The sequence below is a fragment of the Ostrinia furnacalis genome, unplaced genomic scaffold (genome assembly GCF_004193835.3).
Source record: "Ostrinia furnacalis isolate ACB-3 unplaced genomic scaffold, ASM419383v2 OfSCF0526, whole genome shotgun sequence".
In the NCBI taxonomy this organism is placed as follows: Eukaryota; Metazoa; Arthropoda; class Insecta; order Lepidoptera; family Crambidae; genus Ostrinia; species Ostrinia furnacalis.
The window spans coordinates 484,662-765,206 of NW_021130765.1; the positions used below are offsets into that span (position 1 = coordinate 484,662).

General features: G+C 37.7%; 3 protein-coding genes and 1 non-coding gene across 9 annotated transcripts; 3 read left to right on the forward strand and 1 right to left on the reverse strand.

Moving 5' to 3' along the window:
• Positions 1-11,861: 11,861 nt before the first annotated feature.
• Positions 11,862-44,664, forward strand: w (eye pigment precursor family transporter white). Its single transcript, XM_028322824.1, has 13 exons — positions 11,862-12,133; positions 15,279-15,510; positions 15,806-16,044; positions 16,928-16,999; positions 22,854-23,033; positions 23,493-23,650; positions 25,218-25,398; positions 26,498-26,674; positions 27,309-27,440; positions 28,002-28,230; positions 41,175-41,280; positions 43,492-43,663; positions 44,379-44,664. Exons 1-13 carry the CDS (start codon positions 12,050-12,052, stop codon positions 44,478-44,480), a joined length of 2,064 nt encoding a protein of 687 aa, XP_028178625.1. The 5' UTR covers positions 11,862-12,049; the 3' UTR covers positions 44,481-44,664.
• Positions 44,665-50,105: 5,441 nt separating this feature from the next.
• -w-2 (scarlet) lies at positions 50,106-73,184 on the forward strand. Of its 3 annotated transcripts, XM_028322825.1 has the most exons (14): positions 50,106-50,380; positions 52,118-52,313; positions 54,241-54,289; positions 55,737-55,786; positions 56,007-56,143; positions 56,619-56,789; positions 57,227-57,465; positions 62,750-62,945; positions 63,885-64,019; positions 64,839-65,066; positions 65,891-66,026; positions 66,621-66,726; positions 67,474-67,574; positions 72,921-73,184. In XM_028322825.1, the coding sequence occupies exons 1-14, from the start codon at positions 50,276-50,278 to the stop codon at positions 73,094-73,096; spliced, it is 2,025 nt and encodes a 674-aa protein (XP_028178626.1). In that variant the 5' UTR covers positions 50,106-50,275; the 3' UTR covers positions 73,097-73,184. The 3 variants fall into 3 exon arrangements, with proteins under 3 accessions (XP_028178626.1, XP_028178627.1, XP_028178628.1); XM_028322826.1 differs by lacking the exons at positions 50,106-50,380; positions 52,118-52,313 and adding an exon at positions 52,650-52,672; XM_028322827.1 differs by lacking the exons at positions 50,106-50,380; positions 52,118-52,313 and adding an exon at positions 53,403-53,531.
• A 576-nt stretch (positions 73,185-73,760) lies between these two features.
• Positions 73,761-212,805, forward strand: LOC114366076 (vegetative cell wall protein gp1-like). Of its 4 annotated transcripts, XM_028322857.1 has the most exons (4): positions 121,125-121,405; positions 170,903-171,273; positions 210,890-210,918; positions 212,762-212,805. In XM_028322857.1, exons 1-3 carry the CDS (start codon positions 121,363-121,365, stop codon positions 210,908-210,910), a joined length of 435 nt encoding a protein of 144 aa, XP_028178658.1. In that variant the 5' UTR covers positions 121,125-121,362; the 3' UTR covers positions 210,911-210,918; positions 212,762-212,805. The 4 variants fall into 4 exon arrangements, with proteins under 4 accessions (XP_028178656.1, XP_028178655.1, XP_028178658.1 ...); XM_028322855.1 differs by lacking the exons at positions 121,125-121,405; positions 210,890-210,918; positions 212,762-212,805 and adding exons at positions 73,761-74,166; positions 182,608-182,819; XM_028322854.1 differs by lacking the exons at positions 210,890-210,918; positions 212,762-212,805 and adding an exon at positions 182,608-182,830 and having other exon boundaries at positions 121,117-121,405.
• TRNAE-CUC (transfer RNA glutamic acid (anticodon CUC)) lies at positions 109,066-109,137 on the reverse strand. The gene has a single exon. It is a non-coding gene; the product is annotated as a tRNA-Glu (tRNA).
• Positions 212,806-280,545: the final 67,740 nt, after the last annotated feature.

Consider the following 280,545-nt stretch of genomic DNA (forward strand, 5'->3'; position numbering starts at 1 on the left):
CGACCCTCGTAAGCGCAACTTTGCATCTAATAACACCAGAATGCGTATGTCTGAAGCATTAGAGTCCATATTTGCATTTTGAATCTTGTTTGTGCAAATTTCTAATGTTTCAAAATACGCCACTAAGATATTAACGCTTGCGATGGTCAGTCCATAGCAAGACAATGTTATAAAGACATTAGCCATAATAAACTATTTAAAAACAGATTCGTTCCTATAAAAACTAGCCATGAACTATAAATACATGTTACTTATTCAGTAAAACTCGTCATAATCGTAATCTATGGACCCGGTGTGATGATTTATGATATCTACTTTTTTCTCTTTCATTCATATTGGTATTCCAAATTGAGTGAGAGAGAAAAAACTAACTTTTTAAATCTTTTTTCGTAATAGCGCCTCAGACACTGCGTCCATTTTGAAACAGGATACACTAGATGTCGTAGTATCAATTAATCAAATGGGGTGTTGAAATTGAAGAGGCTAGCGGTTACAGCGGGGGTAAGAATGTGACGTGGTTGTCCTAAGACTGATAGTTTACGTTACGCTTGCGCGGGCGCAACGAGTCGTCACCGCGGCTTGTCTTAGATAGGTCAATAGTGCTGTGCTGAAAACATTGTCTGAACTTGTTTGAAATGGCAATGCCAGATTTTGTATGGAAGGTGGCGTCTTTTTTTTTTCGCGCGGCCATCGACCGAACTTTGTTTTTTGATTACAAAATGGTGTAATAAACCAAACTTACTATGGCATATATACCTCTAAACTCAGTCTGAACTGAGTTACGAGCATTAGAAGTTTGATGATTTTCATACTAGATTTGCTTTTTGCGCGCAAGTTTTGTAAGAAATTGCAACAAAATATTGCGCTATTTTTTTATTGCGCTGATTCTGCTTCATACTGATGTCTGGAGCCTTTAATGGATGATATTGTTTGTTCACACATACAATGTCACTATTTTGTTGCAATTTCTTACAAAACTTGCGCGCAAAAAGAAAATCTAGTATGAAAATCATCAAATTCTAATGNTTTGTAAGAAATTGCAACAAAATATTGCGCTATTTTTTTATTGCGCTGATTCTGCTTCATACTGATGTCTGGAGCCTTTAATGGATGATATTGTTTGTTCACACATACAATGTCACTATTTTGTTGCAATTTCTTACAAAACTTGCGCGCAAAAAGAAAATCTAGTATGAAAATCATCAAATTCTAATGCTCGTAACTCAGTTCAGACTGAGTTTAGAGGTATACATGTCGTAGTAAGTTTGGTTTATTATACTATTTTGTAATCAAAAAACAAGGTTTGGTCGATGGCTGCGCGAAAAAAAAAAGACGCCAATTTCCGGCACTGTCTTTTGACAAGTAACTCAACACTAGTATCGGATATACAATGATAACTCAAATCTAAGAACATTCTTGGTTATAAAAGATAATCAAAATAGATTTGGAGAATGATTTCAACTAGCACATTTGGTTTCAATTAGAGATGAAACGGATAGTTGTTTGGCCGGATACCGGATACCGGATATCCGGCCAGCTGCTAGGCCGGATAGCCGGATATCCGGCGGCCGGATAGTTGGCCCATTGTCTCGTTGCATGTCGTGACGATTATAGTGCCGCACAGGTGCTTCGAACGCGATCAGTGGGTCTATTAGTAGAATAGACTAGTCACACTTTTGGAAAATCGAATCCGTCCGAATAGAATGTCAGATTTTGCCACTTGTCTAGGGGGCAGATCAATTCAATTTCGGCTGCAATCGTGAGTGTGTGATTGAATAGCGAAAATTTAACTATACTGGTCATCACAAAAATCGGCCCACCTACGTTTTACAGGAAAACTCGTTTCTACTGATACAGTCATGGTGCCCTAACAATATTGGTGTTATTTGAAAGCCCAATAAATATCCTTAAAGAAAAACACATTATATTCTTAATAAACGGGTAACATAAACGCGATATACAATAAATGTGACTTGAAAAAAGACCTCACTTTGGACTCACCTCTGGGATCAACTAGACCAATTTTTATGGTTATAACACCAAATAATGATCACACGTGTCCTCTTTAACAGATGGATAGCGATTAATCCCAACTTAACAGTTTTATAGTCATAAAAGTCGGCTCAAGCGTAACTACCTATTTTTTGAAGAAGTGACCCTGGATTCTTCTACAGACACATTTTTGGGGTAAAACCCTTTCCTTTAATGAAATGAAGTTTAGAACTAGGCTTTTAAATGGTTTTCGCCCCTTCTCTTTCTGGTTGTCTTGGATGGAGTCGTGAATCGCGCATATCAAGACCAACGGCGTGAAATAGAGTGGGGTATAACCGGAGTCTTAGAAGACTTAGATTATGCCGATGACCTCTGTTTGCTGAGCCACACGCATCACGATATGCAGTCCAAACTTGATGACCTACATCGAGAAGCGGGTATCACAAGGCTCAAAATTAACTGCCGGAAGACCCAAGAGATGCGATCTGATGTGAGAAATTGCACGCCATTACGGATTGGTGCAGAGGATGTAGCACGAGTCCACAATTTCACCTACCTCGGGAGCGTCGTGTCAGAAACTGGAGGTACTGAAGAGGACATCACTTCGCGCATTGCCAAGGCCAGAGCTACTTTCGCACAACTTCGCCCCATATGGCAGTCACGGAAATTGACCCGAAGGGTCAAGATCAAAATATTCGGGTCCAACGTTAAATCCATTCTGCTTTATGGGTGTGAAACGTCGAAGGTCACCAAGGTTATCTCGCACCAGCTGCAGGTCTTCATCAACCGCTGCCTTCGCCGAATTCTCGGCATATACTGGCCCGAGAAAATCTCCAACGTCGAGCTATTGGAACGCTGCCACGAAATTCCGATCGACCAGCAGATCAAGCGCCGCAAGTGGAACTGGATCGGCCACACTCTCCGAAGGGACCCCGATCACATCCCTAAGCAGGCTCTGGATTGGAATCCCCAAGGAAAACGCAAACGTGGTCGACCCAGGCAAACTTGGCGGCGCACTGTAGCGGACGAGGCGAAGAGGATCGGCAAAACCTGGAGCGAGATCAAGCGAGAAGCTCAAGACCGAACTAGATGGAGGACTGTTGTGGACGCCCTCTGCCCCATCCGTCGTTTTTCGTAGTCCATTAACGCCACCTATTGTAGAGTAGTATTCAACTTAGCCTGCCTAGCCTTAAAGTATGTATGCCACCTGGGGGCGGGTAGTGGAACTCGTATTTCATTCGTTCTATGCGTTTGGTTATATGATTTGCAGAGGTAAATTTTTAATTCGAATTCAATGTTTTTATGAATAAAAGTATGTTATTAAGGTGCAATCATAAAATTTTATTAAAAAAAACTGCATTTGAACATGGATTTCATTTGTTATTTGTTAAAAAATAATGAGTTTTAGCGAATGTTTTTCATTAATAAAACGCAAATCCATGAAACGATTATATACGACCGGTCACTTTTCGGTCTTCATGAAATGGACAAAATTACACAATTCGAATTTAGATATACGATCGATGATCAATTGTATTCATTGTCCATCCATGAACAACTTTACACAATCGCACCTAAGAATGAGGATAGGAACTATGGCACTCCGGCAGGTAGGGTAGGAAAGAGAGGGGCAATTTTTCAACCGACTTCAAAAAAAGGAGGAGGTTCTCAATTCGACCCGTATGTTTTTTTTTTTTTTTTTTTTTTTTTTTTATGTTTGTTACGCGATAGCTCCGCCAATTATGAACCGATTTGAACAAATCTTTTTTCAGCGTATAGGTAATACTCTAAACAGCTTGTGCGATATGGTTGGCGCGTAGCGGGACTACTACATAGTAAGAAATAAATCTAGAAGACGAAGACAGGATAATTATAAGTATAGATTACATCGTAATCCTTAGAATTTTTAATTTCCCTTAAGCAACTGATGTAAGAAAATTTCACTCGTGGATCGACATTTTTAAAACATGGTAAGTTAAATAATATTTTGATGAAGTGATTGGTGTCTATCCTTATATAACACTGAGACGATGTACTGTCATTTTTAGTTAGTAGTTGAAATGATTCATCTAAGTATTCCCTGGTGGTTTTACACTTAGTGAATGCTTTAATGGCTGCTCCAATCAACGCGGACGAATCGTCACAAATTACCTCATTTGGTGGTGTTCTCTTGGTAACCCATGTAGAGAGACATTTTGTAATGGTTTCCATCGTCTGGCTCTCTGATACCATTTGCAAGATAGGCAGACTACTTTTGCCTTGAAAAGTTTCAATTACACACACATATCAGCATCAACACAAACCTTAGTGGTTTCCTGAATGCTGTCAAAACAAATTTTGTCTGTAATTCTTTTTATTTGGTAAATAAATGAAAAAAAAAAAAAAATATAAAAATAAATGCTTGGTGATTTTCATATTATTTAGTGGCCCAAATTCTTTCAAAATGGGCAGCATTTGTTGCATCTAAACTCATTATTACTTTGTGTTTGGATATGTATGATTTGTAATAATTTTCTTGTTCGGACAGCCAATAATATATGATTATCCTGTTTTCGCCTCCGAGATTTATTTTACCGAGTAGTACCCCTGTACGACAAGCCAATCCGCACACAATATTCAACGTAGTAGTAGTAAAAAACAAAAGAGCGGGCAACCCCACCCCTACCACGCTGTGGGCTCGGTGTCCGAGCGGTCTCATTCCTTTGTGCGCACGCGCAACGACCGCACGCAGTATAAGAAAAATGCTTAAGTGACGTCACCAGGACGTTTTTACCGACAAAAAACGTAATTATTTTAAGTTGTGCAGTGTAGTGACGAGAATTAGACCCAACACAAGCAGGCCTGGCTCACTCCGCGTGGTACATACGATAATTACCTACAGCGAAGCGCCCCGCCGGCGGGTATTATATCAGTCGAGTGTCACGCGCTCGCCCGTCAGGACGCTGGCTTGCGTTTTAGTATGATTATAATTCTATGATCGAAGTATTATTTAAAAATGAACATAAAGAGAAAGAAATATTGTGCGGCGTTCGGGTGTTTAAATTCGAAAAGAAATTACCGGATTTATCTTTTTTTTTCGCTTCCCAAAGATGCTGAAAGGTATGTTGGCCATGTAGGTAATCAATAATAAAATTCTTAGGATAGTATAGGATTCTTTTTTTTTTTTGTAATAGTATGTTTAATTTATCTGTCTTATGTTAAAATAGGTAGGTGTGAATGAANGTACTTTGTTAAATAAAAACGGTTGTCATAATTAAAGGCACTAATTAAAAATTATACATAGGAAACTGATTCCTAAATTACAAGAACAACGGAAATTGTGTCTTTTTGTTTTTTTATGATAAAAATGTTATAATACATATTTTCAGCTCAGAGCATTTCTTAAACCTAATTAGCATACGTAAATAATCAATATTAAATATTAAATTCCACCTAAAAAAATGTTGAATGAAAATTTTACCACTTTGTATATTGGGGTGTGTCATACCCCACCTGGTACGGGACGTAACTTTTAGTCACCTCGTACACGGAGGGTTATATAAAAGCCGTCATTATTGTAAGCCATTTTATTGATATTTACCTCAAAGATTATTGTATTTCATTTTATTAATAGGAAATAGTCGTTTTTTTTTAATATCCGGTATCCGGCCGGATAGTGAGTTACTATCCGGTATCCGGCCGGATAGTAAATTAGGGCCGGATATCCGGCCTACCGGATAGTTGCCGGATATCCGTTTCATCTCTAGTTTCAATACCATAGCCTCGCTAACGCTAGAGGAACTAAAATCAACAACACTAACAATGGTACACGAATTGGTCATTGATTTTAGTTCCTCACAAATCCAAATCATTGGACGCGCTGTAGGCTTATTCGTTGTTTCCCGAATGATTTCAGGAGCTCTCGTTCGTTCACTCATTCGGTAGCATAAAGTGAGTGAATGAGAGCTATGAATTCGCGGTCGTTCGAAAAAACAAGGCTAGTAAACAGCCTCTTCATTTGATACAACAATTTATTCGTTATAAGGTAGCGGTTTTGTGTCACATACAGCGATTTAGTATGAAAACGTAACGCTAGTATTAGTTCTCGATTCATGTTCGTTCGTTTGTGTACGTGTGACGAAATGTTATATTCCACGTGTGTTGATACATTGTGGTAGTTTTATAAATTGCGACGTATCAATTAGATAACTAACAGATAGAACATGAGGTCATTGTTAACTAATACATAAATTCGAAAATCGTAAATAACCTAAGCATATAACGGCCAATCGTATTAACTTATTGGACCATTCATATCTATTTCTATTTATCATCGTGCTATCTATTTCATTGTTGTTTCGCGTAATATTTAATAAATAACATTTTGATATTTGATAATTAAACGTAGCACCGATTTGAAATAGTAAAAAATATTGAGATCTTAATGGATTCGGCTAGCGGCGGCCATTTTGGCTGTGATATTGGCGTTTTGTGGAAAGTGCGCAAACGCAGACTAAATGAAAGTTAATAATTTCTTTTGGATTTGGGGTTTATTAAGTGATAGTTTATCTTAATATCAAACATTCATTTTTTGGTTAACGATATACGTATGATGTAGCAATTGAAATCATAATAATCGAGATAAATTATTATATTATACGAAACGCTCAGATATTTGTGTGGTACCTTAAATATTGGAATATATTTTGATTGATTTAATTTAGTAGATTTATGTAAAGCTAAAAAGAGGGTAGATTAGGAGGTCGTATCAAAATTTGACGATAGCGGGGCATTCCCGGTCATTGGTTAATTTTAGGTGTTGATACTTTAGGTAATGTTAAGTGTTTGGGGATGGAAGCGAGGCGATGGAATGGGCCGCCGCTGCCGCCCGCGCACCCTAGCGAATTGTGCTCTCATTCAAACTTAGGACTAAGTAGCGAAGTCGTTATTTTTGCATGTAGTTTTTTTAACGAACCCCGGTGTCGTTGCGACGGCGTGTAATTTAAAATAGGCTTAGCAGTATTATATCGTCGTATCTTTTAGGAGAAAAATAAATCTTCGTTTTAAGTACTTTTATTGTAACTTCAGGCTACCTCATGGTGTCGTGTACTAAATAATGCCAGTTAGTTTACCCTCATCTCGGGTTTGTCTATGGAAGAGGAAGGTCGTGGACGCCTCTTTGGTGGACGACCGCCATCTTCCAGCCCTTAGATCGACTCGTAACCTCTTATGTCTGTAATCGCTAGATAATCTATGCAGGTTAGTAAACATATTGGAACTTAAAATTTAGCACTCGTTGGAACGCTCTAGTTAAATATACACGGACTAGTGTGGATTGATATAATATTTGAATGATGAAAATGCCTTATGATATACTTTAGCATTAAGTTGTTGTTACAAACCGTTGTGCATAGTTAGGTGAATTATTGACGGTCGGTTTCTACTAACGTTTTAAGATGTTTACGGCTGAAATATTTGGTAGTTATTGACTCGTCGGGACGCATCGACTGCTTTCTTTTGTAATCCTCAATAATAATTTTAATTTTACAATATGCGCCTTATAAAAAGATCGATTGATTACGTGAGATGTGCGAGAAATATGATAAAGAACTTAATTTTATGAACAATTTAATATGTGCCTATACAAACATTGGGGGTAAATTGCCAAAAGCGACCAGTCGATGCGGTCGTTAACCGCAATCATAAACCAGTTGAAATTGGTGACATTTAATAAATATATACATTACCTTTTTTAACGATTATTCTACTTAATAAGTCATTTAAATTAGTAATGTTGCTATTCGGGTAGTCGTAATTTGGCTTCATGCTATGCTATCTTTTACAATGTTATGCAACTCCAATCGATGTGAGATTTTCCCATGATACCACCAAATTATCCATCAGTACTATGGCTAGGATCACTAAGATGTAACTTAGATTAGAAATAGCATAATATAGCAATTGCATAACGATATTATTATGCAACGGGAACGCAAAAACATAAAAGACCTAAACAATGTATACCTCGACTAGATTAGACATATCACAGAATCAATAGGTGTAATCCTCGCATACATAATAGTTGTTCGATAATTCTGCAGTAGTGTTCAGTAAATATAAGATGCAAATCAGTCAAATTACTCAATTTGCTAAAATAGATAATAAATACAAATAGTGCATTGTAATGTTCGCTCGTTGTCGATTATTAATTTAAAGCTGTGGTTACACTACAGGACGAATTGATTGCCAAATATTTTGCTAAAGTTTGATGAAAAATCTTGACTTCGTGACAAAGTTTGATGTACTGTTGATATTCCTCAATTTGCAGGGCACAAAGCGAAATTGCACCGTCACGTTTAGGTCATTTTGTCCTGTAGTGTATCCAGCTAAGAGTAGGCGCACACCGTCGATTTTTAGTCGGGCAGTTGATCAGTATGGGCATGTATGGGAGTGCGCACACTACGCCGATTCGATTTGGCCGATTCTTCATACAATTTAAAATCGGGCACAACTATCGGCCAAATAAAAATCAACGGTGTGCGCCTACTCTAACATGAACCTCGCTCATTGCAATTCCGCAGTGTTTTCAATGAAATAAAAAGTCTGAATGGTTTGACCTATTCATTAAATATTTTATAATTGCCAGTGCAATCAGAATTTGTATGACAAAAAGAGCTTATTACAAGCATATAACCAAAACGTTCGACCGTTTACGTATACTTACTTATGGTCAAATAATTTTAACTTCAGTTCATGACGTGAACATTGTTGGCCATAGCAACAAGACATATGAACAAAAATACCTCTACTCTCCAGTTTTCAAAGTAGATTACTCCTTGAATTCTACTTTTGTACACGAAGAAAATCATACGTGCAGTCTGTCCAGAATGAAATGTATTATGTTACTGTCATATCTGTCGCTCGTAACCGAATACATTGATGTGGTTTTGATTATGATTTATTAGATCGAGCAATCCAGGTCATTTGTAGACTTGGTGGTGGCCAGCCAAGCTGAAAATTGTGGCTTGAGTCCATTTTATTTAATAAATACTTTGACACTTTCTGTCAAGTGTTAATATCGGATGAAGAGACAAAACACTGTTTATTTAAATTATATGGTGTTTTAATACTTTGTTTTACACACAAGGGAGGTTAGAAAACTTTAATTTGAAATTAATTAATCAATCGATCAGTGGACTTCAAAAATCAACACAAACTTCCATACAAGCTCTATGAAGAAACAAAAGTTTTGAGAGCAGAGACAGAGAAAAATGAAAACATAGAGGTGATTTTGTTGTTTATGGTCAGTCAATATCCACCAATATCCGTACACACTGCCAATAAGTAACTAGACTGATCGCCTTAGCCATAGATAAGACAAACCGCGATACATTAGTGAATCACGCCAGAAATGCTGTCTAGCAATTAATACAATTTAGAACCAAGGCATAGACATTATTATCTGAAGTAATTGTATTACTATTGACTTAACATAATCGGATTTAAACAAAATATTTGCCATCAATTGATTAGCAATAGTTCAATAAAAAATACAGTCCTATAAGGCATGTAATTTCTTATAGTGATTGTGTAACATTAATAAATAAATATAAATAATTGGCTTATTTCGATTTAACTGAAATTTGTATATTATTTTAGCTAAATAATCCATTATTTATTCAATTATAGTACAGGCTTTCGATGCGCTATTATTCTACCGCTATCAACAATTTTCTATAATTAAAATAATTATCTAGCTAGCTTATAATATTTTGTCAATACGTTCTAAAATTGTTCATACACGTTTTATCATTTAAAAGCCTTGAATATGTAGTTTACGTTCCATAGGTAAGTATAAATTGTATTCCATACTTTTCCATACCTGATCAATACTACATACTCTCAGTAAAATACTTCCAAAGAATTTACTTCCGACGAAATGAAAAAATAATTTATTATTACGTTTACGGCGAGAAAGCAACAAACTGTTTTAATATAAGTATATTTAATTGAATTATGCAACACACCTGAAATTATTCTTATAATAAGAACTAAATGCATGTTATTCCGAATATACTCTTATAATCACAAATAAATGAAATATAATAGCTTGTATACAAAATATTACTCATATTGAACTTCATAATTGAAAAGTTTTGAATTTATCTGAGTAACGGTTGTAAAATATAGTATGTACCTCTTTAAAATATCTTGTTATATGGTTAGTAGATATACACCAATCATACATATTTAATCCAATAATAATCTTATGCATTCTAATGACACTGTATTTGGACGTATATTTATTTTACTATCATGAAGCATTTTGAATACATAGAACCTATTTATGTTATGTTTCCAGTTTCCTGTCTTATGTTTATTATTAATTTACGTCGCAACCGAAATATAGAAAAAACATTTATTACAATTAAGTTTAAGAATCCATTCTGATAAGTTTATTTTTGTTGTTTTTGTAAGTAATAAAAATAACCGCAAAGACAAAATATTAACTATCTATATGAATAGTTTTAGTTTAATATACTATTGAATATGCCGCGATTACTATTATTATATCTCATATTTCACCAAAATATCGAAGTGTGAATTAAGTAGATTAATTACCTGGCTGATGGTATCTGTAACCGAATATGCTTCCTATGTAGTGCTAAATAAGAAGCTAAATATACCGTACTAAGTTCACTAGGTACACGAGATCCGTTTGTGCAATGTACATATTAATATCGCCGTTTATTTATGTGTAAAGCGTAAATAGATCGCCTTAGTCCATTGTAACTTACTTTGACATAAGTTTTGTTGATTTTATTATGGAGTATCCAGACTATTTGACATTTTGTGAATGTTGCCAAGATGTTTTAACTTGTATGTTATTATTATTGATTATTTCAACAATTACATTAAGATGCAGATTTGATTTATTAATTATTTTAAGTGAGATTAATGTTAAAGATCGTTTTGTTTTTAGTAAAAATGGTATATTCGTGTAGGCGTCTCGTGAAACTAATTTTGAACAAGTTTATCTTCAATGAATTTCCCAGATTCAGATGTACGATTTTATTTTTATTAATTACAGACATGAACAGAATGTCAATAAAAGGATTGAAAACTCCAATGAGGCGTATCTATTTTTCAAGTAATCTACCAAATAATACTATTATGAATGGAGTTAGTGTAGGTATGTTAACGCAATGTTATGTGAAATAGTTACTAAGTTATATATATAAAAGGAATATGTTAGCCATATTGGTAAATTAATACATATTGTAAAGGGTCATGAAACACTCGAGTCTACATACAATAGTTCCTTTGTCATGTGTCATTTTATAATATAATCATACGAGTAACGGAAGTACGAATGGGTATTCATTTATATATTGTATAAATAATTTACCGATCAATTAATTTGCTATCTCAAATATGTTTTTTTTAATAAACATTTACATACGATGATATTTGTGTATTTATTCCGGCCCTACTTATTTAAATTTTACTTTCGTTGTTAACTAAGTCTTTTTATTATCTTAAAAAGAAATTCACGAACAAATCTGCATTCATTGCAGTGGTTGAGAAGTGTTAATGTCAAGAAAAGAAAACATGCAATTTCTCGGAATGCTGTCTAAATAAAAAAAATCAAAATAAATAAACCGACTGAAAAAATGAAATTTACCTATTTGGTTACTGTTTGAAAACTAAACAGTTCAAGATATTTTTAAATAGTGCACACAGTCAAAATAACGAAAGAGTTATCTCAGACGTTTCACGATTGTCATTTGTCTGTTGTGAAACGAAATTATTTACATGCAGAGTATGCACAATGATAGTAAAGAAAACTATTTGATAGTGTGGCAATGCTCGAAGCTCGCTCGTCCGCACTAGTGAGATCTCAGAAATGTACACTTTACGCGAACATTTGTGATTAGTCGATTTGTGTAGCGGGTACAGTCGGCGCGTTAGCTTGTCCCGTCGTAGTCGCCGCGCGCTGTCAAACTTGCCGCCAAAACCTGTGTTGTGTACTATGAAAGTGGTGTGTTAGTGATTTTGTGTACTTTTTGATTCCCAAATGACGGCTGGAACTGAGGAGCACGAGCCTCTGATATCGACGTCTGTGGACAACCAGACGGTCGCTTTCAATGCAACTCCGCAGGTAAGATGTTTGTTTACCCTTGTTTTAGTTATCAAAACTGTTTTTTTCCTTATTTACCCGTCTGCCACTGAATAATCTTTAGTATACTTACAAACAAGACTATTTGACTATTTACCAGTGTAGGAACACTTTTGAAATATACACTTTCCAGTCCATGTATTTAAATATTTACGTCAAATAAATGAATTACCTGTTACTGTTTTCTTATAAAAATATCCCTTAAGAATCTAGAACTATTGAAATTTTGTATTACTGCTGTAAATACAGATTTATGTACCTAAGTACCTATAAGCGCCATGTAATCTGTATTCTTTCAAGGTCCCAAACCATAGTGGAAGAATCTAATGGGTTTCGTAGACCTTAGCAACTGGTTTATTTGTGGAACGCAGTTGATATTTTTCTTTCGAAACCGTCTCATCTATTTATCGAGAATTTTGTAGTTATAGCTAAAGAAATAAGTTCTTAAATATGCAGCTAGTTAGAATTTCTTTAATTAAATATCATTTGTGAGATTTATGGTTGTTTCTAATGCTGAACGGATGCTGAAAGACGGAAATTTAACTTTTACGTAATAATAAAAAGTAATTTACAATATCTACTTGTATGTGCCAGATATCGCAACCATGTCAATAAATAGAAATACATTAATTTGCATGTTATTGTTATTAGAATATATCTATGCTTCTAGGATCTTCTAAAAACTTACGCGAAATTAAAGTTAAGGGGATATTAAATTAAATTTAACTTTTGTTACTAAAATCACAGATCCAAAACTTGATCTGTAAGAAAGTTTAGTGTATTTAATATATCAAAAACAATATAAAAGGGACCGCAGTCTTTAACCACAACAAACATTAAATGACTGATTCCATAGCAACAAAACAAAAAAGTTCTGCTACTAATAGCAGCGTCAATCAAGCCACTCCACTAGGCCAATGATAATTTCCCGTCTAAAACAGTGCCCGTGCTATAAAAAAGAAACTTGTTTCTAGTAACACTTCGGGTTTTTGTTCCATCTTCGGATTCCGTGGGCCGTCACGGAGACAAGACCTAGTGGACCGGTTTGACTTTGGACCAGTCCAAATTCTCGGGTTACCATTTGAGCGTTCAGATTGACATGTGAACTTAACTACGATGAAGGCTTGTAATCGTGGTGTAATCGATTTATTGTTGATGCAATGTTTAATGATCGGTAATTATGTCTCACTTTTAATTACCTACACCTTTGGTGAAAGGTACACTAAGTTTGGGAAGTCATGTGTATTTTTATAATCTTTTCTTAAAGGTTTTTTAAACCTTTGTCACCTGTCATCTGCTTTGCAATGGAGGGAAGTCGAACCTTAATTTCGAACTCCTCCTATGTTCTTCTGATTAATTTCGTTGCGGGTCCAATGACAGTTTAACTTTCCCCCGGGACAAACTTGACCTTCATTGGTTGGGTTTTTGTGGCGGTCAAGCTGTAGATCCTACCTAGGTACACAGGAGTTGCAGTGGTGGGAACGAGAGGTGGGAATAGTCCCGTAAGTCATGTGTATGATTTTATTGACTGACATTACAAAATTCCCCTTGTAAGATTTGACTGATGTCGATCAAAGGTCTACGGTTGGGCCCATTAATTGTCTCCAATTCATTCAATCGGTTATATCCTGCTATACCGCTAGGTACGCTTGCTGAGATGCAAAGTTCTTGAAGATTAGCTTTGTCAAGATGTCGGAGAATATAGGACTTGTGTATCGCGTCCTAATTGATGGAGTTTGGTCTTGCTTGAGTGATAACTTTGATGTTAATGGGCAAACGTTTTACTGTGGTTATGGTTAGCTTAGCACCTATTTTACGATGATATTAAAAACCCACTTAAATATCAATTACCGAAATTCAATACCGCTGGGATTATTAGTCTAATAGGCTCAAAACCGACACGGCCCGGAACTAATAGTTGAGGGGAGGTCTAAACTAACCAAAATTTGACACCCGTTTTCAAATCCTGTTATTCCTAGCGGCAAACTTAGCGCGGGCCCAGGCGCCTAGCTTCCGTATCACGTGTTGAGTTGTAACGCGATAGGAACTGGTGGAAACCGATAAAACGAGGGGTCTAATTCCTTCCGGCCATCACTCGGTTGGGGCTTCGGGGTTTATAACAATGTTGCGTCACTTTCATTGTTATTAATTTTATTTGTGCCTGTAGTTTTTAGACGAGTCCAACCAAGAAAGGATTCTAGGATACCTCTACTAACAAATTCATAATAACAACGCGCTTAATATTTTTCCAAGCAAAGAAACTTCAGACCGTTGAATAGAACAAAAGGGAATATCTAGCTACAGATCAAACAGTTGTATCACGTTGTAGATACTAACTGAAAATGAGGTTCAATAGAAGCAAAATAGCTATTTGCTCGTTATCTAGGTTGTATGGAGGAGATCGCTTCCTACCGCTACTGATAAAGACTGCCTAAATTGTACCATTCCAACATCTTTCTTTCTCTCCAATTAGAATTGTCACGTATTCTATCTTCAAATCTACAAAATTTACAGAAAGGGTTTTCACGACATATCTATTCGACATGCTTGGTATGTGTAACATCGTTGATTTCTCCAGTAAGCTGATCCGCGGCCGGCGTATCGTTTGCGTAACGTGCGCGGGAGTCGATGGCGCGTAAAATGCTCATAGAGACAGCTTTCGGTACTGAGGGGGACAATAACCGTATCATTTTGCACTGAATTAGGTCATTTACCTAAGTAAAAACTTCTTTCCTAATTCAAAGAACGGTTTACGATTTTCAGAATCTTTCTTTCAGTGATATATCCGATTAGGTTCATAGGCTTGTTTTCTTATTTCGGCCGTAGGTTGATATTCAACCGCAACTTAATTTGATATTAACTGTAGACGAATCTAGGGTGATACTTACATGCTTAGGAAGTCCTTGCTCTTGTCTTGAAGAGGCATTCCCATTGTTCGGGGAAGACAACCGTAGACAGCGACCTCCGTAGTATATGTAGTTCGCAACAGAAAATAGTTAAAAAATTAGCACCAACTAGTGTACCTACAGTAAAAGAATACAGCATTACAATTATATTATTCGTTTGTTTTCTTTCTTGTATGGTGTACAATAAAGTGTGTTCTCTCTATCTATCTTTTGCTTCCTAGGATGGTAACTCGCCAGTCGAGACACCCCGCACTAGCGGCGGTGAGGTCACTCTGTCCATACCAAACCGCAACTACGGCGCCATCGGGGGAGGCGTCGAAAAGGTCACCTACACCTGGGCTGACGTCAACGCCTTCGCCACCGAGAACAGGTCCAGGAGCAGAAGGTTCTGGAACATGTGGAGGAACTCGTCGGATCGCATGTTTCAGCAGAGGAAGCAGCTTCTTAGGAATGGTAAGAAACATTGAAGATTTCTTAGGATATCAATTCAATTCAATAAAACATTGGGTGTAAAGCATTTGATAGACTGTTTTGAATCTCTGTTGGCCACAGTAGGAACACCAGAGGCAAATAAAAGAATCAGAAAACAATACGCTTCATTGTTTGGGAAAAGATTACATACTTTTAAGATGTGTTCCTCGGAAACAATTTTCCCCTGCGTGTGGGGATCGAACGGCATACCCTTAGCAGCGACGCAATTATTTTCTTCCGATTTGAATTTTTTTAAATAGATAACTTTTCTTGTCAGTAAACGGCGCAGCATACCCTGGCGAGCTTCTGGCAATCATGGGCTCCTCAGGGGCCGGTAAGACTACCCTGCTCAACACCCTGACCTTCCGAACTCCCAGTGGAGTAGTGGCCAGTGGCACGCGAGCGCTTAACGGCCAGCCAGCCACCCCCGAGGCTTTGACAGCGCTGTCAGCGTACGTTCAGCAGCAGGATCTGTTCATTGGCACGTTGACTGTCAAGGAGCATCTGATCTTTCAGGTACGTATCGGCACCTTTGGTAGAAGTTGCCTGGTTTCCACCAAGGCGGAGAAATTTCGGGCGGATTAATTTTTCTATAGAATTTGACAGCGGCGGCGCGGAGCGCAGCTGGGCGCAGCGGAGAGGAGAAGTGTAAATAATGAAATCTGATTGGTTATTCAAAACACTTCTCCGCTCTGCCCCGCCTTTTTGGAAACCGGGCCTAAGACTAGAGCAACATTTTTTACCCCTCCCATCTTCTTCTTGTCGTGTCGAAAATAAACCTACATAGCGTCGGCCCAGCCACAAGAATGGCGTTGTCAGTATAGCCTTCATTAAATCTTCCTGCGTGCAGTTGTTTGGGCACGCATGGCACGACATCATGTGCTTCGTCAACTGGGGAACAAAACCACACCTGCACTCGCTAGTTTGAGCCATCCAAGAATCCCCACCTGAACTTAAGAACCCCTCCCATAGAAGTCAGATACTGTTCTTATTGATTTAGATTAGATAAATGACTGTCGAAACTGACCTATAAAAACATGAAATGTGTATAGCTGTAGAGCCAATTCATATCTCAACAATAGACAATATTGCTTTATCATGCTAATGACTTCACGCCAATGGCTATCATAACCATAACTACTCGTAACATTTGAATTGTGGGCGGTATGGTAGTAAAAATCCGACAAATGCCCATCGTCTGCTAATAAATATTCTAAACTTTAACATTTAACAACATGATTATTTTTTTGCTGTAATTAGTAACTGTCATAAATGAGCAATAAATAACGTAATATTTGTTTAATAATGGTAATTTTTGTCACTTTATGATTAAGATTATGGTAATCCTCGTAAATTATATGCGTAAATCATAAATTAAATTATTATTTTCAAAATTTAGGCGTTGGTGCGCATGGACCGGCATATACCCTACACACAGCGCATGCGTAGAGTTCAAGAAGTCATCACTGAGGTAAGTAACTAAATGATATTCAGTTTCCGTATTTTATAAACGTAATTTTACAAATACTACACAGCACTTAGTGAAACAATATCTACTACACAATTTTTTTTTTTTTTTTTTTTTTTTTTATTCTCTTTTTCACTACAATCTGTTGCCTTGCTGGAACATTGAGTAGTATGTTTGTTGGGATATGTCATGTCTTGCTCGGTATGTGGCCTGTGTCACATCCTACTTCACTTTATTGGGTTTTAAGTGTGTCCTGTGGAGTTTTTCGTTTCAGTCTACGATGTGTCTGGGTTTCGTCCATCAGAGGTCTCGCCAAGGGGTTGGGGTGGTTTGTGATCCGTTTTTTGTACGATTTTGTATGATGTACAATTTCCTGGCTGACTGTGTTGATTTGTAGGTCATGATGCAGCTGTTCATTTGTGACATACCAGGGAGCATTGGTTATCATTCTCAGCATTTTGTTCTGAAATCTCTGTACGATTTCGATGTTGGAATGTGAGGCTGTGCCCCATAGTTGGATACCATAGGTCCAGATAGGTTTTAGTATTGTCTTATACAGGAGAAGTTTATTATGCATTGACAATTGCGATCGGCGGCCTATTAGCCAGTAGAGTTTTCGTACTTGCAGTCCCAGCTGTTTACGCTTGGTAAAAATGTGTGTTCTCCACGTGAGCCGTTGGTCAAGATGTAAGCCCAGGTATCGTACGTTGTCTGTTTGGGGGATCTCGAGGTTGTTAAGTGTAACTCCCGGACAGATTCCCCTTTTCAAGGTGAAGGTGATGTTGACTGATTTGGTTTCATTCGCTTTGATTCTCCACATCTTTAGCCAGTTTGATATTTCATCTAGTCCAGTTTGTAGGATTCTTGATGCCTCTATTGGGTCTTGATGGGAAGCTAGGATAGCAGTGTCATCGGCGAATGTTCCAGTAGTTATGCAATCTGATGTCGGAAGATCTGAGGTGTAGATTAGGTAAAGTAGCGGCCCCAATACACTACCCTGTGGGACACCTGCGTTAATACTGCGAAGACCCGAGAGTGCTTCGCCATTTTGGACTAGAAAGTGTCTATCCTCTATGAAAGACTTCAGAATTTCGTATGCATGTTTGGGGAGTAAGGATTTTATTTTGAATAATAAACCTGCATGCCAAACTCGGTCAAATGCTTGAGATATGTCTAGAAAGACACTGGCGCAGTACTTTTTAGCTTCAAAGGTCTTGTCTATTTCATTTACTAGCCTGTGAACTTGATCAATAGTGGAGTGCTTGCGGCGAAACCCAAATTGGTGGTCAGGAATTAGTCCGTGCTGTTCTACCAGTGGTAATAACCGTAGTAATAATAACGACTCGTATATTTTAGACAGGATGGGCAGTAGGCTAATAGGCCGGTATGACTTGGGGTCCTCAGGTTGTTTCCCTGGTTTTAGTATCATTATTATTTGTGCAATTTTCCATTCTGGTGGGATAAATTGTAGTTTCGATACCGCGTTAAATATTGCTGTGAGTAATATTATTCCAGAATCAGGCATTTCCTGCAGGATTTTATTGGTGATCAGGTCATATCCAGGTGATTTCTTTGGGTTGGCTTTTTGTATTACTCTTCTGACCTCTTTCGCAGTGAACTTCATTGGTGTCTTTTCATCTAAGTCTTCTGCTTTAAGGTATTCCAGCACCATTTTCTCATGTTCTGGTGGGCCTTCATAGGGATGGGGTTGAAAGACGTTTGTTAAGTGTTCAGCAAATGTATTTGCCTTCTCCTGGTCACTACGAGCCCAGTTGCTGTCTGTTCTTCTCAGTGGTGAGGAAATAGTTATAGGCCGTTTAATGTTCTTTGTCGCTTTCCAGAGTGAGTAGTCAGTAGCAGCGGTGGAATCGAGGCTCTCCAGGTATGCCTGAAACCCTGCGTTTCTGTCTTGTTCAAGAATACGCTTTAGTTCTGCTATTTTGTAGTTTAAGAGTTTTTTTGTGTCAGGGCATCTGTTTTTCTGCCATAGCTTGCGAAGCGCTCTTTTCTCTCGAACTTTGTCAAGAATGTGTGAGGGTATGTGTTGCTCAACAAGCTTGTGTTGATTTATTGGGGTTGAATTCCATGCTGCACTCTGAATGCTCGTGGTGAAAAATTTTATGGCGTCTACAACATCACCTTTTGTTTGTAGTGCAATAGGTTCACAAAATATATCGTCTATTAGGACACGGAATAGGGGCCAGTTAGTCCTTTTGCTGTGCAATGTGCATCTTTTGGTAGTTTCTCTGAACTTTGCTCCTATTTNACCTATGCCCGTGTATTTTTGATCGGTGTCAAATCGGAGTTTTTGGTGCGGGGTACGCGGGTGTTGCTCGCGGCGTGAAGGTCAAACGCCCAAGGTCATTGAGGACTCTAATCGCCTTAAGTTAACTGCGCAGCTGGCAGCTGTGACGTCACATCAACGCTCTGGTACGGGCGGGAAGGACGCGGGGAGGTGTGTGAGGGTTTCGCATTCCAGCGAGAGGTGCGCAGTTAGCTCGATCGGGTTATAGTTCAAAAACTGTAATTTATTTTTATTTAATTTTTAAATTGCTCCTATTTCTACCAGAATAGGTGAGTGATCCGAAGATAAGTCCCAGCAACTATAACAGGAGATGCTGCTTTGTGGTATGCCTTTGAATATGCAGAAATCTATGATATCCGGTATTTTTTCCTTGTCAGAAGGCCAGTATGTGGGTTGACCTGTTGAAGTTACGTTCATAGTTCCTGCTTGTATGCATTTGAGTAGTTCGCGACCTCTTGGTAATGTTAGTCTGGATCCCCAGTAGGTATGTTTGGCGTTATAATCTCCAGCTGCTATGAAACGATTTCCAAGAGTATTGAAGTAATCATTGAACTGATCTGCCTTAATAGTGTGTCTAGGGGGGCAGTATAGGGCCGATATTGTGATATTACCAGTCCAATCACACACAACCACACTAGTAGCCTGAATGTAGTCCTTGCAGTATGCTTGGATTTGATGATGTCTGATGTTTGATTTAATGAGAATGGCTGAACCACCGTGTGCTTTGCCATCTGGATGCATGGTGTGATATAAAGTGTAGTTGGGGATTTTAAGAAAGCTCTTGATTGTAAAATGGGTTTCAGAGATCAACATAATGTCAACTTTATATGTGTTCAGGAAGATTTTTAACTCATTCGAGTGGTTTGACAGGCCGTTAGCATTCCATACACAGAGCTTTAGCGTATCGAATGCAACGGTAATCTTGACATGAGTTCAGTTATCATCTGAGTCATTTTTAACATTTGGTTCATGAGAGTCTGTATTGAGGTATTAAAGGTTTGTAGAATATCTGACATCTGTTTCTGTTCTGTACTTGGAGCGTTATCTTTGTTGGATTCTGTATAGTTACTTTTCACGGTTGCTGCGTATGATTTACCTGGGTCATTACTCTCTGCTTTGGTTTGACTATTTTTCATGACATATTCAGATCTTTTGAGTGTCTGATGTTTGGGTTGAGTAGGATATTTTATATTTTGAAGCTCTTTATATACAATGCAGCCCTTGTAGTTGGCAGGATGATTACCTTCGCAGAGTATGCATTTCACTTTATCTGAGCGTTCTTTTCTAGGACAGTCTGCTGTGTGATGAAGTCCAGCACACTTCACGCATCTAGATTGTCTGTGGCAAAATTTTTGTGTGTGTCCGTATTGTTGGCAGTTGGAGCATTGTGGAATTTCGCGTTTAGGCCTTGGTGGTTCGATTTTTATTCTACAATTAAGAAGTGATCTGATGCCGTAAATATCCTTGTTATTAGGACTCGGTTGCAAGTCTACAAAGAACATTGGAAGGGGTTTTTTCGTTTTGCTGTTTTTAATATTCCATATGTTATTGGGTATATGGTTTAGTTCTTCCAAGGCTTGTTTTATTTCATCAACGTCAGTTGAGTGATGAATATGTTTTAGTACAACTCTGAAGCTTCTCTCCTGTTTCGGTTGGTACGTATAAAACTCTGTATTTCTGCTTTTAAGTTCTTTATATATAGTTGAATATGTTTCTTTGGATTTTGACTGGATTTTAACTCTTTCACCTTGTAAGATTTTTATTTCGTAGTCTCCTTGAGCCACATTTTCCAGTAGTTTTGATAGTGGCTGGATATTACTGACCTTGTCAATAAAGAAAGGTGGAGGTTTTACTATTTGTTCTGTTGTATGTGCTTGGTCAGTGGTTTCAAGTTCAGCAAATCTATTTGATGTTGGTATAGGTGCAGGGGCTGCTAGCCAATAGTTAAGTTTGGTTTGTTTTTGACTTCTTTCCACTGTCTCAGGACTATTTCTGGGTCTTTTGGATCTCTTGCGATCGTTGATTTCTTGCCAGTTTTGTGTATCGTTTTTGTCACCTTGTTCAGTGCAGTGTATCTCAGTGGGTTGTGCATTGGTTGCAGGTAAATCTGATATTAGACATGTTCCACTGAAGGAGTTAGATCTTGGTCTGTTTGTGAACATTCCCCTATGAAAAATTTGCTGTGTGAGGTTAAGTTTTTGGTTATTTATCTTCGAAGTTGCAATGTTGTTAGAGCGAAATTTGCCCCCCCCAGAATCCGAAGGGCAGCCTGAACTATGTCCTAGAGAACAGGGTTCAGAGAGGGATTCTCCACAATCAGTGGTACCCTCCTGGGGTAGATTAGTTTTAGATTCCGCCATTTCATGAGTTTTAACTGATCCACAGCTTTGTCTTTTCTGTCGGGGTGAGATCCCCTAGGCCGTATCTTACGAGACTAAAGGCACGCCCATGCCTACTGGTTTTGGTTCGCGCTAGGTATTTGATTTCCCTAGTACCACCCATATCTGGGAGGCGTTCCCCTATCCACCACCTGGGGACGCGGCCGATGGGAGTCCAGCAACTCCACACGACTAATCTACACAATTTATCAAAGTAAATATGTATTGAGATCTACGCAAATTGACTGGTTTTAACTACATTCCATTTAACGTCGTTACTTTTTGATAAAATGGACGGGTTTTTTTCCTAACACCTTGGATTGTGACCACGATAGCGGTTTGTTAATGTGTTGATGATAATGAAGGGCTCCATTAAATGATTTCGATTTGTCAGCTTCCAAACGATGTTAGTGTTATGCAATACAAGGCAATCTTGTTGGCATCCGAGAAAAACAACGTGTGAAATAGTCTCATGTTTGTTGATGTGTAGTTTGTAGGGCTAAAAGTTAGCTTGTTTTGTAAGAGTAGCGCTGAAAAGACGTAATTCTGCAATTTCATTGAACACATAAAAATATAGGTAGTTTATTTTATTGGTATAATATGCCACTACGGTTTTCCATCTCTGAAACTCTTATATTTTTTGGCAAAGAATCATGTCCCATGAACTGTCTTGCAGGAGAGAGGAATAAATGGAGCGACAAATACAAAACTATCACAGAGACAAACTCGCACGTAGAAGACGGTCCGTGTTATGTAAATAGTGATGCGGCCTACTTTATACTTTGTAGAGTCACGTGGATTGAGCATTGGGAGATTTGGGAGATATTTTAGCCCCCTATCGTGTATGGCAGTGTTTTTCAACCTTTTTATGACACGACCCCCCTAGGATGAAAAAATATTTTGCGATCGTTCGCTTTTTTTTCATGCATTTTATAATGATACAAAGATGTTTAAGGGTCCGAATACGAAGTAGTTCTAGTTCCTACGACCTGTCGCGACCCCATTAAAGAGGCTTCACGACCCACAGGTTGAAAAACACTGGTGTATGGAAAAACATCTCTACTCCACAGGACATTTATAGGCATTTGCAAATATTTAAGTTGTATCGCACACAATCGTATTCCATAAAATATCCACCATGAACAATTTGTAAGGCATTATCTCCATTACACAGCTGGCCCTATCAAAATGCCAAAACACAGTAATCGGCATCCCAGGCCGCCTCAAGGGTATCTCTGGAGGTGAGATGAAGAGGCTCTCCTTCGCAAGCGAGGTCCTCACAGACCCTCCTCTCATGTTCTGCGACGAGCCAACCTCTGGACTGGACTCGTTTATGGCCCAAAATGTTATACAGGTTTGTATTCTTATTTACATAATTGTATGTATCTTAATGGCATTAAATCTTACATTCTTGTTCAATATTTAATGTTAGATAGAGATATTTAAAGAAACAAAAGGTCACGTTTTTTTTTCAATTGAATCTAAGAAACGCTTTTTAACTCAACATTTATGTGCATTTTTGAGAAGGAACAGGTTCAGGGAAGCCAATGTTGTAACTAACTAGATTGGTAGCAGCAATAGACAGTAACCGAAACAGAAAACTTGGAAGAAATGGAGGAAGCTACAATATTGTGAATACTTTCATTTCATAAAGTAAATGTTTTCACACTTCGGCGAATGTTTCCGCCGTTTATTTATTTAAACAAGAAGAACTAGAGTTTTTAACATTAAACTATGTTATACTATTAGTTTTTAAAATTACTATATTTCTACTGACCGACTACACGGATGACAAAACCTATGCCCTCTACAGGTACTCAAAGGCCTAGCCCAGAAGGGCAAGACGGTGGTGTGTACCATTCACCAGCCTTCCTCTGAGCTCTACGCCATGTTTGACAAGCTGCTCATCATGGCTGACGGCAGAGTAGCTTTCTTGGGCTCGCCAGACCAAGCTACTGAGTTCTTCAAAGAGTAAGTGATTGAATGTTCATCATTGTTATTAGGATTTTTGCATTTAACAAATGAGTCTCAAATGTGCACTTGTTTAAAGGTTTAGCTAGATTAATATTTTCTTATGAATTCACAGGAATAAGTGCAAACATTAATTATTTCTTGACTGTCGCAGAGAAATTCCTTTGTATCTCGAATACACCAAACACGAAGCTATTTCATTTCTTTTTCATAATCAAGATTATGAAAAAGAAATGAAATAGCTTCGTGTTTTGGATTTTTTTTTGTAATCGGTCTAGGTCTCAGATCATAGAAGGGAATAGATGTGAAACGGGGGCGTGGCGCGTGTCTCCGCGATATGCCCAGAAACGAACATCGGCCGCGTAGCTAGGTTAGTCGCGATTCAGTCGTACTAAGGAAATGTTCTCCGATATTTTGGATAATGCGTCGTTACGTGCAATAAAACAAGTGAAACGCAGAACTACAGGAACAATGGAGTCATTTACTACATGTAAGTATTGCAAATCCATTGGTATTTTGCTTATAAATAAAAAAAACTAAACATTTTTACGAACGAATTCAGTGCCGTAACAGTTACTGCGATATCGAAATCAGTGGTGATAAAAATTCGAACACACTTGTACATTGACGATTTAGTTAGCAACCACTTTATGTCATGCTCAACTACTGCGCAATGTATTTAATTTCTTCCGATATCCACTGTCGAGTGAAAATACACAGTACGGCCGCATGTGCCGGTCGTAACATAGTGCCGTGCTCGTGTTCTAATGCGGTTTCCTATTATCGATAAATAGAAGTAAATTATAATTTTATATTTTGTAATTTTAAATAAAAAAATGATTTGTTACTTGCGATTATAAGATTTTACAAAAAAAAAATAACAGTAGAAGTAATTAGTAACTGTCAACTATGTAATTACTATAAGAGCTAGTTGAAAGCCTAATATAGGCATTATTTTTGATAAACATTATGCGGTACTTAGATCGCCATAATTAAAAAGTAAATGCGTGATAGTAGTTAATAAAAACGTATAATAATAAAAAGGTTTTCATACATAAGCATTTTGTGAAATCAGTTTCGATCCTTGCCCCTAGCGATTTAAAGTATCGATATCTTGTCGACTCCATTTTATCTTTGTTCTCTCACTAGCGTTTTCAATGTGTGCGTCACGTCACGCGGCCATTGATTGGCCATAAGGCATGCCTTCTGGCCAATCACAGCACTTTTAAGCCGGTTGCACATGTTGTCGTAGACTCTCAGTCGCTTTGTTTTTACACAGTTGAATGTGTGTGTGGGAGCTGTGGTGGGGGAAATGTGGGGACACTGGTTCTCGTTGTAATTACGCGCGACTTCATATCTATTCTCTTTCTATGATCTGAGGTCTAGGTCCTCAATATATTGAAGAATTACACGCTATCCATATTTTTGATTCCATCTGCTGCTCTCGAAAATTACAAATTTCAGCTGCTAATCCGTGTATTGTAGGGACAAATAATTGCAAAAACACGAGATTTTAAGATACTCCTAAGCTTACGGAATTTTGCATCAAAAAATATGTTCTATTCAGGCTAGGAGCAGCCTGTCCAGCCAACTACAACCCCGCAGACCACTTCATCCAGCTATTAGCGGGAGTTCCAGGACGGGAGGAGGCTACTAAGCACACCATTGACACGGTGTGCACAGCATTCGCCAAGTCTGAAATTGGTTGTCGACTCGCTGCCGAGGCTGAGAATGCGCTGATGAGGGAGGTAGGCTTATGTTTTAATAACTTAAGGTAAACCACGTCATCTACGGTATTAAATTTTGGGGGTGTCAGGCACACCATTGAATACACACGTTCATTAGTAGCTTCACCATTCGGTATTAGCTTCGCCATGTCCGAAGACAGTTTCTATCACGCTGGCGAGGCTGAGAAAAAGTGACATGGTAGAGGCAGGCATTACGTCCACCGCCGTTGTACATCATAATATTACGTGCAATTGCATTAAAAATTAAATATAGCTAAAGGAATTATAGTTTCTACACAGCAAGCCTGTACGAATTCGAAGCCACGATAGCCAAACGGTGAAAAAGTCGGACTGACCGACTTGTTATCCAAGGAACGGCGGGTTCGAAGCCCGCCGCCGCTCAACTATTTTGGTGAGCTCACACGTGATACAAGCATAATTTAGCTTAGACGAGGGGCTAACGGGACTATTAGTAATTTGTGCAATGCAAATTACTAATATTAAAAAAATACATTATTGATTTGTACATCATGATTTGCCCTAGCGCAAACTAACTACCGGCTGGGCGGACGCGGCGTGGGCGGGCGCCGCCGCCCTGCGCGCGCGCCGTTCGCCCTACAAGGCGTCGTGGTGCGCTCAGTTCAGGGCGGTTCTGTGGCGATCCTGGCTCTCAGTTACTAAAGAGCCAATATATTTCTAATTTAACTCATAAGCTATTATTCAAACGTTTTAGTAAACGCTGCTTTTGTTTTATAAAGCGCAAACTAACGACCAGCTGGGCGGGTGGTGTCGTGGTGCGCTCAGTTTAGGGCGGTCCTGGGACGCTCTTGACTCTCAGTCATTAAAGACCGTTACACTGTATATTACTGATTAAACTTATGAGCCGTTATTCAAACATTTTAGTAAACGCCGCTTTTGTTTTATAAAGCGCAAACTAACTACCGGCTGGGCGGACGCGGCGTGGGCACGCCCTTCAAAGCGTTGTGGTGCGCTCAGTTTAGGGCGGTCCTGCGACGCCCTTCACTCTCAGTCATTAAAGACCGTTCCACTGTATATTACTGATTAAACTTATGAGACGTTATTTAAACGTTTTAGTAAACGCTGCTCTTGTTTTATAAAGCGCAAACTAACGACGGGCTGGGCGGACGCGGCGTGGGCGGGCGCCGCCGCCCTGCGCGCGCGCCGCTCGCCCTACAAGGCGTCGTGGTGCGCTCAATTCAGAGCGGTTCTGTGGAGGTCATGGCTCTCAGTCACCAAGGAGCCCATGCTGATCAAAGTGCGCTTCTTGCAGACTATTGTGAGTATTCTTTGCTTTGTGTAGTGTTTATTTTGTTCATGATAAGCTTTTCCGTTCTATTAAACCGCCAATTACCTACTGACAAACAATGTAACCCGGCAGACAGTGGTGACTGAGTTTGTTGCGGCGCTTCTTCTCAGCACTTGCCAAATGTTTGTCTCGAAGCGCTGGTAGGGCAAAAAAAGAATGAGACATGTATAGGCTCCTTAAGAGCATTTGACGATTTGTAAGTACTAATTTAATTAGTCTAAACAAATAAAGATAATTTTGATCTGATTTAACCACTTTGATAAAAAAAAACATTGCAGCCGGGTGATTCCGATAAAGTAGAATGGGATCATAATATTATCATACCCAATCTTTCCAATTAGGTACATATCATAAAGGGTGAGTAAGGGATCATATACGAACCTCCCTAACTCATCTGGCTGGCGCGATAGCTTGGGGAATATAGGCCAAATACTTTATTCGCTTTTGTAATTTTTTTATTCACAAATCATCATTTTCTAGAATGTAAAAACCACAACTTCTGCACTAGGCTTGCAGGTCTGTGTCGCAGAAGTTGTGTTGAGTGAGCATTTTAAAGAGATGATGATGATGATGATGACTGATAGTTCAACTTTGACCTGATTAGATGGTGTCAATCCTGATCGGCGTGATCTACTTCGGGCAGCACCTGGACCAGGACGGCGTCATGAACATCAACGGCGCCATCTTCATGTTCCTCACCAACATGACCTTCCAGAACATATTCGCCGTCATCAACGTAAGTGATGAGAAAATTTCGAAATGTGATTAAAAATATAATTTATCCTCACGATCCGGGCACCTAACTTCGTGCGACACGCTATCGCACGTATCTTCACCTTAAAGGTCGGCAACGCACCTGTAACGCCCCTGGGTCTGCGGGTGTCTATGAGCGACGGTAATCACTTACCATCAGGTGATCCATCTGCTCGTTTGCCTCCTGTCACATAAAAAAAATCACTCTGAATCGTCCGGTGAATCGTCCGATGTGGACCCGCCTTTTGAGCATTGGGTAACTGAGAAATAATACCATCCTTGGATATTTAACACAGGCCATCTAATTCTTAATTAAGATTATTATTGATTTATGTTGACTAAAAAAATAGTCAAAATACTATGTTAATTACATTTTCTACATTATTTGCTACGAGAAAATCTCGTAGCAAGGTCGTAGTCGTAGTAGAGTACGCTGAAATAATTTGCACAGTGATCGTTACAAATTGATACTCTTTGTATTATTTAACTAATAAGTGTCACTGACATCATTTGAACAGAATTTTATTTAGATTTTACTGAACAGGTCTTCTGCTCCGAACTGCCAATCTTCATCCGAGAACACCATTCAGGGATGTACCGAGCCGACGTGTATTTCTTATCAAAAACCTTGGCAGAAGCGCCTGTATTCGCCACCATACCTCTGGTGTTCACGACCATAGCCTATTACATGATTGGCTTGAACCCTGCGCCGGAGCGGTTCTTCATTGCTTCAGGATTAGCGGCCTTGATCACCAATGTTGCTACGTCATTTGGTAAGTCGTTTATTTATTATTATTAACTATAACAGGTCTCCTAATGCAGATGCAGAACTAGTTTTTTTTTTGTTTTTGGTCAATGATGACGTTATATCAAGTTTATGAAGATGTCTTATCATTTGTATTTGTTTTATTTACAAATAATGAGATGTATGACATCGTATTCAAGTACACGACATGAGATATCCAGTTTAGTCATCATGAGACATTTTTTTTGTTTGCAAAACCGCACCTAATTGTTTCAATTTAAGTTGCCTCAGTGTTTAGATTGATGTGCCATCCCCTATGCATGATCTGAATAGGCGTTTCATCGACGACTTTACCTTGATGATATCCTATTGTAATGCATTATAGGCCCCTTCTTCAATATTGTGTAACCAGTAACGCGCATGCCCTTCACACTTAAATATGATTGGGCGGCACTCGCTACCAATCCTAACGCTTGCTTATTAGCTATTCTGAGAATATTGAAGACGTTCCAATCCAATTAGTTTAAATACTTTGTCATTAAGTCGATTAGTTCGATACATACGAAATTATGTTGAAATGAAGGAAGTACTGTAGTAGCAGAGTCCTTTGACCTTAGGAAATATAGGTTGAAAAAGATTTTATTGTAGTGTTAAATTTTATGCACATGAGTGTTAAAAATATTTATCTTTCTTGGGTTCAACTAATCTTATAAGCCTTGTTAGGCTAAGCCGCTAAGCTGTAAAATCTACACTGATGAGAATTGACTCCATTAATTTTTTATTTAAAACTGAATGGCTACGTAGAGACACTCGGAGACAAAAATTGACAGAGTAATATTATAGCTCAGTAATGAAGTGGCCTGTGCTAAAAAAATCGAACACTACATATATGATTAAAAAGCGCTTCATGCTTTCTTTTGTTTCCGAACAACTTCTGAAAATAACCGTTTTAGGCGTCATTCACATAGATCCATGGTTCCGGAAGATGACTAAAAAGCGCTTCATGCTTTCTTTTGTTTTCTGATGAACAACTACTGAAAATAACCGTTTAAAGCGTCATCCACATAGATCCATGGTTCCGGAAGAATCGTTACGTTAGCCGAGCGATCAATGGCTACTGTTGTAACCGGACACCCGTCGATAATATCCAATTAATTACTCTTGACACGCTCTAATTGAAGCAATACATCAATCATATTCCCATCATACGTGTCTGTAATATTTAAGATTAGATATGTAACAACAGCGTGGGAATTCTAAGACAGATTATGGTCCACTAGCTTTCCGCCCGCGGCTTCACCCGCGTGGAATTTTGTCTGTCACAGAAAAACTTTATCGCGCGCGTCCCTGTTTCAAAAACCGGGATAAAAACTATCCTATGTTCTTTCCCGGGACTCAAACTATCTCTATGCCAAATTTCATCAAAATCGGTTGCGAGGTTTAAGCGGGAAAGCGTAACAGACAGACAGACAGACAGAGTTACTTTCGCATTTATAATATTAGTTGGGATTACAAAATGACACTCAGGTATTAATTTACATGATGTGACTCAGAGACAGCAGTCTGTGACTGTGATAAATATAAACCTGTACATAGGTTCATTAGAAGGTGTGTGCTCGAGTTATGATCAGTTTTCAAATTATATAGCAATTCACGGAGGCGAGTGAGCTTTACATGTGTGGCTCGCTACTGTTCGTTTTTCAAAAGTTTTGATAGACATTATGCTATCGTTTGATAGACAGTATGCTGTGCATGTGCACATACACATACAAGTAGGTAATGCTCACTCGCCTTCGTGAGTTGCAAGAACTATTATACAGGGTGGCCAGGGAGTTGACGTTGAAAGCTAAAATGTAGATTCCTTACATCAAGGTGTATCTAAATCACCCCCATGTATGTTCTACGATTTTGCTTAGTTTAGGAGATAATTTTTAGCTTTCTCTCCCTGGCCACCCTGTATTATGTATGTTTATTCCTCCCAATAAAAATAACACAGGAATGTTTTATATTTTTTACTGAAACCTTAATCCGGTCATTAACATGGTAGAGTCACACAGTATTTTTTACTTTGACACTCGACTGAGTACACCTGTCAACCTGTGACCACAGTAGGCGTGACCAGTCCAAACGTGATACGAAAAAAAACTCATTTACTTAAGAATGTAATGGTTTTCTGTGTTTGCTTAATTTAATGCCCTTTAAATATCGTTTAGCAATGTGATATAAGTATTTCGGTTAATATTATTATTAGATATAGTGGAATTCCTAAATAGTTTGCTTTCTAACGCATTGACGTCACTGGCCCTTATTAATAAAAACTTGAATGGTGACAGCAATTAATATAGATACACCAACCGGTTCGACGAGCGAGTTTTAAGATTTTAGAGTCAAAGAATGTTAATTTGCATATTATTTGTATATGCCGGCAACACGCGAATAAAATATATATTTAGTTCAGAGAATAAAGCAATAACGATCTATTAAATTTATATAAATACTTATTAATAATTATATAAATTCATGTGATTGTATTGGTTGAAACCTGGATAAAAACAGAAGCAGAAGGACAGAGTATACAACTTCCAAATTATGCACATTATTATAATTACCGAAGTGGAATGAGGGGAGGTGGAGTTTCGATATTTGTGCACAAGAACTTAAAACACAATTACATCCACGATCTTTGTGAAGACGACAATCATTTTCTATGGGTACACTTGGATAAATTTTCTGTGGACATAGGCGCCGTATACAAACCAGAGAGAACCAATAACCCTAAATTTCTCGAAACGTACTCCGAGCAATTATTACAACGAAAAAGAGCACTGGTGTTTGGAGACGTTAACTACAATCTACTTAAAAGAAATCGACCGTCTACAGCCTATAAGCAGATGTTAAAAGAGACTGGATTCTTGATATTAAACAAAGTAGATTCCGAGTATTGCACACGTGAGTCTGAAAGCTCGAAAACAATACTTGATCATGTCTGCTCTAATATAAAGAATAACACTTTTCACTTAGCCATTGTGGAATCAGTAATATCAGACCATAAACAGATTTACTTAGAGATTCACCAACTTCAACCAGAAAAGAATTTGAAAATTGAATATCAAAGTATCAACTATAATAAACTACCCGGAGAACTGAACACGATGAAGCTCGGTGACTGCAATGGTGATTATGATAAGCTGGAAAAAATGCTACTTGAAGCCATTACCAAATGCAAGATAACAAAAACTAAGGTACTCAACCCTCTTAATAAAGACTGGATAAANCAGGCCGCTACCAACCGTGCGATGTGGAAATCATTGGTGGAGGCCTATGTTCAGCAGTGGACGTCCTGTGGCTGAAAAGATGACGATGATAAGACTAGAGTACCTACCTACTATATCGTTAATTAGTTATTTGACCAAAATTTTGCTATTGAAAATAGGGCCTTTATAATGAAGTACGGACCTTATTCTGCGAGAGATGACACACTCAAAGACGCCAATGTGAATCTACACATTGGTTGGTTTCATTCAAATCAAACCTTGAAAAAGCTTTAAAAATAAAATTTAATTATGAGCCCAATCATCCACTTCTTATGAGATCCTAATAATAGAAACGATAGTGACTGCAAAAAGAAGACCTTTGGTCGATAAATATTAACAGAATAAACCACATTATTGGCGAATCATGTTTTGGAGCGTAGAAAATCGTGACCAAGTATATTTTTTGCCCATAAGAGAGCCTTTGTTGCCACTACCACAGCCACTACTGATAAATGGTTTAGGCCAGTTACCTGTAAGATAACCTTGATGATAAAATCATTAAAAATAATAAAAACTAATTACTAGGCAATAAAAAAACAAAAAAAAGGAATTTTATTTCAAATCTATTTAGGTCAAATCAAATCACATGTGAGATTTTACTTTCCTTTGAAAACAACAATTTCAATTAATCTAGAAAATTAAACCCAGGAAATGCGTGTCCATTTCTAACTGCCACAGAAACGCCAACAAAGTCAAAACTCTCTGCCCGCGGTAGCGGCAGTTGGCCATAACCATAACCAATAACTGCGCGGGCGCACGCGAGACGAGATTGATAACGCAATGTTTACAAACACATGCGTGACGTAATGCCACTTCATCTGTGTGGGCGAGGTGCCAATGTGCTGGAAGTAGGGCGTTATGGTCATTGGAATATAGCAATACAAGCGGCCGCCCGCTACTTCGTACGTGTGGACTGTGGATCCCGTTTTACACCCTTATGGGTTGAAGTTGGCAAAATCCCGTTGTCTTAGTCTTAGTGAGAATCTACTAGCACTTACAGTTTCTGAGATTTCGTGATGAATGAGTCAGTGACCTTTGGCTTTCATAAATATTATATAAAAACAATACTTGATCATGTCTGCTCTAATATAAAGAATAACACTTTCCACTTAGCCATTGTGGAATCAGTAATATCAGACCATAAACAGATTTACTTAGAGATTCACCAACTTCAACCAGAAAAGAATTTGAAAATTGAATATCAAAGTATCAACTATAATAAACTACCCGGAGAACTGAACACGATGAAGCTCGGTGACTGCAATGGTGATTATGATAAGCTGGAAAAAATGCTACTTGAAGCCATTACCAAATGCAAGATAACAAAAACTAAGGTACTCAACCCTCTAAATAAAGACTGGATAAATAAAGATGTCATAAAAGCAATAAGCACAAGAGAAAAACTAGGATACAATCACATTAGAAGACCGAATGATGAAATAGCTAAAGAAGAATACCTTGCAGAGAAGAGAAGAGTGCGAAGATACATACAGAAGACAAAATCTAACTATTACCTGAAACTATTTGAACACTGTGTAAACAAACCGCTTAAAATGTGGCAACTTATTAACAACCTAAACAATAGGAAAGTTAAAGCCCACGCTGCCCCTGCTAAACTTGTAACCTGTTCAGGTGAGATTACCGAAGTTGCAGATATATGTAACCATTTTAATTCGTTTTTTGCTAGCATAGGTTCTACATTGGCTAATCAGATACCTACTTTAAATAATATACCAGTGTATCATAGGCAGAATTCCCAATGTGAGTTTTCCATTTTTGACCCCGTTGCATCTGACAAAATCGGAAAAATAATTGATAATTTAAATCCAAATACCAGCAGCGGTTTAGACGGCATAACATGTAAAGTTGTTAAGAGTATTAAGCCATGTATCTTAGTTGAATTAACGAAATGTATTAACCAGTGCCTAGTGAGAGGTTGTTTCCCTGATTCACTGAAAATAGCCAAGGTTAGTCCAATTTTTAAGTCGGGTAATAGAACTGATGCAGGCAACTACAGGCCCATATCTGTATTGCCTGTTATATCTAAAGTGTTTGAGAAGGTTATTTATACACAACTGGAAAGATACCTAAATTCCATTAATTTTCTCTTTAGTAAGCAATACGGTTTTCGTCCAAAATCCAATACCCTGTCCGCATGTATAGATCTTACAACTAGAATTAAAACGGAAATCGACCACAAAAAGATTGCCCTTGGTATATTCATCGATCTTAAGAAGGCGTTCGATACGATAAGTCACAAATTACTTCTACAAAAATTGGAATCGATCGGCGTTAAGGGAATGGTACATAAAATGCTCCAGTCCTATCTCACAAATAGATACCAGATTGTTAGGATCGATAATATGCAGAGTTCAGCAGAATCAATCATATATGGTGTTCCGCAGGGATCTATTCTGGGGCCACTATTGTTCCTTATTTATGTAAACGGTATTGGCGATCTGGGTCTATGCGGTGATGTTTCTCTGTATGCCGATGACACTTGTTTGTTTTACTTTGGAGATGATATTGTTTCTACGGCGCAAGTAGCACAAAAAGACTTAGACGCTTTGTTTGGTTGGTTTCAGTGTAACTTATTAACTCTAAATATAGCCAAGACCAATTACATAATATTTAGCGCCAAAAATAAGCAAATCTCCCATTTTGATCCGTTAACCATCAACAACGAACCATTAAACCAAGTAAAATCTGAGAAATATCTGGGTCTTACGCTTGACAACCGCCTCACCTGGAAACCTCACATCGAAAAGACTCGTTCTAAATTAACATCCCTTATGTCTATTCTCCGTGGCAACGTTCGCTGCTTCCCCATGTCTGTTCGGTACACTATATACAACTCCTTAGTGAAACCCCACCTGGATTATTTGATCGAAGTTTACGGTAGCGCTCCCAAAACGAACTTGAAAAAACTACAAACATCGCAAAACAAAATTATAAAACTACTGTTCCAATTTCCCTACTTAACACCGACAACAGAAGTCTATAGAAAAACCGGCTTAATGTCAATAGCTCAAATGTATAAATTTAATACATGTTTACTTGTACATAAAATATTAAGAAAAACTATTCACACNCATAGCAACTGTGATAGCAACTGTTGAGCGTTACGTAATGGAAGCCAAGCAGGTTGCTGGTTTTGTAGTTGCAGTGTGGGTAGGTTAAGAATAAAACTACACTTCAATTTGAAAAAATATAGCATTTGAGCGGTTTGTTATTATTTTATTTTATTTTAACTTCATTATTTTCTGTACCTAGTTTCATTTAATACATAAATGAAACGAGCTTGTCTGTTGCGTGCACTTGCTGCTTATTTATTATAAAGTGTATTCTGTATTTTTCTTATAAGTGAATATAATTGTATTCTTTTAGAAAAATAAATATCTAAAACCATAAAACCATAAGATACCATTCTCATATTAATACATCATCATCATCTCAGCCATAGGACGTCCACTGCTGAACATAGACCTCCCCCAATGCAAATTTCCATGTTGCCCGGTTGGTAGCGGCCTGCGTCAAGCGCCTTCCTGCTACCTTCCACTAAAATAATTTCCAATTCTCCATGTATATTTTGAGTCCTGGTTCTATTCTACTACATCTGACACATTTTTTTGCACTTATCTTTTTTTTATGCAGAACAAAAGCACCGACACGACAACCCTAACCAACTTATGGGACAAGTGACCAAGCTTGATGTCAAGCCAAGCCTATGATGTGGATTTAGCCAGACAAACATCAAGACCTAATCACCCAGGACTAATTCATTAAGGTACGTAAATAAAACGCCCTTGCTTCGGATCAGTGACTGTTAAATTATGCAATTTGTTTAAAAACGAACTAGCTTACCAACTTTCTCGTGATAATAATAGAACAACAATAAAACATGCAAAATACTGATTGGAGAGATACGTTGGAAAATATAGCCATTTAGAAAATACTTATAAGTGGAGAAAAAGCCACCATAGTTTGTGACACGCTAGGTTACGTGCTAAGAAATGTAATGTAGTGTTTTCTTTCTGCTCTAAAATTGCTTTGTTACCAAGACTTTAATTACTAGTCTACATTCTTTAAGATTGAGGTGTTTCTTTACGAGATCGAATCAGAAATGAGGAGATCCGTAAACGAACTAAAGTCGCTGACATAGCCCAACGGATTAGCAACCTGAAGTGGCAATGGACAGGGCATATAGTACGCAGAACTGACGGCTGATGTGGCAGCAAGGTTCTGGAGTGGAGGCCACGTACCGGAAAGCGCAGCGTAGGACATCCCCACAAGGTGGACCAACCGGCCATTGTGGAAATCATTGGGGGAGGCCTATGTTCAGCAGTGGACGTCCTATGGATGAAATGATGATGATGAAGTCTAGATTCTTTATTTGATAGAGTAATTTTAATCCGTCCCATACTTTTAGCGTGAGCGAGTAACAAACGTCTTAAATCGATCCAAACATTCGGGTTCAGAATACATTCTTATTAATATAGTCTCAGGTAGTCGAACCAAGGGCAAGGTTAGGAAATAAATACAGCCCTAATACCGTGATTCAAGGTATTTTATTACCTTCGACAAAAGTTGGCTTATTCTGATAATTTGAGATTTTCTGCCGATAAGAAGTCACGAAGTCACGGATACGCACATAAAGGTGCTCCCTCACTTAGAGCATTTGCATGTAATGTAACGTTACAGAGTCAAGCATCTGAATTTGAGGAACCTGAAATGGCATTAAGTTTTAGGCAAATGCTCGTTAAGTCAGGCAGTTCGTTCTTTCGTTCCAGTCAAATCACGTCGACGGCTGGACAAAGGTCTCCCCCAAGGATTTCCAGTCCTGCGCTACCCGCATTCAGGTATTTCCCGTGACTCTCACCAGACCGTCAGCTCACCTAGTGGGAGGCTCACACTACGTCTTCCGGTCCATGGTCGCCACTCGATAACTTTTCTGTCCCAACCCCAACGGCCATCAGTTGTACGAGCTAATGTGCTCCGCCTACTGTCTTTGGCAATTTTGCTGGCTATGTCGGTTTTCCTGCGGCTCTTTGGGAGGCAGTATTGTAATATGATTAAAACCAAATCTAGAATTTTACATTACAGACGAATGCTCCAGATGAGGAAGCACCTTAAAACAACAGTTAGGGGTTAGATTACGTCGTTACGAGTACCGAAGCGTGCACGATAATGATCGACGACGATTGAGGTTAACGTAGCGTAATTCGTGTCATTTCAATGTGACGTTTGTAACTTTGTAGATCGTGTCAATAATAGGCGGAACTTTCTTATGCGAGTTTGAATTGGCGTAAAACAATTTTACTGTTAGACAGGAAATTATGTAAGCAAATGTAATATGGCAGATATCAGAGAAATTGAATGTTTCATGTCTGCAATGGTGCTAAAATAGGAGCAATTTTTTCTATCCATATTCCATTTTAAAGAAACTAAAATATGAAAGTAATGAACACTTAAACTTATTTAAAATTAAAAATGGGAAAAAATAATTATAGGTAGGTGTTTAATGCCAAATTAAATAATTACACTGCATAGAAAGATGCAGGAGCAGTGGGTCTCTACTAGTAGTCACCAGTAAAGATTTCCCCTAATGACTTTAACTTGATAGGTATTACAACTTAGATTCATTTCATCTACTGAGGTAATTTGACATTCGGTTCGTAGGCTTATGTCATAAATATCGTGTGAGTCCAGAATAGCCCTCCGAAACTAAGTCTTGATTGTCACGCAAGGCAGTCACGAATCGAAACTTGCCCCATTCTTGGCAATGAAAATCGAAAATGTACGCAATGTTAACGATTGTTACTGTTTTATGTAATACCTATAACATATGAGCGAATTATGTAACGGTTGGTTTGCTTTTCTTTAGTTATTTATAGAATTTTATTAGGTAACTCGGTATGAAAGTAGGAACAGTCCACAGCACATCACACTTATCATTGTGATAGGAAAATCGCCCCTATTAAAACTTCATAAAATGCTATAGCATTTCGCTTGATATGCCGTCGTCTGTAACAAGGTACCTACATCCAGCACTATTCGAACCTCAAGAACATTGTGCATCTTAGGCCCAGTTTTTTGATTCATAGTTAAAATAACAAATTGTTAAATTTTGCTACTAATGGTTAAATATTAACAAAATGTTAACTCATAGTTAAAAAATGTACTAAAAGTCTAGCTAACCATTGTTCGAAATACATTTTTCTCTGATATTTAACCACTTGTCATTTGACATCTGTCAAACTTGACCATTGGTTATTTTAACTACGAATCAAAAAACCGGGCCTTAGTTAACGCACGGGTTAACGGGACTATTCCCATCTCTCGTTCCCTCCGCTGCAACTCCTGTGTAGCCAGGATCTACAGCTTGACCGCCAATAAAAACCCAACCAGTGAAGGTCAAGTTTGTCCCGGGGGAAAGTTAGACTGTCATTAGACCAAAATCAGAAGAATATAGGAGGAGTTCGAAGTTAAGGTTCGACTTCCCTCCCATCCTTCCTCCATCAATAGTTTGTAAAAGGTGTGATTTACCAACAAGAATGTACAGCCTGAAGTGCTAAAAAAGTTTACATTAATTTTGTACACAATGAAAGCCTTTGTGTATAATAATAACGCTTTTACAATAACATACCATAATGGGGTTAGTAAAAACTTTATTACGCCATAACTAACCGTGATAATATCATTAATCTATTGTGAACTGTAATACAACAACCACAATGGATAACGCTACAAAATAGAGCAATACAATATACACTCGCAAAGTACCGTTTAGGTATTTGTAGGCAATGTGTAAACGGACCTAGGATTGTGTACACATAAAGCTAGGCTATAGCGAAATTAGCGAATGGACAGGAAGGAACAAAAACTATGATCCTGAATCTAATACTTCCCCCGGGACAAACTTGACCTTCACTGGTTGGGATTTTATTGGCGGTCAAGCTGTAGATCCTGGCTACACAGGAGTTGCAGCGGTGGAAACGAGAGGTAGGAATAGTCCCTTAATATGTACTTTTTTTTTTACAGTGTTTAAGTTTGCTGCAGTTTGCACCACAAATACCACCTAGACTTACTCAGTGTCAAATAACTTGCTATATCTATTACACTATAATGACAAAACCAATGTGCCCTAGCTTAATAAATGCCAGAAAGACGAAGAGAGAAATAATAAAAATAAAACACATTTTTGAAGAATGGCAACACAGGCAGCCCTATCCGCTGGCTGGGACAGAGAAGACGTCACTAATTAGAGCGGGACAGGTGCTTGACCTGCATTGTGCGAGCATAGAGAAACCGCGCGCGTGCGAACCCTTTTTACCCGGCCATAGACAAAAGCGCGCGAAAATACGGCCACAGAGTATGTAATTACGGAGTCCGCGCGCAAAAAGATAGCATGAATCGATAAAGTTAATCGATTGTGACAGTTTTATAGCTTTTATTGAATTGATAGTTGCATTATACGAGTAAGTGGTTTAATACCTAATGAAGTGTAATCTTAATTTTGAGTGAAGAAAATCGACTTTCTTTTTAATTATAAATGTGTTTGATTGTCAGTAGGTATGTTGTTAGTTGCCAAATACCTAATTAATACTAGAACTGTAAATAATTTATTAAAACGGGACTATTCCCACCTCTCGTTCCACTGCACCCACTGCGACTCCTGTGCAGCCAGGATCTACAGCTTGACCGCCACAAAAACCCAACCAATGAAAGTCAAGTTTGTCCCGGGGGAAAGTTAAACTGTCATTGGACCCGCAACGAAATTAATCAGAAGAACATAGGAGGAGTTCGAAATTAAGGTTCGACTTCCCTCGAAATAAATTATAGGGTACAGTTGCACCTAAGTATTACGCCAGTGTTTATTCGTATCTACATAAAATTCATTTTCAATTTGATGTTAACCGAACCGACTAACGAAGCCAAACTAGAACACTTGATGCATTGCACCTCGTAATTAAATTAATTGATCTATCACCTTAATAGGACCGAGAAAGGGAATTAACAGTAATAACAAGAGTGAGGACTAGCTAACTCCTAATTTCAGAGTTTCATTTTAAATAAGACAAATAATAGGCTAGGTTCATGAGATTAAGATCTTTGAAATACTTACAACGTAAATCTGTGAGAAAAAAAATCTTAAATTCAACTTCAGTGTGCTTACTATGAGATTCACTAGTGACTACGTAAAATAATTACAATAAATGAATGACAAATTGTACAGCGCCCCTAGCGGCTACTTTCAAGAACTAAAATCTTCATAGATTTTATGACACAGTCGCTAGTGAGCACACCTAACGTAAACTCATGGTAAGCACACAGAGGTCGTACTTTGGAGTTTGGATTACCAGCTTTTTAAATTGGTAATCTAAAGTTCTAAACTCAAAACTCAGTGTGCTTACCATGAGTTTACGTTAGGTGTGTTCGCTAGCGACTGCGTAAAAAAATGACATTTAATTGTATGACATATTGTGCAGCGTAGAGGTGGGCGCCACGCCGGCGCGCCGCCGCCGCCGCGAATTTTTTCACGCCGCCGCCGCCGACGACCAGCTGTCGGCGCGCCGATACTGATACTGTACAAACTATTTGCAATTTATTCCTCTCCTATACTGTACTAATTTGTGTTTTAAACGCAGAAGAACTATATTTTTATTGAGTTGAGTGGCTATTTTAGTTCAATAAAGTCCTAGTATCACTGCGACCGGTACCGATCTATTGTGATCGTCGCTATTTTGCTTACAGTTCGCCTCCGAGTCCTGCATCCATTAGGAATTGCAGTATCTTTTGGGGGGCAATATGTTTTACATCTTGTGGGCTTAGGATGTGTTTGCCCAGGTGTAAGCTCCGCTTGCGCATCAAAGGTCAGCAGTCCGTGAGAATGTGTAGTGGCGGTTCATCTGCCTCTTGGCACATCCTGCACGTTCTTGATTCGGACAGTCCGATAAAAAAAAACCGGTCACATAGCAACTGTGATAGCAACTGTTGAGCGTTACGTAATGGAAGCCAAGCAGGTTGCTGGTTTTGTAGTTGCAGTGTGGGTAGGTTAAGAATAAAACTACACTTGAATTTGAAAAAATATAGCATTTGAGCGGTTTGTTATTATTTTATTTTAACTTCATTATTTTCTGTACCTAGTTTCATTTAATACATAAATGAAACGAGCTTGTCTGTTGCGTGCACTTGCTGCTTATTTATTATAAAGTGTATTCTGTATTTTTCTTATAAGTGAATATAATTGTATTCTTTTAGAAAAATAAATATCTAAAACCATAAAACCATAAATACTCATCAAGGTAATAAATTAAATGGTACGTCATAAAACTATAAAAACTATTTTTAATTACATAAAGGTATAATAATAAATGAATGCTTATTCTGTTCAATTAAACTGTAACCTTTTTTAAATTGGTTATAGGTACTTGCAAACGACTATTTAAAATTTAGCACTGTGATGTGTATTATCCAGAAATGTACTATGTTTCACCATTTATGTACTTATCTCTAAGCGAAGTTCCTAACAGGAACTTAACAATTACCAAAATCAGAATCTTATTTGCTACATAAAGCTAGTTAGCGACCGGAACTATCAGGAAGCCTTAGCATTTCGCGTTATCCAGAAGTTGTAGATGTTGAATGTTCTATACAGGTTACCTGATCTCTTGCGCAAGCAGCAGCGTCAGCATGGCGGCGTCGGTGGGCCCGCCCATCATCATACCGTTCATGTTGTTCGGCGGTTTCTTCCTCAACTCTGGGTGAGCTGACCTTTTTAATGCTTCAACCACACCAACGCGTGCAGATCGCCATCGCCGGCGCGATCATAGGCCAATGACAGGTCGCGCGGACTATCATGGGTCGCGCGCGGCCTGTCATGTGTCGCGCGGACTGTCATGGGTCGCGCGACCTGTCTTTGGCCTATGATCGCGCCGGCGCCTATGGCGATCTGCACGCGTTGGTGTGGTTGAAGCTTAACTGCACTAATTTATCATACAAACTTTATTAAGGGACGTAACTTCACAGGCCTTCGCTAGTTAGGATTTTGTTGGCGGTCCAGCTGTCATTCCATACACAGGAGTTGCAGCAGCGGTAGAAACGAGATTAATAGTCCTGAAACTTTACAAAAGCACAGCATCATACAAAACGTTGACAAAACCACTGGTTTGTCAACAATGCCACATCAATCCTCTTCAATTTGGAATCCTCTCAAGGAACTATTATTAAATTAGATATCTGGCTTACGCAGATGCAATGTAATAAACAAGTTTTTATGTACATAAGTTTCTTCCCAAATATCGTTGAATACCTAATTTATTGCTGTTTTTAGTGATCTTATCTTTATTGGTTTCTAATCTACATAGTGTGCAAGCGGGTCCAATTACGCTTTTAACTTTTCCTACGAAAAAACTTGGCTCGTGTAGCCAGAATCTATCTGAAGATTATTGATTAGAAAACGAGAGATGGGAATAGAAGAATAACACCCGTATTCACAAACGATATTTGTTTAAGTGAAGCAGCAAATCTAACACACAACGTTGAATAGAGCTCTGTGATTGGTTCGTGTGTGACCCTGTACGTCCACGCTCACTGTGAGACCTCATAGCAATGTTTGTGAATACGGGCGTAAGAAAAAGTAACGCCCGTATTCACAAACGGTGCTTGCTTAAGTGAAGCAGCCAATCGAACGCACAGCGTTGAAAAGAGCTCTGTGATTGGTTCGTGCGTCACCCTGTGCGTTTACGCGCACTGTGAGACCTCATAGTAATGTTTGTGAATACGAGCATAAAAGTAAGAGAGTGTAACTACCCGTTCGCGCTAAGTTTGCCGGTCCGTGGATTGCGCGTCCCCTCCCCCAACCGCAATTAAACGCAATTAGTTAGTGATTAAACGCAATTAATGTGTCTTATTTTACGCAAAACACAATTTTTATCAATAACTAGCTTCCCCCCGCGGCTTCGCCCGCGTGGAATTTCGTTTGTTAAATTTTCCTGAATTTTCTTTGCTATAAACCTCACGGAGGCCGAGACCTTTCCAACGAAAGCAAAACCGTGGAAATCGGTTCGTGCGTTCTGGAGTTATAGCGTCAGGAAGGAAAACCCGACTTATTTTTATTAGTGATGAAACGGATAGTTGTTTGGCCGGATACCGGATACCGGATATCCGGCCAGCTGCTAGCCGGATAGCCGGATATCCGGCGGCCGGATAGTTGGCCCATTGTCTCGTTGCATGACGTGTCGAGTTTAGTGCCGCACAGGGTGCTTCGAATGCGATCAGTGGGTCTAGTAGACTAGACAAGTCACACTTTTCGAAAATCGAATCCGTCCGAATAGAATGTCAGATTTTGCCACTTGTCTAGGGGGCAGATTAATTCGGGCGATTTCTGTTGCCATCGTGAGTGTGTGATTGAATAGCGAAAATTAAATTAGTTTACTTGCTGCGTAATCTGACTGAACTGCATCATCATGTCATCAGACCAATAAGTGAAAAAAAGTATTTACTATAATGTATTCGTCATTAGAGTGAATAGCCCAGAAAAAGACATTTTGAAAGGCCTTAATATGGTTCTTTTGTAACTTTTTGGACCTTAAATAAAAGCCGTCATTATTATTTATATTTATTACCTCAAAGATTAATGTATTTCATTTTATTATAGGAAATTGTCATAGTTTTTTAATATCCGGTATCCGGCCGGATAGTGAGCTACTATCCGGTATCCGGCCGGATAGTAAATTGAGGCCGGATATCCGGCCTACCGGATAGTTGCCGGATATCCGTTTCATCTCTAATTTTTATATAGTAGATAATAAATAAAACATATTTTAAATATAGTTTGATAAAGTTATAGACGATTCCCTTCGAGTGACGTCATATCGCCAGCGGCAAACTTAAAGCGAACGGATAGTAGGAGTGAACACTGGGTCAAAAATGTGGTAAATAAAGTTCTAAATTACTATTTTGCTCTCTACCAGGTCTGTTCCTCCTTATCTCGGCTGGATATCATACCTATCCTGGTTCCGGTACGGCAACGAAGCGCTGCTGGTCAACCAGTGGTCAGGCGTGGAGACCATCGCTTGCACCAGGGAAAATTTCACGTGCCCTGCATCAGGGCAGGTCGTGTTGGAGACGCTTAGCTTCTCTGAGGTAAGTCATAGAATAAAGTTTTGTATTTCAATGACAAGGTGATTCCAAACTTTCAGTTAGCATGGCATGTAATGATGTAATACCGCAACGAATAATAAAATACTTTTCTTGAATGGTGACTGTTGAACATGACGTATTTTTTGGTCGCTAATAGTAATGAATATGTGTATTAATATTAAGTTATATTATAACTTAAATGTATTCTTTATTAATACATTAAATAAAATATGTAGTTATTGTGCGTGCAATTAATAAAGACTGTCGTCTTTTCAGTTCATTTATACGAATAGACACTGAACTTTGATGGCCTATTTTTATAGTATTAGAATAACTTTAGTCAAATAATCATTTAGTCTCTTCCACTACAGCAGCACGCCTTCTCTAACTTACCAGAGGCAAAAGTAAAGAGATAAAGAGTCAATATACAGAACCCATGATGTACGACTAACATATTTCTTAGAATATTGTTACTAACTCTACTAATATGTATAGTCTCTTAAGTTCAAATTGTTACTAACCAAACTATGGACTGCTTTTGTCTGAAAATTAATGATTTTTATTTTATTTTATTTATTTAAAAGGGTTACAATTAAATAGTACTTTCAATTACTTATAAATAAAAGTCTTGTACCGTTTGTTTGTGTGCAATAAAGATTTTAAATAAAACAAATAAACATAATTTGCATTGTCTCAATGTATTTATCTTTGTCCTCAGGATGACTTCAAAATGGACGTCATCAACATGGTGCTGCTCTTCATCGGGTTCCGACTGCTGGCATACATCGCGCTTCTGATGCGCGCGCGCCGGGCCAAGTAATGATTTGTTTATAATAAGCCTAAATAATATTTAAAGGATAATTTGTGGACTTTTAACAATATATGAAAAGTTATTAAAGGAGATTTTGTGAACTTTTAAATAGAAACAAAAGAAGACGGTTCAATCTGCAAATATAATAAATTGAAGGCGTGGCGTACGTAGGTAGATGACGTTTGAAGTGTTTTGAATTTTTTATAATACCTACATTTATGTGAAATACATATTTGGTAATTTTACGCTGAAACGTTGCTGATATAATGCTATAATATAAATACAGTAATAAATATTATAGCCATGTTATTTTTTTTTGTTTTATATCATTTATTTTATGATGTGTTCATTTTATATTTTATCAAACCATAGTAATTATTATTTACCATATTATTTACTTAGTACAAGATTTGTGCCTCTATTTTTAAAGAATGTATTACAAATAAGTAGTTTAAGTGTTATATTAATAAATGAATTTCTACTGAATGATTTTATATTGCAGTTTTAATTAATGTAGCAAGATAAACATTTAAAACCTTATCAAAGTTCAGGAAAAACAAAAACAGGTTGTAGATGAAATACGTATTTTTTTATTCATATTAACATTTTAGGTCATGTAAGATTAAGAAATACACATTCCTTTCCCGTCTTCTATAATGTCTCTCCTTTTCCATAAAGATCCTGTTGTATATAATTGTATAGCCAAGTTTATAACTGTAAATAATATAAAGCTTTGATTTTTGTATAAACGTATGTATATTATATAAATATCTCCTGTATATTCCTCATTTTCCTGATCATTAATTCCTTTCCAAATTCCGAAAGTAGGCATTTTTCCTTTTAATTCCCGTTTCCCCGTTTTTAACTCGACACTGGCAAGAGGCATAGCATAGCCATAATAAAAAAATAAAAAAAAAGATTAAGAAACAATGTTAAATAAATTTTTTCCTACTTGTATAAGTCAAGTAAGTCAAGTGTATTAGTCAATATTTGTGATTTGCGAGAAGTAAATAAGTACATATACAAAATAGGTATTTTTGTCTGTTGATTGTTTGATAATTGTCTTGCTTTTATTCAGTGTTCAAAATTTACTTTAGTTGACTTTCACTGACAATGCGATAAGATTACTATAAAAAATCTTACAAATGACTTGTTTTTGTGCCCGTACCTGTAACATTGATTCAGTCAGTGGGTAATCGTCCGATAAACTTGTCTAACATTAAAATAATTGTTTTATTGTCAATAAAAAAAATGTAACCTGTATTTTATAGCATTATTATCCATGAGGTCAAACTACAATCTATATTTATGACCTTTATTAAAGAATTCTATTTAATCTTTTGTTTATGTGCCATCATTTACATAAAACATGGTCAAGTCTCATTAAATAATTCCTGAGATTTTTAAATATAGACCTCATAAATAAGTTTATGAGTTAGTAACTTAAAAATAACTTGGACGAATTCCAATAAAATACCATTGCGATAACTTAAAGAAAATTACAATCAAACAGTCACACAGATTTTTCCGAAAAGTTTCCTTATTGAAATCCTTTTTCCTTCGATTTGAAAATAAATGCTTATAGGTAACTAATTTCTTTGCATACATTCTGAATTAGTCTGGAAAAAGAAAAAGAAAATTGCACTCAACAATGAAAGTTTCCTGAAAATTTTTCTTCTAAAATCAATATTTTGTCCTTTTCCCTCTTATAGCAAGAATGAGACAGTCAGCAGTCGTGCTCGTTGACCCGACTTTACGCGGTGTAGTATGTAATATCCACACGTGGCGCTCATAGTGACATAGGGTTGGCACAAGTGGAGTCACTTGGGCTCAAACTAAATAAAAGCATAATGGGCACAGTTGCAAATACCCTCGGCTGCTATCCTATTGTCGGTCATATCTTCTCGTTCGACTTGTTCTATCGCAAAGAATTTACGGGAATCTTGTAGGTTACCTATCCTACTTGTATTAAGTATTAAGATGTCAGTCACTGCAATTTTCCCATGTTTTTATAAAAATCGTGTATCAAATTATTAAAACATGAAATTAATTATCGTGGCCTCGAAGTAATTTTTGTATTGTCTTCTGGACATGAACGCGATACAGTCCAAGTCCTAGACGCTTTATAGCTAATTTAGGTATTTGTATGCTATTTCTACTGGTGTCCCATTAATTTATCACGTCATCACACTGACATCAGATGTAGATGAGCCTAAGACATATCCAACAGAGTTGTGCTAATTTTGGGACACCTGTATGTATTGGTGACAAAAGTTAAAATTCAAAAAGCGACTCCAAAACACTGCAGCCCTACTGCCCACCGAAGCCTCGCAACACAGCCGTCACATCGCTTCCCGTTCACGCCGATCGCGCCGGCCTATTTGTGCTTATGAGATTACGCTCCGAAACTCGGAGGATTATTGACAGTTGATAGTACACCACAAAACTAGCGCCCATATTCACAAACATTACTATGAGGTCTCACAGTGCGCGTGGACGCACAGGGTGACATGAACCAATCACAGAGCCCTATTCAACGCTGTACGTTCGATTTGCTGCTTCACATAAGCAAGGATCGTTTGTGAATACGGGCGTAAGTGAGGTAACAGAGGTATTAATTAGTGAAACGAAGGTCTAGGGCAGGCTGTTGGCCGATTATGGTGACGTAAGGAAAGCCTCAGGATTACTGGATAGTGGATACTAAGTTGATAGATAAAAACAAACCTAGTAGGCTTTCTAGCTCAAGACTGAATGTGAATGAATTTCTGACATCAGGTAACTCAGTAAGTAGTTGGCCTAGGATTCGCGCTACGATAAACTTTTATGGAGGCTTATCGATTTTACCTACTTGATAAGCCCATACATTTGTCATCTAAAGTCATCGATAAGATTTTATCACGGCTAGCATCCTACCTAGTCCGGCGGGGTAACTGCACGATAGAAGAAGAATTAAGACAAAATTCGTAGATTCCTTCTCTTTCTACGGCAATGCTTAGGATAAGTAATTAAGACTTTATTAATGAAAATTTAAAAGTGATTCACTAATTGATTTTCTGAGTGACGAAAAACACCACGTAACTTTGACCTGTAGTAACTGATAAAAATCTTGGTTTCTATATTGCCTCACATTGCGCAACGTGTCTTCGTTGCGGTAGGAATCCAAGGCTTCTCATGATAAAAACACCAACCTACATAATTAGCATAAAAACTTTTAGAGTATTTTAGGAAGACCGGTTTCTGATGTCGGTTTATATTCGGTTCTAAAACTATTACCAAAGCGATTAAACCGTTTTCTGTCATTCAAAAGTTATGTTACCAAATATTTTGTCAATTTTCAAAGGGTGTTGAACTCTACTTTTTAGGCAATAAAATATACCAAATATCTAAGTACAAAATACAGTAAGATTTGAGTTGACAGCCTATACACACTACAGGTTGCAGATCAAGAGCTAGTTTAGCTTAATCTAAAGAGCTGACGCAGTTACCCACAGTGTTTGTATACTTTGCAGTTAGCACACCACACACAACTATGGAAAACTGAAAAAACAGCAGGCAAACTTTACATGTTTCATAATCTTGGCACCGACTCCAGAAGTATCAATCATGGTATACCTACATAAATATCAATAATTCGTCCTAATAAATAAGTAGGTAATTAGTAATTATTTTTCTACTTTTCAACCGACTTCAAAAAAGGAGGAGGTTCTCAATTCGACCCGTATGTTTTTTTTAGTGTAGGTTTTTTGGAGTCGGTTTTATTTTTTTTAATAAAATTTTACTTATTTCTTGATTTTTAGTTAACTAATTATTACCTTGATGTTACCACTGAAGGTAGGCAGTACATTGAGACCATATTCTTCATGTCTAGTGTAAAATAATATTCCCTACAAAATACAGGTTACCATATAGGAAACCTAAAAAGACCTTAAACGGTTAGCCCACCTTAAAAACATGAAAGAATACAACTGTTGGTCTATTTGTACTTATAATATTTAAAGAATTAACCTACAACTCCTAAGCATTAAGGAGTTGTACCTACCATGACTAGTTTGTCAAATTCGCATGAGACCACCCTTTTGATAATACCTATTCAACAAAAAAATAATCGTTCAAATTGGTTTATAATCGGCGGAGATATTGCGTATAAAAAAGTTTATCCCCAATTTTCCACCCTTGGGGGTTGTTTGATTTATTATTAAATTTAAATGGGACCACCCTTGAGGTATTGTATGACCTAACCTATACGCCGAAAAAAGACTTGTTCAAATTGGCGGAGTTATCGCGTAACAAACATAGAAAAAAAAAACATACGGGTCGAATTGAGAACCTCCTCCTTTTTTGAAGTCGGTTGATAAACTAAACTAAGCTTACCTCTTGCTCTACCATCCTAAAAGAGTTGCAGATTTCAGACACTCTAAACTCAACTAAAAATTTATTTTTGTTAGATTATTGTCCTAATTAATTGTGAAACGATGGACACGGTGCACGCTGTCTTCAGATATCGGAGCGAATATTACCTTCTACCGCACCGTACTCGCATAATGCCCTTTAAATTCGTACCCAAGTAAAGGAAAACGTACTTAAAGTACTTTTGTTGGAAAAATAGGTTAATATTGTTCCAAATTCCAATATATCACACGCTGTTTTGGTGCACAAGGAACGTGATCGCGAAACTAGAATAGTAGGTGTATTTGCAAATCAAAAAAACAATCAGTCATCTTGTAGAAATGAGGAAGGTTTTTAAGCTCAATAAACATAACTAAGCCGACTTGAAATGTATGCAAAATTATTCAAATAAACTATAATTTGATAAAAAATAGTGACTGTTTTATGATATAATTTGATATTTATTTCATAAATTATTATTCCAATCTATTTATAGTCTACACGGTGAGTAGGAGTTGGTGCATAGTACCAAAGGTTATGGTTATTCGTGGCTCTTTTGTTTTTTTTTTTAACTTAGATCACCTGTTATTAAGAGGCTGTCACATTAAAACACGGTAAAAAGATACACTGTCTAAAAGTAGTTACAGTAAAAAAATACAATAGGCTAGTATACATTCCGTTATAACAATTCAGTAAAGTTTCATCAAAATCCGTTCAGTAGCGTGCGTGAAAGAGTAACAAACATGTTAACATCCAGACATCTAAACATCAATACAAACTTTAGTAGATCCATACAAATATTAGTAGGATTACTTAAAAAAAAACTGTTCGTGGCTTGAACAATTCATGATTTTTCACTTGGAAAGTTCAAGAGGCTCATAGTATCAGTCCAACAAATTCAATCTCAAGACATTTTGCATAACTCTTTTGACTCTTTTAATACAAATCGTATATCTATTCCATTAACAGTACCTAATACATATTGTAATATTAATTTAATGCTAAAAGGCGTCTCACTTTATCATTTTAATAAGCCTCATTAAATATTTTAATTTACAATGGTAGGCATCAGGCCTGAATTTAATGAGGTATAAATCACCATTCACACTAGTAGCTGTGCTAGTAGTCTGATTATATTTGACTTTATAATGTCATTAAAACTATTAAAATTACTTCAGCTTTCGTAAAAGACTGGTTTTCCGACTGCTCATTTATTACAAAGGTATTCAATAGCGATGTTTGTTTATCACTCTCTCGCCATGTGTGCTGTCCTTTTCTACGCGTAATGTCAAAACGCGGTTGATGCAGCCGTAGACGGTCGCGCGTAGGCTCACAGTTTCTAGCGCCTTCGTCCGCACTCGAAAATGTTACCAAAAAGTTCGTGAACTTTTTCTTAATCAAAAGTTTTACGCGGGAAAATGAGCAAGAAGTCCGGTAGTGATAAGTCGTTATCACTGAAAAATGTGTCGAGGAATCCGTCTACGAACAACGCATCGAACCCATCTTCTCTGGAGGAATCTTATGTGAGTGTTTATTGATTATTTAGTAAAAATATTTATAAGATTTTGTAAATGAATTATTTACCTAGTTCCTAATCCGTATGTGTTTTAACTTTGACTAGCTTTTGTGAGAAAATTGAAATGTAACGAACGACAGCCTAATTCGTAAAAATTATTTTCCAATGCACACAAAACTATCTCTTTAAAGAAATTTCCTTTTGATATTGATGCAATTTCGATTACACATCTAAACGTTTTTTAATTGATCGTTAAATACCTAGTGCCATTACCATTTTTTTTTAAGGAAATGTGGTTTTAGACGAATGTTTAAATGCGTTTTTGTTTATGAGACTACATGTTGTGCTGACTGGATTTGAAATAAGGCTCAATACGTAACAACCGCAAAATGCTACGAGCCAGAAGCCATCGAAATGTTCCAGACTGGTTGTAGGGTATTGGAAATTGATTGGAATTGTTAGGTGATAATCTTTAGCGGAGTAAAAATTTCATTGATGGCTTGGTGCTTTATTTTCTTCTTTCGAATGTTTATTATGAACCCAGAAAGACATAATTATACTTATCATTAATTTGACCTAATTAGAGGAGGACATAATTAAGAGAGGAACATCTTGATTTTGTTTTATTACAATTTTCTTTTATAATAATCTGCGTTAATTACAGTTAAAATACAATATTCGTAGATACACAACAGTGATGAGCCCGCAAGGGCATGGCAAAAACATTTGGTTCACATCTTATCATCGGATCATACTTGTGTGATTTATTACTCTTTAAATAAATTTCATCGTCATACACAGTCAATAAAGAAGAGAATCATAATAATTCTAATTTCTAATCATATCAAACAAAACCATTAACGTTTTCAACAGTGACATTTAGGTAGGTACTTAGGTCTATCGGTCTGCGCTTTCAGGGTTGATTATAAAACATTATTGATTGTTGCTATTAGTTTTAATGATATTAATGATTTCGTCTCTGTGTTGAAATTCTATAAAACGGCGTTAAGACTAATTAGTATGCAAGTGTCTCATTAACAACACAAGTGGTGGTCGTAGTATGATAATATCAAGTTTTATTAGAACAAAAATGCCTTCAATAATGGATTCCATTAGCATTGTATTTGTGACTTTTTGTAGTCTCGTCATTTCGCATTATTTAGAAGTATTGCACGTGGAAAATGAAATAAAATAGAATAAAACGAGACCATTATTGTGTTTCCCTTACATCTTGATCGGCCACTAGGCTAGTTATATAGATATCTTGCTTGAAATTTATGCCATATGGTCTTGCGATAAAAATATAGCTTATGATAATCGGCAACATATTTCCCAGTTAAGTAAAGGCTCTCTTATGAAGTCTGGCAGTCATCATCGCGCGTCTTGCGATAAAAAACATGGTCGGTAAATAAAAAACAAATTTTAAAACGCTGCCACTAAAAAAACATAGTTATTTTTATCTTTCTAAGAAATGCGTTCCCATTAGAAAATTCCATTTCCTATTTGATTATTCACCTTATCTTATCTTCTTATTGTTTTTATTAGAACAATGTACTTATTTGCATTTAAATTTATTTTATATTGTGATTAATAATCCTCACTAAAATTCCTGAAACGTGAAAATGTGTTTAAGTTATACTTTTTCAGCAAACACTTTCGCATTTACAACATTTAACCTTATATTTCTTTCATACATATTATGCGTTAAAAAATCATTATCAAACATGTCTCTTTTTTCACTCAGGAGCTCAAGCCATCAGACATCGTATACTCAGATGGAGTCGGCAAGCTGACACGTGCTAAGTACGAGCCTCTATTCCCAGAAGTGGAGGAGGTTCTGGGACCGACTCCCGCGCAGCTACCATGCACGCTGGTATGGAGGGACCTGAGCGTGCACATACGGGTCAAGGGAGGGGCCTTGAAGAGGCTCGTCAACAATGGTAAGAAGAAGGGAGTAAGGGGCAGGTAACTAGTTCACGCGTGCGAAGTATATGAGTCTTTGTTCCCTGAAGTGGAGGAGGTTCTGGGACCGACTCCCGCGCAGCTACCATGTACGCTCGTTTGGAGGGACCTGAGCGTGCACATACGGGTCAAGGGAGGAGCCTTGAAAAGGCTCGTCAACAATGGTAAGTAAATAATGAAGGTAAGGTTGGTAGCGCGAAGTATGCGCCTTTGTTCCCTAAAGTGGAGGAGGTTCTGGGACCGACTCCCGCGCAGCTACCATGCACGCTGGTCTGGAGGTACCTGAGCGTGCACATACGGGTCCTGGAAGGGGCCTTGAAGAGGCTCGTCAATAATGGTAAGAGGCAATGAGGGTAAAGTAGGTAGCGCAAAGTATGAGCCTCTATTTCCCTGAAGGGAGGAGGTGCTAGGACCGACTCCCGCGCAGCTACCATGCACGCTGGTATGGAGGGACCTGAGCGTGCACATACGGGTCAAGGGAGGAGCCTTGAAGAGTCTTGTCAAAATGGTAAGTAAATAATGAAGGTGAGGTAGATAGGGCGAAGTATGAGCCTTTGTTCCCTAAAGTGGAGGAGGTGCTGGGACCAACTCCCGCGCAGCTACCATGCACGCTGGTCTGGAGGGACCTGAGAGTGCACATACGGGTCAAGGGCGGAGCCTTGAAGAGGCTCGTCAATAATGGTAAGAGGATAATGAGGGTGAGGTAGAGTGAAGTATTCTCTGAAGTGGAGGAGGTTCTGGGACCGACTCCGGCGCAGCTACCATGCACGCTGGTCTGGAGGGACCTGAGAGTGCACATTATACGGGTCAAGGGCGGAGCCTTGAAGAGGCTCGTCAATATGGTATGAGGATAATGAGCGGGAGGTAACTAGCTCACACGTGGGAAATATGAGCCTCTATTCCCAGAAGTGGAGGAGGTTCTGGGACCGACTCCCGCGCAGCTACCATGCACGCTAGTATGGAGGGACCTGAGCGTGCACATACGGGTCAAGGGAGGGGCCTTGAAGAGGCTCGTCAACAATGGTAAGTAAATAATGAAGGTGAGGTAGGTAGCACGAAGTATGAGCCTTTGTTCCCTGAAGTGGAGGAGGTGTTGGGACCGACTCCCGCGCAGCTGCCATGCACGCTGGTTTGGAGGGACCTGAGCGTGCACATACGGGTCAAGGGAGGGGCCTTGAAGAGGCTCGTCAACAATGGTAAGTAAATTATGAAGGTGAGGTAGGTAGCGCGAAGTATGAGTCTTTGTTCCCTAAAGTGGAGGAGGTTCTGGGACCGACTCCCGTGCAGCTACCATGCACGTTTTCCTAGAGTGACCTGAGCGTGCATATTCGGGTCAAGGAAGGAGGTTGATGATGGCAGGGTCGTAACTACCGCAGTGGCGGCGTAGCATGGCTTGGTACCCGGGGCGATCACCCCCTCCCCCCCATGCTCGGGGCTATGGCACCCCAGAATGGTCAGGTCTGGTGGCCCCCAGGATTTTTGGGTTACCGATTCGAAGATGAAAGATGTACTAATGATACCAATCGCACCCCCCCCCCCCGTATCATGGTCTTTGTTCATGCAGAGTACTAATCTGCACGACTTTTGTCACCCCCTGATGCTTGGCACCCGGGGCGGACCGCCCCCACCGCCCCCCCCTTACGCCGCTACGGCGGTAATAGCCGTATCAATGATACTTGGTCCCCAGGGCTGGACATTTTTTTTCGGATTTTGTTTTGGATTTAATTAAAAGAGTCCCCATGATCTAATGACAAAAGCCCTCGCTGAAAAGCTTTTCAGACCTTTTCTGATTTTTCATGGAATTCAACCGATTAAGCTTTTCTACGGATTTTTAAGTCAATAGATAGATTCTTTAGGAAATGTACTGTTAAGGGCCTATTATAATAATTTATTCATTTGTTTCAGTAAGCGGCATCGCGAAGCCCGGCACGTTGGTTGCGTTGATGGGACCGAGGTAGGCATTCTTTGGACATTTATTGATTAATCTGAATTATTCATTGTAATAACATTTACATAAAACAAGCTAACTAATAGTTAGTTATAATATAGCCTTGGTAGAACGGATTTAATCCCAAAATACTCCGTTATAAATTTTATTTTTAGCTTTAGCATTGTCATTTTTCCGACCAGACCACTTCTTAAAGGTAGGCGCTAGATGCAGGCCGCTACCAACCGGCCAATCGGGAAATCATTAGGAGAGGCCTGTATTCAGCAGTGGACGTCCTGTGGCTGAAATGATGATGATTAAATATGATAATTTTCTCGAAAGATGAGTTGTATAGTCAATAGTGGTTCAGAAATATTGTGGTTTACGGTACTTTCTATACATTTTGAAGGTTTAGATGTCGCGGTTACAGAAAACTACCGCAAGGAAGTCACTCTAGCGGAATGACTAAGTAATCGACATACCGCGGGTTTCGTCTTACTTGGTTTACCTAGATCCTTCGACAGTTCGTCCGGATTTCCAGTTTTGTGGTTGGGTACTGTTATTTGTTGGTCAAATAGAAAATAGATTGGGACGAAGAAATGCACTGAGTTTATTAATTTATTGAAAAAAAAAGAAATGCATTTTTTTAGTGTCATAAACACTAAAAAAATGCATTTCTTAGCGATTAACAATTAAACGTTCGTCAAGCAAGATAACTAGTTTCATCCCAGCCTATACTTCTAAATTGGTGACTCTATCGTACTTAAAGTTTGAGGAATACCAATCAATGATCGATTTTATCGTTCAGTAGTACCTAATATTGGAAGGATGAAATTGAAGTCTTACATGGAGGCGAAGCGAACACGTGTATGTACCGCTGTTCAATAGTGCAGAACGACACAAGTAGATAATTGTGTCACTCGGTGATAAATAAAAGCATTTCATTCCATTCCGAATTTGTTTTCATACTTACTAGATTATTTACTACGATACTAGTAATTTACTACCAAACTATTGCTCAGTCCTTGACCTTTAATCAAAACGTGAGTTTCTAATAGTATAATCACTCTTGGCGGGATAATTGCCGTATCTTCCAAAAGGGCGATTTATCAATGACAGCTTGAACCTTATTTACTTAGTAACCACCTTAATTCAGTAAATCTGTACTAGGCCCACACCACAAAAAATAATTTGTTTAATATAAATTTTTTGCTGCCATCGTAACTCGTTCATCCGCATAATATTCAATTCGTCAAAGTCATTTTTTATTACCTTAATACATCGTTAGTTCTGTAATTCTATTGTAAAGCTTGATCAAGATCGGTTCCAAAATTAGGAGTACAAAAATGTCACCATTATTCTCATTTACATTCGCGTTTTAAATAATATATCGTATCATATTAGGAGGATAAAAAGGCGTCGCAGGATTTCGCACCAGGAAATGTAATTTAGAACTTATTGTTTTTTGTTACAGTGGTGCTGGGAAAACAACATTGATGTCAGCTCTAGCTCATCGAAGTCCAGGTAACTAACAGATTGTAAATCACAGGTCACCAACAATCATTAAAAAAGAGCTGTCCACGTCTCGTTCGCGTTACACTTTGAACCCCTGTTTAATCCCCTTAGTTAGAAATTGGAAATTCATCTTAGCAAATGCCTACGATATGATCTATCTGCGTGCCATATTTTGATTCAGTAGTTTTGAGCTGTTTGTTGATCATTCCGTACATTTCTCTTGCTACAGTGGGGACTGTAATAGATGGCGAGATAGCAATGAATGGCCTTCCTGTGGGAGACTTCATGCACAGGGAGAGCGGCTACATGCATCAAGATGAGCTGTTTGTGGAGAACCTCACTGTCATCGAACACCTCACTGTTATGGTAAGCTTTGTTATCTCCAATTTCAAACGTTTTGGTCGGATTTCAGTTTTCAGTTCTGTAGAATGCAGCTAAACTATCTTCAATGAAATCATATTTTCTTGTACCTCAAGTTTACGCACAACGGCGTGGTGTAGCAATGACGCCTTCAGTTTTAATTTTGCAACATATTAGGTCTGTCGACTGCAAATTAATGCTTGGCGATAAATACTTAAAATATGTATTGGCTAGTTGCGAATGTGATTCTGTTACTGAGTACAAGATAGCCCATTTTATACATGGAAGTCATAAATCTATTTTTTGGAGAGATAGTTAAGTGCCCCAAACTTCACACGTCTTCAATTGGATCAAATTGATCAAAGGATGCGTTGTTGCCTAACAGTTATCCACTGTTAGGTGTAGGTGACAAAATTACTTGACCTTGTAGATAATAATCTATTTCACTACACAATATAATCACAACTCTCTTATCCTTTAGGCCCGTTTACGTATGGACCGACGAACCTCCTCCTTAGCTCGTAAGAGACGAGTGAATCAGCTCCTAAGACAGTTGGCTCTCTATGGCGCTAGATACACCCGCATCGGAGGGTTGGATGGACACAAGACTCTTTCTGGTGGAGAGAGGAAGAGGTTGGCGTTTGCTACCGAGGTAAGGGTTACATACATTTATTTTTTTTTTAATTCTATCTGCGATCACCCATCAGCCTTTATCAGATTGAATGAATTTGTATTAATGACAGTTTAGGTTCTGCACATCCCATGATGTGTCACCTTGTTTCCTTTACAATATAACTCTTCAGATCGATGCTATTCGCTTTCTCCTGCATTACATTTAATTAACATTACTTAACTCTCGTTAGCAATTTCGGCTTGTTTCAAACTCTGCCTGAAGATGCACTGTCGTGGTAAATGAAAGAAACGGGTGGCTTTAGGAAAGAATAAAACATCTGTTGGTACGGAAACCGGTCATTGTGGAAATCATCGTGGGAGGACTTTGTCCAACAATGGACGTCATTTGGCTGAAACGAAGGAGCTTTTCTTTGTATGCGAATTTTATTATGTAAATTGGTGTTCTTCTTTATTTAGCTTCTAACAGACCCCGGTCTTCTCTTCTGCGATGAGCCGACCACCGGCTTAGACTCCTCATCAGCTCAGAAGCTGATGTCACTCCTTCGAGCCAGTGCAGCCCAAGGCAAGACGGTCATCTGCACCATCCATCAGCCTTCTTCGGAGCTGATGGCGTTGTTTGATAGACTGGTGCTGCTGGCTGAAGGGAGGGTAGCTTTCGCTGGAAACGCATCGGGCGCTCTTAGTTTCTTTGAGAGGTAAGTTTGAGAATGTGATTGAGATTGCAAAAGGGTATAAAGTGATGTATAACGGCTTTTATCTTAGGTTTCCTGTACCTGTTTAACAGCTGAATTTAATATGTGAATTCGTATTGGCTATATTCTGATGTTATTTTTTGTTTTGATCTGATGTTTCATCAAAAACAACGGAATTTTTTCCTGAAGTGTAAAAACACAATGCATCCTTTCGCCTTTATAATATTAGTAGAATTGTGCTAGACTGTTATCAGTAGTTTTAATTTGATGCACTATTCTGAAGGAAGTAGGTTTATTTGACTAACAGACTGATAACACGTTATTTGTTTACTAAATATAGAAATCTCTCTTATTGCCTAAGTAAAAAACCTTTTATGAGTTCTTGCAGTTAGGTAGGTAGGTACATAGAGCGCTTCAACAATGTATTTGCATAGAATAATAACCGTAATAAACTAATAACTCAATAGATCCAGAATGCAATTGCCTGACCATTAGAATTATCTGGAGCAGTGCACTCGGTGCCCTCAATAGAACATCCTCACTTCTAAGAATGGATCATCTCAAATTGATTCACGATGTTGTAATATGAACCTATATATGTAGTTACTTTCCGTTGCTCTTGCTACCAATCATTATGCTCAAGACATAAGTGGGTGAATATCAACAAACTCGTTTTTTGCCTAATTCCGGTGGCGAATTTTAATTTCCACTTTCCAAAACTTTTTTGTGGCAGAAATAATAGTAAATAACTTGTATTATTCAATGATATGGTAGAGATCAAAATATTATTAATACTTCTCGAGATATGTTAATTTGAAATTATCAAGAGCCACCGAAATTGTATTTGAGCCACCGGAATTAAGAACCAATCCACCGAAATTTATTTATACAGCGGAATTCGGAATGTTATGGATGATTGTCTCAAATTACTTATTTATTTGTAATCAATTAAGTATTATTATCCAGTAAAGATGTTTATAATTAAAAACAATATTCAGGCCTGTGTTGTGACCCTAAAAAAGCATCAGATCTTCCCATGTGAGTCGTAAGAGCCGACTAAGCAATCAAAATACTGGAGGGTGGGCTGCAGCATCTTTCCAGGTATTATACTACCATACTAGAACTACCAACCAGCCTGCTAAGCATGGTGATAACGGAAAAATCCCTCCATAGAGAACAAATCCAAAACTTTCTGGCTCTAGCCGCCAACAGCCCCGTTATTCTAGACTCATCACAAAGACATCACCAGACATTACATGACCCTCAAACCCAGAAACCAACACTAGTCCCGGGAGGGCGACCAACTGCCCCAGGTTGGTGTCAGGTTTATCTTCCATAAGTAAAAATATTGGTCCAGGCTAGCCAAGTTTTCATGATGGTATCATACCTATCCTACACTCAGAATTACGCAACTAATTATTCGCTAAAGACCATGCGAACTGGAGATTAAGTATGAAGATATTTCTAGATCTATACCAGCTATTGAACTAACACATTACATATTTGTGACAGGGTAATTTAACAGAAAACTATGCAAACCTAGCGACAATGAGCTAAATGAAAGTAGTACAATTAAGAAACGGAGGACTAAATCCAGCCAGCCTCATGGATAGAGAAAGCCTAGCAAAAGATGCCAGAACTGTAAAAGCATACTGAGCTGCACCCTAATAGTACTGCAAAAATCAAAATGTAGTAATCATTTTTAGACGAACAGGCAATTTAATTAAATGTGCATTCTCCGATCACCACACAGCTTATGACCGCAGTCTATGGAGGAACACTATCTGCGGTCGCGATCCTCATCAGTGAGGGACCAAGGAAGAAGAAGAAGTGATCACCGAAATAGAAGAATGCCAAATAAAAGATGTCGACTGATGAAGCCTAAGCCACGACCAGTGCCAATCCAGCTCCAAAACCCCACGAATTTTCAGCTCAAGTGGCAGAATAGATTGAAACCTACGAGACTAGGGAAATTTTAGCTGTTTCAGAACTATTCTCATCTGTTTTTAAGATTCTGCTTAGTATCGATGTATAAATAGCTATCCAATTCCTCAAATTGATACGAAGTGATTTTTTGTAATAAATCGAAAGTATGTATTTGCGAGGACCAAATTGAATATACCAACATGAATAACGAGGATAGCAGAACCATTTTGGTAAATGTCTAAGCTGCTAGGAGAGACTAAGAAGCACTACTAGTAATTAGGCTGAAGATTATTCCGACACTTTAGCGAAGATATCCTAGACTTTAGCTTGAGCGAGATTAGAATGCCCTATTAAAAACAACAATGTATGTACCAGGAGATAATGAAATCACAACTGAGCTTATGAAATCAGATGGAATGCTAGTACTAAAGTTCCCTTAAATACCACCATGTTTATTGGCCGATAAACCAAAAAATAAGACATGGTGGTGGTGGTAGAGACTGGAATGGAATGGACGTTAGCGATGGTCCAGAATCAGGTGAGGCCTCCTGCTTCGGGCTTTACCTCTTTTTCCTGAAATATGACACTCTCGCTATCCAACATCCAGTCTCCCAGACAACCTCATTTTCGAAAAGACGTTCGTAATACTACGTACATATTTAATGCTGCGTCAAATTATGCAGAAGACTGAGGACTATAATCAGTCATTATTATTGGCCTTTTTGTACCTTCTTCGATTCGGTCAAGACCTGGGCTGTGCTACAGTCTCTTTAACTGTCGACTGTCGACACATGCAACTTCTGAAGTATTTGTATGAAAACTTCATCATATCAGCCCTCCCCCAAGATCAGAACTCGAAACTTATCTGATTGCTGCGAGGGTTCAGAGTTGGAGACACCATAATCTCTTAAAGTCTTCACTAACTCCCACTTAGAGGTTTTCAAGCTTCAGAGCTAGACCGAGCTCAGTATCAAGATACGGCGAGTACATCACAGAACTTCGATTAACTGACAATATTGTAGTTATGACTGAGACCTTAGTAGACCTAGGTACAATGCTCCAGAGCCAATAAGACCAATTCTTGCAATAGATTCGCCACCGGAGCCACCGAAATTGCGCCACCGGAATTGAAAAACTGTTACAAAATTCAAATTATAAAGAAAACTATAATTCTGATCAATAATTTCTGTATGCAGAGACAACAAAACACCAAACTTTAATCATGTTAAAGAATCGTTTAGCATCTAAGTAAGTAGCTTTCACTCATACACTTGTCAGCGAAATTGAAAAATTTTGTATTCCTGTGCCGCTGATACAAATATTTACGGGTCTGCTGGAAAAACAATACCACAAGTCGCAAGTCTTTATAGCCCGATCAGGAGGACACAGCTGAGTGATGCAGGGAAGAAGAACTCTACGTCTCTCAAAGATTCTTTGGAGAAGTAAGAGAGTGTCGAAATTGAGCCACTGTAATTGCTTTTTTTCGTGGGACAGTTTTCTATTTAAAACACTTAAAATATGAACTATCACATTTCTTTCATATCATTTGGAAGTCTTATTTAATGTATTTTATGGCTATACTATTCTTAAATTACTAGAATCCCCGAGAAAGAAGGAATAACACAATTTATGAGTAGAAATAGAGTTAGGACGCGCCACCGCTATTAGATTTTGGGTCTTTGAAAAAATTTTTAGCACATAAAATAACTACCTATTGTCCTGAAGACTTTGCTATCGTGTAAAACGCTGTTTAAACTATATACAGAAAAAAAATCATCGCTCTAGTTACATTTATCCCATCAAAAACAATACTTGTCAAAAAAACCAAGTCTCGCAACTCAGTTGTTCTACGGTAAAAAGTTGTGAGATCCATGTAATACCAAGTCCAGGCCAGGAAATCTTTAACGTTTTACATATACAGGGTGTTAGGTAAATGGGTATATGAGCCGACACTAGCCCATGTTAACATGGGCATATAAATGGTATGGTGAAGTCAGAAATTTGATATCATCAATTTATTTTTTTAATTTTCATACAAAATAAATTTTATAAAATCCGATTTGTATGAAAATTAAAATAATTAAAATGAAGATATCAATTTTCCGACTTCACCATACCATTTATATGCCCATGTTAGCATGGGCTAGTGTCGGCTCATATACCCATTTACCTAACACCCTGTATATATAAAACGTTAAAGATTTCCTGGCCTGGACTTGGTATTACATGGATCTCACAACTTTTTACCGTAGAACAACTGAGTTGCGAGACTTGGTTTTTTTGACAAGTATTGTTTTTGATGGGATCTCATTTCTTTTTGTATTTTGTAGACAGCAGTTACGTATCTAGAAAACTGGACCGAAATTGAAAAATTTTACTCGACTTGGCGGTTGCACTACCGTGCCCCCAAATATTTTAGTTTTTCCTTGATTCATACACCAAACACTACTTATATTCCAAATTTGAAGCTTCTAGGTCTGCTAGAAGTGCCTTAGAGTTTTGATGATCGGTGAGTCAGTGAGTGAGTCAGTGAGTGAGTGAGTCAGTCAGTGAGTGACAAAATTAAGTAACTTTGACCCGTTATAATTCTTAAACTACTAGTTCAAATTGAATGAAATTTGAAATATACCGTGTCTTTACAATGCCTGCATAGCTAATGAAAATTCAGCCTTCTAGTTTTATCCAGAACGAAGTTACAGGCGGTCGAAAATGGCCTGAATTGCTTCGAGAAAAGGATGGTACGGCCGTGCTCGTCTTGGTGGGGGCACTGCCGTGCCCCCAGATCCCATCGATTCTCAGCTCCGCCGCGTAAAAAACGTGCTTGGGATATTCACCCAAGTACTTTATATGTCGTGACAGAGGTGTGATGTGACAATTTGAATATTAATTGGACAAAACTTTTTGCTCGATTTACATACCTACTATAAATCTAATAAAAAACACACACGCGGATTATGACCCCAAAACTTGAGTCAATTCGAGCAAAAAAGTCTGTTTAAATAGATAGATAAAACACTTTGTACACCACACAGATAAGAAAGAAATACACAAAAGAGATGGCACATTTTTTGGCGGACTTATCGCAATGAAGCAATCACTCAGGGTGTCTGATACCCTAAGTTGAAGGAGAACAAATTGCGAAAGATAGATTGATAGAACACACTTATTTACATCACACAAGAGAAGAAAATAAGTTAAATACACAAAAGAGACGGTACATTTTACGCGGTCTTATCGCTATAAAACGATCTCCTCCAAACAACCTAGACGATAGTCGTTTAGAAATAAGTGAAAAGGAAGGCGATATACGATTATCGATGGTTTGTTTTTGAAAATAACTGTCGGCCCTTTTCGTCCCCAGCCTCGGCTACCACTGTCCTCTCACATACAACCCTACGGATTACTTCATGAAGGTGCTAGCGATGACTCCTGGGTCGGAGGCTGCATCACGACAGGCGGTGAAGAGCATCTGCGACCGATTCGCAGTCAGCGACGCGGCTAAGGAACTGGATATGGAGATACACTTGGAATTTCATTTGATGGATAATGAGGATGAGGTAAGCACGTACCTACTGTATTGCTCTCTTACATCCTCCTCCGTATGCTATCGTCTGTAGGTCAATGAAGGTATTGTTCAAGTGCTGGTAATGACGCTTGGGTCGGAGGCTGCGTCACGACAGGCGGTGAAGAGCATCTGCGACCGATTCGCAGTCAGCGACGCTGCTAAGGAGCTTGACATGGAGATACACTTGGAATTCCATTTGATGGATAATGAGGATGAGGTAAGCACGTACCTACTGTATTGCTCTCTTACATCCTCCTCCGTATGCTATCGTCTATAGGTCGATGAAAGTATTGTTCAAGTGCTGGTAATGACGCTTGGGTCGGAGGCTGCATCACGACAGGCGGTGAAGAGCATCTGCGACCGATTCGCAGTCAGCGACGCTGCTAAGGAACTGGATATGGAGATACACTTGGAATTTCATTTGATGGATAATGAGGATGAGGTAAGCATACCTGTACATTACATTTAATTTTAGTCTTGGAGAGTATTGCTCTTTTACAACCTCTTCCGTATGCTTCCGTCCTCTATGAGATGATAAAGGTAGTATTCAAGGGCTGGCCTGGTAATGACTCCTGGGTCGGAATAATGTAAACTGTACATAATATGATTTTTCGGCGTGTGGTTCAATCATTTATTTCATCATATGCCTTTATTTTTTTACCCTGGCGCTGACCCCGACTCGAAATGCGGAAACAATTAGAAATACTTATTGATATTCTTGCTTTAAATGAATTTGTTAATCCGCCTTATTAAGTAACTAACCAGATTATGTCAAGTATTCGGTGTAAGAATAAATCAAATTGATTTATTTTGTTAACTCGTTTTTTTACCTACTACTTTGAGGCATGATTTGTTTTTTATTTGTTACAGCGGAATTAAGTTTTTATTGTATTTTATCTAGTGGTGTCAATGAACTTTTTATTTATTTCAGGAATCGAAGCGAGTCAAACAAGACAACTTCAAGGCACCATTCTTCTTCACGAAGATTGTGTGGTTGGTATACCGGTATATGCTCATCATCATCAGAGATCCAAGAGTGCAGTTGATTAGGATATTGCAGAAACTTGTAAGTATACACAATTAACTAAATTCCAAGTAAATCGTTATTATTATTTAATTTAATTTCGTTAAAAGCTTTTGTCTGTAAAATGCATATTAATAAGTTATTGCCAAATGTCAGGGTCAGAAGAAAAGCGTGGCGTTAAAAAGAGGCTGGTTTTGAGAATTAAATAAGTTTGAAGATAAATGATAATTGCTATATCTTATGCGTTAAAGGATAAGTTTTTAATTAAAAATCCACTTAAAACGTGTAAGGCCATGTACCTATCTTAATAAAAAATGCTGTAATTAATAGACGTCTATTAGATTGAAGAATCCGGTAGAAGGGCTACAACAAGTAGGCCTGTTACATAAACACACTACATAATTAATTATTTAAATCATCAAAAAAGATAATTATTTAAATTGAGTTGGTTTCTGAATTGAGTTTAATGAAAAAAATTATTCGACAATAGCCCATGGTGTCGGACTAGCGGTTCAAAACAAAATTTCCATTTACGTCGACCGCAGGACTATTGTATCATGGTGAACCCACTATATACTAACAAAAGCACGTTATGTAATATTTACGAGTATCTTTAAAAACCAGTAGAACATAGAAGGGGTGGGGGGAACAGTGAGTGTGCGAGCACGACAGCAACATAATTACGCGCGAGCGATAAGGATGGGTAGCTTGGGGTCATTGGACAAAATTCTACGTGCTCGCAGACCAGGCTTTAGAAGAATTATAGAAGTATAATAGGAGTTCAAAGTACACTAAGTAAGGCACACTATTGACTTTTATAACTGACTGTGAGCTGAAGAGAGAATGTTACTTTCTTTACAGGCCATAGCCCTCACAGCAGGGCTCTGCTTCCTAGGCACAGCGCGGCTCACACAATCAGGAATCCAGGATGTCCAGGGGGCGCTCTTCATCATCATCGCTGAGAACACCTTCAGCCCTATGTATTCCGTGCTCCATATGTTCCCGGAAGAGTTCCCGCTGTTTCATAGGGAGCTGAAGGCGGGACTGTACTCCACGCCGATCTATTACGTGTCTAGGATGATCGCTTTGGTAAGAAACAAGTAGTTCAACTTTTACCTAGTTACAAGAAATAATTGTCAAGATGTGGTCTTTTACATTTTGAAACTTTGGAGTAGGTAGTAGGAAATATACACTGTGTGATTTTAATATGATCTAATCTCAGTTAAAGTGTTCCACTGCTGGACAAAGGAATTTCCACAAAGACCATTCCTGCTGGTCGCATCCAGTTGCTTTGCGCGACCCTCATCATCAACAGCCCTTTACAGTCCACTGCTGGACTATGAGCCTCCTCCACTATAGTGGAGGGTTTTGCCATAATCTCCACGCTAGGCAGGCGGGTTGGAGATCGCAGTTTAAAAGATTGATGTTTTTCAGAGAGCGCTGCTGCCCATTCTCTGTTTGATGTGTAGTCCCTAAGTCGCCTCTTACGACACCCGCGGGAAGAGTAGGGGTTGGTGACAAATGTATTCTACTCTGCCGTCACCACACGGCTTACCCGCTGCGCGACCCTCACTAGAACGTTACTTTTACCGGTCCTTGGACGTGAACTTTTTTACTCCAAGCCATCGGATCCATATGAACTATCCTACTACATCCACTGCCACTTTTAATTTCATTGTAATCTCATTGCATCCGATTGTATGGTTTGTGTAGTGCAAGTGGACTTTTTGAAATATTTTGCTTCTAGTGCTCTGCATTCAACTCGCTCGCAAAGTATTAAAGTCAAAGTCAAACATGGAAATCATTAGGGGAAGCCTATGTTCAGCAGTGGACGTCTTATGTCTGAAATGATGATGATGAACTTGTAGTCTACTTATGTCTATTATATTCATTATTTGATTGTGTTTCCCCAGTTCCCGGGGCTGGTGGTGGAGCCGACGCTTTTCACATTAGTGGTGTATTTCATCGCGGGGCTGCGCAGCACAGTCTACGCCTTCGGCTTCACCGTGTTTATATCGATACTGGTGCTCAACGTGGCCATTGCTTGTGGTAAGTTGCTTTTAAAAAAGTTAACAGGGAAAATAATATTATTAAAATGATAAGAGTGCGTGGACTTTACCTACCTAGCTTGTACTTATTACATGTTGTTTAATATTTTCATTGAAAAAGAGGCTGACAAAGAAAGGTGACTGATGCCCGTTTTCACCATCAATCCCTAATTTTTAAGTGACCCCTATGGTAACACATAACAGGCATTTTGTTTTCATAGAGGTCACTTAAAAATTGGGGATTGATTGTGAAAACGGGCATGAGTTTCTTCCGCCACTTCCCCTCAGCACCAACATATAGGTTTTCCTGAAGTAGTGGTAGGGCAAGCTATACTTATTTGGGACGTGTACTGCAAAGTGTCCTGGAAAGGGCCTAAGTACTGAATAAATGCCTATTTTGATTTGACTATTGAGAGAGAATACGAGAGACGGTTATCTTTTGGCAGCTGGTAAAAGAGAAGGGTTGCATTTTTTCTATACTTTGTTTTTTTTTTAATTATGAGCTTGATCTTTTTTCTTTAATGGCTGTATTTATGCCAGTTCATCACACGTGATTAGTGGCTTGCTTCTCTATCAATGTTCCTGTGTGTCGCAGGTTCGTTCTTCTCGTGCGCGTTCGGCTCGATGCCGGTGGCGATCGCGTACCTCGTGCCCTTCGACTACTCGCTCATGATGACTTCTGGTCTCTTCGTCAGGCTCAGGTAAGGTGGACTTAACACTTGTGTATTAAAAGTTTTGGTCATATAACTTTTGGTGTGGAAACATTATTAACGAATTTGAACTTTTTGAACCCTAGTCAAAAATTGTATTTTCTATAATTAATAATAGATATTCTATACAGGGTGTTAGGTAAATGTGTATATTAGCCGACACTAGCCCATGTTAACATGGTCATATAAATGGTATGGTGAAGTCAGAAAATTTATATCTTCATTTTAATTATTTTAATTTTCATACAAATCGGATTTTATAAAATTTATTTTGTATGAAAATTTAAAAAAATAAAATGATGATATCAATTTTCTGACTTCACCATACCATTTATATGCCCATGTTAATGTTAACATGGGCTAGTGTCGGCTCATATACTCATTTACCTAACACCCTGTATACGTACCGACGACGGCACACTAAGACTAGGCGCAGACCATCGATTTTTAGTTGGCCGATAGTTGTGCCTGATTTTAAATTGTATGAAGAATCGGCCAAATCAAATGGGTGTAATGTGCGCACTTCCATACATGCCCATACTGACCAACTGCCCGACTAAACTATCTACAAAAGGGATAGTCTTATGTGCATGCTGTCTGTACAATATCGAAATTTTTAGAGCTAATTTCAAAACATAGGTATCAAAGTCGACTCTACATTTTTAAAGGCACTGTGTAGTGTGTACTTTTGAAGGCCCTTCAGCGACTTAACTTTTCTTTAATTAAATCGTTTTGCAGCTCGATACCAAAATACGTGTCGTGGATCCGGCACCTGTCGTGGCTGATGTACTCCAACGAAGCCATGAGCATCGTCCAGTGGGACGGCGTGGAGAATATCAGTAAGTTTAACTGTTTCATGTCTAGTCTATTCTTGGTAGATCATTGTCTACAATGTTTATTGGGAACTATTAGAGTAGGCGCACACCGTTGATTTTTAGTTGGCCGATAGTTGTGCCCGATTTTAATTTGTATGAAGAATCAGTCAAATCGAATCGGCGTAGTGTGCGCACTCCATACATGCCCATACTGATCAACTGCCCGACTAAACAATCGGCCGACGAAAAATCAACGGTGTGCGCCTACTCTTAGAATTTCTTTCTCGCCAGGTATGTAGAGATAGCTGTTCTGTTACTCGTCGTCCCAATTGATCCATAGATACCTTTTGTTCGCGCCTTGCAGACGCGATGGAATTTTATAAATAAAACTCGGAAACTGCTTATTTCGTTGTATTCTTGAGACGTTACAATGTTGATGTTGTTCGATCGGAATCCAAAAGAGAAGTGATTTTATACAATGGTTCTCAATATAAAGTACTAGCTTTCCGCCCGCGGCTTCGCCCGCGTGGATTTTTGTCTGTCACAGAAAAACTTTATCGCGCGCGTCCCTGTTTCAAAAACCGGGATAAAAACTATCCTATGTTCTTTCCCGGGACTCAAACTATCTCTATGCCAAATATCATCAAAATCGGTTGCGAGGTTTAAGCGGGAAAGCGTAACAGACAGACAGACAGACAGACAGACAGACAGACAGACAGACAGACAGAGTTACTTTCGCATTTATAATATTAGTTGGGAAGTTGGGATTAGTTGGGAAGTTGGGATTGACTGNGTTGGGAAGTTGGGATTAGTTGGGAAGTTGGGATTGACTGACAAAAGTTATGTGACATTTACATTAGAAGTAGATTTTGCTATTAGAATATGACGAGGCGCGAGTAGGGCCGCAACACCTTTTACCCTTTTCCATCGAGCTTTCATCATCAAGAAATTATTTTAGTTACAACTGCAGGAGCATGCACGATCCTTTATCATTTATCTTTGACAAAATGTATATCACCCCTAACTGATCCCTTAAAAAGAAGTCCTTCCTTATTATTATCATCGCTAAATCTGCGCTGTACAAGTCGTATTCAAATTAATCAACATATTTATTGGTTATCTAAAATATTGTCTGGGGGTCATCCATAAAGTACGTCACACGAATTTTATGATTTTTTGAGCCCCCCTCCGTCCTTGTCACAGGTAGTCACATTTCTGAGACCCCCCCTCCCTAGTGTGACGTCACATGTTTTGCAATTTCACATAGAAAAATTATTAAATAAACAGCAGTTCCGAAATAGTTTTATTTCCATTTAAATTAAGTACTTTTTTTTATGAAATCAATATTATATCAAATATTTGAAACAATTGAAATGTGATGTCACGAAACTTAGGACCCCTCCCACCCCTTGTCACACCATGTCACACTTTGTCGACCCCCTCCCCCCCTCTTTACGTGTGACGTACTTTATGGATGACCCCCACTAACCAAATTGCGGTCACAAAAAATACTTATTATGCAAGCGTTCGTTACCTATCAATCGAATCAATCGATCCATTTTTTATTCCTAAAAGTTATTTTAAGTTAATTAGCCGCAGGGCCCATTAAATCTCTGCAATAACATTTTTACCCCAAATAAAATATTAATAGCTTTAACACTTCCTCTAACAATGACAGGCTCTGTGAAAAAAATACCAGTAGGTAGTTTTTAAAATAATTTTCGTCAGATGGGTTCCTTAGTCTTTTAGGGGGCGTCCATTAATTACGTGAGACAATTTTGGCGATTTTTCAACCCTCCCGCCCCCCTTGGTGAGATTTGGTGAGATTTTTCCAGACCCCCTACCCCTCCCTACAATCTCACGTGAGATTTCTTAAAATACATAAAATATTTGCAATGTAAATGGGTTATCTATGCTTCGATTAGAATTTTATATAAAAAACCGTTTCTTCTTATTTCTTTATTGTTTAAACGGTTTAAAATAAAAAATTGCATAATTTATCATTATTATCTTAAAATCATCATCAACAGCCCTTTACAGTCCACTGCTGGACTATGAGCCTCCTCCACTATAGTGGAGGGTTTTGTCATAATCTCCACGCTTGGCAGGCGGGTTGGAGATCGCAGTTTAAAAGATTGATGTTTTTCAGAGAGCGCTGCTGCCCATTCTCTGTTTGATGTGTAGTCCCTAAGTCGCCTCTTACGACACCCGCGGGAAGAGTAGGGGTTGGTGACAAATGTATTCTACTCTGCCGTCACCACACGGCTAATCGCTATCTTAAAATATTTTTTTTTAATTTAAAATAACCCAGTTTTTTCTTGCTGAAATAATTACGTGATATTTGTCGAGACCCCCCCTCTCCCCAACGTGAGATTTAGTGAGGTTTTTCTTGACCCCCTCCCCCCCCTAAACGTCTCACGTAATTTATGGACGCCCCCTTATTTAACTTCCTATAATTTCATATGGCAATATTTGATAGAGCTGATGTAATGTTAAGTAAATGATGGTGTTAGAACTTAGAATAACTTGGCTTCTAAAGGAAGGTTTAAAGGGTAGTTAACCTACCTATAGCAAATATTAAAATTGACTAGTTACATACGTTGATCCAATTTATGGCTCTAATAAATTAAAAAAAGTTCAGTCGAACGTACATTATATTACAGTTACGTATCGCTTTAATACCACATGGCGCATTGAATTAGTTCAGAATTATTATCTAACATAGTTGAAATAAAACCAATTTGTATTCGCTGGGTGCGAAGTACTAGGTGGGGGTAACATAATCTATCGCAGCGCTCATGGTGGTCAAAAGTAGAAATAATGTAAGCTCTGTCATCAGATGTATCTGTCAATGGCAAAGCGATTCTACATAATACATTTAAATATCATTAATTAATCGCATGAAAAGGGTCCTACTGGGAACTTAAATAAAAGAGTGGACTGTATTTCGATAGGGCTGGTTTAATAGCCGTTTACAATTTGGAAATAACTAGACTATACAACGTGGTAGTACAAAAATGAGTCACAGTAGTTGTTGTGCACAGATGTTTGCCTTATGATGAGAGCGTGAATTATTGAACTCTGCCCTTGTTTTGTTCTTAATTCTTCTACATCTCGGACTTGTCCAGCCAATACCAACAACTTTCCTTTAAATACGGTTTGTGGTTGGAATTTCATATTGTAACACTCACAAACACGGTCTTCAAAACAATACTCATTTCGATCTGAAAACGAATTTAATTTATTACTAGCGATACAGGAACATTTAAATATATTTACTGTTATGTAATGAAACGGTTAAAGTAGCTTTTTCTTTTTGTTTTAATGTAAAACTACAACTATAAATGAAGTAAACAAACCCTGACACAATCAAAATTAAACACAATATTTGGACTTACCTCATTTGATTTGGACGACGAAAATGATTTCAAAACCTTTTTTCCACCCAAATCGTGGTATCACAACAATTTATTAGTCGAAAATATTTGTTATTTTTTCATTTCGATATTTTTTCACAATTTGGGTATGGAGAGAGGAACGCACGTGGCCAACTGCTGGCTGGCTTTATGGAGAGGGAGGGCCTCTTTATGATGAACTCCTTCTTCAGGAAGCCAAAACAGCGAAAGTGGACATGGCTGCATCCCAATGGCGCTATAAAAAATGAGAGTTTAAATAAGATTAGAAAAATACTTTAAAAAATTTTGAATTTTCAGTTTTCCTGAAAGTATGCCCTCACGATAGTGAGGCTTCGGTATAATTTGTTAGTCTCACGATAGTGAGTGTTATACTATTTAGTTAATTTATTTAATGAAAACTACTAATTTATGAGCACATAAGTATTCATTTGGTAAGAGACCCCTATAAGTAAAGAGTAAGCTATAATTTAACAAGCAATTAAACCTCTTTTAGCAAATTGTCTTACAAAAAACGAATTAATTAAAAAATATCCACCTTTTGACAAACTTGCAAAGTAAAAACCTTTATTAGTTTCCAGGTCCAAAATTTAAACTAGAACTTTCAAACCCTATTATCTTGTAATAAAGGTTTGGTGGCATTCCATTCGTTAGTCCAGAATATCTACACCACTCATATCGTTCAACGATTGAATAATAAGATGGACCTCTTTGCAGGTATATTGATCCTTTATTTATCATGGGTTGCACCTTCCAAAGCGGTTGTCTTGTACTGTTTCTGCTAGTTGGTCATGTTAAAATACATAAAGGGAATGTCGTGTGTGTACAAATCGGTTATGAACTATTTTGTTAGCAATAAGCCCCTATTTTTTTATACTAGTGTGTCAGTACATATGCAAACATGGGTCCGGAAGGCATCTCATGAAAATAATTGTGCACCGAACACTATAGCAATTTCGGTTCTAATAGTTATTAATTCTTTATCGATTTAACGCATGTAGTGCAAGTTTGTACACTTAGCCATCTCTTTGTAAAATGTGTCATCAAAATAATCAATTGAGATACTCAGTTGAAGTACGAATTCAATTTGTTTGAATTTTCTTCCAAATTGACCCTGTATTTTGTAGCGGACGTGGCTTTTGTTTCAGCTTTTGCTTGCCACATAGTATTTTTAAAATTTCTGACCAGCCTTGTTGATTCATTTTCAGGGTCTACTTCGTCTCCTGAGCTTTCATATTTGGTATTCTACTCTTCAAAGACCGTAAAAACCCGAAATTGTGTTTCCTGGTCTTTTTAGTCATGAAAATCTTTAATTTCATAGTCAGTTGCGTTTCCAATAATGCTACGACACATCCTTCATATTTAGGATGCACTAAAATAGAAAAACAACTAAACACTAATCCATAATATCAAATAACAAATAAAATAGTTTTCAATCAACTACTGGAGGTTTGACCGACCAGCTACGATCATGCGACTTAATTTTGTGGTAATAATTATTATTAATTTATGCAATGAAATAACAATAAAAGTATTCCATTCGGACAATCACTGTTTTCGTAATAAAATAAAACTATAACACTTATCTGAAAACAACAATAACCACATAAAATAAATGTTTACACTGGCCGCCTCTCGTTCCAAAAAATGCAGTCAACTTTAAGTCCGAGTAAACGAGCACTGACAGGTCCCAACACTAAATGAGCGGCACTGTGTGCGAGTAAATATCTCTCACGAGCGATCGCTGCCGATTGCGGCCGCAAAAACAAGTTAACATGGGCATGAGATTTTTTCAAAGTTACTCTCACGTACGTGTACCGTCGTGTGTAAAGGGATACGTGGCATGATTGATGATACAGAAAATTCAATGAATTCATTGACTAAGCGATAGTCAAATGTTTTACGCACTTCTAGCTTCTTGTTGAAATACATTTCTAATTTTATTCTTTTTTTTCAGACTGCCTGCAGAACACCACCGGAATGCCGTGCCTCAGCACGGGAGAGGAGGTCCTCTCTCGATACGATTTCAACAGCGGAGACCTTTGGGACGATGTTCTAGCACTTTTCGTGCTATACCTAGCCTTCCACCTACTGGCACTCATAGCTCTCCGCCATAGGACAAGGCGAAAATAATATAGCGATATTGAACTATTTACTTGTGGTGTCTATACTAATATATTGTGTGATGTAAATAAGGTCAATAAATCTATGTAAAAGATGTTATTGAATTTTGCGTCTATTCATTTATGAATAAGTGAACGAACGATTCAGTTGTTTTTGTANTTCTATCAAAAGTTTTCTTTTACTCTTTAAATCAATCCATTTACAATAATTCAGTAAATAAAGTATCTTTCCCCCCTGTCTGTCCCCCCCTCTAAAAACGAAATCAAAATTCCTTTCTATGACAAACAAAAGTTGACTGGTAGAGAATGCCACATGGTCTGAAATATTATTTTTAACGATCTTAAATGTACAATAATGTAATTGAGATTTTAATCCCACCTATAAAATTTAAAAACAAAATTACAACTTAGATAATTGAAGCACAAATATTTTATTTTGATGTTCACGAAGACTACGCTGCCGCGCTATCCCATTTCAAAATATTTATTGGAATAAAAGCAGGTAAAGGCCATCTATTGTCTAAATTGAAAAACATTACATAAAAACCAACTGCAAGAGCGAAAAGCATCAATATTCAAGTGGTCCGCTACTTTTTCCATAGATGGCGCCACTACTGCTTATGTTTTGTACCTGGGTCGGCGTGCTCGGCCGGCGCAAGCGTAGTTCAAATTCATCCGCCATATTCGTAGTGTCAGACGGAGTGCAGTGCACGGCTGTGACATGTTTTATCGTAAACTGCATAAAACTTATGACAACGACTGCACACTGGTGCTTGTTTAAATTAGAAAATATCATAAATATGATATCTGATGTAGTCTCGAACGAATCGCGCACTCAAACGAATGAAAAACGTGAAACAAACTGTGTATTTGTGTGTTTATGATAACAGCATTAACAGTAATCCGGTCGTGTTTTGTTTTTTTTCTGAATTCCCATGCAATTGGTGATGTGAAGCTTGGTGTTATTATGCAACGTCGCATAACAGTGACCTTCGCGTATCGTGACCGTGCTTAAAGGTGCTTTTTGAGGTTAAAATGCAGCTTGGATTACGAGTATGAGCGATTGCGCCGAGCCATCAGGTTAGTAAGACATTCACTCTATCTCCGCTGATAGTAACAAGAATTTATTTATCTTGTGCCCTACATTCGTCTTATACTGAATATTTACTTATCGTATCGAATTTATGTACTTGCAGTACATTCGCAAGATAGTAAGACGAGTCGGCTTCATTCAAGAAACCAAAAGAAATGCATTGAACTTTCAAGATCAAGACTTGCAAGTTTAAAGGAAGCTACATGAATTTTCTTTAATAAATGCTCGTTAAATAGACTCAAAATTCATTTAAAATTAGATTAAAGGTGGTTAAAGTGGTATTTATAAGCTTGAATATCGTATAGCAACAGGATGAATGCACGGGTTAGTCCGTTTGGCGGTTAGCGGCCCGCGCAAGCCGGCAGGCGGGCCGCGGAGCGCTGGGAATGCAACCTCCCTGCAGGAATTACAAAGGGAGCACACTAAAACAAGGACGCATTTCGGTCGTCCTCTAAAAACATTTCATTGAACCTGCACGACGTGGCTAAAACATTCAACGTAGGATGAATGCGAACTTATGTCATCGGAAATTTTGCTGATTAGAATACGTCATGATACCTACCTATCTTATTGAACAATAGCTTGGTAATATGAAGCACTTTGTTTTGTAATTGTTACAACCTTTGATACCCTACCTACCTACCTAATGGCCATTAACGTTGTCTATCTTTGTTTCTAATTACTAGCCTATTTTTAGCTCTGTTGGGCCGTTATTAAATAGGTAAACGAAAGAGACCTAATTTACTATCATCGTTATGATTGGATTCCACTCAGCAAGAGCCACATTAGGTAGGATATCTATTATCATGTAAATATTAACCCTTGAGCTAGTTATTGCGATCTAAGCCTATGCTAATGGGTTAGGAGTTAGGACTAACAATAACTCAGATGACTTGTATTCTGAAAGTTGTTGCCTGTTGTAACCACTTACTTAGGTAAGCATGAAACTGTATAAAAAGGTATTTTCTTGAACTAATTGAGTAATGTTCATTCAGTTGACAACTAAAGGTTAAATCTAGCATGTTAACTAGTAGGCTTAACTAAGTTAGGAAATATTTTCAACAATGTGTACGAGGATAATGTTGTAGTTGTAAAGAACAAACACAAACACTCCCATTATTGTCAATGATTTATTTAATCTACAGAAACCAGTTCTCTAATAAGACTCAAGTACCTAACTAACAGTCAAGAGTTGATTTATCAAACATGACAAATCCAATAAAATGCCAACAGAGCGGCGCCAGAGCCAGGGCTCATTACGTTGATAACTTCAATCATAGGACTTATCTAGTCCCAGACTAGTTAGGCCTGTCCTGCTATATTATTCAGCGTTAGTTTTCCGTACTTAGTACTTGTATTATGGACGCTAAAATCTCTGCCCCCACTTACGTTATCATCATGATAAAGCCACTTTAGATTGCGGCTGTGGGCGTTCGGTATCCAGTTTTCTGATGTCACCCTTAATAAAATAATTCCAGTGCGAATTTCGATCTGCATTTTGCCAAAACTATACATACGGGGGATCTATAGAGCTGAATAGCTATTGAAATAGTCTTGAGGCGCAAATTAATTGGGTTGAATTGGAATTGATTTGATTGGGAACAAATATGATTTTGATCAGTGGGGAAGCCAAATACCGTCTACCTGTACAGTTTATTTGCATACACGATCCCAAACAAAGTGAAGGGCTTTTGATGGAATGCACTTACAGTTGTGTAGTGCGACAATCAAAACATTCCAATAAGTTCTACTGTCCCCAAAGCAAAATTTTTCACAGATATTGCGGTGGCGGCGGTCCTTTAGCCACTGTGGAAGCGGTCTGTGTAGTTTTGCTTAATTGGACTCCAATTCTAAAACAAGATTGAGATCTGCATGGACGATATCGACCTAATTGCCGGAGTCACGCCATCATAGGTAGCAGCAAATGACGCTAAAGGTCGTTTGCTGGCCTACCGTTTTAGATAACGCTTGCGTGCTGTGCGACTCGTCGAGGCGAACTTCTCGACTAAAACTAGTGAGTCCTACAAAGATTGCTACACGACGGATTTGCAGATAAGGCCCTGGTTCCTTTAGCTATCTCGCATTCGCACCTACTTTGGCTTAGGCAATCATGAACCTTTCGATAAACATGGTTGTTGAGGGGAAAACTGCTTGCTGCATCGCGTTTATGGCTGACAATCTTTCAAGGTCTGATTACAATCAAAATTAATTTAATTGTTCCATTTTCATATGCAAATAGGCTCTGCTTATTCAGACATTGATTAAATCTAACCTTTTTGTGCATACTGCATAGAGCTGATTATCTCGGGGAAATTGTGATTATCATTACGGACACTACCTACCTTGTTATCCACAGCGTCATTAATGTTGTAAATCTCACACGCCCTTTTGACCCCCATTCTGCCATCAAATAAATTTCGACATTCTGTCTTGTTAGCGCTTCTCGGTCTGTACGTGCGTAGCTTTATTTCAATAACGATTTTGAATTTCATATCTAGACAACTACAGATTTACGTTCTTAGTTATCAGTAATTCTGTTATCAGTACGTCATAAAATAGAATGTCTATAGTTCTCGACTTCGTAAGTTGGTGTCCTACTAGTCCCTCTACCTATCCAAAAGCCAAAGTCATTGATTTTTTAATTTATTTTAACTCGGTGCAGCGGGATTGGAGCAAGCATGTACCAGTTAATGAGGGTACCTGTCCAAAGCCCGCATACATGCCTCGCGCTGTGACCAGCAGGATGTGATTAATTAAATTGCAGCCTAGATTTCCGTTTTAACCTGCCCGACTGGGATTTAAAACCGTGATGTAGAAATAACTGCGACTGCATTAATTGAATACGAATCATTACGCTGAGTAATACCTGTACGTACATACTCTGATTAATTCATCTATTAGGTCCAAATTATTATGCAAATGTCCTAATTGCTACACATTTATAAATGCTTCCTGCAGGATGAAATCGAATAAATTATTTTAAATATTAATTGCCACTTGTATTGGTTATTGTCAGGATAGGCCAGGACAAAGAAAAAAGTCAAACGCTTATAAAACTTTTAAGAATTAAACCCACACGTGGGTAATGCCGCAGGCAGAAGCTATAATTTTATTGAATCACATCAGAAAAAGAACTCTTGACTTGATTAATAGCAAAACTAACACAAGTTGTATGGTATTTTGAAGTTAAAATCAATTTAATTTAGCTTATTGACTTATCTTTAGTTAGAAGACCAGTATCTCGTTGAGTTCTACTTGCGAAATAAGTCATACGTGGTTCCGCATAAAATGAATCACTGTTAGTAGCAGATTGATCACGAACTTGGTTGATTAAGGGGCGTTTCTACAATCTTCCGGCTTGGTATTAAATACGTGCCTAACAGAGACGTGCAATTGACTCACACCTTTTCATTGTAACACTGTGAAAAGCACCCTTCTACAACAGAATTGAAATTTTGTCTTACTCTTATAACGCCTTGTGAGGTGTGTACGTTACTTCACGAACTCCACTTACATTCCGAAAGGTAGAAAAGAAAGTCTTGATCATGATTCTCTTTTTTAACAACACTTGGTATTATAATGCGGATAATTTCCCCGATCTCTTGCAGCTCGTTCGGAACCAATTACTATAGTATTGGTCACATTAACAACAGACAAGTGAAAGCTCGTAATTATGTACATGATGGCAATAATGAGGATAGTTGGCGTATGTTCAATAATGTTGATATTTTGTTACCTGGGTTTGATGGATCTGTTTTAAATTACTATCACCATATCTGTATCTTAAGAAAGATCCAGTGTCATAGTGATAACCTGCGTGCATTCACAAATGTGACACCGTTAGCCTTTCGCAAAGGAGCGGGCGATAATGTAGCCGTTGCTGTCGTAATGAAAAACTACGTGAGAACAAACGGAGTGTCGAAGTATTTACTACCAGATTTGGCATGACGCGATGAAATGTGGAACTGGTTTGATGCTCGTTAAGACGCGCCGTAGAGTCTCACGTATCAGAACAAAAAGCGAGCCGGGAACAGGGCCGACCCGTTTTGGACAATACCTGGGCTGACACTTGAATGCCGATGCGCTGAAGCTGCGACATCTCGGCTGCCCGCTGCATTGCTCAACCCATGTGGAAATCTACGCTCTGATATCTTGATTCCTCAAAATAGCGTTAACAATAAACAATGGGCTACAGAATTCCGTATTTGAATAATGCACGCTTATGGCATGCAGTTTGTAGGTCTTATTTCAAAATGAGTAACATGTTATTTTGCATTTGTAACCGTCAGAGAATTCGGGATAATTGGAGACGGCAAAACAAGATTGATTACGTAATCTATTATTTAGGAAGGTCGTTGAAACATTGTGGAATAGATAAAACAGTTAATGGTTTTAAAATTGGTTAGAACATTTGATAATAGATCCGTAGTTTAGACTCGCGCTAGCTATAAAGTTGTAGTTAAGGAAATTATTGTTAAGGTGTGTTATAAACCCGTCTGGCTGAATTGCACACTTCCCGGTGCAGTAGGAGGTTAAATTTTAGCACTAGCTCCCTTTGTGCGTTGCTCGGGTCACCGACCCTTAATTGCCCTACTGCGCTCAGCCCGGTGCAATGCTCCAGTAAAATTCAGCATAACAAGCCTTTATTAGGCTCTGACTGTGCTTCCTTGAATCTTAATAGATTTATGGAACAAGCAACAGTGTTAATAACTCTAAAGGAACATTGTTATTTACCTAAGATAAACAATTTACTTTTCGTTTTACTTTTTAAAGGGTTAGCGTCAATGAAATAAAAAATGGATTTAAACTAGGTACTTTAGGGGAAATCTTCCAAAAAACATATTCAAAGAGTTGTCAGTGTCGAGTATGTAGCACTAAAACATTCAAGTTGTGTAGCTGAATCCGTCGTTTCTTATTGCGATTCATTGTTTTTCCGCTTCAATTAGCGGGCCCGTTTCACATGTTTGTTTTACAATCGTATTAGCTGCAACGTCGTTTTGTATAATGTTACTTACACCGGATAAGCCGCAAAACGAAGCCGGTCGCTGTATCCGTATCGAGTGACTGGTGATTCATCGCGGTGAAGCAGCCCACGGTTTCTGAATCCCGAAACCTTTTGTGGAATGTTTTTGCAAGCATCGAAAGTTGATAGCATCGATTTAATCGATTACACCAATGAATCACTCAATTCAACGAAATATCAACAGATCTAATTAACTGTTTTGCATCATAACATTCCGGAGTTCTCAAAAGGGTTATTAACTTTTTGTTCCCATCGATTCACGATATTGTAGACACTAATGGTTTAAATTCCGATGAAATAAATATAAATATAACTGCATTGGTCACGCTAATTTGTTATTTGTAAGTGTACAGTTGTCTGTTCCACTGTATCCGTTTATTGCACAGCTACTTGGTAATTTGGATCATATATTTTCTATTGACGCTGTACATAAGTAGTGTATTTAATGGCTATGGTGTTCAATAAATAAAACCTGTTCTATTATGTTCGAGAAGTGGCACTATTGTCAAGATACGAGTAAATAATGAACGTCCTGTTTTGCCCAAACAAGGAAGTGTGAATGTGGAGTAATTGGCTGGACCAGGAAATTGCTAAAAGGTTTCTTAGGTTCATCGATCATCAGACTTGGTCTCGTTCGCCCGCTTCCTTTTTAGAAGTGAAATGTGGCGAATTGGCGATGAAAGTGCACACCGCAGACCCTTTGCGGTGGACGCAGTATCGGCATGATGATCGCTACGCAGCTTTGTGTCCGAGCTACAGACGCTGATATGATTTGGAATGACGTCAGCTTTATAACTACCAGAACACGTCAGAAGCGTTGGAAATCTACGTGCGATTAATTAACCTCAAACCTTTCTGGCAATTTTTGGCAGTTTTCTCCACCTTTACAACGACAACATTCTATCTTTGGAGGTTATTAATGTTTTGTCTCCCAAAAGGAGTTTCCAATGACAATGAAAACGACCAGATCATATAAGGCTTGATTAACTATGTTTCCCCGTTAGCTTTGAGCAAATATTATATTCGGCCTTCCACGGCTTCATAATCAAGAACGAGCTATCCCAAACTTCCATCGTGGCCAATTATAACATTTACTAGCAATTAAAGAGACGGTTTTTGAATTTATGGAGCAATTAAGGCCATAATCCCTTATGAAGGCTGGCTATGCAGTTACGAAATATGCACGCTGCAAGTTCGCGAGTAATCTGAGACTCATTTATCGCACTGTAGAAGGTTTTAATTCGTTCTTAGAACCTCAACCAATTTGGTAAACAGAAGCGAATTCCACTTTGGGTTGAAATGAAGACAAGATGAAGCAAGCACTCTTGGTGCTAGTTGCTGAAAGTTTAATACCATGTGTGTATTATTTGAAATTACTTGACTATCTGACAAGTTATCAATTTGTGTTGAAGTCGAGTTACTTAATTGAGCACTAAATGATTGATTGTTTGTTCAGTTGAAATAGATTGTCACTAGCCACAGTTTGATCAAGTACCCAATCTAAAGTGGGCGTTTAATTAGCCTAATCTTACAGCTCGTCATACCTCCACGTCTTAGCCTACATTTGGATCGTTCAATAGAAACGGGAGCCGTATTCTTATCCAATACGAGCATGCTCGTGCATACTGTAAACAGATATAATTAAGGTCGTGGCGAGACCATATTGATGTAGCCCGATCAATATTCATAGCCGGCGCGGGCGCAACTACAAGGTAATACAGCCAGTTCAGTTAAAACGTAAGTTAATTAAGATAGGTTCTACAATTGAAATATTTTTGAATGATCAAACGAACTTACCAAGTGAAGTTCGATCTAAATTATCCTGTTTTCGCCGAAGAGATTTATTTTACCATGTAGTACCCCTGTACGACAACCCAATCCGCACACAATATTCAGCGTAGTAGTATTAAAAAACAAAAGAGCGGGCAACCCCACCCCTACCACGCTGTGGGCTCGGTGTCCGAGCGGTCTCATTATATTTAGAGAAGAGATGACATTGACGTTTACCTCCAGGGAAGAAGATATAGAAATCTTCGGGTTGGGAGGGACCTTAAATCTCTTCGGCGAAAACAGGATAATTTAGATCGAACTTCACTTGGTAAGTTCGTTTGATCATTCAATTATCCTGCTTTCGCCTCCGAGATTTATTTTACCATGTAGATGTTTAGAGCATGGATCAATGTCCATGTTAAATGGTTAAGAGAGTAAATGTCAATGTACTAAATACATAATAAAGCTATATTTTTGTATTTTAATCGTATTGCATCACTTATTCATAATAGAGGTGGGCGCCGATATAAAATTGCCCGGCGGCGGCGCGCCGACTTTTTGACCTCGGCGGCGGCGGCGTCGGCGGCGTGACCTTGTTTGACCTTTGTTCATTAGGTTTTTTTTTAATCTGCTTTTTGTCTGGGCTACTTTACTAGTAGATGTTATAAAGTATCGGACCAAATACAGTCCTGGGGTACTCCAGCTCTGCAGCTAAAAAGATAAGATTTTGTCACCGAGTTTGATTTAAAACTGTCTGTCACTGAGATAAGAATCCATCAGCAGGTAGTAGAAGTGTGCTAGAAGGTACTTTTTTATTTCAAAGAGTAATCCTTTATGATAAACCATGATAAACCCAGCTGAAGCCGCAGCGAAAGCAGACGTACAGGATTCTTTCTTTTTCAAACATTGTACTGATTATGGTTGATATGGTTTCTGCTAAAATTTATGGTCGGGTATACTATATTACATTTGTCATACTTAGGCAAGGGAATAAACGAGCAAGAATGATAATTTTTACAGTACAAATGTCAGATTAATTGAGCGATAAGAGAATTCGTTAGGCGACTTGCCAGCCTTATGGATAATTTCCAAAGTTAAGAGACTTGCGAGGTTCTTCTCACTCAGTGTGGTCATTGTTCTTCTCACTCAGTGTGGTCATTGTCAAGACCATGGACTTCATATGATCAGATCAAATGCAAGTGCTTTACGAGGGTCCATTTTGGCTATTTCTTTAGCTTAGCCATCTCTCTTAGCGTTAGTTCTTTCGTTTCAGCTGAAAGACGTCCTACGCCGCTCGCATCTAGGCACTTCCTGTGATCTTCCCCAAATCGTCGGTCCACCTAGTGGGAGGCCTGCCCACGCTACGTCTTCCGGCTTGTGGTTGCCACTCAAAAACTTTACTGCCCCAGCGGCCATCAGCTCTACGAGATATTATGTGGTCCGCCCACTGCCACTTGATTTTAGCAAATCTGTGGGCTATGTCAGTCACTCTGTCCTCCTGCGTCTTTCGTCCTCAATTAGCGTAGTATTCCTACTACCCTTCCTCAATCTTCTACTTTGAACTTGAGGAGGGTAAGCGGAAACATGGCGGTCAACTCCTCAGATAGTCAAGTACAAAGATATCCAGAAGCAGCATACGAAAAGATGCAAAATGAGCCCTCTCAAATCACAATGGGAAGGTTTGGCAGCACAGCACCTAGAATGGCGGGAGATTGTGTTGTGTAGAGGCGAGTCCGCAAATTCTACGAGCAACGCACAACTGAACTCGGCGGAAAACGCGATGATGTAAATCCCGTCCATCTGCCGCCATTCACTACAATTATGTTGGCGGCGGGTAATTACTCTCAATGTGCGAGGAGTTTGCCGCAAAGATCGGCTATGTAAGCCATCTTCGGGCGCACCAGCGCCGCTAAGACAGCTAAGTCGAAGTGGTCACCATGACCGAAATCGGTCGGATGAATCAGCATCATCAGTAGGAATCAAAGGCAGACATAGCTGCAAGTCTCGGATCACGTCCAATGCTTGATCTTATTATTTTTTTTATTGAATTGTGGATTTTTTGGATTATCCATGTCAATGGGTTTAAATAAACCAGCTTGTCATGTAGCAAAGGTCTGAGATTTTTCTTGTCAGTTCGCACTCATGTATTACCGGACCTAATATGCAGAAAACACTTTGAGGGAGGTACTTTGTTGCCTTCCAGAGGTTGTGGTTCCCGTTTGCATTCCGAGACATATTTGCCAATCTCTGTGTGAGTGATTCGCTTAAAGTATATTCCAATAGTGTGGGTTATCTGCCAGACGAAGGCAGGGATTTTTTTCTTGACAGCAAGAGGGACCGGCGCCTCTCGCGATCAATTATTTACTAGACCAAGCAGTAACTTGAATAATGTACTTGATTAACTGTTAATATAGTTAGTATTAAGGTATTCAATCAATTATTAGTATATCAATAGCATTAAGTTCGCCTTGTCAATGATATTAAAGAACTATAGATATGTTACGTTCATAGAAATTACGATTTGAATCCGTGCCGAGCTATTCCAAATCGCACACATTGACAAATGTAACTGATAAGTGAAACAAAAGATACGAAATAGCACGCAAATGAAAGAGATAGCTATAGTTTTAACGATTCTGCACTAACTAATCTATGTCCGCAGCGCACGCATCCTTATCGCTCTAACGTCAAAACAAGATCGCTTTCTCTTTCTTAACTTGAACATGGCGCATGGCGTCTTGATTGTTTGCATAAATAATTGAAAATATAAATACTAAATAATTTTGCATAATCACATGTGGTAAGAGATCCCTTGTATTTTGTTTACTTTAGAGTCATAATTGGTACACTTTCGAAACACACACGATGGCATTTTTTATTTATTTTGGTAAGAACAGGAACTTACGGTGTGGTACGCACGCGATTGCGCACGACGCAGGCCACTCGAAGACTAAACACAAGACGTCCCAATTGGGACGTATTTGAGTATTCACAGCGCGAGCGCTTATAACATATCTGCTTTTGTTTTTATATAATATCATTGATGTAAGTACTATTTTTTCAACTAACAATCTAATTAGTAGTAGGCAACCTATAGTCCTCGCATTAGGAACATTCTAGTTAGACAAATTATTATCTCGTGTAGCTAGGCAGGTTAAAAGTGACGTCTTTACCTATGTATTAAGCGTTTGACTTTGTAAATGAGAGAGCTGAGTTGATTTTAGGCTTCAAAAGAAAATCTTGACCACAGCTTCTTGGGTCACAGATTTGAGACTGCTTTTCTCTATGAACTGTGGCGATAGGGTCAAAAAGCCAGATATCTGGTGTATAGGACGGTTCAGGAGTCAGCAAGATCGTTGATAAAGCTGGTGCATTGCAATAATTAATTAGTTATCTCGACAATTAAAAGGAACCGCCGGATCTAGCGACGGCAACGGTTATCGTGAATGTAGATAATTGTATCTTTCCGAATTTCATGTGTGTAGTTCTTCTAATTCAATAAAATTAGGTACCTATCTCAGGCAAGATAAAAAAACAACGGACTTTGATAGCCGCCCGAGGGCTACTCGTATGGTTGTTTCTTGTAAGGGGTAGGTACTTACACAGTTCAAGGTAAATGATGGTTCTAAGAAGACAGACGAAGACGGTAAATATGTTTGCTTCGCTGTTTAAATTAGATGAATCCGGTATTTACTCGATTCGCTCGGCCGTTCGTCTTTTGTCCATGGTTATGGTCATGGTCCTCATGGTGGACAAATTACATTACAGCAATTTCACGCTCGCATTGAAATGGTAACAACATGCTTAGTGAGTTGCAAAAACAGCTCGCGATACTTGTGGAAACTCACGCGCATCTGCGACCTTGGGGCGATAACGATGCGAGAACGCGCACGACTTCTATTGCTGGTTGTTCCACCAGTTACATAAAAATTGGTTCCATTGGAAATTAAATAAAAAGGGTTCAAAAGAAATGATAAATGCCTAAAGTACGGCCAACGAGAAGCGATACCAAATGTAAACAAACCCAATGTCATGTTCATTTGGAATAGCGGGGATTTGACTTTGACATATTTTGGCGGGAGAACGAGACATTACGACAAATACACAAGATGGAAAGAGACAGAATAGATTGTCAGTTCGACAGTCGAATCGACCTTTTGTATCGCTGCTAGTTGGCCGTACTTTAAGTAGACATTGATAAACTTACATTACAACATTACGTGAGCTCGAAAAGTGACTATGTGTTATTATTATCTTTTATTACTTCATAGGCATAAATTTTTTGTGCTACTCATGGCTCTACTACTCTCATTACGTTTCGTGCCTCGTTTATGCGAGTCGTACCCAGAGGCGGCCATTATTTCACGCAAATAAGTCCTGCCTGTATAATTACCAGTATTACGCGCGAAGTTGCAATGGACGTAATTCGCAATGACGGCTTATTAAAAAAAAAGGTAGTGCAAAAAAAATTTAATCGTAAACATCAATCGCTTCAGTATCTGGTTTCTGGACTGAGCAGGAAAAGCAGATAGTCAGAAGGATTTTAATGTGTGTAATTTAATCTTAACTTTTTTTTATTTCTAAACCTAATAACTAAAGACAAAATTCTATGTCTCTTAACATCTTAAACAAATTCGTTAACTACATCATCATTTTCCTAAATGATATCATTTCCATCCTTCCTCAATGTAATGTTCATGAAGTTTTCCATTATTTACCCATTACGATTCAAACTGTTACCCCGAGGAATGTACAAATGTCACTGCCACCATCTAAAATGGACAGATTTCCAAGATAAGATGCACATTATTTGATTTTGCCTTAGTCAGTGACATTTACATGGGCATTGGCAGGCATATTGATAGGTAAACAGTAATTTATCCTTTTTGCTCGCCACGTGGAATGTTATCGGGTAGCGTTACCTTCGGACGCGGTTAGATAAGGCATACGTCAGGGTACATCTGTCAGTTTCAAAGCCACTAGCAATATTAGATCTTAATCCATTGACTTAAAGATAAGATGGAGAGAAGCCTCAGGTGTATCATCGAGACAGCTGCGCAGGAGTCAACAGACGAGTCACTGGACAGACTCGAGAATTATTTATGCTCAGATTATTATGATCGTCATTTTAAATACTAAATAGCTACCATAATAAAACAAAATTAGTAATTAATACATCCTCAATAACATTGTTCTTTGTTTATGATTAATAGAGTCATATCGATGTCTCAGAATAAATCATATTAATACATACCAGTACTTAATTACTTCCAACGCAAATTAATTTATCGTTACGTAACAGTAATAAAAATAAATAGAAAGGTTATCAAGTGATTGACTGTTGCTTCATTTTCTCTTGTTTAATTACGTACTTCAATATTAATTAGCGCTTATCTTCGTAGCATTCTTGAAAACATGTTGAGTTCCTGAGAGATTTGAAGTAAACGTTTTAATTTTCTTTGTTGGCTTATTTTAGTTGCATCTGTAAGACAAACGGAAAGTTTAACGTGACTCTACCAATTACCATTCGCTTTCAAATCGGAGCAACGGGTTCTGGAGCTGAGCGACATTATCACGTCCCCGTTGCATACGGAATAACTCAACTCCTTTCTGTATCTGGGGACATAAACATATCAATCCGAAAGTGGGTCTCACGATACCTATCTCGCATCTCTCATTATTCTTTGTCAACGCTAAAAGCTCAATTAAGGCCCCATCACGAGAGAGCAACTAACGGGACGGAGGTATGTGCAAACAATTTACAGTAACGGAATGCACGATAGATATAAGCCGTCTTTGTTCGTAGACAAATTGTTGCAATATTGCTTGCACGCAATTTAGACGCTTGACCTGCAGGGATTGGTTGAAGTTCACTGACAGTGTTTTGTTTTTATCATCACTGCCTCACCGAGGTTGCTGTCTCTCTCTTGCGTTACGTTAGCCAAGCGAAAAGCTCCGGACGTTTCCATCTTGATTTTCTTGACGTTACAACTTCTACTTATATAAGATTTTGATGATTGGTGCGTCTATGAAAATCCCATTAACATTTATTAACAGGAAGTCACGTAAAGTCCTGTTCTTGATCTCTAAATAAAATCACAATTTCATCCACGAGAAATTCTCCAATAGCAGAAATTGCCGGCGTGAGAACAGAAAACTCAGGGAGGCGCATACAATGTTCACTTATGAAATGTCTTAAACTTTCGATGGAATCACAAGAGCGTCGGCTATAGAGCACAATACCACATTTATCGGGGATGGGCGGCGTGAATTGGCCTTGTGAAGACCCGTCAATGTACGGGGCCCTCAACTCAATAGATCTGATAGGCTATTGTGCGGACCTAACAGCTATTTTGAAAGTTCGACGTACTCTCGCCTGTATCAAATTCTAATAATTTACCCTTGGATACAATGCAATTCAATAGAGTCGTAAAATAAATGAGGTTTCAATTCAATCACAGACTTTTCAGCGTAGTGTTAATAACTAAGTTGTGTTATTTTCCTTCTTACTTTTGAGTTGTAATTTCAAAATTAATTGCATATTATAATCTCAACTCCTTGCACAATCTCTTTGTAATCAATATTGTGGCCTTTGAATGAGATTAATAAGAGATTATTCCAGTTAACACCTTCGCTGCCAGCCTAAAAATGGCACTGTTCCGTTCGGGCCATGGGGGACAATGATGGGCGACACTTTAACTTTCCGTTCGGGCCGCGTCGGACAATGATGACCGCGAGTCAGACCTATGTTTAAACCTCTGTATTGAGCCGATGGACAGCATTTCTTCAATAATTCTCATATAAGCTGACCCGCGCGGCTCCCAAGATTAGTGTACGTCACTTGGTTCTCAGGTAAAGCTCGGACTTAGAAAAAAAAATGTGGATAACGGTAGCGCAATGAAACATGGTAATTATACAATGCATTTTTGCAAATTTATCCAGTTGTTAGTAGCACCTTCCTGTAAACTTCATAATTATATGGCTGTCCAACGAGGCAAAAATGGGAACTAATAGTTCAGTATTGATAGTAGCGCCTTCCTGACAATGCCATAGCTGGGACGGCTCAGTTTTGGACAACTTTCATACGAATTATTGATAAATTCAATTTTTTAAATAAAATTTAAACCTTTTTTAATTAAAAAAATTTGAAAAAAATCACTTTTAGCGTTCCTTTTACGGTATGATCGATTTATTTATTATTATTTTTAATCACTATTTAAGACTTATCCTGCTAGTTTCGTTTCTCATTTTATACCTTATAATATTCCTATTTATGCGTAATATAATATATCAAAAACCTACCAATGTACAACTCTTTATTTTTTTGGTTATTCTCCTTTTTTTTTTGGATGCGAGCGGGGATGGTCGACAACATGACCGCGCGGCCCTACGGAACGGATTTTCGAATTTTCGCTAGCTGGGGCCATGGGGGTCAATGATGTCCGACGCTTAATAATTCGATGTAGAGACTCCAAAACAACTATATGTTAATAAAATCCTTTAGTTATGTTTATAATGTAACGATTTAACAAAAAAAAACAATCGACGAAAATTGAAAAAAATTGAAATTTTTACTTGGCCTGGTAGGAAAGTGCAGTGTCGGACAACATTGACCGCGTTGGCGTTCAATGTGTTAACGATCTGTGTCGCGGTTAAGAATTTGTCTTACACTTCAGCAGTCATGTAGAACATGATATTACAGTGCAAATCATTTGTGGACACGCCTGTTGGCATTAAATAAATATGAGTCGGTCATTATTGATATTGCTTTATTAAATCTACTGCCATTATGCATTTGTAGGTCGTGGTCACTTAGAGTCTATGTTTCTTGACTTGATTCTAGAACTAAGAAGGCAGATGCAGATAATATTATCACGCATTGGGCTATTATTTTCTTCCAATATGGGAAAGTGGGTTTCTTTCTCTGCTTGCTCATCTCTTTTAGAATCGATGTTTCTTCTGCATTATTAGAACATGCCGTTATTACTGTCACCCACTTTATTCGTACATTTCCTAACATGTTCTATTCAGGCACTATCACTTTCGATTTCCCGTTCAATATGCCTCTGGTGCAGCGAGGCGACACCCACGCCCTCACGTGGTCAGTGTCACAACGAATTATGTTGGACAGGGCCCGCACTGACCACAGACAATGTACAACCATAGACCATAGTACGATCACGAGTTTAGAAATTACTGAATTTTGCTTCTGGTTAGTAGTGTAGTGTGTGACTGATAGAAGAAAAAAATACTCATTTGTATTCATTTGTATTGAATTTAAATTTATTGCTTAATCGATATAGCTAGCTACACTAGAGGTGGGCGCCGATATACAATTGGCCGGCGGCGGCGCGCCGACTTTTTTACCTCGGCGGCGGCGGCGTCGGCGGCGTGACCTTGTTTGACCTTTGTTCATTAGGTTTTTTTTTTTAAATCTGCTTTTTTAGTATCTGTCATTAAGACTAATCAGGTGATTTGCAGTTGGTTGGGGTTTGAGCCACTAGAGCAGTGGTAAACCCTAGTAAATTAGCTCTCTTGATCATAGATACTTTGATATTTGGATAGCGGGTTTGGCTGACATCAGGTTCTCGTGAATTTCCAATAAAGGCGAGCGTACCAGTGTGCCGATAAAAGTACCCTTAACATGTATTTTTGAGCTCTTTGGAGGCACATAGTTAATGTTGGATTAGCTGACTGGTCGGTAGAATATTATATTCAGTTCTGTTTTATTTATATTTATGGTCTTTCCATGTCATTCTACGGTCCGGGATTTTAATGCAGGTTGATTGCAGCAATGTGTCGAGGTCTAGATTGGCTGGAGGATAAGTTTCACATCTTAAATGCTAATATGGTGAGACTTCGGGGCTTGATTACATGCGCCACTTGGTCAGCCAAGCAGCTGAGTTTGCAACAGTCTAGTCACTTTAAGATCACTCACAGTTCCATTTGAGGAAGGCCGCAGCTTTCTGGTGACTGGGCTACTTTACTAGTAGATGTTATAGAGTAACGGACCAAGTACAGAGTCCTGGGGTACTCCAGCTCTGCAGCTAAAAGATAATATTTTGTCACCGAGTTTCATTTAAAACTGTCTGTCACTGAGATAAGAATCTATCAGGAGGTAGTAGAAGTGTGCTAGAACTGCTAGAAGGTACTTTTTAATTTCATAGAATAGTCCTATATGCCCATAACCCAGCTGAAGCCGCAGCGAAAGCAGACGTACAGGATTCTTTCTTTTCCAAACATTGTACTGATTATGGTTGGTATGGTTTCTGCCAAAGTTTATGTTCGGGTTTACTATATTACATGGGTCATACTTAGGCAAGGAAATAAACGAGCAAGAATGATCCTTTTCCATAATTTTAAAAATACAAATGTCAGATTAATTGAGCGATAAGAGAATTCGTTAGGCGACTTGCCAGCCTTATGGATCATTTCCAAAGTTAAGAGACTTGCGGGGTTCTCACTCAGTGTGGTCATTGTCAAGACCATGAACTTCATGGTGATCAGATCAAATGCAAGTGCTTTACGAGGGTCCATTTTGGCTATTTCTTTAGCTAAGCCATCTCTCATAGCGTTAGTTCTTTCGTTTCAGCCGAAAGACGTCCTGCGCCGCTCGCATCCAGGTACTTTCTGCGACCTTCCCCAAATCGTCGGTTCATCTAGTGGAGGCCTGCCCACGCTACGTCTTCCGGCTCGTAGTCGCCAATCAAGAACTTTACTGCCCGAGCGGCCATCAGCTCTACGTAGATATGTGCCCCGCCCACTGCCACTTGATTTTAGCTTTTCTGTGGGCTATATCAGTCACTTTTTCCTCCTGCGTCTTTCGCCCTCAATTAGCGTAGTAGGAATCAATCTTCTACTTTGAACTTCAAATTCAAATTATTTATTGCATGTCACATGGGTAAGGGTTGACAAGAACATAGTATTATAGAGTACATGTGACGCCCAGTGAAGGCGTTGCAAAAACTTAAAAATAACATTAAAATAGAGTGAGGAGGGTAAGCGGAAACATGGCGGTCAACTCCTCAGATAGTAAAGTACAAAAATGTCCAGAAGAAGCATACGAAAAGATGCAAAATGGGCCCTCTCAAATCACAATGGGAAGGTTTGGCAGCACAGGACCTAGAATGGCAGGAGATTGTGTCGTGTAGAGGCGAGTCCGCGAATTTAAGGAGCAGCGCACAACTGAACTCGACGCAAAACGCGATGATGTAAATCCCGTCCATCTGCCGCCATTCACTATAATTATGTTGTCGGCAGGTACTCTCAATGTGCGAGGAGTTTGCCGCGAAGATGGGCTATGTAAGCCATCTTCGGGCGCACCAGCGCCGCTAAGATAGCTAAGTCACCATGACCGAAATCGAATTGTGGATTTTTTGGATTATCCGTGTCAATGGGTTTAAGTAAACCGGTTTGTCATGTAGCAAAGGTCTGAGATTTTTCTTGTCAGTACGCACTCATGTATTACCGGACCTTATAAGCGGAGAACACTTTGAGGGAGGTACTTTGTTGCCTTCCAGAGGTTGTGGTTCCCATATTTGCATTCCGAGACATATTTGCCAATCTCTGTGTGAGTGATTCGCTTAAAGTATAGTCCAATAGTGTGGGTTGTCTGCCAGACGAAGGCGGGTATTTTTTTCTTGACAGCAAGAGGGACCGGCGCCTCTCGCGATCAATTATTTACTAAACCAAGCAGCAACTGGAATAATGTACTTGATTAACTGTTACTACTGCGAAAAAAATATGCCAACCACATAATTTACATTAACTCAGACAGTCAGGCCGCGCTGATGGCCTTAAACTCCAACTTAATCACCTCAAAGTTGGTAGAAAACTGTATGAGTCGACTGAATACCCTAGGAGAACGTAACAGTAACGCTGAGATGGGTTCCAGGCCCAGGTCACGTGGGAATCGTAGGCAATGAAAATGCCGACGAACTGGCTAGAGCGGGAGCGGAGGGAACACAATATGGTCCAGAACCCTTTTGTGGCATTCCCAAAAGTCTCGCTCGAATGACCCTGGAGAACATCTATTTAAACAAATCCTTTAAGGCATAGTCAGACACGCCAGGATTAACTCATTCCAAAGCTCTCTTAAAAGCATATGACCCAAAATGCTCTAAGCAGATCATAGGACTGAGTAGGATCAAAATGCGCATCTTAGTTCGAGCCCTCACTGGACACTGCAGCTTAAACAAGCACTTGTCCATTATGGGACTGTCCGAATCAAGAACGTGCAGGATGTGCCAAGAGGCAGATGAAACGCCACTACACATTCTCACGGACTGCGGACCTTTGATGCGCAAGCGGAGCTTACACCTGGGCAAACACATCCTAAGCCCACAAGATGTAAAACATATCGCCCCCCAAAAGATACTGCAATTCCTAATGGATGCAGGACTCGGAGGCGAACTGTAAGGAAAATAGCGCCGATCACAATAGATCGGTACCGGTCGCAGTGATGACTTTATTGAACTAGAATAGCCGCTCAACTCAATAAAAAAATAGTTCTTCTGCGTTCGAAACACACATTAGTACAGTATAGAAGAGGAATAAATTGCAAATAGTTAGTACAGTATCAGTATCGGCGCGCCGACAGCTGGTCATCGGCGGCGGCGGCGTGAAAAAATTCGCGGCGGCGGCGGCGCGCCGGCGTGGCGCCCACCTCTAATCCGGTGTAACGCATATGTCTAAGATCTTAGCTTAAACTAATATTTATTCTGTCGCATAACAAGTATTTATCAAAGACCGACACTGACTAGAGAAATCAGATTAAATTCTATCGCCTTTACGTACAGTTTCCAATTAGATTCCAAGTTGTTGACAGGTGGTCAATCTTTTATTAATGCTATGTAATCTGGCTTTAACGGAACGTTGCCAAGTAAATACAATTGGCACCAAGAAGAAAGGAAGCGGTATGGCATCGCATATAAATTGATAGATTTAAGAACAAATTGGACAAGTAGAGAAAATCTTATAACTGTAGGTACGGGCCATGACGCGAATGATTACTTTTCTCTAGCTGGTGACGATGATCCATGAGGAGCGTCAACAAAAATTCGCGGTGCGGTTGCAAATTGCAAATTCTCTACCTCAATGATTGCCTTCCAGAAATCTAGCTACCAATTTAAGTGATGCATAACTTCAGACAAATGTAAGACAAATTTCATTGTCGCGCTTGACATGTTGAGTTACCGTCACCCGATAACTGTTCGACTTTCGTCGTGCAGCCAACTCATGCGTCAAAATCGATTCATGTAAGTGCCACACTTCACTACCTTTTTGTCTTCACCGTAAGAACTATAATGTGGTAACGGTCCCCGACGAAAATAATACCAATCACGAAAGTGGGTTGACATGCACACCTATGATGCGGTTGGATCGATTTCAAGGTTTCGCGGTTTGACGTGCATCAAGTTTTTGGGGCACCCAAAACATGAAGCTGTATACGATTTTGGCTTATGTTTCATGTTGAGTTTGTACTTTTTACAATTGTCAACAGATTTGTAATTGGACTCCGAGTTTATCGGGCATTGAAAAAGACTTATCTTTAAGTGACTAACGCTCATTATGATGATGACAGAGGCTAAAACAAAAAATTACTTTATTTAATGAAAGAGCAGGCATACTACGCACGTCTGTTAGATCTTGAAATCTCTAATGTAATATTGTAGATTGAAATAGTGAATTTGACATAAAATCAAATTAACCTCTCAGGTTAAAATAGAAACTAGAAAGGTGCTAGGTTTGTGTTTAGAACTGGAAATATTATTAAAGATAAAGCTAAATTATAGCTGAGTAACACTGCAGCAGTGAATTCGTAAATCTTCCCAGGCAATGGCTTTAGGAAATAGGAAATGGTAAATGCAATAAGAATTTTCTAACAATGTTGCTACTATCGGCGCTGCAATGGCGGAGATCTCGATATTTATTATACGAATCAACGCTAACGCGCCGATGCACAGTTCAGATAATTTTATTTCTAATAGGCTTTTTGACGCCTGGTAAGTTGCACTTTTAAAAGATTTCTGGTATCGAAATACAATCGCCAGCATTAAAACGAAAAACGATGAATTTCCTCAATTCAATTCGTGATTTTGTCGTGGAATTATCTGTTGGCGACTGCACTTAGGCCTAAGTACGAACAAGGGCATGTCAAGTTCCACACTTTTTAGTCTCTTATTTTGTTGCAATAAATGTTTTTTTACAACATAAAGATCAGCTTAATGTGCTGGCATCTGTATACTGCACTGCACAGCTGCTGACGTTCACCTTTCACTTCATATACGTACTATCCGACTACACTCCTGTTATCGAGATACCGTCCGTCTCCTCCAATTTTCGATTTGTTGATTAAGCTACTGATATTATTGTCATCAGAGCATTATTTTGTTTTGTTTTCATCACTTTAGTCTTTATCAATTGGAACGTCTTTTGTTCAAGATCCAACAGATTACCGTATATCCTATGTCCGATGTTGAATAATAAAATTAGTATTCCGGTCTGTTAATTGAGTTGTTTAGTAGCCTACTGTTAAAGGCGAACAATAAACACGTTGTTCTTGGAAGTTAGCAGAATCATTTTACTTAGACGTTGCTAAATTCACGGGTTTCGGCGAATCGGTTACAGCATGGATGAGTGTTTTGTTACAAGATTATACAATGTGGACTTTTTCAATACTTCGGCAATTTTAATAGCGTCAGTCAATCAAAACCCACTTTTTTCAATTTACTATTGACAAATCTCAGACCTTTACGAATCGCAAGTATTCTAGCTCTAGGGGTAGGGCCCTGTTTGACGATTTTCAATATTCCATGAGATTAATAAGTGCATAGCCCTTCGGTATCTAGCCTCACGATAAATATGTAAGGATATCTGATACATATAATATCCGACCGCAGTAATTATTGTGACATAAGAGCATACGAGCAGTTAATCTTGTCACATCATGTTCGTCTACGGAATTTTCTACATCTACGGATAATTGCTAATTATAAACTTCATCGCATATTCAGCACTTAATAAGTTTGAAATTGTCCCATTACTTTTAAAAGGAGTAGAAAAAATTATAAACATGTTAAATGAGATTCCAGCAGTTCACACATTATCGCCATTTTTGCTAAAGTTTTTCAGAAAATATTTTAATAAAAGCTTAAACTGTGTGCATTTCCTTGGATTATTAAGATAAATTGCATGCGCATTAAGTTTTTGTGTTGAAATCTGTTGAAACTGGCACCTTAAAACTCGTGTCCATGGCCAATTTATAGACACCTCGTTATTTTTTCTTAACATGTGATTATAATCTTTAATCGATAAACGTTGTAACAATAATTTTCATTAAAATGACTTCATCGTTGACATCAGAGGACAATTACGAGTGGATTTGGCCAAGCTGCGGAGCTGGGGAGGCAAAAACACGGGAACCTTAACCTGTTTACGGCTGCATTTCTCAGATTTACGATTGAGAACACAAACTTCATAAATAAGCTTTTTTACGTGGCTAAAATCTTCGAAATAAGTTTTAAGTGCTTACTTACACACTTTTTCATATTTCATAATTTCGAATTCATACATGGTAAATACCTACCAACGCCGCGCTGTGGTTATAGTATTTATTTAGGTATTCCTCAATACGTTAGTAACAGTTTTCAACTTACGAAAAAACCTAAGTTTATTATCACTTCTTGTGGTTTTATTTTTGCACCAGGTTAAACAGGTCCAAGTTGTAATATTAAAAATTGCCAAATATGATTTCATTTTCGGATGACACTGCACGTTAATAATGCAATTGGACGTCATTACGACACGCCAATTGTTCCAAACGAGCCACAATCAGCGCAGGCGCAGCGATAAACGACACTCCTGAGTCGTTTTACGCGATGTCAATAAATCGAGCACCAGAATGTGTTGACCATAGATAGACATGCAGACTTGTCTGTTTGTTATCCGATCGCATTTCTTGAATCTGCACACGAGTAGGATCAGTAGTAGGTAACATTTTTAAAGGTTCAGGAATCAGTCACTTACCTGTATTTTTTGCATTATGTAATACTTCTCATGTAACTTTGTTTGTAACTGCATGACGTGTATCATAATATCCCTTACGTATGTAAATTTTTTAACTTCATAATGTTTCAAGTCTATCTAGCTAACGACGATTTATTTATTGCATGCTTAAAAGTATCTTCTTGTGTTATAAGTATCGCTTTTAAATAATTACTCCAATCGCTATCGATTCTTTTAATCGATGGCGAAAAAAAGCCTATAATTATAATTTTGGTACCAAAAAGACGCGGCTCCTCCTTTATGTGGTCAGTCTAGAGGTGGGCGCCGATATAAAATTGGCCGGCGGCGGCGCGCCGACTTTTTGACCTCGGCGGCGGCGGCGTCGGCGGCGTGACCTTGTTTGACCTTTGTTCATTAGGAGGTATTTTTTTAAATCTGGTTTTTTTAATATTTGAGCCACTAGAGCAATGGTTTACCCTAGTAAATTAGCTCTCTTGATCATATAGGTACTTTGATATTTGGATAGCGGGTTTGACTGAGATCAGGTTCTCGTGTACTTCCTGAAGGCGAGCGTAACAATGTGCCGATAAAAGTACCTTTAACATGTATTTTTGAGCTCTTTGGAGGCACATAATTAATGTTGGATTAGCTGACTGTCGGTGAAATATTATATTCAGTTCTGTTTTATTTATATTGATGGTCTTTCCATGTCATCCTACGGTCCAGGATTTTAATGCAGGTTGATTGCAGCAATGTGTCGAGGTCCAGATTGGCCGGAGGATAAGTTTCACGTCTTAAATGATAATATGGTGAGACTTCGGGGCTTAATTACATGCGCCACTTGGTCAGCCAAGCAGCTGACTTTGCAACAGTCTAGTCACTTTAAGATCACAGTTACATTTGACGAATGCCGCAGCTTTCTGGTATCTGGGCTACTTTACTAGTAGATGTTATAGAGTATCGGACCAAGTACAGAGTTCTGGGGTACTCCAGCTTTGCAGCTAAAAAGAGATTTTATTTATTTATTTTTACTTCAATGCCAAAAATATTAACATTAGGCGAACTTTATGCCATAAGGCATTCATTTTGTCACCGAGTTTGATTTTTAAAACTGCCTGTCACTGAGATAAGAATCCATCAGCAGGTAGTAGAAGTGTGCTAGAAGGTACTTTTTAATTTTCAACGAAAGCAGACGTACAGGATTCTTTCTTTTCCAAACATTGTACTGATTATGGTTAGTATGGTTTCTGCCATTTTATGGTCGGGTGTACTATAATTACATGGGTCATACTTAGGCAAGGGAATAAACGAGCAAGAATGATCCTTTTCCATAATTTTAACAATACAAATGTCAGATTAATTGAGCGATAAGAGAATTCGTTAGGCGACTTGCCAGCTTTATGGATCATTTCCAAAGTTAAGAGACTTGCGAGGTTCTTCTAACTCAGTGTGGTCATTGTCAAGACCATGGACTTCATGGTGATCAGATCAAATGCAAGTGCTTTACGAGGGTCCATTTTGGCTATTTCTTTAGCTTAGCCATCTCTCTTAGCGTTAGTTCTTTCGTTTCAGCCGAAAGACGTCCTGCGCCGCTCGCATCCATGCACTTCTTGCGACCTTCCCCAAATCGTCGGTCCACCTAGTGGGAGGCCTGCCCACGCTACGTCTTCCAGCTCGTTGTCTCCACTCAAAAACTTTACTGCCCCAGCGGCCATCAGCTCTACGAGATATGTGCCCCGCCCACTGCCACTTGATTTTAGCGATTCTGTGGGCTATGTCAGTCACTTTGTCCTCCTGCGTCTTTCGTCCTCAATTAGCGTAGTAGAAATCAATCTTTTACTTTGAACTTGAGGAGGGTAAGCGGAAACATGGCGGTCAACTCCTCAGATAGTCAAGTACAAAAATGTCCAGAAGTAGCATACGAAAAGATGCAAAATGAGCCCTCTCAAATCACAATGGAAAGGTTATTAAGGTATAGGGTAGTAAGGGATTATCCGTGTCAATGGGTTTAATTAAATAAACCGGCTTGTCATGTAGCGAAAGTCTGAGATTTTTCTTGTCAGTTTTAAATTATAGTCCAATAGTGTGGGTTATCTGCCAGACGAAGGCGGGGATTTTTTTCTTGACAGCAAGAGGGACCGGCGCCTCTCGCGATGAATTATTTACTAGACCAAGCAGTAAATTGAATAATGTACTTGATTAACTGTTAATATAGTTAGTATTAAGTTATTCAATCAAGTTATTAGTATATCAACGGCATTAAGTTCGCCTTGTGTACCAATTTATACGGCATTAAAGAATAAATATTATAGTTACTTCTTCTGTTAAATATGTTTTACGGAGGTCAAAAATGGGCCCTAACGTAGGCTTTGGCGTGTATGGAGAGCAGCCGAAGCTTAGGCTATCTCAAAGCCTGGGTAAATTTGCCTCTATCTTTCAGGCAGAAGTCTACGCCATTATTGAATGTGCGGAAGCTAACCTGCGAAAAAATTATGCCAACCACATAATTTACATTAACTCAGACAGTCAGGCCGCGCTGATGGCCTTAAACTCCATCTTAATCACTTCAAAGTTGGTAGAAAACTGCATGAGTCGACTGAATACCCTAGGAAAACGTAACAGAGTAACGCTGAGATGGGTTCCAGGTCACGCAGGAATCGTGAAACTGGCCAGAGCGGGAGCGGAGGGAACACAATATGGTCTGGGGTACTCCAGCTTTGCAGCTAAAAAGAGAAGATTTTATTTATTTATTTATACTTCAATGCCAAAAATATTAACATTAGGCGAACTTAATGCCATAAGGCATTCATTTTGTCACCGAGTTTGATTTTTAAAACTGCCTGTCACTGAGATAAGAATCCATCAGCAGGTAGTAGAAGTGTGCTAGAAGGTACTTTTTAATTTCATAGAGTAGTCCTTTATGATAAACCCAGCTGAAGCCGCAACGAAANGGATTAGCTGACTGTCGGTGAAATATTATATTCAGTTCTGTTTTATTTATATTTATGGTCTTTCCATGTCATCCTACGGTCCAGGATTTTAATGCAGGTTGATTGCAGCAATGTGTCGAGGTCTAGATAGGCCGGAGGATAAGTTTCACGTCTTAAATGATAATATGGTGAGACTTCAGGGCTTAATTACATGCGCCACTTGGTCAGCCAAGCAGCTGACTTTGCAACAGTCTAGTCACTTTAAGATCACAGTTACATTTGAGGAAGGCCGCAGCTTTCTGGTGTCTGGGCTACTTTACTAGTAGATTTTATAGAGTATCGGACCAAGATAAGAGTCCTGGGGTACTCCAGCTCTGCAGCTAAAAAGAGAAGATTTTGTCACCGAATTTGATTTAAAACTGTCTGTCACTGAGATAAGAATCCATCAGCAGGTAGTAGAAGTGTGCTAGAAGGTACTTTTTAATTTCATAGAGTAGTAGTAGTCAGCGAAAGCAGACGTACAGGATTCTTTCTTTTCCAAACATTGTACTGATTATGGTTGGTATGGTTTCTGCCAAAATTTATGGTCGGGTATACTATAATATTACATGGGTCATACTTAGGCAAGGGAATAAACGAGCAAGAATGATCCTTTTCCATAATTTTAACAATACAAATGTCAGATTAATTGAGCGATAAGAGAATTCGTTAGGCGACTTGCCAGCCTTATGGATCATTTCCAAAGTTAAGAAAGTCTCGCTCGAATGACCCTGGAGAACATCTATTTAAACAAATCCTTTAAGGCATGGTCAGACACGCCAGGATTAACTCATTCCAAAGATCTTATAAAAGCCTATGACCGAAAATGCTCTAAGCAGATCATAGGACTGAGTAGGATCAAAATGCGCATCTTAGTTCGAGCCTTCACTGGACACTGCAGCTTAAACAAGCACTTGTCCACTATGGGACTGTCCGAATCAAGAACGTGCAGGATGTGCCAAGAGGCAGATGAAACGCCACTACACATTCTCACGGACTGCGGACCTTTGATGCGCAAGCGGAGCTTACACCTGGGCAAACACATCCTAAGCCAACAAGATGTAAAACATATCGCCCCCCAAAAGATACTGCAATTCCTAATGGATGCAGGACTCGGAGGTGAACTGTAAGGAAAATAGCGGCGATCACAATAGATCGGTACCGGTCGCAGTTATACTAGGACTTTATTGAACTAGAATAGCCGCTCAACTCAATAAAAAAATAGTTCTTCTGCGTTTGAAACACAAATTAGTACAGTATAGGAGAGGAATAAATTTCAAATAGTTTGTACAGTATCAGTATCGGCGCGCCGACAGCTGGTCGTCGGCGGCGGCGGCGTGACAAAATTCGCGGCGGCGGCGGCGCGCCGGCGTGGCGCCCACCTCTAGGTCAGTCATCACTTAAGTTTCTTCAAAAAATGGATGTTATTGCAATTTCACTTTATAGCTCCATTAAAATTCTGCCTTTCCGAAGTTGGTCTTAAAGATTTTAAATAGTACCTACCATCATTTAAGAATCCAGTTTCGCCACCGGCCGACTCGAATATCTTGCACCTAACCGTAATTTCGGGTCCTGTTTTTTTACCATTTTCCTTTTTGTCACCCACGTCTGGCTCTTTTGTGGCTTCCATTTTACTTAAGTCAGCATTCTAAATTAAACTTTATAATCAAACAGAGAAACTTCTTTTTGCAAGTTGGTAGATTTGAATGATTTATTGACTAACTGTACCTACAAGTATTTTGTTAATCCCAAAGTCTGCTGAATTTTTGCTCAAGTTCTTGTTTCGTGATTTCCATCATCGATTACCTATATGCTCATCGATTTGTGTCGATTTATAGTAAAGGTCTATTGTACAAAGCCCGTTTAATGTTCCTTGACCACAGCTTAGAACCGTAACAGTCCCATGTAACCGATATAGCACTAACCTACAACTTGAACAATTGGCTAGCGAAAGCCATATCTTTGATATCCATCTCGGAGATCGCGTTAAAACTCCCAATAAACTGAAAGAGGAAAATTATTTATTGGCTTTTAACATGCTCAAGTCAAGAGCAAATATAGTTGACGCTATTCAAATATGCTTTAGTAAACACGCATGTATTAGCGTGCACGTAACAATGTGAATCACATTTGTGGGTTGATGTGAAGTGATCTGTTATCTTCTAAAAATAACCGACATGAATGGATTTTCCTCGGATGATGAATGGTTACGCCAAATGATGTCAGTGTTATCGAAGATTCCTTTGCCACAAAAGTAAATAGCTAATGAATGATCGAATTTGCATTTGTGTGAAGACTGTAAAAATGCATTGATATAAAACGTTGTGCTGTCAGCGTCAGACAATTTGGGACTAGAAATGTAGGCGATGGCGTTTTAAACGAATCTTCCAACAAACTGTTTGAGAAGACCTAAAAACCAAAATAGTCCTTAACCCGTTCTAGCTTATCTAGATAATTCCTAGTAAGGACATCACCGATTTGTAACTGTCAAAACAGCAACTTTTGGTCAGCGACAAAGCCTTTCTTTCTAAGTACCGCGAAGTTCACCCGTCAATCCGTTGCCACAAAGGGTGTGGTACCCCCTACAAGGAGAGAAATGCCGCCTGACCACGTGACCTTTCCACATGTGGCCGTTATGTCAACTAGCTTTCGATTTCGATCGTCCGACCACCGTGCTCGCCATGTGTGCGCGAAAAGTAAAGCATGTGATTCTTTCTTCAATCTCCGAGATGCGCTAAGTGATTGCATAATAGGATTGAATCTGGTTTAGGTGGAGTTCTTGATGCTTTGTGAAAGATCTCGTCAAGGTCTTAAAAATGTGAGTTCATCGTCATCATCTCAGCCATAGGACGTCCACTGCTGAACATATGCCTTCCCTAGTGCTTTCCGTGGTGTGTGGAATGTGAGTTGGTCGTTTAAACATAACCTATTTATGTAAAATTGCGTGCCGGACAAGGGCCATAATTAGTGCCTTGTAAGAATTCTTCTTACATATTTTGAAACCTTAATTAATATTGTGTATATTTCACCCATAAAATATAGATTTCAAGCTGTGCCGCTGTACGTGGTCATTAATTTTATTCCAGCTTGTTGCTTTTAAAAGCAAAATATTAATTGATTGTAAATTACCAATGACATCGTTGTTTGCTGCTAAATCAATGGGGTGTGGTAGATAAGTAGCTCGTTCAATAGCCATCGATTCCTCATGATTTGTAACTGCCCAGCCCTCGTGCGTTAATAGGTACAGTGAAATAAACCTGAACTCTGGATCCGTATTGCGTTACACCACGTGCAAACTATAAAATTGCAATGGGACAGAACTTAGCTTGAGGCAGCACAGCTATTGCTTTCCATCTAAGCCTTTATACTGATAGGCGTTAAGGTCATAATTGAATGCGATCTAATTAACTGAAAAGGTCGCCAGTAGCAGTAGCCCATTATTAAATTAATATAAATTATACTAAATACGTTTCGAACTGCTAGTAGCCTTGTAGCAATGATTTGTCTGTCATTATTGTACACGTTAGAGTACTTATCTGGTTAAATCGACGTGTGAATGGCAGTAAAGGTCCGAACATGTTTGGAATATGATGTATTTTAAACTTTACGATCTGTAGTAATCATAATATCATCTAATGAAGCAATAAAAATCAAGTTAAGATCGGGATGTGCTATGAAAGAACTTCGATTATTTTTAACGTCAAAGTATGCTTTTAGTTATCTTTATTTTTTAATACCAAGCTGTAAAATGAACATTATATATATTATATTAGAATGTAGATAGGTAATTTTTGATTTAAATTATGTTTTGTTATTCAATGTGAAAGACTCATCTGGGTTAAAAGCACTGTTCACAGATAAGAAAGATGTCAATACATAGGTTCTGAATCGTATCTTGAAGAATCTAACTGTGTCGATTGGATACTACAAGGAAATCTAATAGGTACCTTACCTCTACATTTTCTAATGGAGCTGTTAGGTGTTAAGATGTTGGTATCATTGTAATTACATTGTTTGCTATGTTAATGGTGTCAAATTCTCACACAGCCGGTGTTCGACAGGCGCGAATGAATAGATTGATTTCGTATCAGCAATCGATACACGGCTTAATCGATTTGCGAATGAATCGAGTTGGGCGGATCTTGTGCAACGAGAACAATGTCTGAGCAAAAAGGTTGCGGTTTGTTCAGTAAACGACCGATTAAAGTTCATTATGGCATTTATACGGCTTCTAATATCACAGGTGTTGGGTTTAGTTTTGTTGGTGTGGAAATCCCGTGAATTATCACGGAATATAAGTATTTCATTGAAGTCAAAAACTTGGTTGGTTAGGTCGGTTAGGTATATCTTCACGATTTCTTTTCGTTTTACTCTTGAGACCAGTACCATTGTTAATAAGGGTTTAATCCACTTTGATCACATGGATTTGATCACCCAGGTGATCATAAGTGGACTCCAGGCGACACTGGTGTCCTGAGATCACCCATAAGAAGTCCACTAAGTTTAGGTGATTTTTTATCCATGGGTGATAGTGTCGCCTGGAGTGAGCCTGAAGTAGGGTTTCTGCTCGAGCTTTCTCGAACTCGAGAAAACTCGAGAAATTTGGCTTCATTCGAGACGAGAAAAAAATCACCGGAGCTCGAGAATTCTCGAGTTTCGATTTTGAAGCTTTAATATTCTTGAAAGCCTATTTTCTTAGACAAAAGTAAGTTTTTAATTATTAAATAGGTTAACGTTGCGTTTAGACTGGCCTAGTCTTTCCTTTTCAACCGACTTCAAAAAAGGAGGAGGTTCTCAATTCGACCCGTATGTTTTTTTTTTCTAATTTGATTTGCAAGTAATGATCTTAACCGAAACTAATAATGTTCACCTACGAGTATGCTATATTTTATTATGTTTGTATAACTGACTGATTTAAAGACTGACATTTTTTTGTTAACTGTCTGTCATTTTAGGTACTCGTAAATACGTTTATTCAAGTCGTTATCTTTAAGTTTAAAAATTTATTAAAAAGTGTTTTTTTGTTTGTAAATGTAGGTTTATTATCGTAATTTTTCAATTAATTTGGACTTGTGTTCTTTGGAAAACAAGTGATTCAATTGGAGCTCCAGATATTTATTGTTATTCATCCTTAAAGTACACGCGACTTTATGACTTTTGTTCCTTTAGTTAATTACTAAGTTATAATTTTATCCTACTAATACTATAAATGCGAAAGTTTGTGTGGATATCTGGATGTTTGTTACTCTTTCACGCAAAAACTACTGAACGGATTTTGTTGAAACTTTACAGTATTATTGATTATAGCCCAGACACATTATAACATTAATAAAAACCCGTGTTTTTTATTAAATTTCAACCGATTTCAACAGATTTAATTAAAAGACTCGAGACCCGAGAAAACTCGAGACTTTGGCCTCGAGAATTCCCGAAACTCGAGAAAAAAAATAAGTCGAGAAATCAGAAACCCTAGCCTGAAGTCTACTTTCATCACCTGGGTGAATAAGTACGCATACCCAGTTTACACAAGTAACTTTTAAGTTTTAACTTAACTCTAAAGTTACAATAAGTAAGTTAAGTGCCTACATAATCAAACAGATATTAATTTCATACACATTTCACTCAATATGTTCGAAAACGTAAAAAAATTATAGTCATCCTTAAAAGTCAACAATATCGTGTCGTACCGTTACAAAACCACTCATCTGAATAATCATTGGTGTTTTCAATTATTAACACTCGTTTATCGATTGCATACATCGATTACACTTAAGTGTCCGATTGTCGTGACTCGATCGGTAAAAAAAGTATTTAACAATGTCGATTATGGAAGCACTCGCAATTATCTTGTGCCTGTAGGCCAAGGATTTGATTTTAAAACCACCTCTTTGTTAATTAATAGTTGAATTAAAAACATATTTTTAACTTCGCTCGGCTTTGTACGAAGGCTAATTACGGACCTATATTTATCTTGAATGTTTATTGATATTTCTGTTTAATTGTTTTAACGGCTTCAACGTTGATCACCGATGTTATCTTGTATTAAGTTTTCGTTTTATAATAAGCTGCGTTGATTTTATTTTGGTTCATAAAAATTATATAAACGGAAGTTTTATGGCAAATAATAAAGTTTCAAAGTTGATAATTTGGATTTTATCACAAAAATAAAAGCGAAAAACGATTAGGATCCGGTTTCTTGCGAAATAAAAGCCAAAATGAATAAAACGGAAATGCATAAAAGTAAATTGATATTCAAATTAAATAAATGAGATAACACATTAATTTTTAGATCATACAAATGCTTGTCGGTGCAGAACACACTGATGTGGTAAGCGTTTGGTAGTGGGCCGACGAAAATCGACTTTTGGGGCTATGAAATAATGTCAACTCGAAATCAATTAGGGATTTCACACAAATGTTGAATATTTTGCCTTTAAAGTTAGTTGAGTTGTTACAGTGACATTGACATCATCGTCATGCCATTATTTGGCTTAGGACAAAATCTATTGGAGAATTGCGTTATGACTGTTCATTCAAATTTCTTCAATTGATTGATTGTGTCAAATACCTAATTACATATTGTATTTCTGGCTCAGAAAGCTTTCAGAGCTGAGACATGGTAACTTGGTAATATTATATCTATCATATTACTGTAGCTGTCCGATAGCAGTAGGTTCTGTTCTGCGCCTAATTTTCAACTTGTGCCTATTGGTTGTTATCGCGGACCAGCGCTCAAACGATCTAAAACATTAGTAGCGCAGGCGCAGCTGAAACGGCTACCTTTATCTGAGGTGGTTGCCCTCTTAAGATGCTATAAAATCATGGTGATCATCAGTCTGTTCAATAAATACTCGTACGTATCTACTACGAGTATTATTTTAACTACAGACGTCTCTAGATTTACACCTTTATTGTTATTTAATTTTCTAAAAAAAAAAAGAATACAAGATAGTTCTCCAGACAGATTGAGTTATGATCTTTTAATGACTCAAATTTGCACTCAAATTATTGTAATTTGAGCGTGATAAATCCACTTTTATAAAAATATCACTATTCCATACTTTGTTGTAATCAGTTTCTTCAACTTCAGTGCTTATTATGGACCTACGCTATGTCTTGAATTGAGGAAGTATCCTTAGGCCACGGTTGCATATGAACTCGCGTTATTTAGGTTCGTTCGTTTCAGCCAAATGACGTCCACTGCTGGACAAAGGCCTCCCCCATTTTTTTTTTTTTTTTTCGTCAGGAAATGCATGAAATTGCATACCCACTGGCCCGGGGGAACCAGTGGGTTATGTAAGGCTCTCCCTGCCAGATGGGCAGGGCCTACTCACTAAAACCTGACGGTGTCCTCCCAAAGTCTTTGGGACGGTGCTGCGAGTTATTGTCCGAGCTAGATGGCCTAGACATTCTTTCGCGGCTCCGCCCCAGACTGTGGCTCGCTCTGTTTGAGCAAGCGACGACTGGCTTCAGGGGAGTAGTACCTCCCCTGGTCTTCGCTAACGGTGCGCGTGAACACATGCGCGCGCCGCCGCCACGGGTCCTCCTTTAGCGGCCACCAAACACCCCCGTGTCTAGTGCCCGAGGACCCTTAAGAGGGGGCATGGAGATGGTAGTGTCTCCTGCGGTGTCCTGGACGTCGGCGACGGTTCGGTGGAGCGTCAGGCGAGGCCTCTCGCTCCCTCTCCGCCGCTTCTTTCTGCGACATGACCTCCTCGCAGAAGTGGAGCACCGCATGCCATGCATCTGGGCTCTCTACTCTAGCATACGAGGCAGGATGACCCGTAAGGAGAGATCTTGTCCTACCTGTTCCACGAGGATTTCGCGCTCTGCCACCCAAGCTTGGCACACTTCGAGTGTGTGCTGCGCGGAATCCTCGATGCCCTCTCGACAATGCCAGCAATTGGCACTTTGCTCCCGTCCTATCCGAAATAGATAGTCGCCGAAACAGCCGTGGCCAGTTAGTATTTGGGTCGCTCTATAAGAGAGACGACCGTGTTGCCGCCGTACCCACTCCTCCAACACCGGATGTATGGCGCTTATGGTACCGGCCTGCTTTGCTCTGGGCCAGACGGCGCTTCCATGTCTCGTCCTCTGTGCCTCAATCTCTCTGGGTGCTGGTCGCTGATCCTGAGCTCTTTGGTCTCCTCGCCACTGAAAAACTGCGGCGAGGACCAGGGAGTCGAGATCCCAGGGTAGGGTTCCGGCTAAGGCCAGGGCTGCGTCTGTCGAGATGGTGCGGTAACCTCGCACCACTCTTGTTGCCATGAGCCGTTGGACAGCAAGGAGCCTTTTGGCGTTATCTCCAGGAAGGGCGTCAAACCACACAGGGGCTCCATAAAGGGCCATGGAGCGGACGACGCCCATATATAGCTTCCGACACAATCTGTCTGGGCCTCCGGTACAAAGGCCTCCCCCAAGGATTTCCATAACGACCGGTTATTTAGGTACTGTTAAACATGTTTGTACCCTTATATTTATTTATGGAGTAACAGGCATACTCACTCACGTTATCTTTCTTTTTACAGGTACGATGTCGTAAATATTTACAAGTGCAGCGGCGAATGCACCGAGTTTTTTGGTAAGATACAATGTATTATCGTCACTAACATTTTATACTCACCTCAAAAAGTATTCCAAGCCAATAGACACTGGTGAGTGATTTTAGAAGTTTTTGCAAAGATATTATGATCTGTACAGTCGAAGTCACATAGTGGATTTTATCACAGATAATTTTCACAGTTTATATTGGCGTGGACTCTATAGTCCTATGGCTCTATAGCTTATCCTTATTTTCCGCCATCACTATTTATCTACTTACATATAGGTAGATATGCAGGCAACAGCACATCAGTCATCAGACTACATTTTTAAAATGTCATAGTTTTGGCTTGAAATGTCGTCTGTACTAAGCTTTTAATCTGCTGTCGTCTGTTATACAATCGGTCACGGTTCCAGCTGCCCATTTCTGGTCATGTCTCGTTCTTTCGCAAAGAATCACCATTTGATGAGAGCGAGAGAAAAAATATAATGGGTAGCTGGAACTGTGGCCCACTGTATCTAAACTCTAAGCTCATTCAAAAAGTTATGCTCAAATCCGTGCAAGCGAACAATGCCATTATGACTTCATACTGGCCAGTCTAATATTCCCGTAATGCCGCAGGAGTAAAGCCCGCGTCCTGGCGGGAAATGCTATTTCGAATTGTTTACGGCCATCGCCATCCATGGCTAATAAAGACGGCGCACGCGCAGCTTTGTGGACGCGGTAAAATGGGGTTTACACGGACAGGGCTTTTTTGATCATCAATCAATTGACGTGCCTTTTTCGGATCGCGACTCTGTCACAGATTTTGCTTGACAATATAAGCCGATGATGGTATTTTTTTTTAAGTAAAAAACTTTTTCTTCAGTACAGTTTATTGACCAATTACTCACCAAATAATTAATCAAACTATGTAATACCTAGATATAATTTTATGTACAGTCACGGAATGAAAAGGTTCGTCAGTTTTCAAATTGATTCCTTCAACGAATCACGAGCACATATTACCTTTTGAAACTATGTTACAGAATAATCTCGAGTTAGAGAAAATAATCTTTAACTGTTCGTCAGTAAAGTTCAAAATTATTCAGATCAAAGTTGTTTGACGATTTAACTTGTCAAGAAGATTATTATGATTGATAAACTACAACCTTCTTGTTGGTTCAACCTGCCATTATCTATTAAATAAAAAAAACTACACTTTGTAACATTGCACTGATGGGATAGAAAAATAAACAAGCAAAACCTTATTCGTTAGCAAACGTCATATTTATTTAAATGTTAGCAGCACTGTTTCTTGCACTGTTATGTTGGCAGGTTTGACTCTTACAGTACCTAGTGCAAGCGAAAACCGACACTAAGGTGACGAACCTTTTCATTCCGCGACTGTACAACTAAACAACCATGCAAAGGGGAATGCCCTCAAGTTTGAAAATGCATGTAGAGTGAGTTCTATGCCTATTTTTGGATTTGGAACATGATCGCGTGTCTAAATATTTTTTTTCTTACAAAACTGCGTATAAAAAAAACATATTTTATAAAAATAATAAGAAATTAAAATGTAGGCCAAAAATTTTTCCGATACCGGGAATCGAACCCGAGCCTCCTGGGTGAGAGCCAGGTATCCTAGCCACTAGACCATATCGGATGTTGAGAGACGACCGAAATAACTGCGCAGTTAGTGCATCAATCTATAATTAAAATGTAGATTAGTAAAATAAATAAATGACATGCACGATGTATCTGGCCCAATAAATATTCTGTTATTTTTTTTACAACATCATTAAAAAAATTCAACAAGCTCTAAATGAGCCATGATAACTTGTGACCCGCCCGTCTGACCTACTACTATAAAAAAAATTGTATGGGTCAAATTCTAGTCTCCAACAAGCAAATTGGGTAGGTAAACCTGTTCTGACCCAAATATGCCCACAGTCCAATTTGCATAGCGATGACATCACGAAGGATGCGCACGCGCTCAATTGTCGCGTAATGTCGCGCGTCCGCTTACTATAATAGGTATAATCAACTCTAATTGCGTGATGATCGCTGTCCTCTTAATTGGTGTTATGGGGCGTCCCCATGAAAAGCCTGATCCCATAACCCATGGCCCCACACTTCTATTTGTGCCTATACACAACCCTAGACTAGTGTGCGTATAAAACTTTTAAACTGAGTTGGATCAACTTACTCAAACCGTGACTAAAACATTAACTGGTGTTTTTTATAGAATTTCACAGATTGTGACGTTGGTTAAAGTTAAAGTAAGATGGCGCAACTCAGCCAGACATTGAATTTTCTGAAAGCTTATCCCGCTTGCGCTGTCACAAAAATAATTTTTTTATATCTAAGTAAGTGTGTATTGTATTGACTAAAATGTTTTCGAGCATTTCAAAAAATAAAAAATAATCTTTTTCTACTTTTTGTATAAGCAATAAATAAAATAGGTTAATATTTTTAATGATAATGTTTAACAATTAAAAGTAAAACAAAACAATATTTTTCTACAAATCTGTCTGAACAGCAGAATTTCCAATCAAAATCTTTACTGGTGATCGCCAGGTACATTTTTACCGCGTACTAAAAGGCGTTTGAACAATAAACAAGCTATTCTAATACCTCGAGTCGGGTATTGACTTAAAAACTCCATTTATAGAACTACAAATAAACTGAACCGTCATTGTTTATGTTACTCTTTTAACCAAAACGGCGCGGCGGTGATATGATGACCACAGTAACTTTTATAAGACTTTATATCGTAGTTGCAATCTAGTCTGGTACTAAAAATACCAGCCTAGTGCCATAGCCTGCCTTCTTTGAATAGCTCATGCCTGTAGACAGTAAGTTCCAGGCTACACAGGCTAGGCTACATAGTTGTCTGCAGTAGAAACACGTAATTTTTGCATCTAAAAAATAAAAAAGAATAAAATAATCTAATTACATAATTTATTTTTAAATTGATGTGTACCGGCAGTTAGAGGTAAGATAGTCAGTTCTTCTATGGTTGAAGATAAGGGGGCGTCCATAAATTACGTGAGGCTTTTAGGGGGGGGAGGGGGTCAACAAAAACCTCACCAAATCTCACGTGGGGGAGAGGGGGGGTCTCGAGAAATATCACGTATTTTTTTCCACAAGAAATAGAGAAATAGTTTGCCAGAAAACTGGCTTAAATCTTAAGTAAAAAAATTGGCCAAGTGCGTGTCGTGCCACGCGCAGTGTAGGGTTCCTTAGTTGTCCGTCGTTATCACAATATATTTCAGAAGTAAGCAATTACTTCATCTTAAGTCACTTTTAATATTTTCTTCTAAGGAATTTTTATTAGGTATGAAATTTTTTAATACATGAGTAAAACGACTATTACTCTTGAACTAACTGATCTATCTTAACCGCTATAGTTTTCCTTGAAAGTTCATAAAAAGCACTATAATCTTGAATTTTTCCAGATTTATCAAGCCAACAGTTTAGTTTTTAGCGGGGGGGAACGCCCTACTCGGACAAAAATTGGCACTTTAAACTTTAACATTTTGACGAAAAAAAAAACTATCCCCACTTTACATGTAGGGGAGCTAAAAAAGGACCCTAAAAAGATTTTTTTTTTTTCAAAATTTTCTCTACAAAATTACAGCTCCCTAGTGCCAATAGTTTCCAAGCAAAACCTCGGACAGACAGACAGCCAGACAAAAAATGACATACATTAAATGTATGATGATTGTACAGCGTCCCTAGCAGATACTTTCAAGAACTAAAATCTTAAACTTTATAGATCTTTTTGATGCACTCGTTAGCAACAACGTTAAAGCACACAAAAAAAATGTTTCTCAGTTATATTACTCCAAAACTATTAAATTTCGGATTTTTTTTAATATCACGTGAGATTTGGGGGTGGGGGAGGGGGTCAGGCAAAATCTCACCAAATCTCACCAAGGGGGGCGGGGGGGTTGAAAAATAGCCAAAATTGTCTCACGTAATTTATGGACGCCCCCTAACGGGTGAAACTCGCTTCCACCTTCGGCCTGACCATCACTTTTCAACAAGTGAGATGCATGCAGGCCAATAGCTTCCTCGATATCAGAGTAAATACAAATGGTTAAAAAAAGTTACATCATCGGGACCGTGTAAACCCCCCACGCATTGATGATCATCCTAACTGACATAAAGGTCACACAGGAATTTGTGTTTTATTAATTAGTGATAAAATTCAAGTTTGTCAAACATGTGTTGTGTAATAGTGTTGTACAGGCATTAGTTCTTCACCGGTATGATTGTTGGTTATTCCACAGTAATTTACGAGTCCAGTTCGGTCCGAAACAGCTGTCGGCTGTGACGCCGCTCAACGTAGCTTTATCGCCCATAAACTCTGAAAAGACTGCGCAAGCGACGCGACGACGCGACGAAACGAAGGCGAGTCCCGTACGTTTCCTTCTCAAAATTGAGTGAGGTACCATAGAAAATGTCTTAGGCCCGATTCGACCAAACTTTTATCCGAGAATAACTCCTGGTATAACTGGTTATTGACCGTTTCAGTATGGGAATAACTGACGATTTATTCTGAGATTAATATTTACTCTTGTTTGGTCAAATCCACCCTTAGTGAACTAAAGATGCTTGCTAAGACTGTCCTTCAGATGGCGTGTCTCATGTAATAATAACTGTAGCGTATTAATAATATTATAGAAGCATTTAATTAAGTAGTTCACGAAAACCAGATCAAGTAAACCTAAAATATTGTGAAAAAATATGTGAACAACTTTATATTATTTACAAATGTGTAAAAGCGGCGTTGCGGATGTCAACGATAATTATCAGATTAAATATAAAACGCTTCTGAAATTAATATCTTCTTTGAAGATCGCTGTCGAGACGCAGATTAATCAAAACGACGATTAACGACGTACAATTTTACGTTGAGAAATGCGTTTTTGTTACAAGGTCGCAGGATTGAGAATAACGCGTTGAGTGATAGCCGTGGTGTTTACAGAGGTACCTGAATGTAAACAACCCATGGTTTTTGTAAACCGTACGATGACAGCGTGTTTAGAATAAAACTTAAAATATCTACCTTTGGATCTTCCGATCCACGTGGAGTATGCAGCGATGATTTATAAGGGCATGAAACATTCTACGGTCATTCACATAAGGAAATCAGATTGTAGTATGAACAGAATATTGAAAATAATTAAAAACGTATTGACGCCCAAGTGAAAGAGCATGCAAAATTCAGTCCACCGAAATAGACCGTCCCGGACACAAATATCGCAAGGGCGTAATGTTGTCCATCTGTCAGTCACGCGGTTAAGACCGCGGAGAGACGATCTTACTCCTGTCAACTTTTCACTTTAGAATCCACTGAAAAATGCTGTCATAAAACGTGACGTGCGATGATCACTTGTTGACGAATGCTTGATATTTCGCACCCTTCCTGGAATAAGTACGCAAGTGAAAAATGCCAACTTTTCAGGAGCGTAAAAAAACTGTCCTAAAAATTTATTACCATTATTAAAAATATGTGTTATACATCAAAAGATAGCTAAAAATGTCTGTGAGGGGCCTATGTATTTATATTTAAAATACACTTAATAGGTTTTGAGAAAAACTTAAAAAAGAGCGTTGCGTACTTATTCCGCGAAACATATTTAACACCTTGTTGTTGTAATTATGAATATTGCATTGTTGACATGTAAAGGAATACATGCTGTTTGGTATTATTGCAGATAACCACTTATTGGCGTTCAGATTTAGTCGTGCATTCAACGTGTAAGTGTAGTTTACGTAGTTTTTCCTCGAACTATTCGTATTGATACATACCTTGTCACGCTGGCAATACACGCATAAGCTGATAAATGAACACATGCGGCTCTGGAAAGATGAAAATTTATCACGATAACTACGATAACGATTCACTGAAGAGAGAGACAGAATTTAAAATGGATCTTGTACTCATAAAGACCGATAATTTTACCACGTGGTAAGTAATCATTGGGACGAATTTTTGATAAACACACAGTCTTACAGGGGTATTTAGTGCAAAAAGGAGTGGATTGGATACTTAAATGACTGAAACTAAGTTAATTTGTGCTTTGTTAATGACTTAATTACATCTAAATAAATGTATCAATATCGGTTTAAAATACAACATCGCCAAAAGCTTCGCAAAATATTAGCAACTAGACTTGCACAAAGATATCTACGTAGAAAATAACGTATCAATTGTTATATATTATAATGCGAATAAAAGCTTCGTGGAAGAATTAGGCATCTAGACTTGCACAAAATTACCAGCATAATGTGCACAAAAGTTTCGTGGAAAAACTACGCAACTGAACTTGCACTACGATACCCACCAAATAATATCCTAAAATAAGTATGCAACAATAGATACGCGAAAATGTTTTTTAAAGTCTTCGTGGAAGATGTACGTAACTATTAATATGCTATTATTCATACGGAACTTTATTAAACAATTAAGTGCAAATGAATTTACTTCGTTTTTGCTATGGAAATTTAGATGTTTTAATGTTGCAATATTTTACTTATTTGTACATAATTTCTTCATTTTTAAGAGAAAAATTATGAAAAAAATTGACAATATGTATTACCTCCTCCTCGATTTTTTAGTGCAATAAAAAAAATATCGCACAAGTGGACTTGCATACTTCTTCCAGGGGGGGTGCGATTTCAGAAATGCACTCGAGCGTTCCGAGATTGTTGGCTAATTCCGTGTTCCGTGTGAGAGAAAACTGAATTTCTATCTTGATGCAACGCATTGAAACGGAGAAAGTGATGTTGATGAAAGAATTATGTGTGCAATAAATATTTCATATCATTGTGCCATTAGAAAAATGTTCAAGTTCAGAATAATAATAAATCGAGTCGAAATAAACGAAACTGAAAAAAATAGTATGTAGGTTTATATAGTTTTCAAAATCCACACGACTTTGAAAGTAGTAACTCATTGGTTTTAATTTTAGCAGTCATTTGTCAAGAACCAGGTATGTATTGCAAATGGTGCCAAACGACGGATCTTTTGTAGTCTAGCTAGACATGACTCATCGAAGGTATTGGTCGCAGCCAGAATTTTGTTCGGTTTGCATTTTTTACATCGGAAGCGATGGACATCATGTGATTTGTCTATTATTGAGGAAACAAGGAAAAGGAGTGAAGTTAGTGAAAAACATACTTACCTACCTAATAACTGGTGATGGGTCGACCAATGCTCTACGCTTAACGGCAGTATGCAGTGATTTGATTACTGAATGAGCCAGCTCTGGTGTTCCATGATACCTGAATAAGAAGGCAGTTTAACAAAAAAAATAAGACAGAAAACGAAAATGATTTTTATTATATTACAGAGAGTTAATACATGTTGTATTTTGTTATTTACTTATGTCCCACATTGTCTGGAAGAGATCGTTTTTTAGACAACGCAAATAAAATTTTCAGATTAGTGTAGTATGCATGCAATGAAGAATCCCTATCTTTCTTTGCGTATAAATCAATTCATGTCTTAATAGCCAGAATGTGTCAAATAGACATTGTGAATTTGTGATACAGTTGCGTGTCTATGACTAACACCCCTCAATGGCACGCCCCGTCAGCGTTACGTCAGCAGTCCCAGTAGTTGTTAATTAATCAAAAACCGCTCATCAATTAGCCGAGTGCTTGTTATAAATAGCTCGCCCACGTGTCATTTCTGTCACTCGCACTTCCACCTGTTCAGTGGGCGGCACTTACGTGAGAATTCGCTATCGACTACGCCAATGAAATTTAACACCTGTAACATGGGCTAGACAAACTGACATTCGTGAAAGTTCCGATTTCAAAATTGTTTCACGGAGCGAAGTAACTTATAAAAGAGCGCTAGAGCGAAGCGATTTCGGAGTTACATCTGTCACATTTGTAATTTTGTCTAGGAGAACTCTAGACAAAGTGATATTCGTGAAAGATCCACTGAAGATCACTCCGCTACCCTTTTTAACTCAGGTGTTTTAAATTAGTACTTGGTTACGTCTATTGATCATGAAATTGAACTGTCGGGTATTTTACTTGTCTTACAAGCAAAGTTTTAATTTCATTTGTTCATTAATTCAATATTTATGTTCTTTGTACAGGTATTTTCGATATACATAGTTTGCTTTCTCTCCGCTAGATGCCGTGTAACATGAAGTAATCAATTGTGATTTGTGGTATAAGTAAATACTTATCATAGTTAATTTGTGTTTTCATGCCCATTTGTATAGTTGTTATTATAATAATCAATTTTAATTTAATAAATCAATTTTTTACTTTTTTGGAAACATGCGTCATAATATAATTAATGTTTCCAAATTCCGCAAAATATATTAACCGGTTTGTTAAATATGTTGATGTTCAATAGGTTTTGAGGAAAATAATATGACAAGGATATCCCTTGAAATGATAGTGAACCCACTAATTCTTTAATGGACAGATCCAGACCATTATAGTATTGCAGGGGAAGCGTAAACCCAAAGAAAGCGAGACCGTTTTGGCGAATGTGAACCCGATTTCCGGCGCGACCCGGTGCAGTCATTAGCTGGCATACCATGAAGTCGTGCAAATTCTACGACCCCCTGTCTGCGTGGATTTATAAATAATCCCGGTGACCAGTGGCGTCGGCGGTGCGGCACACCGCGGACGGCGCGCGCGCACGCGGCGGACGACGTCGCGAACACGCGGCGAGCATGCGCGAATTGCGAACGAATGGACGCGGAATGAAGTGGGAACGAAAAGTTTTTGCAACAATGTGATTGTGGTGCGGTGATCGGCTTTTGTTTTGTGCGAAAACCCGTGCAGTGGTTCCAAAGAAGTTATTGTCATTTGTTTTGAAAATTTGAACTACCATTTCAAGTGCGAGATTCGCTTGGAATTCTCACGCGTGCCAAATAAGAACCAAACATGTCAGATGCAATTTACTACTAACATATTGTCACTATCATTCAGTGTATGCGATGGCTCCATTAGCTTCTGTAAACTTGGAGGTTCTTCGTCTGTGATGAATTACATTTACTGTGGTTGAATGTGTCGTAGGTCTAATTGCGTCTGCCTTTTCCTCAACAAGAAGACTGTGACTATGTCCACAAATACATCTAGACGGCAAAGTATGTCAGTAATGCAGTCTGGTTATCGCTAGTCTCTGAAGTAGGGTCTAGTCTTTGTCTAGGACTAATATTGAATGCAGACGTTCCCTGCAAAATCAAAGGCAGATGATTCGCATATTTATTTTCTTCTTGATAACTTGACGCTGTCCAATTATTCTGGAAACCATTTTCCTTGTAATATTTCGTGAGAACTGAGATATAATAATTTTTTGAGAGCAAAAGGGATATCGATAATTTTTAAGTCCTCATTTGTAGGGCGCGTACCTACTTAGTATTATTTATCCTTTGGTTATCCTTGACTTGAGTTGTGGTTATTTTGTTGACATTTCATTTACAACGGTCAGTACTCAGTACGTATAGAGGTTTATGTAACAAGGTTATACAAGATTAAAAAGAAATAGAGTAATCTACTTTGATGTTAACTTAACTCCCTGCTTCTTCATAGCTTACTTGGACATCCGGCATAGAATTCTGAGTATTCAATGGTACTCAGAAGGATGTTCAAACCCTTTGTTCTTAAGTCGATGTAGTAAGGGTGAAAATTGTACAAATAAAAAGGCTTGTTTGCTTTTGCAGTGTCGTAATGGTTTCGAGAGGCTAATTCCGCCGTTCGCGCACGTCTCATTAGTGTCTTTGCGGATCCATTGTTACTAAAGTCTCTATTTTTAAAATATAGACGTTTTTTTTTGCTAGGGCTGACAACAAACTAATTTTTAAATATAATATTTGTGATGTTTCCTCATTTAGTTTTTTTGACCGTTCCAACCCCTTGCCGGACAAGCATTTTACGGTATCTGCCAAAGCCACGATCAGCCAAACTTCATGATGCACCAACGTTCTTACCTATGCCTATGCTGACAAACTTTCAGCTTTTATAAAATAACGTAGTCGTTCACTGGCTTTTGCTCTATCATGTTTATAGTAAAGTTCATTCAAAATAATAAAAATTCATAGTTTAGTCTCTCGGTGTGCTTCAATCTTCTGAAGGTGATAGCACAGTGATAGTAACCTATAATTAAAAGCAAAAGGTCATACACATTTATAAGGTTATTACTTGTATAATCATGCAAAAAATATGCAATTGACTTCGCACATTCTTCATTTCTCTGGTAACGGTGGTTTATTTTTAACAAAAAGATTAATGTTTGAGTGTTTAGCACTTATTCAATCAGTTCGATTGTTTGTGTTATGGACTCTTGAGAGTTTTTGTAAGTTATTTGATTTTGTTGACTTGTTTTCAATGTTTTCAGAAACGATCAATGTTATTTTGAGTTTCACAGCCCTATTTCATCCACCATTCAAAAGAATCTTCTTGTTTTAGTCTGCTTTGTATTAATTACGACTTTTGTTTTTGTAATAAATCGTCACGGACATGTATATTGTAATGTATTTTTACTTGATTGAAGTCGTTAGTTTATTTTGAGGATTAAAATGGCCGATTAAAGTTCTTTTTTGTCTTTTGGGACGTTCAACCTTGAAATCAGTTTTTTCCATGGGATGGCTTAATAGTCTTAATACCAGACAGTTGTCCGCCTCAAACAATACAACTGTGACAGTAAATGATTATTTCTTTTTGTTTCTTGACAAATAGCTCGGTTCCATGAAGCTCAGTCAACTTAGGCAAATACGTTTTGAAAAATTGCGAGAGTAACTCAGTCTATTCAATATTGTTAGACAATTATTTGCCTTATTATATATGAAAAATGATTGTGGGAAGCGCCTGTTAGAATTTTTTGACATATTCAGGTGACTGTGCCAAGATCTTGTATGTCTACTGTTTTTTCGAGTATATGCGCTAGACGACATGAAATGGAGTACCGCAGTGATATCGTTTATCCCACTTAAAAGCGTCTAGATAAAAATTACACTCGGATATTTTGTGATAAAATTCATATGTTCAATGTTTTGAAACCTGAAACGTTGTTAGATTGTTGTGTAGTTCGTTGTATTCTTAGCATTTCTTTTAATTGTTTTGTATTACAAAACTAAAATAGACAGACGCCGTCTAATTATACAAACTAATTTGGCATCGTTCCTTTTCGTTAATCGTTGAAGATTTCTTTGTTAATACCCACAATGTCTTTTTTAGTTTCAAGGTCGCGTTACTACACTTGCTTTTTCTTTTTTGTGGATATAATTTATGCTTCTCGTTCCTGCCCACGCGGGTTTCGACATTATTAGGGCCTTAAGCCATAACGCGGATTCGTCATGTCTGGTGGAACGGCTTTACATACGTCGATTTTCTCGAAAATATTTGGGAATAATGTCGGTAATTTATATTTTGGAATGTGTCCTTCTGCATTCCCTTAAACAAATGGATTACCAACCACATACCTCTAGAATATAATGGAAATGAAATTCAATCAAAGTTGTCTAGTAAAATAACTGAAACTATAGTCACTGATTGACCATTTAAGTTATACATTCCTCATTAATTTCTGTATAGGTAATAGGTACATATAGGTATCTCAACTTTTTTGTACGTCATTTACTTAGTCTTTTGTGTTTAAAGTTGATTGAACTCGATTAGTGGTTAGTTGAGCATCTGATTCATCTAACGCTTTGATTCAGAAAGTCGTTGTGTGTAAAACACACTTTTCGACCCTGGTCAGTTTCTGTTGTAGGCGTAGTTACACATATTACATTACTGACCTTAGCTATTACATTATTTTTTATTGTTTGTATACCGGTTTTCATGTAAATCGTCATTTGAACTTGCCATGACATTTTTATTGGTACCTTTCATGGAGGTTTTATTGGTTGAACCTTGACTTCCATAAAATTCTTAATATTTAGGTACGTTCTTAAGTTACACGAACCCTTTGTATTATTTATGCTAATCATTATGATAACTATCCCATTTGTCAAAGGAGACTATCACATAGATGAAGAAATTTCAAATTTTTCATTTTCTTCAGTGGTGTGCCTATTCTTAAATTATCTTTTTGCCTTTCATGTGAAAAGTGACTATCCTTAAAATTTCAACTTTTTATTTCTTACATGTCATTGTCCCTTCTGTCCTATATTACTAACTGTACGGTGCACTACATTCCACGTGGCCAGTCCATCGTGCTCATAGTAATTGCCGGCAGATAGTTACGCAAAACAGATTGATCCTTAAATTATCTTTTTGCCTTTCATGTGAAAAGTGACTATCCTTAAAATTTCAACTTTTTTATTTTTTATTTCTTACATCTAATTGTCCCTTCTGTCCTATATTACTAACTGTACGGTGCACTACATTCCACGTGGCCAGTCCATCGTGCTCATAGTAATTGCTGGTAGATAGTTACGCAAAACAGATTGATGATAACGATCCGCCGTATCCCGTTACTACGATTTGGCCACCGTCCGTCATTCGGGTCAGTCACCTTCGTAGGGTGCCCAGGCAGTCCAGGCCGAGGCTTAGAGTTCAACGATACTGCCTAACTGGTTTGCTAGGCTTTTGTTGTGTTATCTGAGATATTATTTCAATCTAGGAGCCTTTTAATGGCTCTGGATTTTGAATGTTATATTTTGTATTTATGGAGAACTACACGCATTTTTAAAACAAGTAAAACGGGGACTCCATTGTCGTCATGAAAATTATTCAGTTTCAAAGTATTGAAATTCTACAAAAAAGGTTTTGCTTGATCATGCTTCTTCTTCTATCATGTGGTCTGCAATAAATGTAGTCATAAACCTGATGTAGATTTTATTAATTTATTTATTATTACATTATTTAGCCGTTACATCTTTGATTTAAATAGTGCCTTAAATCCTCTTGAGGTTTGTCCAGACAATTATGATCGGCCATAAGCGTTTGACATTGTTAAATTCTAAAACTTTTATATGGCGACCCTACCATCGATACTTAAAGTCATTCCTCGTTTGTATCTTCATTTGATATCGATTATCGCAGTCCATCGATTGATCGGTCGATAGGTTTATTGCGATCCGGAATTCGTAAAGTTATGTGCACTTGCGTGCCGGTATGCCGTTTGGTTTGTCCTCTAGAAGGTTGCAATTATGGGTTGTTAGTTCGAAGTACAGAGAGCACATCAAGTTAATCACTGACATTTATCTATTTGTAATAGATCTTATTTTGCAATAAAAATGTATAGTCTGAGTTGCTGTTGACTGTACTTGTAGATGCCGTGTTTTCTATCCCTAGAATGTTGTTTTTGAATTTCTTTTTTACTTGAAGAATTTTACAAGAATTCTACTCAAGTTGACGCTGTTTAGAAGGTTTTCTAATAATTACCCTTAATTATCGGAGTGTGACAATAATTATGCATTCATCAGTGCATTCATTAGATTCTAACGAGACGTTTTTAAAATGCGTTTTTGCAATTTTCTTTTTTACTCCTGTTTTGTCATTCGTTATTAGATAAAATATTTTAGTGTTAACTGAAGAGCTTATTGAGACTATGAAAATTAGTCTAAATAATTAAAAGTTTGAAAACGTAATAACTACCTACAGATTTAAAGATTACCCAGACGGCATGAATTTAAATTAGGTAAATGGTGCAAAAGTGTCATTAAAAACATTAAATTAATTTATGAGACTGGCAATGTGTCTCAGCTTTTATTACAACATTTAGAAGCTTACAAAATAATTAGTGATCTACCAAACAGAGTCATCAAAATCAAAGTGTAATCAACGGGAACATCTGATTATTGTCGATAATGTAGCCATTGTTCGCGTTGATTAGTTCACAGTTTCAATGTGTAGTGTTAGTTAGTGTTCATTAAAGTGTGGAACGCAAGCTAGCAAGATGATGCAAGGATTGCTGGACTCGCTGTACAGGATCTATACAGGTTAGTAAACATTTAATTGAATGATACTTAACTAAGTTTTTGTATTATGAGATTTTCGGGATAATTTATTCAGACTAGTATATTCTTGACACAGATCTTGAGCGCTTGACCAAAACTTCTTGATGCTCAAGATTCTGTGTCATTCGTGAGTATACTTACGTTACAGTGGCTCTTTTATGATAGGCGACTGATAACAGGTCCTGTAGGGGAAAAACTGCTATCATACGACAAAGTATACTTTTGGACCCGTATTAAGTATGAAACGACACCCAATTATGAACTACACTTAAGCAGAAAATCTGTCTGTTATATTAAAACTAAAATCTAAGGTTGAGTTTAAAATTTTAAATCGAGTTTTAAGAGTCATTTCGGAATAGGAACCCAAAAATCAGATATTACCTACCAAAAATCGTAAGTATTTTATCCTTTACGGATTGGTTTAAGACCGAAACAGTAATACATTGTAAGTAATTTGCATTCGCAAGTTAAAAGTTCAAATAGCCTTTTGGTAATATATTTTATCCTCTTTAAAGCACACTTAGGTTCGCTATAAATGGTAATAACGTTATTAAAAAGCAGCCATTGTGCCTTGACCTTTAGTGCATATTATAACAAGAGACTAAGGTTCAATCTGCATATCAATCGAGTACAGTAGAATCGATCCTATCGTATCGATAATATAATTAATTACAAGTATCGGTTCTTATACTTTAGGATTCCTTAAGAAAATGTGTCCAGTTTCTATTCAGTTTTCTTTATTTCTTCAGGCGGCTTATTCTATCCTTTCTACATTACAGATGGAAAATAGTATTATCCTTATGGAATTTATTTAATCTGCTAATTTAACTGCTATGTATATGCTACCCATATTTAAGTTTTCCAATCACGTTTTCTTTTAATTGATTGTATGGTAATATGGTTATTTTGATTTTCAACATTGTTACACGAGCCTTTATTTCCTTTAAAAACTATTAAGTACAATATTGCAAGAAAGTTTTTTCAAATTCTATTTGCAGAACCCCCGCGATGAGCTTAGTAACGCAACCAATTTTCGGCTCTAAAGTTCATGAAACTTCGTCAAGGAACGGTCACGACCGCTTCAAACCAGTTTTCTTAGGGGCGGAGCTCCAATGAATTAACTTTTAGTTAGCAATTTGCCGTTTTTTTAACCGCAGCCCAACAAAATGAGCCTTTGTAATGGGGACTCTGACCTCGCCATTATAGCATAGACGTACCTACTCTCACATTTTGCGTTATTAGTTTTGGAAATTTAATCGCCTTTCGACCATGACTCTGAGATTATTATCAAATACGCCCCAAACTTCATATTATGTATTACCATTACGGTAAACTATTTTTGTTTTATACATATTATTTTTCTATTGCGAGAAACATATTGAAAGCGGTTAAGGTTAGGGCATGAATATCGGAATCTCGGAATCTCGTAATATCGGAATCTCGGACTGCGAGATCCGATATTTCAATTCCGATATTGAGCGACCCAATATCGTAATATCGGAATCAGATAAAAGTTTTAATTGAGATTTTAAACAAAACTCGCCACAACCTGCCACAAAGCCCAAAGTACATGATAGACAAGGTGAACCGACGACCTCATAAAGGTAGCAGGAAGGCGCTGGATGCAGGCCGCCACCAACCGGCCATTGTGAAAATCAGCATCGGAGCCTGTGTTCAGCAGTGGACGTCCTATGGCTGACATATGGCTGGCTCGTGGTTTTGTGAGTTGTACATCGATAATCAAAAAGGAACAAATTACAAGCATATTCAAGTTTTTTACCGCTCTACAATTTTTGTAACACGTGATTTGAATGACTCTAAAATTCGTTCCGCCAACATAAAACAGGGTAATATAATGAAGGAGTAAAATTTTGTATAATATGATACCTGTGATTTTACAAAACACTTTAATTATGTGCTAGTCCATATAGGCTCATTATCAGTGACCATTCATTATCAGGTGATCCGTCTGCTCGTTTGCCTCTTGTCATACATGCCCATAACGTAAAAATGGTTTTAAAATACTTCAATTTTATGAAGTGCTGTTTTGTACCAAATTAAAGATTTTGATTAAAATCATTATTTTATTGTAAACAATCCAGAATTCTTACGAATATAAACAAATATTAATTTTATAGCACATGAACTCAATTCCGATATTAATATCGGAATTCCGATATTGAGATCTAATATCGGAATCCAATATCGGAATTGAAAACCTTCCGATATTACATGCCCTAGTTAAGGTTAGGTACCATAAGTCAACAGTAGGTACATCAACTTATCATTTAATCTCAAATTGAACTTAATGTCAATAGGTCGATATGCATTTGCAATGAAAGCCATGGTGTTTTTTCTTAAAAGAAATCCTGTTTTTAAACTTATTTGAGGACTTTACCCTTTATGAGGACGTTCAAGATCGTAAACCTACCTGATATTTACAATCTCATTTATCGCTATCCCTATCAGCTACTGGACAGTGGACACTAGTTAAAACGAATTGCTAAAAATACAATTCTCTGCAGTTTCATTACAAGTTTTACGTTTAATGTGCCCAATAAATATGTAGGTATTAGTTAATATTATGAGTGCCATTCGACTACGAATATCCATTACCATTAAATACAGTAAAAACTTACGTTCTCGACTAGTAGTAAGGTTGGGCAACTAATGAATCCATTATCACGATTACAATCGACAACATTGGATATCATTGCAGTTTCTTAATGTTTAATAGATACATGCACGATTATCGCTGCGATCTGCTGAATTAACCTATAGTTCAAGGTCAGTGCCAATGCTAAACGCATATCGATATTAGATCTCTAATCGATTCATAGTTGTGTTGGAGATTCTTAGAACATTAATCATTCGTCGAGCAATCTTTTATGCAACTAGATTTTTTCTGCTGCTTTGTTGAACTACGTCTAAAAACTCGGTATTCATAGGCTGAGTTGCACCACCTAACTTTGACCGTAACTTTAATGATAACCAGTGTTTTTTGTGTGGAGTTTGACAAGATTTTGACGTTTGTCAAAGTTAAAGTAAGATGGTGCAACCCAGCTTAAGTCTGATTTATTTAGGCCTGCTCGAATCGATTTAACCTATTATGTTCGGTTAAATTGTAAAGGTGACCCCATTTCTTAAACTTTTTGTTACAATCGCCAATCGCCTCATTTTCACAAACTTTGGAATTCGCCGCGCATCCTTCCTCGTGGGCGCTAAGAAATCGCCTTTCGATGCGTGTTCCAAACCGGCTCATGTTTTGTTATCTTTCTCAAAGATAGTGGGTGTTTTGAGAGATTTTGTGCCGTATGTTATTAAAGATAGCCCATTTTCGCACACCTTCATTGCCTGAAACTTATTCTATTCTGTTACAAAATTTACTTAACTGTCAGTTCTTCTAGAAATCGTAGTTTGTAGTTCGATGCAGGTGGTCGTGAGCGAGCCTGCAAGGTCGATGCGGGATCGCTTATCGCTTTGTACACTCAAATGCTAAAATATGTGCATAATTTAAATTCAATAGCTTTTTACAATTCCCACAGAACTGATTTGAAATTTTCAATAATTTATCAATCAAAGACAGATTTGATGATAGAAAATAAAATTATTAAATAATCAAATTAGGTTTCTTGGGCGTCCTAACTCATTGAACCCATCAGTGACTCTATCGAGTCTATCAAAATCTAATCAAAATCAAAATTATCTTTATTTGTAAGACTAATGCCCGTTTTCACCATCAATCCCTAATATTGAAGTGACCCCTATGTAAACGAAACTCATGAAAATTCCTGTTATTTGTTACTATTAGGGGTCACTTAAAAATAAGGGATTGATAGTGAAAACGGGCATAATTAAATGATCAATTGCCGAATTGTCCGCACTCCGTATTTATCGACCAGATACGACAAGATATAAAAGCTTCTAGCCTCACCTATAAATTTGATGTTTTCCTTCAGTAACTTATGGGTTTCGATTTCGCATATTTTAAGAAAAAATCACATACAGGATTAGCTCATGTATTCGCACTAGACTGTACTTCTTGTCGCCTGCACTAACAGAGCGCACGAGTCGCACTCTGCTGACACGCCTCTCGGGCGTTTAACGCAATGTGGTGACACGTTGACGACATTAATAGATGGACTGATGGACATCAACTTGTTTTAACAACAACTACATTATAAACATAGGTACCTACTTATTATTTCGCGAAGTTGTAAAATCTTGTAAGAATCAAGGGCGTTTGATGTAAAAGCAATGTAATCTCCAGTTTTATGTATGAGCACTTTTCTTAGAATCATACCACGAAACAAATTCATATTAAATTGGCACTTACAGCTGATCAAGCGATCAGTTTGCTAAAATGCTTTAATTAACGATTCGTCATCATCATTTACAGCCAATGACATTTCACTGCCTCTTAAAAAAACGCCACAGAGCACGATCTCCTTCTTATGTCATCCTTTAGCCTGTGGATTCTAGATTTTACTATGTTTGTTGAAAAATTAAAAATAATGTTGAACAACCACTAAAATACATTGTTCTTAAGTTTTGATAGTTTCATATACCTAAGATAATTACATTCATAGTGCAGTAATATACATGATTCTATATTTACTAAACTGTACCATATTTATTTGTGTGGTTTCTCTACACTCCAACATCTCACGCAAGGTTGCCCTGCTATTGTATTTTTAACTTAAAACCATACAATTTAGCACGGCTTATGATTCTAAGAATTGTAGTAGGAATTGGTTTGGCATGCGTGTTAAATGTGTTAATCGAATTTTCCATACAGAATTGCATTTTATTTTTTTATAATAATGACTTGGTGCAAATGTCAAGAGCACGTGTGTTTTGGTGGTTGCCCTTAAGGTGGTTGCACTTACATATTATTGTTTAAATGCTTTTGCAATCGTGTAGGTTCAATTCGTGACTAAGGAATAATTATAAAGATCGTTACTTGTTATGTTATTTCAATTAACATTTACGAATGAACGTTTCAACATAAGTAATAAAAATATGTTCTATAGTTTTCAATTTATAACAAACTTATTCTAAAGATAAAAGTAACTTGGACAAAAATAGACCTAATAGGTATTTTATTCCGAATATATTAGTAGCAGCAATTGTCCAGCAGTGGAAGTCTTTCGGCTGAAACGAACGAACGAACGATATTAGTATGATTATTAATATGATTTCGCTAACCATGCAATTAAACACGATTTTCTCTTGGGTGCTGTGATTCATTCAATAAAATCCTTCAGAAGGTTTTGTCTTCAAGTATCACGCTTAACATTGTAGGAACTGTATTTTAATTGTTATTATTCAATAAATTGTCATTAAGCCTAATTAAAGGTTGATAAGTATTAAATAAAAACGCATAAACATAATCGGGTCGTGGCATTTTCGATGCCTTGTCAATAATAATAATTTCCGAAGGTTAACAAAGGTAAGACAAAAGGAAACGTATCTTTAATTGGTATCAGAGGTCACTCCTTTCATGTTTTAATATTGCGAAATAATAGTTGTATTATAAACATTCATTGTAATTCATAGAATGGTCTGGAATATGTTTAATACTCTTCCGCGATTAGACTTCCTAAAATGTGACGTTACATTTGTTGCGTTTTATTCTTCCAGGAACATGCGGCAGTTCTTTGCTCTATGTATTTTAGTTCACACTCGTACGCAACTATAGTTGTTGATAATTTAATAAAACATGTAAACCGTCACTTCATGTCTATGGTTTCAGACTTCGAATACTTTAACCGTTTTAAGTTATGACGCCTTATTTGTCGCCGATTCTCGTTAAATCTAGAAAAGCGCATACAGTTAAAACCGATAAGAATTTACAACTATTTACAAGTGATAAGAAGTTTAAACTCCTCGGAATTATCGTTCACTTATCGATTTTGTAATATCCAATGCATTTTATCGATAAACGATAAAAAAGAAACGACTTTAGGCGCTTATCGGCTGCGCGTGATCACATAACTTTTATTCTCAAATATCTCCGTCTTGTTTGCTCTTTTTAGGTGTGAAAGAGACAGTCTCGAAGGATCAATGTCTACAAATAATAGTAAAGTCCGGTAATGGTCGATTCACGCGTCAATTGGCTTTATGGGATCGACTAAAAGCATAATGTGGGGTCTTTTAAAAGTATCTTTTATGTAAATCCCTCTTTAAGTAAATGTTTAAGTGCCCTTTATAAGTACATCGTAAGGAGCTTATTCATGACACGGGAATAAATGCCTTATTGTTTCTCTTTGTTATGAAAATTAGGAATTAGATAAGTTCCTAAACAAATGCCTGCACAAATCTTTACCGTGACTTACTTCACTCATTGTGTATGCTTTGGTACTAAGCGTTACAAATTGTGAATTTATGAATAGCTCTAATACCTACCTACGTACAGGTGCTGATATTTATTTCATTGTTTCAGAAAAACGCCAAGACAAACACAAATATTTGTTAAAGTTTTCATAATTATGTTTCTTTAATATATGTTTCTATTATAGTAGACCGCATGTCTTGAATATAAGATGAATTTTTATGAAGGCAGTATCGCAAGTTTTTATTGTGTTTTCTTAGGATTTTTATGGCCTGCATTGTGTACTAATAATACCTAAGTCCTTCGGTCACTAAACGATAAGATAGCATCCATTGTTCAAGATAACGTTACCAAGATATATTTCGAGAACTTTCTTCCTTATATTTATTTAATTCCCTTTTGGTTCGTTTGTTTAATCAAGTAGTTGCTGCCCAGAGCTGGTGTAAACAAACCTAATCTATTTCCAATTGAGATAAAGCAGATAATTGCGTGAGTAGCAGGTGGGGGCGTCAATCAAGATTCAACCACTGATAGTGCCTTACGAGCTGCATTACGCTGCTTTAATGAGACCGATTCAGCTTAATTAGTTGTAATGTAGGTTGTTTGAATATAAGATATTAGTTGAAATTAAGAAGGACTGTCTTCAAGTTAGAAATTACACTCGCGAGCAAAAGTATGGAATCACTTAGGGGCCATCCATAAAGTACGTCACACGAATTTCATGATTTTTTGACCCCCCCTCCGTCCTTGTCACAGGTGGTCACATTTCTGAGACCCCCCCCTCCCTAGTGTGACGTCACATGTTTTGCAATTTCACATCGAAAAATTATTAAATTAACAGCAGTTCCGAAATTAGTTTTATTTCCATTTAAATTAAGTTTTTTTTTTTATGAAATCAACATTATATCAAATATTTGAAACAATTGAAATGTGATGTCACGAAACTTAGGACCCCTCCCACCCCTTGTCACACCATGTCACATTTTGTCAACCCCCTCCCCCCCTCTTTACGTGTGACGTACTTTATGGATGACCCCTTACATGAAATTGTTTCCACGCGATCTTGTGTGTTGTAATGTAGGTTGTTACTAACAAATTCGTTAGTACACAAGATCGCGTGGAAACAATTTCATGTAAGTGATTCCATACTTTTGCTCGCGAGTTTACTTATCTCTGTTTATGAACGAAATCTTCTGAAAACCTTTAACTTTTTAATCACTTACCGTTAGGTGATCCATCTGCCCGTTTGCCTCCTTTCCCATAAAAAAATGTAGAGCTTAAAATTCATTTGGACTTATGCACTACATAAGTAAAGCTCTTAAAGCTACCAAAGTAAAGCTTTTAAAGCTACCAGCGTGCGTCCCTTAAAAATAAACTACATAAGTACAGATTTTTATCTGTTTCTATAAAGAAGATAAACATTAAAATAGCAAAACTAAATGAATATTGTTTATGACAAATACAACTATACGACTCACCGAACATAAACCATTTGGCCCAGCAGAGTAGTAACAAAACGCAATTCACCATTGTAATAGACTTGTGAGTGCTTACGGCCACATCAATTGCACGGCTATGGGGCTATTACATCGCCATAAAAACCGTATTACCCCTTATTAGATCTCTTATCAAGCTTGATTCATGCTAAAAAGTGAACGAAAAGCTATAGAAACCACACTGAAACTAACGCAATAGCTGTTTTCCTTGTATTTTTGTTTGCACAGTGACAAAAAGTATGGAAGAAAATAATTATCAAATTCATCTACGTTTATGAAGGATATAACGCTTGTAACATATAAATATTCTTCGCGGTGGTAGTGAGTGAGGTTCGAGTTGTCACAGTGACATTTCAATTTGTACGTCCCACCTGGAAATCGAATCTAGGACCTGTGAAACAAGACAGTTGAACTCTATTAGGTACACTACGAACCAACTACGAACTACATCTACGTGAGATTAAATGTAAACCATTGCCCCATTTATTAAGTTGTAATCGCGTTAAACTTACACTTACTTTTGAAGTAGGTACTAAGTGTGTGCCACGTTGGTCACCGATTCTCCGTATTTCCTTTTCTGTGTTTGTATCGTTCATTGATCCTAACACATGAACATACAGGGACTCTTTGAATATTTATCTTTTATTCCGTTCGTAAGAAATACGTCGTTCAGGCAGTAAAGGAGATAAAAAATATAAAGATATTATTGCGAGTACGAACGTCAGTTATAAAGCCATTTATCACGGAATGTCAGTGAACTTTTGTGAATAGGAACTGGCTTATTATTAGCATAATAGAGGCGGATTCAGATGGTGCACTCCTTAATGGGAAAATACGTCACCCACACACGCATACCTAAGCCTTGCGAAATGCAGTCTCAGGGAATCTAAGACATGTCTGCATTGTCTTTTGAGCATATGCATTTTGCATGAGAAATCACTCAGTACCTATTTATTAATCATCATCGTCAACTGTCTTCGAAGGATACTTAGAAAACATAGAGCGCCACGTAGAGAAAAATGTAGTGCTCGAAGCGTACAGAGAAACACACATAATATAGTCTACAACTAAAATGGTGCAGCTAAAACTACCGCGCACAATCTATCCATTCAAACATCAGCTCGAAGCGCCGGCAATCATCTGCCGCGATATCACCAATTTATCGAACGCGCCACACAATGCAGGCAATCAGAGCAACAAAGATCGCCGTGTCAGAAGAACGGCAACGGCAATTGTTGGCAACGGGCGGGGCATTCCTTCACGCGTGAGCCCCGGGCGCTGGCTGCTTTGACAGCGAAATAACGTAAAAAGTATCTACAACCTCCGTAAATTGTAGATCGGTTAAAAGAATTCTGTAGGTTTAGTTTATGACCGTGTTGGGCTGTTTATCCGCAGACTAGTTATGGGTTAAATATGGAAATTGGACGTGCTCTATTGAGATGCATGGGTCAAATTGATTGATAGCAATAAATTAATATGCTTAAACACAATTTAAATACAAGTTGTAGGAAATAGAACGTAAGGTCAAAGATAACAAATAAACTTCCATTATTTTACTGGATTGGCTCTCTGCTACAGTAGATTCCTCTTACCTCCAAGACCCTTCAGAACTCAGATCATTTTGTAGTAAATTAATTAGTTGAGTCGCCGAATTCCTACTGATAATTCAAAATGGATTAACTAATATTGTTTAGTCTAAAAGAAGTATCCCATCAAAAACAATACTTGTCAAAAAAACCAAGTCTCGCAACTCAGTTGTTCTACGGTAAAAAGTTGTGAGATCCATGTAATACCAAGTCCAGGCCAGGAAATCTTTAACGTTTTACATAAATTATTGACTTGGCCATCGCACTAAATAATTTAATTTACACGTGTTTTCATGCGATGGCCAAGTCAATATATTTATGTAAAACGTTAAAGATTTCCTGGCCTGGACTTGGTATTACATGGATCTCACAACTTTTTACCGTAGAACAACTGAGTTGCGAGACTTGGTTTTTTTGACAAGTATTGTTTTTGATGGGATCTCATTTCTTTTTGTATTTTGTAGACAGCAGTTATGTATCTAGAAAACTGGACCGAAATTGAAAAATTTTACTCGACTTGGCGGTTGCACTACCGTGCCCCCAAATCTCATTTCTTTTTGTATTTTGTAGACAGCAGTTATGTATCTAGAAAACTGGACCGAAATTGAAAAATTTTACTCGACTTGGCGGTTGCACTACCGTGCCCCCAAATATTTTAGTTTTTCCTTGATTCATACACCAAACACTACTTATATTCCAAATTTGAAGCTTCTAGGTCTGCTAGAAGTACCTTAGAATTTTGATGATCGGTGAGTCAGTCAGTGAGTCAGTGAGTCAGTGAGTCAGTGAGTCAGTGAGTCAGTGAGTGACAAAATTAAGTAACTTTGACCCGTTATAATTCTTAAACTACTGGTTCAAATTGAATGAAATTTTAAATATACCGTGTCTTTACAATGCCTGCATAGCTAATGAAAATTCAGCCTTCTAGTTTTATCCACAACGAAGTTACAGGCAGTCGAAAATGGCCTGAATTGCTTCGAGAAAAGGATGGTACGGCCGTGCCGCTTTTTTGCTCGACTTGGTGGGGGCACTGCCGTGCCCCCAGATTTAAATGGACATGTTTTAGTTTCTTATTTATCATGACTTGCATCGCACGAAGGATGCTCATTTCCGTAGGAGTAATATTCTTTTGTTCTGATATTCTTGTTTGGGATGATTTATTCTCATCAGAAATATAGACTGATGCGAAATCTTGCGTGGGCCCTGCACTCGTCACAACACAAGGTAGTGGCCATGCCAGATGTAACCATTAAAATATGATGACGTAGCACAACAGAATTAGGACCAGTGAGTCTAGATTTTGTAGGACGTCCACCCACAAGGTGTACCAACTAACGACCTCATAAAGGGAAGGAGCTGGATGCTGGCCGCTACCAACCGGGCAATACGGAAATCACTGGGGGAGACCTATGTTTAGCAGTAGACGTACTGTAGCTGAATTATGATGATAATGATGAGTCTAGATTTACTGACAATAAGATGGCTAGTTTGACTAAAAAAATCGTGGGAAGTTTAAGCCATTTACTGCGAATTAGCGGTTATGTTTTGATGATATGATAATACTGTGGTTGCACTTCGAAGTTGTATGCTGGTATGATCGCTCCTTTCTGCTAGTGGGCCTGTTGTATGTACATTTATTATGTCCATGGCTTAATAATAACATTATCTTCATTCGAGACGTCACTCCCACCTATTCCAAAGATTTATAGAATTCTCACAATGGGCCTTAATAAAAAACCAATGCTGTAGCCACTGGCCACTCAATTAAATGCAATGACATTTGAGGTAGTGGTAATTAGTGAACCAAGTTTCGAAAATATTTAATTGTATTATGACTTCGGCTTTATTGGGTTTGTTATGTAAGACGAACGGTACTTGCAGTTTTGTTTAAAATTTCGTAAGACTGCAGTGACGCTGCTAAAATTGCTTGAAATTGCAGTAAAATAGTAGACCACGATCTGGGTATTGCTGATACATAATTTACGGCCCAAAGTACAGTCATTATCTAAAATGTTTACAGAAAATTAGAGATGAAACGGATAGTGGTTTGGCCGGATACCGGATACCGGATATCCGGCCAGCTGCTAGGCCGGATAGCCGGATATCCGGCGGCCGGATAGCCGGATATCCGGCGGCCGGATAGTTGGCCCATTGTCTCGTTGCATGTCGTGACAAGTTTAGCGCCGCGCAGGTGCTTTGAACGCGATCAGTGGGTCTATTAGTAGACAAGACTAGTCACACTTTTCGAAAATCGAATCAGTCCGAATAGAAAGTCATATTTTGCCACTTGTCTAGGGGGCAGATCAATTCGGGCTATTTCGGTTGCCGTCGTGAGTGTGTGATTGAATAGCGAAAATTAAATTACACTCGCGAGCAAAAGTATGGCGAGCTAATTGAAAGCGTGCTTATGACCTGCCGTCAGTTTCGAGCCTGTGGCAGGCCTTTTTGGAGTCAAATTCTATTGCTTANCTCACCCCCTTCATTTCATGACCCCATTTCGGAAAATATTTTCTTATGAGATGCCTACGTCATAAAAAGAACACACCTTCCAACTTTCAGGTCTCTACGATATCCGTCAGTAATTTAGGACAAAGCATTTTTATTAGTTGTTCAAACTCTATCGTTCCAGGTATGTCATTGACAGGAGGGCGCTACTATCTTAATGGGTTATTCATTAGTAGAGATGAAACGGATAGTTGTTTGGCCGGATACCGGATATCCGGCCAGCTGCTAGGCCGGATAGCCGGATATCCGGCGGCCGGATAGCCGGATATCCGGCGGCCGGATAGTTGGCCCATTGTCTCGTTTCATGTCGTGACGAGTTTAGCGCCGCACAAGTGCTTCGAACGCGATCAGTGGGTCTATTAGTAGACAATACTAGTTACACTTTTCGAAAATCGAATCCGTCCGAATAGAATGTCAGATTTTGCCTTGTCTAGGAGGCAGATCAATTCGGGCGATTTCGGTTGCTATCGTGTGTGTGATTGAATAGCGAAAATTAGTTTACTTGCTGCGTAATCTGACTGAACTGCATGCATCATGTCATCAGACCAACAGTGAAATAAAGATCGCCTTTTTTGTTTGGCAATATTTCGACATTAACAGATATTTACTGTTTATGTATTTGTCATTAGAGTGAATAGCCCAGAAAAAGAAATTAGTTTTTTTGAAAGGTCTTAATATGGCTTTTTTGTAACTTTTTGGACTTTAAATAAAAGCCGTCATTATTATAAGCCCTTTTATTAATATTTACCTCAAAGATTAATGTATTTCATTTTATTAATAGGAAATTGGCGTAGTTTTTTTAATATCCGGTATCCGGCCGGATAGTGAGTTACTATCCGGTATCCGGCCGGATAGTAAATTTAGGCCGGATATCCGGCCTACCGGATAGTTACCGGATATCCGTTTCATCTCTATTCATTAGTCCACTTGACATTTCAGAATCGTTTGACTTTAGATACCTAAGCGATTTGATATTCGGAGTCTTTTAATGAAATCAAGTTCTGAAATAACTTGAGGTGTTGTACCCGATCAAGCTTTTCATTGCAGGACAGTTAAATAGTTTTATTATTAGTTTCTTCTCTAAGTCTTAATTTGTCAGAGTAGGTAAAGGCTCCATGAGAGCAAAATTTAGCTTTATAATAGTTTTTAATTTTTTTCTTGAAATATTTGACGCCTTGTAATCTCTTGTAATCTCTCGTTAATATAGGTCCACACAAATAAAGAATGTTTGACTTCGACTTTAATAATTATGCTCTTANAAAACACGTGCTTTTATAGGGGGTAAATAGGCCGCAATCGCGACGTATCAAACAGTTGATACATGTCTTTTTCGTTACTTCTTCACATCAGCGGGGATATCTTTTTAAATACTGGTCTGATTTAAATGAATTTGGTATTTAAAGTTAAAAGTTTAATCTTTAAAATGGTGTGACTTTTTTTTATTACTAACAAATTCGTTAGTACACAAGATCGCGTGGAAACAACTTCATGTAAGTGATTCCATACTTTTGCTCGCGAGTGTAGTTTACTTGCTGCATAATCTGACTGAACTGCATCATGATGACATCAGACCATCAGTGAAAAAAAAATTGTTTGGCAATATTTCGACTTAACAGATATTTACTATTTATGTATTCGTCATAGAGTGAATAGCCCAGAAAAAGAAATTCGTTTTTTTAAAGGCCTTAATAGGGCTTTTTCTAACTTTTTGGACTTTAAATAAAATCCGTCATTATTATAAGCAATTTTATTGATGTTTACCTCAAAGATTTAATGTATTTCATTTTATTAATAGGAAATTGTCGTAGTTTTTTAATATCCGGTATCCGGCCGGATAGTGAGTTACTATCCGGTATCCGGCCGGATAGTAAATTTAGGCCGGATATCCGGCCTACCGGATAGTTACCGGATATCCGTTTCATCTCTACAGAAAATATCTTTGTTCTGAAAAATTATAGTCGCTTAAGTACCCCTACATAGTATTTTAAGGCACTAAACTTTTATTAGTTCGATGATCAGGTGTAAAGTAAATAAAACTTATCGAAATTCCCATCGACACTAATCATCACCATTCTCGGTTTGATTGCCCAATATTTTAGATGTTTCTGACAATGTAGACTCTACATCTCCATTCACCGTCTGTTTGTTCCACCATAAGATTGATCACCTAAGCATTATCTGTACAAATAAACGGCCCCGTGAGAGGACATTTAGTTTAATGAGATCTCGTGAGAACGACCATACAAATGCATTCATCCGGTGCGCAGTCGCAGCCTTGACTCCGCTGTGAATAACACCTGTGCCCTTATTAACTTTCTTTGAGTTGTCACGATTGTCTGGCTGGTCTAGAGTTGCGTCTACTACTATGTTTAATGTGAAGCTGGAACTTGATATTTCGTTTACATTACTGCGATCTGATACATTTTTCTCAGCGAGACAGTTTGATTATCAGATTTTTGGAGATAAAGGTACAATGTAATCTATAGATAGATACTCAAGAACATATCGAAAAAGAGTGACTTTTTTGGCATCAAATTCCACTTTTAACTTACAAAAGTATTACCAGAACCAGAAAAACTCAGCAATTTTAATGTCATTCGATCACATTACACAAATACAAACCAGAAAACAATTTAAGCCTTACAATTTTTGTACCTATAAAGTTATTTAACCTGCTTTTTTAAAACGATACGCTAATCATTTAAATCCGCTGACGAACTCAAAAATGCCAACAATTGAATAAAATGTCAGTAACCATATCCGTGTCAAATCGCTTGATTGCAGCTGATTGCAGCGAGGATTTAACTTGGATTTAAAGATACCATTATCCTTCAAGTGTACCGAAACTTAATTTAAGATTTAAACCAAATAAAGCCTCATTGGGTCTTTTGTTTTTGTTCCAGGTAATTACGCAGTCAGAAGTTAACGAAGAACTGTGATTGATGGTGGCAACACCAAACTGACGGACAGACAAATAGATGTTCATGCGTAATTTGTACTAATTTCGGTGAGTTTGCTTTATTTTTAGACGAATTATGCATCATGTAGAAGAATTTTTGACTATTTGAAAAATAGGATGGTTTTAACTGAACTTTACGATATAAATTCAGTCAGGCTTTGTTATTTCTTTCTTTCCTTATTTCATCAGTCCTTTATTACACTATCGTGGTCACTAGGCTGTTCATAAAATTTGTCTTTAGACTTGATTTTCATTTCGCTGACAATGATTTTTTTCTCCTGCTCTGCACAGAAATTGAATATTTTGTTTCGGCGTTCGGCATTCAAAATATTCAATACACTGGTAGGGTAATATAAAAAAAAAACAAATAAACTGCTTGCAAAAGAACTTATACCACTTCATAAGTAAAAACAGACATGACAAATGTTCCAACACGAATCGAATCACACGCACATTGAACAGATTGTTGGCGTGCATTAGCGTTAAGAACAAGGTCAGGAACATGTTTTGTTTTGTTGCTTGCTTTGCTTGTTAAAGTGCGTGTACACTTCCAGTTACAGATAATTATGGGATTTTAATATTCTCCTGCAAAGTTAAATACATTACTCCTTATTATACCACGCGTACAGAAGAAATTAAAGTATTTAAACAGGATACAAAATTCAAGTGGAACAAAATAACTAAATAACACAAAAGCACAATTTATTCATGTTTATAATAAAAAGTCAAAAACTATTAAAGCTGTACCGTAGCATAGAAAGTCTGTACCATCGGGATTATTAAATAGATTTAAGTAAAGCGTTAGATACAGCGAAAGTACAATTTACAGTAAATACTCGTAAATTAGACATGGTCTTCATAATTGTACTTTAGTTTTGTCTTGCCTTACATCTTGAATTTTATTACTTCAACAATACCAATTATCTTAAACACAGCAAGTCTGCAGCACCTTTTACCGTGACCCCGAAAGCCCTTTATGCAAGGCCCTAATCTGTTTTTAATTAGACTAACTAGAGTATTGATACATTGATTGATGGTAAGGGCGATTACAAAGCCCACTTCTGTCAGCCGGACGTACCTAACTCATTAGTTAGAGTAACGTTTGCGATAACCAAATTTGGAACGGCTCTTTTCGCGTTTTGTGGTACAAGGTCTTATATGCATAGATTTTTTATCTCATGTTTTTGTGTCGGTGTTTCATCATTGATTGCATCCGTATCAATAATAAATTGACCTTAAAGTACAATCGCATAATTTGACGGTTGACTAGCCATGGATGTTTGTATGTCTTCATTATTATTAATGTTCAAATTATCTAGCTCTGCTAGGATACTTTTCGAGTTTTAGAATTGAGATTTCCAGCTGGAGCGTGCTCATCTGCCAATAAAGTATGAACTCTTAATATTAAATTCATCCTTGCGTAGAAGATGAGCACGCTCAAGCATTGGAAATCTTAATTCAGAAATCGGAGCTCTATGTCCATTAAGGCCTATCAGCGTCTGATAATTCCTTCTTTGGAAATTGGAATTAATCAGAATCATCACCTTCGCATAGCTTTACATACGCAGTTCATCTCAAGACTTGAGATGAACTTTCAATTTCTGTGAAGGTGATGACTGAGACAGTGCCCTAGACGACGTATATCCTCATTGGCTATAAAGGCGCTGACGTTTCGTTTACAATGTTGCCTGTAGGATTGTTTACATTTCAGTCTAGACAAGAATGATTTCGTCTGAGGGATCCAAACAACAGTATTGTTTGTTTACTTGTCTGCGATCGATCTTGCTGAAATTACGATTTTAATTACGTCCAGTCATAATACACCTTGAAGTTGCGGAAATATACACGCTTCACTTTTGAATTGATGAGTTCGTGAAACTTCACTTTTAAACTGATGAGTTTAAGACATGTTATGACTGATCGAAATGCTGGGTAATCTTGTTGACTAAACATATCCCACTAACTGGAATCGATCGACTCTATTTGACGTTATCTACAGAGTTCCACGAAAAAGCTTTATCGCTTATTCTAAAAGCTTATATCAATCCGCAAATGGGGAACCACTGAAGATAGAGATTTTTTATAGCATTTTATAGTATTATTCTTCTGAATTATTTTGATATTCCCGTATTTTTCTTTCTTTTTAAATATGACTATAACCGTATATTCCTAATCTGTTTACAATAATATCAGCTCATTAAGAATGATGGGTTAGCTGATTACCATTTAATCAATAATTTGTTTCACAGCCGCATGCTAATAGACTTCGCTTAGCGAGCTGTTAACAATCCGAATGCTAAGTAACGTTAACTTATAGACAGTTACTTGTCAAGAACTTACCTGAACACAACTTGAACATAGGTTCAAACACAATGCAGCTTTGCAAATTATTCTACCTACAGTTTTCATTGTTCAAAGTATTAAGCGTGAAGAACGCTGGGTTATTTAGATGTTAGTATAACATTCAAGTACAACTAAATGGTTTACGGAAGATGAACGGACGACAGCTCATCTAACTTAATGGTACCTATGTTTAAACAGTTATAATAGGTACGATTTTACTACTAATATTTTTAGTCTTATGTGTGGACGACTGTACATGGCCTTAGCATTCTGGCCTAAGTTCTATTTCCTTTTCTTACCAAATAGTGTTAACTACTTCCTAAGAAGTCCTTATAATATATTCGTAGACATGACATTGCTATTAAAGCTTACTTAAAACCATATTCCTAATACATTCAGATAGATAATTACCAATTGCTTTGTTGGCCTGTCAGAAACGCCCAGTCAATGAAATAAATTAATGTTCAAGTAACAAAAACTCTGGACGTGATTCCATTTGTGGCAAAGCTATTTTAGTTATGGCGTAGATACTGTGTATGGATTTTTTGCATGAGTCACTTATGATCTATTTTTGAGGACAAATGGATTTCGTGTGGTTCTGCAACAACAGTCTTAGTTCGAAAGAAATAAACACAAATACACACAGAATGTCCCAAAAACATTTCATTAGATATAAAACTTGTAGAAATAATTTGATGGTAGTAAAGCAATTACAATACATCAAGAGAACACTTCATGGTGCTCCAATCAATGTTAATCCAACCTTAATAGCTCTAAACGCACCAAAATATCTCGATTACACTCAATCACAAATATAGACGTAACGTTATGTGCATATGATACTTGAAAACGGTAGCGGGGTAATGTACGTACACTCATGTCAATATTTGCCTTCCACACTGCACTGCTGTACAAACGAATTGTATCAAAAGCGTACTACACTTAAACCAAGCACAGGTGATAAAATTAGCACTTTATGTTTGTTTATATGTACATCTTTATTTGTATTACGGTCATCCACCTCAGTGTGCAACGCTGCAAACTTTTTGGAACAATCTCAACTGATTCGAAATTTATTGAAGACAGTCGTGAGAGTTCTCTGAAAAATACCACAAATCACGTCGTCGTCACATCGTTGTGATTGTGAGAGTTAATCCCGTTCGTAAGTCTTTGGATATCTTTGTACAAAGTCTGAGTCTGACTTGAACAAATGCTTTGTGAAAAGCTTTTTGGAAACCAAAAACATGTTTGACACAGTTGAGTGTTGTTATGAAATACATGGCTTTACTACGTTAAGTCGTTTTAGTCTTATAGGCATGAATATATCATGAACTGTACGTGAAATCTATCAAACGAAATAGACACACTCAAATAATTTATTTTTTTGTTGGTACATTTGTTAGCATTTCCTCTTAACATGTTGTTTACAACTGGCTTTAAACTTCTTATAGAGGATCATTCTGGTTATACGGAGAATTGCTGAGGTTACATAGAATCATTTTTTGTCCGAGTTCGACGACTTGCCGGTTGGCGTTCCGCAGGGTGCTACTTTGGTGCCATTACTATTAAATATAGTAGATGTTATACGAAATCGTAAACAGGCACAGATGGTTGTTAGTTAGTTACACGTAGTATGTAATTCATGATTCGTAATATTCAATAAAAAACACAATCAATAAGCCAATCAATTACATTAGAACTTCCTTAATTTTTAATGGTGCGGAAGATAATGATCATTAGATTTGTTATTGAGATAAGTAGATAAGTACACACGTACATCTTATTGGATTTCTAACTTAAAGTTTATCTTTTAATTTAACAAGCTACTTCTAGTTCTATGTCTTAAAGTTAGAAATTATAAATATCTTCAAAGAATCAAATTCCGAGACGCGATCGAAATGAAAATGTTCAATGTCGTCGTAACATTTTATGTTTTTATTTGGCCACACGTGATAATGGACGTGGAATTATTTGGAATGATTAATGTGCCACTCTCGCGTTTTTATCCACGATATCAGATGCCGAGGTATTGTTGGCCGAGTTAATGGAGCTTGGCCCACGAAAACGCTATTGAATTTTTTGCCCCAAACATTTTATATTCTTCGCATTGTTGAAATGGTCTCCTAGTTTTCGACTACCAGTTTTGCTTGCGTAAATATCATGTTGCCATGACGCTTTTGCGGTTTTTATTACAATCAATTCCATTTTAAAGTGTCTTATTTAACCCTTTCACTTTCGGGTTTCCCCTTCTAGATAATTGAATCTTATTTTTACTTACTTTTTAATTTTCAACTAGAAATGATACATCTCCCAAACAAATAATACTGTAATCGACGTTATTTTTATCGGAGCATGAACCATGAAATTAGTCGCAGATTGCTCAGCCTATTTGCTATTAAACTCGAACAGATAAGATCTGAAGCACATGCAGTTGAATTGGCTTTCCTCGATCCGCTATCGAAGACGCTCCGAAGAGCTGGCCGATTACCAGAGCCGATTGTTGATAGAGATTAGGTAGGCGGTCGCTTTATACGGGTTAATTCGACCGTTCGTAATTTTAGATAAAACGCCATTAGCGACCGTGATACCAAACGGTTAGACGGTTCACTTGTGGATTTTGTGTACAGTTAATTTGTTGTGAAATTATGGGTGAGTAATTGCAATAAAGGCTAAGATTAAGTGAACTTGTTCAATGAATCGATCTTGCTTGACTGGCAGAATGTAAATAACTGAACGGTGAAATTTGATCTTGAGGAAAATTTTGCAATGACCCGTTTGACATGCTCTTTTTTCTGCTATATTATCCAATATGTGGTCTTATGCAACGTCGATACACTTTTCATCATCATGGTGGACCCTACTTTAGCAAATTACTATCTTGTCTTTCTATTTAATCTAAGCGTTTGAAACTGTTCATCCATGCATGCGATGATGCAGAATGATGTTGATAATTTACCCATTAATCTGGCGCGTACGTGTGACCTAAAACGGGTAATTGGTCGCAGGACAGTTAGCCGGAATATAGAGCAGTGAGGTTATTAGGGTTTCCTCAATTTAACATTATTGCACATTATCTGGTAACCGGTTTGGTGGCACAAGTCGTAGGTGATAGCGATTGTTTATTTTGTACTTTATTTATTTATTTAGATCACGAAAGAGGTTGGTTACATTGTCAAAAACTATATCTTTACTATCGCTCATAAAGACCCTCAGTCACTTAAAACAAATTGATATTACTACGTCTTTTGCCGAGAATTAGTGTTAATGATAAATGATGTAAAGAGCGTTTTGGAGTCTTCAAAAATATATTTTTATCCACATGGAGCAACCTTTATAGAGTCATTCATTGTAACTTTGTAGAGTTAATAATATTAGTTACTTTTTCACAAAAAAAAATGCATACGAAAGCGCTTTTAGCCAACTGAATTAAAATTACACTCGCTCACTCGCCTCACTTAAGCCACCCACACCTCTCTCCGCGTGTTCGCTGTAAATTGCTCTTACTTGTCGCTCAAGTAAAGCGTAAAACGCTGTTTTTTGCTCGCTGCCTGCACACGCTGTTTGCCCAGGCTTTCGGCGCGGCTTTATGACGTCACCCGACTCCAGAAAAATGCAGCGCGCATACTTATTTCTTTCCATGGAATCTGGACTGGACGTGTCCCATTATTTATGTAGATAATATCTGAGTTGAAAGGTTAAGTGTATTCGCGAGTACATTTTGCATACGTTACCCTTGTCAATTGAAATATGCGGGCTATTCGACGTTTGCAAGTTGTGTCAAATGCCAAGTATGCGCATGATCATCCTTGCACTTTGGAGGTATTAAAGGTTATGGTTTCGATTGCCATTACAGACAGGACAAAAAGAAGCATTTTTATTTGAACGTTGAATAATTTCACTTAGTTGTTACTAACGACTCTAGGGATGAGTAATAGAGTAGGTAAATCATTACAACAAACGATATACCTAATATCTAAATCATACATCCTCTTTGGTTAAAGTGACGTAAGCACACTTAGACATGCTGAATATCAATTGGGCCGAATTGCGTGTGGCATTTCTTATCACTTATTTATCTTATTAGTCTACAAATAGCCGTTCACGTGATTTCACTTGCGGCCCTTGATTCAAAGGGTCTCTGGCTGCAGTGATCAGCTTGTCTTATTTGTTTTATACTTCACTTCAACTGCTTTAAGTTTTACGCTGGGATCGGTAAATGTTTGTAAAAGGGTTTTAAATGTTTTAGAAAAAGAAGTCGACTACTAGAGTTTTTAAACAAACAGAAGGCGGTAATAGGATGCAGAGTACAAATTGTTGATTTAAGGGATCGTTATTTGTTTTGATTGTTGAGTGCGTTAAACTGTTACAAACAAATAATATTGTTCTACTAAATTACCAAAAAATTACAATGATCGCAAAAAATATCCAAATTCATTAATCCCTAAAAACAATTTGTGATTACTCTGCGGAGAGTGGTAACTACTCTATGATTTCAATGCAATAATTCACGTAACGTAAGAGACCTACTTACTACATAATATTATCACATTATTTCCCCGCGTTTTTTTTTTTATTTATAATGCCATCATTTTTAATAGTCATGAGAGAGATAATTTTATGATTGGTACCACCGATTACCAAGCGTACGAATTCGCGGTCACAGCTCGTGTTCTACAAAACGATGCTACCTGTTCAGTTTAATACTGAATCTGTTCACTTTAAACATCTATCACGTTCACGTCAAATGCGTGCAACGTGAGCAATTCCCTTAGTTGGCTAACCCTGACGTGATGGTAGACCGCAGAGGATTGCCGCTTGCTTCGCGACCGCAGGCGTCCGTGAGTCTGCGGCTAATGAGAAATGGTAGAAGGAATTTAGGTTTCAGAGGTTGCTATTAAAGCTGTTATAAAGGCGAGTAGTAGGTACATGTAGGAGTTTAATATTATGCTTCGAAAAAATTCGAGTGGTACATAGGCATAGGAGACTTGCTTCTCTTCTTCTATCTATCATTCGTTCGTTTCAGCCGAAAGACGTCCACTGCTGGATAAAGGCCTCCCCCAAGGATTTCCACAAATACCGGTCCTGCGCCGCTCGCATCCAGGCACCTCCTCACCAGATCGTCGTTCCACCTAGTGGGAGGCCTGCCCACGCTACGTCTTTGGGCTCGTGGTCGGCACTCAAGAACTTTCCAGCCCCAGCGGCCAGCTGCAGTTGCTTCTATCTATGCCTAGTGTGTATTTTGGTCTGTCATGAATTTAGTTCACAATTTCATGACATTTTATGTATAGGAAAAGTTCATATTTCAGTAGAAAATTAACACGCTCAAGCTAAAAATCTCAAGCCAGAAACCGGGCATTAGCTTTTATGAACGGATGCTAATTCTTTTCTTTGACTACTTATTAGTCTAACTAAACTACTCCTTAGAAGTTATGTAAGTTCCGTCAAAATCGGTCCAGCCTTTTCCGATATTTACGATTCCAGCCTTTTACGATTTCCGCAGGAGAACCAAAGTAACCGACATAGCTCGCAGAATTGCTAAAATCAAGTGGCAGTGGGCGGGGCACATAGCTCGTAGAGACGATGGCCGTTGGGGCAGGAAAGTTCTCGAGTGGCGACCACGGGCTGGAAGACGTAGCGTGGGCAGGCCTCCTACTAGGTGGACCGACGATCTGGTAAAGGTCGCGGGAAGAGCCTGGATGCGGGCAGCGCAGGACCGTTCATTGTGGAAAACCTTGGGGGAGGCCTTTGTCCAGCAGTGGACGTCATTTGGCTGAAACGAACGAACGAACTTTTCCGATATAAGCCACAGACAAGAGCGAAGTCTCTTATAGAAACTAGTATGTATTTCCATAAAATTATGTTATTTGACGAAGATCACTATTTATTTACATATTAAATTTAATCATGGCGTTAATTAAATTTTATTATCATCCAGAGATTAAGCAAGAAGGAACCACTTTCACGGGTCACAATAAAATCACTCCGACATGTTTATAGACAACTTGTGCCATAAAATTAAGGGGCCTGCTGTGCATATCAGCAGTGCCTACTGATAAATGCATGGTACTTTGATGATTTGTTTGTTGTTGAAGCCGTGTGGTGACGGCAGAGTAGAATACATTTTGTCACCAATCCCTACTCTTTCCACGGGTGTCGTAAGAGGCGACTAAGGGACTACACATCAAACAGAGAACGGGCAGCAGCGCTCTCTAAAAAACATCAATCTATTAAACTGCGATCTCCAACCCGCCTGTCAAGCGTGGGGATTATGGCAAAACCCTCCACTAAAGTGGAGGAGGCTCATAGTCCAGCAGTGGACTGTAAAGGGCTGTTGATGATTATGATGATGACTTTGTTGATGCAAATCAGTGGATTGAAAATTTTAAGGCTGAGTTGCACCATCTTACTTTAACTTTGACAAACGTCAAAATTCTGTCAAATTCCATACAAAAAATACCGGTTATCGTTATAGTTACGGTTAAAATAAGGTGGTGCAACTCAGCCAAAGACAATCGACAGCACATCGAAGTAGGTGTGTACAGTTTGTGGCATTATAGCACCTATTCTAATCTGTATAAGACACCTCAGAGCTTAGTATTAGCCTGATATTTTGTCGCTCTTTCCTTTTGCCTACCTAACTAGTTTTAAATACCTATGCACGCCACTGGTAAAATCATTTTCGAACATCCTCAATTTTAATTACAAATAATTACACACATTTAATGGCCCTTTAGACGTACATAGTTTAATGATTTTAAAGTTCCACATCGCCGTAAAGATTATTACGTTTTATTACTTTTATAATTTCTATTTCTAAGACGTTTGATAATTAGAAATACGTGTTTCCTGTGTCCATCTGATATTGCCATACATTAATTTTGTTTATTGTGGACATAGCAGCAAATTAATAAACATAAGCTAAGTTTGTGATGTACAGTATCCTATAAAATAGTAATAAAAATATAATAACAAGCCCTTACTTACATTAATTCAATCAGCTCATAATTCTGTTTAACACCATCTATACTTATAATAAATCTGTAGAGAGGTCAATTCTGTACATGAAATATATTTTCAAAATAACTATCAGGGGGTGATTAGTTATCGATACTGATGCCAAAAATGCAATCAGTAAAATTTTTGTCTGTCTGTCTGTCTGTCTGTCTGTCTGTATGTTCCTTATAGAAACAAAAACTACTCGACGGATTTTAACGAAACTTGGTACAATTATTCTTCATACTCCTGGGCAGGTTATAGTATACTTAGGAATTCCCACGGGAACGGGATTTAGTGGGAAAATCGTTTTGTATGAAAAATCTAAACCGCTTAAGTTAGACGCTTCAAATTTTTCATGTAGGTACCTTAGTAAACTTAAAGCTTAGTTATTACAAGGAATTCCCGAAATTCTCACGGGAACGGGAATTAGCGGGAAAATCCTTTTGTATGAAAAATCTAAACCGCTTAAGTTAGACGCTTAAAATTTGGCATTCAGGTACCTTAGTAAACTTAAAGCTTAGTTACAACAGTATATTGCAAAATTCCCACGGGAACGGGAGTTAGCGGGAAAAAACATTTGTATGAAAAAATCTAAACCGCGTAAGATAGACGCTTGAAATTTGGCATGCAGGTACCTTAGTAAACTTAAAGCTTAGTTACAACAGGATATTGCAAAATTCCCACGGGAACGGGAGTTAGCGGGAAAAATCATTTGTATGAAAAAATCTAAACCGCGTAAGATAGATGAAGGGGGTAAAACGGGATCCACGCGTACGAAGTCGCGGGCGGCCGCTAGTCCCAACAATATTATAAATGCGAAAGTAACTCTGTCTGTCTGTCTGTCTGTTACGCTTTCCCGCTTAAACCTCGCAACCGATTTTGATGAAATTTGGCATAGAGATAGTTTGAGTCCCGGGAAAGAACATAGGATAGTTTTTATCCCGGTTTTTGAAACAGGGACGCGCGCGATAAAGTTTTTCTGTGACAGACAAAATTCCACGCGGGCGAAGCCGCGGGCGGAAAGCTAGTTGGGAAATAAAAATGTCCTAGCAGTCAACTCAAGCTAGTTGACTTTTTTTAGAACTATATTTATAATCTGATTCCTAGTTAGCTCAAAAGATATAGTTAGTAATTTATTAAAAGAGTAAATAATACCTCATAATTAACCATTTATACATCATCATCAGCATTTTCTTACAAAAAAATTAAGATCAACTTTTATGAGGACTTAGAATAAGCTCAATAAATAATAAGAAGCCATAATTACAGCTATAAAGGTACAGGAAAATGATTCGTTATAAAATTAATCGACCGACATCGATTTTATGGTAGAGTTGACGTCACCGTTTACACCATGTTATGATTTGAACATTTGATATGATTTAATTCTATTATTATTATTACGCAATGAATGACAATAATTACAATTATTTCTCGTAGGTAGAGTTATCGTAAAGCAGATAAGAAATAATGATCGTACCCCCCTGAGCACGAATAGCTTACGTAATCGTATTCCTTATACAATTAGGTATAATAGCAGCTCTGTTTGGTTTTTCATACACAACGACTACCATACCATAATGAGAACGGTATTTATTCGTGCTCCAGGCACAGGTAAAGTGTTTAAAGTCTCAAACTATTCTAATTGGGACGTCAAGAGCTGGCAAATAATTAATTAACTCCATCCCCCCTGCAAAATTAACTTTCCCAATGAACGCACATTTGTCTTCTGTGCTTAGGGTAAGTCGTCGAGTTGGCGACCCTCTGGTAGGGGTGTCACCCTCGAAATGATGCGCAGAGGGTTGTCAAGCTTTGATGTTAGATTAACTAGAAGTGATAAGTTTCAAAAAGTTTAACAAACATTAGAAAATTAAACGCTTAAGTTTTATTTTAAAATATTTCTGATAATTCTAATCAATTTAAAACTTAGATTCTTGAATGTGAAATTAAGGGTTGAAATTAAACATTCAAGCTAGAGTTATTCGGGATCGGGATAGCGTGCATTCAGGATAGAGTGATTCGGAAATAGCGTTCTTTTGGGATACACTGAATCGGGGATCCAATTCTCGGGAATAAGAATCACGGTCATTTCCTTGTTTTATGATAGCTGAAAATTAATTACCTTATTCCAAAATGATATGACACATGTATAACGAATATTAAACGTGTATGATTCTCTTCCTGACAAGTGTTCCTATATACGTCAGACTGTTTCAAATTAGTTATTTCTGAATTCTGCTCACCAACTCAAATTAATTTATATGCGCGGGCGCTTCCAGCCACCTACATCCAACACCCGGTACAAAATTTCGTACAAGTGCATTTAATGTGCAAGTCCCGGGTGACTCACCCTTACCGGTTTTAGCGACAAACAAATGTGGGCGTTGGGCGGTCCACGCTGACTTCATTTTTGCTTGCATCCACACATGATGTCATCCAGACGTTTGAAATTCGGAACGAACGTGTATTTTATTCGGAATTCGTGTTTTTTATGTGTTGTTGAGTCTATTGAATGAGGCAACACTTCGTAATGAGGCGAAGGAAAGTTGTTGCCAGTTTTGGAAAGGGGCAAAATGAGCTTTGTTGAAGTAAAACAAGGCCTAATTAATCTTAACTTTTTTCTTAACTCAAGCTTTTGCTGTACAGCTAAATAATCTTGTGTTCGTCTGTCCATCGGGTAGGAATTCCAGTTTCTACTCTACCGTACTATATTTACCTAGACGTGGTCCTCCGTTCATCTGTTTTTTGGGCTATTTTCATACTTTGGAGTTTGGACCCTTCCATAGTTCCTGCCTTATATGGCTCACTGGTTCATACTTTTTATTATTGAATGTCTCAAACAAAACACGTCGCTATACTCGCTATATTATGAACACACCTTACACTGTGCGCCTACTAAACCCTAAACATTCGAAGAAAGCCGACCTATTAGATCTAAGGCTGCCCACCCCCTGAACAGTGTCATAAATTCAGAGATATACGTCTTATTAAGTGTAACTTTGTTCCATGATGTATTTACTGCTTCGGCGAGAAGTTATAGGGCGTAGGCGGGACCTTTGAATGATAAGGCCCTGGCGAATTAGGGCTACCACAAAAATTTCGTACAACTTGGAAAAAAGTATAAAAACAGAATAAACTAAAGAAAATAATGAGCTACTCCCAATAAGCGCGTTCTACAGATATTCTTAATTTGCGCTTTGTGTATCAGGTATTTTTATCTGTGGAAAATCCCAACTAATGAAAAGAAATGGTGACCCTACTCGCGAATGAATAAAGCCATTTTTCAGGACATTGCCGCGTCTGCGCCGATAGATAAGAGTAAGAATGGGAGAGATATCAACAAAGTATGCAAGAAATTGTAGAGGGCGGGAGTCAAGTGTGTATTGAAATGAGTTTTTCTTGTTATTACCCGACTGTGCGAGAAGGAGAGTTATTAACTTTCTTTCTATTTAAAATTGGTTTCAGTCTGATAATATAATTGATTAGACACATACGTTTCGATTTGTGATGTTGAGTGCATGTTTGCGGCATTCGCAAAAGAAATGTCCGCAGCGATCAGCTTGTCCAGCTATCAGATGCCGCTAATGAAGCCACAGCCCTCCTATTTAATGAGCGCATCATTTGCGAACCATCTGATTGGCGCTGGATTGGCATGAACATGTTTATTCTGCAACAATGTTGTTAATAATGTGCTCAATTGAAGCATTTTACATCCTTTCTTTTCCGAAAACAAGCATAGGTAAAAAAAAGAATTGAAATCATTTCGTTCGTTCGTTCGTTCGTTTCAGCCGAAAGACGTCCACTTATTTCACTCAGGCCTTTGTCCAGCAGTGAAATCATTTAATTAAATATAATTTTGTTGTTATCACTATCACACTCGCGAAAATACACAAGTTCATCGCTTTATGGTGTCAAAACCAATACTCTGGCGGCTCTATAACATAATATGCCTTTGCCTTGTCCTGCAAAAGGAAGGATTGGACTTTAAAAAGTATAATCGGGTGGACTTTGAATGTAAAAGTAGTGTGCTTATTGGCTCTAGACTAGTACATAACATGTTATGGTAAGAAAGTTAAAACATAAAAGTTACCTGTAACATTGGCTTGCCTCAATTCTCATTCTTATCTTGACCCAGCAAACAGCCATGCCCTTGGCTTTCCTAGTTAGCAGTCACAAGTGACTACGTCCAACATGCATTACTTCTGAGACAATCGTGCGCCGCTTGACAGGCCTGACAGGTAGACAAATACCAATAATGCCATTGTTTTACTGTGGCGCAAGCCAACTAGAACAGTCATGTTTGGTTAGTCATATTTCATAATCTTATCTTTACTGACAGCACAAGTTAGCAATTTAGACTAGATGCAGTATCATGTATCGATGATGTAGCGGTGTCTTTCTTTCATCTTGCGAACATGATGCTCCGGCCTTGCTGATTTTTGCCAAGGATAGTGCCCTAGTGAACATATGACTGTAATAAGAGACTTAATGCACATTCAAATCTGCTAATTTTATGACCTTGAGCAGGGGTCCCCAAACTTTTGAATTCTAAAAGTACAAATGATTACTTCAGTATGCTTCAAGGACCAAAAGACTTTTAAATTTTTCTGTCCTTATCTATATTTCTTGACGATTTCGGAATCTAGAGCCTAATTTGGAGACCCTAACCTAGAGTATTTACAATCCTAGACGATGAATGTTGGAGGGTGAAAACAGATAAATGGATACTCAATGCGTGATGTGCTGGCGACTTTTCATAGACTATGGGATGCGTACTTGCGTTTGAAGTATGTCAGTACGCATAAATCCTAATTCATTGTAGTATTAGTCACGACTGTTTACTCTTCTACTACACAGTTAGCGCATTGTAGCTAGAGTAAGTAGGACTAACTTAGTGTCGTCTCAGTCAAAAGACGTCCACAGCTGGACAAAGGCTTCCCCCAAGGATCGATACTGCGCTGCCCGCATCTACCTAGGTGCTTTCTGCGACCTTCAGTAGATCGTCAGTCCACCGAACCTGGTAAAACTGCAATTAATTAGAAATTAAAAAACACGGTTACAATAATGGAGGTGTTTGAATTCTATTCAGTAGTCGTGGATTATCTTCATCTGGAGTCCCTGGTGATACTCAAATTCCCCTGTGTCATAATTTTTCACTTGAAATTTTCCTTTGAGAAAGTCAGTGGTTGTTAGACACTAGGGCTTGCAATATCGGATAGTTTTCAACTCCGGAACTGATTTCCGATATTGGGCACTCAACTCCGGAATTCCGGTTCTAGTTCCGGAATTGGTTAAAAAAAGAAAGCGCCTCCTGACAAACATGTACACGTATGTGGCCTCCACTTCAGAACCTTGCCCCATCGGCGGTCTGTTCTACGTACTATGTGCCCTGCCCATTGCCACTTTAGCTTGCTAATCCGATCGCTATATATGTCAGGCGACTTTAGTTCGATTACGAATCTCCTCATTTCTGGTTCGATCTCGAAAAGAAACACCGAGCACAGCATTCTCCATACCATGGTGTGCAATTTTGCAGCTTATTATAAGGCCTATAGTAAGAGGCCACGTTTCAGAACCGTATGTAATCACTACTGGTAACACACACTGATTATAGACTTTCGTCTTTAGGCACTGGTGGTGGTGTAGGTGTTTTGGTCGAAAAGATGTTATATAGTTTCCCAAATGCTGCCCAGCCGAGTTGAATTCGACGTATTATTACATCTCCTTGCCTCACAGCTCGCTGCACAGGAATCGCCCTCGTGCTCAGCCAGGCTCATAGACCTTCTCATAGTCTAAGAACGCCAGGCATATAGGCAAGTGAAACTTTTCGATAACCGGCTTCCTCGAGAGGCATCGAACCTACGCGCGAGACTATTCGTGATGGCTCTCAAAAACAGCTTGTAGACATGACTCAGAGCCAGAACCCAGATGGCTTTGTGTTTCCTTAATAAGGCTTTTACCCCTTTCTTGAAGAAAAACACCACCAAGCCTTGTTCCGTGCCTCTGGCATTATTCCCTGGAGTATGACGGAGTTACAGTCTCTGAAGGACTTTCAGAATCGGCTTATTATCACCCGCCGCGTTCAGAAGCTCCAAGGTTATTCCGTCATCACCCGGTGCCTTGTTGTTCTTTAGCAGTTTGAGAGCCATCCTAATCTCGTAAGGGCTGATGTCCGGGATATCTTCGGTATAGTGTCGAGTTAGCTTAGCTCTTGGAACTGTCCTGTGGCTGAGCTATTAACAGGTTTGGTGACCGAGGTATAATACAGTGTTGATTTCAATCCTCGCCATATTTATTTAGGTGATCTATTAGGACTTATATAAACGCATTATCCACCAAAAAAAAAAATACGAACTAAAGTGGAATTTTTAGCGAATATTTTCCGTGCGAAATTAACTGTACTGTGTGTGGCTCGCAATACTGCAATAGTTTTCATTTGCAGCACCATTGAGCTACGCGGATCGCTCGCTTATCATGTCGGATAACCTAGTGAAGGAAGCCACGTAAAGTAGGTAGTGTAAATAGGTATTTTTCTTTGACTAACTAAAGTTAATGTTCGTTTAAAATGTTTTTCCAAGTGAATTTTTTTACTGATTCGTGATCAGAATAAGCTACTTAATCAACTCCCTAAATATGGCGAGTATTGAAATCAACACCCTGTATAGCTGTCCATAAAAACTTTTCGATATCACCCAGAACCCTCAGCTTTTGTTGAATTTACACTATCATCCGCTGTCTTCAGCTGGCTTCGCCCATTAGAGTTGTATCTAGCTAACATTTTGGAGCTTTGGTTTCGCTCTATTGCCTCTTTAATATTATTAGTAATAAAGTTGCGAATACATAATCTCAAGGACTTCCTTATCTAAGGTCCTGTTTTGATACTTAAACGTTTTGAAAACTTAAAATAATTTATGAAACATTTCAATATCGGAATACGATATTGGCTTCAGTTCCGGAATTGAAATATCGGAAAAAATCTATCCGAAATTCCGGAGTTACGAAATTCCGGAATTCCGGTATTCAAGCCCTATTAGACACAACTCAAAGGTAAATACAAACTTTGAAGGTTGCTTACTGCACTTACCTTAATTGTGGTAAAATCTAATAAATTCTCGAGGATATCCCTCGTAAAGTTTCGGTCGCATTTATTGGCAAGTTATAGACTTGAGTATATTACATTTAATGGTCATCGGTGTAAAATGTTAACAAGGGTCAGTGATTCTAACTATAAGCAGTTGATTTAATTACGGCAGTTAAAGCATAATTTATTACGCTATAAATTATGAAGTCTTCAGGCACATCCTTTATGTAAAACGGATAAAGTGTTTTCAAATTGGAGGATTGCGTAATTTCTGACAGTAATGAGTGTTATTTCTGAATTGACTGCAAACAATGTACTTTTATAAAAAGGGAAACCTTTCATTGGCTATTCGCTGGGTGCGAAGTACTAGGTGGGGGGGACATAATCTATCGCAGCGCTCATGGTGGTCAAAAGTAGAAATAATGTAAGCTCTGTCATCAGATGTATCTGTCAATGGCAAAGCGATTCTACATAGGTAATACATTTTAATATCATTAATTAATCGCATGAAAAGGGTCCTACTGGGAACTTAAATAAAAGAGTGGACTGTATTTCGATAGGGCTGTTTTAATAGCCGTTTACAATTTGGAAATAACTAAACTATACAACGTGGTAGTACAAAAATGAGTCACAGTAGTTGTTGTGCACAGATGTTTGCCTTATGATGAGAGCGTGAATTATTGAACTCTGCCCTTGTTTTGTTCTTAATTCTTCTACATCTCGGACTTGTCCAGCCAATACCAACAACTTTCCTTTAAATACGGTTTGTGGTTGGAATTTGATATTGTAACTCTCACAAACCCGGTCTTCAAAACGATACTCATTTCGATCTGAAAACGATATTTAATTTATTACTAGCGATACAGAAACATTTAAATATATTTACTGTTATATAATGAAACCGTTAAAGTAGCTTTTTCTTTTTGTTTTACTGTAAAACTACAACTATAAATGAAGTAAACAAACCCTGACACAATCAAAATTAAACACACTTTTTGGACTTACCTCATTTGATTTGAATGACCAAAATGATTTCAAAACCCTTTTTTCCACCCAAATCGTGGTATCACAACAATTTATTAGTTGAAAATATTTGTTATTTCTTCATTTCGATATTTTTTCACAAATATACGACCTAAATGTCAATGTGACAGAACCCACAAAGTTGTGGACGCTAGTTGGCGCTGTAATCGTGCACGGAGCCAATACTATCAGTCCAAATCTTATAACTAACATTTTCAATGTATCGCTGTTGGTTTCTATTAAATAAATAAATAAGGTATCCCTTGTTTCCAGTTTGGTTTGGACAGTCTGCAAGAAAAATCATAATACCCACCCCACACAGATCTTGAGGATCTTATTCCCAAAAAAGGCTTAATTAGTCAAATCAATCAGCCATGCGCGCATCATTATGTCACTGACTGTACTATGCCGTTGGGCCATAGCAAGATAGTTCTGAGGCCGGCTCCACAAGTTGGTCCCAACACCACTCACCAATGTTGGGCCAAGCCTTTTTTAGATCACAAGTTGGACGTGTGAGGTGTGGTTTGACAAACGTTGGGGCCAACATGGAGCCTACCTTAGCGTATTAGCTGGTTGCTGTACCGTTATAGATAATCGCAACGGAAGCGGTCATCGCAAGTGGATCTTAGAGATAATTATTTAAGGAAACCGGGAATCTTTAAGAGTCATCGGGCTTCTAAAGATATTAAACTAGCTTCTGCCCACGGATACGCCCGCGTGGGTGCCATTCCCCCTAACATAAATTCCTTCCTTATCTCCCTCCCGCCCCTAATATTTATTTATTATGAGAAGCATAAAATGAGTTTTCATATCATCAACATAATAATATATGGGTTCATCATACATTAAATTGTCGCTCCAATTCCACCCCTCACTTAAGATTTATTTTTGCGACAAACGGACAAATAAACAGTATTTTTATTTACGTCTCATTCTCTGTACGAAATTTTATTTAATTGGACAAGCGGTTTTGCCATAAAACGTGTCAAACAGACTCGGTTTATTCCATGACATAATTTTTCAGTAATGGAATGCTTTTATCATCAGGTCATTTAGTCTCCATTGCAGGAGCATGACCCTCTAATTTACCAGAGAGAAATGGAGGATTTGGCCTCTTGCCAGGTGGGTTGGAGTGGAATCCTAATTATTTGATAATCATTTTGAAGTTGTTGCCGCTGAAGAAACCATTGACACTTGCAAACATTATCAAGTCATCCTCGCTCCTAATAACTGTTTCACATTACGTTGCGCGGGCGCACGCCCCCTCTATCCAGATAATCGACGGGACGCCATCGTGCGGTCAAAGCGATGGAATTATCCAGTGGTTTTTATGCAAGCTAATGACTTCCTGACTTCGTAGATTTTTTTGCACATAACGGTATTAGATTTACGTACACGACAAGCGAACGCCAGAGGGTTATTTTAATGCTTCCTGCTAGATACAACCCACTCGGTTGCTTGTGTTATTGAAATTTATTTTAATAGTGGTTTCCATTGTCAGGTAAGGATCGTGATCGTGATTTAGATTCTTAGGGGAAATACAAGAATTCTATTAACTGGAATCCTTTTTCAATAAACCTAGCTAAGTACCAAGTTGGTACTACCAACTTACCAAATATAGTCTTAAGAAGACCATAACACAAAACATAACGTCGGCCTGATCGTCACTTACCATCAGGTGAGATGCTTAAAGACCATCGATGACTCTTTGATATAATGAGTTTTCCTGTTGTGCACTATGACATGCGCATGAGTTGCGAATGTCCCGTAGTTTCCACTATACTGCGGTGCTACGGGTCACTGAGCAATAAATCCGGGCTCTAATAAAGATCTCTCGTGCGTGCCGATACCTTCAACGCGGTGCGCCGCAAATGCCAAAACTCGCAAATTATTCGCTCGTGACTGCACTTTGGGCATTTGAGCAATCGCAAACGCAACACCTACAGTCAGGTGCGAAGCTGCATTCATTTATCGGACTTACTTATCCATAAGCCAATTTGACACCACTATTTGTCCACACTAAGATCTATCATTTGCGCACTGCCAAGCAGTGGAATGCCCTGCCAGCCTCTGTGGTCTCAAAATCATACAACTCTAGGGCTTTCAAGGTACAAATGAAAAAGAATCTTTTGAGCAAGCTAGCTCTGTAACCATAGATCGCATCTGCATAAAAAGTCATTAGTCTTGCTCTATTCTGGACACTACTAGGTTAAACGTGGCATAAACTTGTAACATAACTTCAACATCATGCATACTTTTTTAGTTGATTTGAAGCGTCTTACCCATTACCAACGAGATGTTTTTTAATCTACTGCCTATTTAGCAAATTCTTTTTCGCCTTCAGAAACTTTGATCTCTTGATATCTCCTTGAATGGTCCTGGAACTCCTGCATAAAATTACAAGCAAGTTTATCGTTCGAATAAGTAGGCTTTTTAGGAATAAACGTAACTTTATTTAGTATGTAGGTAGATACGGAATGGCAGGTGAATATTCACCATCTGGATCCGAGTGTACCTGCGCGCACGCCGTTTGCCGTTATTTAGGTGTTTGGCGCGGTTTCGACAGGGCTGTGTTGAAATTTATTCGATTCACACAACAGACACGTTAATTCATGTTTACATGACGCTGGAAACTGATGTTTAATTCCTTTCTGTGTCTGTCTGCTTGGTACGAGCGTAAACAAATGATTAGAATGTTGATGCACGCAAATGCAAATGATCTGGTGATAAGATGTGCTAAAGTAGGTTATTTATTTACCACTTGTAGGTTGAAATTGATACGAACAGACCTGCATGGATCAATCTTATTATAGCAGTAATAGGTACCAAAAAGCTTCTACTTAAGACTCGCTTAATAATGACCAATTAAGTCAAAATTTAATAATGACGCCTTTATAAATTCAAGTTACTGAGATATTTTTACTTTAATTAATTTCTTCATTATTAAGTAACCCTCCCTTGCTGGACTTCTCTCCCATTACAGCTACGTGTTCAAATTAAACTTGCAAATGGCGGGTTGAATTACGCAAGCTTTGTAAGCTCCTTTGTAGCTGGCCTATGCAAACACGCCGTTATATGATTAGGGCATTTCAAAGGGTTCAACCCTAGTGCCAAAGGGGTGCATTCACAGCCAATTATAAGGTTGTAATTATGGAGATGTATGCATCAATATTGGGCGACAGTCCACCGGACAATAACGTAGAGGTATATCCGATGTGGTCAGTGTGGTCACCAATAAATGATGAAATCTAATAACTGTAATTCTAACGTAATTCATAGTCAATATCTCTATAACACAGAATATCAAGTATACATATGTTACAAGTAGGTACATTAATATTAGTACTCGTACATGTGGTGCACTAATTTAGAAATCTAACTATAGATGAAGCATAATAGAAGAAATCCTAGATAATCTGCATAACAACACAAATCTAAATGGAGTAGACTGCGACACTGATCAAACTGGTAATACTGGTTGTGCATGCATCACAGCCAGTACTTATCAATTGCAGCAAGCCTGCACTTAGCACTTATACACAAAAACGTGTTCTCCAGCACCGGGGAGCCACTAACAGAGCCGTGAAAGTCATCGAAAGTAACAAATTACATCGCATTAGATAAAATGGTGCAAGTGCGCAAGCAAGATCACAGGCCGGCGTCAGCTGTTCGTGCCTTAACTACCAATGAGGCAAGACGTGACCCGAGCCATCGCGTATCGGATTTGAATAAATAAATCACGCTTGCTTCATCCCAAGTCATTTGTTAGCACTCGGGAGAAAGGCGTCCGATTCGCGCCTCAGCAATCTGCAGGCTAATCTGGCTTTTACCGCGTTATGGCTTATACGTGTGTCTGGCGCTGCAGAGCTGGCAGTGACCGCTGCGCAGGGTCACGGTGATTGTGCATCGCTGTCACGTCATTGTCAGCTATATTTGTTGCTATATCGCCGCATCGTTCTACAAATCCTAGCGTACGTGTGCGAAAGTCAAAATTTGGCAAATGAGGCCTACTGTTTTGAACTACGACCCTATTTCTAAAAATATCAAGTGCTTTGGAACTATCATTCTAACGCCCGTATTCACAAACGATGCTTGCTTAAGTGACGCAGCAAATCGAACGCACAGCGTTGAATAGGTAGAGCTCTGTGATTGTTTCGTGTGTCACCCTGTGCGACCACGCGCACTGTGAGACCTCATAGTAATGTTTGTGAATACGGGCGTAAATCAATACCTTTATTTATATAGTTGGACACTTCGGTAAGTCATTTAAACAAAAGCTCTTTATGGGTTGCCACTCTAAAGTGCTAGCAACCTGCAATCCAATCATATCTAGACCTAGCGCTTAACTAAGACCTTTGTGTCTAGAGTTCTTAGACCCGCTCGAACTGTTGAATCCTTGTTCACAGTCGGCTCAGATCAAGACGCCTCATTCGAATTCCAGTAATCATTAGATACGTGGCCGGCAGCTTCAATTTCTTCCGTAAACAAACACTTAACTGAGGACAGATCAATGTGGCATACTTGAATGCAGATTTTTGAACTTCAGCATTGGCCATGCATGTTGACGGCAACAATCGATTTAAATACCTTTTATCAGAACGATGTTTCTGTGCAAAATAATATTATAGGTGTGTGGAAGTCAACTGACCAAAATTATGAATGATTTCATTGCATACCAAGTAAAACATTTTTTGGAAACCTTTTTTTTTGTATGGGAATCAACTATGACTTATATCAACAACTTATTATGTCATCACCGCTATTGGTAGCTGTGAAGACATCGATTCATTTATCGTATTATTATCATTATTCCGTTTTTTTTATCCACAACGAAGAAACTCTTGCTCTTAGTTTAGCTGTATCTTTATCGAATTTATATCAAAAAGGTGTACAATATTTCTTGGTTGAAAGTGAGAGCATGCAACAATTGCAGTTTCGCAAAAACAAAACCGTATCATCAGATAACCTTTTACGTCAGCTGGTCACTTTCGTCTCGCCCCATATGCGCTCTTTCAGGTTTTATCGAAAGCTTATCGTGGTAAAGTCGAGCCTACAATCATACTCTTACGTCACTCGATAACACAGGGTGTAACTTTTATATTTGATCAAAAAGATTGCTTCTAATGCTCAAATGCAACAACTTTCACCAACGGACCGAAGTTTAAATAATAAAAAAAAGCATTCCATACAAATTGTCATCAGCAATCAAGTGGTTTCGTATGGGGATTTAAGAATTTGATATTGATCCTTTTAGTAGCAGAATCGATAACTCTTTTATAATGCGAACAGCTAGGAACTGGAATTCGCTGCATGCATGCTGTCTTTCCTGAACACTATAATCTGGGCCTTTTCAAGGCGAGAGTGAATAGGTATTTACAGGGCAGATATGTACCATCATAGACTGCATATCACATAACACCAGGTGCGCTTGCGGTCTTACATTAAAAAAAATCAACCCTTTTTGTTTGATCAAGTGTACGAATTACAAAAAAAAAAAATACAGGCTGTATTGCCCAATTTCACTTAATGATCACCTTTCGAGCTTTATCCTTTACTCGCTGCGTTGAAGGGGACATAAAATTTTTATCTCCCTCTGGAGAAAGCGACGCATATTAAGGTTAGGTATTCGTTTCCTTGCTGCTAGGGTTATCAGAGTTCAGATGTTTTATTGCCGTGAAATATTGTGTCAGTTTCACTGTGGACCAGTTCATGATGAATGGTGTCTGTAGGTCTCGCCATTTGGCTTGAATTATGTGTAGTTAAGTAAGTTGTGTCATGTTTAAAAAGTGTCTTACTTTTAGCTGACACGGCTTTTAGCTAGGCTCTTTTGAAATAACTAGAAGCATTCTAGAGCTGGTTTGTTTCAAGTCGGATATTTTTTAAGAAACTTATCTACGTCAAGCTGAAAACAATAATTTCCTAGTTGTTTGCTCTACTGTACAGTTGTGAACACATCTGACAAATTATTGACTCTTATTAATGGTAATAAAGATGCCACAAGAACTAGCTTGGTGTGACTTCATCTTTACATAATAAAAGATAATGAAGCGAATATCGCGCGCACTCTTTATCTAATATAGTTTTCTATTCAAATGCCAATTTGTATGGTTGATAACCCTGCGGCGGCTGTATCGCGGAGTCATCGGTCGCGCGATATGATCACAGTGACAGTTCTCACACCGCACGTGTTGTTTTATCAGAGGCCATTAACTATTACTTACACTTAGTAGAGAATTTAGTGCAAGAACCCCTCCACTTTGGTATAGAAGGCTCATTTTTGTAACAGTGGTTTTTTGGCTGCTCCTGAGTAGATTTCCGTCGGTAGACATCGGGAGCCCCCCCTGTGGTAGCAGGGGGAGGGGGGGCAAGTTTCCTTCCGCCGCGCTTCACTTTAAGGCCCATATCTTCAAAACTATGGGTATTAGGGCAAGTGTGGTATCATTTTCGGATAATTAAAGGATGGCGAATTCATTTCTAGATCAAACTTTTTGCCTTTTCATACAAAAAAATTGGAATATTGAGTAAAATTCACAAAAACCAAAAAGTATTTTTTTAAATAAACGTCGTTCACTTTTAAACCACTGGAGATAATCTAATAAAAAAAATATGACCTGAAAGCTACATTTATCAGGATTATAAAAATATAGCATTGTATGGTACTTTTTTCGCAAAAAGTAGGTGAAAAAATTTTTTTCTTCAGGACACAGCGGGCGAATTTTAATGCGCATCGGAAAAAAATATTTATTTTATCCATGAATTCATACTATTTGGTTCATAAGCAAGCAAGAATTATTATTTTCGAATTTATTTAGCTGTAAACACTTCGAACATAGTGAACGCTTAAGGAGGTTTGCTACAGTGTTTCAAGCTGAATTCTACGCTATAATATGTGTGCACTAAAGAACAGGGGGTGTAAGAAATGCAATATTTACATCCTGATCCACAGCCAGGCAGCACTCAAACAAAAACCATCGCCTCAGTGAAGGTTGAGTCTAGAATTATTCTAGATGCAATCTTAAAGATGAATAAACTCGGAAGGCATGAAAGTGTCCCTGATGTGGGATACCTGGACTACACGGACTACACGGATCAAATGCAATGGGAGAGCCGACAGTCTAGCGAAACTAGGGTCAGATGCGAAACCTATTGGGTCAGAACTGATACTTATTTTTATCTAACGGCATACCTCACGGCCATAATATGGCCATATCCAAGAAAGCTCCAACAATATAAGATAAGCCTCTCCAAATCATTCCTAAAGGGAAATACAGGGTCATGGAGAAAACTCATTAAGCGGAAATAAAAGGTACGTAACTAAGCCCAAGCAATTACTGGTACGCAAACTGGGCATTATGGAACGAACCACATGTCCCACAAAATGGGCCTAACAACAGAAGACAGCTCTCGAGCATGTGGAATACATGTGGGGTCCATGAATCAACACTGTAAGGATGGGTCTGCTTGGGTCAGCATATCCGGCATCAGAAGAATTAGATGGCTTTTACTCAGATGCTTAATAATTCACCTAATGGATAGGATTCTAGGATTGGATGATAGGGAATAAAAAAATGGAGCATAAAGATCCTAATGGGTCGCTGTGGACTACGCTTAGACCTAGCTTAGCTTAGGCCCTACATAAGATAACCCAGACAGCAGCAGCAGCTTTGTATCAGCCTTGGCTACTGGCAGTATATCAAGGGATTCGCGTATAGGATCAGGTGCAAGCAACCGACTCGAGTCTTCCCTTTACCCGACTGGTTGGGGGTGGACCAGAGTCGATAGCAAGATGGAGCCTACATGGACCGGTTTGCCCGTAGCTGCCGAGGCTTGCCTGGAAATGGTGAGATGTAAGTGCAAGAAGTAGTGCAGAAGCTGGTGCTGTCTGAAAAAAACAACTAAAAAGGTCACAGCCGTAACCTTTGTGCTAAAAATATCTCCCGTACTATGATTGTGAAACCTCATTTTCCTCACACTTACCTTTCCGTTAAATCACTGGTACAATAGTATGTACAAATAAAAGTGTTAATTAAAATAATAATAATCATTAAGACGTTTAGACAAATTAAAGTTCTTTATTTAGTGCTTTCTTCTTATGATATTTTCAATATTAAAATGTATTTAAATTATTTTCAACCTTATGTCTCACACATAGAGTTCAAAATCAATTGACGAAAAAACACAAATCATGGTAGATTGATGTGCCAGCAACTCTAAATAAATTCTAAAATAATAATTCTTGCTTGCTTATGAACCAAATAGTATGAATTCATGGATAAAATAAATATTTTTTTCCGATGCGCAATAAAATTCGCCCGCTGTGTCCTGAAGAAAAAATTTTTTTCACCTACTTTTTGCGAAAAAAGTACCATACAATGCTATATTTTTATAATCCTGATAAATGTAGCTTTCAGGTCATATTTTTTTTATTAAATTATCTCCAGTGGTTTAAAAGTAAACGACGTTTATTTTAAAAAACACTTTTTGGTTTTTGTGAATTTTACTCAATATTTCAATTTTTTTGTATGAAAAGGCAAAAAGTTTGTTCTAGAAATGAATTCGCCATCCTTTAATTATCCGAAAATGATACCACACTTGCCCTAATACCCATAGTTTTGAAGATATGGGCCTTAAAGTGAAGCGCGGCGGAAGGAAACTTGCCCCCCCTCCCCCTGCTACCACAGGGGGGGGCTCCCGATGTCTACCGACGGAAATCTACTCAGGAGCACCCAAAGAACCACTGTTGCAAAAATGAGCCTTCTATACCAAAGTGGAGGGGTCTCCATACAAATCATTGCACTAAATTCCCTACTAACTTACACTGTTGCACCTGTGAGACTTTGTTAGAAGCTGGAAGTAGTGAGGGCAGTGAGGCTATTCTTTGTATCCAGTTTCAATGTGAACTGAGTACTTCGATCCATGGGCATGGAGGACCGTTTTGTGAGACTTTGTTAGAAGCTGGAAGTGAGGCTATTCTTTGTATCCAGTTTCAATGTGAACTGAGTACTTCCATCCATGGGCATGGAGGACCGTTTTGTTAGATTGACGATGGGAATACCTATGATCCTTACCTTCTTCTTATTCGTTTCGCTCTTGGCAGATCGGTCTTGGTCATGTTGAGGCGTTTTTCACATCGGTTGTAGAGGCGGATCTCCCGCCATCTCTCTCTGTTGGCAGACTGTCTGGTGTAGTCACATACGCCGTCTCCCTACTGGAATCAGATCCTTAGCTACTTGAAATTAATATCGCTTATACTTTATTCAAGAAACGAGCAAATAAACCATAAGTTTGAGCCATCATAAATGAAAATCAAAATTGCATTTAAGGTGTCTGAAAACTTGGGTTCATTGCACTGATACATTTAAGTGTTTGATTCGTCAATTTGTCTTAACTGTGGGTCTAGACAGAGTGCAAATTATAATCGCAAACCAGTCGAAAAGTGGTCGAAAACCCCCTTTTTTGTATGGAGTTTTGACGGATTCGATTTTCGATTCGATCAAAAAGTGCGTTTTGTCTAGGGGGGCTGAGCTGGCGTAATTGCCAGAATGACACGAGCAAAAGTTATTAATTTGTCATGAATATCGTCCAGTGGCAGTTGACAATAAAGCATTATCACACTGGATGCGGTCTGCGATCAGTTCAAATGAACGCAGCCCGCACATGTCAGTTTCTGTTCTTTGCTCGTTGTGCCCGCACTGTCAGATCGCAACAATGCAAAATTTATAGAGTTAGGCTGGGTTGCACCATCTTACTTTGACTTTAACAAACGTCAAAAATCTGTCAAACTCCATAGAAAAAGCACCGGTTATCGTTATAGTTACCGTTAAAGTTAGGTGGTGCAACTCAGCCTTAGAGACCGACATTGTAGTTCTTACATGATGCGCATCTGGGTAAGTAGGTATGTTTAGTAAAATAATAGTTAAAGTAATTTATTGTACATGAAACATACGCCTAATTGGATTTAATTAGACCGCTAAGATATTATTACCTATATCGAAATTACTGATACTCTTTCAGACTTGCCCCAGACCGTGATTGTAGGTAGTAAGTTACAAACGCAGAAAGTGCTTGCTGCCATAAATAACCATTATCTAGATGATATCACGCGTATTTATCACGTGAAAGTTGGCAAAAATAAATATAATTATAAATCACTATATTTACCGTGTGTAAACATGGAGCGGAGTGGTCGTTAATTTCCCTCCAATTAAACGCAGGGTTTACAGCGCGCGATTTACGTGCGTGTGCGCAGCCGGCTTCATTTTGCGCTGCGACAGATGAAAAAGGGTCATCACGTGTGATTTAGTGTACTTAATGGTAAATAATAGTCGAGGTAATCCATTACTTATTACCTATGATCTAGGGTTATAATGCCTTTGTAGCCCAGTGGTTAGAGTCGTCTCTGACATTCTGAGTTCGATTCCTAAGTGGAATAAAACGCACTTTGTGTATAGGTTGTTATTCTCCGTCTGCATGTATTTAATGAGATACGATTTAGGTAATACAAATCAAGAATGGTGAAATGTCACCATATAAAATAAATGACCAAAACGAGCATGCAATTTAATAGGGCATGTCGGTTACCTGAAGAAAGTGACCTTAACACACCGCCTACATTAGTGGTCCAGATATCAATCTGCAACAGAAAAATTGCGGTGCATAGCCCGCTTATTAAAGGAGATTCGAATACCTCTTCATCAAATCGCCCATCGCAATTAGCGATTAAACCCGTGAACTGTTCACTATAAGACAAACTGCTTGCGTGTCCGTAGTTCGCGTTAATATTTTCACACGTACGCCTCTTTGCCGCTTAACCCCTTCGCTGCGGGTCGCGGCACCATATCACGGGATCTGTCGCTGGAATGGAGCTGTTAATATTTGTCCCGTCTCTGTTTCTGCGGAACGCACATGAAATTGCACTTATAGATATTTCTTGCAAATAATAAAGCGCGTTTGTAATTCACACAAGAGTGAATAGCCTAAAATAATATGAAATTGTACTTTGAAAGAGCGATTTGTTGCCATTACTAATAAAGAGACAATGCTGCAGTTTTGCTTTCGTGGAAAAATTTAACGGAAATCATCTTAAAAATATGGCGTTATGGCTAGAAAGTAGGATTCTCTTTACATTAGAAGATTTTTAAGACCATTCTTGGAAGAGTAATCAAAACTATACTGAAAGTTTAGTCGTCGTCACTTACTTGAGTTCAATCACTAGGCATGAAAATTATTCGTCATAATTTTATAAATAAATAGTTCTGGCCGTTACAATTTCGGTTAGTCAACCCTCTCTTCTGACCGCCATTCCCCACACGTACCTCTCTGGGGTGGTCTGTTTGTCCCCTCGTTAATGTGCCGCGTGTGGCACAGGAGCGAGATAATTACCTGTGACGTGAATACCGAAGTTCTTGCTCGGTTTATAATTAATTTACGACGTTACAAAACCTGGGGTAGGCAAAAAGCTGTTTTGCTAGGATGGCGTATGTAGTAAGATGTAAACGTGACTGAATATTACTCAATCTTGCGTAATTAGGAGAAAATACATAATTGATAGATCAGATGCCCAAGTTTTTGTCGGGGAAAAAAACCTACCCTGCGGGGACAAGATAGGTTACCAAGTCAGAAGGATAAGGTATACATTAAAACGACTCTTTTGCTCCGTCATTCGCCTTAAGTGGGAAGGAACTGTGGAATTCCGGTCAAAGCCTTCACTACCACAGTCCCTCCCGGCGATTGCCCCCCTACAAGCCCCCCAGGACGGGGGCAAATGCCCAAGTCCTTGACGTAACCCCAAACCTTGATTTTTTAAAATTTCTAAACAACTAGTTGGAAGCGAACAACTCATAATGTTTGTTCCTATTTACGAAATCATGTCTCGAAAACAGTTACAGCACATTAAATGTTTACGGCCACATTTAATCATTTCGAGAATTTACAGGTTATTGTATTCAGAACTACGCCTTTGTGGTCTGGAATAATAAACGGCTCATTAACTATTATACTAACTTTCGTCGAATCTTTTTATGTCTTTCTGGATATACGGGATCTTTCTGGCGCCATGATATTGCGTTGTGAATAATAAGGGTCCGTCTGATACCAAAAGATGATTTCGTACGTGATTGCATTTCGGGTTAAAAAACCGCTTGACTCTCGCAAGGGTGGCTCATTATCTCTCAAAACACGCTTCGTGGAATCTTAGCATTCGGAGTAACATTATAATAAAGCCCTCCAAAAAAAACCATTTTCAAAGCTTAAGCAAATAACTTCCGACTGCCACCCCTCGTGATTTAAAGTTATTAAAATGCATAGAAAAGATTCCACCGCAGGGAATACTTTGATGTCCCTTTATCTTAAAAAACAGGAGCGGTGTACAAGATGATGGCATTTTTAACTTAAGCAGATTACTTTGGGCTGTTGCTTACTAATTTGTTAATTATTCCACTTAACTTCATCGTAGGTATTTAGGTATTTTATAAATGGAACTATGAAAAGTTCGTAGTAAACTTCAAATAAAAAGCAAATGAAAATAAAGCAAACATAACCTGTAAATTATTTATCAAAAACCAAATTGGAATACAAAATTAATATCAATTCCCGCAATCGGAGCGGGTCATAAAATCTGCATGACTTTTAAAAAAATCAATAAAAGGCATTTTGTTAAGAAAATGAAACGCATTTCCCCGTACAATCACCCCTACAAACCTACGCTACCGTATATTTAATAGCAATAGGAAAATTGCTACTGCGGGCTATCGTCACTTCTTGCGTGGGGCAAGACACGCGACTTTACCAAGCTTTCAAAAAAAGCTTTTATGACGATTCAGTAAAGTTTAATTTACTTTGGTCGTCAAATTCTCGAGAGCCGCTTTTTTCATTCATTCAAATCCTTTGCTTTTGCGAGCGACTTATGCAAGAGGGAATTAAAGCTATGTCAGCGTGCGCTTTTGCATCTTTGCACAGCGCATGCGCGCGTTTTGGAGGGAAAAACGGCGTACACAGTGTTGTCATAGCAATGACGAATATTGCACCTCCATTCTTTTGTTCGTTCAACAAAGTCGGTTAGTGTAAATCAGGTTTATCGACAGATTGAGTGTCAGTAGTAAACAGATGAGGTGGAGCACAAAGCCTTTGTGATTGAACTCCTCAAGGTTTATTTACCTGGTTCTGGTAGGTACACTTTAAACTTACTTTGTTGTGTGCCGTTAAAACTTTTGTGCCTTTGAAAAGGTCCTTGCGTGTAAACAGTCTTTGTTATTTCGAATAATGTCAGGGGTTCATTTTAATTAAGGTTAAGAAATTATCTTTTTCTTATTACATTTTATGCACGATAAAGCCGGCTGCATATTGCACAACTTTGCGTAATTTACTAGTAAGTACTTCCTTTCTGTATGTTGTAATAATGTTGTATACCTACTTAAATGTATATACTAAAACTTTCTACCAAGGTTAGTTTGATTAGGAAAATCTGCATTCTTTTTTTAGTGGCAAGTTTTTTTCCAAACAACAAATAGGATACGTACACGATATAGTTTCTTAAATATAAGATTTTAACTTTCGCGTTCCATTACAATTAAAGTTTATAACGGGTCTTAGTTTCTTACATTGTTAGAATAGGGCCAAACCTTAACGGAATCCTTCTCAACGCTTGACAAGCCCCGGCCCTGAAGTTTTCAATGGAACGAGAACCAGCATTTGAGTAGGACGTCGGTAATTAGCACGTAATTAATTCCCGTCGTCGGAACTTTTCTAACCCGGTTTAACCGGTCCCAAAAGGATCTAGTGTAGGGGTACCCAACCTTTTTGGGTTTTGTACTTATTTGGGTGGTTTTTGTCAACGGATGACCATTCATTCATTAAATTCTGATGCATTTACTTATTAAGTCATCACTTTTCATTTCGTTATAACCGTGGGTAAAACCCGGTCTCTAAATTGAGATTCTACGACGGTACGAACCCAAGCCTATTTTCGCTTCAGAATTGCTTGAGTTTTGGTCTTTTTTATTTGAGGAATATAGGCACACGCACAAGCACAATTAATCACAATCTTTCCTAAATACCTCAGAGTTATACCAGATTTACTAAAGCAAGTCAATTTACCTTGCCCTTAAAGCAAATACTTATCACATAATTAGGTGAGTCATAGAATTAGATGAGTCTACTTTTAGAAACGCAAACAGGCTCCAGTTCACACTTAAGTAGAGAATAAACATTCTCAGGTTTAAAATGACAATTTGCCAACGTTTCAAGGTCTTTCACCCCTGACAACCCTTTTCTACCACAGTTGATTGAAGCATACATTCCGTATTTGTATGTTTAACAATTAGAAGTTGGTTCCCTTAATTGCGGGCAGCGGGCCGATCGGGCTGGGCCGCATGCAGCATTGCGGTTAGCAGCGAACGGGTTAAGGGAATATTTACTAAAGTGTACCAGGGGTGTACTAGGGTTGGATTTATATTAGTATGCGAGGACATCACTGCCTTTAAATAACGGATAAAATTAATATTTACATAGCAAGTACACTTACCTCACTTACTTTGCTAAAATGGGTTTTTGAACTTTGAATATAATCGTCATGGTAATGTCTAGTTAGAAAACATTATCACAAAATTTGGCAAGCATGGATTCCCATTTAATTTATTTTGGAATTGCTATCTCTACTAGGAGCAAAAGCTGTTGGATACACGAAAATATTTAATTTCTAACATAGAATCTTCTGTAAGCTCCTATCAGTTCCCTTATTTGTTCTTCCTCTAGTACTAAGTTCAACCCAGGCTTGAGCGTGGAATCAACTAAAAGCCATTCCCTTTTTCGTTCTTCCTTTCCTCGCGTATGAAGTTCAACCCTGACTTTACGTATCAGACTGCTAGTCTGTCGCGGTCAGGCTTGTCCAGTGCTGTAACTAGCGAGGTAGAAAGCTGACGTGACAGTAAATACCACATGACACAGCACCTTGATATGATACTCGTTCCTGGGCTGTGCTTAGTGATCTCTCTATTAGGTACCTATTTGTTGGTTTTTAAACACAAGCAGATACCTATTGCTGTTAAGTGGGAAGGCTTGAGAGTGATTCGATATTCAAAATAAGCATTTTTTTTCTAATCGTTTATTTTTGCACGTGGCAATTAAAAACTTTTTGAGTTTCTATTTTTGTTTTATTTTGAGGACACAATGTATGCACACTTGCACAGTACGCCCCTGTCTACGTTCCTAGGTAAGGCTAATAAAATAACCTGAAAAATGTGTCGTTTATTAAATATTCATGGGAGTCATGAAATATTCTTAGACAAAACTCTATGATGTATGTGACAATGATGATAATTTTCTATTGTCATACAAAGTAACCGAATAGCATGCATTTTAAATGCAATCTAAACATAGTAAACCGACAACGGTACCGTAAGTGATTTAGCTACGTTCGCCATACTGAATTACATCGATACGCCATCAAAAATTGATATCACGCCGTATTCAAATGCAGTATGATTTATGTAACGACAGTGCAGTGCCGTTATTAACGAGATATTGTCATGGTTTATTCATCCCAACTAATATTATAAATGCGAAAGTAACTCTGTCTGTCTGTCTGTCTGTCTGTCTGTCTGTCTGTTACGCTTTCCCGCTTAAACCTCGCAACCGATTTTGATGAAATTTGGCATAGAGATAGTTTGAGTCCCGGGAAAGAACATAGGATAGTTTTTATCCCGGTTTTTGAAACAGGGACGCGCGCGATAAAGTTTTTCTGTGACAGACAAAATTCCACGCGGGCGAAGCCGCGGGCGGAAAGCTAGTAATCCATAAATGCACGGGAGTGCATAATAGATAATGTAAACGCTTCTACTAACTTGCTTGAGATTCGTTTCACTAATTGGCGGCAAAAACGTTCCGTTGACATTTAAAATCTACATAATATTTTGATTGGACTCGTCGCGTCCCATACTCGTTCGGATGTTTTGTTACGAAGCTCCTACAAAATTTCCACATTTTCCTCAGGGTTTACTGATGCTGATATAAATCATCTAATTATTTACATAATTTCCAAAAGAAAATCCAAATCCAACAAAATATTTTCAGGACTAAAAAAAAATACTATTAACAATGTCGAAAGGATAACTACTAAGTAGGTTACTGTTATTTTTTTATTTAAAAATATATTTAATTTAAGTTGGTAGGTACTTTTGATCCTTTAAAAAAGAGTAAAAATAAGTTTTTTATTTCGTTTTTTGGTTACTAGTGTCGCCACCAAGCGTAAAAGCACATACGTGCCGCTAGTTGCGGCATGCGTTTGCCCGCCTACCGAGTTCCGCAGATTGCTAACAGATGGCGTTATACTGCATTTATAAGCTTTATCGCTCTTATTTATTTTCTACGAGATATGTATTTTAAAATTTTTATGCAGTAATAGAAATCGTGACTGGTAAGCCTTACTTCATTTACCTTTGTGTTGATCTTGTTTGTTTTATAAATCAAATCAAACGAGCGAATAATAATTATATGCAAGCAATTAATACCAAAACAACTTTACTGGGCGAAATTATTCAATGTTTTTTCAATAAGTGGGAATGTTATGTTATCCTCTGATACGTAAAAATAGACAATAATCATAGACATTTATTCATAAAAAAATAATTTTGCTGTCAAATGCATGTCATGTCATTTCAATCTGGCGTGTGCTGAGTTGGAATAATTTTACTATGCAAATTCTTGTGATTTAAGTCCGTGTAATTTACTCCCAGTTTAGGCATGCTCTATTAAATTTTCCATGCAGGTAATAGAAGAAATGTATAACGGTCGTATTTTCACATTATTTCCTTGGCGGTGACAATAAATTGGTTAGTATGTAGGTAAATAAGTCTTTGTCATGAGCAAGTAATAATGGGTCTTGGTCTTTGTATAAATACTGGTCTACTTACTCTTGCCTTGAAGAGGCCTAGGTCGTAGAATTGGGTAAAGATGCTAGCAGGCAGCGAGTTCCAGTGTTCAGCTTTAACTTAATTCATCATCATCATTATTTCAGCCGTAGGACGTCCTGTTGAACATAGGCCTCTCCCGATGATCTCCATATTGACCGGTTGGTAGCGGCCTGCATTCAGCGCTTTCCTGCTACCTTTATGATGATGATATAACATAATTAAACTTAAGTTTCCTCTCCTTGTCCACAGATTGGCGTGCCCCGATGGCGGATGAATCGGAGGCGTCTAGGAGGCGAGTGCCAGCGCCCCCGCCTCGTCAGTCCTCGCGGCCCCCCGAGCCGCGACCGCGGACCTACGCGCCGGGCCCCGCGCGGCCCTCCCTAGACCTACCGGCCCCCCCGCGTCTGATCCGGCCCTCCGAACACCTGGCCATAGTAGAGCGGGCCATGGAGCGCAGGCCCCCGCCGCTAGTGCCGACGATAACGGTGGTGCAGGGCCCCAGGCCGGCCCTGCCGCCGCCGCCGCCGGTGCACAGGCCCGTCCTGCCGCCCCCGATGAGAATGCCGGCTCCAGTGCCTCACACAGTGATGCGGCTGCCGCAGCCGAGGAGAGATGTTCAGGTCAGTTTTGGACTCTAGGTTATTCCATGTAGGCCAGGAGATGCTTACTACCAACCTTCTTTCCACTTATGTAGCAGTTGTAGAGCTTGTAACTGCTCCTCTCAAAAAACTGCTCAAAGAGTAGGAAACTTTTTTTTAAATAAGCATGAAACTGACCAGTGACTTATGCCCGTTTTCACCATCAATCCCTAATTTTTAAGTAACCCCTATTTAAACAAAATTCCTGTTAAATAACAAATGTTCCTTTAAGGGTCACTTAAAAATTAGGGATTGAAAATGAAAACGGGCATTAAAAACCTTATCGTTATTTCTTTAACATGAGCGTGTAACACGGTAGCCGGTTTTCGCGTAATAATATCAAATTAACTGGCCGAAATTTATGTGCAGAAATACTGAAAAAATATTTCAGTAAAAATAATATAGTTTTCATTATTAGTTATGATATAACTTCGCAAATCTTACACAAATCGTCATTAGTAAGACAATTAATCGTTTAATTGTTTTAATTAATTGTTGCGCAACGTAGCATACAATATAATAAATCAATCGACAAGCCTTACGTCGGTATTACATCCCTAGATTGCGATACAAACAACGCGTGGCGCCAATAGCTATAACAATGATGTATTGTGCTCGATGATTCATATCGATATCGCTTTCGCATCGAATCGGAATCGCTGCGTCATCCGATGATGATTAGCATACGATACATTATCAAGAGACACCCACGGTTTGTTGTAAACAAGGCTTGTATGTTTATGAGACGTGACTGGGGTTTTTGAAGTTCCGTGACGAGTGTATGAAAGTGACAGTCATTATGCCAATCGTTTTGTTATTTGACATCCTTGCTGTTATTGCAGTGAGTGTGGGTATTTTGTTGTGCTTTTGTGCTGATTGATGGTCGGTTATGATTTCCTCTACATAACAAGCACAGTACTGATAAAAAGTTTTTAAGGCTTTTCACTTATCCTTGAAGTCATAGGCTGAGTTGCACCACCAAACTTGAACGGTAACTATAACGATAACTGATGGTTTTTGTATGGAGTTTGACAGATTTTTGACGTTTGTCAAAGTTAAAGTAAGATGGTGCAACTCACCCATAGAGTTCTGTTCTGTGTTCTGTTCGAGTCATGCACAACTTTAATCTGCCCCTTTTTAAAAATCAATAGATGGTGACTGAAAAAACCCAGCTTAATCTTTTCACTTTCCGGGGTCAAAATTACAATGCGTTACTTTTACGGTTCATCACATATAATTTATCAAGTTAATAGAAGTTTTTTTTAAGCTACACATTTTCCTTAAAATGCTTTTGGATATTGACAACCTTCCGAAGATTAACGCCCACTTATTTGCGACCGCGAAATTAGTATCATTGACGGATTTAATCTGACCTTAATACAGCATTCACCGAAATAGTGACCAGCGTTAGGCTCCCCGCAAACGAGCCACCTACCACAGCCACTGGTGGCTGGGTGACAATCAGTCAATAGTGTCGGACTGGCCGAATCGAGATGCGAGGAACTCTGGTACAAACCCTGTCGATGAATGTATTTATTTACAAATTCTTAAAAAAAAAACGTTTTCTATGGATTCTTCTCACACGTGTAGAAAGTGGCGTCCACTCGCAACTTAATGTCCGCGACACTCCGCTGGTGCCTGCCATTTATTGTAACTCAGTGTCCGCGACATGTCATCCATGATATGACTGACATGGCAAATCTATTACAAAACCGACCACCGACTACTAATGGCGGCGGGTATTTCACTTATCCCCATTAATGAGGCAAGTCAATGTGGATAATCGAATAACCCCCTTCATTTGCGCGGTACCAAAAGGTGCGTGATAGCCACGGTGGCTGTGGTAGGTGGCCCGTTTGCGCAGAGCCTTAGGGCCAATTAATAGTATCGGCGATGCCCTCCGCCTTGTCAGCGGTCAACGGTATTGAAAAGTACAAATATTTCTGCTTTTAAATTACTTCGATATGTGAAGGAAGTGTTTGGAAATGTGACCTACTTATCCAGGTGAATGGGTTAGTCTACCGGCACGGTAAAAGAAGAATTAAGAAGCTCAATCAGATCAAGCGTAGAGGCAGACGAAGCACTTTTGTTTTACTTTACTATGCACAATATTTTATGTGCCTTGTAGGTGTTGTAATCTGCAAAAAAATATTCTCGTATTAGTAGGTATAGACTTTCTCGGTAATACCTAGGTAAATAGTCCTATAATAATGATAGCTGTTTATATGATCGATATCGACCGTCATCGTTCGGATGTTTATCAGTCAACAGTCAAGGCTTCATTGACCTTGTATCAATCTGTAACTTCAGATTTTTTTTACAATCAGAGCAGATGTGCAGTCCCGTTGCAAGTACAGTTCGCTCACTTATTCCAGTTGCATTTTGGACTTTATTAATTATGGCTTAAGGATGTGAATGGAGAGGTGATTGTCTGATATCGGTGACCCTGATAAGGGTCTGGAGTAATGAGCCGGCGAGACGGGGCGGAACCGAACCTTGGCCCAAACTGTACGTCTGAATCGAGTCTGGTGAGCTTTATAAAGTTGTTAGTAATTTTAGCGAGTTATTATTGGAGAACAATGTATAATGTTTTGATCATAATACTTTCAGCATGTAGTATAATTAGGTCGGTAAACATCTATTATAAATAGGGTAATATAGGTACATTAAGCCCTTTACATCTATGTATTCTTGACATTAGACCTTTACTTACTCGTATCTATTCTTGCCTTGATAAAGGTTGCAGTTTTATCAGGATTTTCTTCAATAGAGCGACATTTTCTTCCATAACTATTTACATTTACTATATTATTAGCGTTTATTATGTTCTTATTATAGAGCATGTTTTAGATTTAAATAGGAGTCTCCGCCGACTGCATACCTACCTTTAGTCGGCCGATAGCTTAATCGGGCTGTTCATTGGTATGATGAACAAGTTAGAAAGTACGCACTTTACACCGATTTGGTATCGGGCTCAAATTAAAAGCCGAAAAAATTATCGGCCGATAAAAAGTTTTAGGGCACAGATTACTAATCTGAGGGGACTCTATAAAGGTTTGGTGCAAAATGACATAACGTCTATCTATGCTCTGAATCTTTATTATTGTTCTGCAGCCCTTGTTACACACAATTTATGTTCTTTGAAATGCAATACTCGAGCAATCTCTTCAGATATTGTTTGTTAGCAGACTCATTTAGTTCAATAGTTATCGCCTTGTCATCTCACCCGAGAAATTATTACGACGGTCAATTCGGTTTTAAATTTGACCCAGTAAAGGGCCCGGACTAATGACTTGGCCCACTTCAGACTGCGCTTGGGCATCACAGCTCGGGAAGAACGGCTAGCTTTTCTCTGTCGATTTTTAATATTGAAAAAACTTCAATTACCATAATAATATCGTTGCTAATTATTTAATTGTAACATATTTGGATGAAAATGTAAAATTTCATCTAATTATAGTACACGTTTAAGTTACATTACAAGATAGATTTCCGGAAGAACAGCCAGCTCTTCTCTGTCGGATTTTATTAATGAAATACATTCCATTACCATAATTACATCGTTGCTAATTATTTCATTGTAACGTATTTGAATGAAAATGTAAAATTTCATCTAATTATAGTACACGTTAATAGGTTACACGATAGATTTTGTCAAAATAGTCGATTGCAAACTGATTCCACTTATCATGCCATTATAGCTCTGAGTTGTGTCTGTGCATCCTTTAGCAGGGTTCACAAATTATTTAAGTAATTATTTAATTTATTGATTGTATTCTAAGCTTTTCTGGTACAGTTCTTGCAACTCACGAAGGCGAGTGAACTTTACTTGTGTGTGTATGTGTACACATATGTACATACACACATGTCATGTAATTTCTATTAAAACTTTTGAAAATGAACAGTAGCGAGCCACCACACATGTAAAGCTTACTCGCCTTCGTGAATTGCAACAACTACACCTAATATACAGGGTGAGTGGTTTAGTATTACATTTTATAATGTCGGACAAAATTTTATGGGATGGCCGTTACCTCTCTGCTTTGGTTTGATCGAATATCAGAACGGCGTTCTGCATTCGACAGGCAATGGAGCACGAATTGAAAGAGATCGTTTGTCTCGATTTTATTGCTGTATAGTCATGTGCAATTATGTGTACCCCATTTTTACCAGAGATAGCATTTATGTACGTTTTTTTTATCCACAACGAAGAAACTCTTAACGTGCATTTTACTTGATGGAAAGTGGACAGTTCAAAGGTGGAAGCCAGCTTCACCCTGAAATCCTCAACCACAGAGGAACTGGGTATCTTAGCTCCAACTTTATTATGTAAATCTTAATGTCTCATTAAAAAGGAATATACCTACTTGGTTTCAGCAATTTTCTCTAAAGGATGTGTCCTTGGGGAACATTGTGATGAAAAGCAAGCTTATTCATTGTCTCTATCCTACAATGAATATTTTTCCTTTTGTGTGTTTTTTGGCTATCTTTACGAATCTCTAAGTATTTTCATATTAGCATTCAGTAATCAGTATCACCTTTTATAATCTCGCTGTGATAAAACCTACTCGTATAATAGTTATTTTTAATAAATATGACAGGTTTAATTATGCTTCCGACTGTACCATTGTCGGGTTGACAGGCAAGAGTGGAAGCCGAACGAATAACGGTGAATCAATAAATGTTGCGTGTTAGATCAAGTGTTTGATGTGTTGTGTGTTGTCTCAAACACGTGTATGGTCGTGTATGGTTTGGATAACGGTTGTGCGTAGACCTTTATATGGTTGGTAGTTTGTGACGTAACTTTGGCGCTTACCATCTGCGATAATATTGGCATTTGATTTGACAGTCATTGGTCTGGTTAAAAAGCTGGTGAAGACGCGCGTCAGTTTTTGTATGCGTTACCTGAATATTAATTACATAGTCTCCAAAACAAACTATTGAGATAAATAAGTATTGTAAAATGAAACGAATTCGACCATAACAAAGTCTATTTCAATCAATTTGCGCTTTATAACCTTTTCCTTACCTGGATGTTTATTTTACTCAGAAATAGGTGTTTTTAGGTAATAAATAGACAAGATATTTTTTAATTTACATTGTCTATCTGCGAATAGATCAGCAAGTACATATTTTCAACAGTGCAAAGATAAAAAGATATCTCTATCGGCTAGATAGAGGCACAACACATTATTGAGTGAAACAACATCGGATAGCCGATTTCAATCGTTGCTATCTTTACGATTCGTGTCCTGTTGTAATACATAGTCGTAGCAATCTTACTAGTGATCAAATAGCTAGTTTTATTATGGAATAGCCAGTGAAAGGATCGGATCAGGTGCATCTGAAAGAAGGTTTTCACAGATGGAAGAATTTTAAAGAATCAGCTCATTTTTACTTTGACACTTATACTCGTGGAATAGAAAGACCATCATCGTACGAATGTTATACAGGTAAAGAATTATACAGTTGTATAATTACTTTTCTGGAAAGACTTAGGTCTAAACGAAAGGAAACGTTGAATAATATAGTAAATGCTTGACATACTTCACCATTATCATTTCAGCCTATTGGCCTTGCTCAATAAGTGCTGCACTTATGAGATAAAAATTAGTTTCTTTTAGCGACGATATAAACCAAAGAAATGCAGCTACTATCGCCATCCTCATCATCATATTTATTAGCCTCAAAACTGAAGTATCTCCAGAAACAATCAACAATTTCACTGGTCTTGTTTGATTTACTCTCACTGAAAATACGAAGTGATTGGGAAATTTAATTTCGCTTTAGACGTGATTCTCTTAATTGACGCTTTTGCACCTCAACTCGTATGCCTATATTTAGTTAGAATCGAGGTTTCTAACACTGCAGAACATTTAGCATTAGAAATCGTCATGTCAATTAGCAAAGCCTAAAGCTATTGAGATGTTTAAATTAAAGCTTCCATCTTGTTTAAATTGTGCAAACAGATGTTATTTTCTTCAAAAGGGTCTGAGAATTATAAATTTCGTGTTGGTCAGGCAGATAATAAAATTATCATGTTCATTGAATAGCTCTTTTGTTATTATTCCTTTAAAATTTCATAGATTCTATGCCTTCTTCGTTGACATCAAACATCATGAATGCATTTCAGTCATTTTAACAGGCGTCTATGACTACTTAAACATTAACATTAACACTAATTCGTCATATTAATAGCCTATTTCATTACAGCAATATATCCAAGCTTATCATTACTTCGACCGAAATAGTCATAACATCGACTAAATTGAATCGAATAGTGCATCAAACGTAGATCGTTCGCGTGGGTGCTCGAATGGCTATATCCGATACTATGTCACTATTGATGGCTATTATATCGCCATGACCGTTAGTTCAACGACCTTTTAATTGTTCGAACAAGGAATACACCCACATGCTAAGCCGGTCTGGCAAGGATTTGTAATGCTCAGAGCAGTATTTCTTAATCGGTTTGCAAAAGTTGATCTGAGAGTGCAGCAATAAAACAATAAATCGAATGACACATTCGATCGATGTTCAATCGATTGCGAAAGGCTTTGATGAAGTTTGTAATCGATTTGATGAATCAATTAAACAAAGAGATGAATCTTTATAATGCTCATTACTTTTTACGAGTCCTAATTACCTAGGTGCGATTGAACCATGTCAGACGCCTTTGACGGCTTGTTACTACTGACATTAGACTTGTGACCTTAGTTTCTGCAATTCACACAATGAAAGATAGAGAATAAAAAGCGTACCTAAAACCAAACAGTGGAATTTACTGCTCACGTTACGTCAGTGCTCCCAAATTTATATAACCCGAACGTCTGAAGGGCGTCTGAAATAATATTTTCGGGGAAAAAATGCTTCGCTTATTTTTCGAGATTAATATCAAACCCCTCTAATATAAAAAGAGAAATGAAAACAATGAGAAACTAGATAAAATTATAACTCCTATTATTATTTGTTTTATATGGGGCGTGTATAGGTGTCCCGAAAAAGCCAGTACACATACTCTGAAAGAATTTACAATAAGGGGTTCAACAAACCCTACAAAAATCTTAAAATTAGCTACGAAAGTACACTTCAACTACGAACTAAGATCGCTAAGCTAGATTGTTCCCAGATACAGCAGTAGCAACAAAACATCAATTCCACAATCCTACAATCTTCCGTCAATTTGCAGAACTAGGAAGTGTAAAATCAATTGCCTTGCTGCGCTCGCGCAGAAATTGACTAAGAGCCAGTGAACGCAAGATCTTCGTTATTTTATAAATGCTGAAAGTTTGTCAGCGCATGCTCCCGACGTTGGACCATCATAAAGTTGTGTCTGTGGGTCATCGTGGCTTTGGCAAATACCCTAAAATGCTTGTCTGGCAAGGGGTTGGAACGGTCAAAATTATTTGATCATGAAACAACATCTAATATTTGTAAAAATCAGCTTTTGTGGTAGAACGTAAGTAGAATTACAGTTTAATGAATTTACCTTGAACAAAAGCTTACTTTATCTTTCCAACCCCTTGCTAGATAAGCATTTTAGGGTAGCTGCCAAAGCCACGAGCCTTTTTTTTCTTTGCCCCAAGGTTTCATGGTCCAACGGTTTTTACCTATTTTGTGAGGATGCGCTGACAGAATTTCAGATTTTATAAAATAACGTCTAGCGTTCACTAGCTCTTGCTCTAAAGCATTCCGAGAAAGGCGCCAAATCAGCGCGGGCGCAATTGAAAAATGGCTTATTACCAGCCAATGAGCGCGGCGTAGAAAGCGCATGAGATCTTTGTAATTCCCTTAGCAATAATTCGTCGGTCAGATTCTGCAGCTGACGGCTGCGAGCTATCATTGGGGTGACCATGGTGTTTTAGTTGATTTAAATTTAATTTTAGTATCAAATTAATTGCTTGAAAATAGGCTTGATGCGTAGAAATCCTTCGAAAATGTCTACTAGTCATTGACTAATGAGAGAGTGTAAAAATGTGCCACCGTTTTTGTTTGGTGCTTCATTCGATTTGCTTTATGAGTAGGTATACTTTTATGGCAGTACTTCTAAAGATACTTTGAGCCGACCATAGGTCGGCCGGTCCAAAATCTATCATCGAAAAGTTGACTCTAACCATTTCTTTCAAAGCTCAGTTGTTGTTGCTCTGTATAGGCTTTTCCTCAATTTTCATTATGAAGGTTTTATTTTTCTCGAATTTCAAGTCAAGTGAGTGTAAAAATATTCATAAGTTACAGCGTTGTTTCCCTACCATACACATTAGTATTGCCCTTCGCAGGGTTGTCGCTTTCGCTGAAAGTGCGCGGGGCGGGGCGTGCCCGCGGGCTCTGCGCAGTGACCGATTCATTATTACATTATCACCTGCTACGGCGTTTGCGCACACGAGTCTTACAATGCTTGCAAAATGTGCTTTTTGTCAGTTGGACTGTTTTTCGTTTGTATTTTAGGGATACAAACCTACTTGAAATAGTTGAAATTAAAATGGTTGTTTGAAAGCTTACTGAAATATTTTTGTCACTTGTTTCTGCACACGATTAGGCTGTTTATCTCTCGCTCAGTCATTTTTCTGCTTTTGAATACCTACGTTAAAGTAACATACCCGCAGGGTTTTCATGCATTTTTTGTCCAAAAAAAGGAGAACGCATTGGCAACTGCAAATAAATCAACCAGAAAAAACTACTAAAATACTTTAAAACATTTATAACAAATACCTCGAACGTTAATAAGACCAAGATGAAACTTAAGGCATCCTTTGTTAGCTGTATTCAGCGATAGGCATAATACTAATCTGTTTTATGGGACTTCTGCGGTATTATTTGCATTGCTCTATGGCGACTGCGCGGGCGCGGTTCCTCGATAACCCTATTGTAATAAATGTGTTCTGTTTTCGCTAATGCTCCACGCCCTATCTAAAAGGGCGTAAAGTTGGACATGAAACTATTTAGATAATGCGAATCTAGGGCTGGTTTAGCGAAAACTACTTCGCATTGTCATTATCGTAATGTCAGCCTTTAATCTTTACTGGTGTTCGGTAACTATGCACTCTAAAATGCCGATGGCCTGTTCTGTGCTACTTTTCTAATATTGTACGGTTGCAATGAGTGTGTTGCGATTACTATGTCAATCTTGGTTCAAGACATCTTAAAATTTTGTTTATCATCCGCATTAATAGATAAGCGTAAGTTAGCTATGCTCTCTGACTCATCACTTTCAATTTTGTAACTTTCTTAAAAATTGATAGCAATCCTCTCAAATCAAGGGATTCTTGATTCTTTCGTGCTATCACGAAACATATCTATACTAATCTCGCTTTCACGCCTAAACCAATTTGGCATAGAGATAGTTCGAGTCCCGGGAAAGGACATAGAATAGTTTTTATCCCGGTTTTTGAAACAGGGACGCGCGCGATAAAGTTTTTCTGTGACAGACGAAATTCCACGCGGGCGAAGCCGCGGCCGGAAAGCTAGTTCATTATAAATAATGTGGTCTATCTTTAGAATCGCTCGTAATTGTAAGGTGATAAATTTTGAGCATGATTTTTTACATCATAATTATGCATTAATAGGAATGGGTACTAATTCTGAAGCAGGAATTTTTGCCAGCCGGTCTTTATCCATTAGAATAGAAAATCTCAGGTTATTTATTTTGACTAAGCTTATACTTTCTGTCTCTCCTATCATCTAGACAGCTGCTCAACGCCGGGAACATAATATTTCGGTAACAGGATACGTGGATTACACCGGGCGCTGGCTGATGGCCACTTTCAACGTATCTCTTGATCTCTGAGTCGAGTGTCGTGTGACGGGGACGATGACTCAAGTCGATATCATGGTTGATTTCATGGTTAATTGTGGTAGAGTTAGAGATCAGAGCAGGAATAAGTCTTGGGGTAGTAGAGTCATGATTATAAAGATCTGATAATAATACAACTATACTCGTACTAAGTGCAGGAGTAACTTGTCAGGAAGTATTCGCTATACTAGTTACATAGCACCACTGGGTGCCCACGACACAGGTTATTCCTAGTGTGGGACCCGCAGACAAAGTTTACCGAATAAAGCTGCCACTATTGTTTCTAATTGTATTTGAATGTGTATGCGTGAACGATGTGTCTGTTTTAATATTTATTTGTATTTGTAAGTACCTCCTACTGCACCTCGAGGGTCAAACGTGTTAGTAAAGACTTTTTGTTTCACTTCTGGGTCAGTCCATCATGTTTACTTAATTTATACTTATTAGATATACGGTAAAGAACTACTTTACACCTGGGTGAAACCCAAAGCTATAAATCGACAAAAACTACAAATCTCGTAAAACGACCGCATGCACTCTAGCGTATCTACGCGTAAGCGTGCGTAAGCGCACTTATCGTAAACACGGCGCGTATAAATTAGCGGCGATGCGCGCCACTTTCCAATGTCAACGCACAATCGCCGCCCACGCTGCGCGCGCGCCGCTCGCGTGACTGACAGCCGGCGGTGACAGCGCGCGATTGCGTTATACAACGATTATTTCTCGTTTGTCATAAAAAAACATTAATTTCCCGTCTGTCATAAATAATATTTTGTTTTGTTTATTTCTTGCAAAAAATAGTGAGCTTAATTACAATAATGAATTTACGAATTAGCGGCGATACGCGCCACTTTCTTAAAGTCAATGCACAATCGCCGCAACAACCAGGAACACTTCTTATCTGTCCAAATGTTTTAAAGATTCTTTTGTTAACTTACGGACACTTACACGGGTTCTGCCTCTAACGAAAATAATTTACTGCCACGAATCTAAATCACGAGTGATTTTTACTCTAGAATATACAGCCCTTTTTTTCTTCGTTTTTGTATTATTTCTCAAAAAGAAAATAGAGATAATGCTGTCAAGTCAAATATCCGTTTGATTTATTATTTTCTTTTATCAATACGTGCTTTGCGACTGCATATTTTTAGTTTCCTATAATGTATTGTGATTAACTGACAAGTGATATACCTAGTCAATATTATAATCCTAATAGAAAATAAATAATCGCTCGTATCTTCTATGGTTAATTTTGTCTTTGCTGCATGTGTCAAACAAGGCTGTATGTTTCTTTAATAAAGAATATTAAATAAATATATTACACAACAAAATAACTAGTATAGCATGAGCTGACACTAGGCTTACCGAAGTCTGCCGCGTGTAGCTTTTGTTATGCATTAAAAGCCATAAAAATATGATGAAATGGAATAACAAATTTTAATGTTAAACAAAATATTAAAGTAGGTCGCTTATAATGGTCGTCGTAAAAATTATTTTTCTAATCTTCCTCGTATATTTTGTTTCAGGTATGTACAGCAACCGATACGTCTTATTATTACAACGAGCCCATCCGTCATTGTCGTGCGACAATGGAAACACACCAGATGAGTATGCAAATTGTTTTTTTTCCCAAAGCGTCACGGCTGATCCGCGCACAATGACGTCGAGCGAAGAAAAGCCTTTTCATATGCAAACGCTGCAGTCTTGAGACTTGTTTGTTTTGTTCGAGCATTGTTTGCCATTGAAATGGTAAGCGAATTCCGAGAGGGAATAATTCGGTCACTGTTTATACGTTTGTAGGTACGTCTTGGAGAAAACTAACATAAACAATTGCTTAGGTATGTGGGTGTAGCGTTATCTAATAGGTTTATTCTGAAACGCTCTCAAAACTCAAGTGTGGTTGTTTGAAAGACAATATTTGAACCAATCTATGCTAGGGCTTGAATTTTAGGTTTTTTTGAATGATCAAACGAACTTACCAAGTGAAGTTCGATCTAAATTATCCTGTTTTCGCCGAAGAGATTTAAAAAAATGGCTACTGGTTAACATCGCGCGTTAACTTGGAGCTAAAAATGGGTCAAAGTTACGCGTCGTGTCACAACGCTTATAATAAAAATGTACGAGCACTTGCACAAAATAGTTGTTAAAACCAACCTTGTGTTGGGTCTAATTCTCGTCACTACACTGCACAACTTAAAATAATTACGTTTTTTGTCGGTAAAAACGTCCTGGTGACGTCACTTAAGCATTTTTCTTATACTGCGTGCGGTCGTTGCGCGTGCGCACAAAGGAATGAGACCGCTCGGACACCGAGCCCACAGCGTGGTAGGGGTGGGGTTGCCCGCTCTTTTGTTTTTTACTACTACTACGCTGAATATTGTGTGCGGATTGGGTTGTCGTACAGGGGTACTACATGGTAAAATAAATCTCGGAGGCGAAAGCAGGATAATCTGAATAATATTACAGAAGCTTTAAAGCTTGTTTCTGTTTCAGGCATAGATTGAAAATCAAAACTTTTTGAACTTCAAAATTTAGATAGACCAGTCACAGGAAAAAAGTATGACTGATATTGAATTCAGTTTTGAGCGTTAATTGCTTTTAATACACACCTGAAGAAAGCTCTATCATTGTAGCGGTTGATTTTGTATTTCACGATTATTTCGAAATATGAATGTATTGTAGCGAATACTTTTATAAGCCAAATCCGAAGTACTGCCCATTTAGGTTTAAGTAATCCGAACTAATATTGATTTCTAATATTTTAAGTTTCTGAAGAAGCTGAGTAACATACAATTAAATATTACGACTTCTCTTACACGCTCTTCTTGCCTACAATGTTGTGGCTCTAAAATCTACGTCGAATAATCACTTTGTAGAGGCATGTTTTAACACCACTTACATCCAAAGAATGGGTTCCCTCACCATACATTGTAGGACCACCATTGTTCTCACACAATACGGTTTATGGCGCCCAATAAAACACTGGTAAAACGTTTTTCTATTCGGACAAAGAAAAACGCAGTGGGATGCCCTGGGGAGTAGTTTTGAACAAATCGAATTCCAATTAGAATCTACATCTGCTTTAGACTAGCTTTTGCCCGCGGCTTCACCCGCGTGAAATTTAGTTTGTCACAGATCGTCATAAATTATAGCCTATATGTTATTCTGGATTATAAACAATAATACTGTTAAGTTTTCATCAAAATCCGTTCAGTAGTTTTTGCGTGAACGAGTAATAAACATCCAGAAATCCAGACATCCACACAAACTTTCGCATATAATATTAGTAGGATTTGGCTTTGTTTTTGGATCTCTATTTCACATTTCTTTCCTAATTCCACCTACTTCTTGCAGATTACACCACTTTTAGTGATTAAATATAGCGTTAATACTGCGCGTTACTTATCAGGTCAGTTACCCTTGAAATTGATATTTTCTTGATTCCAATTCTGAGACAATACGAATATCATACTATACAAACAATCTTCCTTATGCTGAAGTAATTAATTAAAAATAAATTAATCAACTCTAATACAATGTAACGTTCAATTTGTTTCTCTACATCCCCACAGTTTTCAGTCAATTGGTGGTCTTAACTTTCCTGAACATGTTGCTTACATAAGCACGTCAGCTCGCTAAGCTACGACCAGGCCAGGCTAAATGTTTATGCACGATTAGTATGCATGCCATTAATACTGCAAACTAACACTGCACTACTGTACACTGACATTGGTATAGAGCTTTCAAAGCTTATACCGTATTGCCGACCGTGTTTTGTGGTAATTGATACCATTGTTAAAACTATGAAGTAGTCTTTTCGCCAAATATTGTTTTATAGAGCGTTTTGTCCATAAGTAGTTTGTAAGACCGCTTACCGCAATCAGTGACATGTAATTTTGGCTTAGATCCTAGAAGATAAATAAGTAAGCAGTTGCATTAGTTAATTAGGGACACGGCTTAGTAGTAAAATAACTTTAAACCTTGTAGTATTTTATCACTAACTGCATCTCATTTAACATCAGGTGCGATTGCGGTCAAATAGCTGCCTGGTTTCGCATTGACAAAACTTTCCTCTTTGAGATTTTTAAGATACATAAAAGAAATCCATCTTGTTTTATGACCATTCTGATCTTTTAATATTTAATTGAGCAGAAAGATCTTTAAACTTGCACTATTAAAATTTTAAATGCTACATGACGATGCCAGGTCACTTTTGCAACGTACCGCCCACATATGTGTTAAAGAGAGAATCATTCGATTATGCGATGTTATAATCTTTTGCGAAGATCGATATCATCAATTACGATCGATGCGGTTTCGCTGTCATAACGCTCGATAATGCGCTTGTAATCGTTCGGATTAGAAATCGAACATCGGGACGGATCGTCTCGATGTGCGATCGGTTGCATAATATATCGATATGTAAGGTCGAGACTACATTGTAACATGTAGATCCGTTAACTAAATAAGCATATTGGTTCAATTAAATGTAGTTCAAACAAAAAAGTACACCACTCCACTCCATTTCATATTATGTAACTAGCGGCCGCCCGCGACTTCGTACGCGTGGATCCCGTTTTACCCCCTTCATCTATCTTACGCGGTTTAGATTTTTTCATACAAATGTTTGTTCTCGCTAATTCCCGTTCCCGTAGGAATTTTGCAATATCCTATTATAACTAAGCTTTAAGTTTACTAAGGTACCTGCTTGCCAAATTTCAAGCGTCTAACTTAAGCGGTTTAGATTTTTCATATAAAAGGATTTTCCCACTAATTCCCGTTCCCGTGGGAATTCCTAAGTATCCTATAACCTGCCCAGGAGTATGAAGAATAATTGTACCAAGTTTCGTTAAAATCCGTCGATTAGTTTTTGTTTCTATAAGGAACATACAGACAGACAGACAGACAGACAAAAATATTACTGATTGCATTTTTGGCATCAGTATCGATCACTAATCACCCCCTGATAGTTATTTTGAAAATATATTTCATGTACAGAATTTACCTCTCTACAGATTTATTATAAGTATAGATTTATTTTAATAACATCTGTTCTTTTTAGTTTCAACGTAGGTATTAATGGGACAGTAGTGAACAAAAAAAAACGAACAATGTAAAACAATGACTAATTTTATTGTTTACATTTTAGTCTTCCAAAACTTTTTATTGTCATTTTTATAGGCTAAATACAAATACCGAGACTGGATTATGTCGTGTAACAATCATGCTAAAATAACATCGGTTTGTGTGAACGAGGTTTAAATTGATTTTAATCAAATATGTTTATCAATAATCACGGGCCCAGTGAAGCGTGCTCACACGTTAATTTCAATTTATGTTTTAATCAACAGTGTAAAAATTGTTTTGGATAATCGTTAGACTTATTGCGCAATTTCTGCATTAGGCATCGACGTGAAATTTGTGGAACTTGGGAATGCATTCCAAAACTCGTTGTCGAGACTAAATAAAGCGTTGTTTAAAAGTTAGTAAAGTCATTATTAAATTTTAAAAAAGTATGAACTATGAAGATACTAGGTACATATTTAGAGACTTCGAAGTCCTATATGTTCTTCTGATTAATTTCGTTGCGGGTCCAATGTCAGTTTTATTTTCCCTGGGACAAACTTGACCACTGGTTGGGGGTTTTTATTTGGTTGTCAAGCTGTAGATCCTGGCTACACAGGAGTTGCAGCGGTGAGAATGAGAGGTGCGAATAGTCCCGTACTATGAAGATAGGTCGAAAATTATATTATTGACCTAAAATTCTATCTAACTCTCACGCTAGCACTCGCACAGACAGTTGTATCAAATTCGTTTTGCGGCATAGATCCCAACCTAGTACAATCGGCAGCATGTTAGGTTATTCATTTTTGTTGTAAATTCATAACTACTTAAGATACCATTTTATATGTATTTGACTTCCTTCCGTCGCATGTTATCTCTAGCAACACTATTATAGTACCACAGAACAATTATGTTGGTAGTACAGCGTCAAAATAGTTCGTGACTCCCCAGAATTGTCAAAAAGTTAACAACACAATCTTGTAACAAAGACGATGGCGAACTTTTTGCCTACTTTGAGTGTCATGAACTATTCGACGCTGACTGTACATAATATTAATGCATCCACGGTGTTCGTTACATAGTGTTGGGCCGCAACAATTTTCGATTCGACTCGGCGAAACTCCGTGGGCGTTCCGAAGTCGCACCGTGACCGTGGTCATGGTTCGTGGGGAAACGAGCTCTACAGAGCCGTTAATTTGAGGGATGGCCGTTGAAATGGAGTGACGATGAGACAATAAATTGACGATCTGACAGCTGAGAACGTAACGTATAGCGTTCAGACGCAGATGTCAGACACATTGTGGCTCGTGTGCTTACTGTTTACCTGAAACTTACTTGCAAAATAACTAATAGTCAACATGCTTGTGTTACGTGTGGGTTCATATAGTCCAGCGGCGGCAGGTTCGAATCAGCGTTTCTCGAATCTCAAGTCGGCCAGTCCGTTAAGCTTGTCGCATTTTTTTACCATTGTTTTTGACGCTCACAGTATATTTATCTATAAATTATGCATACGTAATATGATACCTACTTGCATGATGTAGAGCATGTAATTAACATGGACTTCATGGTTAGCCAAATATTTAGATTTCTAATCCTAGATGTCGACAAGTGTTTCGTGGTGCTGCTAATTTATTGAGACTGTACCTACCCGCTTCATCTCTATAAAGTTTGTGTTTTTTATTTGTTTTAAATCATCAATTAGAATAATTTAATGTATGTATGTCCTAATTCAGTGACTTAAAAAAATTCGATTCCGCATATTTCTCACTTGTTTATTTTGATGCAAAACATTGATTTTATAATTAGTAACCTTTTAATGTGTTTCTGACTTTCCTCATACGTATTTTTATTGAATTATCATGCCTATCCATCCATCGATCAGCTGTCTATCTGCAATTTAAATTTCTAAGAATCAATTTCATTTCTGCCAGTCAGCCGAGTTCAACAATGTATTCATTGTACGCGTGCGTCTTTTGTTTTACCGTCCACATTAAATAATTTGACAGTCCAGTAATTTTCTTTTTCCTTTTTTGTGGCGCTCTCTGCAGGGGGTTTATTTCAGCCAGTATCAACTGAAAGATTTTTCTTTTTAAATGCAAATCGCCAGTCCCTCCACTTTGAGCCAAATCCGAGTGCTCACATCGGATTAATTAGTGCCGACAAGCCGGGAGCCGGTGGAGTGGAAGCTAGTGATTAATATTGCCGGCCGATCGGAGAGTGCCCCGCCATTTTTATACTTAACGACTCAGTAGTTCAGGTCACGTTGCATTTCGATGTAGAAGCTTACTATGTTGTTATCTATACATGACATTTGACACAAACACGTAAAGTAGGTAACCCTTTTAGAAAAACTTCGTATCTTAGACAAATAATTAAAACATGTTTTAGATAAACAATAGACAAGTAAAAGTTAAAACTGTGACATGGCTCAGATAAGTATTTAGTTACTTTTGTTCAACCTGTCAGACCCCATAGAACATATTAAATTGACTGTGATCAATTGATTTTCAGATCTTTCAAGCCTTGAAAGAACATTAAGTTTTTCGCATTACATAGGGCGATAACAATCTACTTGCTTGATAATGACAAAAATCAATGAGACGATCGATAATCACGATTGTTGTACTCCAATATGATTACGAAAATGACACGACGTCCTTTTGAGGCATTTCGCAAATGATTGATGATTTATTAAGCAGGCACAAAATGCTTTTTTGGACATAACACCTGTTAAATGTAAATTTTTAGTTCTTTTACGAATGAGGTAAGTATTTTTAAAATAAATTTAAAGGTACTAATGTATTAACTTTAATTTTATCTACTTTATGTTGATTTTGTTGTGTTTTTTATTTGTGGTAGATTATAGGGTGATTCCTGTAACGTGTCAAGCCGAAGCCAGTTGATAGTTGAGGACCATACCTATCGATTGCACCCTCATGTATGTTCTACGATTTTTCGTAGTTTACAAGTTATCGTTAATTTTGTAACTTTTTAAATTTCATGACCTACGTTTTGTATAATTCAATCAGCTAAACAAAATATAGAGATTTAGCCTAGAAAACTAAATTCATAAATACATTTTAACAGCTAACCTATCCTACCGGTAGATAATCTTGTCTTCTCACTATATTCAAGTCAATATCGGTTTTCTTCTGACGGTAATAACCGCCTGGATTAAATATTCCCGTGAAGCCTCCTGCGCATTGAATTATTGTCCCTGGAATAGCAATCAGAGCGCATCCAACTGAAGATTTATAATATTTTCTATAGTGATGTGCGGGTTGCGGAACTGTGATTTTGTGTCATCTTAGTATTTAAATTATTAGTCACGTAACAGCTTCTATATGCCAGGATTTCTTGTGCTTTGTTCAAATTTTGTTACAGTTCAGGCACAGATATAATGTTTTCATGGTGGTTCCTTTTAGATTAAGTAGGTGCTCACTAAGAACGGATTTTACGAAACTATCCCTAAGGGTGTACGGGGTGAACGGGATCCGCGCGTACGAAGTCGCGGGCGCGGCGGCTAGTAAATAATAAAGTCATTATATCTATCAATATACCAAATTTTCATCATTGGATACTTAAAGTCATTTGCCAAAAATGCCTGGCTGAAATGCCAATCATACCTTTTTCGCGATTCTAAATCGCCTGAAAGTCACAGTGACTAATATCGAATGAATCGATCGAGTCCGTCCCTAATCCGCGCCTCAAACGGATGCCAGCTCTCACCACTGCTGACCTATAAGGGCCATTTATTAATGGATCTGACGCTATGAAATATTGGAAATGGAACTTTCTAGCTGTTGCAAGGATTTTCGAATATTTGCACGGATTTACTTGAGCATGATCTGTGACGTTTAAATATTCAAGAAGTTGTTGCCGAGATATATCAAATAACAGCACTTTTTATGGAATTAGTGCTATTAATTGCACTTAGAAGTTAACAGTAAGTTGTAAGCTTTTAAAAGTTTTTACTGAAAATTGCCACAGTTTGAACTAAATGTCAGAGGTGAATAAAAGCAATCAATATTGTATTTGCCCAACGAAAACAAATATGTTTGACGAAATGAGTTATACAAAGTTTTATTTGTTGAAGTTAAAGGGAAGCTTTTGCTTAAGGTCACCTGATGACCTAAGAAGGTTTGCCTGCGTTATTTTATAAAGGGCTCTACACCAGGTGAATACCCAAAATAAACACTGCCAATAAAAAGCAAGAAATGCTGTTTTTTGACAATTTAAAACCATAAATCTCCTTATGTCAAAAGTACATTCCACTTCTCATCTTTTCTGAGTGTTTTATGCTAATCAACTTCACAGACTTCTCCATAAACCTTACAAATAATTAACGCACCGTAATATAAATCAATTTGAGTACACATCGGTTAATTTTACAAGGTTTTTCGTGACATACATTATTGAGCTTTCCCAATAAGAATGAAGCTCGTCGACGCTACAATGTTGCTAATTGCTACATAAAATTTACAATCCGTAGGTTTTTTGGGTTCCGCATGGGCAATGTTTATACGGACAATCGGTTATTATTGATTTTACAGTTTTGGAAGATGAATACAGTCTGAATTATTAAATCACCCGACTAAGATTAGGAGGAGTAAATTAAGTTCCTGAAAAAGAGTAACTTTTACAACGTAATGTTGTCTGTCACGGGTCAGCAGGAAAATAAAGTTTCATTTTCCAGATTCTATAGTTAGAATCGAGACTATAGAACCTCGGACCAAATACTAAACTCACTGACTGGCGAATACAGTGCTTTTCTATTAAGGGCTGATTTTTCAATGGTCGGGTAAATTTTAACTGAAGAATAAAATTGACATTTTGACATATTTCCCATACTGAAACTATCAATGTGCCAAACTTATTCTTCAGTTAAAAGATCCGACGATTGAAAAATCGGCCCTTATAGGTACGAATTTCAGTATCATAGAGTTTAGTTATGCTTTTTTTTTCAAGCTACGGAACATTCAATATTCGAGTCCGAATTGGTCTTTTTCACTTTTTTACAACAAGGAAGCCAAAGAATAAGGTTCTGTGTTTTATACGACACGTATCGCCTTATGAATTTCCACGTTTTTGCATCTTAACAACATTTAATTTAAGACGCCCTCGTGACATATGTTATGAAGGAATCTTAAGGCCAGAATCTAATTGACTGGCCAGTTATTTGTTTGTCAACAACTACGTTTAATTAGTCAATAAGTCTGGTTCCAGTACAGAAAATAGGACTACTACTACTCTTCCTTTTGATGACTTAAGTGGTGCATATCTTTCCTTAAAGGTTATTAAACCTTTGTTTGTCACCTGTCATCCGCTTTGTAATGGCGGGAAGTCAAACCTTAATTTCGAACTCCTATGTTCGTCTGGTTAATTTCGTTGCGGATCCAATGACAGTTTAACTTTCCCCCGGGACAAACTTGACCCTCATTGGTAGGGTAGATCCTGGCTACACAGGAGTTGCAGCGGTGGGAACGAGAGGTGGGAATAGTCCCGAATTTTTATGACTTAAAAGGCGATTAAGGGACAACTATGCAAACTTCAGGCCTCCCTAACCCGCCTGACCAGAGCGTGGTTGGGTGTAGGCCAATTCCTCTATTTGCCTCTGATAAATTACGAGGATCATGTTCCTGTAAGGAGTTCTGAAAAGACTCTTATTGATGATGACAATTATTTAGGTATACCAACAAATTATGCAGCAATACAAGCCCTTAATACATTCTAAATATAGAACTTATTTGTATTCAGACTGCACGCCACCTACGGTCTATGATTTTCTTGGCAAACTTAATATTTGCCACCACGACACGTTTACAACAGTCTGCCACCAATTATGAGTTATTAGGAAACACGTTTCTTCTGAGCATTTCCTATATAAGTGGCTTAGGCTAAAATTACTGGCATTAGTATTATCGCATTTTACCTTACATAGTTGCAGTTCGTAAACAACATTATTTTAGAGCCCCTTACGTTAAATTAGATTGTGCCACTCGCAAACTACGTGTTGCCATGTATAGGCTCCAGCAATGGGCCTCGGCAATTTTGTAAATAGGGTATGGTAATAATCTGCTCGCAATAGACGTTCAGCTATTTCAATATCCTTAGCATTTACGAGTAATTTGCAATCAAAATTGCATTTATCAAATTCAACCAGAAATAGACCGTTCGATTCCAATGTAACCTGGTTCTATTAGTTTGCAAGGTTGTTTGTTTATTGGCGTGGACGGACTCTACAAGCATCTGGTTTGGTCAACCAATTTGTATTTAGTCATACTCATTTGAATCTATCAAGTGCTTTAGTAGTATCAGCTGTAACTTTGTAAATACTTTATGTCCACAAATAAGTATATAAATTAACAAACCCATGAATGGAAAAGCAGTTTTCCAGCAATTTTCGCGTGTACCAGCAATACATCATTTATTTTTATTATCATTTGACAAACTCTTACGATGTCTGTGTGATTGGAAATCGCATACGGCAGGTGTTCAAGATCAAGTGTGTGCCACATAAATTTTCTCCGCACATCAGTTTCACAAAGAGCCACTAAATCGCCAATAATCGAAACTTAATGGTATAGATTGTGCTAAACCTTTAGAGATATCCACGTCAATATAAGGTAGGATCAACTTTTATTGAAGGGTAAAGTGGCATCGTGACTTGAATGGGCCTGATGCGGCTCTTGGTGCTTTATAAATCGATATTGGCCTTTTTAGGAGAAACGCATCATGGTTATTGGACTATCCAGATGGAATGTTAAAAGGGGTGAATTGACGCGAGATGGATGTTATTTGCCAGCTTTTCTAAGTTTAGAGACATTATAGATATTATTGCAGTAAAGATAGTCTTTATAAAGTTGTATAAGTACACCTATTTAATGAACCTCCATATATGCCTGAGATAGCATAATCTGACTGACAGTTGAAGTACAGAATCATTTGTTTTTCGAAAAAACAGCTTGTTAATATTTACATAAAGAGGTTTGGGTTAAAATGGAAGGATGTTAGCTTGATAGTTCTTTGGCAGCTTCACCTCAAGGAACACTGGGTTGTCCTGGCCATTCCCATGTCATTACATTCCCCATCAATATTCCACTTTCAACAATTACTCGGCTCTGGGCTGCGGGTGCCCTCAGCATACTCGTACAAGTTATGTAAGGTAACTAAAATTTTTCACAAAAATGCGACCTAAGAGCGCTTTCACATTAGGGCGTTAGAAGCGCGACAGCAGCGCGGCAGCGGCGTTTTATAATGTGAAGGCATGCATCCGCTGTCACATAGTATAAAATTTTCGGCCGCGCGTCAGTCGCGCGTTTGTCGCGCTGCTAAATCGCCTAAATGTGATAGCGCTCTAAAACAAAAACGCAGCACCGATATCGGGGTTTTCTATCCCAATCTTTGGCGATTTCATCTCAAGGCACAATCATATTCAATGATCTTGTCTCCGATCATTCCCGATCATTACACCCCCATCTACGTCCCGTTTTCCATAATGTCCTGGCTGTGGGCTACGGGTGCCTCCGGGACACTCTGCTTAATAGATTTCTTCATTACACGACGTCAGATGTCGATATGTATTGCAGATATTACGCGCGGTAAATTATACTTTGTGCGGATACTTTGCGGTAGGGTTGCCGGGAAATTGAATCTTATTTCGTTTTTATATCGTTTAATAACTAATTAAGTCACAGCCCTGTTATTAGACTACGATCCAACTGGGAATCCATGCCCAGAAAGTGGAGATGATAAAAATTATCTTGTGTTATGATTATGTAAATTGAATAGGTTATGGTCTGCTCATTTATCAGGTGCAGCCCTTAATGAACCGCCATAGGCATGACATGTCTCAATCGGACGGAACACGATGACTTAACGGCTGATTATAATTGTTATGATTATTTAACTAGAAGTCTAATTTAGACCAAATATTTTGTTCGACGTAGAAGAGTTTTCTTCCATTGTTCTAGAAACATATAGTTTTTTATCTAAAAACATTAAGCTAAGGCTGGGTTGCACCATCTAACCTTAACTTTGACAAACGTCAAAAATCTGTCAAATTCCATACAAAAAGCACCAGTTATTGTCAATGCTATGGTTAAAATAAGGTGGTGCAACTCTGTCTAAGTATAATTTTACTTTGAAATGCTATTTTTAGTAACGCCTTTTAATAAAAAGGGCTTCTGTAAAGCTGGTGGCCCTCAATGCCCGTGGGCCGGCGGAAGATGTATAGAGTCGCAGATCTATCGTGGATCGATTAACGGTGTCTGTCCGTTCCTTGATCTACTCGTAAATCGTCCGCCGACGTGCGCGCGCGCATGCTGTGTGTTCGGTGGATGTTGTGGTTAAACATGTTCTAGGCTTTGATCTTTTAGATGAATAAATCATTGTATAATCTGCAAACAAACGTTTTGTAACGTTCGGTGATAATGTGAAAATATGGTTTTAGGTATAGGATCCAAAATTTTAACGTTCGCCTAGAACGAAACTTTGGGTTACCCCATATTCCAACCACCGTTCTGTTTATGAAACAATCTTCTCCTTTATTACGATCTGTTGAGAAGCTTATGATAATATTATGTCCAGTATGTCCACACAGGCGTGCCTGCGACATAACGAAAATTGTCAGTCACGAATTTTATATAGCGAAAAAATTACAACTAACCGAATTTGGACATTTTCGATGTAAACTTCTTGATTGGGACGAGATGATAATTCTTCGAAAACTGATCGTGAGAATGAAAAAACGTTTTACTACAATGGGGCATCATCAAGCAAACGTAAAGCATTATTATAACACATAACGCTGATACAGGTAGCACCAGAGAAAAATCGGAAAACTATTTAGAAATGTAGATTTGTATTAGGACGCACATCAACGAGGTTCACTACGGTATTAAGATTTGATGCTGATTAAAATCGGCTGTTCTCTCCTTGCTGTGGCTAAACTCACCGTGGCCGAAAGTGTACTCGGTTTAATGGTCGATAATTGTCGATCGCTATCGGTCGCAGACGCGGGCTCCTTCCTGCCCCGGGCAAGCCACTACATTTTGTCAATAATCTTACATAAGATAATTTGGAAGCCATACTATCAGACGTTGGGACGTTTCACCGCAGAAAAATGAGGTTACCCTGGTCAATTTTAGCGAAATCGAAGCTTGTATTTTATGTTAATGATGCTTGGATAATTCGGCCGTTGGCCTATCACGTACGTTCCTTGGTGTTGAGCATCCGTCTGGCATATCCTTCGTGTAAAGTTGAGGTTACATTTCCAAATTATGTGTAGTGTATGTATAGACATTACTTTATGTACTTCAAAAGCTTCCGGCCATACCTATTTAAAACGACAGTTTACCCTAGGCACACCTAAGTTATCGGTGATGATCAGATAGACAAGAATAACGAAGCAAAACGCCAATTTAATGGGTCCTGTATATCAACACCATTCTTATCGCCCCAGCTCGGGTTGCGTAATTGTTCACGTTGATAATTGGCGTTTGCGATGTCAGCCTCGCTCCGTATCGCGCAATCAGCTCGTCTTGACTGACAACTACTGTCGCAGTAGACGCCTGCAGCTCCCAACGCAACGCTGCTATGCAGAATTTCGACTTCATTAGCCACTTATCCCAAAGCTCTGTCACTTTTACCTTCGAATTCAAAGGCTTGTTTACCTTATAAGGAGTTGGTAAATAATTCAAGCAATCACTTCCCTTTGCACGCGTTTGATTTCACTCATTTAAAAACAGCTATCTGATCAATAAAACCGTTTGAAACATTGATATGCAAATTGCACTTCCCATGAGACCCGTGATTCCTGCGGCCGGTGAGGTCAGACACATTCGAGTTGCAGAAGAAAGTAAATTGGAAACCGTGACGTACCAGCACCGGGCGATTTGTAAACGTCACATTCGGGCATCTGCGCCGACCGGCGGAGATGATCTAAAGGACATTCCACGATACTAGAAGTCGGGTGTCACGATAACCTGGTCGGCGAGCGTCGGTGGCGTCTATACTCGCTTAATTTGCCTCAGATAGCGGCCATGATGGATGGCTTGACGCGCCGTGTGCGCCCGCGCAGCGCACGCCCTCGGTCAGAGGTTAAACGCCCACTTTGTGCACGATCCCTTCGTTGTATTGATTTTGCAGTCGATCACGACTGTAATCTCGTGAATATCTTTATATCTTTTAATACGTCGCAGAGCATAAATCCTCATGGACACTGTTGCCCCGCGGTGTAGGTGCATGACTTGAGGTAAGCAAAGGGAAATGTTTACCTGCACTTCGAGTGGAAATGCCTGCAATTTTCTTTATGACTACATTATCTAATGACGCTGCGGTGTATGCAAAAACGACAGCCTTTTAGCACACTATATGAAGGAAATTGCGAACCAACGGACCTTTACAAGTCATTACGATGCTTCTGCGCGGGTGACATGGATTCGGAGGAGGCGTCTATCGTTAACGATCCGCTATTAAACGACGTGACAGCCATCAGCCGATTCATATTCATTACGGATAATGATGTACCCGTTGGTATTGCATCGCATTACAAATTCGACGCATTGTAATTGTAGGAAGCATTAAATATTTAACAACGCCTCTTGATTTACAATCAGAACTGTGAGTCCAGCGGTCGTCCTGTTTTCCACTTCCGCGCGGTACACACCGAGTAATCTTTGTTCGTGTTTTTTAGTCGGACCTTTCTCCGGTGCCAATGGTTCGCCGTTTAAAGGATCGTATCTCGTTGACCCGTCGGATTTAAGTTTTTATTCGGCGAGTTTTCGCGGCAACGGTATCGCGCTCCAGTTGTTCGCGGCTTATGTCAGCCTATTGTTCTACCGTAACCCCGGCAACAGCGAGCGAAATGTTCGCTGATAAAATGAAACGATAAATTACGTTATGATGTCGACACAGTCGTTGCTACCGATTTTAATGTGTGTACGAGTTCAGAATTTACGGGCGCAATCGATAGGGGGCTTGTCGCGGATTGTATTTAAATCATTGTGTCATGTCTGTTTCTGTCTGTGGGCTAATTTGGCGATTGTGTTATGTTTTATGGTTTGTGTTTAGAAAGTTTAATGAGGTAGTTTGGGTTTGCGAATGCGGCGGCCACCCTCGTATCGGGGCGTGCGCGCGGTTATCTGCTTCCTCATGCAAATGATTGCAAATGGTCGCTTTCGTCAGTCCGCTGCAGTGATAGGTGGGAAGCGGGTATTGTGAACGCTCCGTTATTTCCTCAGTGGCTCCGGATTAAGCATTTATAGCTATAACTGTAATTTATGATTCACTGTTACGCGATCTGAAGCCTAGCACTGATCTGGAAACATTTGACGTTTACTTTCCAACCACGGTTATAACTGTTCAACTTTGCAATAAAGTGACGTTGCCAAGCGTGTTGATTGTCACACGCTGCCCTCTCGTAAATAAACCAGGCATAAACCCACTTACAAACGACCTACATTCCAATTTTTACCTCTAAAATTCTTGCGCTTAAAGGGAGATAAATCTCCCATTAACGAAATGCTCAGGTCCACAGTTTTATCTCGGCGAGCATTCACTTATCGCGAGCATTCGCCTTCTAGGTCGCGGCCTTCTTCCTTGACGGAGCGGTGACGATTCGCGAACCGCCATGTTCGTTATAATTGGAAAGTAAACGGATTCCGTAAAAAATTGATGTCGAATATAGGTACAGAGTTCAGATATACTGACGACGGCAGATCAAGGTAAACACTATGGCATCTTATTTCGACCTAATAGGGGCGACTATTCAACAAAAAAGCAGAGTCGGATATGCTGTCGACTGTATAGTAAATTTTTCAATTAATCAGTTTCTTTTATTGATATGATCTCGCGAAATCGTGCTGGCTGTATGGGGGTTTTCGAAAAGTTGGACTCACAATGCGGCCAAACGGACTTTGTGAAATTGTGGGACCATTTGGGATGGACCACAGACCTCGTCATTATTTGGGGAAGACAGTGGGTAATTTATGATGCACTAGCGGCCGCCCGCGACTTCATACGCGTGGATCCCGTTTTACCCCCTTAGGGGTGGAGTTTCGTAAAATCCTTTCTTAGCGGATGCCTGCGTCATAACATCTACCTGCATGCCAAATTTCAGGCCGATCCGTCTAGCTAGTGGTTTGGGCTGTGCGATGATAGAGATCACTATGTCAGTCAGTCAGTCACCTTTGATATAAAATATTTAGATTATACCGTTGGCTTTGATTATGTCAATAAGGCAGTTATGTTTGACAGTTCTGTTCTTAGAGAAACATATAATAGGTGGCAACGCACCTGTAACGCCCCTGGGTCTGCGGGTGTCTATGGGCGACGGTAATCACTTACCATCAGGTGATCCGTCTGCTCGTTTGCCTCCTATCACATAAAAAAAAAAAAAAAAATTTTTCTTACTGAAAAAATTCCTGCAGAGGAAATTTTGAAGATTATTCCCAAATCGCTCCTGCTTTGTTACAGTAGACTTGGCTAGATTTATTTTGCCCGCACTTGAGGAAACTGACCGTATCTCAGAATTCCCTTTCAAAGTGCCCTTGATGATAATCGTGTGCTAAGTGAATGCATTTTGCTGGAAACTAAGGAAAGTCTGCGGATCTTAAAGCTTTGTTCACAATAATATACTAACGGTAGCTATAGGTATTTAATTCTAGTTAGGTTTTAGATTTTAGTTATGGCACCATCTTATTTGAACTTTGACAAACGTCAAAAGTCTGTCAAACTCCATACAAAATGCACCGGTTATCGTAGTTACTGTTTCAGTTAGGTGGAGCAACTCAGCTTTAGTTTCTATGTAATTATGACTTTAGATGTAGAATAGATCCAATGATGGTCATTAATACGAGATATAAGTATTTAAAATACAAATTCGTTTTATGACTATCGTAGTCCAGAAAGACAATTGATAATTAATATTGGTTTAGGCTTTTAAGAAAGTTAGCCGTAATGTGACCTAGAGGTCAGGTCGTCAGGAAAAAAGTCCATCCTAAAAGTATCTAGGGTTATTGGATAAATAAAAACATGCAACCTTCAAAGGATTATTTTGTTACGATTCAAAATTGGATCGCTGGCCACGTATTAGTTTGAGTTTGGATTACATATTATAATAAGATAGATGATAGAAGGATACAGTTACGTGATTGGTATCCACATGGACCATCTCAACATGTGTGCAAACCCTATCCTGCAGATTGCTTATAACTAAACAAACGAGCATCACGATTGAGAAAGTGAAGGTCTCTACAAATAATAGAATTCCACAACCGAGCTGATAAGAACGTAGGGCGGAGCTGTAATCTGTCAACATCGGGCACAGAACTGAAAGTCAGAGAATGGGGACTGGTCGCGTTGGTACATGGATCCATTTGTCAATTTTCTTTGTTTAACTTCTTATCGTTTGGTCTAGAGGTGGTCCTGCTCTGAATGGTATCTGGTTTGGCCCCTTCATTTGAATAAGCAATGGTGGAATAGTGAATGCTTATCAATCCATGTAGGTAGACATGCTCAATGTTTAGGATGACGCCACGTAAGAAAATACCTAGTAGTATGTAAATGTTTATTACTTTTGTAAAAAGGTGATAATGTAGGCTTTTAAGTTATTTACTTTGAAAGCGTCGTGATCTTTTATTTCAAAATAATAGAAACAAACAGTCTGTGGCAACTAATTGGCATTTAAACGTAACTAAATACAACGAACTAGCGAATGCTAACTTATACTAATGTATGCTAATAAGTTGTCGTAAATCTATGATAAGTTAGGAGGAGCAAACCGGCTCAAAAACACAGACTCCAGCTAATGTGACCGAGGGTTATGAATCACGCGTTGAGAGGCCGTGGGCGCCCGCTTCCTGGCCCACCCACCCTACTGATATTTATAGGCTGCGCCAACAGAAACTGACAATTTTGCAAATGTCTTCTGTATACAGGGTGTAGGCTCTTTGGCACGTAGGTTCCTTGTGAGATGCGTGGCGTGTATTAAGGGCCTCCGTTGAAATTCGCGCGGGACTCTCCGTGGACTAGCGCGAGTTTAAGAGGAAAGGATTTATCAAATTTTGGAATGGGTGTGAAACGGGGCTCTCCAAAGTTTGTACGGAGAAACAAGATAAGTTAGTCTATTTTATTAGAAGCTTCACAGGAATACTAACCCCTGTCAATAAATTAATAAACATGTGCTTCAGGCATTTTTCAGAATTCATTCCCTAAAAGTTTTCACCTTGTGGGGGTGACAGCCTGAAAATAAACATGGGTATTTATTTGGTCGAGTAAGACTTTATGTACCAAAACGAAATTCAAGTGGGTTAAAGCAAAGGCAAAAGGCTTTCAGGCAAAAGCTAGTAACATAATAAAAATCAACTAGAACCGAGGTCCGAGGCTGAAGAGTATGTATCGTAACATTACTTCACTTTGCTAATGACGAAATCTCTAAATTGTGAAATTATTACTAAAAAATACTTAACTTCTGTGTAAATGTTATTAGGCTTTTTATGGTAGCAAAACTGCCAGGTTCTACTGGCGCTGAATATACAGGCCTATGACAAATGAACGGGCCGCGTATTTTAGATGCGAGCGACACGCAGACTCGACTGCTCGCTAATGATTTGCTTCCATAAATGGGGTAAAAGACACTGGGGGCATTTTAGTTTCGCACGGTTGTAGAAAGATGACGGTGTAGGTTTTAACGTGCGTATGCGCAGGCGCATCCATTTTTAGAACACGGCCCCTGTATTGCCAACACGAATAGAAGGTACTAAAAAGCGCTAAAATATATGTTTGAATAAGATAGAATGATAAAAGTTGCATACTCCATCATCACGAAAGAAATAACTAGTGTTATTAAGCGCCAAGTTTCATCGGAAACTGAAAGCCATTGCCGTAAAAACATAACCCACCTTCTGGCGCAGTCGGATAATTATGATTGAGCACTGAACACACAAACTTTCAATAATAACAGTCATTAACAGGATAAGGTAATCCAAAGTTGCATCTGACTCTAAAACCGGTATTCCTTCAGCTCAACAAGTTACATAGTCACCAATAAAAACATCTTTCTTTGACAGATTGATCGGTTATGACATCGTACCGTTTATCCTCGTACCGTGAAAACGGAATGACATTCGATAAATTATAAATGTTAATTTGAAATGATTAGCCATGGTAAATTTAACCTTTAAAATAATTGGTCGCATCGAATCACAAATGACGTGGTTATCGAGCGGAGATGAGTGCGGCCCTAGAGACATTTTTCGCCGGCCATGGTGAGGCGAAATTATAGGCTTTTTACAAGTTAATGCAGCAATAAATAGGCGATAAACATCGGAGGCTGGTAGCCGTAGCACGCGCTTAGGCGGTGTGGTGCAAGTAACACGTTGTGAGCGTTTTGAAGGAGATTTTTTAAAGCCTGAAACTGACAGTTTTTTTTTATGGGACAAAAGGCAAACTAACATACGAATCACCTGATGGTAAATGATTACCGTTGCCCAAAATATCTTATTATCACCACTCTAGCGTCAAATAATTCGTGACACAGACATGATATGAAGCTGACTGTACCTACGAAAATCATATGAAATAGGTCTGAAAAAAAAAGTTCTCTTCTTATACCTGCTTCTAGTATAAGCCTATAATTTTACTAGGCAAATATTATGTCACAAAAAATAAGGTTTTCCTCCAAACTGCATTTAGAGATAAGATACGACACACAATTAATTTTGCTATCAAAAAACATCGTTCCACTTGGCAAATAACTACAATAGGTACGTCTCATTGTCAACTGACCGAATGATATAGTTTGTTAAGCAAATATTATCGGATATAAACAATAAATTAATTAATGCTATAGTCTGATCTGCGTGCTCGCACACTCGCTGCGGGCGCCCGTCGCACAGTCGCGACAGCAATATAATTACGCGCGAGCGATAAGGATGGGTAGCTTGGGGTCATTGGACAAAATTCTACGTGCTCACAAACCGTGCTTTATATCTATTTACTTCTTATGTTTTAAAAATTTGTAGAGCTCTCTTGACTTGTACCACACGCAAGGCGCTGCAAAGCCCAGTAGCGAGCTACTTTCTCTGGTTGGCTGGGAACACGAATTTCGACTAATAGTTTGAATTATTATTGCTCCACTATATGTAGTATATGCCATGCAGTGATTGCGGTGAAAGGAATCCGATGCAGTAGCATTGTGGCCAGTAAAGGTTAGATTATATTGGAGGGCTTTGCTTTGGTGATCATCGGACTGGTAAGATTAACGGTCTTGTATGCGTTGTTAGTTGTTCGTAGGGTTTGTTAGATCATACAAGTATATTTTGTCCTGTTAGTAGACAAGTCCACATTGTAAGATAGAAGGACATGATTAAATAAGGGCTGAAGGGTCATCATATTAGCTAAACGTTTTACGCCATAATAAAGACGACGTTTGGGAGTGCGACATCATGCTAAATAGTATCCTGTTCTTAAAAACCAAAATTTGGAAATATCGATTGCCTTTGGTGGGAATTGAACCCTCAACTGTTCGCCTGGCAGACGACTTGTCAGCTGAGCTATGAAGCCATTGGTAAGCCTGACGAAATTTTCGCTTGCGTTGTTTCATCAATGCTTCATGCATTTTCCAGTTGAAAAAAAAAGGGTAACGAAGTTTTCGCTTGCGTCGTTTCATCAATGCAGGGTAAAACAGTCGATTTTCTCAAGTTTTAAAATTAGTTTCAGATAAGTTTAGCATCTTTAATGCAAAATTCCTAATAACGATCTTTGTAAGTGTTTATAAAATCTAGTTCATACCAACCCTGTTCTACAATCACCTTTTCCGTGCCCTAAGCCGCTTATGCTCAGCATTACTTCAGATATTCATTATACAGGGTGGAAACGATAAGTGATCTCACTCGATTATTATTCCTAAACTATACAAGATATCAAAGAACTAGTTACTGATCCTGAAAGTGCTTCATGATCTCTATCAAACGGTACTAATAATAGGTTACAAAATAAACTGGATCTATCCGAAAAATCAATGTTTTCAGCTTGCAGACATTTGGTACAGCCACATAATATTAAAAACTACACAAGATATCGCAAAACTGGTTACTGATCCTAAAAGTGCTTCACGAGCTCTGTCCAACGGTATCAATAAATAGGTTACAGAATAAGCTCGTGCTCGTGAAGCACTTTCAGGATCAGTAGTCTAGGGATAATCGAGTGAGATCACTTATCGTCTCCACCCTGTATATCGTCTGAATATTCATCTATACAGGGTAAAGTGATAAACTGCATCGTAGGCAGCGACAAGTATTAGATAATTGCACAAAGGAGTATTTTATATCCCGTGGGCACTTTCAACGCTACAATAGAAATCCGATGCTAACACAGATCAAGATTTTGAGGTTTATACCGTGCTGGTCCGAGTCCGAGGCGACGACGAGATGTCGACGAGACGTGTACGAGACGTGAATAAAATTATTCTTTTGGGTTCCTATGAAACGCCTATAATGTAATGAAAGACTTATTTTCGTCATTGAAATAAGTACAACTAGTAATCTTCTCTAGGATTATAAAGAGGAAAGATTTGATTGTTTGTTTGCATTGAAAAAGCTCCAAAACTAATGGACTGATTTGAAAAATTCTCTCACCATTAGAATCTTACATTATTATTTCTGATGAACATAAGCAGTACGAAGTTCGCCGGGTCAACTAGTTGAAGAATCAAATATTTTTCCAATTATGCTTATCCTTATCATCCAGGCCAGGAGTCAACTCTATGATTTTCTTAAGTCTCATCGTCGTCGTGACCTTAAGAAACTACGCATCTATTTACCTATTTACTTTTGCAACAGTAGACATGTTTTCGTTTCCAAAACATCTTAACCTCTTAATAATTTCTATCCAATTCCATTTCACGTCTCGTCCGCGCCCGGACCGGCACGGACGGTGTAAATCGTCCTTTTATCGCGAAGAAAGCGACTTCGTGCTTCACAGCCGTAAGTTCGTAACGTTACTATTTTATTGCTCCGGCGCATAAATATCCGATGGACTCCGATCCGTTTCCGTCCAGAGCGGATCACGTGCGCGTGGGTGAGACGCGAAAGTGTACGTAAAAATATAGTGCAATGGACTAAGGATATTAATGGAGGTTTACTGTAATAGTAGGTTGTAATAGACGACACGGTTGAGTGGTTAAAGAGTTGTAGTAGTAGCTACATGATTTTATGGTTGTCGCTTTAATAGCATTTTTTATGTGCGGCACTTTGTCAAAATATTGCGTTAGAGGAGAGGAGAAAGAGGAGAGTAAAGGAGATAAATTGCTCCAAAGATTATGTGATAATAAAGAATGTAACTGTAATAATGTGTATAATTTATTTAAAACATGTCATCATGTCTTTTGCTCTTTTTCATCCTGGATGGTAATACCTTATATTGGCGATCTGAGTTTGTTGCGGCGCTTCTTCTCAGCACTTGGCAAATGTTTGTCTCAAAGCGCTGGTAGGGTAAAAAAGAATGAGACATGTATAGGCATAAGAGCATTTGACGATTTGTAAGTACTAATTTTAATTAGTCTAAAGTTCTAAACAAATAAAGATAATTTAGATTTTGACATGATAATGACCTAAATAACCCTCTAATAAATTGCTATGAATGTAGCTTCCAAAATATCGAGAATTTTGTTAAATAGTGCTAAAATTAGCAAAGTTCTACCATCAACTCAGCCCTAGCATCATTGTGTGAGGTCTCACGCGACCGGACCGCTGACCATCAACGACTACCCGACTTACTGGTCATAATCGGAGTCGGAACTTCCTCGTAATGTTCCCGAGTGACAACCAGTCTGCAGGGAAAATGGCTTTTAGAACACAAATGCAAGGAAAAACCGTAGAAACTGCTCATACGACTTTCAAAGGCACCAAAGCGAGGTGAGGAGAAAAGATGTGTTTGTTTCCGAACCGAAGCTGAGCGGAGAGGATGTGAAAATGTGGAAATGCAGTTGGTATTTCGAACAAATCTCCTCTCCGCTTTGGTGAAAACCCGGCCTAAGGGCTCTTTTGGGTTTGCTTATTTTATACGCACATTGATTGAACATATTATCTAACACAAGTAAGGTGAAAAATACTATTTACAGGAAAGGTAACTTAGGACTCTATTTTCTTTCTAAGATTTGCCCACTTCTAATGTGAAAATCATTTGTCTCTATGTTAGATTGAGAGTTTACCCAATCTATTTTACTGAATATCAATGATTTTTTACTCGACTGAGAAAGAAGAAGGATTATTCACAAAGTACTTTGTGTAGGTACTCCATTGGGATTTTCATAGAGCCTTCTTGATTAAATTGGTTTATTTTGTCGTTTACGAAATAGGTTTAGTTAGTCGTGAACAGGTGGTTACCTGTTATTTAACTCATCTACGCTTTTACCGTTCCCTTATTAGAAACCCCAGACTAGTTTTATTGCACCAATTAATAACTCCGTGAAAAACTCTTCTAATGATCAGAAGGCATGTTATGAATCGCATTACGTTTTTAATAACATTTCTATGAAGGAAACAGTTAAATACTTGTCGCCATATGTGATAGTTGGCTCTTTATGGAGCGATATGTCTTACTATGAAATAACTTGGATAGTTTTCTCAAATAATTGCAATTTAATTAATGGTTGAGTGCTTTTTCTTATTCTGCTATCCCTGGGAAATCAATTATCACGATTAACATTAATTATGTATCGTCTAAAGACTGTTGTTAAAACATATGTACAAAATATAGCCTAAAACTGAGCAGACAGGGCATATATTTAATTATTTACCTCTCTCAAAAGCTTTTACCCCTTGTGGTACCAAAACATGCGATCGTTGAATATTTAGTAAGAAACAGCAGCCCCTACACGTTGCCAAATAGTAAGATCATAATATTTTGGCTCAATTTGATGTTAGGTAAGTTCATCTAATAAAACCCAGCGACTCCTTTTAAGAGCGTGCGATAAGATATTTGTATAAAATAAAAGCAAAAGCGTCCCTTAGAGAATTGTTTAAAGAAATTGGCATCCTCACGGCCGCTTCACAGTACCATCTTAAACTGTATTCTATTTATTCAACAAAATATTAATGAATTCAAAAAGAAAAGTGATATTCACCAAATTAACACTAGAAATAAAAATAAATTGGCTATACCCGCTTTTAGACTAAATAAAGTGTTTGCCACTTTTATCGGACAAGGTATCCATTTTTATAACAAAGTCCCTGATAAATATAAAGAGCTACCGTATAATAAATTTAAAGGTATAGTTAAAGATCACATGCTTAAAAAAGCTTATTATACAACTCGTGATTTTCTTAATGATAAGTCATCCTGGGAGTAGGATTATGGTCCTCTCGTGCTCGCACTAAAAAGAATTAAAATGAAAAGTAATGTATAAACTAATAATAATTTCTCAAATGTTATAGTGTCATGCTTCTCAATCTGGACTGTTACTTAGCTTTATTATTAGATTTTTTTTAAAGAGATAACTTGGAATTGACATTCTCACTAAAATGTCTCTGGGGTGGTGGCGTAGTGAGGCGGGTCGTTACATTCCCTCTAATATGGTCGAGTGAAGCGATGGCTGGTTCACTCGTCATGTCTGTGAACAGGCGCTGCTTTNATATCGATAAATCATACAGCAAGCAGAGGTTGGTAACCCTCGCGACTGGCACTTAGTCAAACAGGCGTTGTGCGGCCGGCCCACACGACACGCGTCGATCTGATATCAACGACGATTATACGACGGCCGATCTACATCTCGGAATATCGATATGATCGCCCGATGATACGAGCTGGTTCTAGTCCGGCCGTTTCTGAGAAGTGTCTGAACTAGAAAGTCGATCATTAGTATTGTAGTTAGTATAATTTTCATGCAATGTTCTCTTGATTTTAAATGTACTTATTCTCTACAAAATGACACGATATTAAAAGTATGAAAATGTTACTACAGGACGCGTAGTTTGGTTGAAGCTTTAGTCCGTTTGCAGAACCGCACACACCGGCCATAGATATACATGGCCGCTGGGACAGGATAGTTCTTGAGTGGCGACCACGAGCCGGAAGACGTAGCATGGGCAGTCCTCCCACTAGGTGGACCGACGATCTGGTGAAGGTCGCGGGAGGCGCCTGGATGCGAGCGGCGCAGGACCGGTCTTTGTGGAAATCCTTGGGGGAGGCCTGTGTCCAGCAGTGGACATCTTTCGGCTAAAACGAACGGAACGAACGATTTTTTGATGTAGGTTAAAAATGACAATTATCAACAGTTAGAAATTAAATAAGTTTAATTTGAAAGAGGCATTCGTTTCATTATAATATGGCACTGCCCATTTGCCTCTAAAATCCCCCTCACATTATTCATTCTTAGTACTTGCCCATTTCATGTTGATGTTTTTGTGCCTTTGTTTCCTGTATGCTTATTGCTTATGTTAGGTTATGTTAAGAAATGAATTGGCAATTTTTTGTTAAAACTTGAGTAAGGATAATGTGTGTATTTATTAACATCAATATAATGTATTTGAATATTTTAAACCGTTTGAGACCCTTATTTTTATCCACTTTCTCACTTCCCAGTGAGTGTCCAATGAATGGGAAAGAACTTTGTGATTTTAATTAGTTAAGAAAATGCATACCCGAAAACATCGACTAATTGTGTTTTTTCTCTCTTACAGGTAAGCAGAATATAGCCTTCTGACCTCCATATTAGTAAGTAAATGCAGGTTTTTTGGGTTATTTTATCAACGTTAAAATCTTTTNTTACTAAATGCTCGCATGTGTATCACGTATCTCTGAAAAACCTCTGAAAGAAAAATATGTAAGTAACGAAGGGCTGAATGACGTCATTATACCTCACCACACACATTCATAGATCTCAAAGCGACGTCATATTACACGCCATTCCCCGCACTTGAGAAATCTGCAGCTATTCATATGCGGATCCTGGCATCCGCGTCATGGCCCTAATTATTTCTCTTGTATGAATATGAATTTCTTTTCACACACGACCTTCCTGAGTCTAATATAATTTACCTGACAATGGCAGCTGCCATAAAGGCTTATTGTGCCCTTTATTTTAGGGTTATCAATATTAATTTTCGAATGAAATTGCTCTTTAAAATTGTTTAACTCAAATCTTTCTTGCAGTTGGATAATAAAAAGCTAACGCTTACTAGTTTTTTTTTGTTCAAATAATAGCTCTGTATCTACCTGTTTAAGACCTCGTTCACGTAAATTAGGTTTCCCAATATGGTTTTGGAACTTTAAATGGCATCATATGAGTGAAATTTCCAAACAATTGTGCCCTCATCGAGCCAGATTCGAGAAAAATCATTTTGGTGAAGACTATTATTTTAATAAAATCACTATCGAGTTAGAAGATACTGTTGGTGATAATGTTTGCCCAAGAAAACTCTACTTATCAAAATTACTCAGGTTTAGTTGCAATTACAATCCTTTGTCAACCCTACACGTACTCAACGGAGCACGTTCCATATTTTTTGAGCCTCAATAAATTAATGCACGCTTCACAATTTGCATCTTCCATTGTTTCTTAAATCCGTAATTCCGATTGTGCTCGCCATTGTCGAATTGTTTCTGAATTCCATGGGCATTTTGTGTTTTTGTTTGCATTTCTGCGGAGCACTGTGTGCTTCTTGACATATTTCATTGAAACCGAACAATGTAAACGACGAAATTTAATGTCGTGTTTTAATATTAAAATGAGTTTTTGTATTCCATGATCTGTCTTGTTAAATAATGGCTTTATTGAGACATGAATAAAGCTCGGTACAATGTCGTACTCAAGTACCGATTGCAACTTTGTTGCTCAATTATCTTATTGGTGGCTAGCACAATCATAAAATATAGGTAACTAGCTTTTGCCCGCGGCTTTACCCGCGTGAACTTAAGTTTGTCACAGATCGTCATAAATTATAGCCTATATGTTATTCTGCGTTATAAAGAATAATACTGTAAAGGTTCATCAAAATCCGACCGTAGTTTTTGCGTGAAAGAGTAACAAACATCCATCCAGACATCTAGACATCTAAACATTCGCATTTATAATATTAGTAGGATTAGTAAGATTATAATATTAGTAGGACTAGTAGAAGAGCCCTCAAGAGACGAAAATGGTTGCTTTCAAATAAAGAAAAGGAAGCAATGGATTTTTTCAAATTCATACTTCTATTTATGACCAAATCACGTTCATGACACGGTCTTACAATACATTAATCCACTTCACACAAATCTAACTTCATACCATATTTTAAGCTTGCTACTAAATTTTGTTCTCCATCAAGTTAACTAATACAGCTCATTGCCAGTCATACCGTGTAAAAGCTCAATACAGCTAGCAGGGTTGGGAATGCCCAACCCTACCATTACTGACCCATTTTAGTGCCCCATATACCCGACCTATCCTTGTGCTTTCCGATTCACCTCGACCTTGGATCAGATACGCAGTTTTATGACTCAAAGGCCAGGTTAAAAGCTATTGTTACGAGGGAGGCGAGTTTGAGTGCCTCAATTAGTTTTATAGAGCTAAGAGCGTTATCGTAATTTTATTGGAAGCCGTCAGGAAAGTGATGACTTATATTGAATTCTAAAGTAACTTTAGAGTGCCTTAGACTTGGCTTATAGCAATTAAATTTCGTTATCTGTAAGACTAAGAAGCAATGAACAAGTAGAAGATGTTACTTTGTGTTATATAACATTGTTTTTTGCCCCCCTAGTTCACGGTCCAATGATCTCAAAAAGATATAATATCTGTTGACTGCCATAGGTTAAAATCGTAATGACAATAACTAAGTCATGTTTATGCATATCAGAAAAATTCTATTAGTCAAAATCTACAGTTTTAAATGTGTACCTGTGCCTACCTTTACTATGGCTGAATTCTCATTCACCACTACTAACGAAATGGTCTTACATTTACTAACCGATAGAGAAAGGAATATTCTGTACCTACATAATTCATAGAGCAAAAGCTCTGATTCATAGACAATAAAAGCTTTTATGAAAGCTTTCCGTTTTCCTCGCTAATCAATACGGCCGTGACCGGGCAGTGGCGAGGAATGTGACCTTCACACGAACGCGTTACCGTAGTTTTGAATATACAGGCATTAAGGCTTTTTCCAATAAGTTTGAACGTTTTGAGCCGGACGTTAAGCTCCAACCAAACCAACGCGTGCAGATCGCCATCGCCGACGCTATCATAGGCCAATGACAGGACGCGCGACCAATGACAATGCGTAGTTTGGTTGAAGCTGTGTAGTGTGTAGTCCGTTTGCAGAACCGCACACGGAAAATTGTATGACGATTGCGTTGTAATAAACAAAAAAAGTCGAATTGAGAACCTCCTCCTTTTTTATGTCAGTTAAAAATGAAATAAGTTTAATTTGAAAGAGGCATTCATTTCATTATAATATAGCACTGCCCATTTTATGCATTCTTAGTTCTACTTGCCTATTTCATGTAGATGTTTTTTGTGCCTTTATGTTTGCTTATGTTAAAAAATGAATTGTCAATTTATTTTTAAAACATAAGTAAGGATAATGTGTGTATTTATTAACATCAATAGAATGTATTAGAATATTTTAAACCTTTTAAGATCCTTTTTTTTATCCACTTTCGCACTGTCCAGTGTCCAATGAGTGGGAAAGAACGTTGTGATTTTTAATAAGAAAATGATACCTGAAAACATCGACTAATTCTGTTTTTTCTCTCTTACAGGTAAGCAGTATAGCCTTCTGACCTCCTTAGTAAGTAAATTTAAGTTTTTAGGTTATTTTATCGACGTCAAAATCTTTTTTTTTAACGGACAGGCTCATCTGGTCTAGTCACTACTATACAAAGGACTCCCAAAAGATTTTTGTTTACATATCAATAAATCATTACGTAACAAAATATTACTCCTCCAACTCCATCTAATGCATAGCCACATCTATGTACACATCATTATTGCATCTTATCTACTGACCGTACATCCATTACGGTTGTCCCGTGACCACCGCAATCTAATATCGATAAATCATACAGCAAGCAGAGGTTGGTAACCCTCGCGACTGGCACTTAGTCAAACAGGCGTTGTGCGGCCGGCCCACACGACACGCGTCGATCTGATATCAACGACGATTATACGACGGCCGATCTACATCTCGGAATATCGATATGATCGCCCGATGATACGAGCTGGTTCTAGTCCGGCCGTTTCTGAGAAGTGTCTGAACTAGAAAGTCGATCATTAGTATTGTAGTTAGTATAATTTTCATGCAATGTTCTCTTGATTTTAAATGTACTTATTCTCTACAAAATGACACGATATTAAAAGTATGAAAATGTTACTACAGGACGCGTANTATCAGATTTTATAACTAGATTTTTTTTCAAGCTTTTTCCTTTTTACTTCCAAATCTTAAACAAAATAATGAATCGAAATTTAAGCAGTACCCAAATCTTGGGTGCAAGTCTGAAACATAGCCATAAGAAACACCCAGACAATTTTGCAACAGAGCAAACACAACGTAACATTTAAGCCCCTTGCGCTCATCTGCATAAATCCATAAGCCTGTCTGGCGCTGAATAAAACAACACCTCGCATTTATCGAGACAGTGCATCGAACGATTATACAACGCAACCTCTATCGATAACGCAACGGTTGCGTCACTATAATAATTGTGTTAGTGCTGCAAAAATGTATTCTTTTTTTTTATCGATTGTTCCTTAATTGGGCTCAAAGTATAATGTTTTTGTAAGAATTTTGGAATAAGCAGGAGGCATCTGTCATATTATTAATATCATGATTTACAAGTAACTGTTTTAAAAAAGTACACAATTCTACGACTACTTGTCTGAGCTTTGGGACTCCGTGCAAAGTGCTTGTGAAAAATGGTAACAACGCTAATGTAGAGTCGGGTATAATATAACCAATTTCAATCAAGCCAGCCAATTATTAAACGATTAAACAATTCAGCAAATAAAAGTAACTCTACCCGTTAGATTTGCATAAAAATGCGTCATTTGAATATGTACTCGTATACGTACGTACGATACTAATCCTACGACTGCGATTCGATTGTATATTTTTTTGTCTCATCACTAGCTATCGCGGATAGCCGTGTCAATGACCCGAGTCCTAATCGTTTTGTAATATTTTTTTCAATATGTCATAGTCAAATGCGTATGTAAAGCTGTGGGTGTACAGTTAAACGTAATTTAATAGCTCAGAGATGGAGAAAAAAACGTTGTGCGTGTCTTTTTAACCCTTTTGTGTATTTGCGCCTCGGAGAAACGTGTATCAATTACTTTAATTACAACAGCTTTGTTCTTTTGAACTATCTTATTTAATTAGACCACAATTTTAAAGTAAATGTTTTTCTCTAGTATGTAAAAATTCAAAACTTACTACCGACTAGCTGCTCGCCTATGTTCATCAGAAATACTCGCAATGTAGGGTTTTAATGGTGAAATATTTTTTCAAATATGTCCCAGTAGTTTCAGAGCCTATTCAGTAATAATAGATGATCCTTTTGAACATAATCAAAACTCTCTAAGATAGTCTTTCTATATGATGATTATTAAATTTACCTTGTTTTTATTTACAGCTGTCCTGTTGCCTGAAGTGCCTGCCCATTACATCCAAACCTATCCCGATACCCCCCAGAACTACCAAAAATATCGTATAAACTAAAGAATAATGTAATTTGTTTGTTACTAATGTAAATAAAAGTGATTTTCAACCGACTTCAAAAAAGGAGGAGGTTCTCAATTCGACCCGTATGTTTTTTTTTTTTTTTTTTATGTTTGTTACGCGATAACTCCGCCAATTATGAACCGATTTGAACAAATCTTTTTTCGGCGTATAGGTAATATCTCAAGGGTGGTCCCATTTAAATTTAATAATAGAAAAAACAACCCCCAAGGGTGGAAAATTGGGGATGAACTTTTTTATACGCAATATCTCCGCCGATTATAAATCAATTTGACCGATTATTTTTTTGTTGAATAGGTATTATCAAAAGGGTGGTATCATGCGAATTTGAAGAAAATATTTCACCCCCAAGGGTGGAAAATTGTGGATGAACTTTTTTATACGCAATATTTTTAATTTTTAGTTTTTTTTTGTGTTCACGCATTTGAAGTCGGTTTTATTTTTTTTTAAAAGTTAATTATTAATATGCAAATCTAATTTATTTAAAAAAAAATGAGAGGAGTCAATGTTTGAAATAAAGTAAGCAGACTGGGGGAGGCCGTCCTATGCCTGAAATGATGATGATGAAGCACACTTTTCATTCGAACCCCAATTCCAATACCAGATTTAAAAAAAACATAACCATGAATAGTTCTTTCATTGCCTTTAATTTAAATAAAATAAAAATAAATATCCTTAGACATTTTACACTGCGCTTCTAGTCCCAAACTAAGCAAAGCTTGTACTATGTTAAACTTTTGGACCTGTCCCCACTAACCATTCCAAAAAAGTTCTCTACTGCAAAAACAAAGACATATTTTTTCTTGAAGTGAACGGCACTTTAATTAGATAGTGTTATAAACTAATTAAATCATAAAAACCCAATTAAATCGACAATGATTATCGTTCACACGGAATCAATTTCATGGAACCTAATTATAAACCTAGACAAATTAACTGTCTTTGTTTCCAAGACCAGTTTATGTTGAGCCTTAGTTTCCTTTGACTGTTAGGTTTTATTCGTGTGTTTTCGAGTATAGCGAGAAAGAGCGGGTCTAGTTATGTTGGGCTTTCTAATTATGCATACTTCCCACGCCGCCCCCACCCTTGTATAATGGGATTAGATTGAGGAGGGTCGCTTCTTACCTTCTGGATCTTCTTTCTTTCTTCTGGATCGCTTGGTATCACACCATCCAGGGAAAGCAGGTGTGTCGGACTGGTCGACTCGAGATCTGAGGAATGCTGGTTCGGACCCCGCCGCCGCGCTGATATATTGTGGTTAACCTACTCGTGATACAAGCGAATTTAGCTTAGCACGAAGGACCTCTTGATATCTCTGAAATAAAAAAATAAAAGCTTGCAAATGTTACGCCAAAGATTAACAAAAGCTATGCAAGATAGTTTTTACGCTAAAGTGTTTTACAAGAGGTTGATTTTTAGAGGTACTCGTATTTCTTTACAACTGTTACTTCTAGATAACAATATGTAATTACCGGAAATCAAGATTAAAGTCTTATTTAGTTAATACCAACACTTTTTGACACTATTTTTGTTACTCCCTTTCACACTTTTTGCAATCAGCTTGGTATGGGTCTATTGAATACATCTTAACTGTGACCCTTTAGCAACATTGTAGGTCAAGCCATAAGAAACGATATCTACGGGTTCATATTATTATATGTAAGCAAATTTAACTAGAAATTACGTGTACGGAAAAGCTGTGCGGGTAATGAATCTGCAATTTAATACCTGTGATAAACGTGCAACATATAAATCGGCCTATTTACTTGGAAAATATACTGTGGAACTATTTTCCTGAGCTATTTTATAAAAAAAAGCGTATGATATAAAAGATCTAACACACGTGCCGGTTTGACATATACCTACAAAGATTTAATTTAACCATAATGGTTATAAGGCATTTCCATTTTCATCGCAAAGTCTCCGACGAATACAATCAAGTGAGCTTTCCACTTCGATTTCCTTTGATAACATAGATAAATATAATTATCTTAAGCTATATTAGGCTCAGTTGCACCACATGACTTTGACCGTAACTATAACGATAACCGGCGTTTTTTGTATGGATTTTGACAGATTTTTGACGTTTGTCAAAGTTAAAGTAAGATGGTGCAACCCAGCCTTAGTGTTGTTGAGTGTTAATTGGAATAAACCAAACTTCAGCAATCAAAGTCGGCATAAGGCTTTTCACATAATTATCATGATTCTTGACCCTCGGCAATAAAAACATAGCCAATAATAACCATAAAATTATAGTTACTCAATTTCGTGAATGACATCCAGTTCATCCAATTCAATAGCCGAACCAAAACAATGCTTTCACCACCGATCCAACATTTCTGCTAATTAACCGTCGTGTTAAGAAACTATTACATACGGACCGTGTTATATAATTTGCCAGACAATATAATGAACTGAAAGTACAGAAGGTCCGATAGAACTTTGACTTTATCACTTATGAAATATCCTGGCATTATAAGTAGATTTCCGCCCGCGGCTTCGCACTCCATCTTTCTATAACTTCTGTATTCTTTTACTTTACTATTGGAAATGCATTATTTGGATGATTTGGTCTTTAATTTTTAAACGATCACAACTGTTTTAGTAGAAAACCATGGAATTATATCGTGAACTGTAACATTATTTCACTCAAAGTTGATGATAATATAATCAGAGATTGTATGTACAGAACTAAGGAAGGACATAGAAGACTCTGTCTCAATGTTATTTTTTCCCTTATTTAGTTGATATGATCCGATTACTAAATTCTACTAGTGTGGACTATACCTACTGCTTCTTTTCGCATTGGCTAACACTATCTAGTTTAAAGGAAACCAGTTATTTGAAAGATCGTTAGCTGATAATTATGCATTACATCCTTAAATAGGCTTGAACAGCTCATTGTTAGCAAATTTCGGTTTTATTACGACTAATCGGCACCGTTACGCGATTAATTCGATCAGGGTTTAGTAATAATAATCGAATATTATCGATTTATGTTTTTGTCTATGTAGAAAAGTACAAATGATACATATTTTATTTTTATTCTTTGCAGGTGACATTCAAATGTGAGTTTAAGGCTGGGTTGTACCATCTTACTTTAACTTTGAAAAACGTCAAAAATCTGTCAAACTCCATACAAAAACCACTGGTTATCGTTATATTTTACGGTCAAAGTTAGGTGGTGCAACTCAAACTAAGTGATTAAACAATTTGGCCTGGTGACTAATTTCTGCTTAGCCCAAAGGTTTTAACTGCTAGAAAAAATCAAACGGTATCTGTACTTAACTTAACTTTCTTCGCTGCCTGACTAAAATTTTGTCTGATGGTTAACAATTAAAATTTGGGTCAAATTTTAATTGTTCAATAGGCTATTAAATACATAAATAAATAAAAAGTGACGTTGTATTTGAACATTGAATCCAACTGTAGTTCGTTCGTTCGTTTCAGCCGAAAGATGTCCACTGCTGGACAAAGGCCTCCCCCAAGGATTTCTACAAAGACCGGTCCTGCGCCGCTCTCATCCAGGCACCTCCCGCGTCCTTCACCAAATCGTCGGTCCACCTAGTGTAGTCAACTGTAGATTAGGTGCTAAAATACGTATTGCTTATGGATTAAATGGAAAGTATCCATGACAACAATGTAAATTCTGACATTAATAGTCAGCACCGCTGATGTGATGACGGTACATTAGGTAATTAACGATGGAGCTTGACTATAAAAAGTCGTTTTTATAGTGTCATAAAAAGTTCTTAACCGTAAAATGCCTCATTTCATTTTAAAGCCTAGATGACGTCATTCCATACTTCTCGTTTTGAACAGGACTGTCTCTACCAAATAACACGTGACGCGAAAATGAGCCGAGGTAAATTCTGATACTATTCTAATTGCATTTATTAAGTTCTGTTTTGAAATAAATAGACAGTTCGATTATTTCTTTCATAGATAGAACATAGAACACACTATAAATAAGAGATATATAATAATAAATAAATAAGAGATACAGCACAATTTTGGTCATATAACTCATTAAGGCTCCGTTTCACCATCTTACTTTAACTTTGACAAAAATCTGTCAAACTCTATACAAAAAACACCGGTCATCGTTAAAGTTACGGTTAAAGTTAGGTGGTGCAACTCAGCCTAAGAGCTTCACAGGTCAAGAATTTCAGGTTTTGGAAAAGTAAACACAATTTTAAATTCCTATTACGATTAGTCAGACTCCACACTTTCGTTTGGGTTGGGAGCCACTTACTTATACTATACTATACGTAGACTTGTCTAGTACCAAAGGCGATGTGAGTCTTGCTAAATTATATCTCGAGAAAGTGAGCCTTCAAGATGATACTGCAGGGAGGTTGTATTAATGGACGAGGCATATTTTGATTTCTTTAAATCTTTGTCCTACGGGCAGAAATTTAGGAAAACAAATCAGTATTTTCACAGTTTCAAATCGAAATGATCACCAAGACTATTCTTCTCCTATGTCAATAAAATTGGGATGTATTTATTATACTAAATTACCATACATTTGAAGAATATGTGGTATAGAAAGATCTTTGTGCTGGATTCACACAATCTTTTCGCAACTTCTATTCCTGAAAATTTAAATTCTTATAATTGTTCTTAAAAGCTATTTTAGTTTCTCGAAGTGAGCTTTCTAATCATATGTTTTACTATCGCAACATTTCTCATTTTCATATTTATTTGTATCCGATTCCTGGTTCTTCGATCCGCGCCTATGCGCGCAACTCCTATTCCTGAAAATACAAATTTTTATAATTTTCATAGTTTATCTATCATGATGATTCAATGAGCTTTCCAATCATATCTTTCATCAGCACCATTTCTCATTTTTTACTTACTTGACTTAAGGTCCTATGTCCCCTAGATGGGGCAGAGGGCGTCCACAACTGCTGCAGTCCTCCATCGCGTTCGGTCTTGAGCTTCGCGTTTGATCTCGCTCCAAGTCTTGCCGATCTTCTTCGCCTCGTCTGCCACATTGCGCCGCCAAGTTAGCTTGGGGCGACCACGTTTGATTTGATTTCTCATTTTAAAATCAAATCAAAGTTCTTTATTTGCGCGATTCCAGGTACATATTAAATTATTTATTTGTATCTAAGATTCCTGGTTCCTCGATCCGCGCCGATGCGTCTGCGTTCGCTAATTAGCGCGCGGGAGTTGCGCCCACGCTAGAAAGTTCACCGCCCGCTTCGCTGTACTTCTGTCTATCTATGGTGTAGGGGTTAGAGAGGTATGGAATTAATGTAATACAGATTTGAGATTAGATACTTTTTTGTCGAGAAAAGTTAGAATTGGTCAAGGGAAAACCGAATATAAGAAAGGACGAGGTTTATTCACGCCCGCTTCTCTATACTTCTGTCTGTGGTGGTCGGGGGTGGAATTCATAGAATAGAGGTTTGAATAATTAGATAAGTAGTTTTTATTTACTCTGAGGCCGGATTGCTATAATCAATCCCAATCCAAATCTGACCTTCATCTGTCTTTGATCGAAATGATCTTCGAAGTTTTTACTTTTTTAACGGAAGAGTGACTTTGAAGAAGAAACTTGATCGCTGCATTGAAGGCCTGAATTGTATACCATTTCGGCCAAAACACTTCTACTCCTAGACAAAGACCTCCTTTCGTTATCTATCTCTTAAAAGCTTGTGACAAATATTTTGAAAAAAAAAAACTTCACACCAGCACCGAGCACATGCGGCCGCCCCGGGAGAGCGGGAAGACTGACCGATAGCTCGTCCGCGTAATAATAAAATTTTCCTGATTTCATGGATTTTCCATGAAAGGTATTTTTTACTATACTATACGTAGAAGAATTCAGTGTCGTGTATGGGCGTTGTTTTACAAAACCACACCTGTACTTAATTTTGCAGATTTGTAAAATGAGTAAAATTACTTATTCTATGATCATATACTATTTATTTGTTAGAAAATCAACAGTCTACAGTCACTACACCTGCAAGGTATCGGCAAATTGTTTTTGAGTTATCTGCGCTCGCGCAGCGGAAACCGCATCAGCTATCTCCCCTGGACGCTGGCACCGACATGCACGCGGAAGCCGAGTTTATCTGTTTGCTGTGCCGATATGTCATCGCCTGGTTGCGTAATTGAAATCGATACTTTATCGACTTCTCGGTTCTCGGTCTGCTCATCGCTATAAAACGTTTTCGTAACATAGTTTCCGTGTTCTCTAATTAGTGATAGTTCCTGCACTTTCATGACTCTAGGTGTTCGAAAATTTGTTCAATTAGTTCAATTTAATCACGAAGAAATCGTCATCCACAACATCATCATGACGTAGGCTTTTTGAGTCTATAATACACACTTCAAAATAGTTTTGTTTTACTACTTCCTATTTTACTTCAGGGTCCTGAATGGGTCCCGGTCTTTGTCCAGCAGTGGACGTCCTTTGGCCGAAACGAACGATCTTCCTATTTTATGACCAAAAACAAAAAAACTGCAGAAATCTACTCGTTGTGTTACATTTCAATTAAATAAACAAATCAACTTAATTGCCACAAATAAAGCAATTTTATTATTTCCTCCACAATAAAGTCATGTTTGATTGCATTGGTTACGTAACTGCAATAATTGATCTTGATTCATTGCATAAAAGTTCGGTCTAGACATAGCCCAGTCGACTTTCTAGATCTACCATGAGCTGGATAGAGCCATTAAGCCATAAAATAGTGCATTGTAGTCACGGACGATTATACGCGCCGACAAGCTGTTAGATTGTATCTTAGTGAATCACCTGTGTAACATCGATATCGAGATATTGTCGATAAAAGTGAAAACTAAGTTGAAATTCCGTAGGACGTAGGTAGAGTTTTATCTGGTAGTTTGCTGTGGTATACTCGTATGTGTACGTATTTATTAAAAGTTCTTAGTATTTTTAATGTGGTGGTAATCTGATGGTGTGTGTGTTTTGGCCACTAGAAACCTTACTAAACCTTTGTATCATCCGGGAAATTGGCCCAAAGTAATCAGAAAAATATGGGTGCAAAACAGTCTATTAAAGTTTACTTAGAGAAAGAGATAAATGTAGATCCGTTTTCAGTGATGGTTTAAAAACTGATCTTTTTAAACTACACATCTAAATTCTCCCAATTTTTCTCTCGACCCAAAACGGGACATTAACGGTATGCATTTAAAGTCAACTTTAAGTTGCATATCGACTTAAGGAACCAAAGCACGTCGGAATAAAGATTATAAACGTGTCAAAAGCGTAAGCGGAATAAGTGGCCCAAAACGACTGGATCGGATCGTGACTAGATCGTTGTATTAACATATTAAAACCTGGACTGACGAGGACCTTAAAACCTAACTGGTCATAATTTTCTAAGAGGCCGCATTTATAAATATGTTGCACCGAACTAAAACATTTCATTTTGTAAATCTTTAGAAAACAAAAACAATTGAATTCATACATCTTAACCATAAACATTGCTTAAACTTAAATGAGCTTTCCCATCATTACATAGGACTATTACATAATTGTAAATTATGATGATAACCCTTTGCACATGGCACATACTGGCTAGTCGCTTCTAAGGTGTTCGGAACGGAACATTTATCATAAAAATATGATGAGATACAATTTTACGATAGATTAATAAATACGTGCAATCATGGACTAAATCTATCGACTCGTGCCCCATCACTGGTCGTTTAATTTACTGCTCATTTTATTGTCTTTGTCTAAATGTCTCTATCGAAGCCTGAGCTAAGTGCGGGGTCAAAGGCTGGTTTAGATACTAAATCGCTTTTTATAGTGTCAGATATTTCACGTGGACTTTAATTGGAGGTACAGTTAGGATCGATTTATTGACATTAGTAAGTAATAAATTACTGTATTAGCACTACACAGTTGTTTTCTAATTAATGTTTTTGTTTCTTTGACTTGTAACTTGACCAACTTTTAGCTTGGTTCATTGGCCAAGTCGCCGGATTGAACTTTAAATATTTTTTTGTTCCGGCAATTGGGCCCACTCTAAAATTCTAGAGTAGATTTTTTTTATTTGGTGTTCAATTTATTAATAAAAAACATAATAAACAAGGACCTAGCTAAAAGTGATCCAAGTCGCTGGAAGACTAATTATTTTACATAACTTTGTTATTTGCCTTGTATTATGAGACTACACAAACCAATATAATATGATAATACCAGGGCACTATGATTTCCTGGCATAAATAAAAAGAGCTCAATGTTTCCTGTATAGATTTAGAAAACATTTCCTCTTTTCTATGTAGATTACGAGCTGGAAGACGTAGCGTGGGCAGGCCTCCCACTAGGTGGACCGACGATCTGGTGAAGGTCGCGGGAAGTACCTGGATGCAAGCGGCGCAGGACCGGTCTTTGTGGAAATCCTTGGGGGAGGCCTTTGTCCAGCAGTGGACGTCTTTCGGCTGAAACGAACGAACGAACGAACGATGTAGATTACACTGATACATTGTATGATCCAAGTGCTATTTTATTAATTCAATCCGGTTATAACTACCGTCAATTCAGATCAGTTTCAGCATTCGAATATCGGTTTAATTTTATGCAAATCGATTGGCGACAATTTTCCGGGCGACGTCGACGTCAGGATCGAGTAACTCAGGCTCACGTCGCCCGCGACGCTAATGCTGCGAGCGCGCATTTGACTTAGGGCTGTGCTAAATGAAAATCTATACTAATATATGTATTATAAAGCTGAAGAGTTTGTTTGTTTGTTTGTTTACAAATGAATTTTTCAAATCAGACCAATAGTTCCGGAGATTAGCGCGTTCAGCTTATCTCCGGAACTATTGGTCTGATTTGAAAAATTCTTTCAGTGTTAGATAGCCCATTTATCGAGGAAGGCTATAGGCTATACAACATCACGCTACGATCAATAGGAGCAGAGCAATAATGAAAAATGTTGCGAAAACGGGTTTTCACGCGTACGAAGTCGCGGGCACAGCTAGTGAAGTAATAAACTACAGGTTTAATGTGGTAAATTGTGCTTCAATTAACAGCCAACATTCAACTTGGGAGTACGTGAGACGCGGCTAATCTCATCTGGATCTCATCACTGTATTTCTGCTATAGCCATGGACTACAGCGACTGATATAATTGCTATCTATCGTCATAACTATCATATACGACTAGGTTATAAATTTAGGAGGAGGCTATGTTAGTTTTCTTTCTCTTCTGCTTCTGATTGCAAGAGAAATAATTATGTTTATGGTAGCTAAGTAGAACGGGAAGAACATGTTTTAATTTATTTCAATCAAAGAGTGTCACTGCTGAAACGAAGCAGCGTAATTCAGTCGCTATCAGCCTGTCTTTCAAAGGTAACAGTTTTCTGCAAGGGGTAAAAAACTGTATATTTCTTCGAAATCTTTTGCTGTATTACCAGGCCGACCCTGACCAGCGTTTCTCCACCCACGCCTATGCAAAGGCGATTGGATTGAACGGGAACCGAGCCCTTCCGCGCTACAGACAAGCGAACCGAATCGTTCGACTTGAAATGTTTGTTTACTTTGTGTAGGATACGACGGTTTTAGCGTAGAAACTGGGAATTGTAACTTTAAACTTTACGCCTCATTCTAAAGACCATTTCTTTCTTTTCCGTTGTAGATTCTGGCTATACAGGAGTTACAGGGATTCCCACTCTAGGTGGTCCCAGTGTGGTGGGATAAAACAAAACGTAGCGACCAATTCTTGCTTTTTGTGAGCGTTATTCTTTAGTACGATCAACAGATGGCGTTGTACTAATACAACATCACGCGCATGAATCTTTCCTTTTAAACAGCTTAGTAAACAAACACATTTAACAATCGATCATTTTACATAGTCTTAGCACCATCATCAGGTTTTAGTCTTCATTGAAGGATCATTAATCCCTTACTAGAAGCAAAATAGAGGATTTGCCCTACACCAGACGGGGTAGTTTATCCTAAGAATATTAGATCCAAGGACTAGGAAACTGAAGTAATTTTTCTGTTTATTTCGTACCTTTCTTATCCACCATTGTCAAAAAAAAATCCGCTTGTTATTATTATCAAACCTTTCGTTGTTTTATGTTAACGCGCTTTTTATTTTAAGGACAACGTGTGATTTTATCTACATGTATTTTCTCCACACAAAGATCTCTGTCAAAAACAAACATGTACATTAAAATTCTTGCCGGTTGTACGCAGCATTATTAGCGGGCACTCGTTAGGCAATAAACTGATAAAAACCCGAAGTTGAGAAAGCAGGATTATGATATGAAAGTTTTGTTGTAAAAATATTTTTGTTTACGTGAAACTTGTCATCATCAGAATAGTAGCTCCCTAAAACAACTTAATACCAAGTAAAAACATCTAATGAAGCAAGCCTCATAAGTTAGTGATATCAGATATCACTGGTAGTTTGATGTCAGGGTTAATCGGTGTAATATTTGACTTTACTATTTTTACCGCATTGACCTTATTTACCTTTTGCATAAATAACCATACAATTTCATATCGGTAACATGAGAAATTATGGGTTCCCATTATGTGAGAAAATCTTTTTCCAGGTTCAGTTTTTATCGAATTATACCAAAATTAAATTTTCGTTTAGGTGCAAATATGTATGTAGCAAACAGATATTCATTTGATATTAGTAAGATACAAACATTTTCACCTCTTTATAAAGTGTACATTACACATTATTAAACTGACTGCAATAAATTAGACGCACGATCGTTTAGCATGTCAGACGCACACTTAACCTTTGCAGAAACCGATGATTTTGTACTAATGCCATGTGCTCAAAATGTTAAACAGCTTGTTAGAAGTAAACATGTGGGTACGGTTAACAACAACCAGTGAAGATGTACTCATACTTAAATCTTTGGACAATTTCACACAGCGCCAGCTAGCCCCAAAGTAAGCAACTTAATGCTTGTGTTATGGGTGCTAGCTTAACGGATATACTACTTATATACTTTTTTTTTAAATAATTAAATATTATACATAGTCACACCCGGACCCGTCACAGAAATTAAAATTCATCATTTCAATTTCTGCCCGGCCGGGAATCAAACCCGGGACCTCTCGGCACAGTAGTCCGTTCTGAACCACTACACCAAACGGCCAACTTAATATAGAGGTTTTAAATTAATACGAAACCATGCACGATCATACGGCCATATCTGGTCGAAGAACCGACGAAAGGTAAACGGTTACGCGAATGGAGATAGACGTCTCGACTCTCGGCAAAAATAGTGAAGGGATCATGCTCGATGGACCGACGACCTCAAGAAGATAACTAGTAGCGCGTCAAAAAGGGGGAGATCTCGCTTTGTATCATTACACAGTAGTTGTGGATTAACCACTGAGCAAGTTTCTTGGCTAACGTCTATTTATGGATTTGCCACTGGGCAAAATGACTAGAGCATCTTTGATTTAACGTATTTTATGTACACTTATGAAGCAATCAATGATTATGATATGATGATGATGATATAGTGACACCAGTTTCATGGGTATTACTTCTCTTTATAAGAGGTCGTTCCATTGGAGGTTAAGGTGGAGTGGAGAAGAAGTATGTCTTGTTTTTGGGTTCTAGCTTTAGACTAGGCGCAGACCACCGATTTTTAGTTGGCCGATAGTTGTGCCCGATTTTAAATTGTATGAAGAATCGGTCAAATCGAATCAGTGTAATGTGCGCACTTCCATACATGCCCATACTGATCAACTGCCCGACTAAACTATCGGCTAAAATCGATGGTCTGCGCCTAAGGCTTATGCTTTTTCATATGTAGAGTCGGCAGAATATTTTCTTTTTTGCAAAATCGCATCTATTAGAACAAACCATTTTAGCTTAATGTCCCTGTCATCTGTACCATAACTTCTAGAAACCCTAATAACAATGTGCCTATGTCTTAATCGCGTGTCACACGTCGGGTTTTTGCCACCCAATCACCATTGAATTCTCACTCAGTTTTTGCGTATTTTGTAATAGTGCCCGGGCATAATCGCTCTGACGGATGCTCTCAATTGTGCCGACGCCCTGGCCTCGGTTAATACACTTTCTCTCCTTTTGTTCGATGCAAGTTTAATGTCACTTTCAGGGATCCGTGCTTTGATGGAAAAGCAGTTTCATAACCATCGATTGTATTTTTACATCTCAAACAAAATAGTATTATGTAAAACTAGCTTTCCGCCCGCGGCTTCGCCCGCGTGGAATTTTGTCTGTCACAGAAAAACTTTATCGCGCGCGTCCCTGTTTCAAAAACCGGGATAAAAACTATCCTATGTTCTTTCTCGGGACTCAAACTATCTCTATGCCAAATTTCATCAAAATCGGTTGCGAGGTTTAAGCGGGAAAGCGTAACAGACAGACAGACAGACAGAGTTACTTTCGCATTTATAATATTAGTTGGGATTGAGAGATATTAGAATCAGGCTCTTGTTTAACTCATTTATAGCCAGGCCATTAAGACACAATCCATAATAAATTATGCACAAAATGATAATGTACATCTTAATTAACACCAGGTACGATTGCAGTCAAATACCTGCCTTGTCCTGTATAAAAAAACATGACCTCAGAGTCCTTAACCAGACTTTTTAAGCCATTTGGTAAACTTTAAATATAAGTACATTGTGTGAACTTCTACATACTTACTTAGTTAAAACAAAATCTGGACTTTGCGATGAAGAAAAGAAAAGAAGAAATCCATGTCTATCTCTCTAAACTGCTGCAATATGTACGGAACAATCTAGTGCCGTTTTCCTCGCACTTGTCGATGTTTTTTGCTAAAATATCACTGACAATGCCGATGTCGATACTGCTTTCTTATCGAGCGACACGGTTTTGCCGAGGTCGACGTTTGATAAACGGCATCGATATCAATTCGATAGCTATCGAACAAAGGCAGATTCTGTTGCACTTGTGTTTTTGTGCGCTTATTGTTTTGTACAGCACGTCAGACTACACGTTTTTGTTGAAAAATAGTCTTTATTACAATGAGATAAAATGCCACTGTGTTTAGCTTAATGTGCTGTCTCTACATTTGTCATGTTTTGCGCAATTTCACAGTAATTACGTGTAAGAAATACGCGTATGAGATGATTTAGACGTCTATCTATTGTTGTAGTACTGTTACTTATGTGAGAAAAAAGCATGGTATTGCTTTATGTTACTTAATGTGCAGGTAATTAATTGATGCCTTTATGATTACCTGAACGCGAGTGATCTGAGATCAGTCAGGTAAATGAAGATGGTTGGAAAAGGAGACGTTGCCCGTTTTCACCATCAATCCCTATTTTTTAAGTGACGTATGGTAACACATAACAGGAATTTTGTTTTCATAGGGGTCACTTAAAAATTAGGGATTGATGGTGGAAAACGGGCATTATTGATTCAATTCATTCGTAATCAGATAAAACCCATGAATTCTATTACGCCCTTGCATAAATAGTTTAAAAAAAATCGATATTAATCCTAGACGAAAACTACTTGCCTCTTAAAAATAGAAAAGGAAAAGCTTAGATATCATAAGAAATGGAAACTTAATAAGAACTTGCGAGACTACCAGACCTTCTCTCTTCTTCGCAAGAGGTTTAAGAAGATGGAAGCAGAATGTTATAAAAAATTTATTGAACTCTCTGAGGATAATATTAAAGTCCATCCAAAGTTATTTTGGTCTTTTGTAAAATCCAAAACAGATTCTAGTTGCATTCCCGAAACTATGATATACAAGGGTAAAAATCTTACCACCGGTATTGAGATATGTGAGGCTTTTAATGATTATTTTCACTCGGTTTTCATTCCTTCCACCCATCAGAACTCGGATCAGAACTCTGATCATACTATCTGTGATTCAGGCAATTCAGTCGTGGACATAAATTCAATCAATATTTATCACGATAATGTTTTTAAAGAATTAAAACACGTAAATGTTCACAAAGGTGCAGGTCCTGATGGAATCCATCCTTTTCTCATTTCTGTATGTGCCAAAGAACTCGCTACCCCCATCACATTCTTATTTCATTTCTCTATCCAAACTGGGATATTTCCCAGTTTATGGAAAGAGTCTTTAGTTTCTCCCATCCCAAAAAATAAAAGACGTGAATGTATAGAAGAATACAGACCAATATCAAAACTTTGTATCTTCGGAAAACTTTTAGAAAAGATAGTAACTGCTCAAATGTCGTGCTCGTTTCGTAACTACATTTCTCAGGAACAACACGGTTTCTTTAAGTGCCGTAGCGTTGACACTAACATGGTAACTTTTAATGACTTTCTGTCGTGTGCCATGGATGAAAACATACAGGTGGATGCCGTGTACACCGACTTTTCCAAAGCATTTGATAAAATAAACCACGATTTGCTTATAATGAAGCTTGCTAGAGCCGGTGTGCATGGCAACCTCCTTAGATGGATTCAATCCTACATAAGTAATAGAAGTCAAGCAGTCTTCGTAAAGGGTTATTCCTCACGATTTCTTCCAGTGCCTTCTGGTGTGCCCCAGGGTTCCCATATTGGGCCCTTGCTGTTTTCAGTTTACATAAATGACATTGGCAATATCCTGAAAAATAGTCACCATTTATTGTATGCTGATGACACTAAGCTGTACCGAATCATCAGATCAATTAGTGATTGCCACAAACTCCAAGAAGATTTACTTCGGCTACAAGCATACTGTGAGTCCAACCATCTGTTCCTTAACAGTGATAAATGCTGCACAATATCATATACTCGCAAAAAAAATTATATCTCTTACAGCTACCATATAAATCAGAAGACTCTAAAAAGAGTTACCACGATCAGAGATTTGGGCATAATTATGGATTCGACCTTATCGTTCATCCCACATATTGATCACATACTAGCTTCAGCCTTCAGAAATCTAGGTTTCATACTACGAATAAGTAAACCCTTCAAACGCCCCGAAACTCTCAAAATTCTATATTTCTCTTTTGTCAGATCTTTCCTTGATTTTTGTAGCACTGTGTGGAGCCCCTGTTATGAAGCACACATTAGTAGAATAGAAAGAGTCCAAAAAATTTTTATGAAATCTTTAAATTATCGCCGAAACATTCTAAATCAGTCGTACACAGATTCATTAAAAAATAACAAATTGCTATCACTTTGCAACAGGCGAAAAATGTTCGATATTGTATTACTTTACAAAATTTTAAATAATTTAGTCGACTCCCCGATGCTACTGAGTAAGTTGTCATTTGTGTCCCGAGTTCGTCTGCCAGTGCGCTCCTCACGTAGTAAACCACTTTTCGTTACCCCGCGATATCGTAAAAATTATACTCGTAACTCATTCGTGTATCGTTCCACTAACGTTTACAATAAAAACTTCACAGAAATTGATTTGTTTAATGTAACATTATTAAAGCTCAAATCCGTTCTTTTTAATAGTTTGGCTAGTGAATAGCTTTCCAATCTGTCACTATCTTTGTGTTCCTCATTTATTTTTCTGTTTTATTTTATTTTGTTTCCGACACTGACGGCATGTCGGACCTATATCTACATATATTTCAGTTGCAAAAAGTAACTATTACAACTACGTAAGATTCCATAGTGGTTGGCTCGATATGCCGTTGTCTGTGCACTAGGTTTTGGCTTGTTGTTAAAAATTTTAGTCCTAAGAGTGGCTCATTTGTAACCAATATTGTAATAGCTATAAATAGGCACTAATTTGGTCTTTAATCATATTCATCTTTACTATAGTACTATTGATTGTACATGACTGTATGTTGCCTTAAATAAATTAAAAAAAAAAAAAAAATTCTTCTTTCTAACTACCTACTATCCCAAAGCTTATTATGTAAGCCTTAAACAGTCTTAATAAGTTGTTAATTTAAATTAAGACCTTTCTAACAATATATCTGGCTGTCTTAATTCTTTTTCTATACACGTGTCCGAACATAAGTGTAGAAGATTAATAGCCTTAATTACATTATGTAGGTACAGAAATGGTCGTGTCACGTCGCTTCCTGCGGGACCGGTTTAGCCGAAAATATTGTTTAATTCGCGCTATTGCCCCTACCACGAGTAACTCATCTAGTGAGTGTCCTTATTTAATTTCAAATTTTCGGTTATGTTGCACATAAATATCAATATAGGCAAAATTACTGTCAAATTATGTGCTTTAGACGCAATATATCATAGAGACCTGATTAAGTCTAGTATTTTCTCAATGGATGCATTGGACACTTACAAATAAAATGTCTCAAGTACGGATTCAAGTCTCTGAAAAGAAAATAATTATTAATAATGTTGTTATCTAAGTGTTACCCAAATATGGCTCTGCCATGACCGAGTAATTTTCACACTTGCCTATCTCTTGTGACCCACTCTATCTCCCAAAGTTTATTTAGGAGATAGAGTCTTATCGTACCTGGTTGGGAAGAGTGGAAATTAAAATTCACTATTCCCACCCAGGTGGGATGACCAGGTAGAATAGGGTTTTAAACCCTTTATAGGGCAGGAACTTTTTTCAACCTCGCTTCACCATCAGTTACAAAATCTACGATAGATAAAATTGTATTATTAAAATGTTAAAGTCATGCAAAACTCACAATCGCCCCGCGTGACTTAAATACTCGATCAAACCAATAGTACCTCACATATCTGCTCGAAGACAATTAATATAATCAATAGTAGAAATTGGTAGTACTCGCCATTTGCCATCCGGCAGCTTTGTCATTCTGGTTTCTAAATACATAAATTGCTTTGACGGTTCCATTCCACCTGGTTTAACCATGTTTTGATGTTAAATTAAGAAATCCTTTCACTTTTTAATGAATGTGACGTTTTAATTTCATTTGATATACAATTTGACTCGCGAATTCATTTAAGGCGAGTATTAATGAGGATTATGTTTAGAGTTTTGGTTCGTTTTAATTTAATTTATTAGACGTGTTTGAGATATTTATTTTTGGTTCTATTAAAAATATTACATCCATTAGAGAAACGCGAAATTTTATTAATTTACAATACAGATTACCATACATAATTACGCCAACATTTTTTTCAGATTGTTAGATTTGTTATTTAGTAATTTACTGTCCCTTGATATAAATTTCAGCTTTCATTTGCAGGATGATATTTTTTGGTGGTGAACTTATGTGACTTACTTAAATGAATTATGAATTTCGATTGAGTAGTTAATAAAATAATGACTGATACATGTATCTACATATTTTCCCTGTCATACCATTCAGTAAAACGTTCATTTTTGCATTTAATACGACAGTTTAAATCAATCAATAGGGGACGTAACCACCTTTTTTCGTTCAACCTGATTGTTAAATATTAAACTGGACAATTATCAAGTATATTAAAATAACCTATCGTAAGATCTTTTAAAAACTCTTTCATCAATAAATCATATCAGAAATGACGTCAGAATGAACCGAATTCGACCAAAACCCGGAACATGACGTATGCTCGCGGTAATAAATCGAGGCTTATTAACTGTAGCGTCTGGGAGGCCATAATTAATATCACTGCACGTTTATATAAATTAATCAACATAGGTATAAGGTGACACACGGTCGAAAAGCCCAGAAAGCAAAGCATCGAAGAATGTTGTAAGTTAATTAAGATGGAGTTTTTATTTTATTTTATGTACTTTTATCCACAACGAGAAAGCTCTTGGCCTGTATCTCACCTGATGGTTAACCCTCGCTGTACGAGGTGGGGTGTGACACACCCCAGTCCTTTAAAAATAGCCACAATTTTAAAAATTTGCAAGTGCTGAATTTGAAATTCTCAGTAGCTGGAATTATGACACTGCTGCTTCGATCAGCGTTGCAAAATCAGTCCAGCAGTGACTACCAACTGAGTTACATGCCTTTAAAGTGCGTGTGGGTGTCACACACCCCACCTGGTACGGGACGTTGTTAAAAAGTTTAAAAAAAAATCTAACAGTTTTGGTGTAATTTATGTATTTTTAGCTTTGTCAATTGAATAAAATTCAATACAAATATTGTTTTTCGTGATTTTTACGGTATCTGAAATTTTCAAGCACTTTTAGTCAAATGAGATGACTTTTAGTGCTAATCTGGAAGTTTAGTACTGAGATCCGAAGATGTATGTGAACATACACTTATGGGCTACAATTTATACTTGGTGATACAATTTATGGGCTACTGAAATGGAATAACACATTTTATAAATAAATAAAATTGTTACGCTCCCATTTTATGCATTGAGCATACTCATTTTCTTTCATCAGAATTGTGGTAAATTGAAAACCGATGATCAAAACAAATTTATACCCTTCCAGTTTTTAATTTACTTTTAAATTATAAGTAAATACTTGTACTTTGTTAAATAAAAACGGTTGTCATAATTAAAGGCACTAATTAAAAATTATACATAGGAAACTGATTCCTAAATTACAAGAACAACGGAAATTGTGTCTTTTTGTTTTTTTATGATAAAAATGTTATAATACATATTTTCAGCTCAGAGCATTTCTTAAACCTAATAAGCATATGTAAATAATCAATATTAAATATTAAATTCCACCTAAAAAAAATTTGAATGAAAATTTTATTACTTTGTATATTGGGGTGTGTCATACCCCACCTGGCACGGGACGTAACTTTTAGTCACCTCGTACACGAAGGGTTAATGATGATCAGGCCGAAGATTATTATGTCTCTATTATGCTCAAAATCAGGTCGCACCATCGATAACACGACAAAACTCTATCTCTATCTCTATGTTTATTATTTTACTTGTAGCTTCTACAATCCTGCAAAGTGACAGTCGTAGTTCGCATACAGCAGCAGTTATGTAGACTAGGTACAGCAGTCAGGCTCTTGAGTAGAGACGGTTTAAAAGTTTGGCACAGGCTTGATCTTGGCTTGGCTTGGCGGCGTTTCGGTTGGTAAAACGTATTTTTTTTATATCAGCCTATACTTTATGTAAGTGATCTATTCGTTACTGAAATTCACTACGAAAATGTCAAGATTTGTTCGTCGAACTCGTTTTCCGTGTGTCCCCTCTTAATTAAATGTAGCGATGTTATCCTGCCAGTATTGTCTTCGGCACTTTCCCACTCGGCCTCGTGTGGAGGTCACGTATCCATAGTCACATATCCTGAGATCGCTTGATGGCATCTATGAGTCGTATTAATAACGCTATGTTATGTTTATATACTTCTTTTTTAATGCTCGAAAAAAAAATGAAAATCTCAGAAGAAGATTACTCATCACTTTCAATCACAGTGCCATAAGAAAATAGAAATAGGAATCGCAAAAAGTAGCATAGGAAACATTTTACCTTGCACTTACCGATTAGCTAAAGGGTAAAAATTACCTGATTTAAAAATAAACTGCGTTTATGTAGTAGTCGTACGTAATCAATTGTTTTCCTTAGGTTTTTTTTACTGGTAAAGATTATTTTTTAAATAATAACGAGTTACCATATTACCAATGGCAACTTCTGTAAGCTCCACGTGACCCAACGAAATTACATAAACGCATTTTTTGCCAAAAACCACGTTTACATTTTAGATCGAGCGCGCGTTTTTGCGACATTGTAATTTGTTACGTGATGCCGCTCGTATTGTTGTCTGGACTCTTATTATACGCAGTTTAGTCGTAACCCAATTGCAAAATGCTTGGATGATTTGTGTCAGGTCAATTTCGACAGGATTTTTTGCCTCTCTCAATAAATTTATCAGAACAGCAAGTACTTAACTTAAAAGTAGACAAATTATGTTGCTAGTCACGTCAGATACATTTTGATGGTTTAAGTTGTATGAATTCACAAGTCATTATCGTCAGCATTTCAGCCGTAGGACGTCCTCTGCTGAACATAGGCGCCCCTATTGATTCCCATTGACGGGTTGGTAGCGGCCTGCATCCAGCGCCTTCCTGCTACCATTATGTAAACCCTATGTGTGGTCTACTGCAACGGGTTAGTCCCAAGTCCCATCCACCACAGTGGCTCTGTCTACAAATAACAAACTAGTACCTAGCTATCAAAGTATGTTTATAGCCGTGGTCTGGTACCGTGGGTCTCTTAGAAACTTAGCACATTTTTTAGTAAGAAATGGCGCAGTGTAAAATGTGCAAGAGAAGGTAATAATTTATTTTAAAGTTTATTATCAGTTCCTGCAGAAAAAGGAACATCCGTGACTATCATTCAACTCCCGTTCCTTCTAATATTTAATCCGGAACATATTATTAACAAGTAAAAGCGTCGATTTATCAACCAATTTGAAGTCCGACGATTAGCAGGATTTATCAATATCACCGCTTTCTAGCTCCCTAAGCAGGCTAATGCAATAACCCGCGGCTTAGCGTCTGTCCTGCGCGCGCGACGGAGGCGCGAAACAATAACCATTGTCGGCCCTTGACGTACGAACGCTCATTTAGGATGTGGCATTATATGATCGAATCAGAAATGAGGAGATCCGTAAACGAACTAAAGTCGCTGACATAGCCCAACGGATTAGCAAGCTGAAGTGGCAATGGGCAGGGCATATAGTACGCAGAACTGACGGCCGATGGGGCAGCAAGGTTCTGGAATGGAGGCCACGTACCGGAAAGCGCAGCGTAGGGCGTCCACCCACAAGGTGGACCGTGGCCTCATAAAGGTAGCGGGAAGGCGCTGGATGCAGACCGCCACCAACCGGCCATTGTGGAAATCATTGGGGGAGGCCTATGTTCAGCAGTGGCCGTCCTATGGCTGAAATGATGATGATGATGATTATATCATAAGGAGAAAGACGTGGGTTTGATAATAAAAATGGCAAGGTATGGAAAAAAAGATTAATTCAAAAGTTTCAGCGTTGTCTAGTTTAACTTCCTTCAACAGGACCAGCTTGGCCTCCAAGCTTTCTTCTTCTTATGCGTTACGCTCTTGACAGAGCGGTCGTGGTCACGTTGAGGCGTTGTTCACATCGGTTGTAGAGGCGGATACAACTCTCCGCACGATCTCCCGCCATCTCTCTCTGTTGGCAGACTGTCTGGTGCAGGCACGTCAGTCAAGCTTTACATAGGGTCAAAAAAGGAAAGAGAGGTCGGAAAATACCTGTATAGTTGATTTTTTCCTGAAACCATAAGTTTGTAGATCACTAAAAGTGTTTATTCGTTCGTTCGTTTCAGCCAAATGACGTCCACTGCTGGACTGGGCTAAAGTGTATATTGTAATAAATATGGTAAATTTTTCCTGCACTTTGGTAAGGTGACAGAAACAAATTCTTTTAAAAAGGCAGCAGCTTTAGTAAAAAGCTTTTGGGCTTATAGCGCCGGCGAAATGACACTGTGACAATTCAAAACCAAATAAATGAATAGAATTGCAGATACAAAGTTGCGATCGCTCTTTGCATATTTTTTATTCTTATTCAACCCTTCCCGTATGTCATGATTAAAAACGTCTCCTCCATTTGCGCACGCGCTTATCTACACATCGATGTCGCAAAGAGGGCTCGTTTGTCACGACTAGAAGCGATATCTCGTGATTTATCCCCACCAGGGATTGGGCGTAGGGTCACTATTAGTTATGCATTTTGAGGACTTTTCAGGACAGTAGGATTTAACTAAGCTGCTTAGGTTACTTCGGTGTGTCTAAGTTGAATCAGATTAAAAGAAACGCAGACGGACAGACAGACAGACATGACGAATCTATAAGGGTTCCGTTTTTTGCCATTTGGCTACGGAACCCTAAAAAGGTAGCCCTTTTATGTGTATCCTTATGTTTTGGGTCCTATCCTATAGCTTTTCATCCAGCATGCTGTCATTTTATTCAGCTTCTTGAAAAATTGTTGATAGTAAAATGATATGTTTAAGATCGTATAAAAAAATCGTACCATCGCATCTCTACATTATATCCTACTAATTTATTGAACGTAGGTAATCGCAAAATCTTCATACCTTCTAGGCTTTTTTATGTGATTTTAATTATGATAGTTTGCTTAAAGTCAAAGTCTACCCTTATAGTTTGAAGGGTTCTTTCGTTTCAGCGAAATGACGTCCTGGACAAAGGCCTCCCCAAAGAATTTCCACAACGACCGATCTTGCGTCGCTTGCATCCAGGGTTTAATTAAGGGTTATCAAATAAAATTTTATTTTTCACATTGGTAACCCTACAGGAGGGAATTTGTCTAGCCCGCAGCGAGAGGAATAGCCTATGCCCTGTCGAACGATTTATGGACCTCTTGTGGTGCCTGTATGATTTGTCGACAGTGTTACTGAAGATAGCACAGATCCCAGCTTATTTATAGGCAAAGATAGGATTCGCGAAAATATTGAATCAGGGACACGCGTTGCAAACCAGTGTGTGAGTATATTCTGTACTCAAGCAGTTCATTGATACTTTGCCGGGTTTAGTGTAGATAAGTACGTTTTCAAGCTTAATAATCTCGTGAATTAATTAAAGAAGTTAAGTATTGGTTAAGGTAGAGACTTGTTGGATCTTTAATCGATCTATTTATTTTATGTGTAGGTATAAATTCCTATTTAGAATACATTTAGATAAACTCTTGAACATAGAAATGAACTGTTCGGTAGGTATAATTATTTTACGCAGACGGAGTCGCGAGCGCCGACTAGTCAAATTACAATTTACCATTATATGTACTTATATTTACTTACATTACATATTAAGTACATAATGTCTCCATACTTTAATCTATATGTTTAAAGACTTCAACAGCAGAAGACCACAATTATTTCCCGTTCATTGAATCTTGAATCGTTAACTTGCTTTAACTCCTCAATAATATGATCTGATTTTAATAATACTTGCTTTCCGTCCGCGGCTTCGCCACAGACAGACAGACAGACAGACAGAGTTACTTTCGCATTTATAATATTAGTTGGGATTGGGATTAATTGAACTACCTTATTGGATGTACACGACACTGCGATACGTTTTTGGTATAATTGGATATACAGTTTTACCTCATGCGACCAAATACGTCTATGCCGTACATTTTATTAAATTTCTTGCAGGTCAAGTCCCAGGTTAACAGCGCCGTGTGGTTAATAACTTCGGTACCTAATTAGTAATTGTCCAAATGACCAAATTAAATTGGCTGGACATTTCGAAAATGCACTTTATTAATCGGATTTGTACGTGGCAATCGAAAAAATGCATAGTAAAGTGGGGTATAAAATGCAACGAACTCTGGGTGGGCGCGTTCGGTGCATTTTTGAACTTTTCAAGTATTTTTTACTTTCTATCCGTGAACAGTGCAGGAAATACTTAACTAAAATTCACAAAGCATAATTAAATATAATAATTTAAAATTTAGCATAATTTAAATTTAATATGATAATAAATAATTGCAACTATCTACAAGCATTTCCTAGCACCTTATGAATAAGTCACTCTTATTCACTCTCATTTACGGTAACCTTATTTATTAAGGTTATTATTTTATATTTTCATTTTATCCGCCCTTAGTTAATAAGTCATAACGATCTATAAAACAATTTCTTAAATCTAACGGAATATTAATTATGAATCTAAACGCAAGTTAATTAAACTTGCACATAAAATAATAACGGCATCTAAGAAGCGTTTATTTGCACCTGCACGGGAGTCGAACCCGCGACCTCATCGCGCGGAGTCGCGACACCAGGCCACATAGGTTATTAATTAAAGCTTGCTGAGCTTTTCTCTTCACGTAAAGCTAAGGTCGTACTAATATCGCGAAAAGCTATTAAGATTGTGTATGTTTAGATTAATACATGAAAGGGAAAATATACGAATCTAATTTTGGAAAGATTTTAGAATATCTACGAGTTTGTTACTGCAAAAACTGTTAAGTAATGAACTGTGATAAATTTTTTCATCTTATACCCATGTGATGTAACAGCCATGCCACATATTTTGACTAAGGTAAGGATAGAGTTTGGGCGAGTGGAGTTAGAAGCTTGTCTCTACCTCTGCATGAGATGGATCTGACAACTTTTACACGGTGTGGAGTTTGTAGCTTGACTCTATATGAGATCTGAAAATATTTTTCGTGATGCAAATCATTGGACTCGTCTAGGCAACAATTTACATGAAAATGGTATATACCATCCTAGATTAGGCATCTCATTTGACATCAAGTATGATTGCAGTCAAATACCTGCTTTGTCTCAATAAAAAAAGTTTTTATTGGATCTCGTTTTTGCTTATCCTTCATACGTTTGATAAAACGGGGCTATGTAGAACCAAGAAGAAACGGTGAGATATAAGCATCAAAACATTTAATATATCTGCGTGAATGAAATTACGTAAACATAACAATACATTCATTTCTCTGGATCAAATTTCTTCATTCGTCTGTGAACACTATAACCTTCCAGCCTTATTACCTGACTTTTCGCCTCGAGTTTCTCTACTTTGACCTTTAAAACCATTACCAAATGTTTCGCAACTCTACACCTTACGGTTCAATAAGGTACTTAGTTCCAATTCAATATCTGATTGATTTTAATGGTTGAAATAGTTTTTCAATTGGTCGGAGCCGAATGTAGGTTGAACGAGCGCTCGTTGTTCGGATCACAAATGGGAGTCGACATTAGGGCAGATGCTATTTATAATTATTTTAATAAGTGTAGATACAACTTGCAGTAATTATTGCAAAAAATTGAGTAAACATTGATGCAGTGCGTAGACTATAACCTAAAAGTAGCGTACATGAAAAGAGTAAAATAATTTTCCGTCTTAAAAATATTGTAGTTACGTTAAAACAAAACTATGTCTTTGAGGCTAATTCACCCAATTGCAGTTACTCGGTACATTTTTAGATCTAAATTAAATCTAATAAGCAAACCGCTAATGTCACTCCTTCTAACTTAAGTAACTTAATAACAACAAATATGTCATAGAGACTGAACAAGCAATAAAAACCGATATCACTAATAGAAAGTGACAACATTACGTCCTGCGTGCTCTACTTTAAAAATCTTTCATTCGATTGTGGCTTATAGTACCTTTAAAATACAGTATAGGACGACTACGTAGCCCTGTAAGGGCAGAGAGAGTACCATCAATGTTTATGATTGATTCCGAATTCACATCACAGTTCAAAATGGTAGTGATGTGCCTAGACTACATTGTTGGTATCTGATTGGTCTGGTATTCGATGAAATTGTATCGAGTTAGCACTCGATATGATACCATATGGCATGCCATGTATGGCACAGTAATGTAACAAGTTTTTTACGGAGATTACATCTGTGATGGATGACTTTATTTCGCATTAATACAGTGAATTCATTTATAATTTAAATCGGATTTACTTGAAACGCTTAAGTATTGCTATACTACTTTTTTCACTTCCTTACTTTAAGTATTCCTTATCATTGTCAAAAGTGGCTGGACATAATGCTTTATGTAATTAAATTACATAAATATAACAATAAAAAGTTCTTAAAAGTTGTATGTTAATAATTGAGTTCATTCAAAGTAAAAGTAAACTTATTAGTTCCTGAAACTCCAGTAATTAAAAGACATTATTATAGTTCTGTACAGGAACTCTCTTTGAAGATAAACATTCAAATGGTGCATCCCAAAGACGCAGCAACTCAAATAAAGCTGTTTGAAGTATCAAGTCATTCAAGTGACGAGTACTCAAATACTCGAGTGTTATTCCATCACTAGTTGGCGCTGTAACGTTAATTTTTGTTTATGGACTCGTCTGAAACGATCCTGCGAAAGACAAATCTCTTTATCAAACTCACTATACTTTGTAATGTGTAACCTCTATCGATGTTTTTATGTTTACAAGCGTGTTGTCTCTATTGTACCACCTTAGAATTTCTTTTGTGGGGTGATGTGATCTCTTAGGACATCATTTTGTTTTAAGGTTTAGTTATTCAGTTAGTTAAAAAATCGAAATATTTTGTGGGAAATTGTTAACTTATGTAGAATTACATATAGTGACTGAGTTTCTTGCGCTGCCACTCAGCACTGGCCCATTTATTGTCCCGAAGCAGTGGTAGGGTTAATACTGGGACGTGTGAAAGTGCTTTTTAAAAGCCTATTTGCAAAAATAAATGAGTCTTATGAGTTTTTTACTATACGGCTATATCTATTCTACACTTTTATTATCATAAACACAACATAATTTAATAAGGTTATTATTTTACGTAAAGCTATTTATGTAACATGAACTATTCTTTATATAACAAGAATGAGAAATAGGTACCTAAGGCGAGTTTTTAAACTTATGTATGATTCGTAGCTTATTCATTGCTATGCGTAACACATCGTGTGAGCTCGCTCTAATAAACTACAATTTCCAATGATTATTATTATCTCCTATATTATCACCCTACAATTGCGTTTACCGTTGGCTCATTTGCAATAGTGTTATGATTATCGACTTATCGACCTATAAGGTCCCATTCCATATCGAGAATGCATAAGTGTTAACCATTTGCATTTTCTTTAACTGCAATATCCTGACCTCTTCCGTTGATTCATACAGAAACTGCAATTTTAACCCTTAACTATCTACCAGGAGTCTCTAAGACTCCGGTGAATTTGGTTCTTGTCGTAACTAGTCGCATGCGCTGTAAGATATTTAGGATTTTTTTGACAAAAATGTCTTAGGTTGTTTACGCCTTTATATAGTTTTTGAAATTTGAAATAAAACAAAGAAATATTTTTTTACTTAATTTGATAACTTAGTTTTTTGTTTAGAGTCCTGAGACGAGAGGAGTCTGAGAGACTCCAGGTTGATCCAGTATATGGTTATGTGACTGGAACAAGAGTTAGGTGGTTAAAAGTGGATTCGACCAAACAAGAGTAAATATTAATCTCAGAATAAATCGTCAGTTTTGACATATTTCCCACTGAAACTGTCAATGTGCCAATTATATCAGGAGTTATTCTCGGATAAAAGTTTGGTCGAATTGGGTTTAAGGGTTAATACCAAACCGGCTGTTTTAGCCTCTTTTACGGTGTGGAGAATCTAATATGGTAACGAAATGATGTTCTGCATATAGGGTAGCGAAAGTGCGTTTACGCAACTATTCCGTCTTCCTCGGAGCTTCAAGTTATGGCCAGAAGTCTGCCCATTTGCGTCTTACAGGCATATCTAGTGCATCGGGAAGCTGTATCTGAGTGCAGTGTTTCGTAATTATTTTGTTTTGTCACACGTTTTAGAATATTAAGACTGTATCACACTTTACGTTGATTACAGCTGCGATCCTCTAAAAAATAAAATACATAAGATTTTGCGACTATTCCCACCTCTCGTTCCCACCGCCGCAATTCCTGTGTAGCCAGGATCTACAGCTTTACCGCCAATAAAAACCCAACCATTGAAGGTCAAATTTGTCCCGGGGGAAGGTATTGAACCCGCAACGAAATTAATCGGATGAACATAGAAGAAGTTTGAAGTTAAGGTTCGACTACACAAGATAGTGAATTGTTGATTTGTGGAAAACCCTGGGGGAGGCCTGTCCAGTAGACGTCTTTCGGCTGAAACGAACGAACATAAGATGCTATAAATGCCATAGCGTTTATCTTACTGTGCTGATGTAATTATTATTATGTCCTGCTTAAAAGGATGGTACTACAGTTACGACTTCCAACTCCACACGACTCGTCGGGGGGTCGACAATTAGTCCTCAGTTTTAAATTCAATGAATATTCAAAATGACAGCGCCATTTACAGCGACACTCAACCTGTGACTTTTTGCCGATGATGCTATTTCACCTTTTGTAAATTGGTTGGGTTATCTGATCCGATATTAGCGGTAAAATAAAGGGCACGCACGAGCTTGCTTAAACGAGCTTGTTACGGAAACTTTAGCTATTATTTTGAACGTCTTTTGATCCATTTAATCGGCATCCATTGTATGATGATTTGGAATTCTGTAGCCAATGTAAATTTCGCATTACAAACCGAGAGAAAGCTGTAATTCCGATATTTTGGGCTAGTTATGTTTATTTCCTTTAGGTACTTATTACTAGGTTTGGTGTAAGTAGAGATTTTATCAAGAATCTACATAGAATTCATTGTCAATTTCGATTGTTTAAGGCATAAGGATGTCTAATATTTATAAAGCTACTCAAACTGGAGACAGTGAAGCGAATGCGAGTCAAATCTGTTAACAAACATCACATTTTCTAAAGGCACTGAAAGATTTTAGCTGTCAGCTAATCGTAGCCTTTCGTCGTGAATTTAAGCTTCGTTTCTTATTTAACGGTTAAATGACATAAAAATGTCAATTAAGGCTCATTACAAGCTAACCACAAACATATCGTGTCCAAGGACCCTTAGAACGACCATTCATCTTCCCAAAAGTTGGAGGTTCGCGTGCTTTAATAACTAATGGTAATTTTATGCGCGCCATCGGTTTGGTGGGTGGTCGCCGCGCCGGTCTGAAGCGAGTCGCTATCGGGCTTTAAAGGAGGCAGATCAAGCTTAACATTGAGGCATTTTATGGAGTTTGCAATAAGTATCTGTAGTGTAAATAATAGACTGAACAACATCTTGTAAAAAAAACTCTTTTCACTCATTTCTTGGGTCTTTGTAAATAAGGTTGTATGTCATAAAAAACTCTCATTGAATTGATTTGAGACCGCGTATCGTTAATGAATGAAATTCTTCGTTGTAATGTTACAAAACAACGTACCTAGCTAGTAGTTAACAGTTATTTTTATTATTTTAAAATTATACTACGTATACCTAATTGTGTCTCTTTAATAATTTGTAATTGGTGAAAACCGTTTTAATGGACGTAAATAATTGAATAGAAATAAATCGCTCAAAATTTTTCAATTATTTATTTAAAACATTATTACGACATTCAATTAAATCAGCATTCATTTACACAAAATGGAAAAACACGAACATTAATTTCTCCATTCATCATTTAGGCAATTACAGTGGCCGCCAGAAAAAAACAAGCGACTGGAAATTTAATTGTAAAAAAATATAAATCAGACGTCATAAATTCCTAAAAGGAACTCGTGTGCGAATCGTAACACGTTTGGCGTCAATACAAATTGATTGGCTGTTGTAAATATGATACATGGCCAAGAGTGCGTCGGTCACGTTTAAAGATAAATTGAAACAAGAAAAAACAAATCGTTTACACGAAGATACTCCTGTTTAAAAATGAACTCCTTTTGATTGTGTTGTTTTCATGTGTTTCCACACTTTCCAGGTAAATTATACGAATATCTTACAAGATGTGAAAATACAAATGTATTTTGGAATTCAAATGCCTCCAGCCGCATGCATGCTTAAACCGTCTTGTCATATCGTCATGATAGTCTGTAATTGCCAATTCACAAATTGTAACTCAAATTTCTCAAATCGGACTCTGTGAACCTAAAACCAACCAGTTACGTGCCAATTGTAACTTGTTTATGAACTTTCACGAAAAAATAAATCATTAACACCACCAAACGTCAATCCCGCATCCAATCGAACCCTAAAAACCGCTAATCATAAACTGGAAACCGGTCGCAAAACCACGGAAGTTATCGAGCGGTACACATGTACGATGATAAATGCGCACGCGTCCAAAATTGGACCCGAGCGCGACCGTTTTGGCGAAATGTTTTATTCATAGCTTCGAAATAATGTAGCAGAATGTCGGCCGACTATTGTCCCGGGATGTTTTTCCTGTTCGGGAGAGTGCAGTTACCCCACATTTTGGGCGGACTTTTTACAGGATGATTCCTGAAATGCCCCACAATTATGTAAGCAATCTTTCCTGTGAGAACGCCTGAGAAAAACTTGTCCAATCGGGAAGGGAGAGATTCTGGTGGTTCAACAACATTTTGTATGGGACCAATTTTGAAAACTCAAAGTTACAAAGGTTACTAACTAAAAAAAGTTTAAATTACTATAATTATAAAGTAAGATCGATTTACGTTCTATGCCAAGGGACTAGTTATATTGTTTTCTATGCATGTTACTGAGCTACTTGTTATAAGACTGTTTAAACACCCTATGTAAAAAATATTTGTGGAAGGAAGAGAGAATGTTTTGTTTAAAATTAAATCGATGAAGGCGAGACACACACAGCGACGAGCACATAATACATAATAGCGCCTATTATAAGTTATAACTAATGATTCCGCAATCCCTGTTATCCTTACCTATCTTTAACTATCCCATGCTCAAGGAAATCTTTTAAACCGATACACCAAAAAGATACTCTAAAAGCCCAAAGTGAGCACTAGCACGAAACCACAAATGCGTTGTCACGTTATCGCGGAGGCTGCCATTGTTCTGCGCGCGCGCACATCTGATAAGCATAAAATAAATCGCTTTTTCAACGCTTCCAGAAAATACTTTAAAATTCCGCTTTTAGAACCCAACGCTGGTTTATTTCCAGCTAAAGTTTTCTTCCTTTGTGACCAATTTGCTCTGGCTATCAACTTTTCCTGGTGGAAAAATAAAGTAGGTTTTTCATCTAGTATGACGATGAACTACTTACAAGACAAGCTTTCTTGATCAAAAACTAAAAAGAACAGAAAAACGAGTATCTAAATGACAGTTGCATTACTATTGTATCAGATGCTTGCGAAAATTTTGATTTAAATAATAATATGTTTTGAAAATTTCTAAACTCGCAAGTCCTGTTTAACTGTTGGTTTTTCAGTTGTTACAAAAGTACTAAAATCTTTTCAAACCTTATCATCTACTCCATAAAATGCTTACCCACTGACCTACATAAAGAGGAGGAGACTTTTTAATATAGGTATAACTCAGAAGTAGCAGCTGTGCTTTTCCCGAGCTTTTGTTGTCGAAACAAAAGAATGGTCGCAGTGAAAGTAGGCTCTGGACTACAATAAGGCTCCAATGCACCACCCAATTATGCTGTGTTGTAATTAATCGTTTGATGGTTTTAAGGTGCCTTTACTTACAATTACTGTTTGCATATGGTGTTATTTGGTTTAAAAATACTGTCAGCGACTGATCTTGATACACCTTGTGTTTTCAGATAGTTGATTAAAATGTCCGAGTAATATATTTATTACCTACTCACTAAAGCCTGGTCCGCTTTGCCCGCGGTGGATCGTGATATGTCAATGTATAATATAACTTGTCTGCCCCTATTTTACAAAAGGTCCTTCGAGTCCAATCCATTTTTATACCAAAATTCATAAAAATATTTAACTGTTTAGATCACGAAGTTACGAATACTTATTAATTATAAAGCAGGTAAAGTTTAAATACTCGTAGTCCGTAAATACTTCAAATCTAACGACATCCTGTTAATTGAATTATTTCATATATTAAAATAAGTTTTTATATTTACAATATCTATGCCCGTTTTCACCATCAGTCCCTAATTTTTAAGTGACCTCTACGGTAACACATAACAGGAGTTTTGATACCTTAAAAATTAAGGATTGATGGTGAAAACAGGCACTAGTCTCTCAGTTCAGCAACTACTTATTTGTGACTCACATCAAAACATATAACGCTACGTGTATATCTCTACGTCCTTTTACTGCATGCATTCCTACAGTCGTTTTATAACCAAAATTATACAGGCAATGCGTAGCGTGACCATAATTATCTAATGAGCGCTCATTATAGCAACACAATACGAAAAGTATCTCAAATATGCGATTGCACAATCGAGCCTTCCGAACTGGGTGAAAGCATAGTAGAGGTATTACAGTAGGTCCACACTGAAAAAAATGTTTGGTTACTGCTTACACAACAAAAGTGACCACCGAACACTTTGGTTATAAAGGAACAAAATGTTGTGTAAATTAAACAAATAATTCTGTAGTCAGCTAGACTTAGTTTGGTTATAGTTAACACTTAGTTCGGTGGTCACTTTTGTTGTGTAAGCAGTAACCAAACATTTTTTTCAGTGCAGTTATTATAACTGATAACATAGATTTTCCCCTGTAAAAATAAAAATTACCTTGTAGATTTTAGTCTATTTGTTATTATGGTATGTTCAAGTTATCGCAGCCACATTTAACTTATTTTTTATTTTCATTCTGTGATGGAAGATCTTGCTTTATATCTGCCCGCCTCGTATTGTTTGGTCTGAAACTAACTACTATTATTTAAGCAAATATTAGCTTGGCTCGTTAAGGACTGTCATTGGCCTATGCACGCGCAGTGATTGCTATCGCCGACGCGATCTGCAAGCGTTGGTTTGGCTGAAGCTTTAGGATTTCCTTGCAATTACCTTGGTCAAGTGCTGAGGTGAAAATGATGAATCATAGCTATGAGAAGTGTAGTAACTCAAAATGATTGCCACGATTATTTTCGAGTAGATAGAGAAGATAGGTTGCAGAGGCAGTTGCAACGCTACATTCGCATTCTCTGCATAGACCCAATAGACTGGACTGTCCCACCCGTGACATTGACAGCGGCGCCCCACCGTTAATATCGGATCGCTGTTTCAGATTTTCGCCATGTTGGAAACTATAAAGTTAAACGATGGTGGCGCCTGTCAATGAGTTTGGTGTGGGTCATCTATAGAATATTCTATGCGTGTCCAAACCTTCGTCGTGGGTGAACATACTGAATTAAATTATATTGTGGAGAAAGCGATACAGGAATGCCACCAGCATCCTTTTCGGCGGATCACGACGTGATTAGATATGCTCTGAATTATCGGCGAAATGCATTTCTAAATTATGATCGTACATTACGAATGAATTAGTTTGTTTATATTAGACCTTACTAATATAAATTGTTTATTGACAAAACTTGTTTAAGACAATACAAGGTTTGAACTGAAATCAGATAAGAACAAATCTCATCTGCCAACTTTGAAGTAATTTAATATAAATCGACTTGAAAATACAATTTGATAGCAATAATAATTAGTTCTTACCCATTTATTTTATTCCACACCTGAAAATAAAAGTGTAGAGATGCTCAGTTTAAGAAGATACTACTCGTAGAGTAAACGTCGTGTATATGTTTTTAACTGCATCGCAGTTTCTTTATTTGACAGAAGAAGTGATTCACAAATTCCAATTTATTTTTCACAATGACCATTATTCACTTCGGCTTCGATAAATATATAAAAACAATAAGACGCGGAACAAGAACATAATGTATTGTAATGTAATTGATTAATAAATTTAAATATGCAAAATGCGGTAGTAAAACAATGCTGAGAGCAAGAAAGATGCGCGGGAGTGATTTAAAATGCACTACGTGCACCAAAATTGCGTAGGGCTTTGAGACATTCCTGAAAATTTCGGATTCATCCCTCTAATGACTACAGACTTTTCCTTAAACCATGCCCTAAGATTACAGGACACCAAGTCTCTACTGCAGAGGGCCTAGTGTGAGTTTAGACCAAACGCGGTCACTAGTGAGCGCGTCAAAAAATGACATTAAATGTATGACGGATTGTACAGCGATCACTAGTGAGTGCGTTAGATGTAAACTCACACTCAGCCCACAGGAGAACAACCTCCTCTAATTTACCAAAGGCGAATGGAGGATTTGGCCTTTTTTTTTATTTTAGGTGGTAAAAATGCATTGAGTTGCATACCCGCCGCTGTGGTAAGGCGACGGGTTATGTGGGGCTCTCCCCTCCAGAAGGGAGGGGCCTACCCACTAAAAATCCACCAATCTCCGTCTTATTGAGCAGAGGCAGGAGCCGGTGTAGCTGAGCCTTGATCCCGACCTATCCAACCAATGCTCATGTAGTCCGCTTAAGTGTGCAGACTCCGTCTTTACCACATCCTTCTTTTAACAGTGGCGGCTTGCTGATCCGCCACCGACTGCTGATCCGCCACCGACATGGAGGATTTGGCCTACGGGGAGTGTACCCTGGCCCAACAGCTTAATGTTAAGGGACTTATCCGCCGTATTAAGCCACTGGTAGTTGGCAAGGTTGCCATTTATTTGAGAACCTTTAAAGAGCGTTATATGTCACATGACTCACGCTGAACCATGCCAAACACACAAGTCACTATTTCGGTGCAAATTAAACCTCAAACCAATTCATCTACTAAAATCCATGCTTCCATCACGGTATACCCAAAACTTGGCGACCAGGCGTGTTCACGGCTCACGCCTCCGCCGGAAAATTTATACATTGTCCATATAAACGATACCGTAGTTAGCATACAATCACGGTGAAAGCCCATTGATATTTTAATCGCGCTCGCAGTTATTTATACGTTGTGAAAACGATATTTCAACCGGGATTAAGTGCTCTGTCGATGCTTTCCGAGTTGCGGTGCACTTGCCTGGACACCCGGGTTTAGCTGGAAAAGCGTTAGTAGTCAACCCTATTTGTTTACGGTATTTTATACAGTCCATATCAGACTCAATTTCTATTGAGACATAGCACTGTTACGTCTGTTACACCACATTGCAAAACCAATACCATTAAGTATACACTCATGCCTGAAATGTGTTCATCTATAGGTACTCTGTAAGCGAGTTGAATGCGTCAGAAGCAATTGTTCTAAAAAGCAGAAACTATGGATGAGATGGAATCGAGGTTTTAAATACAGTTCTTAGGATGAGTGGCACCAACTTACCTTAACACCAATATTACATTACCCGGTGTTTTTGTAAGGAGTTTGACAGATTTTGGACGTTTGTTAAAGTAAGGTGGTGCAACTCAACCAATAATATAATCTATTTACTTATTTTGTTTAATTTCTTTAGAATTGCGCTCATTTTGACTGATTACGTGAGTTCTGGATTTCTACATAAATTACTTCTTTGAGGTGCTAAGCCTTATTTAGATGAAAGTAAGTAGCTGCCGTAAAATATCTAACTGGTAAAGATAGCTGGCAAGAGCGAGACGAAACAATTAGTTACCAATAAAAGCTATATCAGCTATATCTAAATACGGTTTTAATCTTAATTGAAACAGTTTAGCAGCAGTGAAAATCGTATGGTTTTCGAATTAAGGTAATATTCACAACTCTACAGGGCCCAAGGTTTAATTTTTTTTATTGCATGTCACATTTACAATGGCCATACATGGCCATGATGTCGGATGAAAAAAAAATTTGAAGCGGTGCTTGGCTAAAAGTGGACCAAGTCGCTGAAAACCTCCAAATAAAGGTGTTAAATTAGTACAGGTACCAATACATTATGTGTATGTGTATTGTTTTTTTTTTTAATTAAGTAGCTCATACCATTAAGGATTTGATTAAGATACTTGAGTAAAATAATATTTCTTTTTTTTTGCATTTAAGAGCCCAGATAAAAAGCCATAGCTACTGCCATGACTTGATGTAAATGAAGTATGTCGGAACATATTTTCTGAATAACAACTTTTATCCGAAAGAGTAAGTCCTGTCTTCTTGTGTCCCTCCTGAAAATGGAACCCAGGCCAGCGATTTGAAGCAATTTCAAAAAGCAACCCTTATCACTGTAACCGACGACCTCATAAAGATAGCAGGATGGCGCTGGATGCAGGCCGCTACTAACCGGGCGATGTGGAAGTCATTGGGGAGGCCTATGTTCAGCAGTGGACGTCCTGTGGCTGAAATGATGATGATGATGATGATAATGATGAACCCTTTCTACTGCACCACGTAGGCGTAACGCTATAATATCAATAAATGGTTAAAGTAAAGGTTACGCGGTGCGCGTGCGCCGGTCAGCTCATAAATAACGCGCTTTTCGGGTTAACGCGGCTTAAACTCCTGTAACGATTCGGTTATTGTTGCACAATAGGTTCGATGGATAGACATAAGTATTACAAGCTGTTATACAGGGTGATCAAACAGATTGCTCTCAAATCTACTGCTCAGATGCAACGTTCTAGTTTTCTTAAGAGAAAGGAGTTCTAATCTTAAAAAAAAAATATTTGTCATACAAATCGTCATTAGTAATCATCAAATTAGTATGGAAACGCGAATTTATTTTTTTGAGGTTTTGGGTAGGTATTGGCCTGTAGGAAAGTAGCATTTAAGCAGGAGAATAAATTATTTTGGCTTAATCACCTAGTAATGGGCCACTCTGAATATTATCTATCTATCTATCTATCTTTCTATCTATAGCAGCCTTAAGGGGGTTCGCCTTCGAACATAGGCCTCCTCTTCAACCCTCCACCGACTTCTGTCCCTGGCTTCACGCATCCAGTTCACTCCAGCCTGCTGCCGGATATCGTCTATCCACCGTTCAGGCTGTCTTCCCCTGCCGCGATATTTCAATACCTATATACATATAAGCAGCTAGGATCAATCTGGGCTACTGGTGAATTTATTGGGCCCTGGACTACTAACTACACTTTATAACTAGGCCCCATTTTCACTTTCGTCTAAAGCGCTGATCCACAAAAATGATATTTAAAGTAAAATTGATAGTTACAGACTTCGACACATCAATTTAAACTAACTGGCTTCTTATTTAATAGCAATAAGACCGTTTTTGCAGCAAAAATGTATTCTCTGATGTGCGGTCGATTGTACCTTATTTTATTACCTCTAAAAACTTTAGTTACCTTCAAGAAAGTGGTTTGAAATGTGGATCTCAATTAAAAGATAGCATTGTTTACATGTGCAATATTCTATTAGTTGGAAGGCGCGGCGTATTATATCAGCCGATGAAACTGGTCTAACATAGTTTAATAAAACAGTCATTCTGTAGCTTGGGAGCCGATCTCGATATTTTATACGGGGTGTAGGGAAGTAGGAAATGACAGAGTGCAATGTACATTACTTTATAGGTCCATGGATTTTATTTTAATTATAGCATACTAGCATTTTCCCGCGGCTTCACCCGCGTAAAATTTAATTTGTCACAGATCGTCATAAATTTTAGCCTATAGGTATGTTATTCTGGGTAATAATAATACCTACTGAAAAGTTTCATCAAAATCCGTTCAGTAGTTTTTGCGTGAAAGAGTAACAAACATCCAGACATGTCATCCAAACTTTCGCATTTATAATATTAGTAGGATACCATACTAGCAGTCACCTGCGACTTATTCGTGCGCGTGAATCTTGTTTTACCCCTAGGGGTTGAATTTTGCAAAATCCCCTCTTACTGAGCACCAACGTTCTAAAAGGAACCCCCATGCCAAATTTAGACTCCTAACACTTGTGGTTTTTGAGATTTCGTGATGAGTGAGTCAGTGAGTGACCTTTCGCTTTTATAGATATAAGAAAAAGAACTATGTTACTTTCATAAATTATCTAATTTAACTATTTCTCTCTTTTTTCAGGTAAGCAAATTTTTTGCGACACGCAGTATTCTTTGAAGCAAGACACGGTTTTATGTAAGTAATTTATTTCAAGTATTGTTATTAAGTATTATGTTTTTAGATTGTTTCATGACACATCGTAACTTCAAATAATATCCTCTAGTTAATGCAATCTAATTCTAAATATACTGAAATGTTAAAATTATCATGATAGGCTTGCACAATTACCATGATCAAAATTGCATCATCTATTTCTCTAAATATTGATAGAAGAATACCGGAAGAACTTAAGTACTCCAAAGCCCTATATTTAAAAGCAGATTGACTTGCTGGCTTTTGGACAAATGTTTTTATAGTTATAAGGAATATTTTAATTGGCGACATTGATATGTATTAATTTAATTTTAAATTGACATTTTCTTAATTATTTGACATACTATTGACTCCTGTAATTTTTGCACGTCTGCGAGCAGACTAAACACATGATCCTATTTAATATTGTCACCCTGTATAACTGTGTTTTTGGCAAATAAATGTTTTGAATTTGAATTTGAATTTGAATTTATTTAAATTATCTAGGCCAGTTCATGCACTAAGGAGAAAATCTTTCTGACATAGGTATGTCTGAAAATTCTGACCTCAATAAATAAAAAGCTAACAGAGGTCAGACTTAATGTTTGTAGACATTTACACGTTATTACGAGTATGATACTTTTCCTCCGATGAAAAGAAACCCAGACAGGGAAAACACTGGTTTGACCCACATTTCATAACACATATAAGAAGAAATCGTAACATATCCCTAGGTAAGCATGTGAATACTCGTATACTTTCTTCCACACAATTATTAGTCATTGATTAATCTCGTTAATCACAATAGAAATCCGCTAGTTAATTTTATTAAAATGTTAATTTAATTTCTACATAATTATAATGCTCAGGTTTACTAGAAATTTTTCTCAGTGGTCAAGTAGCGGCTAAAGGTGCGTGCAAATTCGGTCGAGTTCAGTGCATGTGCAATTGAATATAATTATGTAGTGTACTTTAACTTTATTTATTTATTTTATTTTAATTAAATGATAAAAGGATATCTTTTGATATCTAGACACTTGTAGTTTCTAAAATTATATTATTGACATTTGGCAAGACGCCGGAAAAAACATCTGAAACAAAAAAAATTAACTTTCCTTGAGTTGGCGATAGAATCCTTGCTTGTAACCATTTTTTTTGGGATTAACTGATTCGCTTGGTAAATACTAAATACCAAATTCATAAGTAGTAAATAACCACACCTCAAGAAAGTTAAGCAAATCTGTGACCGAACGAACTGTCTTGCTGAAGTTCGTTGAAACTGCCAACATTTACTGGCACCCTAATGACGCAACTACCAGAGACCATCTGAACATTAATTCAATTTACCTGGATCGACTTTCTAGATGATGTTCAAATCTCATTTGTGGAATGACAAGTGAAACCGCGGCCATGTTGCTTTCACGGGCCGCAGTGACATTTAGGTCTGTATCTAGATGAGCCTAGATTATCGTATTTACTCATCTGTGTTATAGCCGAAAGAGGACGGTCGACACACATTCGAATAAATGCAAAAATCAAGCTCTTTAGACAGAAGAAATATCCGTGTGTAAATTGAATAAAAGGGTATTCTTATTTTACTTTAATCTAGTTAATCTGACCATACTTAACAGAATATTGGGTCACAATACTCACAATAGAAGTGTAAGTATTATTGTCGATTTTACCGAAATTCGATTTGTGTTTGAATAATGAAATTAAACGTGAAAAGTATCAATAGCGTTCTGTTCTAAGCGTTACTGAAGTTCATAAGACACACCAGAATGCTTTAAATATTGCAGCGATGGAAAGTCTCCAGGAGGTAAGGGACCATTCCAACCTCTCGTTCCCACCGCGCGCGCAAAAATTTTATTAAGACGTTTTATGTTTTTTCTCAAATATATCACGGAATTTAAAGCTGATTTTTTTATACAATTAGATTAAATATCAGACTATATCTTGCAATTAAAAATGTTTGCATATATTAAGGTATAATTGAGAAAAAAAATAAAAACAAAAATCACTTAAATCATTTTTCCTAATTAACTGAATGCGTTTACGAAGCACTTAATACGCTTATTACGTGTAGTTTTAAGAGCTCTATGAAGTATTATAACAATTCTGAATTAAATGTTATTAGTTAACGAGTGAGAATATTTTTGCATAATTTTGAAGTAAAAAAATAGGTAACTTTGAATTTTTATACCGTGAAAACTACTTGGAATTTTCAAACGGGAGTTTTACTATCATGTTTGTATAACGAGCTCTATACGGTTCATCAAATAAATGAGAATGTCCGATTATACAGTCTCATAACATACAGTGCCGCGCTGCAACTCCTGTATATAAAATCCCAACCAGTGAAAGTCAAGTTTCATCCCGGGGGAAAGTTAAACTGTTAGTTAAACTTTCGTCTGTCACTCCATGAGAGTACGTGGGAAGTATATTACCCTGGCTGCTCTCCTCTGTATGTGGCCGTGCAGTACTGGACCGGCTTTTATCTATTTATTTGATGTCCAACGGTAGACTTAATGGCGCTGGCTAAGTGGACACGATTCACCTGATCACCGGCGGACCCCGCTTTTGAATAATAAACAAATCTGCTTGATATTGCAAATGGGGTGCTTGGAAAAATCTCGTGAATCTTGATGCTGAAAATTATTCTTAATAATGAGTATTTTCTACGTTGAAAGTTTATGAAAACATTCCAAGACAGAACTTAATGAAATGGCCAACATTAAAATGCAAAAATGTGGAAGAATTTTAAATGTGAAACCAATAAGCTGACTGAAACTCTTCTTATAATTTCGAGCTTGACATCTCTTCCCGAATATCATCCAGAAATAAACCCCGTTCTTCTAAAATTATAAAATTTTCGTCTGAAGAGACGACATTAGAGTTGTAACAATGCAATGTGTGACGGTCGATGATGTGGCGAATTCGTGTAAGTGTATTTTCACACGTGCCCCATCCCTCATTCCCACGCGTTACGTCAACGTAACGTAAGATCGTTGTCATCGGACCTGCGCCCGCGCATTCAGAGCTTTTAGATAGGGCTATCACCAGAAAAAGCTAACGAAATACAGTGGCATTTATATTTAATATTTTGCATAATAATTACCGTGTGACAAACTACTCGTTTTATTGTTAGATACTTTCTTGTTTTTTGTTTGTTTTAAGCATTATTGCTTAGGAACTGCCGGCCTAGAACTTTTTCCCCCACATTATTCCTCTATTTAAGTTTCGGTTTATTTAATAAGTTCTGCCTGTTTTATAAGCTCAATGCTTTTTGACAGTACAATGATTTTACTTTGTTATCATAATATGTTTAGCTTTCTTCAGTTTTAAAATGAGAGAGTTAAGGCTAAACAACGGTAGCAACCCTACATTTATCTAAGTGGCGCGCGCGCATCTCTTTGAAGTCGCCCGATTTACGATACGGCTAGACGTGTATGTGACGCATTTCACGCTTCCGTACAACAAATTCTGTAAGTTTCTTATTAATTTGTCTCTGGAATTGAGCCGTAAAATACTCGGAAGTAGTTCTTATACAAAGAAGCTTTGATGTTTATACAGGGTTGAGTGAAGAATGTTTTCACGTATTTTGTCCTATCAATTACGGGGGAATTGGCCTGATTTATGCTTTGTCGTGCCACTGGATGATGGACTGCAAGGTCAGAAGATTTGACACAATTCTTCACAAATGAACTGTTTTATATTTTTGTTGGGTAAGAACTCTGCCCTTCGAATAGAGTTTTCAGTGGCGTGAAGTAGGTTTTTGAGGACGCACGGAGCGAGATAAGAGGAGAGCCTTGGTTGGAGAAACAAGAATACCTAATATCGTTAGAGACTGAAGACTTATTGCGGTCAAATACCTGCCTTGTCTTGCATAAAAAAAACTTCAGACTGTTCTGAGTATAGTTTTGTATACCGTCGTCCGTAAATGATAAATAAAATGTAAAGATAAATACTAGGTACTTTGATTTTATTGGAAGTAAAACACATTAGTAGAATTAATAAATACCTAAACGAAACAAATTTCTAAATTGCGTAACTTCGATCCTCAATTTTCTACTCATTTTACAGCCTATTTGCTTTTGGTCATAAAATAAAACAACATTCACATCAGGTTCACGTAGGTGCTTTCCTTTATTAGAGTTTATTTTCCTGCTCTAACATGAAATGGTTTTATGTGGTCATCTAAACTTATATTAGATTCGTAAAGCCGGCGGAGCCTTTTCAGTCTTTAAAATAGACGTATTTCTAATGGCCAATTCACATGTCAACTGAAGAACTGTGTTCATCATCAAGTGTACACGATTCTTCTTTTTTATAGACGTATGATAGTTAATAAATAAATTGCTTCCTAAGAGTAGTTTAGTCGGGCAGTTGATCAGTATGGGCATGTATGGGAGTGCGCACACTACGCCGATTCGATTTGGCCGATTCTTCATACAATTTAAAATCGGGCACAACTATCGGCCGACGAAAAATTAACGGTGTGCGCCTACTCTAAGAAAAGTTTTGTACAGTCAGCTTAAAATATTTCGAGACACCAAAAATGGCGAAAAAGTTGACAACAACCTTTTTCCAATTGTAAAAAAGATATTGCGAACTTTTTGGCTACTTTGGGGGTCACGAACTATTTGACGTTTGACTGTACGTGCGACAGTACCTACATCAAGTTAAACACCCTGTCATCTTGGGAATTTGTAATAAATATTGTATTTTACTGAACTAGTAATGTAATGGCACATCTCTGTGTAATGGGCTGCACCATCTTACTTTATACTAACAAACGTCAAAAGCCTGTCAAACGCCATACAAATACACCAGTTATGGTTAAAGTTACGTTAAAAATATTGGTGGCATACTACGACGTTCGGTTTGAAAGGGTTAAGAAAACTTAGTGAAACTACGTTCATTCCTTTTCAAGTTTTCACTGAAGCTTTTAGTGCTAACAGCAATATTAATAAATCGGACACATGATGTTATGGTAGCGGTATTAATGGATAGAAAGCATTTACAGTAAATAGATAAAATGGACTTCTTAGAAATAGAATGGATATTGCAGGGTATTTTATACTTTAGGAAGGCTTTATACGGAGGTGACAAATAATCCTAGTAGCAATGATTAGGGCTTATAGGTATCTAAATAAATATCTGAATCCACGCCCTTCCTAGGATAGGTTTTGTGCACTGACTTTCACCATATAAAGCGGTTTATATTCTTCTTTTGGTCAACAAACTCGTAGTGCTGTCACATAACACTTGGTTTTGTCATTTGTGGTTTTTTGACTCTCTAGCATTAGCTACTATTACTTGTATAATGTCTTTCGGCTGAAACGAACGAACGAACTTGTATAATATGAAACTGTAAAAGGAATAAATATAAATTAGCAATTAAAACAATTAAATGGTATAGATAAACAAAATTGATACTGATATTCAAATCAACGAGTAAATTCAATGAAATGGGACTTATTAATCGTTTATTTCTCTAATCAAAAAGACGGTTCGTGACATTGATAAAATTATACTGGGACATGTAAAAGCCTATAGGTATGTAGAAAACAAATTACTTTTATAACCATTGTAAAACTATTTATGATAAATTAAGTTTCAAGAGACCATCATGAAAAGGCTTTAACAAGTTATCTGTCCTATAAAATGGTCTGATACTATTACATTACTTTGCTGTTTACTCAACTGTGGTACATGCAAAAGGTTGATTTAGAATCGAGGTTTAAAGGCACAGTTACACTATGATTGAACAGAAGCGCGAGCACACACGCCGAAGTATGGGCGACACACGGCAAAACCAACTGAAGTGCGTGTTTACACTATACAGTCCGATCGAGCTAACTGCGCACCTCGCTAGAATACGACTATCCTTCCCTTACCCACACAACTCCCCGCGTTCGCTCCGTCCTTACCAGTGTCGATGTGACGTCACGACTGCCATGTGCTCAATTAACTCTACCGTGGTGACTGATTTTGTTCCGGCGATTCTTCTCATGGGCACAAAAAAAAATTGTGGTAGGGCCCAAAACCTTATCTTTTGGGCCCTACCAGTAATTTCTTTTTAATTAGGATATATGTAAAGTGCCCTTTAAGGGCTACTTTTTTAATAATTATTTTTGCAAAAATACTGGTCTAAACTGAATAAGATATGTTTGATTTTGATTTTGACCGGGTCTCGATCTATTCCCCGCATAGTGTAACCGCGCCATAAAGTGTAGTACTGGGATAAGTAGCAGCCTTTCCCGCGAATATCTAAAAAAGGCAGTGAACATAAAACGTTTTAGCGACTTGCCACTGCGTTTTATTTAGCCATTACAAAATTACGATTATTGCCCACTTTATGCATGCTATGACACAAATACATTAAAAAGCAGTTTCCCTAATAATAGTTACATTTACATGGATTAGATGCAAATTAACATTAGATATTACGAAAATTAACATCAGTAATTGGTCGATCATGCAAATCTTGCAAAAATCAGATTTTAAAATATTAATCGTTGACATCTTGCTTCTAGTCATACGGAATACATTAATAATATTCTTTAAAGATTTAAACGGGCCAGTTGAGCGGACGACGCTACAGTGTGCTCTTCTCATTAAAATAGCTAGTACAAGTCTGATAGTACCTCATTATCATTAATTAGATCGCAAAAATGCTATGTTTTGAATATAAATTATAAATATTTTATCTACTTAACCTGCTGTGAAACATGGACCTCTATCAATAAGTCTAAAATCGAGGCTTGTGTTTGACATTTTTTATGTTTTTCATTTCCAAATAAACCGCGTTAGTCAGTCATTTGTTTTTATTTAATGTAACAAGAATATCGACACGATGTCACCTGTATAATGTAACGGAATACAATAATAATTTGCCGTTTTTATGAATAAACATCTTCGGACGTTATAAATGAAATTCGTTTTATGACTGCGAGGCAAGAGTTGCCTTCCTTCATTATCATAGATTGGAATAGATTAGCTTCCGTAGTCTAATAGTTTAGTAAGTGAACTCTTTCGATCAGGAGATCGATTCCCGGATTCGTCACAAATTGAAAATGCGTGTACTTTGCGCGATTTAATAAAAGAAATAATATTTCCATACTTCGGAGTATACGTAATGCCATCGATCCGATTGATCTTATGGAAGTTGAAACTAAGTACGAGTACATACAACATTTTATTTAATTTATGGACGGACATGCATTTCTGAGACGAAAATCTATGACGTGATCGACATAATTATAATAAAAATAAACTTTTTTAAAAACAAGCTTTTATTCTGAATTTCGAAAGTTTGTATCGCGCATGGAATTTATTCCTCTTTTTCTCTGTTTGCGCTACAAGCTTTCGAAATTCAGAATAAAAGCTTGTTTTTAAAAAAGTTTATTTTTATTATAATTTTATTTTACACTTTTTAGTTATATCTTAATCTCAGGACCCTGGACGTTATCTAACACTAAAGTGCTCGAAAAGACAAATCCAACGAACCCAAACTCGATGAGTTTCCGCCGTTTTGTTTAGGAGTTCCTATGGCCACCTCCCGACTCCATCATCAGACCAGCTCAATGGTACCATAATATTGCATTGTCATCGGACTTACACATGTATGCAAAATTTCAGCTCAATAGGAAACCGGGAAGTGGGTCAATTTTAAGTTGCAAGATTTGACGACAGACACCAGACATGTGAAAGTAATAAAAAGCTTGTAAAAATAAGTCTATTTCATATCGAATTGAAGATCGAACTCCATGTAATATTTTATATGGTTTATTTTTAGCTCCAATGCAGCGCTATTATCCCTTCTGTGGTAGTAGGCTAATAAACGCTACATGCGTGGATTGAAACAACCCTGGTGTTGCTATAACCGCCATTGGCGACTTAGGTGACTCTTAACCAGCTAGAACCTGAAATAAGGCGATAAGCTGATTATTTGCTACGAAGGCCATGTCGAGCCTTCGGCCTGATCAAAGCATCTCTGAAACTGACTGTCATTAACGTGTCCCTTTTAAGTCGCCGCCGGAACTAACGGTTTTAACATGTCCTACAACTGCACGTTTGGAAGCACGACATCATATTTCTAACGATATAATAATTGGTTTGAAGCCCACACATCATGAAAACTACGTGGGCAATCAGGGGTTAAATGACACTTCCAACTTAAGCTGTAAATTCGAATATTGGAGCTCTGTAAATATACTAAAACTAGCTTTTGCCCGCGGCTTCCCCCGCGTGAAATTTAGTTAGTCACAGATCGTCATACATTATAGCCTATTCTAGGTTATAAACAATAATACTATAAAGTTTCCTCAAAATCCGTTCAGTAGTTTTTGCGTGAAAGAGCAACAAACATCCAGACATCCATACAAACTTTCGCATTTATAATATTAGTAGGATAGTAGAATTGTATTATGAATGCAATTTGTGTACACGTGTTGTCAAGGGTAAGTCACCATCATCAGGTCATATAACCTCAACTGCAGGAGAATGACCTCTTTAATTTACCAGAAACAAATGAAAGATTTGGTCTACACTCTCCACGCTGAAAACATACGAAGGAAGACTGACTATGACTTGATATGGGCGTTACGTCGAAAGGGAACTGCAAAACATAAATCAAGCCGTAATAGACATAAAAGATGCGTAAAATTTTCATTGCTAACCGTTATGTATCATGTATATGGTTCTAACGTATATGTCTGGATACAGTTTATCGTAAAACTACCTGGATTTACACTAACGGTTGACAGAGATCGTTTATTTAATTTGTAACAAGTTATGTTGTTCATAAGTTCGCTTTCGATTCGCTAGATGAGACAAGTTTATTATTATTGAATTAGTTGGGTAGGATGTTGATGTCTATGTTTGTAAAAGTTACGATGTAAACCATAGACAGACATGACGATCTAGAAGCAGGCTCTTTAGCCGCTGCAGCCGGGTGACTGCAGACAGATAATGTACCTATAACTACGTACATACATATAGAAGTGAGATAGCCAGTTCCTCTGTGATTGAGGATTCCGGGTGAAGCCCGCGTCCACCTTCGGCCTGATCATCTCTTTCCATCAAAAGAGACGCAGGCTAAGAGCTTCCTCGTTGCTGATTAAATAAATGTATTGATGACGACGAAAAATTAGAGGATTTTTTTTCCACAAGCCACACAGTTCAAGATGAAACCTGTGCTTCCAAATTCAGCTGCATAAAATCCTTTTTCAGACTTAAAAATGCAACATTTAAAATCAGAACATTTATTGCCGCTCCACAAATGGGCCCCATCAAAATTCGCATGCGAATGAGTACGTCACTGTAAATCATACGTCATACCCCCAGGGTCCGGGTGAAGTCGGCCATAGTACACGTCTCGGACAATGCGCACTTAGCAATTTTTCTGTCAGCGCACGCGCAGGTGAACTTAAAGGGATTGTTACACGTCATATTTACACAAGGGATATTTTTATGTGATAAGTTGTAGGGTTTACGATTTTATCAAAATTCTTATTGAATAACCAGCAAAATCAGAATAAGTTATTATTTAGAAAATCGCGGAAAAATTAGATTTAAACTACTTAAATCTTACTTCTTACTAATATTATAAATGCGAAAGTTTGGATGTCTGAATGTTTGTTACTCTTTCACGCAAAAACTACTGAACGGATTTTGATGTTTACAGTATTATTGTTTATAACCCAGAATAACATATAGGCTATAATTTATGACGATCTGTGACAGACTAAATTTCACTCGGGTGAAGCCGCGGGCAAAAGCTAGTTACTCAATATTAATTTCTGTTGTCAGCGGATCAACAAAACATCTGTCTATGTGTGTGAAAGAGATGTAGAGCCAATTATTAAAGAATTAATTTTGTAGAGTATGGAAACGAGAATGAAAATGAGAAGATAAAGACATTTGCACTTAAACTTAAAAATAAATAAAACATTTGCACTAAATAGTTGCAAATAAATCAAAACTAATTATTTGTTTATTTTAGTGAAAAAAAAACTGACATGGAAAAAAATTTAGACATTTAAATCGCACCATTTAATTTTCATGCTCATTACTTACGTAAATGCTAATAATTACGTAAAATAGCCTTAAATAACTTAATGTAAGTAGTCAATGCTTCATTGGTTTACATACTATTAACTTAAATCGAACAGATTTGTTGCAGTCACAGAAAAAGCGACCGGAACAGATATCTTTATGTACGGACGAGTGCACATCAAGCTAAACACTAATGACTCTTACGTAGTTGTATTAGGATTGATTTTGCAACAACAATTATGTGCTAGCGAGTGAACTCTACACATCTTTACACTTTACAAATAACTACAAATTGCCGTATTAATTGTAGAAACAACCTAATTTGTTTCGATTTACTTACAAGGTATGATAACACTGTAATTTCGTTTTACATGAAAACTGTTTACGAGCTACTTACTTCTGTGGTATTTTTACTGTCAGCAAGTCAGTTTTTGTTTTACAGAACAATAGATATGGGTCAAGATACTTACGCCCGTATTCACAAACATTACTATGAGGTCTCACAGTGCGCGTGGACGCACAGGGTGACACACGAAGCAAGCACAGAGCTCTATTCAACGCTGTGCGTTCGATTTGCTGCTTCATTTAAGCAAGCATCGTTTGTAAATACGGGCGTTAGACTTGTGTTGTCTTCCTATCTCATTTGGCGAAAGCCTAGCTATAAAAAGTTTTTATAGTTAAGTTGGAAAAAAATCCTGGATTTTTCCTTGAAGATAAATACGATCTAGCATGGCCTATAAAAGTCAAGTGCACTCTGCCAATATTATTTCTTGTGGTAACCCTATTACTGGCTGACGGATCGAAATCGAAAAGGTCACCACGATTATTTTAATCGAAACATTTATCTCGATCTTTATGTATTGTTTCGAGTCGCAGCCAGGACGACTTAATCGGACGCTATTTGGGATTCGTCATATTTTAACCGTGATTTACGACCGGCAGTTATGTGAAGGATACAGTGATTTGGTATGTATGAAAAAGATCAGTTGTCAGATTATTCGATTGCACTTAAATCGATGAGTCAACCTTTTTGAGCATGTGGATTTTGTATATTAGCAGCAAGTTTATTTTGTTTTAAAATTGCTTGTAATGTTTTACTTTTAAGCTGTAGCAGATTTTTGGCAATGGCGAAAACTAATTCCAATGCAAATATTTTTTTTATGAATAAAATTACAAATACTCACGCTAGAAGTTGGAAATAATCTGTATCTTTGGCGCCAACGCCTTTCGTTTGTTTTGAGTTCGTTCCAATTTCGAAACTTGAAAAAGAAAAATGTTTACGACGCTGATTTTCATGATCGTCATTTGTCAATTTTAGATGTTCATTTGTTTCATTGAGCAGACCCACGTGAACATTTTCTGTCACGGTCCATAGAACATGTTGAAAGGATGGTTCCTAATTAATGTGATTGAACAATTTCATTCCGTAGTAATTGAGACGCTTTGTAAATGTAATCGCTTGTTCAGAGAAATGGTCCATGACTGTATTTCAAACACAAATTCATGTTTTGATATCAGATGAAACAACACCTTAATACGGTTCAACTCAGATCCGATTCTGGGCTATTAATAAATGACAGATATGTACTTTAAACTCTTTTTATTTATGTTTGGATATAATTATTTGCGAGTAAAGTCTAAATATATCTTATAAGCTATTACTTTCAAAACTATTTACATTGATTTATCAATAAATAAATCGATTAAAGTAATACAAGATTTCTCAACCACATGTTTCTTTAGACTTTTTGCGATTTCAATTTAAAACAACAACTTTCCAAACCAGCAATAACTGATCATCCTTGATTTAACACTTTCTCTCAGAACATCTTCGTTAAAAACATTAAAAACATATAAAAGCAATAATGAGAACTGTTTAAAGATTTATGTCCTTGATAAGATTCCAAATTCGAATTAATTTTGCATTGGCAGATTGGTCATGCGCACAGTGAAAGCTACATAATATCTGCTTGCAACTTCAAAAATGGAAATAATTTCGTATTTTTTAAATTATTTAAAGTCGTCTGCTTTATGAGTTAGCTACTTTAAGTAGATAGGAAGTAGTAGCTAAATAAATCCTCAACATTTTTATTTTGCCGCTTAGATTATGGGTAGGCAAAGGGTGAAAAAAAACTTACTAAAATGTGATTTTTTTGTAAATACATATGCTCGAGCCCCCAAAAATGTGCAGGAATCCAACTGGTGATCCTGGCACAGTAGGCAGATAGGTATGCGACGCAAATTACTGGGCAAAAGATTGTCGCCTGGTTTGTAATTTTTGTATGTAATGCGCAGTAGCTTAGCAATCAGTGTGAACCGGCCCTGTCCAGATTTTCGCGCGGTTAGGATGCGCGCGAGTGCTTTCACTCTCGCGGACCGGTTCGCGCCTCATTTTCCGGTGGAGGAGCACTGGTCAGCGCTGATCGATCAGTGTTGCGATGTATTACTTGTTTTATATCGATTTATTTAATATAATCGATTCACTTGCCCTTACATATTTGATTTAATTTAATTAGGAGGCAGGAATTCAAAGTTATATCAGCAAATAATTGATTGTATGATATGGTAAGGTATACTTAGATACTCTGTGCATAAAACAATAACACATAAAATAAAATAAAAGCTTACTAATACTAAGAACATGGAGTGATCACTTATTACATAATTATAACAAAATTTGTCCAGATGTAGATCTCTTGTGTTATAGAAAACAGCTTTCGCCTTGAAGAGCAGATAAAAATCGCTTTTTAATAAATTCTAACCAAATAAAATATGTAGAAACTTATATAACTTTATCAGAACAGACTATTTATTTTGTAATAATTGAATCTTGTAACAAGCCACGTGCGATAATTCTAGTGAATGCCTAATAGTTACTTCCTTAACCGGTATTGACTAATGCCAAGGAGTTTCGAACAATCGGAATAATATTGTATTCATCACTCGATATTCGTGTCGATAACACCTACGTCACTACGTAATGTTTATGAACGAAACTCCGGGGGGTGGAATACGAACGTTAATAGTGATTTCGATCGCCTACGAATAGGTACCGTAACAATATTCAGGAAGTCGAAGCCATGTCTACGCACTTTGTTTTTGCCATACTATGTTCTATTATGACTTGTTATGGCCAAGAACAATGTCATGGCCAAGCCATAGTTTTTAAGTTACTGACTCGAGGGTTTGCGTATGTATCGTTGAATATTATGTATTTTTTTTAACTTAATTTTAATTTGGTAGTTTTAAACCTCTCTTTGTACTCTTGCCAAAATGCTCTTGATCGTCTCTCTAACTTTTAAAAGCTTTGCTGTGTTGCTCAATAAATTGTTATGTTCAGTCTTTTAATCCGTTATGTTTGTACATTCTTGTTTCTGACTGAGTCCTTTGAGCTAGTTACCACCATCACTTGCCTATATCATTTCTATGTGATGTTAGGACATGCTTTCTGAACTGAGAAAAAGTTTTTTTTTATAATAATGTAGTGCACAAAACTTAGAGACTTGTCACGATATAAATTGCTATTAAAGTTCCTAATGCATCAACAAATCACATCGGTTTTGATCCGCGACAGTCGTGTGGGAAGTCCATAATCGGTATTAGATAATCGATAATCGAGTGATTTGTAAACTTAATAACGTTGACTCATATCGATTGTGTTACGGCCAGTTTTAATTGCTGGCCAGTGGGTTCAGTGACATTTGAGAGTGACGTAGACAATGTTGTAATGATAATTGGTATACGTAACGGTTTTAATACGGGCGTTGACATACATACGTAATTAATAATAACATGTAATAAAAAATAATAGTATCTTATCGGAATATAGGTACTCTTCTTTATTTGCCTCGTAACTGTATTTTAATTTTGATGGTTTCGTAAAAATTTACTAACTTGTTCTTTTATAAACATTTAGAAATCTCAATAAAGATGGAAGTTGAATGCTATTATAACTACTAGCACTTTTTAGGAGTGCTGTCTCTAATGGCTGCTCCACTGAAACTTTTTTTCCTTGTTTGTTTTAGGGTGGGTTACATAATATGGTTTTCAGATTAATGTCTGGTGTCAGACAATTTGTCTTCAACCTAACTATTTAATTTAACTAATTTTTTTTTCTGTGTTCTAATTTCGAAGAACGTCAACAATTTTTTTTCTTTTCTTTCTGGACAGTCTTCATATTTTTCTTTCTGGGCAGTCTTCTAATTTCGAAAATTTAAAAGCCGGCCCATCAGCACGGGCCATCAGCAACGAGTATTTGGTTCGAAATTTGCATCTGGCCATCAGCACGGAGTGGAAGTCATTAGAACAAACTATGACAAACGGCGCGCTTTGCCATTTCGAAAAATTTTAAAAAGTTTGTTCTACCAAGAAAGTTCTCATCTTTTGTTTTTCTTCAAATACTACTTAGTGTTCTTTTTTCGAAAAATTAAGAAGCCCGCCCTTCTACATCGACTATTTGGTTCGCAATTTGCATCTGGCCGTCAGCACGGAGCGTATGTCAAACAATTAGAGCAAACAATGACAAACGGCCCGCTTTGCGCGGTTCCGGCAGCGGGCGCAGGAGCGTGGCGCAAGCCGTGTGGGCTGTGTCACGCCTGTGCTGTACCGGCGTTTTGAAATTGGAACCAAAAATATTAGTTTAGAAAAGGTTAGTTCACTTACTTTTTACGCAAAAAAGTTAATGCAAGTTTATTTTGAAAAAAGCTCTAAATAACAATATTGCACTTTATCCCTGCCGCTGCTTCGGGACAATAAATAGGCCAGTGCTGCTGGGAAGAAGCCGCGTAAGAAACTAAGGCACTGTTTAAATAAATGCTCAAGATACGGAACCTTCCACACAGGGTCAGATTCGCACTTGGTTGGTTGGTCTATTCATTGTAAATTAATCAAGTTTTCAGCTTGGTTTCCAAACTAGCTTCCTTAGTGATTTCCTCAATTTAAAAATTTCAATGAACAGCCTAAACAAGCATTCCTAATTTATTTTATAGGCAATTTCAAAAGCAAAAATATTGTAATAGATATTTAAAATTGATAGCGCTAGTAATTGAATTCCGGGCAACAACTGCAAACTGCTCGAAACGTGAACCGTTATTCAATTATAAATTCTTAATATCAAAACAATAAAATTAGCAAAAAGTGGTTCGTGTACAATCTCCTTTCAAATCTTGTGATTTACGGCGAAATTCCTGTCATACAAACGGGTACAATGGCCAGCGTAAAGCCTGGTGCACACAGATGAAAGGCAGGATTGAGTGTCTGTGGACCCTATGTGAGCGTGCTATGTGGTTTAAAAATGGTTTATGTGATTTCCTCTTAGCATGTCCTAGGATATTATTATTTTGTTCTCCTCAAACCGGGAAATCCTTAAACATTTGTAGATTCGTTATTGATAGTTGCCACGTGAAGAAATGTAGCCCTTTTGACGATATTATTAAAACTATTTTGATTGAAATATGCATTTATTTGATTTGAATGCAATTTTTTGTAGAGTTCAGTGAACAGGAATATTCATCTCTAATTTTCAGTATATTTTAACCTGCTAAGTCACGATTGTACATAATATGTGTATTTTATCACAAAGCGTGTGATTAACACTTCTGTCACAGACCTTAATCCTCACGAGCAAAGTGCCGGTAGCTACCGGCACTTTGCTCGTGAGGATTAAGCTAGTTTTAAATCCGCTTTGTCCAATGTCCATTTCTTGTTTTTTTAGGTAAAAATGCAACCTTATTCATGTAGATCCAGCTTTACAACGTTCCAATCACCAACTTTCAGGCAACTTTGTGTCGACACAGTCGTCACCGCAATACTGTTGTGTTGAACACAACACCACAGTGTCGGCTTGTGGAAACGCAAACGCGAAAGTGGAAACATTAAATTTTGTTTACACGTAGATTTTAATTGCCACTCCATTGATAAAGTTAATGGGAATTGGATGCAATTCCTTTTTGTTAATAGGGACTGGCGTTGTTGTATTGTGAAACGCTCAATATTGTTAGATTCTGTTTTTTTTTCTCTTTTTTGCTCTTTTCTTTTTCATTTTCTTTTTTTTTTTTGGTCTCAAACAAAGACGCAACGCGATCGCGACGATGACGATATGATAGAGTTTGCCCAAAAAATGGCTAATCACTCGGACTATCTTAATAATCCCAATGCTAGTTTTTAAAATTTCTGAATGTTTTCATCACCTTCTATAGTTACTAGCTGAGCTTTTTACCTTCCCCGTGTAATTTTTATTGAATTCTCAAAAAGGGCAATTCCAAAAAAATATAGGAATACACTGTTACGGAATACCCTATATGATTATATATATGAAACAAAACAATGACCCTAAACAAAACATAATAGTATAAGTACTTGCACATAATAATACGATTAGTTTCGTGCCTTCAAGCTACTAATTACCAACTGTAGAGAAGGCGCTTTGTGTTTTAAGTTGTAATTATGATTGCAAGTAATCCATCTGAGTAAATGTAGGTCGTGTGATTTAGTTTTTGGCCTTAGCAATAATTAATTAATTCTTGGCGCATTTAAAAAAATACATTTCAAGGTAATTGATGTCAGTAACTTACTGTTAGGTGTACCTATAGTTACGGTGGAGTCAAAAAAGGTACATTGTCATGAAAAATAAATTAATGTTCACTTGGAAACGCAATGAAGCCATAAACTTGTTTTTTTTTAATTCAATGTTCCAAATATCGATTCGAAACAAAAACGTGAACTTTTTGGTCCAGTATAGTCAGTGTCAAATAGTTCGAGTTTGTGACACCCAAAGTAGCCAAAAAGTTCGCAACACGTTCTTGTTACAACTGAAATAAGGTTGTGTTGTCAGCACTGGCCAGCTTGGGTGTCACGAACTATTTGACGCTGACTGTACCATGTTTAAAACCACTATAATAAGATCTCTGTGCGTGAAAATCGCTGCGGCAACAACACGATCGTTTTTTTGTTTTTTCGCCGGTCAACATTCTTTTGTTTTCGATGCGAAATCACCCTTTCGTCACGCAACGGCCATTATTCTGTAATCGACCGATTAGAGTGACATTGGATAGTACTCGTTAATTATAGAGCACGAGATAAACCCTTTGTTGGCGAAGTTTTGACGTTAAATATAGACTGTATGATTTCGACTTGTTATTATTACGGGGCAGTGACGCCTGTCTACCAGTCGAGTTACGCCCACCGTTAATTACATTTTTAAATTATTCATGATCAATAAACAAAATAAATAAATCAGTTCTTTCAACAAGGACAAGGAGTGAGGTTCTAGGATGACTGCACATCAAGCATTATATTGTGGCCTATACAGATGACCCCACGAAGTTTGCAGGAAGACACTGGATGCAGGCCGCTACCAACCGGCCAATAATGTAAATCATTGGAAGAGGCCTATGTAGTTAGCAGTGCACGTCTTGTGGCTGAAATGATGATGATGACAATTACGTGGTTTTGAAGTACTAAATTGTAAAAAGTCGCATGTTGCAAAACTCAAAATAACACGTAACAGAGAAATTTTCGATAAAAACAAAAACATAACTTAGGTCAGAACATCCACCTGATAGGTACCTACTTCACACGATAACGGACATGATTGTAAATCAGTCAAAGAACAACAATAGGTTCGGCTTGATCATGAATTGTGGACTTTCTACGAAGACACGGCATCTATCATTAGCTGCACTCGTGAGCGATTCCTCACTTTCACTGATAAAAGTCCCAATTATGCAATTTTGTGAACAATATCCAACTTGTTTCTTGTGTCGCCTCTGTCTGATCGATTAGTCTTTCGAAGCTGGTAATCGATTTTGGAAAGTCGAGCAACAACAATCTGTAAACTTTAAATGTCCTTGTACCGATCTATTAAATTCAGAATACTTTTTTTATTTCGACTTTTTGTAATTTTTATTATTAAACAAGACAAGATGAAAACCTATATCAATTTAGGATTTCGAATCATTGCAATGCTTTTATTTTTATAATGCTCTCTGTAAATTAGAATTTTTCAAAGAATTTAACAAAGAATATCAGACTTCAATCTATTTCTGCCTTTGGATGCCTTTCAACAAGTTTGGGCCTGCAATAGCTGAACAGGTCGTCTCCGAAAAACATCTTAAGCTTAACAATCTCGTTTATGTCCAGCAAAACTTTTATGTTTCGCGATAAGGACACTATCTATCAAACCCATCGATATCGTTGTCCTGTTTAAACTTTCTCCCGCGAGATTTTCCTTCACTAAATCCACAATCGGCACAATGTAACGGAATAAAATTCCTGTCGCGGTGTCGCTGTCATGTCCCCGTGTTAGTTTACATCCGAGAGTCTATTTATATCGATGTCACTCGTGTCCGACGCCTGCGAGTCGTGATTCAGCCGACCCGAGCACGCGTGAATGAAAGTTAGCGGAATATCGATGTGGGGTGCGAATCGATAGAGGTGCGCTTGTTTTGTTGCACAATAGGCGTTATGAGGTAATTATATCGATGTTACTCGTTTACGCATTCGAGTCGTGGTGACACACTCGACCCGAGTACGCGTGAATGAAAGTTAATAAGAGATGTCGATGTGATGTTTGAATTTATAAAAGGTTTGTTTTGGGTACTAGCACTGATCATGTGCAGCGAAAGAAAATCAATACACGTAAGACGATAATGAAACAATGCCTAGGTATTATACCTACTACTTATTAGATAGGTAATACACTGAAAGTTGTTCTCCCACCCTACAACTAAGGGAAGTCAATGTCTTGATGGCCAAACTGCCTTGGGTATACTGGAGAATTAAGTGGGAGAAACGAGACTCCATTTGCCCCAACGATTATAAAAGTTGAACATATCCTTTCTGTGTTACACATTATTCAACACCTTGCCCAAAAAAATAAAATTAAAACAACAAACCTATTAAAGTCAGAGTTTAGCACCTTAACTGTGATTAACAGGTAGCCCCAAAATACCAATAAGTGTTCAGTGCAAAAATATCAAAAACAATCGTCACCGCCCAATTTATCGATACTTTAACGCGTTTCGGCTGTGTGGTCTGTGGTCCACATGCATAATTGCGCGCGCAGTGTCACGGAGATCTCCCCGCTGATTTGGGCATAGGCCCAGCGCCGGCTAGTGCTGACAAAATTGCTTTAGGCAGTAAGTTTATCGATAGTCAATATTGGCAAGCACAATGTATTTGACTCCCATTAATTGAACACAGTCCTTCCAGTCTTACAAAAGAAAGTGTACCAAAATATTTTACAATTATGGACGGTATAAGTAGGATACAACGATTATGGTCTTTAATAAGCGTCATCTAAGTAACTTTTTCGCCACTACCTTTATTACGACAATATTTACTTAGTGACAAATTATTCTCAGATTCAACAGCTATACGTAATACGTAACGTGTCAAGTAAAAGCTCTGAGTGAAAAGACAAGCAGAAGTAATTATGTGATTTAAGACATTGAACTTTATCGACTGAAGTTATCGATACCTAGTATCAGCCTATGCGTCTATCGCAGCACTAGTGCTGACCACACATCGTGAGATCGCAATCGGGCCGATTAAGCGACCAATTAAGGAAAACTGTCGAAAACTCGCGCCGGCTAAGGTTAATTAGTGAAGCAGTTACTTTTAGGGAAATTGCCAATGGCGCGTTATCTAGACACTTTAAAATCATATTTTACGATTGACGTTTTATATTAAACATAGTGTTATATTTAAATTGTTATTTCCATTTTAGGCTTCTTCTGAGGCTTAAATTGTTGTCATTTTAAATAACACGTCATGTTTTGTGGTTTAAACATTTAACTGTAATACTTTGGGTCAAGCTGTAGATCCTGAGAAATTGCATTGATGGGAACGAGAGGTAGAAATAATTCTACTGAGTGTATCAAAATCAAATGCATCCTTCTTTAAATGATTTAAATAAGTAGTGTTCAAAATATTTCGTTCGTTCGTTTCAGCCGAAAGACGTCCACTGTTGGACAAAGGCCTCCCCCAAGGATTTCCACAAAAATATTTAACTTAATGAAAATAATTAAATTTAGTCATGATTATGAAGCAGAATTAAAGCTACTGTTAAAATGAAATGTCATTATATTTTTTTTCTTCAAGTTGGTATACAATAACATGACATTAGGTCTTAAAAGTAGAGTACAATATCTTCCTTCTGTAATTTGTTTTGACCATCCCCGTATTATCGAAGTCGATCTACCAAAAAGCCCTCTCCTCTCATTGTTCCAACTTTTTCCGTGGTTCCCACCAATTTGCGTGTCGCCAGCATCCGTCCGATACCGAACTAACTCCGTGCAATTAATTGGCTACAATAAGAATTGTTACAGGGCGATGGAGCACATCAGTCTCTACATTTTTGTTGCAAAGTCGCCTCTATTACTATAGGCATAAGAGTCACTGTGTTAAGCTTGATATGCCGTCGTGCAATAAGAATTGTCGCGGCGCGATGGTGGCAATGATTCGCGGCGACCAGTTGGCATATCACGCGACCGGCGCGAGCTTATCGCCCTTCGGTTATCGCGGACTTAGGGCCGTTTTCCATCAAAGTGGAGTCCAAAATGTGCGGAGACGAGTGACATAGCGAGCAGGTTATTTCCACCATAGCGAGGCGAATTTCTGCTGCTCTACTATTTCTACTGAAGCTGAGTGGAGACGATACCTCTAAATAGAAAAAACATATTGCAAAAGAAACATCTAACCAGAGAGTCCACTTCTGGAAGCTCCTCTGACAATGCCCTCAAAGTTTCGACTAAAGGGCCAAGCGTTGAATGACTGATCAAGGTATTGTGCCTGCACTATCTTCATTGATTCTTTACTGTTCATCATTCACCTGCTCATTGCTTGTTTGGCCTAGCAGAGTCATATTTTCATATCATTTGTGACCAGCGAGGAGAGCGGTTATCTTTTGTATTATAATTTGGTTAAAGATCAGACTACTTGGTCTGTTTTTTTCAGAAACGGATTTCTTCATAATAATATCTTAATAAATACCTACCTCTAACCATAGTTTAGGTAGCGCTTCAAAAATGCCTTCTCCGTGCAGTGGACGTAAACTTTACCAAGTCTTTGTTTTCGATTTGCCAATTAAATACCCTCTTACAATAATGCAAGTGTATTGTGTCCCATAATAAAAACTTGCGTGCAACTATCTCGCCATCACAGATCAAAATCGCGGGCTTTTACTGTTTCAATTTAATTACCGTAAAACGCACCTTGTCTGGTCACATCGATCGTCTTTTATTTATTTTATTATCTTTTTAATTTTGTTTTAAAATTTTATTGCTCATTCACACATGTGATGTCAGCAACTTCAATTAAGTATAACATTTATTTACTAATTTATTTTATTATTATCTCGCTGGAAAGGGGAAAGTTGGTGTTAATTATTCTTAAGTTAAAATATGGGATCATAAAAATTTTGATTAAAAATCGTCGTAAAAAGCGCTCTTGTTCAAATTTTTAAATTGGCAGAGTCGCAGTAAAACTTTTTATTGCTCAATAGTTTAACGCAGAAGTTCCGGCGAATCGGAAAAAAATTGGGGCAATTCTCAGCATACAAAAATTTTGTAGTAGAGTCTATCTATCCTTTTCGCTCAAGCCAAATATTTTGAATGAGTGAAAGGGACTATCCAACATATTGAAATCTTACAGAGTAGAGCCCCTTATTCGGCATCGGATCAATTACAAGCAACAGATTTCGACGAATCGAAGAATAATTGAGACTGAATTCTTTGCCCATTACAGCACGAGAAAATGAGTTGCGTAGTTAAGTTATTATGTTATTGTTTAAATCGGCCCACCTACTTTAAATGGTATGTATAAATAATGGAAAGAACGTATTCACTTTTAATGGCGACATACTATGCTAAAGCAATTTGTAAAGCCGATCCAATCGAGTATTACGAAATTGAACTTCGCTAGAATCCCAAGAGCGTCGAGTATTTTCATCAATTTGGAAATATCTCAGATGATAATAGACCTTAACGACAAAAGTACAGGCACTTAGTGTGACCTTTTTCCATTGTTAAGAATCTTGATCGAATTTTTTTCGTGACATTTAGATAGTTGGAGAGCACGAAAACTGATATTGTTTCCAAGAAGCTCTAGTTGTGAAAGTCGCCCTCGACATTTTGTGATTTTGTGTTAATTATGGCCGTATTGTTTTATGCTCACGGTTTGCATTCAAAAATGTTGACTTTATGATCACTTGTTTTACTCAAAATATGTCATGCTGACCTGGTTATAAAGAAAATTCTTATTTATAAACGTTTAAAAACCTTCTAACTGGAAGGTTTTCATTCATGTGACAAAATATTTTAAAAATCTTCTTTCTTTCTTAAATACAAAGAGTGTTGAGTAAAAAGTGCTGACCATACTATCCTTACCGTTATTGTCGAACATCATTAAAATTCGCAACACTTAAACATCTATCGAGAAGGTACTAGGTACAATATTCGACTTCGTATTATATTTAATTTGAAATTATAATCTCATCCTTTACATACAAATGCTTCTAGACGTTTCAGTCCTTATTTTTTTGTCCTCGGGACAATAGAATCAACACCAACGTCACTTGTCGAGCTATTTTCCATACGTTGTATTAAATTGTTTACAACTGTCTGGGTAGTGGGCGCTTATACATGACTTTGGTTAATCCAAAAGGGCGTTATTTGTCTTGTGATTTAGTAAAAGAAGTCCTAAGAAGAACGTCGTAAGTGACATTATTGCCTGACCAGCCCATCGATATTATACGAACGCTTATGATTTAGTAAAAAGGGTCCTGAGAAGAACGTCGTAAGTGACACTATTGCCTGAACAGTGAGCAGCCCATCGATATTATGCGAACGCGTGTCCTCTTCCCGCTTTCTGCATCGCGATGCATAATGATCTAGATTTTGATTCAGTATTTCTATTTTAGTTTGAAAGGTCGTAAGATGATTTGCGACTTACTGCGGGGGTGCCTCCGACGTTATAAATGAGTGCTCTTGACAATGCAGATAGGGCAGTGTACGGATTGAAAATAAAAGTGTCGTGTCTTCGAACGTTGTTGTTGTTTGTTTAATGGATGTTAAGTTTCGCGTTATGACGGTTTATGTTACAATTCTGAATCTAGAAATCGGAAATTCTTTAGTGGTTTTAGATTAATCAAATTAAAATATTTTCTTTCATATTTTTTTCCCATAATAGGCAATTTTATCAAGAAGAATACAAACTACTGTGTTAGTCAAGTAGTTATTATTACTACCTTGAAATAAATCTACCTAGGCCCGTCAATACTAGACGGTTCCACATTTATGATTCAGCCTTAGAATATCCACGTAATTTATTTAGCGCAACAAGTATGAGTATTGAGTACTATTCAAAGTTATGCGCAGTCATGCGCCGTGTGATCCAATTCACCTTATTTACATTACAAAATACGCTACACATCATTCGTACTATTTACTGCTATACCTACGTACGTAGGTAGGCCTTTTATGGGCATTGATGCCAAATTGACACGTAATAAGAAATAAGTAAATTGTTGCAATACTTCCAATAATTTACGCCAACTATTTAGCCGCATTTCTTCAAACGAAGCTGGGCTTATACTCTGGTGATTAGAACACATTGGGTTATTGGGTATTTGACTGGATACATCAATAGACCAAGTATAGGTAATCTTTACTTTGGGGATCAATGTCGTATTATGACAAACATTGTCCCCAGCGAGAGTCAAACCCGCAATCACAGCTGGCATTACAGTCTTCCAAATAGTCCACCGACTGTCAGTTTTATCAGTAACTAGTTGACCCGGCGAACTNACGAGAAAAAAAATTCAAGCAGTTTTTAGGTCAAATTTCGGGAAAATCTGAAACAAGTATAAAAATTGTCATATCTCTTAAACTATAAAACTTTAGCCATAGAAAGTAAGGTTCAATAATTAGCAAATGACCTCCTCTATACGCGTATTAGCTATGGCGGGTTCAGTTCCAGTCACCCTGTATAGATTACTGTAAGAAATCTCGTTACTCATCTTCTATTATTCATCACATCAGGTAATTGTAGTCTACAGCTAGAAGTAATCATCCTCAAGGAGCCCTAAGAGCACGATCTCCTACCCGTTTCTTTCTCTCACTGTTGGAAACCAACAAGGAGTTTTTATACTTTTTATTACTTTTTCTTCTAAACAAAATAAAATCAACTTCTTCACTTTGACAGCTAAAAGAAAGTCGTTTCATTTATACATTTTATCTACATTTTAATACATTATTCAGTAATTCATACATTTTATATTTAATTTATGTCATAAGCAACATAAATTTGGTGCCGAAACCCGTACATAATTCACATTGGTTTTTTTGTGTGCTGCTGGAAAATTATCCCGAGGGCCAACGCCGGCAAAGTTGCCGATTGCAGTAGATAATTATGGCTACCCAGGTTTGTGGTGACACCAACCAAAAAACCAAGCTGTTACAAGGGCAGTGCAAGGCCGCTATAACACGATGTGTTACTTTTTTGGACAAAAAGTCAGACCCGAGTGTGTTTGAATTGACGAACCGAAGGAAGGCAGTTGAAGAAGCATTCGTGCGCTACCACCGACTGGCGGACGAGGCCATTTTGCAAGGCCAGGAGATGTTGGACGGTGAAGAGGAGTTCGAGGACCGCTATTACGATGCCCTCTCCCGGATCGACGCTCTTCTGGACCGCCGCAGCAGTGCTTCGCCGCTGGGGTTTGCGAGTGATGTGGACGTTTCGACGCCACTGTTCGAGACCACGAGGCTGCCTCCAATAGAGATCCAATCGTTTGACGGTAACAACGTCTGTGCATACAAGCCATTCATCGAGCTTTTTATGGCATTAATAGGCAAAAACTGTAAGTTATCCAATGTACAAAAATTATATTATTTAAAGGGCTATTTAAAGGGCGAGGCCTTAAATCTTGTAAATAATTTGCCTCTCATAAACCAGTCGTATGATGACGCTCTTGCTTTGTTGAATAGGAGATACGACACTAAGGGACTAATGATTAAAACGCATATTAGTGCTATTTTAGATCTGCCTAGCATTACGCGTGGCACTGCCCAGGCCATCCGTTCCTTAGTGTCGCAGCTTTCGCAGCAAATGAGCGCGCTACGTAGCTATGATGAACCTGTTGAAAGCTGGGACTCCATATTGGTTTGCATCATGACGAAGAAATTAGATTCACTGACTGTAAGATTGTTTAGTGCAGATCAGGACTTTCGTAGCATGCCCAGTATGGAGTCGCTGCTGAGTTTTCTAGAGAGACGTGCTATCTCGCTCGAGGCTAGCTCGGCTTGTGACACGAGCCGTACAGAAAGACCTTCGTCGATGTCTTTTCATATTCCAACATGTAATACAAAACCTAATCCAAAGTGTAATAATGCAAAATCAAGAATGATTCCTTGTTTATTGTGTAAAAATTACTATCACAAATTGTACAAATGCCCTACTTTTTTATCCATGACGCTTTCAGAAAGGCTTTCACATGTAAATAATTACAATTTATGTAAAATATGTTTAAATAAGCATGCACAAAAATGTAGATACAATTTTACATGTTCTTTATGCAAGGAGAATTTGCATAATTCTTTAATACATAATAATTATTCATTTCAACAATCAAAACCTGTACATAATATTGATTCATTGCATGCATCCAACAGTCTAAATTATTCATGTCAATCTGAAACTGTACATACTCATCCAAATAATCATTCAAAAATTTTGTTTCCCACTGATTATTCATACAGGCAAAATAATATGCCTCACAAGACTGTGTTAGACTCAGGGAGTCAAACTTCATTTTGTAATCAGGCCTTGGTCGTCGTGCCAGGTCTTCATGCATACAATACAGCAACTTTTCATACATTGGGCCAAACTTGATGGGAGTCTTAGTGCTTCTGATACATCCTTATATGTCTAAGTTGGATTTTCATTGCTTTTACATTATAATTCTTTTTATGCAAGTGAGGAAACTTGAACCAAGTTTTGTTTTATTCATAATTTAGCTTATTAATTTCATAATAACAATAATTGTTAATTCATAACCCGACTGCGGGTTTTATTAAGTATTCAATTATTTTCGATATAAACGACAAGTGTTTTGTGTTTCTGTTAACTGTTTATGATGTGTTAGATCGCATACTATTCGAGAATGTAATGTTACATAGACCGGTCTACATATTTCATGATTGTTTTGTTTTACTACATCTGCAAATGTTATCTTTCATAATTGTATTTTAAGAGTAATTGCAAGTTCAGTCAGTTTAATCATAAGTTTTTATTCATTGTTTAATACAAATAGCTTTAATTCTAGTGCGTGTTGCATATCGCGCGCGAGACTATGTTGGAAACCAACAAGGAGTTTTTATACTTTTTATTACTTTTTCTTCTAAACAAAATAAAATCAACTTCTTCACTTTGACAGCTAAAAGAAAGTCGTTTCATTTATACATTTTATCTACATTTTAATACATTATTCAGTAATTCATACATTTTATATTTAATTTATGTCATAAGCAACACTCACCCAATCCCAGCTATTCCTTAAGAACCATAGACTTATGTTTTCTGAAACGTGTTCTATAGGATCTGCAGTCACAAAATCCATTTACCACCTTTCATCTCCCATTTAGATATGGCCGACCCATTGCCACTTACCTAATTTTACTTCTAAAATAACATCAACATTTCCAAGTGACCCAACCGCAATTACTATTCATTATTTACGTGTTCTGTTGTTCAGTTTCGAAACACACCAATCAGTTGTTATTACCGTAAATATAAAGGCAATGGCCATCGACGTAATAATAATAATAACTGTTGCGGACAGATAACGTTGTGCTGGCTTATTGCTATTAGGTTGTCTTAGATAAATACTGGAACTTGATCTAGATATTGTCCAAGCAAGAACCTTTATTGAGACTTGAGAATTTTTAATGAAATGGATAAACTTTCGTTCGTTCGTTTCAGCCAAATGACGTCCACTGCTGGACATATGCCTCCCCCAAGGATTTCCATAACGACCGGTCCTGAGCTGCCCGTATCCAAGTTCTACCCGCGATCTTTACCAGATCGTCGGTACACCCAGTGAAAGGCCTGCCCATGCTACGTCTTCCGTCCCGTTCCCGCCATTCGAGAATTTTTCTGCCCCAACGACCATCCTCTCTTCTCTACGAGTATGTTTTTTTCAAGTAGGCTTTCAAAAAGCTCTTGCACTTCCCATTATTACTTTAACCTTACCACTGCTTGGGGAAAATAAATGGGCCAATGCTTAGAAGGAGCAGCGCAAGAAACTCGGTCACTATTTTATTAGTCACTGGTTTTTCAACCATTTCTAGGTACTATTTGCTATATTTCATTAACTGTATTAAATTTCATTAAAATATGTATTTCATCATCATCATCTTCATCTCAGCCATAGGACGTCCACTGCTGAACATAGGCCTCCCACAATGCTTTACATGTTGCCCGGTTGGTAAATATGTATTTACTGTATACAAACTTATTTAAAAGGTTCATCTTGAATCTCTTTACAAGTTTTATGAATTTTTATGAGCCGCGTAATTTTTTTCATTTCCATATCGATGTTTCTACAGCCGATGTAGAGTCATAGTTTATAGCTCTCCTTGTAATATCACGTATCAAAATCCATTAAAATTTCAATATTTTGTAATCGGCATGTACGAGTAAGTTATGCGAAATGAAATTAACACTACACTAATCGAATTCGTATTCACAGACAATTTATATTTAAATTACCATTTTTTGTTACAGGTATTGCTGCTTTCATCAAAATGCTAAATAGGTATTTTAAAACACCTCTTCACTATGAAGCACCTAATTTAAGCGAAGGCCAAACACATCAGCATCCAGTAAACATATCACAATTCGTGAATTAACAGCGTCCGATACTTGTAAAAACATCAGAAAGGGTAAAATACATGACAATAAACATTCAAGTACTGGCAGCACATCGAGCTTGACATTCTTATGTACTTGTGATAAAGGCGATTTTGCAAAAGTATCTATAGTTTGACGTGCAGTCGTCTGTAAGTACTTCTCGGTGTGTCACGGCGTTCGTCAACGAATGAAGCGATAAAACTCAGTTTATGTATACAGACACACTTATTTTCTTATTGCGGTCAAAATTTATAACGTCTTCATGTTGATTCGCTGCCATTCCGAATGGGATAAACAGTTGGCCACAGCTTAAAGGTTGCAGCCAGATCATAAGGCGTATAACCTCCTCGTTCGTCGTTCGTTTCAGCCAAATGACGTCCACTGCTGGACAAAGGCCTCTCCCAAGGATTTCCACAACGAACGATCCTGCGCCGCCCGCATTCAGGCACCTCCCTCGACCTTCACCTTCGTCGGTCCACCTAGTGGGGGACCCTCACACAGCAAATAATACTACTTTTAGAATTAAGGCAAACAATTATTATTGATACCCCACCAGTCGTAATCTCGGTTTGGTGCTTTTACTCCTATGCTCTCTAAAAAGGTTCGAGATAGTACCTACCTACCTACCAAATTAATTTCGGAGTAAAATGAACATGAATAGAAGATATAACTAATGCATAAATGTTTTAAAATAAGATGATATCACTGCAGTTTTTACAATCTTTGTTTTATGTTTAACTCATCATTGCACTAACAATAGTCAAAAGAAGACTTATACATATACGAAGAGCAAGCCATGTAAATATAGCAAAATTCAAAAGATGATTTCTGTAAAATTTAGTTCTTATTAAACCTTCATCAAAGTGACTTAGCCGTTCTTCTTCATGCTATAACCTGGATCATATAAACGACGTGCCTAAAACGGCGCAGCGCAAGGTTACAAGGGTTCCCACGATGCAAGTGTTCAATTACCGCCGCAGTGACACTAGTTTTTGTCACACTTGTTCCCGGAATAGCGGTGACATATTTACGTCCATATTCCTTGTTTCGGTTGTCACAATGCTCGTATACTGCTATTAGTAGTCCTTCCTTATGTTATATTTATGTGTTGTCTGAAACAAAATACATTTTTAGTACTTATTTTGAAATGGTACTTATTAACTATTTGGAATAAGTACTACTAGTTATGATAGGCGTAGCGACATAAAAATCGCAATTTTTTACGAATGTGGAAGTTCTGGAGATTAATTTAAAACTCAACCTGTACCAGGAAAATTATTACACACGTGTAAAACATAAACATATACTAGTCTCATACATTGTATTGAAATCGAAAACCATAAATAAACGTAAGAATACCTTCGTTTTCACTGGTTGTGTAAAACTATATTGCGCCCTTTGAACATTGTTGCAGTACGTGATAGGATTCAGTCGTGCGCCACGGTACCTGATTTACACCTTGCCTAACTTGCAGTAATTGAAAGTTAGAATCCTCTTCTAGAAATCGATGTCTTGCAACTAATAGTCTAAAGTAACCGTTTATTGTTAGAATATTTATAACCTCGTTCAATTCTAAAGCTATTACGTTTAAATCATATTATTTACGAACTAGGAATGATAGAGGTCATAAAATAACTCCTTGCGCGACACCAATTAAAACAAAACATTTCTTGATATATCGTGGGAACTAAACAGGCGGAGGTACTAATTTAATAGATTGGTTTTTATGGTCGCTTTGAATAAACATGGCAGTTTCTCGAGAGAAATGGTTAATAGATTTGAGTTTATAGCCTGACCAGGAACATAAAAACCCTCGCCATGTTGCGGAAAACTAATGGTTCTAATTTCTTTTAATGGCAACAGTAACTGAAAACTTCATTGACATGTCACCTTGCATGTCAGTCTATTGCTGTCAAAGTGTAAACAAACTTTATTTTAAATGTGCGCAATTGATTTTGTGAATTAAATTGCTAAAATCTTTTTATAGTCGTGAAAGAAAAGTGGTTCACAATGTGTTAAAGTATTTGTCGAAGAGAAATGCTAAGGGTTCGGACAATATTTTCATTGAATAATTTTTCCGACAAGGGTGTCAAATTGACTGACATGTTTATCGTATAGTACAGTCCACTATGAAAATTAGCTGTGGTTTGTTTCAACTACCTATTTTAAATTCTTTTAATTTCCTTCTGCCCCCGATCAAATTCTCCACATGGTATACACCTCTCTATGCCAATCCATCCTCATCTATTGTATAGGCTCCTGGGGCGGCTCCTGTAAAACCAGATTCATCGAGGTGGAAAGGTCGCAACGTGCCGTTCTTAGAGTGATGCTCAAAAAGCCGTACCGCTACCCTACGGACTTACTTTACGAAGAAACCAAGTTGCTTCGTGTCAGACAACTGTTTATATGGCGGGTTTGCTGTGCTCAGCATAAAAAAACCCTGAACNTGCCCCCGATCAAATTCTCCACATGGTATACACCTCTCTATGCCAATCCATCCTCATCTATTGTATAGGCTCCTGGGGCGGCTCCTGTAAAACCAGATTCATCGAGGT

Bases quoted from the DNA above. Each gene is read 5' to 3' on its own strand.
- w (XM_028322824.1), top strand. From the start codon at position 12,050: ATGACGGCTGGAACTGAGGAGCACGAGCCTCTGATATCGACGTCTGTG. The intron at 25,399-26,497 runs GTAGGCTTATGT...TGTTTTATAAAG, and splicing joins AGAATGCGCTGATGAGGGAG to CGCAAACTAACGACGGGCTG. The intron at 41,281-43,491 runs GTGAGCTGACCT...GCTCTCTACCAG, and splicing joins GGTTTCTTCCTCAACTCTGG to GTCTGTTCCTCCTTATCTCG.
- -w-2 (XM_028322825.1), top strand. From the start codon at position 50,276: ATGAGCAAGAAGTCCGGTAGTGATAAGTCGTTATCACTGAAAAATGTG. The intron at 52,314-54,240 runs GTAAGAAGAAGG...CATTTGTTTCAG, and splicing joins GAAGAGGCTCGTCAACAATG to TAAGCGGCATCGCGAAGCCC. The intron at 65,067-65,890 runs GTAAGAAACAAG...GTGTTTCCCCAG, and splicing joins TGTCTAGGATGATCGCTTTG to TTCCCGGGGCTGGTGGTGGA.
- LOC114366076 (XM_028322854.1), top strand. From the start codon at position 121,363: ATGATGCAAGGATTGCTGGACTCGCTGTACAGGATCTATACAG. The intron at 121,406-170,902 runs GTTAGTAAACAT...CCTTGTCCACAG, and splicing joins GCTGTACAGGATCTATACAG to ATTGGCGTGCCCCGATGGCG. The intron at 171,274-182,607 runs GTCAGTTTTGGA...ATTTTGTTTCAG, and splicing joins AGCCGAGGAGAGATGTTCAG to GTATGTACAGCAACCGATAC.